The sequence below is a fragment of the Aythya ferina genome, assembly GCF_964211825.1.
Source record: "Aythya ferina genome assembly, chromosome: 2".
Taxonomy (NCBI): domain Eukaryota; kingdom Metazoa; phylum Chordata; class Aves; order Anseriformes; family Anatidae; genus Aythya; species Aythya ferina.
The window spans coordinates 159,970,810-160,245,739 of NC_140297.1; the positions used below are offsets into that span (position 1 = coordinate 159,970,810).

Below are 274,930 nucleotides of genomic sequence, written 5' to 3' on the forward strand. Positions count from 1 at the left end.
CCCTGGTGAGTGCTGCCACTGCCCCAGACCCCGCAGTTAGGGCTGTGCCTGGGATGCACTCAGGTGTTAAATGCAATCTGACAGCTGCCAGCCAGCAACATCCCACCTTGAGCAAAGGGCTGCACGACTTCCAAAGCCCTCTGCTCCCACCAAACTGTGGCTGGACACAGGCTCAGCTTAGAGGTGCTCAGGGATGCAGAGCTCTCGTGTGAGTCCAGATCCATGCAAGGATCCCTCCTGGCATTTCCTTTTTTTTTTTTTTTTTTTTTTTATTACAAGAAAGAAGTAGCACATGCACTTCCTCAGTAAAAACACCCATCCCCTTCAAAATCCTCCATGAGAAGTCATCAAACTTCATTGTCACCCCTGTCTGCACACAGTTTTCCTCCAGCCTCTGGAAATCTCAGCTCCAGAAAACCCAAATTGGAGAGGGGCTTTGGCACCTCCCTCCTCTCCCATGGAGTGTTCATGTGGGGAACAAAAATGTTTCAGCCTTGGCACAGAGGGTTTAGTGCCCAGATCTATGCTGGCACATGATATTAATTGAAGCATCTATGAACCTTCCTACATTTGGATCAAAATCACTGGCTGGAGGGAACCTGAGGAACCTGCAGCAGCCCTGGAACTCCTGAATCCCAATCTGATGGCATCACAGAAAGTCCACTTCTCCCCTTCCCATGCCCTGAACAAGAGGGAGCTGGATCCACTCGAGGAGAGGCAGTCAGGGGGGACGGCAGGAGAAAACGTTCCCCGAATTATTCACGACACAGCCCATGGCAGGAGTTGGGGAAAGGAGGTGGGAGGGAGGCAGAGAGGGAAAGAAAGAAAAAAAAAAAAAAAACAAAAACACAAACAAACACACACACACACACGACAAGCTTGTCAGTTGACTTCTTAAGCAAAAGCCAGCAAACCGTGCAGTCAGGCACCGAGTCGGGTTTCTCCCAATTAAATTTAACAAGTGACGCCCCTGAATCTTTCATGAGCATTCGGGAAATTTTAGCCCATCTGTCTTGATGCGCGCACACACACACGAGCCTGGCGCTTCTAAACGCCGCGACACGGCAGCGATCAAGCCCTGCGATTTTGTACCAGCCCCGGCGGGGCCTGGGGGGCTTCAAAAAACCCCCTTGTGATGAGAGGGGATGAGGTGGCCAAAGGGAATTTTGGCCATGCCATGTGCATGCGGGGTGCAGCTCTTTGATGGCACGGTGACTTCCTTGGGAAAGGCACCGTCGCCGTCCCCCCATCTCCACCACCCTCCCTTCCTCCCGCGTGATCAATTGTCACTTTAATTATCTGTCGGGCCCGCGACGTGCCGGCAGGTTCCCCAACCTGAGTCAGGCTTCAGAGGGGCTCCCGGGTCTCTGCGTGCTCGTGCGCGCGGCGGCGGCGGCTTTCAATTAAAGCTCGGAGCTCTCCTGAAAGAGGCTCGCCAGCTGCCGGCGGGGGCCGAGCAACCAAGCCGGGGAGAGGAGGGGAGCCGAGAGTGGAGGATGCCTCTGGGTGAACCATGGAGGGCTACGAGGCTGCAAACAGTGGGGTGGGGTGGTGGAAGTGGGGAGACGGAAGAGGGATGGGGGGAAATGGGGAAATGTCAGCCTCCCAGTGATGCTCGCTATAAGGATGTCTTTCCAGGGGAGGGAGACCACATGTTGACCCTGCTCCATCACCAGCAGCATGGTGGCAAGGGCACAAGGCTGGGTATGGCCCAAGAGCTCCTTATACCCTTGGGATCGAGGGGTTTTGAGACTTGGGGAGTCCTCTACAAGTGCAATGCCACAGTCCTGGTCCCACCTAAACCCCACTGCAGAGGGAAGGGGTGAATGCAATGCCAGCAAGCAATGGGAGCAGAACTTTGGGCAGGCAGCTGGAAGATGGATCCAGGGTTTTGGGACAAGAAAGTTCATGTCTGCATCCTCCTGCAGCTTTGGAGGCTGAAGGTGCGGCAAAAACGAGGCAGGACCCAGGTTTATGCATGCCAATGAGCTCAGATGGAGCAGCCAGCACGAGGGAGGGTGCTGGGGGTTTGGGATGGAGCAGAGCAGCCACGTGCCCATGGTGGTGGCCCGGTGGTCACATAGGAACAAGCCTCACCCACCCCAACCCATGGGTGATAAGCATTGTGGAAAGCCCACACCATGCAAGGGCCACCTCCACCCTTCCTGCCCCCAGGAGATCCTCCTCCAAAGAAGATCTTTGGTTGCTTCAGCAGCAAACCACATCGAAGCAAAGTCATCTAATTTTATTCCATTTTGACCGTACCTGGAAGCAATAAATCCTGATGGATCTGAGTGATGTTCTGCTTGCCCCACGTTGGATTCCTGTCTTCTCCAGGACATGAACAGCGCCATGCAAAGCTCTTCAGGTGTTCTTCTGTCCATTTTTGTGGTCCTTGCCACGCCTGGTGTGATAGCACCTGCCATCCCACGGGAGTCCAAGCCCTCACCATGCCCCGTGCAGCACGCAGAGAGAAAAGGACAGGTCCTTGTCACCGGCAGCCTGCTCTCTAAACATTTTACAATTTAAATTGGATTGCACACATTCACAGTCTAAGTACACCTTGGCTATTTCTGGAGCATGCGTTTTTTCCCAAGCTCTAATGACTCGGTGCTCCAAGAGCAAAGCTTTCACTGCCTCGGCTGATTTGTGTTCAGCACAGGACCAGGAGAATGGTTCCTGTGACGAAGCAATACTCATGCAAACCTGGCCTGTTTTGGTGGAAAACACCTGGATCCCAAGGGACACGAGGTGGAAGGACCTCTGGTGGGGACACTGCTGGAAAGATCCATGCCAGCTCTGTATCCAACTAGGAATAAATCCTGGGCAGAGCCAGACGTAGGCTGGCTGCTGAAATGTCTCCAGTATGGCTCAAAACTGGCCACTGGGTGTTAGGCCAGGTGCAGGGGTGCTGCACCAACAACCCCATCCCCGTTTCTCTGGTTCTGCACAGCTCTCCGAGCCCCCCAGCAGGCATAGCACCCACCATGGGGGTTCCTTCCCTCCCCTCCTGCAGAGAGCTCATCTTTCCTGGACCTCCAGGAGAGCCACAGCCCTTCTCATCCAACCTCCCCCCAGCTCCCAACCCCTGGGGCTGTGGGGTTGGATCATCCCCAGCCCAAGCCAGTCCTCTTTCTCAGCCCTCCACACTGACAAAAACTCTGTGTCCTCATCCCTCAGCAGCACGGGTTAGAAGCAAATGCATAAATGCCTTTGGTGTCCCACAGGGAGAGGGACGGTGCTGGCTTCAGCTCATGCACAGCTTGGGAAAAAAAGGTGCCAGCCCCGGGAGGATGCAGACTGGCAAGTGTGGAGAGATGAAATTGCCTGATATGCTTCAGCAGGGGAATTCACAGTGAGGACAATCCTCCTCGGGCCCCGTTTCTCTTTGTTTGCATCTACCCAATCGCTTGACTGTCGTTGCTGCCTCTCCTCCTGCCCCAGGGCTGGTGGGACCCCGAGGCCCATCACCATCCCTCACAGGTTGGCACTGAAAAAAGGTCTCCTTTACCTGCCGGGCAGAGGTCCCCCAGGAAACGGGGGATGTTAGGCTGCTCTAACTAGAAGCAAGAGGCAGAAAATTCACAGCTTCATACACAGGAGGCAGGGAGATGTGCTGGGCTCTGCTGCTGTTCCCAGAGGAGACCATGAAAGCCCTGCAACAGCAGGCGTCTCCATCCCAGCCACCTCGGGGGGACAATCCTGCCGGCCCTCCTGGGGATGGAGCAGATGATCTAAGGGGTCTTTAGCATTTTCCAGCTCTCTGATTCTCTCCTCCCAAGCTGAGCTTGCATTCAGAGACCGGGATCTGGCTCCGGGTCCCACCCCAAGCCAGCCGCGGTCGGGACCCCTTTCTGCTGAGTGATGGGGAAGGCAAAAAACAGCCTTCAAGTGAAGACTGAAAATTTTCCCCAAGCTCAACTTGTTTCAGATAATCCTGTCGAGTTTCTTGCAAATTCCTTCATGCTGCCACCATCTGCCCCCTAGCCTGTGCGTACAAGGCTGAGCTGAGGATCTGGCCTGATTCAGAGTAACCTGGAGAAAAATTGTCCTAACCTGCAAATTTTGTATGCCAGCATCCTTGCATACCTTTGTACAAACCCAAACTGGACCCTTTTTTGCTGTGTTGGGCTGAGAAACCAGCTCTGGCTGCACTGGATCTATATGTTTATGGTTTTGCCTCATAGTTTGGACTTGTTTAACTTCTCAGCAAGGTTTTGCATCCCCTCTTGGCCCTCCATTTCCCAAAATGACCAAGAGGGAGCTATGTCAGCTCTGGATCATTGGGTTTTCCCCTGCAGTTTGAGGTGTCATGATTAGCTGCCTGCAAAAGGAGCTCATCTAAGCCCTGACAAACCCAGGGTCAGGGCATGAATTCTCTGAGTCCAGATGGGTTTTTGACCCAAACCTGCTGCCTTCTTACTATTCAGAGTGGAAGGAAATGCATCTCCTCCAACTGGTTACATCTTCTGTGAGAGCTTGTGGTGTGATTCATCAGGGAACAGATCAGGGTTGAAATGACCCAGGGAAAAAAAAATAATAGTAATAAAAAAAAAAAAAAAATCAGAAGGATTTTTCAGCCAGAAACAGCACAGGGGGACTTTATTCCCTTCTTTGGACCAGCGTGACTTCTGCTGAGAAGAGCTGGAGGGACTGGACAACAACAAGGAGCAAAAAATCCCTTTGCCAGTGCCTAGTGGTTACCCTCACTGGCACCCCATGGATCCACAGCCAAACAGTTTGCGTCTTGTAGGAGACCTTCTGCAGAAATCTAATTCACGTTCCCCTAAACCAGTCCCTCGGGCCAGCTGCAGCAAGCTGACCTCTGGCCTTTGCTACGCTAAAATCTCAGGCCCATCACTGATGAGATAAGCTCCAGAGAAACCCTCCCTGGGCACCCTTTCAGCACTTCATCTTGACAGAAGCGAAGACTCGAAGGGCAGGAGCTAATTGCACGCTCATTAGCTGAACAACAGGTCAGAGGCAAGAGGTCAGAAGGACAGAGCCACGTGGGGAGAGGAACAAAACCAGCAGATCGTGGCGCGAAAAGTGGTGAAAAAATGGTTCTGAGGACAGGCTGGAGAGGGGAAGATGAGGCTGGGGGTGTTGTAGCCAGCATCCCATTAGCCTGGGGTGTGCCTAGGGGGGTAGGAGCTAATGTGGCCCCGTGTCTGAAGCATCCTTGCTCTCTGCTCTGCACCCAGGGCACTGATTTGGAGCCAGAGCTGTTGTTCTGGCCATTTTTTGCAGCCCCTGGGGCTGACACATTTCTCTGGTTTACCAAATGCATTGGAACTTGTCTTAAAGCTCTTCCTAAACCAGATCCAGGAACTCCAGGAATGGGGCTGTGAAGCACCCTCCAACCTTCCAGAAAATCCCAAAGTTACATTTTTAGTGCAAATTGCCCCAGGGACAGGTTCAGGGCAGGTCCCAAGGACGGCTGCATCGACACAAGGTGGTAGCACCAGCAAAAAGTCTTTGATTGATTGAATCCTCCACCTGGGAACATGATTCATCTGGCTGTAGGTGACCCAGAAAGGTGTTTTGGTGTCCCCAGAGCATGAAATCCCACGCTCACCCCATGGATTGCTGGGTCGTGAACACAAGCCCTTGTTGGCAACCTCAAGCAGAGAGGCCAAGGGAAGAGGAGAAAGTAAACCATGCCCTAAATACTGGAGGTATTTCCTCCATATGAATGGCATGAGGGACTGTCCATCACATTGGTCTCCTTGGCATGAGATTGACCTCAGCTCCTGCTTGGCCACCCAGTGCTGGCCTGAAAGAAAATAATAAAGAATTAATCAAGCTAAAGCTCTCATCAGTGTTAATGCTTCACAGCTCCTTAGCTGCTGTACTTGAGCATCTCAAATGCTTGGTGGTTTGCTTTGCCTTATGAAATAATCAGGACGGAGAGGCAGCCAACGTGCTGGGCAGCCCTGGGTGCTGCTCCTGTATCAGCCCAAATATTGCTCATCCTGGTGAAGCACCAAAACTCAGAGCCTTCTGAGGACCACAGGGTTGCAGAGGACAAAGTTGAGCCCAACACACACAGCAGCCATCAGGCACTTTCTGCCTTGGGCACTCACGGACCCTGATACCAGTATTGGGGCACCTCCACCCAGAGGACGAGTGGCACGGATGGCATTTGGTTGAATTCAACAGGCAGCAAATGCCCAAAGGACTTGAGAGACAAAGAAGTGCCTTAGAGCAATGCACAAGCTGAGCTGAGCAATAATTTTCTTGCTTTAAAAAATTGGGTTTGCTCCTTACCTGTGAGGTCTGGAAATAAAAAGTCTTCAGGTCACCGAAACACGGGCTCTGAGACCATGCTGCAGCCACCAGAGCTGGAGAGGACCACCAGCAAGGGCTCAGCAAAAAGGCACTAATCTCTTCCCTAAATTTAGGTGTCTCCATCGTGTGTGTCCATCTGAGCTGCGTACCTGTGGCTTCATTTGCAGTCCGGAGAGAAAAGCCGGCGCTTTTATGGTGCATTCATCCAAACACGGCCAGGCATTTACTTGAGGTTGAATGAACCTCCAGTGACTCACTGCAGGGCTGACGGAGTGACCCAGGCTGCCTGGCCCAGGGGAAGATGCCCCTGGTTCATCAGACGAAGCCTGAGCTGCCTGGCCAGCGAGCAGGCAGCGCCGTCCACGCTTTACGCAGCCTCCCCACAAACCAGGGGCTCCTGGAAGGACAGGAGGAAATTTAGGTTTGATGGCTCTCTTCGATTTTTAATGGCTCTAATTTTCTCCACCTCGAGTGGGTCGCTTTTAATTCCGCTGATGGCACATTCAATTTTCTGTTTAACTCCACCACCGGCTTACCTCTCAGGGCAGTGGCCCCGTGTGGTGCGTAGAAATAGCAAATCTTACACACTAGATGGGCAAGAACAGCCCCAAATGGGTGAGAGGGAGCACAGGGGCTTACAGGCGTGATTGGGAGGAAGACCAGGCTGCATCCTTCACCCCTGCCATCCCCCAAAACGCTCCAACCACAGCACCAAGCAGAGATCTGCACACCCCACAACCAGACCTCCAGTAAATCCACCTCCAGCAGTGCTGTGCTAATCCCCCAGGCAGGAAAGCAAGGTCAGCTTGGAAGAAATCTGGGACTCGTGGGCTTCCCATTTTGATGCCTCTTTGGCTTGTTTGCTGCTGCAACATCAGGCTGCGTGCACACATCAGCGGCGAGACAGAAACTCCGAGGACTTGTGCACCGAGGGCTGATGCAGGCAGATTGCTTTCAAGCCTTGCTCGCTCTCCGTAGGAGATGCTGCCTCTTGCACTGGCTTTCTGAAATCACCTGTATTAAGATGTGTCCCTGGTACTGTAAGCAGCTTCCAGAGGATTTTAATAGAGCACACCGTCTCGGGCGCTTTCCTTTCTTAAACGCCTCGTTTGGAGCAGCTGTTGAGAGCCCTGACAGCACTTCATTTAGGCAGGGAGAGGGGAGGCAGAGGTGGGAAAAAAAATGGGGATTGGAAGGAAAGTGAAAAGCAGCATTAATTATTTCATGGAGGAAGGAGAAGGAGAAGATGTGATGGACACAACGGGAAGAAAACTGTGGGGAGCTCGTCCCAAAAAACAGTCCTAAAAAAAAGATGGACAAGGGCTGGGCTCTTGCTCTGGTGTCAGATGAAGAGCCCTAGCACTGCTCAGGGCTAGCCCAGGAGCTGGGTCAAGATGTAAATTGCAATGGTAACAGGGCTAGAAAACAAAGTAGATGTTGCTCATAAATTCATTTTAAACCCCAGCTCACCCTGCCTCTCTCCACGATCTTTCCTATGCTTCCCCCAGGTCCATCACCATAACAGGAGGAGTTTCTGGGGGCATGTTGGACCGTGGGCACCTCCTCCTGAAGGCTTAGAGGGTTGCAAATGCACAAGGTGATTAAATTAGACCATGCTATGGTCTGACCCAGAGAGGTTGTGGAGCATCCTCCTTGAAGGTCTCCAAAAGCCACCTGGACGTGGTCCTGGGCAGGGCTGGACCACATGGACCTCAACCTTAACCACTCCGTGAATCTGCACATTGGACAATTCCACCTCACCCTTTAGTTTTAGGTCCCCTTAGGAGCTACACGGCCCCTTTTTGTAGGAAATGATCTCTTGAAGCACTTCACTGCTTTTTCCCCCAGCGTGCTGGTGCAGAACAAGACACCAAACCCATGTCCCACTCCACCACCCCTTGCTCCTATGCCACTGGGGTCATCCGTATGGAAAGATCTCCCCGACTGCAAACCCAGGGCGATCAAACCCAACAAAAACACATCCAGGAAAGCCTGCAGGAGGGGAGCAGCCGGTGCTAAATGCTCAGTGTGATGTAAAATCAGCCCCGGCTGCGTATGCAAAACTCGCCCCACGGAAGTGATGCGCATTAGACAACCAGAGCCGCCCCTGGGTACCGAGCGTGTTCCGCGGAGATGATTTGCATCAAGTCCTTTCTAGAGGAAACTGCCAGCCTTGACAGGCAACAGATTTGACCTCCCTTGACAATTGCCCCAATTTGCTCAGCTCTTTGCTTTGTGGATCCCGGCCAGGTTTTGTTTTTGGTTGCTTAAATATTTCTTCTTTGCATGTGTGGTGTTTATTTTTTAAGTGAATTTAGCACCGTTAGACGACGCCTGACTGACAGCCCTGGTGACCAGGGACTCTTCAGCCACACGACGCATGTCTCGCCACGAGGTGCTGAGGAGCCTTCTGCTTAAAACCAGCAGCAGACATTCAATCATGAGAACTCTTCCCAAGTCTTTATTTACTTTGCAACTCGAGCAAAAGAAGCCTGAAAATTGGATATCTTTGTTGTGCTTCCTGCGGGGGCCTTGGGGTTCGGCTCATATTGGTTCATCCTTATCATATCAGTAATTCTGCCTTGTTCTACATGTTTGGGGATTCATTTTTTTTTTAAATGAAAAATAAAAAAATAAAAACTGAAAGCATCCGTGGTGAATTGGGGACCGTGCAAAGGGAAAGATGACATCAAGGAGCGTGGCGAGAGGGGCAGAGGTTTGCACTTGCTCAGTGACCAGCTCCGTGTTGGTTTTAGCCTACCCCTATTGAACTCAAACACCCACCATCAGAAGGGAAAAATAAAAAATAAAAAAATCTCTGTTTAAACAGCAACTTTCTCACTGCTTAGGAGCTGATCCACTTTTCTGCATCCTCTGATGAATTTGGGGGAAAAGATCAAAAAGGTTGAGAATTAATGCTCTGGTAGCCTGGGGTGACAAACAAGGAGGAGGAGAAGCACGCACCTCCCCAAATACCGCAGGAACAGGCAGCCTGTCTTTACCCATGATGAATTTTTTTGCCTTTGCAGTCACCTTCATATACTCACCGTGCTATTTCTCTTTAGCAGCCTCGGGGAGTGGTGGTAAAGGCTGTTCCCCTCAGGCTGGAGGGGAAGAAGGGGATGTGGGATAGGAGCAGCTCAGTGGGGACGGGTGTTGGAAGTGGGGGCTGGCGTTAGTGTGGCTGCAGGACTCCAGCTCAGTGCCCTCTGTCGTATGTGCCATGGGACCCTGATGCTCCCACGCTGTGCTGGAAATGATTTCTCATCCCCATATCCAACCCATGGACCAGACAGATAGGGTGAGGCCATAGCAATAAGTCCAGGAGCTATAGGGTTTGAGCCTACATAGGCTTTGCCAAAAACCCTCTCTGTGCAGCTAGGGGAAGCCTCAACATGCTGCTTGGGCTCCCACAGCCCAGAAATAAGCAAAGGACAGGGTAAAAATATCCAGACCCTCCCTACGAGGTGGTCAGTGAAGGAAATGTGGGAACAGGAAAGCAAAGCCAGTAATCCCAGGGAGCAAAACCAAACTGCCAGGCAGGAGCCAGGACCTCATGCCCAGCTGAGAGGAGCAAATAGTCTTTTATAGGACTTACCATCAAGGAAACAAGAATCTGCATTTTCTTCCCCTTGTATATACAGAATCACAGAATTTTCTAGGTTGGAAGAGACCTCAAGGTCATCGAGTCCAACCTCCAACCTAACGCTAACAGCCCTCCACTAAACCATATCCCTAAGCTCTACATCTAAGCGTCTTTTGAAGACTTCCAGGGATGGTGACTCCACCACTTCCCTGGGCAGCCTGTTCCAGTGCCTCACAACCCTTTCAGTGAAGAAGTTCTTCCTAACATCTAACCTAAAACTCCCCTGGCTATATATACGTACCTGTATATATACCTGCATATATATATATATATATATTTGTAATATTCCACAGTCCATTTTCACCTGATCCAAATGGAAAATAGTGTAGATATTTTTTTTTTGTATCCTTCCATCAATAACATCCAATAACGACAGCACACCTACCAGCCCCACTGCTATCCCAGATTGCCAGGATGCCCCAAATCCCACCCGCTGTCCCTGCATAGCCACAGGTTGAACTCATCCTGCTAGCCCCAAGCACCTCCCTGCCCATTATGCTCCCCAGCTGCTCACACCTCTGGCCCTGAAAAGTCTTCTGCCCCACCTCCTGCTCCAAAATCCCCCAGTGTTTTGGTGCCCACGAGTTTGTCCCCATCATCCCAGCAGGATTTGCTGCTCCCAGCACCACCAATGCCCCCTGAGCACCTCTGTGCTTAAAATCCTTCCCAGACCTTGTAGCCCTGTAGCTCTGGTTTATCCCACAGTGCTACCCACAAATCTCCCAGAGCATCCTCAAATGCTCCATCCCAACCCCAAATCCCTGAAAAGACAATGTGCATGTTATCCGGAGGTGTTGCAGAGTCTCCTCCAAAAGTCCACAAACCCTTTTTTTTTTTCTTTTTTCTTTTTTTTTCTTTTTTTTTTTTTTTTTTTCAGCTAAAAGCTTCCCAAAAGCTTTTCTTTTGGCCTTTCTACTGGGGGATTTCAGGCTTGCTGGGGGTTTTTGGACAGGGAGCAGGCTTGGGGGCAAGAGGGATGCACGGAGGGTGGCTCTCGCAGCTCGTGTAGGGTTAACCTCGTGTAGGGTTTCCAGCCTGGAAACAGCGGCTGGAGGATGGCACAACACGGGACCAGTGACCCAGTAATGGTCCTTTGCAACCTGAATGATTCCTGGTCTCAGGTTTCTGGTTTATCACAAGGGAAAGGGGGGCCGGGAGTAGGGGGAGAAAACTGCCGACACGGTGGAAACATGAAAAATAGCAACAACAAAAAGGAGAGAAAAAAAAAAAATCAAAGAGAATAAGTGAGTACTGATTACACCACAACACAAAGCGCTCGCACGCTGCACCGAGTCGTCGTCCCCCCCCCTCCAATCCCTCCTGCTTCCAACCCCCATGGAGAGCCGATGCCCAAAGGGAAGGGAGCACAGAGCAAAAAACAAAACCCAACTCGTCCATGCCGGCTGCCAGCAGTGGCTCCAAAGTGTCCCCGTGGCCACAGGGTCCCCATCTCCTGCATCCCGCTGCCCCCCGGCAGCGCTGCTCCCCCCCCCCCCCCAGCCATAGCCACTGGGATGCAGGTATGGGAAGGGAGGTTTGAAACCCAGGGGAGGGAAAACGAGGTTGTGAGCACAAGCACACAGCAGGCCCTGCCCCCAAAGAGCCCTTCGACAACGAAATATAACCCACAGCTAGCCAGGCCAAGCCATAACGTCCCCACACACGTTAAATTAGGGAAACTGAGGCACGGGGACAAGATCTCCTTCAATACCAGGCTTGGAGATCTTCAGTGGGAGGTGATTTCTCTCCACCCATCCCAACCCATTTCCACTGAGGCTGGGTTCATTAGTGCCCATAACGAGCTCAGCACTGCCTCGGGCATGAATTCAGTACGTTATCTGACCGATAACCGTGGCCTCCTCCAGCTCCCAGATCCAACAGCCCAAGAGTACAGCTGAGCAGCACAGGACCCCCATACCCCATGGGTTTTGCAGCAAAGGGCATGGGTATCCCCACCCCAAGCCCCCACCATGTCTTATTTCCCCACCCTGAGCATCACAGGGAGGATTTGGAGCCCTGATGCCTCCTCTCGGTCCATCCCCAGGTGGCTCCAGCATTGCTACCCTCCCAACACAGGAGCTATCTGGGGCATCTCTCCCCCGGCCCCAAAAGCCCCTGGGGTCAGGGTGCAGCCCCCCAGCGAGCAGGGGGGGAGCCAGCAGAGTTTATTTCCCAGGGCGCCAGCACAGCTGTGAGCGCGGGGCGGCTGCCGAAGTCCGGAGGCGAAGGCTGATTAATGTCGTCCTCCGGCGCATCCCGCGCTGCAGATGTGCAGCCTGCTGACTCGGCAGCTCCTCGCAAGGAGACCTGGAGCCCGCAGAGCCAACGGGAGCGAGCACGGGGACCTGGAGCATGGACACGGCTGGGTCAGCCCTCCCCTCCCATAAAAACCCCCGTGGCAAAGTGTCGCTCCCACCCTGGTGGTGTCCCAAAGAGAAGTTTGCACCAGGGAAGAGGGCTGGGGCAGGTGCTAAAGGAGCCCTCTATGCATCAGCTCCCATACCAGATGCTAGCTTTGCAAAAAAAAAAAAAAAAAAAAGACCTTTTTTTTTTGCAAAAAGAGACCTTTTTTTTTCCCCCAAGTTTTTCTTTATTTTAAGAAAAGCTGAGACTCCCGCAACACCCCACCGCTGGACAGCTGCGTAGCACGCATTCCTATTACCTTGCTCCTAATTAAACCGGAGAGCCTCCTCCTCTGATGAACTAACCCATTGGAAATTAATCAGCGGTGACCAATACGAGAACAAAAGCCGAGAGAAAGACGCGGCCGTCAGCTGGGCCCTGCCTGATTAGACGGGAGGTAAAAGCTCCTGGCAAGCAGGAATCGACTGCCGTGGTTTGGGCCAGCACCACATCGATCCACGCGGGCACGTTTAGGAATGCTAATGAGCTCACAGCGAGGCAAAAAGGAAATCATTTGTGTAAGAAAATACGGCTCTTGACAGGGTGTTATTTCTAGGAAGAGCTGGTCGGGTGCCGGCTTGGGATCCTCGTCTTTGGGGTGGCTGGGGAGATGCATGCAGGAGTTGGGGCAGTGGGGAAGGAAGAAGAAGGCCCTGGTATGTGGCTGTGGTTGTGGGTTTGGGCTGGCTGCTGGGCACAGAGCCCACAGGCACCATCCCTGCTACTAGGCTGGCCCAGGAAAGGGAAACACAGACCCCATTTGGGGTCTCCACTTGAAGGTTTCCTCCTACCCAACCTCTTCCATCCCATTTCCCATCCCTCCCACCACAACCTCCTCCTTCCCATTGCCTGTTCCTACTGGTCATCCACCTCCATCCTGTTGACCAACCATCCCACCCAACCACCTCCACCCCATTGCCTGATCCTCCTACCTCCACTGCACTGTGCACCACAACCACCTCTATCCCATTGCCCATCCCTCCAACTCAACCACCTCTATCCCATTACCCATCCCTCCAACTCAACCACCTCCATCCCATGGCCCATCCCTCCCACCCAACGAACCCACCACCAGCCCCACAGCCAGTGTTTCCTACAAGACCTGACCCACACATCACTCACATTGGGGGCCACCGCATGTCCTGTCCCACCTTTCACAGATCCTGGAAGAGGAGCACCTGGCAGATAAGGTGCCTGGTGGGTCTGGTTTCTACAAAACTCATCTTGGACATCCTTAACCACTGCCCAAACTTTCCCAGGTGTGTATCTGTGAGATGGGCACAGAGGGAACCTGGCCTGGGGTTCCGCAGACTCACCAGTGTCTCCACACCTCCCTTCCAGCACGACACGGCCCCATCAATATTTCATGCCTGACCTTGTGGCCTCGGCAGTCTTTTCTTCGTTTTCATCACTGCTTTCTTCACTTCTCTGGTACTTCCTCAGCCTGCACTAATGCCCCATCTCTGGAGACCCTCTGGAGCCCCACACTGGCTCCTGAAATATTCATGGGGCAGTGCTGTCCCAGGAAGGTTTCGCTGTCAAGAGGAGCCACCTATGCAGCCATCATGCTTTCCAGGGATGGAGGACATTATTCAGGGCACCCAAGGGATTTCTGTCCTCTGTGGGCATGGTGGCTTGTGTCTCTTCCCCTCCTGTCTTCAACACTTCTTAGTGTGGTCTGGAGGTGCTGGGATTCACTGTGCTTTGAGCCACCTCTCCAAATGAGAGCTGAGCCCAGCCTGGTCCTCCTTGTCCCAGGAATAAATAAACCAATTCTTTATTTTTATAAGATTTATTTATATTTAAATCCCCACGCAGCAAATCCCCAGTCCACCAACCTCCCCCAACCCCATCAACACACAAAATCTTGGGAAATGACCCCAGCCCTTTGCTTCTCCTTGGCAGGTCGGTGCTGGGGCAGGAATAAATCCTTGCTCCCATGAGGATTTCTTGCAGGGAATCCTACCAGGAGCAAAAATCCTCCCCACCCCTCTCCTGGAGCAATCAGAAAGGGCAAATCTCAACCCTATCAAATCTCTTCCCATCCCAAACCAGCTGCCTCTGGGTAGCTGGAGCATGGCCGAGCACCTGGGCAACAACATCCCTTCCTTAAAACTTAATCAGCAGCTGATGAATATTTCAGAGAGACAAAGAGGCCAGGTAGGTAGGGTCCATCTTTTATTCATGAGTGCCGGGGAGGGGAAAGCTGTGGGCAAAGCAAGCCAGGCCCAGCTGGGGTTTGGCCATCTCCTGGTGAAGATCTCAAAGTCAAGCCCTCCTGAGGGGATGGTCCATGCCAGGAGGTGGAGACGTCCCAGCAGCCCAGCTCTGGACATGTGGCCATGTACAAACACATTCCCTGGTGGTTTTCCCCAGCTCAAAGGATGAGGAACGTGAAAAACCACAGGGGAGCAACGTGGGGTCAATGCCAGGCAGTCCCTTCCCTACTCTGCTGTGCCTGTATGCCAATTTTTTGGAAGACCAACCCCTAAACCCAAACCAACCCAAGCAATGATGGTCCATCACTGGCCAGGTCAGCATCCCGACCTTCCTGCACGGCAAAAAAAATAATAATAATAAGCCTCCTCCTACATCCTAGCTTGTGACGAGTCCCTAAATCCCATTCCCTAAATCCCATTCCCAAACCAGCCCCAATCCCATTTGACATCAGCCTCCCAGGCAGGGCAGGAACCTCACGACCTGGCTCTGTTCACATGTAACAGCCACGAGTCCCCCCGTAATAACACGTTTAATTAAATACAGCCTGGCCACAAAGGCTGGCCTGACATTTAACTGGCATCTGAGAAGATGCTAACGAGAAAGACGTTAATTATCCAACTTATTAGATGTCCGCATTATTAACATAACCCTGACGGAATTAACTTGATACAAACTATCCCACAAATATTAATTGCCTAAAACTTCCTCGTAACTCGAAGGTATTAATAAGACAGTAATTATGTATGGATTGTATAGCTGCAAGTTAATGACATGGCAATTTGATTTGTCTCTCAGAAACGCGATAAACCCAAGGAAGTGTTCTCCGAACAATCAATTGATATTTAATTAACGGACAGAACCTGTCGGCGTAAATCTGAATTAAATGCCCGCGACATCTTGTTCAAAGGGTTGTGACAAAGGCTCCTGGGATGTGCCAGCGTGGCAGGGGTCTCCTGCACCACATGGTGGGATGCTGCCCTCCAAGGTGTGGGACCGTGGGTGTGCTCCTCTTCCTCCTCTTCCTCCTCTTCATCCTTCCTGGCCTGAGGAGTCCTTGGGGTCCACCAAACTGTGAGAGGGAAGGGCTTGGAGTCCCCTTGGCCATTTGGCACCATGCTTGTGGCCATCACAAGCCAAAATCCAGCAGACTCATCCTTCTGCAGCTCTTGCTTCAGAAATTGGTCAAAGGTCTCAAAGGTCTCAGGGCATCCTTAGACCTCCAGCGACCCGTTCAGTCGAGCACTAAGAGCAAGGACCATAGCTCGCTGCTGGTGTCTGCCTGAAAGCCTAGACCACTAAGGGGAAGTGGGTTGAAAGGTGTTTGGGCATGAAAAATCCCCAAAAAGAGCCCGCAGAAAGCAAGCAAATGACTGGCACTACGACAGACTAGGGGTGGTGGACCTGCAGAGAATCCACCCAGCTCGTGCTCCTGTTGTGTCTCTGCTGGTTGCCATTAACCAGGCTCTGCTTTGTGACCCGCACACACCACAGCCAAAGCAAAACCACCCAAAAAAAACACCACAGCTCCTGAAGGGGGCCTGGCACCAGCAGGACTTGCCTTAACCCATCCTCCCCCATCAGGCTGTGCCAGCACCAAGATGGGCTTCGCACCTCACCAACAGGGAAAACCAGCATCCCCTGTCCCTGCGGTGAGGAAGATGATGGTCCAGCCCCCAAAATCTGTAGCTACCACTCCCTGAGGCCACCAGCATCACCCCTGAGCAGGCAGGATGAGGTCCATGAGGACAGGAGGACAGCAGAGCCCCCAGCACGCGCCCCCCCAGGAGAGGCTGGAGGCACGAGGGCTCCCCCCCCAGCCGCCTCCCCCCACCTCTTCTCCCTTCCCCGTATGTAAATGGAAAATAACAATTAGTTTATTTTTGCTTGTGCAAATTACAGCTCGCGCTCCCAGGGAGCAGACAGCTGCCAGGGCTGCGCCGAGCCGCGCGCCAACCCCGGCCTGTTACATGAATAAATAACCTGGCGCTGGGGTTGGGGAGGGGGATGCTCGAGCTGCCCCCCTCCCCGGGAAGGGAAAAAGGGGGAGGGAAAACCCACGAAGCCGCTGGACTCCTCCAGGTGTGTAATTAGGCACCGAGCTGATGAGTTAATTGGGGAGCTTGGGTGAGGAGCATGGGGCACGTGGGGGACAAGGCGCTGGGGTCGGTGACACCGCAGAGGATTTTGGTGCACATGGGAATCCTATTGCATAGTTACACATCAGTTTATCCTATAAATCCTACCTGGAGTGATGGGAAATAAGGAGTAATAGCTCCCCAAAATTGTTAATAAACGTGCCAGGAGTGACTTGCTGTGGTGGTGACAACTGGCACCGCGTCCTTGCTGGAACCTGTCCCGTTAGGGAAGTGCCAAGCTCCAGCACCCGAAATCTTCTCTCGTTGTGCTCCAGCATCCAAAATCTTCTCTCTTCATTTATGGTCCAGCACAGCAGCAGCCACAGCCGACACACAGTGCCGTGGCAGAGACATGGGTACCACTCAAACCACCAAGGGGGCTGCTAGAGGAAAGCATCCCATACCCCAAATCCTGCACTCCACACCCCATATCCTATATCCCAAGTCCCCTATTTGCCATCCCACATCCCACTTCCAACACTCTGCATGCTGTATGTGACATCCCACATCCAATGTCCCATAACCTGCCCCATATCTTCCATCCAACCTCCCACCTCCTGCGTGCCACATTCCATATCCTGCATCCTATATCCCATATCCTGCCTCCCACCTCCCCCATATCCCACCCCACACCCCCCTCCCACAGCAGCAGCCCCCCCCACCATGCCCTTTCCCCATTAACACTCTCAGTCCAGCCATGTGGGGGAATTTTTTTTTATTATTTCCAGGGCCCGGAGCCGGTGATGCCCCAAGGTTGGATGCTGCAGGACCACAAACCCAGCTCCCTGTGCCAGCGCTCTGCAAGCTCAGAGCCTTAAAAAAAAATAAACTTGTGAGAGCTCAGAACACCCAGAATTAGGATTTTTGGGGATCACAACCCAGCTGTGTTCCTGTTCACGGTGCACAGGGATTTCTTGCTTGGCATCCAGCCGGGAGGATCCCAGCAATGTCGGTGCAAAAGCGATGAGCTCGGAGTAAATCCCAGCCACAAGGACGAGCTGGGCAAATGCCAGAGTGAACGAGCCCATGAGCTGTTGGAAGGAGGTTAGCTGTGCTTTTCCAGCGTGATCTATACCTATAGGTGTATTTTTCTATGGGGGAGCAGGGCAGGGTTTGGCTCCCGGGGACAGGGGAGCCCTGAGGAAGGAGCCAGGAGCGTGGAGAACGGCAAACGGCAGCCAAGCCAGAACCTAAAACCCACCCCGAGCCAAAAAATATCTGCTCCAACCCACAGCAGGGACGGCTCGCCCTACCAGCCCTGAGACCAGCACTGAACCCACCAGGGCTTTCATTTCACTAGGGGTTTCTTTTTTCAAGAAATTTGGCCAATTCACGCTTTTCCAGCTCACGCGGCCCCAAATTCGTGCCGAGCAGCCTTCCGGCCACGACCGAATATCCCAGGGCCGTAGCAGGGGCTCATGTTACCAAGATGTCGGGGCTTGTGCAGAGCACACTGCAGCAGCTCGGTGGCAAACCTGCCGAGTGTTAGCATCAATAATTGACGAGGGATGAGCCAGGGGTGCTCCGGCGATGCCGCATCGAGCGGCCCGGTGCGGTGTTCGTTCTGCCCCCTCTGCGGAAAGCCGCTTGGTGCTGGGAGGTTGGGCGAGGAGTCCCGGGGTACTGCAGCTTTTGGGAGCTGCGTCCCCCAAAATTACCCTTCTGCCTGCAGGGAGAGTGGTGCAAAACCCATCTGTGGGCCAGCTGGAGGAGAAGGCTGCGGTTATTTCCCAGCCCTGCAATGCCCGTGGCCGCTGGAGCCAGCAGCGAGGATGAAGCCGAGAAGTGTTTTAGGAACAGCCCCGGGTCCTACAGCCCCACACAGACCCCAAAGGGGTTAAGGAGAAGTGGTTGCCCCACTCCAGGGCTGTGACATGGGCAGAAAAATCTGAAAACTGGGACAGAGCAACCCAAAATTCATACACGCTCCCGTGACACACTGCAACCATGCGGTTCCCCACACCTCCATCCCAAAACGTGTGCCCTGAGCACATACAGCACTCACAACACACTGCCAGTGCACACACAGCCCCGATGTGCTGCACAAGCCATGATTTTGCACCCCAAACACCCCAAAAGTACCAGCAGGCATTGCCTGGACCCCTCTCTCCCCGGCGCACGATGCAAGGTTGGGCTCAGTCCTGTCCCCAGCAAGAAAATAATTCAGAAAGTAATTCCCTTTTGGGGATGAACCCCTTTACATTTTGTTATTGGTTTGCCAGCAGCAGCTACGAGGCTGGGGCAGTGCCAGGAGCAAGTCGGGGTGATGGGGACACTTGGGGTCCCTGCCCCCTGCACCCCAAAGCTGAAAGGGGACAGGAGATAAGCAAAGAAGAGGAGTGACTCTGCCCCCAAATGTCCCCAGGAGCTGTCGTGGTCCCCCACGTAGGAAAGTGGCTTGGGGACCAGGTCCCCACTGTTGATACAAGGCTGTAACACCCTGTGCCCCTTTCCAGGGCTTTTTTTCCCCTGCTTAGGAGATTTTCAGGAGGCGCTGGAAGAACTTAAATAGGGGTGGGAGGGGAGCAGGGGTTGTGAAATAAAAATAAATCACAGCAGTGGAAGGAGAATGGGTCGGAGAAATGCCCTGAGGGTCAGGGATGAAGGGGAGTGGGTGATGCTGCGATCGCCAAAATGGGCTGATGGGGCATGTAGGAATGGATCTGCTCCCAAAAAACAAGGGGTTGGTTAAAAAACAGAAACAAAAAAAAAACAACAGGAGTGCTCAGCCCCAAACCGCTGCCCACACTGCACCGAATGGGCAGGGAAAGGCATTGGGGGCAGGAGCCGCTTGCAGCTGTCCCGGGGTTTGCAGAGCATCGCAGCAGACCCCGGGACAAGACCCCATGGGACAGAGCTCCCCCAAAACCAGAGCTGGGGCATCGTAAACCCCATAGATATGATGGGGATAGCAGAGAAAGACGGGCAGGAGGAGCGAGGACGGAGCAGGGTGACCGGGACCAGGGGCACAAACACAGCCCCGAGCGCCGCTGCGGTGCGGGGAACCGCTGGCCCCAAACCCCTTCCTCTCCTCCCCAAACTCTCCTTATTTAATCACAAAGAGGATGGCTGGGAACACTCTCAGAAACGTGCCGAGGAGGGGAAGGTATGGGGGGAACACCGGGAGGAAGAGGTGGTGCAGAGAAGCAGGGTGAACCCCACCGGGGAGCTGCAAGCCACCCCCAAAAAATAGCGAGGAGAGGAAGCAATGCCCCGATGGAAGCCGAGCAGGGCAGCAGGGCTGGCTGCAGAGGCAGGGGTGGGGATGGCAAAACTTCCCAGGCTCGAAATAAAAATAGGAAAAGGGGGTGGGCAACCCCACAGTCCTCCCCCCAGAGCTTTCAGCCCAGCCCTGGCGCATCAGGCACGGGACCGCGGATCCCTCCGTGTGTCCCAGCTCCCATCCCAAAAACTCAATAAGCCTGACCCAGAGCAGCTGAGCTTTTCCCCCAAGAAAAATCCTAAATAAAAAACACCACCTCTGGTCCCAAAAAGCCCGGAGATGCCAGGGAAAGCAGGACAGAGGGGCCCCAGGGGGGCTGCATCAGCGCCACAGGGCTTCTCCACCCCGGGAAGCGGATTTAAGGAGGGAGCCAGGAGGAACCTTGCCTCAGCCCCTGGGGCAAAAATAAGGGGAAAAATATGAAAAATATACCTACAAAAAAGTTCAGAAGGACTTCAGAGCATGGGTTTTGTCACAAACAGCCGGGGAAAAGCAGGGAGCGAGTGGCCACAGCCGTGCCCGGGCTCTCCAGCAGCGCGGCACGGAGCCTCCGGGAACGCGCAATTCCCCGGCCAACCCCAAAACATTTGCAAAAAATGAAGAAGGGAAAGGGTTGGTTTCTTGTTGTTAGTTTTCCCCCTCTTTTAATTACAAAACTCAGAAGGGAGCAGCCAAAAGGGGGGGGAATAAAAAAAAAAAAAAAAAAGAAAGCCATTTATTACCGTTTAAAATCAAAGCCAGCGGCTCGCTGTCGGGCAGCCTGGGGTCCAACGGGATCCGCAGTCCCCGGGCTGGGGCGAAGGTGACTTTTCGGTGGCCGCGGGGACGGAGGTCTCCGGGGAGCCCAGAACCCATCGGCCGGGGAAAACGTGGGTTCCCGGCTGGAAAAGAGAGGCAGGAAAAGTGAAAAGCAAAAAGCAGAGCAGGGGGAACGTGGGGTTTGCCCTCCCCGAGCCCCCCACGCCCCAGGAAGGGTTCGCATCGGTACCGGGCTAAATGGGAAAGAGGAAGGAAATCCCAAAACGAAAGGCGAGGCTGCGGGGGTCCCCGCTTGAGAGAAAAGCCGACCCAGGCTCTAGTTGAATATAAGTTTTTATCTTGATGCAACATCGTTAAAACCGTCACAAATCGAAACAACAGGTCGTTAAAAACGCTTCGCACGATCAGTACCTAAAATGCACCAGGCTCCAAAGCTCGCTTTGTCCACAAAACCCTTGTGTTTTTTCTTTTTTTTTTTTTTTACCCCCCAAGATTATTATTTTTTTTTTTTTTGTGGTTTTTCTTTTTTAAATAAGCAACATGTTTTTGTTTTTTTTAAAAAAACAACATCCCACTCCTCCGTGCAGGATCGACCCCGCTTCCGCTTCAAGCGCAATTGCACGAATTCTTTTTTTTTTTTTTCCTCCTCCTCCTCTTTTTGCGCAAGAAATAAATGTGCATTTTCCTTTCCTTCCTTCCTTCGACACCGAGGTTAAAATAATATTTCGTTTCCCGAGGGTTAATAAATAAATCTGGTGCATAGTGAGATAGCAGCCAACCGTTTGCAGTCCATATATTACTATATTGCCTTTCAGGTCACCCTAGAATTGTTACCTCTCCCCCCCCCCCCGCCCCCACTATTTTTATTTTTTTAAGAGCATAGATAATTTTAAATCTCTATAAAACAACAGTATTATTTAACCCAATTGATTCCTGTATATAGTGCATTCGGCTTCTTCCCAACATCATTAAATTAACTCGAATATTATTTGCATGCTATTACATACAAACTTTAAGACTCGTGTTTTTTTTTTTTTTTAAAGGATTTTTGTCGTTTTTGTTTTTTTTTTTTTCCCCGTAAATCACCAAGCAAAATATAGGCTCAGAAAAAAAAAAAAAAAAAAAAGGCAGAAAACTAACTAATTTCTACATATGTACAGGGGTGAATAAGTTAAAGGAGGGGAGGGGAGGGGGGGGGGCTCAGGTTCGCCGGCCGGGAGGGCGGCGCGGGGTGCGGGCAGGGCGCAGCGCTGCCGGGGCCCCCCCGGGCAGATCCGTGGGGACACCCCGAAAATAATGATAATTTGGGGAGAGGTCTGGGAAGGGGGGGGGGGAGTTTAAGCACGCAGGGCTGAAGGGAAAGGGGGGGGGGAAGAAGCCACCGGGCTGGCGCTGGCGCTGCCGGGGGGGCGCGCCCTACACGTCCCGCATGCAGGCTGCTCCAGGTCCGCCGCCCCCCCAGCGGGTATGGAGGGGGGGACACTCCATTTCCAGCTCCCCCTCCCCGTATTTCCGAAAGAAAACTAGGATTTCGGTTCAAGCCGAGCTGGGGGATCGGGGGATGCTCCCCAAAACCCCCGAGCCACCCACTTTTTCCCCCCCATCCCAACCTCCCCCCCTCCCCAAAGGGGCCGGGCTCACATGAAGAAGTCGGCGGCGGCTTTGGGGGCGGCTGCCGGGGATGGCTCCCGGGGGAAACCCCGGGCCGCCAGCTTCTCGTACTTCTCTTTGTACAGATCCCTCTCCTTGGCCAAGCGGGCCACCTCCTGCTTGAGCTGCTCCACCTGCCCCTGGAGCTGGCACTTCTCGTTCTCCAGGATGTGCCGCTGCTGGACCCGCTTGTAGCGGCAGGACTGCGCGTAGCCGCGGTTCTTCAAGGTCCTCCTCTTCTGCTTGAGGCGGATCACCTCCTCCTTGCTGAAACCCCGCAGCTGCCGGTTGAGCTCCCGCACCGACATGCTCACCAGCTGGTCGTCGGAGAAGCGCTCCTCCAGCCGCAGGTGGTGGTGGTGGTGGTGGTGATGGTGGTGGTGGTGGGAGCCCGGCGCCAGCTCCTCGCCTCCGAAAGCCGGGGGGCGGAAAGCCTCGTAGCCCTGCGGCGGGTGGTGGTGGTGGTGCTGGTGGTGGTGGTGGGGGGCGCCGATCAGCGCCTCCACCGCGTCCTCGGGGGTCAGGTTGAGAGCCTCGGGGTTGAGGTGGTGCTGGTAGCCCGACATCCAGTAGAGCTCCTCCAGCTGCGGTTTGGAGCCCAAAGAGGAGGAGGCGGTGGGGGGACCGGCTGGGGGTTGCCCCCCGGGGCTCGGGGCGCAGAAGCTGGGCGAGGAAGGCACGGAGGAGCAAGGGGTGCTGAGAGGGGTGGAGGAGAGGGAGCCGGCGGGCAGGCGGTGGCACAGCCTCTCGGCCTCCGCCGGCTCCTTCTTCACCTCGAACTTCATCAGGTCGAAGTCGTTGACGTACTCGATGGCGAGGGGGCTGGTGGGCAGCTCGCCGCTCATGGCCAGCTCCGAGGCCATCTCAGTCCATGGAGGGAGGCCGAAGGGTGCTGTCCTCCTCCTCCTCCTCCTTTTCTTCTTCTTTTTCTTCTTCTTCCTCCTCCTCCTCCTCCGTGGCACCACCGCTCGGCGCGGGGCTCGGCGGCGAGGCCGGCCTCCCTCCGACGGGGGAGGCCGACGGGAGGGATCGGGAAGGCTCCGGCGAGGATGAGGAGGCTCCGGAGAGAGGAGACCCCGACGAGGCTGGGATCCGACGGTGGAGGCTCCGAAGCGGAGGCAGAGAGAAAGGAGCCCCCGGCGAGGCTGGGCTCCGCCGGCAGCCTCCGAGGTGAGGCCGGGCGGGCAGCCCCTCCGAGATGAGGCCGGCCTCGGGGGGGGCTCCTCGGGGCTCCCCCGCTGCTTTCAACCGGGCTCCGGCAGCCTCCTCCGAGGCTCTTCGTCCTCCGCCGGCTGCCTCCGAGGTCGCCGCTCCGGGAACCGCCGGCGAGGCTGAGCTGCTGCTGCCTTCAGCCGGTCTCCGGGAGCCTCTTCCGACGGCTTTTCTCTCTCCTTCCTCCTCCTCCTCTTCCTCCTCTGGAGCTCGGCCTCCGGGGGGGGTCCCCTGATAACGGGAGCCCCGGCGGTGCGGGACCGGCCGCTCTCCAGCCTCCGGCCGGAGCGCAATAGCGAGCAGCTGGCAGGGTCCTGCCCTCCCCCTTTTCTGCAGCCCCTGGCACCTGCCCCGGCCCCACCCCCGGGGCTGCTGCGAGCCTTCCTCTGCCCCTTTCCTCCTCCTCTTCCTCCTCCTTTTCCCCCCACCCTCCCCCAGACCCCGGGGCGAAGCTCCCGGGGCCGCCCCCCCGGTGCTCGGCGCTGCCACTGCCGGGCGCGGAATGGAGCCGCCGCCTTATATACGGGGAGAAGGGCTTGGGAACGCCCCCCCGGGGCGTGGCTTGATCCCCAGCAGCCAATCAGAGAGGAGAATGCGCGGGCTCATTAGCATGTCCCCATGGCAACGCCCCCGGGCCGGCTGTCAATCAGCTCGGCGCTGGAAATTGGGGACCCCCCCCTTGGGGACCCTTTTGGGGACACCCTCTTGGGGACGCTTTTGGGGAGCCCCCCCCCCGGTCCCATCACGGGGCTGCAGCCCCGCAGCTCGGTGAGAGCAGCGACAAGCAGATTGCTGCAGGAATAAACCGCTCCCTCCTCCAAAAAGGACAGGAAAACCCCCAAATTGGGGTTATTCACCCCAAATCACACGCCCGCCTCCGGGACACCTCTCCCTATAGGGCCACCACCTCCCGCCCCATCCTGTCCCATTCCCGTGGGTACCAGGCCCCAAAACTGGGTGCAGCCCCTTCCCCACCCCACTTTTCCCAGCTCTGTAAGCACCCAGCACCCTTCCCAGACCTCCCCGATCCCTTTTCTTGCTTTTTTGACCTTTTTTTTTAATCCGTTCCTATAAACTCTTGGTGCCCGGGGACCACCGGCACCTGCTGGAGGCGCCCCCGGTACCTTTGGGTTCCCCCAGCAGGTGCCGGACCCATTTTTGGGGCCGCCTCATGGGTGGGAATTTCGCACGAGGCAGCTCGAGGCCATCAAATTGGGGGGAAAAACGGTAAAATCCAGGTGAAACACAGCAAAATGCAGCTCTGAGGCGGGACGGCACCTTTGGGGAGGGTGATGCAGGGAAGGGACAGCGTGGGTTATGGGATCCCCCTGTTGGGGTGTCAGGGTACCAGGGTGTTGGGGTGTCGGGGTATTGGGGTGTTGGGATGTTGGGGTGTTAGGGTGCTGGGGTATTGGGGTGCTGGGATGTTGGAGTACTGGGGTGTTGGGGTGCTGGGGTATTGGGGTGTCAGGGTGTCAGAGTACTGGGGTGTCAGGGTGTTGGGGTGCTGGGACGTTGAGGTATTGGGGTTTCAAGGTATTGGGGTACTGGGGTGTCAGGGTGTTGGAGTGTTGGTGTTTTGGGGTGCTGGGGTGTCAAGGTATTGGGGTGCTGGAGTGTTGGCGTGTTGGGGTGTCGATGTATTGGGGTGTTGGGGAGTCAGGGTGTTGAGGTATTGGGGTGTTGAGGTATTGGGGTGCTGGGGTGTCAGGGTACTGGGGTATTGGGGTGTCGGGGTATTGGGGTGTTGGGGTACCGGGGTGTTAGGGTATTGGGGTACTGGGGTGTCGGGGTACTGGGGTGCTGGGGTATTGGGGTGCTGGGGTGTCGAGGTATTGGGGTGCTGGGGTATTGGGGTGCTGGTGTGTCATGGTATTGGGGTGTTGGGGTGTAGGGGTGTTGGGATGCTGGGGTATTGGGTTGTCAGGGTACTGGGGTGTTGGGGTGCTGGGGTGTCAGGGTGTTGGGGTACTGGGGTGTTGGAGTACTGGGGTGTTGGGGTACTGGGATGCTGGGGTGTTGGGGTGTCAGGGTACTGGCGTGTTGGGGTGTCGGGGTATTGGGGCGCTGGAGTGTCGGGGTGTCGAGGTATTGGGGTTCTGGGGTATCGGGGTGTCACGGTATTGGGGTGCTGGGGTACTGGGGTGTCGGGGTGCTGGGGTTTTGGGGTGCTGGGGTTTTGGGGTGCTGGGGTGTTGGGGTGTCAATGTATTGGGGTTCGGGGGTGTCGGGGTGTCACGGTATTGGGGTGCTGGGGTACTGGGGTGTCGGGGTGCCGGGGTATCGGGGTGCCGGGGTGCTGAGCACCCTACAGGCCGTGGTCCTGGGCTGGATGCGGCCCCGAGGCTCCGAGCCCTGCCACCTCGTGGCTGCCGAGGCTGCAGCACGGAGGGGACGAGGCCGCTTGGGGAAGGACACGGGGGCTGCAGGGTTTGGGGTCAGGGTGGGAACGGGCGCTGCGGGGTGAGGGACGGGGGTCTCCGGGGCTCCCCACATCCAGGGGACTGGGGGAAACTGAGGCACGGGGCCGCCAGCTCCCAACCAGCCCAGCCTGACCCCAAGGCTCCATCCCATGGGGTCCCCTCCATCCTCGTGCGCCCAGCACCCCGATACCCACTCGGTCCCTTTGGGACAGGGCCCTGCCCGGTTAGAAGCAAGGACTGTTTTGGGCTGTATTCATGCAAAAAAGGGGGGTTTCTTTTTTTTTTTTTTTTCTTTTCTTTTTTTCTTTTTTTTTCCCTTTTTTTTTTTTTTTTTTTTTTTTTTTTTCCTAGGGAAAGGGAAGAAGGAGGAAAAACCCTTTATCCTGTAACAGCAGGGATAAAATCGGGGGGGGGGCTGGGTGGTTTTCATCCCTTTCCCCGTCCTCCTTCTACCAAAATAAAACAGAGGTGGGGGGGTGGAGGCGTTGTCCCAACCCCAGGAGGGGGACACGGTTACAGGCAGAGGTGAGGCTGGAGAGGGAAAATCTGGGGGAAAACCCAAAGCAAACCGAGCCAGGGAGTACAAAAAAAATATATATATTTATTTATTTATTTATTTATTTTTGTGGGGGGATTTTAACCGCTTTTTCTCCATTTCGTAGCAAAAAAAAAAAAGAAATTAAAACGCCGCTCCTCCAGCTTGGAAAACGCAGGGAATGAAACCACGCGCGTGCCCCTCTACCTTTTACTCCTAAAAAGGGGAAAAACACCAAGAAAAAAAAATATAAGCAGATTTTGCAGCCCAGTTGTGACCCCAAAGGCGGTGCCTGTAGGATGCGGGGACCCCGTGGGTGCCACCACCCCACTGCTGTGCCACCATGGCCCCGTGGCACCCTTGGGACACCCTCGGGGCACCCAAAATTTTAGGCTCCCTTCCCGCAGGGGCCACCCGGCCCCGATCCGCGTTAGCAGCAGCCGCCCACGGTGGCCAAGAGCCACGGAGGGATTAGGGCCGGGCCGGGCTCCAAGCGGGGCCGTCGTCGCTTGCCCTCTTGGGGGGTATTTTTAGCGGGGCGGCCGGGTACAGTGGGGCGGCCGAGGGCCCCGTGGCATGTCCCCGTCTCCCGTCCCTCCTCGCCACGCCGAGCAGCTCGGTCATCTAAGTTTACTCGCGGGAGGTCGAGTGACATAACCAGGTTGGAGGCTGTAGGATGGCGGCGGGGTGGCATCACCCCATGCTTTTAGAGTGAGCAGCTCGGGCGATCCTTTAACCCTCGGAGCGGGGCCGGGTGCCTCGATCCCATAAGGGTGCTGCCTCGGTTTCCCCGGGTGTGAAAGCAGAGTGTGGGGGTGCTGGCTGGTGGCCCTGGGTGGCCATCGTGGGGACAACGAGGTGGCCGTCCCCATCGGGGTAACGGGGGGTGCCCACCCTGCCTCACCACGGGGCCGGTGGCACCGTCTCGGTGCTCGTCCCCTCGCTCGGATCCAGCCCCTAGGGAGGATTAAAAATCATCCCCGAGTGACAATTTTTGTCCTGGGGGGGATAAAATTGCCCAGAGTTGTGCCCCCCACCCTTGGGATGGGACTAAGGGGACAGCCACCCCGCTAAGCGAGCCCGAGGGCGATGCTCCGCCGGCACCTGCTTCCCCGGCAGGGGACCAAGAGCTGTGCCAGCAGCCCTGGCCCACACGGGAGGGACTTCCAGGAAATGTTTACGGTGTGCCCTGCACAAACACAGCCCCGTGTGTGCGTGTGTGTCCCCCCCCGGGGCCCCCTTCACTGCCAAGGAGCTGCTGTCCCCTGGGATTTGTCCCTTGTGGAGCTCACGCGGCACCTTTGGCCACCCCGTGCCCATCACCGAGCCATCGGGGCTGCTTTGAGGGGGCAAAAAACCCACCAGGGCTCCGTGACACCCCTCCGGGGGCCGCGTTTATCCCTGTTTGAAAATCAATCACCCCACAGCAGCGGTTTAATGACAGCCGGAAATAAATTAGGATATTCCCCGGGAAGGCGCCGGTGGGCGGCAGAGCCGGGGCTCTCGGGCTCTCGGAGCTTTTGCCTCGCTTAATTATTTTGGTGCGAGCTTTAATCCTCGTTAGCCTGCTCGGTAATGGGGGCTGCAGCCTCGTGCCCCTGGGCTGGGGATGGTACCGGAGCTGCCAAAGCTCCTCGGCCACTGTCACCCCTCGCTGGCCACCCCCGGGGACTTCGCCGTGTCCTCTAGGGTGATTTGGGGTGAATTTCGGTTTTTGACACGACACCACCGGGCACCACATGAAGAAAAAACGGCTTTTTTTTTTTAGAAAATGGGAAAAAATAAAAACACCTTTCCCTGGCCAACCCCTCCTGGAGGTTTTTTCAGCCAATTTAAAAACCAAACGCTGGAAGATCTGGGTTTTGGGGGTGCAGCCCCTCTGCCAAGAGGGGGATTTGTGCCTGTTTCCCCCCCTACAACCACCCCCAAAACCCCACGTCGCTGAAAGACGAGCGCTGCTTTCCAGGCAGGAACTCCTTTATTTAAATATCAAAACGCACAGGTTAATAAAAGACGTGGAGGTAACGAGGTGGGGAGGGGGGCGGGATGACATCTTTATTAAAAACAGCTCGGGGCGAGGAGAGCTCCGTACACACGCCGTGCGCTGCCCGCCGCACCGAGGAGGGGGGACACCAGGGGGGATGCTGGGGACACGGCCACCCCCAGCTGGCCTCCACGTGGCATTAAACCCCCTGGCTGCCCATAACGAGGAACCCAGGGAGGTGACAGGCATTAATTAATTAATAGGGCCCTCGGTGGTTTGCCATGCCCCGAGCCGTGCGCCAGGCACTTGGGGCGAAACGTGACCGGGATTGGGGGGGGGGAGGTTTCCTGCCATAAATCCCGCGACCCCAAAAAGGAATTAGGCGGGGTGTGGATGGGGTGACAACAACCCCATGTCGGTGGGGTGCACTCACCCAGCTCGTTCGGGGATGTGAACCCCCCTTTGGGATCGTGGAGGGGGTGAAAACGCAGCCGTCAGCCTTGCCGGAGCCGCGGTTGCAGCTGAGCCCGCTGCGGCGCGGTGGCTTCGTCGCCCACCCCACGGCCGAGCCCAGCTGGGTGCCAGCTCCCCGGGGACAGCGAGCACCCCCTGAGCTCACCCCCCCGTGCCTGCTGAAGCTGGCTCCGGGTTGGAAACGCCGAGGAGGGGCTCGGGGGTGTAAAGAAAGCGGCCGAGCTCTGCCAGCAGCAGGGCGAAGGGTGCTGCGTGCGTGGGGAGCGAGCAAAAAGGGGTTTGGTGCACAAATATTTTGGCACGGGCAGGCAGAGCCAGGAAAATGTCCCCACGGGGCAGGCAGCCCTGCTTTGTGCAGCCCTGCCTCTTCCCCAAAGGGCTCCTAGATCGAGTTTGCCCCCGGGGGCTGCTGTTTCGGGACAGCGGGTGGGCAAATCCTGCCTCCCCGTCCTCAAAATCGCACCCGAGAGGCCGAAAGCAAACTGAATTTGGGGCTGAAATTAAACCCACGGATGCAAAAAAAAAGCCCCACAGCACTGGCTGGCCAGCAAGCGGCCGCCAGGAGCTGAGATTTGCACAGCTCATCACACCCATGCCGTGAGATATTAGATGCACACCACAGCAGGGACAACGGCTCAACATTTAGGATGCGCCCACGATGCGTGGAGCAGCTGCGGTCCCGGGGTTATTTCCTACCAGCCTGGAGGCTTGATTTGCTCCTGTCCGGATTCACAAAACCCCAAAAGAGCTGGTTGGGGTCTTCCAAAAGAGCAAAAACCCCGCTGGGACGGGCGTGCTGCGAGGGAATTGGCCCGTGGTGATGCCTGGCACGTGGCTCCGCTCCAAACACTCCTAAAGAGAAGGGACGGAGCAGGATGGATGCAGGTGGGCTGTGATTTTGGGAAAGCCGAGCCAGGCGGGGGCTTTACGCCCTGCTACATCTCACCACGATGACTTGAGACCATCAGGCTTGTTGTCCCAAACCTGGAGGTGGGCATGTGGCCGTGGACGACCGCAGGGTGCTCGGGTCCCGCATCCGAGCAGCGCCCGCGTGCCCTTCAGCCTTAAATAAACCACCTTAAAAGAAAATTTATTGGGAAAATAATAAAAAAAAAAATAACAGCTTCAACAAAACCACCTCCCTGAGCCACACGGACTGGGCGCCGCTCCCTCCGCGCCGCTGCCGGGCTCCCTGGCCAAACCACATCCCAAAACTCAACGCAAAAAAAGGGGGTGCCACGTCCCGGCACGGGGTCCTGAGGTAGGTGCCAGGCGGTGAAGCCTGGTTTTGGCTTTTCCTGAGCTGGTCGGCTGCCGCGGGGACAACGCTCACAGCCGGGGCTTGATCTGTAGCTGTTTGCCTGGAAGGAGGAAAGAAAAAATAAAGGTGGAAGGTGTCCCACGGCGCCCCGGCTTCGTGCTCCACCTCTGGAGGGGGATAAGCTCACCTCTGCCACCACCTTCCTCCTGAGAGGCGTTTTCGGGGTCCCGCGAGGCCGCCCATGACAAGGTCCTTTTCCACTTGGTGCCAGCTGGGAGGAAAAAAAAAAAAGGGAGAAATCGGGAGAATGTCATCCACTCCTCCTCCCTCAAAGGTGGCCGTGCCCCCGAAACTGAGAGCGCAGCCGAAATTGGCTCCGGCGAGGATTTTCTGGCTCCGTGCTGGGCGCTGCTCCACCACGGCCCTGCCAGCCCAACTTCGAGGACATGAGTGTCCCCCCGTGGTGCTCAGCCCGGTTGTGCTCCCCAAAAATGTCCCCAGCCTCCTGGTGCGGATTTGTCCCCTCTCCCGGGGCCGTGTTTCACCGCCAGATGTTTTCTCGTGGCTGGGATGGAGCTTGCAGCTTCCCCAAACCCCTCCGAGCATCCTCAGCCCCCAGCAAGGGATGATGTGCACAGGTCCCTTCCCACCACCAAATACTGAATCGCTGCAAAATCCTGAAGTTATGGGGAAAAAAAAGGTTAAATCTTCCTATTGCAGCATAAGGTGGGTGTCACAACCTGTCCAGGCACCCGGAGCACGCATCCGAACCGCCCATCACCAAATCCGAGGCAGCAGAGGGAAAAACGAGAAACAAAACCCACCCAGGGGGGTTGGGGGAGTGCAGAGCCGATGGGTTTTTGCCACCTGGAGGTGACGAGGCCGTGGCAAATCCCAATTCTGGTGCCTCGAGGCCGGGAGGGTTTGGGGATTCGCTTGGGAACGGCGCTGCTGCTGGCGGCCGGGCCCCGTCCCCAGGACGCCGAGATTTGGGGAGGGGGGATGAAAGCTCAGCCACCCCGAGCATCCCCTCCAGGTGCTCTGGGCGAGGATTTTTTGCTGTTTCGGAGCGGGGAGGAGGTGGAGAAGGCGAAGCTTCCTCCCCCGGGGGGGATTTACGCCGCCGCCGGCAAGCTCCGCTTTGGTTTTCACGGGGACTTTCCGCTCTCAGCTTCCAGCTGCTGCCCTGCTCCCAGAGGGAGTCCCCACGGGGTTGAGTCCCCCCAGCACCGTTTCCCATCCAGCCCTTGGAAAAAGCAGGGGAAAAAAACGCTTTTTTGGGTGCCCGCCAGATGCGAGGAACAGCTGGAAGCAAAGAAGCAACGAGGGATGGGTGGGGAGGAAAGCAAACCCTGCCTCCCCGTGCCCGCTGCCCCTATAAAAGGGTCCCAGATGCCCCTACAGAGCCCAAACTTCACCAAGTTCTCCACCCGGAGAAGTCCCTTCTCATTTGGGACTTCAAAAGCATTTGGGATTTTAGGAGAGCAGAGAGGAGGAGACGGAGAGGACCCAGCCCAAACCTCGCCCAGGCGTTTTGGTCATAAAACTGGAGAATAAGCAGCACACAGCGGGCTCTGGTTTGACCCCTGTTAATCTCTTTGGCCATCCAAAGCACCCCCGTTGCAGAAATCCTACAAAAGGGGTGTCCCCAAGCCGATCCGAGCACCGGGAAGCCCACGAGCACCACGTCCCCTCGGCGGGGATACGTCGGGTCGCGTCGGCGAGCTCTTCTGCCCTTCTAAACTTGGGTAACCCAACTTGCCGGGCGCCGTGGCAGTGATACATGGCTCGGGAGCTAATTTATGTAAAATAAAGAGGGCTCATTTAGCACCTTTCCACCCTTAATATAACACCCATACATCAGAGGGCTGCAGAGCAGCCGCGACGGCCGCGGCCATCAGTCACCCTAATGCGGTTCGAGGAGCGGCGGCACGAGCCACCCGCACCCCGCCGAGCCTCTCAGGGCTCTCCTGATTTTCCAGGTGACCCCAGCATCCCTAAAATTAGGGATATGGGTGCTATAATCCCATGGGAAATGGTAGCAGAGGAGCGGGGCTGCTGCCCAAGCAGCCTGATAGGGGACGACCAGCGTCTCCCCATCGCTGCCCCGCGAGGATTGCAGCCCCAGTCCGAGGGGAACCCTACAAACGGCTCAATTCCCCCGACGAAACGTCCTTAGCTCATTTTCCTACAAGCGGCACGAGAGCCCACGCTCTGCAATTCAAAGCAAATATTGTTACGGAAGGAGAAATCCAGATTTCTTTGGGGGGAGAGGGAAAAAAAAAAAAAAAGGAAAGAAACAAACCCAAAGCTGATTTCTACATAGACCACAATTAACTCCCTGTCTCCTGTAGGAGGTTGCACAGAGCCCAGCTCTGATTTTCCTAAAATCCCACAATTATAGAATTTTGTTCTATCCTATCCATGGAGCTGAGCTCTGGTTTTTAAAGTCTTCCTCCAAAAAATCACCATGAAGGTGGAAAGACGAGGCGGCGGTGACGGAATAAAATCACGGTGGGTTGTAAAAAGGGCAGCCAGGCGAATCGGGGCCGGTTTCTCACCTCCGATTTCAGGTAGAGGAGATGCTGCCCGTGGAAAGGGGCCGGGGGGGAACCTCGGCACGCCGTCGGCCCCGCAAACCCAACTCCATTTTCTGCCTCTGCGCACGGCGGATCCTGCAAATGGCGCGATCAATCTCGGGGCGCATCTCGCGCGCCTTCCGCTCCTTCCCTCCCTTCTCCTCCCTCCCTCCCTCCCTTCCACCCCCTCTGCGTTTCGGGAGCGACACAATCCATCTTCCAGGAACCCAGGTATATCATTTCTAGTTAGCGAAAGCCGGGCGAAGAAGCCCCTTTTTCATTACGATGATTGAAGCGCTCCCGAGGAGAGGCGCGGGGCTGGTGCACGAGCCCTCCGCGCCGAGCCGAGCCGCTTTTGCTGAGCTTGTCAGCCTCGCCGGAGAATTAGGACTTCCAGCGCTCTTACTTCTGATGAAAATCAACATTTATTTTGCCTAAGCCGAAGAAGGTGTCAGGCAGACGGAGAAACTTGCCACTCTTCGCCGGGAGAAGGGAGTGAAGAGGAGGAAATCTAATAGAAATATATTATCAAGTCCGAGGAGTGGACACGGCAGTAAATCACGCTTCAGGTGGCACCATTAGATTTTTCAATAAAAGCCGGCCTTCCCCCAGACGCATCCTCGCCGAGCGGCTCCAGCTGCACCCACCAAGTGAGACAAAATCCGCCTCAGCCAGATGCCGAGGGAAGGGGGAGAATGGGACGGGGGAGTTTTAGGGGATTTGGAGGGACGCTGCCAGCGGGGAATCCCCCGGGACGGGGGACAAAAGGAGGTGGCTTTGCTCTCTGTCCCCAAATCCCCTCCCTGCTCGCTGTTGAGTGCTGAAAAATGATTTTTTTCCCCCCGATTTGTGAGGCTGGGAGGCAGCTGGGGTAAACGATGGCGGCAGGAGGTGTCCTGCATCCACGGGGACCGTGCAGCCGCTGGAAGGTGCCCAAATCCCGAAGCGATGGGATGCGGGGAAGATGGGAGAGCACGGCAAAAGCTCGCGAACGATTTTCCAAATTCCTCCATCAAAGCCTCGCCAGAGAGCTGGCTGTTGTAGGGATGCCTCCTCTCCAAATCCAGGCTAACGAGAGGGCTGCAATTAGCAGGAGAGCTGCGCTTCGTCAGCCTCCCAGATACTCAGACGGGAGCGGCGGGGAGCGAAGGGGATGCTCGGGGCGCCGCGGCGCATCCCGGCACCTCCCTGCCCACGCACGGCCCAGGTGGAGAAATTCCTGCCCTTCTCCCCCAAATCCCACGTGTATTTTTTTCACCCTTCCAGGATAAATATCCCTTTTTCTGCTCCCCGGTGACTTGAGGGGAGCCCGGAGGCTGAAGCTGCCTCCGGAGCAGCTTTTTTTTCCTGCCGCTGAGTCAGCTCCGGAGGAACTTGGGCTGAGGGAGGCCTTTTTTTTTTTTTCCTTTTTTTGCAAAGCCCAAGGACAAAAGCAGGGATAGAAAGGCCGGCAGCAAGGGCTAAGCCCCAGAATTTCCAAGAAACGGGTTTTCAGATGGAAAAAAGCAGCTTGCTGGGGGGTTTTGATGGTTTCACGAAGGGTGTCTGCAGCACTCTCCAACTTTCTCCACTCCTCCTCACGTTTTTAATTTAGCTAGAAGGTGCCTGGGCAGGAGGGGGCCCTCTCCTGCCACCTAATATCAAGTTTTTATCCTCAAAGACAACACCAGGGCTGCCTCCCAACCCCTACAAAACACAGAGTATGGTATGTTGAACATCTGCCCTATCCTGCCAAGCTGAAGGAGATGGGATTTCATCATCTCGTCATCATCAAGGGTCCTTCCATCTCCAGCTTTCGGGTCATTAAATAATTCAGGGAGTAAATGACAGAGCTGTCGAATGGCAGCCTGAACGAGAAGGGTCTTCAGAAATCCTAAGCAAAGTCTGAAAGCCCTGGTCTCCAGACCCTCAGTCCCAGGAGGATGAGACCCTAAAAAACGGGTAGAAAATTAATATGGAAGCAGCAGATTTCAGGAAAACAAGAGAGACTTGGCAGGTCTGAACCTCGCCTGCCGATCAATCGATAAGGAAAGAGGATTGGAAACGTGCAGGCAGCGAGGTGCGGGCAGGGAGTGAATCAGAAAGGGTTTTTTTTTTTCAAGTGTGGGATGAGAAAGGGCGATTCTGATTCAGACGGAGAGCCCAATTAGAAAAAAGTCACGGCGCTCATCAGCTTTACTGGAAGTTTCGAATAAATTGGCCGCTTTGCAAGAAGGGAATTAAATAAACATCAGTGGAGTTTCTTAACTCTCGGACCTTCCATCTCAGCTGGGAGCATCCAGGACCAGGAGACGGATGCCTGAAGTCAGCACATGGATAAAACAGGATGGATGAGAACAACCCAAGGGTGTCCTGCTGCGGGGACCACCCTCAAACAGCCCCCAAACCCTCAGTGCTTTTGGGTCCCCAAACCCAGCACCTGCTGGCTCGGGAGGAGGAGATGGGATTGCTAAGGACTCGAGGAGAGCCGGCACGTTACCGGGAAAGCTCGCTACCTGCAGCTCGATCCATTTGGCATGAGGAAAGCAATTAGGTTAGAGGTTTGTTAATTCGGTTATGAAAGAGTTTGGAGGCTCTCTAATTAAACTGCCTGCCCGACGGGGCGTGCAGCAGCCCGGGGCTGGTGAGGAGCAGGAGAGCCGGGTGTGCACAGCAGCATCGCGCCGCTCACCGTCACGGGGAAGATCTGCTAAGTGCCAGGAGAAGATCCAGGAAGGTCCCACGAAGGTCTGAGCTCCTCCTGAGCCTTGCTGGATGATAACCACGAGATGAGCAGCAGCAGGAAGGAAGATGGGTTCTCCTGCTCGTGCTCAGCTCGCCATCCAGACCCTCTTAAATTATCCTACCGGAGCAGAAGACCCCAAAGAAAGGAGATGAGCCATTCCGTGGGGTCAAAACCTTTCCTCAGCTCTCCATCGATCTCCTCACCTCTCCCAAACTGGTGGATGACCCAGCCAGGTGCATGCTTCGGTGTCCATGAGGTGTCCTGAGCCAACTTACTGTCCTCCATCCCATGTCCCCTATTAGATGATCCACCGGTTTGAGTTTCTCGTTGAGTTTCTCGCCCCTAAGCAGGGGTAGAGCAAAGATTTGGGGAGTTATTGCCCAAAGATTTGGGGAGTTGCTAGCAGGAGAGGCAGAGCCCATTTTGGGAGGTGATCCCACCCAAAGAAGACACCACGGAGGTGGCCTCAACCAAAGAAGAAGCCACAGAAGCAGACCAGATGTACGGCCACTGCCTCATCACTTCCCCATGGCCAAGGTCCTTCCAAAAAGGGGCAATGACCCCCACCAGGAGAGCCAAGACCTCTGCGCCGCCACCAGCCAGGACTCAGATCCCCAGAAAAATCCTGGAGGTAACTGGGATGGAAGACAGAGAATTGGTTTTTTTTGGTCATTTTTTTGGCCAAAGAACTGGTTATTTATTTATTTATTTTTGGCCGAAGAAGAGCAGGTTAACGGGGAATTGCGTTCTTCAACGACCTGCCCTCAAATAATTGCTGCCTTCGGTAGCTGCAGGAGGAGCCAGACCCTCGGTGGAAGTTCCCAAGGAATAACGGATCGATATAAGCCAGGGCATAAAAAATTGTTTCCCTGGGTAAACAAAAGGCTTCAGCTTTATCAGGAAGAAGTCCAAGTTCAGCGCTAAGGCGTGCAATAAACGTTTCATTAGTGGTACTTTTCGGGGTTTTGCTGGCGTTGTAATAAACCTCTTTGATATCTACCTGGAGCCCTCAGGGTCCCCCTTACAGAAAGATGGGGACGTACTGGAGCGAGTGGAGGCCACCAAGAGGGTTGGACCATGAGGAGATGCTTGGGACAACACTAAAAAGAGAGTTCCTGGTATTTTATCCACGATAATGGATAACAAGACCCTACCAAGAGGAGAAACGACTTGGTCCTGTTGGGGTCAACGCTGGCAGGATGCTGGCTCCCTGGGACACCCCCCTCGCACCCGAGCCTTCCATCACCAGCCCCAAAGATGCTTTCTGTAGGGTTTCGGGGCATTTTTTGCCACGTCGACCCAAAGGGCTGGCTCTCATCTGCCTCGTCCAGCCGCCAAAACGCAGAGATTTGGGGCAAACAGCGCGCGCCGGCAGGAGAAGCGCTGAAGGTGATGCTGCAGGTGGTGGAGACCCTCCCCAAGGCATCCCACCACGAGGATTTGCATGGGGGAACCAGCCCCAAATGTGGGCTGGGAGCAGGAGGTGTTCACACCGGGGTCCAGCCCCATGGGGTTGCAGCAGGGCGAAACGGGATCGGGATCAGCCCCGGCGGCAGCGAGCACGGCGCGGGTTCGGGCAGGGAGGGCGGCGGCGAGGATTTGTGTTCTCCAAGTGATTCCTCCAGAAGTGAAAGCTGTAAACAAAACTGGAAGCGCTGCACCTCGATGAATTCCTCCAAAGCCAAAGCGTTTTTGAGCGTGCTCAGCGGAGCCGTTAAAAAAGACTGTAGCGAGCATCTTCCATTAACGTTACGACCGTGAAATATGACAATAAAATGATAGCCGTATGGTCGCAAATTTGCAGCCCGCCGAGTTGCTAGGGGTTTATCGTCACTCAAACGTGCAGAGAGCTGTAAAATGTTTACAGAAAGGGTCGTTTGCAGCTATAAAATCCTCTTTTCTCTCCTAAACAAGGCTGAGTGGAGCCATTTACAAACCCCTGAATGTTCATCGGGGGAGAGGGGAACATCTGTTCTCTCCAGGAGTTTTCCGTGATCTTCTCGAACAAATTAACTAAAATGGGTGCTTTCTAATTAAATTAGCACTCGATTGGAATGGTTTGCATTGGTGCGCTCGCTGACAATTAGCGCGGGGAGGCCAGTTAGGCTCCAGCGCAGGCTATTTAACTGGGAGGTGAAATATGGAGGAGCCCATTACCTGCACGATGCTCGCGCTCCCTCCTGCCCCTGCCCTGAGAACGAAACGTGACGAAGGATGGGGAGGCACCGAGAGATGTCCAGGAGCTCGTCCCAGGCACCGGGGTCTCCATCTGGGGACTCACGGTGGGTCTGTCCCCATGTGAGGACAGCATCGAGCTCAGCACCTCCTCCCTCCTTTTCCAATCCCCTTTTTATACATCCCAAGGCTGTGGACGTGCACTGAGACCCCTTTAAGATCACGGTGAGCCTAAAAAGCTGGACCCTAAAAGTCATCCCCAAACACCTGCCCCACCGGCACCTTCCCTCCTGCACGTGCCTTTCCTCCTTTCCTCCCCTATTTTCCAGTATTCAAAGGGCATTTTCTGAAATTGTGAGCGTTTAACCAAGCCATTCAGATCACTCCGTAATAACCACCTGTCCTCCTCCTGATTTCCTACCCCACCAATTTGCGTGTCACCCTCAGGGTCTGCAAGCAGGAACTGAATATTAGCGCCGCGCCCCCCGTTACGGGCAGAGCCGCCCCTCGGGGAGGGCACAGATCCCAAAACCGCATCGCAGACACCCGGAGCCATGTGAGGACCCATCCTAACCCACCCAAATATACCCTCACTCCTGGCTTTATAGGTGATTTGGGCACGGTGAATCATTTAGATCCTCTAGCACCACCAGCAGCCTCATCCTGCGCCCTCCTGGGATGACCAGGATGAAACCTGTTGGTGGCCAGGGCTCCTTTTCTCTCGTTTCTGCTTATCATTTTCCCCTTTGGTCCCTCGGTGTGTTAGGATGAGCTTTTAATCACCAAACGCATCCCAACACCGGGCAGAGGCAAACCTGGGTGCCCGATGGCTGCATCCCCCTGGCAGGGAAACTGCTTCCTCATCAGATCCTTTTACAGACATCTGCAACTCCTTCCCTGCTTTCCTTTCCTTTGGCTCTTGCTTCACCGATTCCCTCCTGCTTTTTGTTTTTTTCACAGTCAGGTCAATCAGCTGAAACGTTTCCTTAAGTTTTACCCCAAATTTAAAATGTCAAGGCGGGAGCTGCTCGCTGTCAAGCGTACCGAGTTTTGCTCATCCTAAAACTGAGTTTTTTTCGTGGAGGTCCGGAGACCACGGCCTTCTGTGGGTCCAGCAGTAGGGCAAGGCATCACCGCACCCCCCTGAGACCTCCTCCCTCCTACCTGGGTCTGCTGGGGTTATGGGAACAAGACTGGATCCATCATTGGGTAATTTATAGGGTAAGGAGGAAGCCACCGAAGATAAAAGGTGGGGCCAAAATCCTATGGTGTGATTTCAGGAGCACTGAGAGAATTGGTCAGTATCGGGGCTGCTGCCCCTGTGGGTACAGAGATGCGAGTCCCAGTCGTCATCCCAGTTTGGGCTCCCAGTAAACTGGTTTGGGGACCCATAAAACCCACCGATCCCATAAAAACACACGGGAAAAGCCACTCAATGAACCGGGGCAGTGCGGGGCAAAACCAGTGCAGAGCTTCCTACCTGGCTCGTCATCTGGCTCGTCCTCGTCCCTCTCCACTTTGCAGCCCTCGTCCCCGGGGGAGGCGGAGGACAGGAGGGAGATGAAGGAGGGCAATTTTTGGAGCCGGCTGCTTGGCGAGGCGTCCGCGTCTCTCCAAAACTTCACATCCTGCTCCGCGCCGGAGGGGCCGGGCACTTCCCCGTCATCGCAGGGCTGAGCTGGGTGGTTCCTGGCAAAATGCAAAGATTACTAATGAAAAATGAAGCACTCAGCATCGCGGGCACGGGAAGAAGCTGAGGAGAACCGCTGGGTACGCGGAGGATCCTCGGGCTCCATCCCGGGCTGCCTCTTGTCTCTGATTTCTTGCGAGCCCAGCTAACGTGACAGTCAGGCTTGCTTTGACATCTCTGGTGACGGTGCTAATAAAGGAAAAACCTCTCGGGCAGCTTTCAAACTCTTCGAGCTGGCAAGGGGAGTGCTCCCTTCCCCGTGCAGGATATGCCAGGAACCGAGCCGGGGCCGGGAACGGGCGCAGGATGCCCCGCGCTCATGCCTTCTTACCTAAAAAGAGCAAGGAGCTATTTTACACCTCATTCACACGGGGGATGTGAGCTGGGTGTCATTCCAAGGCTCTTCTGTCACCCGGGATAAGTCCAGAGCCTGCTGAGAGCTCGTCCCCTCCGCGACCATACAAGGCAGGGCTGGGATGGGGACCAGGACCCAGCCGGCACCGAGGCCGGGAGCATCTTTTAGGGTCCCTCGTGCCGTCCCAAATCCACCCCATCCTGCTGCGGAGGGGCGAAGCAGGCAAGCTGCTCTTTCCTCCTCCTGCTAACCAGGACTTTTAGAAAGGTTGGGGGGCTTTTAAAACCCACGTTTCAGCTGGGTTTTAATTTTTGGTATGCTTAAAGCGGGTGACAGTGACGGAGATGGGTAGGGCGAGACCTGCCCATGGGCTGCGAGGAATTAGCACCACCCCAGCCCTCCTCTTGCCCCCGTTCTGTCAGATGGGTTTTCTGCAGTGGATTCACCACCAAGGCTCCTCCATCTCCAGGAGGAAGGGCTGCAGAAACCCCAGAGGCCACGGACATATCCCCAAACCTTCTGCTCCTTTCCTACCTGCCCATCTCCTCGCAGAGCCGCTGGCACTTGGAGGGGGGATCAGCGCTGTCCCCTCGGGGCTGACGTTTCTTCCGCGGGTGCAGCAGCTTGCAGCGGGCGCCCTGGGGGCAGACGCCCTTCTTGGCGAAGTCTGGGCAAACCAGGGTGTGCTTCTTCTTGCACTGCCAGGGAAAAGAAAAAGAGGGAGATGTTAAGAAGTGTGGCGACGTCTTCCTCCCGAAATCCTCACAAGGAGAGGGAAATCCGCAGCACTCCCCGGGATTTGGGGACTTTTGGGGCACTTTTTGGCAGTGGGAAATGATTGAAGAGATGCTGGCAGGGCAGACGAGGCAGCTCTGGATGTGATTTAATCCCTGAGACATCCAGCTCCTTTTTTCTCTGCGTGGCTCCCGTCTCACCTGAACGCCCGCACTGCAAAACCTCCTCGCTCCCGGGCAGCTCAGACGCCAAAATTTTGCCTGGGTTTGGGGGAAAAGCGGATAAATCCATGGGCAGAGAAACACAGCAAGGGGTTGCAGGGCAAAATCATGGATCACGGGGCTCCTGCCCTTTGAATACCCTCAAAGTGAAGCCATTTGGGACCAGCCCCCTGCGGTGACCTCGGGGACGTGGCGGCAGCCCCGCTGAGCCGCCGGAGCGGTGGCAGACCGAGGGGTCCCCGCTCAAAAGGGCAGCGGGGTTGGCAGCTCGGTGGCCCCAAGGGAACACCGACGTCGGCGGCGGAGCGAGGAGCTCATCTGCTGGAGGCCGGGGAGGTCGCCAACGCAGCAGGAGGGCTGGGATCTGGACAGACACACGGACAGCGGCTCTGCGGGGGTGGAAGAATCGGGGAAAAGCCCCGCAGGGATCAAGCCAGACGTGGAAAATTCATAGAAACATCTCCCTGCGCTCCCCTCCTCTATTTCTATGAGCTGCCAGGAGGTTGCAGCAAGTAAATCGCTAACCCAACGCGTAATCCGAAAGTTGAGCTTCTCCAAATAGTGCCCAGAGTTTAGCACTGCTCTATTTTTTAAAATAAAATCCTATTTTTGCCCACGGATGGGTGCTGGAGAAGCACACAACTGGGCAAAATCCGCTCTGTGCTTGGTGCCAGCTCTCAGGAGCTGGTAGGGTCATTAAATCTTATCTTTAGAGCGCCCTGCAAGAGTGAGTGCATGAAAATCACCTCCTCCAGCACCCAAAGCTTCTCTCGCCCTGGTTAAGCAGCCAATATCTCAGCAAATCGAGAAAACACGCTAAAATTGAGGGAAGTTTGGGAAAACAGCTTTCCTTTTCTCCCTGCCTTCCTCCCAACTCGCGGTGCTGCAAAAACCTCCGGCTGCCGAAGTTGTGGACCACCAGCAAGTACTTGGAAAAGGCACCAAGAGGACAGCTTTCGGGTCATTTTTTCCCAAAATGTTAGGATCTGGAGAGCAAACCCCTCAACCCGGGTGATGTCCAATGCAAAACCAGACATGGGAAGGAGAAGGGCAGCGAAAAGGAGCCCTCGCCTCAAAGGGCCGCGTGGATGCACTTGGCACTGCTGCCCCTACACCGAGGGATGATGGAGAACACCACAGATTTGGGAAAAAGCCAGGAAACGTGGCTGTTTCATCCCGTATCAGCTTGGAGGGGCCAAGGGACAGTGCCACGTGCGTCGCCATCCCCGTTAACACCTTGCGGTGGGAGCGGGAGCATCCCCAGCTGGTCGCTGGCTCCCCGGCGAAGGCAGACTTAATATTAAGAAAACAAACCGCCCGCGACTAATTCGGGGCCCCGGCTCGGTTTTCTAATGACTTTTCCTCGCTGCTCTCCGTGCCAAACACGCTTGGCCCTCCTCTCACGGGGCTGCAGGGAGAGGCAGGGAATTGCTTGCAGCTCGCGGGGTCCTGGGGAAGCAGCTCCTCGGCTCCAGGCTCAAAAGAGAGGGTGGAAAAGCCCCCTCTATTTATTTATGGGAGGGAAGGGGGAGCTCTCTTCCTCGTGCCCCCCATGCCCTAAAGGCAGGCGAAGGCGAGGGTTGGGGTTACTGTAAAGCTGCTCGCCGCGTGTCGGCCGGGGTGAAGCAGCGCTGGGGCTGCGGGGTGGCAGGAGCCACCCGATCCCTTCCACCTGTCGGGGCGGCTAATTATACCCCGCGGGACCCCCGCCAACGGGCAGGTTGGGCCATAAAAAGCGAAAAAGCATCTGGCTCCTTTCTCCAGGCAAGAGAAAACCCGGAGCACCCCCCCCCAAAACGCCCCCGGGGAGAAAGCCGGCGGCTGCGTCGGGCGCCCGGGTGATGCCACCACGGTGGGGACACCCCATGGAGCGGGGTCACCCCATGGAAATGGGATGGGAACGAGCCCCAGGGGGTGCTTCTGCTGTTCCAACCCCTTCTACCATCTCCCTGTTCTGGGGTTTCCCCTCCAGCCTGCAGCAGCGGTGCCTGACCATGGCACAGTGCCCGCTGGCAGCCCCGCGGCCGGGACTCCTCCCTGGCTGCCAGGGAGCCCTGGGTGAAATTCGAGGTGCTGCTCAGCACCCAAAAAGCCTTAAATGGCCCCCGGCCCCATCACACAGCGGGAAGGGGTCAGGCAACAAGGGTTATCTGCAGAGCGCTGCCTTCTTTAGCCCGGACCTGGCAAAGGAGGAGGCAGCAACTGGCAGGGCCGGTGGAAGAGCCTCGCTCAGCCCCGGGAATGCCGTTAATGAACATTTTCCATCACCGCCCTTGGCAGGAGGTTGGGGAGGGAGGGAGGAAGGTGAAGCTGGGTTACTGGGCCGACCGGCGAGCTCCCGCTGACCCCACGGGGGGAGCAGTGGTCCCGTCCAGCTTGGCATTCCCGGCTCCGCTCCACCAGCGGGGCCCTGCCCAGGTTGAACTTCTCAAATATCTCCGGGCTCGTCTCGCGCCCTCTGCTCCAGCCCTTCTGCTCCGGTGCCAGGGGACAGCAGGTGACACGGGGAACAGCGGCTGGGCAAGAGAGAAAACCCCTGGTGCATCCTTGCCCTGCTCTTCCCATCTCCTTGTGCTCGCATCCTTCTCTCCGGAGAGCGCGGCTCCTCGCTGGAAACCCAAAGCGCTGCTGTGCCAGCAGGGAATTCCCCTCCTGGGGAAAAGAGAGCCTCAAAAGCCCAAACTGAGCCCCAAAAGCCAAGCATCTTGCTCTGCTGGAGCTGTTAGAGCTCCGGGGTGCAGGATTAACAGGCTGGATCGATGTCATGCTGCCTTCATGCACCTCTTACCCGCGACTTCTCGCTGGAGGTGGCGGGGCTGCTTTCCGACGCCGCTCCGAGCCGACAGCCTGTAAACAGCTTTTTTTGATGGCTTTTTTTTTTATAATTGGCTGCAGATGGAAGCAGCCTTAAAAATTCCAGCTCCCCGGCGTTAAAACCTGGAGGACAATGCAGCCGGAGCATCATGTGTGAGGGGGAATAATAATGGGGGAAATTTAGCCAACGCACAGAGCGGTGCTTGCGTCTTTCTGTCTCCAAGCTGCAAACAGCCCAAACCAAGGGTTTTTGATGCTGTTTTATCGTTTCTTCCCGGCAGGAAAAGGCTGGCGGGGAAGCAAGGAAGTCCTAGAGATGGCTGCTCTCTAGGATTTTGGATCTATCTGCTCCCCAGGACCTACCACAATATGAACAGGACTGTGGACATCGGTCGCTAACATCCATCCAGGCACAGCACGAAGAGGTGCTCAGAGGGACACCCATCCTAAAGCCAAGCTGCTGTGGTGCTGGCAGGAGTAAAAGTGCCTCCGGAGCAAGAATGGGATGGCATCTCTGAAATCACAGCGATTTAAGAGGCAGCAAAACAGCTGGGATGGATTGAAGGGGTGAGGAAAAGACCTGTCCCTGCAGCGTGCGCCGTCCCGGCATGGTCCAGCCTAGATATAACTGACCTAAGGGCTGGGTTTTGTTCCACATCCCTTCTCCCCAACCCCATTATGGCTCCCTTTCCATCATTGTTGACTTTTTCTTCTTGTCTTGCTCCTTCCTGGTTTGGAGGCGTTGTTTTGCTGGTGCAAAATAAAATGCACGTGGCATTTTGGGCTCAGCGAGCATCCACAGGGCCGGCTGTCCTGCAGCATCTTCCCCCTTGCTGCCACCACTCCCCGACACTTTCTCCTCTGCGTCTGCTCAGGCTTGCCCAGTGCAGGGACTTTTTCAGCAGACAGGTCCTGTTACCGGCCAGATCCCTTCTTCTGCCAAAGCCCAAACGGGAAACGCCACGAATGAAAGAACTGTGAAACGTGCGAAGGGAAGAATTCACGCAAGGAAGTTGAAAAGCTGCAAAATTCCCCTCCTGGAGCAGCCAGCAGCAGCATCGCGGTCCTAGTTAACGTCAGGCAGGACATCTGGAAGCAGAGCATGAGCTGGCAGGAGCTGAGATCAGGGAGGCAAAGCATCACGGGATCCGTCAGCAGAAGCCGACACTTGAGCTCGTGGTTTCCAAGCCAATGGCCCTTGTTTTGGAAAAACTCTTTGTTTTGGAAAAAAAAAAAAAAAAAAAAGGAAGGAAGAGCTTGAAATCTGCAGCCACTCGATGCCCCGGGAGTTCGGTGACACGGCTCGAAGGGTGACAACAGCACTTGACAAACTGCCCCACGAAGCACCGCAGCCCGGAGCTGCCGTTTGTGCCGCGGCCCTTGGCAGGCTCCGTGTAATTGGAATTTTCCATGTAGCAAAATGATGTCAAAGAGCAGTTAACCTCCCCAGCACGAGTGCACGCGACAGCTCCGAGCAGGAGCCCGGGTACTGTAATTGAGCATTTCCAATGCTTTTTCTTTTTTTTTTAAATTTAATTCTCTCTCTTCCCTCGGGAATTGCTGCCGGCTGGTCCCACCGCTTGCTCCCAGCTCCCTGCTCGGAGCCGCAACAAGCAGAGGTTGGATTTTCCAGGCTTGGCTTTTGTCCGAGTCCTGGATCAACCCGAAGGACAGCCACGTGTCTCTGATGATGCTTTCTGACATTATACGCCCAAATATAAATAAAAATAACCAAGCGAGCCTGGAGGATAGAGGAAAACTGACCAGCCACAGCAAGCACCTTGGCCCTACTCCAACCCCGAAGCAGCAAGGGCTGGTAGAGACATGGTGAAAGCAAAGCCATGGATGTAAGGAGCAAGGGGAATCCCAGCTGAAGAGCAAAGACCTGCAAAGACCAGCAAGGACACCCACGTGGGAATGCCTTCAGCATTTAATTATTTCCTCACTGCTTTGCTGAGCTTGTTCAGGAATGCCATTTCCATCAAAGCCCCCTGATAACTTCATCCTTTGCATCTCAAAGTCACAATGGAACTGGTTTCATACAGAGAACCTATCAATGTTTGACATGGAGAGCCCCTAACCCCTTCATTACCAACCCCAAATCTTTACTGTTAGGGACGTAGCAAGCCAGAAACCCACCGTACATCCCCTACAACGGGGTCTGCGTCATGAACAGCCTTTCAGGTGGCCCACGGAAGCAGCTCACGGGACACAGAGATCATCCGACAGCAGAGAACAAGTGGGAGCAAAGGGGAACCCCAATGCAGGAAGCAAAGACGACATCTGCCCCGCTTTGTGTCCGCCTCTACAGAAGTACAGGCTGAAATCAAGAACTCTCTGCCTCGTCAGTAGATTCCCAGCCGGTAGCAGTGATTCAGTGACTGCTTGCCCCCAGACTTCCTAATTCTCATGTTTTGTGATGCATCTTCTTCTACAAAGATATTAAAGCGCGAGAGAAAAAAAATTGCAGGCCGATATTTATCTAGGCACTATTATCAACTAGCCCGGGCTATTAAGCAGTTCGAGTTTGCCCTGATAAGCAACATCTTTAATGTAAGCATCTGAGTGCCGTTGGAGATACTACAGTTAAATTAAAGTCGCAATAAGAGCCCTCATTATGCCATTACAGAGTACGGTAAATAAGATGCAACTGGAAACCCACAAAGATTTCTGCACAGATACGTGGGTAGGATGGGGCCGGGAAGAAACCTGATTAGTTTTAAAGCTCCGCTGCAGGTTACGAAGCTTTTTGAAGAGAAAGCTGCCATCACCAGCATTCAGGTTTATCACTTTATCAGTAGCACAGCCCTCGGTGCTGTTTTAATTTCAGCCAAGAATGCTCTGGTGTGCAAAGAGAAGCTACCGACTTCAGGCTGAAGTCCGGTGAGTGTGGATCACCCCGGGCATTTCTCTCCTGCAAGCTCAGCACATCCCAGTGCAGAGCTAAGGAATAGTCCTGGGTCTCTGTCCTGGCACAGTTCTGGCACTAAACACTTCCCCAAATTGCTGTTTAGCCTGTCCAGGCAGCTCAGCAGGGTCTTAAACTGCAGAACTCTGCGGGCACAGAATGGCAGAGGTTGGAGGCGCTTCAGGGCCATCAGGTCAACCCCCACCACCGTAGGGGCCTACAGCAGGGTGTCCATCCCCGAGGCCTGGTGGGTTTGAGAAGCCCCCAAAGAGGAGTCCCCAGCCCCTGGTCTAGGGGGTCCAGTGCTGTGTGGGGGCCATGGGGAGCCTCCCAGGCTCCAGGCTGGGCCGGTGGACTCCGCTGATGGCCCCGGGCCCTCCTAAGCAAAGCCTGGCCCCGGCCTCTCGCACCTTCCTGCAGGGCCGCAGGGACATGGGGGAGTTCCCTCAGTGCCTCCTCCTCTCCAGGCCGAGCAGCCCCAGCTCTTGGGGTCTCTTCTCATGGCAGGGGGGCTCCAGACCCTCCCAGCACCATGTCCTGAAAGACATTTGTGTGTTTTGGGCCTACACTTCTAGAGGAGAGGAGCTTTCCACCTCTCCCACAAGGACTCCCCATCCCCAGCGAGGCACCCATGTCCTTGCCTTCTTGAATCGAGCCTGGCTTCTGCTTGTGATCTTAAGAGCAGACACATTCATCATCATTACTAAACCTAACCTTTTTTTTTTCCCTCCCCAATAAAGAATTTACTTACTAATCAGTTTGTTGACTGAAAATTCCTGCTACACATCACAGGAGAAAAAAAAAAACAAACACCACACAACAAATTAAATGGGCAACTGTAGCACGCAGAAAACATCTGTCAACCGAAGCCAAAATTAAAGATAAATGAAATGAAGTTGCCTTTGCAGATGATTTTCATACAGCTGCAGCGGACTATAAAAGAGCAATCAAAGGCAGCGCTGCCTCTCAGCTAATTCTGAACAATGGGAGAAGGGGAACTGCAAACCTCCTGTGGGAACCCAAAGAGGGGGCTGGAGAAATCTGTGGTGCTGTGTGGGCAGGCCAGCAAGCACCAAAAATTGGCTGGAGGGTTTTGGTCCACTCAGCATGCCACAAACTCACAGCTGGAACAGGCAAATACGTGGCTGCTGTCTACAGATATGCCTTAAATATCACTAAAAAGTCCCAGTGAACTCAAGTCCTCAAGGTGATCCAGGTCAAAATGAAGGTGAGGGAGCTAAAAATGGGTGAGAATTGGAGGTAAAATCAGAAAATCGTCACCAGTGAGAAGGGATAAAGAATGAGCCAAGAGCACAAGGAGGGCAGCAGTCCAGAGGCTCTTGGACATGACCTAGGATGAAACCTCAAAGCTCCGAGCCAAGAGTTGGACTTAGTGATCCTCATGGGTCCCTTCCAACTCAGGATATTCTGTGATTCTATGAAAATTAACACTGTAAGACATGGCCCTTGGTGAACATGAGCAAGCCTGTAGAGGACTTGTAGCCTCAAAAACCAGCCCTCGTGCACCCCATGCAAAGCAAAAGCAGGGGGCAAAACACCCTGAGAGCTGTTTCATGCACGTAAACAGCATTTCTGTAGCTAGGACTTGGCGTTTCTACCACCTGTCCTCCAGCTGAGCCCCAAACAGCTGCACACGAGTCAGAGATAAATTTCTGTCTTCAATGTCTCTTTCCCTCGCACGAGGGAGAGAAGGGGAAGAGAGGTTTCCGAGATGCTTTAATGCGACACCTCCTCACCGCTCCCTCCCCTGTTACAAGTGTAGAAAATGGATCAGCTCTTTAGAAGAAGCAATTTGCCGATGTCCAGACTCCTAAACATCCAACCTCTGTGAACGCAGGCAGTTAATCTGTTTGAGGTTTGACTCTTCTAATAGGAGCCCAAGTCAGTTTTATACTCAGTGCTGAATGTGTTCGGTGATGAGGTACGGAGCAGGGCAGCTGGGATCAGCAAAGCCATCCTCGCTTGGGTAGTCCTTAAAGATTTGATCAAGGTGGAAGAGAAAAGGGAGATGTCCCAGAGCAGCTGAATAGTGGAAGCTTTTCTCCTCTTCCTCCCCCCCAATCCTTTGACCAGCTCACCCGATTCACTGATTTAGTGTTGATGAACACCCCGTTGCCTCCTGGTCATGATGAGAGGTCCATCAATCACATCACTGTTCCCCTCTGCTTAGGTCCAGCCTCATCTTGCACGCATACAAGGTCCTGCTCTTCCCTAGCCAGCGCATCCTGCCACCAGCAGCTCCCTCTGAATCAAAGGGGACTGGAAATTGGAAGCAGCTCTGATAGGATCATAAAAGAAATAAGATGGAGGAACGGCCAAAACTGAGAAAATTTGGGATGGCTCAAAGCTTAGCCTTCCCCGTACCCCTCCCCATGCTCACACCGAGTGGAGAGGTTTTATATTAAGGCTTCTTGCACTTCAAACAGCCCCCCTGGTAGCTGGGCATGGAGGAGCTTCTCAGCTTGATTGGGTCTAATTCAGCATAACAGCATCAGGGAGTTCGGAGACGAGCGCTTCAAGCCAGGAAATCTGCTCCTGCTGTGGCTGGTTCTCTCCAGGCATCAGCAGCAGGGCAATTTGAAAGAAAAACCATCTGAATTTGAAGCCTTTTTTTTAAAAAAAAAAAAAGTTAGTCTGTCCCAAACTAACAGCATAAGGCAAATAATCCACACGGGAAGCAGCTGCTTAAAGTCTCACGGAGTATTTGAAGGGCCTCCAAGAGAGGAGCAAAACTCAAAGACGCGACACCGAAGACCCACAGGTACAAATTTGCCACCCAGAAAAGTGATCCAGAAACACAGATGGAGAATATGGCCCCTCTCAGTCCTAGCACATCTGGATGGGAAGAGGAAGGCTGGGAGGAAGCTTTCCTGGTCACCAGTCCCAGTGCTCTTCTCTACAACCCCCAGCGCACCCAAAACCTCTCCCAGATCCACCGTGGCCCCAGCCAGGACCAGCTTTGAAGCGATGACAAGAAGGAGCAGTCTGGGGCTTTGGGATTTCCACAGCCAGAAGATATTTAACAATTCTCTACGCTTTTTTTTTTTTCATCCAGGGCTGATTTGTCCACGTACTTCTCTGAAATAGTAGCTTCAAGCCCTGAAGGAAGCAGCTCCCGTCCCACCGCCAGCCCTGACACGGTAGCAGGGACCTGGAGGAATGGCACGGCCTCGGGGACAAAGAGCCCAACCCAGCTTAAGAGCAAAATGGAGAAGAAAAATTATTCTGAAAGGGTTTGTGCACAGCTTAAGAACTTCCTGGGAGTCTTATTCCTACAGCCAAGAAGCTTCTGCCATGAAGCACCTCCGAGTGCTTTGCTATCGCCAAGTCTCCCAGTGATGCTGGAAGAGGAGAAACGTCTGATGGCTATTTTGAGGGGAAAATCACTATTTTAGCAAATCGCTATGCCAGCAAATGATACAAAGCAGCTAAATATGCGATATGAGGTGTTAACGTCACCTTTCTGTGCTCTGTGCAAGGGGAGCAAGAATGCCAGGCGGCTCTCTCCATCCCAAACCAAGCACTGGATAATTAAAAGAAAACCCCCAAGATGTGAAATTGGCAGCTGCCCATCATACAGCTAAGGTGGCTTTTCCTACAGCTCAGTAACGTGTTAAATTTAACGTGTCAGATCCATGAAATGAGGAAAAAAAAAACAAAAAAAAAACAACAAACTTTAGAGGGAACCCGTTAAACTTCCACCAGAAAAGGAGGAAAGAACCAACCTGACGCATCACCGGATGGGAGAAACACCAACAGGAACAAAGTGTCCCCTAAGAAAAAGTCCCCGAAATGGAGTTTTTTCTGCAGAAAATGAAGCAGCTGCCGTGGTGGAAACCAAGACGCTCCACCTGGGGGCGAGAAATGATTTTCCCCACGGAAGCGGCACTTCCACGGGTAGCTGCCCCTACGAGCGGGATTATTGCGGGTATTTTTGGTGGATTTGAGGTCTCTCTCAGCCGAAACACGCTCCCCAAAAGGTTTTAGGGGATGGCTGGGCAGCCCCAGTGCAGGTCAGGGATGAGCATCCCGGCTGATGGCTCGGCCAGGAGGGACTGGGGCCGGCAGAGCTCCCGGCCCCCGCTTTCCCCCTGATTTATTCCACTACATTTCCCCCCGCGTTTTCACAGCGGCCTCGTTGTTTAATCTCCCCGTGCCTTACTGCTTAACAGCTCCCACAGGGGAACAATTTACCCACAGGCTTCAAAGCAGCTGATGGAAACAATCCGAAGATAGGTATTTAATGCAGCACGTTTGCTAATGTACGCCATGGGGGAAAAGCTTATTTAATACCGACCAATTTTACGGAGGCAGCAGTTACAGGGCACCAGGCTGGCTCACTTGCCTTTGCTGCGACACGCTGCGAGGGCTGGAGAACACCGACGATGCTGGGAAGCTGCAGCAAAACCCACCCAAGCCACGATTCTTCCAAATACAGTAAAATTTCCCCCAAAAGTCAAGTTTTGCTTCTTTACGGCAAATCGCAAGCTGCCTGCTCCGCTCCACCAGGACTGAGACAAGCACTTGCTGTCGCTCCTGGGTGCAAGCCCTCCGCCGTGCAATTAAATATTAAAGCAGGAGAGCGATGTGCAGGGCACATCATCACCTTTCCAAGTGGTTTTGCATTGCGTATTATTTCGGGAGCCGGCGTGGGCACGGCCAGGGGAGCAGCCTGGCAGAGAAATTGCCTCTCGGACAACCTTGTACCCTACCAGGCCAAAGGATCCCTTCGGCACCTGGAGCAAAACCTGACAGGGAAAATGAATTTAGGGAAATTAGTAATGCACGGTGGATAACTGCTAACGTGTTGTCACCGGTGGCACCAACAGGAGCGTCCACCTGGACCCCCTGCTCCACTGCCAACTGCTGTTGGGCTTCAATAACTTATCCGGGGAGCTGTGAAAATGTAAATCTTTTTGGGGAACCTGATTAGTTTTTACCATGGAGCAGCTCGTTAAAACAGCTCATTTTAATGATGAAAACTTGGTATGATGGCAAGCACCATGGCACGGCCGTCATCAGAAAACCCTGGGGAGCACCTGCAAGCAGCCCCATTTCTCCTTCCCTCTCTCCCCACTTCCCCCTTGGGCTTCCTCTGGTGCAGGTGACCGGCCCAGGAGGATGAGTTTTGCCCAACGGGACCGTTTTGTGGTGCTGGGGAAGGTTTGGTCCCTTTAGGAAGCTGTAGATCCACGTGCGTGCACGCAATGTGGAGCAGCTTCCCAACCCACAAGCCAGGAATGGGGAAGGATGCTGGAAATTGAGGTGCTCTGCTACCAGCAATCTCCTGTAAACAATTGACTTTGGGTGTTAAAATCCCTTAATTAAGGACGTGGCCACGCACTCGTACTGGAGCTGTCCCCTCTGTACGGGCACAAGGACCCTTTACGGTCTGTGTCCCCAAAAAAGGGATTTGGGAATGCAAAATCAAAGCATTTTGCACTTATTCTGAGCTCCTGATGAAGGCAGAGCAGGCCAGGCTCACAGAACGACCTTTTTTTTTGTACTAAAAGTGTGCACAGAGTTCGAGCTCACGGGATGGGCAAAGCCTGATCGTCTCGGCTGAAGCATCCTGCAAGAAACTCTAGAAAACACACAAGATGCGACAGCGCCATCAATTATGAATAATAACGGGCATTTTTTATGAAGGTCTGATAAAAAAAACAGCTTCTTCGGCGGAGCGCGGAGAGGAAAACCCAGCAGGCAGAAAGAGCCCAGAACAAATCAGGCACCAAAGGACCTCGATCCCTAATTCCTGAGCATCCTCCTCCGAATTTACCCTCCGAGGACGCCGCACGGACGCCGAGCGCCTTCGCCGTCCTCGCCCTGGGCGGCTTGGGGCTGCGGGCAGGCGGCTCCCGCGGCTCCTCGGACACGGCGCCGCAGAACGAGAGCGAAGATTTACTCCTGGCCTAAATTATTCAAAAGAAAAGGGACTGCGCATCTCTAACAAGGCATCGTTTTATGAAGCAAGGTTAACATTTTTACTTGATTCAGGAGAATATTATAAACTCTCCGGGGTCCATTTGAGGACTTTCTACTTGGAGCAAAGGCACGGACTCAGCACTTTTGGTATTATTTAGAGAATAAAATTAACCCTTAATGGCCCAGGCTGGTATTTCTCCTCCCCAGTTAAATATGGCCCGCTCAGCAATTTCTCCCCATATATAATTACAGGCTGCTATCCATCATCTGTAGGAGAATGCTTTTCTGACACTCTAAAAGTGACGCGGTAAGCACTTTTCCTAATAGAATAAATATTCTAAATATCTCTTTTATATTTTCATTTAAATTGGAATATTTTAAAATAATTGTAGGGCCGCTGCCCGCGTGGCTAGTGCTGTGCTGGAGGGAGGCGGCAGGACAGCTCTGTTTTCCTTCACGGGAGATGTTTACCCTGCACCCAGTCCCCTCCGCGCGCGCCGCCGCAAGAAGTAATTAGGCAAGGACTAATTTATTAGCCTCTCCCTCCACTCTTGCTGATGTCCGGCTTTTCTTCCAGCTCTAACTTTCGGCTTTTCTTCCTCCCTTTTGCCTGCTTTTCGCTCCGTTGCTGTTTTTCCCTCCAGAAGGGATGGGTTTGCTTTGCCAAAGGTGTTGTCCTCGGTTGTGTCAGGGTGCTGGGACAGCTGGTGGGGCGCCTGGTGGCTCTGCACGGTGACAGGTGACAGCTCCAACAGCTTCACCTCTGCCCACCCACCCCAACACGCCATGGCTTCGCCTTCTCTTTGGGCAAAACCACCTCCTGGGCATCTCCTTCAAGCACCCTCATCCATTTGGGGCTCTCCAACTCCCATATCCGCACCCAAGGATGGTGCTGAGACCTCCCAGCGCCTCGCTGGTGATACCTCTGTCAACCCGAGCTCCTGGGATGGAGAAAGAGGAGAAAAGCCCAAAGATCTGAGCTCCTAACAGCTCATACTGGCAAATCCCCTGGTGAAAAGGAGCCCAAAAAGGTTAAAAACCTCTCCGAGCAGCCGGTCTGCAAAACCATGCTTAGGCAGACACCCACACGTATCTATTAAATTCAATAAAATAATCTCGCTCCGTTGGCCCACTGGAGCGCTTTTGGGATGGTGCCTTGCGATCTGGCAGCCTTTCTCTAACCCAAATTATTGTTTCATTAGTGGCTCGTTTATTTTTTTTTCAGCTGGAGAGCCGATTTCGAGCGGTGTTTGCAGAACTCCTGGTGTGTTCTGAGTGTAGGGGCTGCAGCTCGGGAAGGAGATGTTCCCCAAATTTGTGTCTCGTCCTGCTTGCTCGCTGTTGGCTCATGGAGGAGCCTGAATTAAACCTGGACATGTCCATGATGTTTTCTTCCACGTAAAGCAAATGAATCCTTGAGGTTATGGAGAGAAGAGGACGGTTTCCATCCTCTCCTAGATCAGCGCTGGGTTCATAGGGATGCTGCACAGAAAATGGTCAAAGGACGGACAGAAATCCCACCACGTGTTACAAAAAGCTCTCCGCTACAGCAGAAACCATCCTCTCCATGAATCTTGAGACAACCTTGTCTAAACATTCAACCTGCTGGCAAGTTTACTGGCTACCCCTCCTTAATTATGAGTGTCTGTTGTGATGGTGTTGCTGGACTCATCAGTTTGGGATGGCACCGAGAGGAACCAAGTAAAGGCGGTCTGCACCTTGCTGGTGGGACCCGGAAGAAAACCATTTGCTCTACTAACAAAAAGCCCAAAGTGGTTTATACTCAGAGGCCAAACAAATGTTTAAATGAATAGAAAACAGCAAAGATGAAGTATGAAGGTCAGAAACGCCCAGGAGGTACCAGGAACCTTCTCCAGTGCAGCTACAGGAGGGAGCCCATCCTCAGCAGGAGGCTAACGAGGTCTCCCCGAGAGCCAAAGCAGCACCACAAGTTTCCTCTCATCCCTTTTGTCCTCAGTCATCTCCCCTGTGGCCCTGGAGCAAAGCATCCTAACTTAAACCACCCCGCAGTTAAAACAACCCTGGGGAGGAATTAATTGCATGACCAGCTCTCCCCCTTCCCACGAAGAGAGGGAAAAGGAGACCCTGCGGCATTTACGAGGAAGGGGGAAGATGTGAAATGTCAGATAAACCCCAAATTTCTCTCTTTTTGGTGCAACTGCCCCCACATTTTTTGGAAATCAGCAGCCATCAGTCAGCTCCAAGCCCTGGGCTCACTCGGGCTCCGTGTGTTTTGTACGGTGCCGTAAGCTCGGGGACGTGTTGTGTGCCTACCCTGGGTGCACATCGAGTCCCTGCAGGACTTCGCTGCATTGATCTAAGCAGAAGGAGCCAGGAGTGGGAGCCGGACTCCAGGAAACCCCCAGAAACGTACCCAGGCACAGCTGGAGGCTCACGTGCTGCAGTTACCCGAGGAAAGGCACTCCTGGTGCTAAAGCTGAGCCACAAGAGCTCGTGCTCAGCTTTAACGGAGCCAACGTGACTGCAAACAACCATTAACCTCTCCGTTTGCTCTGTGGAAAGCCTCTCCCTTCACTTCTCATCCGTTTAACCGAGCAGTGCCTGGGGCTGGGGCTGTCTGCTCATGCACAGGGCTCTGCTATCACACCAGCAAACATCGAGGATGCCTCTCGCATTTGTTCCCTTTCAATTTTTCCCCGCCTGCGAAGAAACAAAGCCGCTCTGCCCGTAAACCCTTTGGTTTTGCTCATCCCATCCAGGTGTTCGGCAGCTTCCAGCTCTACGGCTCCCTTCGGTGCCGTAGCTCGAGTGAAAAACAGCTCCGAGGCTCGCCGGCACCCCGAGCAGGCGGCGCGGGTCCCTCCCGCTTCGGCAAAACCTTTTTACCTTTTCTCCCATGGGGCAATAGCCTTTGAGGAAATCCTGGCACACTTCAGCCTTCCGGGAGACGTAGACGTGGCTGTAGGGGCAGTTGCTGTTGCTGCAGATCCCCTTTAGGAAGTAGGAGCACACCGGCATCTGCAGGGGCGAGAGGACGACAAACCCGTTAGCGCTGCCCCCAAGCTCGTGGCGATCCGGATCCGTTCCGACGCCCGGGGCTGAAATAAAACCCCATGAAATTCAATAAATAAATAAATCTCTGCCTTTTGCCAGCTGCTGATCTCGGAGATATTTGTAGCTTTTTGAGTGGTGCCTCGCAGCACAGCTCCTCGGTGTTACCTGGGCCCTCTGGATACCGGCACCGACGCTCCCGACTAACCTTGGAGAGGAGAGGAGGCTCCTCGCTTGCCCACGATGCCAACCCGAGCATCCTGGGGACCAAAAACACCGGTCCCGAGGGGCGATGCGTTGCCTGTAGCTGCAGCAGCAGCTCAGGGCTTGCCCCAGCCTTGCCACCTCCTCCCCTGGGAGCTTGCCAGCACCCCAAAAGCCAAACCAGCAGCGTTTTGGTGCCCCCGCAACTCAGCACGGGGGGAAAAGTGCTTTTTTTTTTAATTTTTTGTGCAAGTTGCATCACACCAAGGCACCCCCCAAGGCTGTGAGCGAAGGGGGTCCCTGCACATCGGAGGAGGGATGCTCCAGGAGCGAAGGAAAGGAGGAGGAGAGCTCTGGCTCCTTCTGTCCCAGCACATAAATGCGTGGGGCACGGCTCCCCACCTTCAGCATCGCTACAGCCGGCGGAAAAAAAAACAACAAAAAAAAACAACAAGAGAGCAAGGATCCTCCTCGTCCTCCGCCTCAAACCACCAACTTCACCTTCCGCGCAGCTGCTCTAATTAAAACCAAATTACCAGCCCGCTGCAATATTTCACCGTCCTTAACTCACCGGCCGCTCGCCGACGGGCGCGGGTGCCTTGCACCGCCTCGCTTCGTCCCCGCGCCCGGCTCCTGCCTCTCGGCCCCCCTAAATGCAAAATTTACTTACTGCTCGGTGCCCTGCCGATCCCTTTGCTCGCCCGTCTCAGCCGGCTCGTGGCCCCAGACCAATATTTCCCCTTCTGCGCCAAGCGCAGGCGGAAAAGTCCCTTTCCCTGAAGGGCACGGCGGGGTTTGAACCAAATTGGCTCACTTGAGGGAAAGAGAGAGAGAGGGAGAAATGGCAGGAAGGAGGGAGGGGAGGGGGAAAGCCGCGAGAGGAAAGAAAACAAAGGGTGCTTTAAGAGAGAAGAGTTTATTTTTAATTGTCTTTTAACTGCAGGCATTAACATAAAGGACAGGGCTCTGGGGCTATCTTTTTTTGTTGGTGGTGGTGTGACCGTAAATGATTCCCTTAATGTAGTTTTTGATATAGAGCCCAAATTAGCTCTAATAAAAAGGGATAATAAAGCCAGCTCTTATACAAAAATAAACTCCTCCTAGCTGTCAAGCCTGAGCCATTATCAAGAGGAAGCAGCGCTCTCATTTCAATTAACCTTGTTTGCACCCCACTACGTCCACACAAATAACAATAACATTAATTCAAGGCACTGGTGCGGTGCGTCCATATTAGACAGCTTTGACTATGTACACGCTTTGGAGCCAGCAGCTAATGAACCCGAAACTCAACGTGAATTTCCAAATTGCTCACAACAGAGTTTTGAAGCTCTATTAGGGAGAAAAATGCTGATTCTTTTCGAGTTCCTCAAGGGGAAAAGCTGTTGTAGCAGCAGCAGGCGGCTGCCCGAGCCCTAGCCTCTCGCTAACCTTCAGTCACAAACCCGTTCATTCACTTTTTACCCGTTCCCCTAAATCATTGGGATGTGCTGGAGGCTCTGCCCCGCCGCACGGAAAGCCCCCAGCAGCGCCTCTGTGGCTGCTCCTCAGCCGAGGGCTTCGCACCAAGCCCCCCCTGGGGTAAAAAACCCCGAGCTTCAGGTTCCCCTGTCCTCCAGAAAGGTTTTTCTGCTACAGTTTTTCCACTGCTGAAGGGCAGTTTTGCTTCCCAAGCCATCTGCGAGGCTTGGTGCCCATCTGGAGCAGCGCTCTGCTCCGGGGCAGCGAGCAGAGAGCATCCCTGGAGTGGGACTGGGGCTAGGGAAGGAAAGGATTTGGCTGTTTAGGATGGGGAAAAGCTCTCTGCTGCCTCACTACTGTCACAGCTGAATCCACACAACCTCCGTGTATAAAACACGGGGATTGTCCCCGGTTCTCAGTGGGGAAACTGAGGCACGCACCGGTCGAGCACGGGTTTTGTCCTCAAATCAATAGCTTGGGGTCAGGCACCCCATCCGGGTGACTTTTCCCCTGAGGTGGGACACACGATGACAACACAAGAGCTCCCCCACTGGCACCCCGAGCACCTGGGTGCCCCCCATATATGCAAAGAGAAACGGAGAACAAATTAACGGGGCCATCCGCAAAAACCTCGGGCACCGCCGGGGAGCCCCCAGCCACCACCTCCTTGAAACTGAGCACCAGGAAGCAATAATTAACCCTATTAAAGCTCCAATTTGAATAGAGGACCTGCCTGGCATGAGGTGTGAGCGGGGAAAACGCTGCCTTCCTCTGCCGAACGCCTTTTCCCGTCTCCCTCCCCGGGTGTGCTGGTTGATAAATGAGGCTCCCAGCACCTCTGCTAGTAATCACCCGGGTTAACAGGGAGCCACGGGAGCTGAAGAGCAGAGTCGCCTCTCGCTTTGGGCAGCCGGCTCCCCGCGGCTATAAATCACCCTGAGCAGGCTGGAACTCCACGGAGGAGCTTGTTTCTCTTCCAGCTCATGCTGACGACAAGCACGGGGCAAGCGGAGAGCTCCGAAGCGCTCCGGGGGGCCTAATCCCGCGACAAATAATCCTCCTTCCCCGCCGAGCGCGACGTGCGTGGCTAGAAAACACCTGCTCCGAAATATATTTGTTTCGGAGGCACGACAGAGGGCTGGCACCTGCCTGCTTCACATGGAGGAGAGTTGAGGTAAGAGCTCAGCCTGCGGTGACGACGCTTCGTGAGACCACGCGTGCCTGCTAAGGAGAAGGGCGAGATGGGCAGAGACCCCCGCATCTCATGGGGCCCCTTTGGTTCTCTCTAAATCCTAAATCTTGCACAGGTTTTTGCCCTGGGACCAAAACCAGGCTCTAACACCTGCTGAAATACCCCAGGAGCGCTGAACTCCGTGGTACAGATGGAAGGCGATCGCCCCGTGCCATCTGGATCGGCGTCGATCCTTCGGCTCACGGGCATGGGCTTGTGTGCACACCAGTTATTGCAGTGTAAAGAAGCAGCAGCGCTTTTACAAACCATCTTACCCCAATATCCCCTCCAAATTTCTGCTATGATATGCCAACAGCCATGTAAAAAGCCAATCCCTTCGCAAGCCTTTCTTCTTTCTTGGTTTCTTTATTCCTGAAGTCTCGCTACATGTTATAGGGAAAAAAAAAAAACAACTTCCAACAGCCCTCCTGCCTTCTATCACTTCTCATCCCCATCCGTCCTCGTCGTGCCGTGAGTCAGGGAGTGCAGCTGTCCCCAGTCTATCTCCTCTACTTTATATACTCATGATTAAGTGACTCTGAAGAGAGAGGCATGTAAAAAACATATGGTGCTTTGTGTCTTGCTCAGAGCGACTCCGCTCACCACCGGCATAACTTATGAGCTCCTCGCCGACAACGAGCCTGCCGTATGCAGGCAGGGGGGGAAAGGAGACAAGAAAAACTGCACGGCCAAAGGCAGCTGCTGTAGGAAAAGGTCCTGTTTTAGACGCTGATGAGAGCCAGTGAGCCCCATGGGTTAAATCTTTTACGGGCAGTAATAGCGCTGTGGTTTACCTGCACGATGCTGGACAGGGGAATGAGGGCAGTGACCACAAAATCACAGGATGGCTGAGGCTGGGAGGCACCTCTGGGTCCATCTGCTCCAGCCTGTGCAAGCTCCAGTCCCTGTCCTGCCCTAGGCAAAGCCGTGAAAGCTTTGACAAAGCCACTTCCAACAGTGTGCCAAACCCACAGCCAGTGGGGCCACAGGCTCATCACGTACCACGAGGAAAGACCGAGCTTGGTCATGGGTTTCTCCAGAAAAACTGAATTCTCATTCCCATCCCAACTTTTGGCACCTCCACCCTGACAGCGGGACCTGTCACAAACCATTTCACTCATGCAGGGACCCAACTCATTGTATTTTTGATGTCCCAGTGGGATTAACCTTCCTGCTCTTTTCTGGGTGATTCTCTGGCTGTAGTAGAGAAATGTTCCTGCAAATCCGCTAAAACAACACGTAAACACGTGCTCAATGCACATCCCAGCTTGGTGAAGGACCTGAGGCCACACAACCTTCAGCACCGACTTCACCTCAGCTGAAAAGCCTGAGGTCTCCAAAGCTATGTCCGACTGGAAATCCTAGCCACCGTACAGAGTTGAACCTGCTAAACTGTCAGCTGATCATCACTAAAAGAAAACCTAATTATTTTTCCACCTGGCACTGTGTAATAAAACCACGGAGCCCCAGATACACCAAGCAGGATGAAAACGAGGATGAAATCAAAAGCCATTCTGCCAGGGAGTTCCTCTGCCTGGCTTTTTAGAAAGGTTAATTTATGCCTCAAAGCTCCCGGATGCCACAGCATCGTCCTTGTCCGACCCCAGCGTGGGATGATTTGGAAGGAAGGGTGATCTGGCAGAGGTAAATAAGGATTAGACGTGGCAAACAATGCTCCCGTGCTCTTTCCCTCTGAGTTTAAGTACTCCTTAACCCAACACGTGTTATTGATACTTCCAGCAGCCCCAGGTGCTCTGGTTTCCAATCCGCTGCTTAACGCACTAATCTACTGATTCACCACGCTGGTTTAAGAGGCGCACTCTGCTCCCATTATAAGCTCTGACCCCGTAATGAGCCTGAACAGCTTGGCAAGCAAACTACAAATGAACTCTATTTGAAGCACTCTGTAACACAGGTTTCCCTACAGCCGTCATAAACGCTGCCTCTGTAGGTCAGCTCTCTCATAAAGCCGCGGCGAGCTCGTTAGGAAGCCATACAGACCTTGTCTTTGGAAACTTTGTGGGAAAATGGGCAATTCCCATCCGTCTTCTTGCACGTGCCACGGAGAAACCTGCCAAAAAAAAAAAACAGAGGGAGAGGGCTGAGTGTGAGATCAGGTGGGTCACAAAATGCAACTTTCTAACATTGAGTCTCTTCCTGGAGCAATATCCCTGCAAATTAACATGACCGCTGCAGAGTTCATTGTTAAAGCCCATAACAGGCCATAAATCAGTCCTTTTCCGGACAGATTTTGCTCTCTCACTGTATTTGGCTGCTTATTAGCAGTCAGAACAATGTAGTGAATGACAGAGTGGTGGAGGGTGCAGGCACCTCAGGGCCATCAGGTCAACCCCCGCCACAGTAGGGGCCTACAGCAGGGTGCCCAGCCCTGAGGCCTGGTGGGTTTGGGGAGCTCCCATGAGGAGTCCCCAGCTCCTGGTCCCAGTGCTGGGGCTCTGGCACCTGCTGGGGACCAGGGGGAGCTTCCCGGGCTCCAGGTTGGGCCCACGGCCTCTGCTGATGGCCCTGGGGCCCCCTGAGCAGAGCCTGGCCCTGGCCTCTCGCATCTCCCTGCAGGGCCTCAGGGACATGGGGGAGCTCCCCCAGTGCCTCCTCCTCTCCAGGCCGAGCAGCCCCAGCTCTTGGGGTCTCTCCTCATGGTAGGGGGGCTCCAGGCCCTGCCACCCCTCAAGGCCCTGTGCTGGGCTCTCCCCAGTGTGCCCAGGGCTCTCCCCAGTATGCCCAGGGCTTTCCATCTCAGGGTTGGATGGAGACTCAAAACAGCACAAGCAGCAGAGATTCCTAAGGTCTGAAAGTAGCATAGTCAACCACCCGATTTACTCCCCAGAATAAGAACAATGGAGTCAAAATGAGGACTCAGTAGCCAGCACCATAACCCTCTGTGTCACCAGAAGTAATCCTCACACCTTGGACACGTATGTCTTGGTGCTCATGAGGATGAGAAACTGAGTGCAAGCAAGTAAAATCAGTTTTAAAAAATCATTTTAAAAAAGAAAAAAGTCACTTTTCCTTCTGTATTGTCTCCCACGGAGCTTTGTGCAACCCACCAATGATTTCTAGCACGGCAGCAATTTTAAGGAGAAATTAAGAGTTCATCAGTGGAGTTGGCTTTTCTACGCTTTTTAAATGACTAATAATATAGTTTAATCAACTGTTGGGCAGGTATAATGAGCTGGCTACATTAATCAGTTCTCCTGTAATAAATTACCAAGTCTCTTAGCTGCCTGGCATCACAGGCTGAAGGACTCAAACCTGTTGCAAAGATCTGAGCCGGTCTGTGCAACACGTCAGCTCCAAACAACACAAATGTAGTTGTGGTAGTAGTAGTAGTTGTACTGACAGTAGGGTGATGGTTGGACCAGATGATCTTGAAGGTCTTTTCCAACCCTTATAATTCTATGAACTGGTCTGTGATAGATGCTGCCAGGAAGAAATCACCTAGTGCATGGCGAGGGCAGGCTCTTAGATCATTCAGCAAAATCCAGGCTACTATGACATCCTCACTGTGTGCCTCCATCAACTCCAACGAGTATTATCCAAAACCCATGAAGCAGTTTGATCGAGTTGGACAGCCTTTTCAGGGCCTGGCTAAATATTTTAGCCTCAAGTCCCACCTTGCAAACTCTGATGGCATTCTCAACCCGACAGCAGTAACTAATGGCTAAGGATTATTTTTCTGATTATATTTTAAATATATTTTTATATAATAATATATATTTTATATAATAATATAATATTTTATATAATAATGTATTTTTTTTAATGTTGATTTGATCTTATTACAGGTTCTTACTACAAGTTTTTAGATCTTTTTAGTTCTTCTGCACTATGATATGATGTGATTACTTGGCAGGCATAAGTGTACAGGTGGTGGCATCCACCTCCAAATTGTGAAGTAAATATTTCTGTAGTTCCTAGAAGCTGCACCAAATACCTAAAGCATGTATACTTAACTTCAAGTCTTAATGTGATGTATAACTAGCATGAATAGGTCTCAAATGTTGCATAAATTCAGAAAAGAAAAAAAAAATAAACACCAGAAGAGATTAAATAGATCAGGATTCTCTTGTCTGACAAGCTTGGATAGAAAGGAAAGACTATATAGAGTTATAAATGGTGCCTAGAAGGCGATTAGGGAATTATCCTATTCTTCTCATGAACGAGGAGGTGCCTAACGCAGCAGTCAGGCAGGCAGTTGAGGAGGCATTTTTCACGCAGAGCCCTATTCAGTTACGCAACCCATTGCCACGAACATCACGCATTAAAGAAAGGACAAAATCCATTCACAAAAGAAGAGAATTGCTGACTATCACAAGATGCTTTGGTGGCAACCTCCAGCGACTGCAAGCCCTATCAGGCAGCAGGGTTTCACTGCCAGAAGCTGAGAGATCCCAGAAAAAAAAAGAAAAGAGTCCTCTGTGAACCTCATCTCATTCTCCTCCTGAAGGCACCTTCCAACCCCAGGGCATTGGGCAGACCCTGGGCCTGACCCAACCCAGCAATTCTCATGTTCTTACATCTCCATTATCAGGATTTTTCCCCAAATGAGCAAGCTCTGAAGCCATCTGCTGACCCAGTGATGGCTCAAAGCAACGTGGATGCTCAAAGCATCCATCCATACCTGGTGCAGACGGCCACCTTCTCTGGATCATGGATGTAGGGGCAGTTCTCCCCGCGATTACACCTGCCGAAGCGGTTGTAGTACATGCAGTACTCCTTCTTCTTCTCTTTCTTCTGCTTGGCTTGACGAATGATGGCCAAACTCCGCTGAACGGCACGGCTAAACGGAGTGAGACAGACAGGTTGTGGTAACCCTTCCAACTTCAACGCAACGTCATAGAACAGCATAGAGAAAATAGGTCAACTGCACCCAAATCACAGAGAAGCACAAAGTTCCACTTTGAGAAGGGAGGGAGATATTTAGAAAATTCATACTGGGCCAAAAGTCACAAAAGCCTTTTGTGACTTTTGGACAACTTCAACCTGAAGCTTTAAAAATCTGCAAGATGAGGCCAGTCGTAGAAGAGGTCATGACCAGGACAGCTGGGCCTGGAGCAGAGGCCATGAGCTGATTTGCTCACCCAGGAGAAGACAAAAGGGAGATTTTATTGTCCTCTGTGACTGTTTATGGGATGGTTCAGAGATCGTGGAACCAGAACTCCTCAGAGATGCGGTGTAAGGACGAGAGTCCCTTTGGTGCCAGAGCCCCTACAGAGACCTTCAGGGATCCCTCTGTGACCATGACCGTCTCCAATGACTTTGTGAGCATGGAGAGAGCTCCGTGCAGTTTTTATGAGCACAGTGAGACAAAAAATATCCTTTTTTTGTGCTGGGCTCACGCAGCACAGGCTGCAAACACCAGGCAACTCAGGGGGTACATCAGCACAAGTCCTAAGGGTCACAGTAGCATTACCCACGATAAACTCACTCAAGGCAACTATTTTAGGGGGGGAATGCACATTTTTACCTCTGTATTGACCAACTGCAGCTTTCCAGTTAAAATGTGCTAAGAAAACTTCATGCAGCCAAAATGCTGACTGTGAAAGCCCCTCTATATGGTGTGATAAGGTTTTAGAAAAAAAGAGTCTTTCCTTGCTGAAATTATGATATTGATAACCACGGTGGCTACCTGAGATATTCAGCCAGGCCACCGGCACGTGGACCTCAGTGGCCAGCGCTGAATTCGGACTCCACCACCGATCAACTTTGACAGCAGGTTTTAAATCAGTTGGTATAAATGATAGGAGAGGATAAAATATAGCCAGGATCTGGCACTATGTCTGCGTAGACATCTGGAACCAACACGCTTCGGGGATAAATTTCAGTCTACTACAATTAAGCGGGGCTTGTCTGCGAGAGCTCACGCTTAAGGACGCGATGATATGCGGCACATCTGTGGCACAGAAGCGAGGCGATGGGAAAGTCAGGAGGGTGCTGAGCACCAGCGATGTGCTGTTGTGCCCGGGGTGCTTCCCTGCTGGTGCTGGAGGTTACTGGTTTGCAGGGGCAGAGCACCCAGTGAGTACTGGTTCCAAGTTTTCAGGGGCTGAGCACTGGTTCCCAGCTGGAACAGCTCAGCAGAGCCAGCAAGAAGCAAAACCTGCAAGTTTTCTGGGCTGAATGGGGATGAAATTCTCTGGATCAGGGGGAAAAAACACCAAACTGCTGCGATTCAGGTGACGGTGACGCTGCTGCCCTCGAGAACAATGCAGTTGTTGTTTTAAAAAGGGACTTTTGGAGAGGGCTGGAGCAGGTTTTGGCGTTCGTTGCCTGCACAAAGGTGCTGATATCCATTACTAACCTTTCACACCCTTTCAAGAGCACCTTTCAAAGCAGAAACCAGTGGTTTTTGCTGAGTTTACAGCCGCCTCGTGGCAGAGGATGGGGGAAAACCAGCGGTGCTTCGGTCCTTCACCGAACAAAGAGCCGGTGAAACAGCCTCGTGCCAAGTTTTTGACCCCATCCTGAGCATAAAGCATCCGGAGGGGGAATGTGCTGATCCTCCCCGTGGGTACAGACCTGGCAATGTAGCGGCTCGTCGTGGATCGGTTCAGGATACCAGATGGGGAGAAGCCAGAACCGCCGGGCGTCCCGCTCAACCTCACTGTTTGAAACAGAAAGAGAAACACAGGCACGTTCAGGACAATTTGCTCCGAAGCGAGAAATTCAGCAGGAATTCATGTGGTCCTTGGCTAAGACAGCAGCCCCGAGAGCTGAGGATGCTCTTTGCAGACCTGCCTGCTGCCGGCACCTCTGTGCCGGCCACACCAAGGACGAGCCCTGCCAAAAAGGGCTCCAAATCCATCAGGTGCCCTTTTCCTCCATGCTCAAACCTGCTGGGAAACCCCCCCCGGGGAACCCGCATGCACTGGAGCAACCTTGGAGGCTCGGCAGAAGCAGCTCACGCTCCCTGCAGCAGCCCGGGGAAGCCCAGCAGCTGCCTGGAGCCCGTGCGTGCACATAATTAAATCGTCCTCGAGCGGCGCAGGGAAGACTGAAGCGAAAATAAAGGCTCGGCTCGCGGTTTTCCAGGTGGCACGAGCGCGCCTCAGTCACTCACCTGCCAGCCCGGGCGTGCTGGGGAGTGAGTGAGCGGGATTTGATAGCTCCCCCCGCGCTCGAGCTGTCACTCTGGCTGCTGGCACCGGCAAAACCCCAGCTGTTCCCTCTGAAAATCAAAAGCGACGGCGCGGGAGCGATGCCGGCACGGGTGGCACGTGCCCGTCCGTCAGGGCATCAGGCAGCCCTGATATGGGATGCAAGTCCGGGTCTTCCTCGTGCAGCCACCAAAAAATAACTGAGTGTTTGAGCCACTTTTGCTGAATTATTTTGTTTTTTTTTTCTGTTGTTTTTTTGGCTTACAGCTGGGGTCCTGCTTCCCCGAGAGGTGCTCCAGAGCATCGCGCTCCAGCAAGGCTGCCCCTCCAAACGATGCAGGGACACAGACCCAAATTAAAGCCGGTTATTAGGGCCGGGATAGAGCCTCCCTCAGACCTCTGTAATTACATTAATGATCTTTAAAACAAGCTCAGCAGGACAAACTATCCCAGGAGTGGGATCCCCTGGGTGGAAAAGCTCTTGGGTATGCGTGCGTTGCCGTGCCCGTGCGCCATCCTTTTAGTTAGTTTTAACAATCTGCCAGCCACATCCTTGCCCGAGAAGGCACAAAATAAATCAATAGATAAATAAATAAAAGCTGCAACGGTCTCACGCAGCTGGGTTTTAAGCGTGTATATACCCAAAATAAATCCATGGCTGAATTTATTTTATTTTTTTTGCACAGCTTTAATCTTCCCGCAAGAAGGCTCGCTGGCTAAAACCACTGAAATCGCTGGGAGGACTGAACGTGTGCGATGCTGGCTGGCCGATGCACGTCTCCCGGAACAGGTGACCGTGCTGTGAATTAATTTGCAGCCTGCAGGCACTTTGCACGCCTGCGAAACGCTCCCATCCATCCCAAAACACAGGGCAGAAGAGCCTGGTCGGCGTGCCGGCCACATCCAGCGAGGCAGCAGCCTGGCAGCAGGCTAAGAAACCCTTCCTACGAGCTTCCACGCTGTCCAACCTCCTAATTACTCGCCCAGAGTGGAAATCCTCGCCCAACTAATAGGGCAGTGCCTAAATATTTACCCAGGAGGAGCTGCGCAATGGCACCGGTTCGGAAGCTCCCTAATTACGCGCGGAGCCCGTTAACGCGCAGCAGCCTGGAAAGGGGCGAAGCCTCATTTCTCTCTTCCATCTCTTAGGATTTACAGGAGGGTGTCGTTTTTAGAAGCCTTTCCATCACGTAAAAATTAATTTAAATGCTCAAAGCAACGAGCGAGGGGATGCAGGCAGGGGGATTTATCGCTGCACCCCTGTTGGAGGGGCCAAGGAGCCCAAGTTTTTCTTCGAAGCGACACAAAAAGATGTTAAGTGCTGAAGGTCAGAGCAGGACGGAAGCAAGGCGGAGATTTTGGGGTCTCCCTGCGTTACCAGAGTTACCCACGCGGTGCGAAATTGGGGCAGAAAAAGACACAAGAGGGCTGGAGAGGGGTTAAATTTAGAAAAAGGAGCTGAGACGTGCTGGTGCGCGATCCCCCGGGGAGCACGGCAGCAGGCTCTGGATTAAAGGGAACAAAATGCTGCAACCATGCCCCCAGGGCTTGACTCTGATCTTGGGGGGGGTCTCACGGGGTCCTTTCTTCAGATGCGACGCGATTTCGCACGAGGGGACCTCAGCACGCCGGGGAGAGCATCGGCGTCGGGGCCAAGCGCCGCCGGTCCTATAAAAGTCCCTTGCTGCAGAGCTCGAAAGGCGGCGAAGGCAGAGGGAACAAGAGGAGGGGAAAAAAAAAATAAAGAAGAAATAAATAATAAAAAAAAAAGCTGCTGGGGAGAGCATCAAGGAACTGCACATTAAGGGCTTTTTAACTGATTACACCCAGCACGGCGGCGTCAGGCTTGATATTTTATACCCCGCGTAAGGGACAGGTGTTTTTCTCCCTCCGCCTTTCCTTTTTTTTTTTCTTTTCTTTTTTTTTCTTCTTCTTTTCCTTAATGATCGAGCCGGGCTGAGGCACATCATCTGTAAGGGAAGACGCAGCCCGTGCAAACGGGGCTGCTCCTCTCCATGCATCACCCGCAGCCGACGCTGCCTGCTCCGGCGGTGACGGCGAGCGCTGGGAAGTGATTGTTGTACCTAACCCAGCCGGGAGGCTCGGCGCGTCTCTCCGGAGGGAACGGGAGCTGTCATGTTCATTAAATGCATGATTACAGCTATGATTAATAGCAGGGGCTACAGCCTAACTACTTTTTTTTTTTTTTTTTTTTTTTTTTTTCCCTTTCGCTCTGAAGGAATCCGCGGGCGAGCAGCGCGGCAGCCTGGCTCCGCTCCCTCGGTTTTTTCCGCGGCGCCTGCCTCTACCCGCTCCAAAATTGGGATTTGGGGAGCAGAAAAGGGGAAAAAGGAACAACCCAGCCCTGCCGAATGGACTCCCCAAGCGCCAAAGGTGGTTAAAATGAGCGGGGTGGAGGCTGTGCCCCTCTGCCAGCACCCCTACCTTAGTCCTGATGTCTTTCCCTGGAACACAAACCCAGCTTGCAGCTCTTGGTTCCCTCCCCGGTCTCCAATCCCGCTCCTCCAGGGGAGGATTTCCCCTGAAATCCTTCCAAATTGTGCCTGGGAGCCAAGCTCGGCGCTCCCAGGACGTGGCACGGGGTGCACGAGGCACCCAGCTCACGGCTCCTCTCACCCCAGGGCTCCTCCTGCAGCAGGGCGCTCAGCACCTTCCTTCGCGTTCGGGTCAGCCCCAAATATTGCAGAGGGATCCCTGTTAATTATGACCTGCTTAATTATTTAGGAACGACTTCAGTGCTCGTATCAGGGGTCCCTTTATTGGGACCTCAGCACCGCCGCGGTGGAAACGTGGAAAGAAGCGTGATGTAGGTAATTTGTTGGATTTTTGTTGGTTTTTTTAGTTTGTTGTTTTAATTTGGTTTGGTTTTTTTTTTGGGGCCGTGTGGGTACAGAGATGCCATTCGTTTTGCCGGGTGCTGAACCGAAAGTTTCGAGGCCGGCACCCGGTTAATTTATTTCTTTAATTAGCAGCCGTTTAAGCGGCTTCTAAGCGTCGCAGGCGATCAGCACCCGCGGCTGCCGGGGGTGATTTATTTCATCTCCCCGGACGGCACGAGCCCTCTGGAAGGGAAAAACGTTAAAGGGGATGCGGGAGAGCAGCTGGGCACGCTTCCCCTCCCACCCCAACAGGATCGAGCACGTCCCTGCTTCAGGCGTTTGGTTCTTAACGAGGCACGCTCAATTAACGAAGCGTTTCGGCGCTGTTGCGTGACCGGCTCGGCGGAGGCGTGGCGAGGAGGTTGGAGAATCTCCCGAGCTCTGCACGTCGCGGAGACCAGGTCCTAAACCCGAGAGGCTGAGCTAAAAGGGGATGAGGATTGAGCAGTCCCCAAGCTAAAGGGGTTGGGTTCAAAAGGGACCGAGGGACTGAGCGGTCGGACAATCCCAAAACCAAGGGGTTGAGCTCAAAAGGATCCGAGGGATGGCGCAATCCCAAATCTGAGGGTGTGAGATTGAAGGGACAGGGGGATTGAGCAATCCTAAAGGCATGTGACTGAGCTCAGGAGGGACCAAGGGATTCATGAATCCCAAACCCAAGCCATTAGGATCTAAGGGGATATGGGATCGAGCAATCCCAGCCCCAAGAGATTGAGCTCAAAGGGGATGTGGGATTGAACAACCCCAGCCCCAAGGGATTAAACTCTAATGGGATATGGGATTGAGCAATCCCAGCCCCAAGGGATTAAGCTGAAATGGGATATGGGATTAAACAATCCCAGCCCCATGACACGGAGGGCACATTCTTCCCCCAAGCCCCCGGCACCGTCGCCGGCTCGCCGGCAGCGCTGAGCGTTTGCCAGCGGGGATGTCGCTGCCACGATGGCAGAAGGGGGAAACTGAGGCAGGAAGAGCTGTTAAGCACCAGGATGGAGAGAGGGAACGTGTTGAGATTTGGGAAAGGCCCCCCAGCCCCGTAGGGTTGAACTCGGCCGTGAGTTTGGGAAATAATTCGCTCTCCTGGTGTCAGAGGCACCGCCATGAAGCCACCGCGGCGGCATTTAGGGCGCACGTGGCGAGAAGCTGAAGCACCTCTTAAAGCTCCACCGCTGGGAGCTCGGCCGTCGTGGGAGAAGAGAGGGATCTTGAAGCCTTCTGAGTTTATAAAAAATAAATAAATCCAAAAAAAAAGGAAAATTTGATGATAAATAAGACCTTAACACCCGAGGAGCTGTTGACGGCCACGAGCATCCCTCCAGCAGGCAGAGCCAGCGCGTCCTGACAGCCACCAGCACCGTGAGCACGAGCTGCTGGCTTTTCCAGGCATCCGTCGAAGTCGTTCAGGGGAAAATTTCCCCACGGGAAGCATCTGAAAACCCGCTGGAGTGAGCCCACATCGCAGGCTGCAACAGCTCTGCCCCCACGGCAGCAGCTCGTGCCCATAGCGGGGTCAGGGCTGCTCTCCGGCCCGTGTCAAACCTTCATTTTGTTCCTGCTGCTTTCAATCTCCTCTCTGCTCGTTTCTTTATTGCTTCCCCTTGTAGATTTGTCGTGGAAACGCTGTGGCGCCGGGACCTTTCCCCCCGTTTCGTGGAAATCCTGGCAGAAACGGCTACAGCACTTCTCCAGGCTCCCCAAACCGGAGCCCAGCACCGATCCCACAGCCCAGGGGCTGGAGGCACCGGTTCGGGGCTTTATGGCATTTCTGATTGCAGCTGGAGCTCAAAAAGGCAAAACACCAGCCCAAGAAATTCGGGTGAGCAGCAAAATTATACCTCACCACGAGCAAACTCCGAGTTATTAAATTGTCAGGAGCCTTTCCCACCTCTCTGCCACCCCACCAGGCAGTGTCTGGCACTGGTCTAGCTCCAACCCTCTGCCAGAAACCCCACTTTTCGGGGTGGTTTTCTGCCAGAAACAGAAATGTTTCTCATTTCTCCAGCCCAGAACTGGCTATTTAGAGGCAGGCTGAACCCGTCAGCCTTTGCTGAGTTGCCTAAGCTTGAATTTGCCGTTTCCCAGTGGCTGCACAGATTTAGGGACTTCTCCACGCAGATAAATGAAAAAAAAAACACCAAACACAAAAAGAAAGAGGTCGGAACAAGGGTTTTGAACAAGGGATGTGCAAGATCCCTGTTTGGGAAGGGCTTCCTACAACAGGTCTCACCTCCGTTAAAAGGTTTCCCATTTTTTCATGCCATTTCCCCCATTTTCCTACAATTTCGCTGAATTTAACACGTCCCCCGGCAGCACGTAGAAGTCTCCAGGAGCGCTCCGCAGTGCCTGGTCCCGTGGAAAAGCAGCAGGAGTTCAGGGATTTGGACACTTCGGAAAATCCCATCCCCAAAAAAAAAAAACAAAAAAACAGACCTCGCTGACCCCAAGCTTTGCTTGGTCCACGACCAAGCGAGATTTACGCAGCCTTTTTCCAAGCCTCCCAGGGCTGATCCTTGCCCACCCTCCTCCGGACTCAGCCCCAAAGCCGAGCTCGCAGGCAATAGGATCGCAGACTCCAGAAGAAGCCCTATGGGTCTATTTTCTCCCCCACTCCCCTTACCAGCCACGTGTGAGCATCGGAGGAGTTATTTACTCTCTGTTGCCTTTTGCTCCTTATTTTTTTCACCATTTCCAACCTTGCTGGAGCTGCTCAGTCCTCCTGCTGACGGCATTTTTGTTTCCCCTCCCTCCTTTTGCCTCCAAACCCTGCTTTTTGTGGGTTTGTTTGATGGAACTGGTACCCAAGGGGTGCCAGGAATAACCAGTTTGGGAGCAAAACCGTTTGACCCCAGGTAAAAACTCAAAACCCACTTCAGGAGCAGCTCGAAAACCCGGTCCTGCCTGAGAGCTGCTCTTGAGGTGTCAAGCACCAGGGGAGCTAAAAGACAAATTGAATCGAAGCTCAATGGAAAGCCAGGAACTGTGTCAAAACGCCTGCTCCATCCTCAAAATGATCCTCACAGCTTTCTTAGGTCAATATTGAATGGGATTTGATGAGCACATCAAATAGATTTAACCTCATGGTGCCGTCGGGAGTTGCCCGGGACTTAGCGATCCTTACTGGGGTTGGAGAAAGAAAGCGTAACGGGGTGTCTCAAAGCCCGAGTTAAAGAAAAACTATGTTGTCTTAACTCTTTCCCAAAGCTTTTGCTTCTTTTATGTTATTTTTCTGCTATGAACTGCTGGGGGATGCCCCGTGGCATCGATGGGATGCCCAACGCCGTTGGGTTGGGGCTGTCCTCTTTCCCCTGCACCCCGCAACCCCAGCAAGCCAGGTGCTGAACGAACTCCGAGCAAGCAAACTCCGAATTCCGCTTCCTAAAAAGCTGATTTTTTTCCCCAAAAAACACTTCTCGGGGTTCTCGGAGAGAGGTGGATCCTCTCAAATCGGGGGAAGGCGACGAGCCACAGCCACGCAGCCTGGGGACGAGCGGCTAAAAGCCGACGCCAGCACAAAGCTGGGGTCCCGCCGGTTTTGGGTGCGCACCAGGAGAAATTCTCGCTGCTCACCTGCTCTGCCGGGGCTCTTGGTGCTCAGATCTCTGCCCCGGCCGGGGGTGCTGGAGGTTTTGGAGAGTTTGTTGGCCGACACGCGGTACATCACCCCTCCGATGCAGCGGTAGCCTTTGCTCCTCCAGCCCGGTGGCACGGGCTGGGATTTGGTGCCCTGCGGCGAGGGGCGCGCTTGGTTTAACAGCAGGGACCTGTAGGAGAAGGATAAAGGCACGGTGAGAACAGATTCGGGAAGATATCACGAGGAAAAAATGCTTTAGAGAGCGAAAATTGGTGGCAATCCCCCAGGGGAATCGGTGGAAGAAGCCATGGGTCCATGGGACCTTCCCGGAGCTTAGCCAAGCTTTATGGAGCTCTAAAGGCTTGGATGTTCTGGCAGCTTCACCCCAAGCCTGTCTTTTGTAGGTTTTTTACCATGTCCTTGCATGGGGTGAGCTGCCCTAGAGTGCTGCTGGTCCCTGTGTAATGCCTGGAGGGGATTCCGGGACCCAAATCGGATCCTGGCAGCTCTGGGGACCCTTCTCCAGCCCCGCAGGTCCCCGTAACACCACCAAGGGGACACGATCCCCCTCCAGCTCCGCAGCGATGGGGCTGGAGCTGTGCTACAGCCCCAATTTTTAGTGTCATCGGGACAATACCATCACCACGACGTGCTCAAGCTGTCCCCAACGGGTGAAGGACACCTTCGGGAATTTCCCAAGCGTCACCCTGGGGACAAATCCCTCCTGGCCAGGGCTCCTCTGCCCATGAAAACCCCAAAACCCCAAACCCAGCTCCCCGCACGACCCGCAGGGAGCCCCCCGCCCCCAGCTGACTGCGGTACAGATGCCGTTATGCAAACAGAGGCGTTGCAGCCCCATCAAATCTACGCCGAGATCAGTCGCCTTCGCCATTTAGCGCTAATCCAAACAGTAATTTGTTTATGCAAATCAGAGCCCTAATTTGGTATTAGCACAAACTACGCTCGTAATGCTATTAGGGGAACGTATATAAAGCGGGCATTAAGCGGCGACTATCTGTAAATTAAGGGCTGCTATCCTATCAGCAGAATGCAAACCCCGGAGAGCATTACCTTTAAATGAACATGTGCCGCCAAGAGAAAAGGGAATTGTAAAATGGAATAGTTACATTTCTTGGTGCTTAGTGTGACAGCCGATTCATTTAATAGGGCTGTTGCCACTGGCTACCGAGCCGGGCGAATTCCTGCCAGGCGGAGAGGTGGGGATGGGGACCTCGCAGAGCCGTGCTCGGGGCTCGGTCCCCGGGCAACCCCTTTTCTTGCTCCGGAGATGAGCAAAGAGCCTGAAATTGTGCAAAAGCAGCAGGAGAAGGCGGCACCACCAAGCTGAGATTGAGCACTTTAGGTCCTGAGGGCTTTCCCCAGCTCCCTGCGTCCCCAGATTTGCAACGCTCCAGCTCGCAGCATGGAAACGCCCCAGCCCATGGAAACCCCAAGAAAATCTCCCTCAAGAAGCTCACACACATCTCGCAGAGCCCCTCCAGCCTTCCCGAGGGAGGAGGAGGCACGGGATGCTCGGTGCTGGTGGTTTTTGCGCTCCCGTTGTGCGTGCCATTGAGCTATAAGCATCGGTCCCCTACAGATCTGCACCCCTGTACTGCTGACGCGGGTACATGGGATCGTGGCAAGGCAGTTTTGGTATTAGCTGCCTGTAAAAAAACAGCATTCTGTTTAAAAAAAATATTGCAGCTCTTTGCAGCCCACCAGCAAAGTATATTCGAAGGTCTCGAATACAGGGAGATGCTGCGAGCAACCAGAGCATCTCCCACGCCGGGCGCCCTGCACACCAAGCACAAAATTCCTCTCAAAGAGGTTTGTCTAAAAAAACAGGAAAATGGCTCAAAAGTGACCCTCTGCAGGCCGCTGCCGTGACTCCGGGGTGTGCTGCAAACCTGGATTTGGGTAGAAACAGAGCGTTTTCTTGCTCAGAAAGATCCGGCTGTATCCCTAATCCCCGCACGCACGCCGCATTAGGGGAACGGTTGGTGACATGAGGTTTATTTACTTCAATTTCAACCCAGAAAGCGCAGCACGGCACCGAGGGAACCCTACTGATGGAGACACGGAGCCCAGATGTTACCATATTGCTCCTCTTCTGCCTCGGGGTCTGCAGAAGATAACTCAGAGCAGCGCTCCTGCGCCCAGCGCGCTTCTCCAAAAAGAAATCACCATCAGGGTACAAAATAAAAGGCTGGGGGAAATCCCTCCTGGTTTAAGCAGCAGCCCAGAGCTGGGGCGGTCACAGCCGTAGAGCATCAGCCACCGTTCCCACTGTTCCCCCAGACCCTCCAGATATTTATTTTCTCACTTTTCCACGCTCACTCGAACCGCTGAAGTGGCTGCGCGCCGCAGCGGCCCCCGTTCAAAAGTCCCCGTTTCTCAAGAGTTATTACCCGCTGGCATCTGACCCCTCGTATGTGAGCAGAGAACAAGCAGCTGCTGGCAAACGCCAAGCAGCAGGAGCAGCAGATTATAAAACACGTTAGACTTTTATAAACCGATATTAGAAAAAAAGAGGAAAAAAAGGAACAAGGCAGCGCACCGGGAGCAGAGCGGCGACGCGCGCAGCAGGACCGTGGGGCCCACGTCCCTCCCCTGCAGAGAAATTTCAAGGATTTCTGCAGCTGAAGGCATTGCCTTCACCCAGACGTCCTCCAATTTGCATTTTTGAGGGAGAAAAAGCATCTGTGAGTCCCGCTGGACCGAGACCTGACCCCACAGGAGGCTTGGCCACCTCCGCTTCCACCCTCTGGTTGATGGGGCATCGGAGCGGGGACAGCCCTGGCACCCCTTGGTTCCTCGCCTGGGAACCCAGTGCTAAAAACTCAAAAAGTTAACGGAGAGGAGGAAAAAAAATAGAAAAAAAAAAAATCAAAACTCAAAAGGAGTTGTAATCTGCTCCAGTAACCTTTACAGCTGTTTCCCCTGCTGGAGACAGCCAGACGGAGCGAAAGGCGCCAGGAGGTTGCAGCACTGCTTCAGCAGTTTTATTGTCCGTCCTCGCCCTGCTTGCAAAAGATACGGCCCAAACCTTTGTGGGGAGAGATCCCAAACCCCAAAGTACCCCAGGCTGGGTACAGTGTTTGCCCTAAAACCCCAAGCACCTGCCCTACTCCATGTGAGCGCACGGCAGAGGAGATGCCACGGTCCTGGAGACGCCTCGCGGGGACTTTAGGCTGCTGAACGCACGCGTTAGGGTGAGCTCTGGCCACTTCTGTTTTTTACTTCCAGAAGCCCTAGGCCATTCAGAACTGAAGGTAAAATATGTTCTGTAAAGAAACCTCGCCGGGTAACCTTTGCCCACGGAGAAGAATGGGAAAAAAGGGAATTGGCCAAGCAGACGGAAAGCCGCGACCGCTTCAGGTGCTGCTCGCACGCGGTGGCGTCACCCCAACGTCCTTGTGCCACCAGCATTGCCTTCATGCATCCGAGGTGACACCTCGACCTGGGGACGGCCACCGCTGGGCCGGGAGAAGGGGACGAGGCCTCCAACGGAGGGCAAGGAGCCTGGCAAAAGCCCTCGTCGCTTTTCATCCCCGGCGGTGTCACGGCACTCAGCTGAATTGTTACCCTAATGGAAAGGACGGCCTTTGGAAATGAACTGTATTGAGAAGAGAGGATAAAATTAATGAGATAATAGCCAGGCCAAGGACCTGAAGAATACGCCAGCCCTCGACACGAGGGGCTTGTAATTCCCTTTCTGCAGCACAAGCCCTCGGATCTAAAGAGTTCTCCCGTCCATCCAGAAGACCCGCTCCGGCAGGAAATTTCATTAACGCTGGAAAATAGGAAAGGTATTAAGCGTGGATAATGAAGGCCAGAGTGTGAACAGTGCCTTAAGATAGTCTTCTTTCTAGCCTTTGTAATGGGAGGCATGAACTTTCCCTTCAAATCCATTTCTAATCCATTTGAAATACTACAGCAAATTATCTTCCCTTCAGCCCGAAAGCGGCCAGCCAATTTACTCCGAATAGAAGTGACAATGCTACAGAATTTATCGCCATAACCTTGACTACACAAGGTTGAGGGTTGTCTTTCCCCCACCCCGGGGTGGACAGGGGAATGAAAATTTTTAATGAAAAGGGGGTAGAGGGACACTATAAAAATGTTTTAAAACAGCGTAGCGGCTGTTGGGGGTCCAGCGCCCACACCAGGGCCAGGCTCGACGGCGAAATCTCAGCACCTACACTAAAAATGTTACGGGTGCAGGTCCCGGGCTAATAAAACTCTCTGCAGTTGGAGATTTGGGCTCTTCCATGCATCCCTCGAAGCAGCAGAAACTTTGTCCAAGTCCGATGATTTCACGCAACCTCTTCCTAAATGTCTGTCTTGACCAAGTCTTGACTTTCTTCTTCTCTTTGCCATGGTTAAACACCGAGCGGCCTCTTCGTGTGTCTTCTGCAAGACTTTCCAAGTGCTCTGAAGCCCATGTCTCATTTTTTCCAACAGCAAACCCAAAGCAAGAACTGGACCGAATGAGGGAGAAAAGGGGAAAAGGGCTCAGCCAGGCAATGGGAACCCAACGTCAGCGGCTGCGCAGCTTCCAAACACGGCAAAACTGCCAAAAATTGAACAAAACCACCAAGATTTCAGCCAGGAGCCACCACGTGACACAACTGAAATGCACTTCTCTTAAATAAAGACCAATAAAAATAAAAAAAAAGGGAGATTTCCAAGCCAAAATCTTGGGAAGTGAGGTTAGCAATCAAGGACGATTCACCCCGGAGCGCGGCGGACGCTCACGTTTAACACCCACATGCAAGCAGGGACAAGAAGATCTCATCCAAACCCCCAGAAGCAGGCACGAACCCACCTATATTCGAAACACAAAAATGCCTGATTCACATAAATCTCATACAAAACCGAGAGCAGGGGAAGAGCATCCCGACGGCATTTCAACCAGCTGAAACGGAGAGGATTTCTCGGAGCTAACGGCAATACAAGTGCCTCTTACAGGATGGTTTTCTTTTACTTCTGGATATCTTCTTTAGGCTTAGCTTATTTTTTATTTATTTATTTATTTATTTTTAAAGTAATCCTTACATAGTAAGAAATCGCATTTGCATGCTGGCATTTGAGGAAAGAGCGGATCACACGGGGGCTGGGCGCGCTCCGGGGCCCGGCGAGGCAGGAGGGGCAAAGCACTGATCTGGGAGAAATGGTGGAAAAAAAACCACAGGACCCTTCTTCTTTAGCACACAGCAAAAGAAAAGACAGGATTTAGGCTCCAAGTGCTCTTCAAACATGCCTCTGAGCTTCAACAGCATTCCCCTTTGGAAGCCGTCCCCATCACCCGCGACATCTCTATCCCCAGCTGCCCGCTGCTCACGTACCTGCCCAAATCTGCAGGGAAAAAACAAGTGATTCCATTGAAATGTTTGATTTTCAGGATATTATCAACGTTATCGCTTTATCTTCTTAAATTCTTCTTTATCTTCTTACAAGTAAAAACGTGAATACTCAAAGAAACGCTTCCTATTTCAAGACCTAACTTACAAGAAGAACCTGATGCGGGTTATTCGGATAAGTCAATTGAAGAATGAGTATTTGAGGTTGAAAAAGTGATTGCAAATTGAAAAGAAAAAGAGCACACGTCTTCTTCCAGTATACAAATACAAAATCCACTAGCTTTCAAACCGTGGTTACCGGCAATACTCTAATTGATCTGTAAACCTCTATTTTTAACAACCAGTTCTCATTAAGAAATTTGTGCTCAGAAGCTCGAGTCGGCTTCCCGTGCATCCAGCACATTTCAGGTAACCCAAGGAACGCTTTAAAAAACTCCTCGAGTTGAACTGAATCTGAATTTCCATTCACATGCACCTCAATGATAATCTCCAGAAAAAAATAATCCAGCACAAATCTCATTTACCATTTTCAAACCCTGAGAAAAATCATGAACCTCGATGAGTGCCTATTAAGCCACGTAATTGCCTAAATAAAGATGTGCCCACTTCATAAATCCTCCTGACTCAGGAAGGTAAAATAGTTGCACGTGTGTTGAAATGGTTCTCAACCACAAGAGTAGGGGTTCCTCCAGAAACACATCTGGGATTAAAGACGTGGAATAAAAACAGACAATATTAAACCAAGGGTTTCCATCCCGTGGATTTCAATCCTGATTAACCTCAGCAATTAAATCAGCGCGAGCTGCGACGGTGCCACATAGCCACAGGTGAAGAAGGGTTGACACAACAGCAGCTCTCCGCGAGCCACCAGGACCATCTGCAAACCACACAACTGTTCAATATTTTCTCCATCTATTTAAAAGCTTTGGGCTTCCACCGTGTGCTGCTGCCAACGCTGTTATCAAAGCTATCTAACTGGATTTCTTCTTCGCTGTTCAACCCATGGCTTGAGCCTGCAATCAAAACCATCGCGGTCATTTTTATGGCTTCATGGTGTAGAAGAAACATTTGATTTATACCCACGAAGCAGGGCCGTTGGTGGCTTTTTGTTTGTTTTCGTGTGGTTTCCCCATCTTCCAACCTGTCCTAGGTGTGAAACCTCCTCCCAGCCCTTGCACAGGCTGAAGACGCTCCCTCCTCAAGCAATTTCACTCCGAAAGACCAGGGGACAAAAATATTATTCTTGTGTCTTCCCAAAGGGCTGTAAAACTTACAGCCAAGCTCGTGCTAAACTGATGGGGAATACTTGCAAGAGTTGAAGCTTTTACAGTTTTTCACCCAAAATGAAGTTAAGACTGGAGCAGCCACATTGATCCTTGTTTCAAAGACAGGACCAGGCCATGGGATGGCGAGCGACGTTTTGGAGCCAGCAGCGGAGTGCGGGCACTGGGGCAGCACCAGCAAGAGCCAAAACCTTGGGAACTGAAAGCTTTGAGGACAGAGGTGGGAGGAAACGCAGATCCCAAAGCCTCCATCCCCAGGAGCCAGCCAGTAACTGGGGAGCAGCTCCAGACAGAGATGATGATGGCACGAACCAAGGAAGCCTTCATTTTGGGCTGGGAATGGCTGATGGGAGAAGAGAAGAAGCACCAGATGCTATTTAGGGTTTCTCACCTGTTCCCAGCATCAGCATTTGCTCCTTTTTCCCCCAGTCTTTTCTCTGGACCCTAAACCCATCGGCTCACCCTGCAGCCAGTTTGGGTACGGACCCACAACCGGGAGCAGCCAACACAAGCTCCCTCCCCACCAAGCCCAACATCACCCCAAGCAATCAGCAGCAGCTCCCTCTGGGCTGCAAAACCCATCCAAAACCTCAAGTTTCAGCCAATATTTTAAACACGTTGTGTCTTCCCTCACCACCCACACAGCTTGGGAGAAGAGGCAGAGGCAGAAACATGCCCAACACCATAAATCCTGCTCCGAGCTGGGGATTAAAAACTGGAGCATTAGGCCTGTAAAAAAAAAAAGCCTAATTAAGGCTGCAGAAGGAGATACAGTTTGGGCTCCACGTGAGCCACGGGCAAGCCAGGAGCTGGCTCGTGCCCTCCTTTCCCCAGGAGATCCAAGGGGGAGCAGAGGGAAGTCCTGCGCTGCCCTTTCTCCGGAGCCTTGGCTGGCCACACACTGTAATCCCACGGGATTTATTCCCATTTCTCTCTCAAATGCCTTTCAGAAACCTTCCCTTTCAGTTTCACCATCCCTTTCATTTCTCTGCAGCTCCCAAACTAAAAAATCACAGCCAAGGCACCGCGCTTGGCAGCCCCGCGGCGCGCCGGGCACGCTGCCTTGGCCGCACGGCAAGGGAAAGCCAGGAGCCAAGGTAGGCATTTAAATCACTCCAAGATCTCACAAAACGTAGAGAAGATGCTGTTATCGCCTTCAAGGAGCTTATCGCCGTGTTAGGGACTGCTCTTCTTCCTGCCCCAAATCACTCCCGTGTGCTAAATGGCTGCTATTGTTTGCAGCCCCATTCATCCCGGGGCTAAAGATAAAGAGCCTGGAGAGCGCTGAGGAAAGCATCTGCCTCCGTGCTGCTGTGCTGAGGGATGGGAAGGGAAAGCAGGGATGGATCAGGCCCTTTCAGGGCAGTCTGGTTGTGGTCAGAGAGGGTTTGAGGTGGAGTGCCTGGAGGGCTCGAAATCCTCGCTGATATCGGGCTCACGCCGTGCTCCCTTGTTGCCCATTTTCCAGTTACCCAAAGTCCGTTCCCTCGCTCCTCCAGGCAAGCAGCTGGTGGGATGCTCATTCAGGGGAGGAGAGGATGGGGGTCACAGCACCAAAAAAGGCAGCACGGGTCCTTATGAGAAGGTTTGCTCCCGTGGCTTCACTGAGCTTTGGGCCGGGAAGCAAGGAGGAAACCAAGAGCCTTGGGCCGGGAGCAGGTCCATGCACGGCCATCCCCTTCTACAAACATCCTCCTGTAAGAGCAAACTGTGATCAAGGTGAAACCCAAGGCAATAAAGAGAGATTTTAAGACAAAGGACAAAGGTTTGCTGCTTAACCAACCAAGGAAACCAAACGAGAGCATCCTGCACCCTTGCCACCGACCCTAGATGGCTTTGAGACTGCAAGGGTGCACGCAAACCACAACTAAACCAATGGCTTCAAGCTACCGAGGATCATCGCCTCCCCTTTGAAAGAGGTGTAAAAGTCCCAGCTTTGGTTAAATTGGCCCAATTGCCTGCGTGGATCAACCTCAGACAGATGACAGGGTCGTGGTTTAGTGGTTTAGTGATAGGGACATGCTTTAGCCATGGGTCGTAGGGTGCTGGTTGGAGCAGATGAGCTCGAAGGTCTTTTCCAACCTCAATGATTCTAGGATTTGGGATCGTAGAATCATTATACGGGCCATATCTCACCACAGGCAAAGCCTCACCTGACGTTTCACCCCTTTTTTTTTCAATGGAAGAGCAAAGAAAAAGCTGGTGGGCTCTGTGCTGACGTCTACCCCGAGGCTGTATCCACTTCGGGTGTCGCTTGTTGGTCAACAACCGCCAAGGAGCACCGGAGAGGTTAACAGCTTGAGCAGCAAAAAAAAAAAATAAAACAAATTGAAAGGAGCAAATAACCTTTAATGTCCCGTGACATGTTCAGCCTCCCAACGACTGCATTTCCTCTCCAGACCCTTCATTTCCAACGATTATGCGAGACAGCCGCACGTCAACAGGCTTTCTACCGCCTCGGCAATCTCCGCTCCCGGCGGTGTCACACGCAGCCTGAACTGTGTATTTAGGCAATTTATGGAAATGTTGCAAACTGCCCTTAGGATGGGTCCGTTCTCGTTTATAAACGCGTTAAAATTCTTGGAAAACGCTCTTACCCAGCAGCACTGGGTAAAAGAGCTTGAAACTGAAGGATGGGATGGGATGGGGAGAGGAAAAGAAGAAAAACCCATCGGGACGACGACAGGAAAAGAAGAAAAACCCATCGGGATGATGACGGAAGGTGGTCCAAGCATGACAGCCTCCTACCCTGCAAATGCAGCAGAGCATCGGACATGAGGATATGAAAAAAGGGGCAGCTAACGATGCCGGGAAGACCAAGGACCCACGGGTGGGGTGTTTCGGAAGCTGATCCAGGCACAGCATCCATCACCCGAATCCCGACTCACCACCAGCGGGGTGGCTCCAAGCTGATCCCGCAGAGCCCCCCAGTAGAGCCGGAGGGGATTACTGCAGACGGATATCGACTGAGGGCTTAATTACTCGAGGGATAACAAGAGAGTTCTCCTGTTAAATTTGAAAGCGTCGCTAATGCCAAGAGTTTAATTGGCGTCTCCTTTTCTAATGTGACTGGAATTGAGCGATCAGCTGCTGGTGACAGAGGGACAAGCGAAAAGCCCCAGCTTGTTACGGGCACGGACCTATTTTAAGATCAAACACGTTACCGGATGCATCAAAAGCTCTGTCCCTACAACGACGCTAAATAAGATTTCACTGAGGCACTGGGGTCATCGTGGCCTTCACACAAGGGCGAATTTCACCCCTGGTGTGCAAACACAAGTGTCTTTGCTCTACGACCAGTTTTGCCTCGAGGTGTGAGGCATTTACAGAGCGCCGCGGCTCTTCCCTTCCCAACCACAAGGACAGAAGAAGGGAGAGGATTGCCCAAGATCACTGCGGGTTCTCCGTCCACCCTATACAAGAGTACGGACCTATGTCTGAGAAAAGCAGGCCTGAAATCACTTCTGGCCTCTCCTCTAAGCCTTACAACTTGCTACATCTCCAAAGCACCAGGAATTGGCCGAAGCCAGCCCGACATCCTGGTGGCCCCTTCGTACCACACGTACCTTGTGGGAGATATCGTTCCACCCAAGAGCCGGACTCAATAATCCTCGTGGGTCGCTTCCAGCTCGGATATTCAACAATTCTGATTCATTCCTTGCCACAAACCCTTCTTCTAGCCCCGTGACCAGGTTTCCATCCAACTTTTCCCTTTTCCTCCTGCCCTTTCCGCGTCCCCATCCCATCTCCTCGCCCGCGCGAAGGTGCCCGGCTCCGCCAGCTAAATGCATCTTTGCAGAGCTGCCAGCAGGGCAATATTACTCTCGGCAGGATGCCGCCTCTGCCTGTAATTAATGTTTCATCATCAGCCCTGAAAGCAAACAGCTGCTGCCGTCTCAATCACTCATCTTCTCGTGGCGCTCGCTCTCCGAAAGGCTGCCTGGCATCACGGGGCCTCTTCTTCTCTGTCTTCACCCACAAATTTTGCCGTGGCCAACAACACCTTGGGTCTTTTTGCTGCCTCCTGGCCAGCGGGGCTCGGCCAAGACGCCTGTAGTCAGACCGTTTGCTAAATTTTGGGTTCATGAGGATTTGGGAACGGTGCTGCTGGTTGAGGCCATCACCATGTCTTCCCCAGTGACCCCCAGGTTGGACTTTTCTCTCCAGTTATGGACAAAGGGAACTTTTGATGAGTCTGCTGCTCTGCTGGCTTCTTAATTTCTGAGATGCTGCCCTGTTCATGCACAACTTCTGGTCCCCTTCATCCTCCATCCTCCCCGGCTGTTTCATTTCTGTGTGCTTCAGCTCTTGCACGCCTCTCCTGAGGAGCCTCCAGGTGGTCGCACACCTCCTCCCATCCTTTGCAAGTCCTCCTCCCATCCAACCCCAGCCCAAAGCTGGTCTCAGCTCACCTGAAAGCCCAACTCAAAGCTCCCTTGCTCGGCTTCTCTTCAGGACAAGGCATGATCCCGGGGTCCTTGAAGGATCTTCCGAAACCTTCCAAAGTTCAGAAAATTTCCCGGTAAAGTCCTAACGCTGTAAAAACTTGCAAAAGAGTGGCCTGGAGAAAAGACAAAAGACCCTCTCCGGAAGACGTGATAGTCCAGATGAAGCTGTTTTCAAGGTAGGTCAACTTTCAGCCTAAAACCCCATGACAGCGTCCCGTTAAACCGCTTAAGCCAAGCTTGAGAATGGAAATGCTGACAGCCCCTAATGCACAGCTTTCCAACCCGCTGCTCTAATGCTGCAGCACATCACTAATTCTACCGGGAGGACCGGGGGGACCATTGTCCCATTAATTAGATTCCTTTTACCCCCATTAGCTCAGACGATTGGACGGAGTTCATTAGGGTTTAATTCCGATTAGCTGAAACGGAGCTCCCGGGGCAGGCAGGTGTTAGCGGTTTCAGCGCTTGAGTCGCCGTGTGCCAAAATCCCAGCCCACGTGGGATGGGACACGAATGCTTCACCCCCCCCCAGGCACGGTCCTACCACCCTTGGATATGCCCTAAAACGGGCCGGGAAGCTCACGGACACTCTCCTGCGGAGGCAATGAAGTGCCACTTACTCTTTGTCATCCTGCAGCAAGCAGAGCCTCCTGCACCACCTGCAAAACCCCAAAACCCAAATATTTTCCAAAACGCTCGGCCAGACGCGCAGCCCAGCCCCAGCCGAGGCTTTCCCCTCCCGCCTGCTTCCCAAAAAAAAAAAAAAAAACAAACAGTGTAATTGCTTTTCCCAGAGACGGCTCCTATTGAAATATTCTTTTTTTTTTTTTTTTCTCACGCGGGAAATAATAATAATAATAATCACAGCAGCAGCAGCAGCAAGAGCAGCTGATAGGTTTTAATTAAAGACAACTAATAACTCAGTCGGGCAGCGGGGCTCGGAGGCAAGCGGCGCGGCGGGGCCGGACGCCTGGAAGAGGTGAGCTGGGTTGCTGCAGGGGATTTATCCACGTGCCCACAGAGACAGAAGCAGAAGCAGAACTGGAAACCAAGCGTCCTGCTGCTGTGTTCGTGTCTCTGCTCCACCAAACGGGTGGAGAGGGATGGATCTGGCCCCTCTTTCTGGCTCCCCTTCCCATCCACCACAAAGTGGTGCTGCCGCAGTTCCTCTACCCGGTGGTCCCGGGTGGCACAGGGACCACATCCCAGAGCAGGTTGCTTTGCTAGGGATAGAGAAATGCCCAAACTGCATTTTAAATTCAAGCTAATTCACCTCTCAGGGCTCAAAAAGCATCGCCCAAGTGTTGCTCCTGTTTTCTTCCCCCGCAAGAGAATCGGGTTTGCTGCCTTGCTGTCTGCAGGAAGAAATCAGCTCGTGTTTCTCCTCCAGGCTTACCTCTCTAAGTGTTACGGACCCATGAATGTAGCTGATATTGGGGCTTTTGGGCACCTTTTAGGAGCCGAACCCCAAAAATTGGGCTCAGGAAGCATCCGGAGCAGCCCTACATGAAACGATCTCGGCAGTAAATGTATGAATCCAAGCGTTGGCTCTGTCTGTGTGAGCACATACACATACATATTTTATAACCGTGTGCATGCATATTTTATCCATAAACCCACAGAAATACACGGCTAAAGGCTTGAGATCCACTCGGGAGCAGAAGTACGAGAGGTGAGGCTTGAGAGCATCGGGGTATCGGCTGCTCGCCTGGCAGCTGATCCGAGGAAGCCTGCCCGGGCTCCGTGGACTCTGCAAGGTATAAAAATGATTCAAAGGCACCCATCCAGGGGATGCAATACTAATTGCATCGCCTCCGTTACAAATGATATCGCTCCATTATTAAAGGGTCGGGGCCGATTTTATGGGCTCCCATCCCTTCAATCGGTATTTTCGATCAATGGCCGCGTTACAAGCTTCCCCTTTCAGAGCCTAATAAACAACACGCCGGGAAGTAAAAATCTCCGTAAGATGACGCTTTTAAAGATCCATTTTGAGGGGAGCTGGTGGTACTTGGCTGCAGCCGTGGAGGGAAGGAGTTCAGGAGGAGAGGGCACGGGACGGTACCCCAGGCTCCGGGAGGATGGGCTACGTCCTTCGTAGTCCTTCGGGCTCCCAACGATCCTCCCCAGCTCCAAAAGGAGGCAGAAATCTCACCAGAAATCCCAATATTTGCTCGGACGGACCACGCAAAGACGATTCCGAGAGCCCCCTCAGCTCGGCTCGCTCTCGCGGGGAGAGGCGTTGGGGTTTTGGGCCGAGATGCCCGGAGCCAGGGGCTCGGTGGTGGGTTTAAGGGGCAAAAAAAGACAATGTGCTAGAAACAAAACGATGTGCACGATGGTTGTGATGTTGTTTTGAAGATGAAGGCTCTGGGGGGCTGTCCCCACGCAGTATATCGGATGCAGGATGCACAGAGAGAGGTCATCGAGGATTTCTACAGCTCCCAGGTGCCAAAGTCCCCAATTTTGGCATCCCGAAGCGATGCGTGTTCAACGTGTATGGGAAAAGGGAATAAATTCACTGCCACTCTCCGATTAAAGCTGAATTAGCCTTCCCCGTGCTGGACTCGCACAGAGCTGTCTCCCTCTGCTGGCATCAGACCCAGAGCGACTCAGGGCTCCAGAGCCAAAAAAAATAGGGAAAAACTTCGCAAACGAACCCAAAACTGGCTCAGGGGTCTCACACAACCCTGCACAGGCACATTAGGGTGGGATGCAGCATCAACACCTGCCTCTCAACACCCTCCACCTCTGTGCAGAGGCAGAAAGGGACAAAAAAAAATGATTTCCATGATGAAATCTCTCCAAAGCTGACGCGGGGCGTGCCAGCAGCACGCAAGCAGTTACAATCTCAGCCCCCCTGCCCTGTTTTACTGCTCCCCATCCGCTCGTGGCAAGGATGCTCGGCCACCACCCTGCTCCCAAGACCCCAAAGCTGCTTACCCAAGCTGCTTTCCCTCGATTTAGAGCTGGGAAATGAAGGTACGGGTTCCCCAAATGGCTTGGGAACACGGGCACTTGGGGACCCACCTGCACCCAGACCTCTCCGCCTTCCCTCCTCCCAACTCCACACGGGCTCGCTGGCTTTCAGGGGCTCTTCTTTCATTTTTGACCCCCTGTGCTTACACCAGAAAGCCAGATCACCCGTTTTACATCCCGAAAACCCAAAAGCAAGGAGATGAGGGATCGACCGCGAGTCACCCAGGAACCAGGGACTCATCCCCAGGCCACCACCAGGGAGGAGCAAGAAGAGGGCACGAGCCAGGCTCCCTCTCCCTCCCATCAAGGTGAAACTGAATCATTTTTCCTTTCCTTTCCCACATCCCAGCCTTTATTTTAATTTATCCACCAGGGAAAACAAACCCTGCTTGGGGAGGAACGGACGCTTCACCCCATGCAGCACGGAGCCCAAACCACGATGAAAATCTCCTCCCGTGCCACGGCAAAGCACCTCGCTGCTCCTGCCCCCCAAAAATTGGCACGGCCGGACCCCAAACGAGGGCTGGGAGAGGTCCAGCAGGGCTGGGAGAGGAGGCAAAGCCGAGCCTGAAGAAGACACGGCGAGATGGCTGTAATTTATACTCTCCTGCCTATACTTTATGGCTTTCTTAATTCGGCTCCTGCTACTATTAATGTAGTTAATGTTGAGATTATATCTATTTTCTGGCGTCAGGCAGTGATTTATTCGAGCCATTTTTCCGGTGCCGGCTCCCACGCTGTTAAATCAAGCGACTTGCCAATTAAGTGCTGACTGGGGAAGTGGATGCAATCTGAACAGATCTCTTAACCGCAAATTAAACCGGGCCCCCCTCGCACGCCTGGCGGTGCGCGCGGCCAGCCCGCCCGCCCAACCTTGCTGAGCTCGGGGAAAAAAAAAAAAACAAAAAAACAAAAAACAACCTCCAAAACAAAGGGAAAAAAAGGAAAAAAAAAAAAAAGCACGAAACTTGCAAAAGAGAAGGGAAAAAATAAAAAAAAAAATAAAAATAAAAGCAGCTTTTTCTCAGCTGGCCCCAAGGAGTTAGGGGAGGTGGCGGCGATGCTCCCGGTCGCGGAGCAGCCCCAGGTGGCCGGATTTTGGTTTGTCCCCAGCAAGGTCCGAGGGTGGTGGCTTGGTTTGGGGCCAGGAGGCTGTCAGCAGCCCTTTTTAGCTCGTGGCCCCAGCAGCAGGTGACAGGCTGCTCGCTCGGGAGGCGTTTGTCACCCGCGCTTCGGGGCTCGGGTTCGAGGCTGGTGACAAAAACCAGGCAGAGGAGAGGGGCACGGGGCGGAAAATTGGCACCGGGGGATGCCAGGATGGCTCCGAAACTCACGTTTTGGAAATTCAAAAAGAATTTTTGAACAGCAAAGAGGGGAGCTGTGTGATCCACCAGCACCTCCGGGTCTCTTGGGGTTCGCTCAAGATGAAGGCACCTTCTCGGGTGGGGGTTTGGGTGGTCCTGGAGCTGACCAGCACCTCGGTGGGTTGTGTCACCTGGCCATCTGAGGGCAGTATCTGCCCTCTTTTTCCCCCAGATGCTGCAGGAGGGGGGGAAATAAAATACCTGTTGTATATTTTCCACTCTGGAGCATCTTCAGAGGCGACCACGTGTGGTCCCAGCCTTCAAGGAGGACTCAGCACGGTGCAGAGCAGCACGTCCAGAGGGACACGAGGTTGCTTTTTGGTAGGTGACCTCCAGGAACCTCCAAACCCATTCCCCTGCCCTCCCAGAGAGGCGATGAGGGCTCTCCTGTTTCCTTTTTTATTATTAAAAAGGAGGAGGAGCTGTTGTGGTGACAGCTCGTGGTAAGTGGCGAGTGGCTTTACGCTCCTTGAACACCGAGCAGCCACTGAAAAAGAAATAAAAAACGAAAAGGGGAGGAGAAACCCAAACGTATGGGGTGCCAATCCCCAGGGATGGGATGGGCTGATGGCCCCGAGGGAAAGCAAGGACAGGAGGCAACAGGTAAGATGCTGCCGTGCCTCAAAAGCAAGAGCAACCCCCGGGGCCGACCGGAGAGCTCCTCGCCAGCTGATGAAATTCAAGCCGAGGGAAACGCCACCCGCAGCTCCCATCATAAATACTCCACCAACGAGGACGAATGACTTGGCGTCGCAATAAAAGGATCGCGTTCCTGGGTGGCACAGGCATGTTAAAGGCAAATCTCCTCCCCGCTTTCGTGCGTCGGGAAGCCCAAATCCCTTCCCCGGCACGAGAGAAACCACACCGGGAGAACGCAAACCAACCCGTACGTTATTTACCATCGTTGCAAGAGCCCAAAAGGTTTTACAAAGCAATTCAAGATCCGAAAAGGGTTCGATCCGTTGCAACGAGGTCTGGGGAGGTCGGGACCCCATTGCCATCGGTCTCTGGCAGAAGCTGCCTGCCCGGCTCCCAAAATCCCAGCGCGTGCCACGTGCTGCGACAGCACAGGAACATTATGCACAAATATCGTTATACACAAATAAATTCTTCAAATATTGGCAAAAACACTTGAAGGCCTCACAGCAGTGAGGTCATAGTTTGGTTTTCTCTCACGTGAAGTCCCTTTTTGGCCACGTTTTTGGGCTTTGGGGCTTATTTTTTTGGGGGGAGGTCACCGAGGGGTAAGTGCTGCGCGCAGCACAAAGCGCAAAATGTCTCGGCCCGAGAAATACAACCTGGGCCAAACACTCCCTTCCCCTGCCGATGCGTTTTAAATTATTAGCATTGATCCAATTAACGCAGCTCCGGCTAACCCGGCTGATTTCCGAGCCTCCTCCCGGCTGTCACACGGCCTCGGGTGCATTTGGAAGGAGCCAAGGGCTTGCGACTGATCTCCATGGGCCCTTCTTCTTCTCTTCAAGGCACTTTGGCAACAAAATCGTGGTTCCTTCCTCACCTCTCAGCTCTCCTGCCGTGCTGGTTAACCCCCAAAATCAAGTGTTTGATCACTGGATGTGGGGATGCTCCCCTAGGTCTGAAATGTTTGGTTTCTTTCCGACTCGCCAGAGCCTCCAGAAGACGTACAAAGATCTCCAACTCTTCCTAGGTGCAGCATCCCCACCAAAATACCCTGAACCCATCCTTGTCCCCTTCCCACGGTAGCTCCACGATGGATAACTGGGAGGAGAAGCCAGTTCTGGTTGCCCCCAGAGCCCCTGGTCTCCGTCCTTCACATGTGGAGACACCAACTCTGGGTGGGAAGAGCCCCCAGGTGGCACCCAAGAAGTTTTCCAAAGGTTTCTGTCTTAGCTCTGTCTTTCCAAAAGCTTTTTTGATTTAATTTGGTCACCAAGACATGCTTCGTGCCCCCTGAAGCATCCCTTGGAGGGTTCACGCAATGCTTCACCATGAGCATACGGAGCATCGAGCAGCCTCTCCGCAGCGAACGATGCCTTTACACGAGCTCTGCTCATGCTTTTTTTCCCAAAAAACTCCTTTTTTTGTCCCTCGAAACACGTGCAAAGGGCTCCTTTGAGGTCTCAAAGAGCCCAGAGACCCAACGGTGCGAGCACCTGGCTTTGAACCAAAAGCTCAGGGCATCCCAGCTCTTGGCCAGGGGCTCTGCTGAGACCAAGGAATCGAAGGAAGAGCCCTCCACGCCTCCAAACGCAAACTGCAGAAGCCTTTGAAAGCGCCTCCAAATTAAGAGCTGCACCGAGGCTGTCAAGCCCCCGCTAGCTGAGTCTCCAGCACCTTGCGTGCAAAAAAAAGGGAGCTTAGCCCATTTATTAGAGTGATGAAAGCAAAGGGATCTAAAAATTGCACTCCTTCGTTAATGAGCAGCCGAAGGGATCGGTAAGCATAATTTCAGAGGCCAGTAATATTTTATATAATCGCCGAGCGGTTTAAATTGAAAACCCCCAACTGAATCAATATTTACTGCATTGAAACGAAATGAATAGTAATAAGTCACTAAGCTCCCTGTCCTGTTTCATAAAATAAAAAATTATAAAAATGAGCACAGGCGCAGAGAGACTATCGCATTAACTTTTACGGCACTCGGGGAGTCATAACCGACTCTCCTCATCAAATAAAATTTTAAAAAACCTGCCGGAGGAAGCCTGGCTTCAGCATCGCCGACAGAAAAAAGGCAAGCAGGAGGCGGGAGGCGCTCCCCCAGCGCCTTTTCAAGCAGAATTTCATCCCAAATTTCACGTCGATGTCAAGGCTCTGGACAAACCCCGGCACCCAGACCCCATCCGCCGGTGCCTTTGGGGTCTCGGACTTGCAGAATAAATTGAGGCTTCCCAAAAAAGCTTTCCAGGGTAGATTGAGGCTTCCCAAAAAATGTTTTGCAGGATAGATTGAGGCTTCCCAAAAAATGTTTTGCAGGATAGATTGAGGCTTCCCAGGCAGGGCGGCTCACCTCCATCGCTCGGGGCGAAAGCTGGGGGAAGCGTTTCTCAAAGCCGCCACTTCTCGGAGGGGCTGGGCAGCGCGATCCGTTTCTTCTTGCAGCCCTGGTGTAATTATCAGAGGAGTAATTAAAAAAAAAAAACACCTACAGTGCTTTGGTCTATGTACAAGAGATGCATTTCAGCACCAAACCGAGGAGAAAAGCACCACCCCTTGTAGGTTTTGGAGAACCAACTTCCCGAAGACCACGGCCAGGACCGATGCCACCGGTTGAGGACACCGAGAGCTTCCCCCAGTACCCTCAGTCAACACCTCCTCTTCCAAGCACTGCTCAAAGCCATTTGGGTGTTCTTCATCAAAAAGAAGAGAAATAACCCAAAGCAGGAGCACTGCCTCCAGCCACGGTGCCGAGGCGCCCGGGAGGCAGCCCGGATGCGCGCCCGTCTTCGCCTTTCACCTTTTGGAGCTCTTTCTTCGTGTTTCTTCTCGTGTTTCCGAAGCTGGTTGCCTGGCTTCCCAATCTTCTTGTTCATGTTTCAAAACAAGACGTGAGTCTTGCAAATATTAACAAAACCAAACAGGAATTAAGAGAATTTCAAAAAATACGAGCTACGTTTTTTTTAGCTCACTTCGCCAAAGCCAGCGCCCGTCCCATGCGCGCTTTGACAGCGATAGGGGAAAAAATTAAATTATAAATATATAAAAAACTAAATTATAAATAAAGAAAACTAAATTATAAATAAATAAACACTTCTCATTGCTTGGGACCTCGGTGCTGGAGCTTCCCAGCACCTTCTCACCTCTCCCAGCACCCTGACCGTGTGCTCACGTGCCCCGATCCCCCCCATGGTGGTGCCGAGCCATTGACCTGGCATTGACAATTCTCATTTATTTGTCCATTATTTAATTAACCATCGATAATTATGAAATCCAGATTCGTTGGGAGGTGGGGAGGATTAAAACCAAAGGAAATTATTTGTATTTAAAACATACTCCAGGCTGCGAAAACCACTGATGCCTCCGGACAGGTGGCCGTGGCGCTCGTGCCAAGTTCGGGAACCCCCCCAGCCCCTTTTTCTTCCCATTTTCCCAGCGTTAACAGCTGTGACCTCTCAGACCTCCCCCTGTCCTTCTGCAAATCCTTCTTCCAGGCGGGTCCGGCAGGCAGCGCCAGCCACAGATGTCGGCGAGGGTCCCCTGCTTCTCAGGGAGCTCGGCCATTCCCCTCCAAAAGCAGGGACGTGCCAGGGGCTGAGCCGGATCCCAGCCCCGTGCAGGGATTTAGGGGCAAGGTGGTTAAACAGGCGGATAAATCTAGATATTAAACAAAAACGGGTTATTTCCAGCAGCTACGGAAAGAATTTCACGGAGAAATTGTCAGGGTGGAGGCATCCAACACCTCTTGCAAGTCCGGCCACTGATTTTTCTCGGTACAGATCATCCGATATGGAAAACACAAATGTTGTACCCCAAAAAAAAACAACGCTCTGCCCCATTTCTACCACGTGGTAGATGGATATACCAAGCGATGCCTTCCCAGTAAGGTTGCGCTGCTTCATGGAGAGCCTTACTGGTCAAACTGGGAGCTGCACTCAGCCCCATGGGGAGCACTGCCCAGGATGCCCAAATGGAGCATCCCAGCTGGCAGCTGAGGAGGGTTTGCGCCTCGCAAATGCCTCCAGATGAAAAAAAATAAGTTAATTTTTCTAGGTATCCACCAATCCTCGCATCCAAACAGCCACACGTGAGAGCCCAGCATCAAAAGGGGACCCAAAAAGCAGGTGGGAAGCGGTCTGGGGTCCTAGGTCCCCTCCACCGCTCTGCTCCTCGCTTCCATATCCTCCAAAACCATTTTAACCCTCACTTCTCACCTCGGGGCTGCAAGAAGTCCCTGTGCAAGGGACTTGCCATTAACGTGGCTGCTGAGAGAGATGCTCCGAAGGTCCCTGCAGCCCGGGGATTTTCCTCACAGCCTTTTCCAGCCCTGCAGCACCAGCTCGGGGGCACGGCAGGGCGCATCCCTCGGCGGTCCCCGATCCACGAGCGGCTTTCCAGCCCCCTTGGGGAGCGCCTTTATTTCTCACCCCAGGACGAAGCAGATGGAGCCATCCTCCGGCCCGAAAACGAGCTCAACGTCTGCTCAGCCTGGGATGAATTAATCAGCCACAAACCAAGCTCGAGCGCCTGCCAAGCAAAGCGACCTCCGTGCCCCCACAAAAAACCCTTCGCCCTCTCCTTTCCCCGGGTCCCGAGGCAGGCGCACGGCACGGGGCAGCCCAGCTGCCAGCAGCATTTGGCCACGGCTCAGAGCAGGAGCTAAGGAGAAGCGAGCGGGGTCAGAGCCGGGGAGCACGGAGCTGCCACTCAGCACAACCCAGAGCTCTCCTGCTTTTTTTTTTTTTTTTTTTTATAATTATTATTATTTTGTTCCTGTCCCAACTTTCGCGGCGGCGCTCGGCACGGCAAAAACTTCTCGCGCCGAGCGAAGGAGTCGCAGGTTTGTAGCAAAAAACATTCAGGGAAAGGGGGAAAATGGAAAGAAAAAAATTAAAAAAAACAGCCCTGCCGTTGCTCATCTCCGAAGAGGGCAGAAATTTCGAAATTAAATCCATCGCTCGTGCAGCTGTCACTGGCAGGTGAAAAAGCAGTGACACTTGAAAATGCCCGGTGCCAGAAAAAAAAATATCCTCCAACTGCTCCGCCGTTAGGTGGGATTTAGCAGCCCGGGAAAAACCGCTTCCAGAGGTTAAGAACTGCTTCGAAATGAGCTGAAAATACCGAGCGTGTGCAATTTTGCAAACTGTATCCCCAAGCAGATTTCATCTTTCCGGGACTTGCTTGCTTGCTGCTGAAGCCCGGGCTAAAAAGGGTGAAAAAGGCTCCTATCGGGTAAGAATTTACTTTATTTCCTTTTTTTTTTTTTTAAGAGGCACAACTGGCATTAGGGAATTTGGATGGAGAAAAGGAACAGTGATATCAGAAAGCTCACGGCCCCGTGAGATATTTTATCCTGGAGTTTCCAGGGAAAAAAAAAGAGATGCCCCAGGGCGAATGGGGCCAAAAGGGTTTGGAGAGCTGCTCCAGTCCCCGGTGTCACCACCAGGACCTGCTCGTGAACCCACAGGCAACACCATAACACCCCTATTTAACGTTTTCCCACTATTTTTTGCTTGGTTGGTGTGTAAGGATGTAATGATTTGAGTTTGAAGAGGTTCTTCAGCCCACGTGCTGCGTTTCAAGGAGCTCCCACGTGGACCCCAAGCAAACGAAGAGCAGTGGCAAGCTCCAGCCTCCTGACTGCCACGGGTACCATCGTTTTTAGGGTGCTCAAGAGGAAACCCTTAGGATCCTGCCCTGCAGAGGAAGAACAAACCTTCCCAAAAGCCAACAGAGAGGAAAATGCAGGTGTTCACCCATCCCAGGGTCTCAGCACTTGAAAACGGGCTCCCAAAATTGGCGCCGAGGCTCCACGTGAACCCTTGTGGTTCTCCTGGGCCATACGATCCGGCCCCGATCCGAAACTGCTGACCCGTAGCTCAAAATCCTCCTCTTTTAATCCCCGTAAACCTCCTTGTTCGGGCTATCCTGCTTTTTTTTTTCTGAAAGCTGCCTGAAAGCACAGCGAGGCGATGACAAAAGAAGGGGGGAAGAAATCCTGCCTAACGAATCGCCGCTCATCAGCAAATCCTCCGGCAGCCGTGCGCGCGCTCTCTGCCCGTTATAAACCCTAAAGAAAACATTTCAGCTTTGCACCCAGACTTTGTGGATGAGCAGGAACCCGTTTAGGAGCAGCACGGCCCCTTGTGAACACGCCTGCAGCGTTACACGACGGAGGCGATGCCCTCTACGGCGCTTCCAGCCCCTGAGGCGTCTTTTTGCTCGGCGAAAAGAGCTGGGAAAGGTTGTGCCATGCCTTCAAGCAACTACCCATTGCTCTGGAAGATGGTTTGAAAGCCCTAAAAACCCTGATTGTTCCCATGTGGCTCCCCAGAAGGAGCCCTGCTTGCAGCCTTAGTGAGATTTGGAGCATTTCGCTCTTTTTTAGCTTGGTTTTCCGTTGGGTTCATCCTTTTCTACGCGACTTTTGGGTCAAAATAGCATCACACGTGCAGTGTGGCTTGGGGTTTGTGCAGACCGATGTCCCAATCACGCCTGACCCACTCTGGGCACTGGGATTTGGGTGAACACGTGCAGCTGAAGCCCCTTGAGAGGTGGCTGCACCGTCCTGGGAGCCTGTTCTCCTCCTCTCTGCCTCCTTGGACAGCCAATATCCCCACCACAAACTCACTTCATTTCAGCAAAACCCTTTGCTTTGTGTCACTCGGGATGTCTCGGGGCTTGAGAGCATTTTTGGGGTCAGTTCTATCCACGAGGAGCCTCCAGACCTGCCGTGTGAAGGACCCCAAAGCATCCGGGATGCTTTCTGCATCTCCATCCCTACACCCAGAGAGCAAGAGGAATTCTGGGCTCCGGATCTGTGGCCGCATTTAAGCAGCCAAATAAGAAGCCTGGTAGTCTCGAGGTGCCTTAAACCCACGGAATTTTATGGATTTTAGGGAAAAAAAAAGTTATTTTCAGGACCTGTGCAGGAAACGCAAGGCGCATCCAGGTGCATCCCCTAAATAACGCAGCGCATGGGCTACCAGTTGTACCCCACTAGCTCAGAGAGGGAGGAAAATAAGCAGAAATTCTCCAGTTTTGAGGTCAAACAAGTCCCACACTTCCTCTCTCTTCTCAAAATAAACCGCTGCAGATCCAGCATGCGACGAAGCCACAAGATCTCCCCAAAAGACCAGGTCCCAGTTTCGGGATTTGTGATCTGAGCAGGGAAGGATGTGCCCGGCACAGGGCAGCTGGAGATCTCCTTTCTGCCTGTACCAGGCTCTGGGAAGATCTGCAAGAGGGGCTGATCCAAGATGAACACAATCCCGAGTAAATAACCCATAATTGCCTCCCCAGGTTGGGAAGTGACACTTTTATTTTTAATCGAATCCATTCCAAACTCCCCTAACTCCATTAAGCAAAATTAAAAAAGGAAAATCCCATTATTCTTAAGCATTTCCATATGCATTTAAAGCTGGTCGTTAACCTCTGAGTCCCGCTTTTATTTTGTTTTCATTAGATTCCTCCGAAGTAGAGCTCGATGACTGTGGCCGGCCCTTCGAGGAGGAGCGCGGTGCCGCCGGCGGGCACCAGCACCAAGAGCTCTGAAACACGGGGAGGGGAAGCAGGGGGAGATGTTTGATCCTATAAGGGCACGGGGTGATCCTACAGGACCTCAGGAGGTTCGTGGAGGTGGAGGACAGGGCATGGGGACACGGAGGATAGGGTATGGGGACATGGAGGACGAGTGGGGACGGTGCCCGGGAGCGGCACGGTGCACGGAGCCGACGTGGGATGCTTGCTTGGGAAATCAGGGCGAGATAATCAGGCCCAGATTCCAGTTCTGGTTAGGGAGAGGGAAATAGAAGGGGAAAAGAAAAGAAAAAGAGGGAAAAAAAAAAGAGATTGAGCTTTATAATGCGTCTTTCTGCAATGGGGGGAGCGGGGAGAGCATGAAAGATTAATCCCGGGCTTTGCTGAGAAGAGGCGACATTGTTTTTTTTAAAGCCTCTAACTAGTCCCCAACAGAAACTGGATTACGTTAGGCCAGATGTCAGGACTTCTCCGAAACAATGCGGGGTTGTGTATCTCATACCATCCTCATTAAAAAGATTAAAAGTACTTCCCATAGAAAAAAAAAAAAAAAACACGTTTTCAGACGGAAAGCCCCGGTTTCCTCCTGCCTGTAACGTCTCCAATCCGGGCAGATGAATTTCACTGTAATGAGATGTCAGTCGGGAGAATGGTTTAACATCCCTTCAAAAAAAAATCTTATCCCTAAACCTCGTAAAACCACGTCGAGATTATTAAAAGAAAATTCACCGCACAGACAAAAACTAAACTAAAATAAAATAAAACAAAATAGAAGCCGCCAATTCGCAGAATCCATGACACGGCCGTTTTTAAATGTGATGGAAAAGGCTTTCCAAGTTATCTGCTTAAACGCAGGCTTTCTGTTTACTTCTCACTTTCATGTCAAATGAATTTGGGGAGAAAAAAATTGACAGGAGCTTTAAGGACATTAGTCACATTTCGACTCCTTTTCAGCTTAACACAGCGGAAGCCGGGGAGGACCGGAGCGAGACCGCTCGTCTTGATAAAAGGAAATTAACCCCGGTGCCACGGCCTCTGGCCGTCGGGTTATGATGTCCCCGGCCCTTCACGGACCATCCGGGAGCCAAAAAAATCCCATCGGAGCATCCTCTGACGAGGCATCGAGATATAAAAACCTCGGCGCTCCCCCCAGGTCGCTAAAGCGAGGGGATCAAATAGACGGAGCGAGAAGAAAAAGGCAGCCTTTGCTGAGCTCAAGATAAAAACCCCACCGTTGCTGTCTCCTCGCAATATACGGTGCCTTCGATTCGAGCCTCTCCCCCGCAGCACCCAGCAATTAGCAGCGGCAGCCGCCGACGTTAACATTTTTCTCCGGATTTTCTGCCGTGACATCCCGGCCCCGCAGAAATACGGCTTTGCTCTCTCTCCCCGTGCATTACGGCCCCGACCGGGGCTCGTAGAAACCCTCAGCCCCCCTCCAGGCTCGTTAACGTGCCGTGATTTAATGAGCTTTCCTCCTGGCATGCTGGCCAGCACCGCCGGACCATCCCGGTGATGCCCAGAGCCTGGCACCGCGCGGGTTTTGGTGAAGAAACCCAAGGAAAACGCTCAGCCATTCCCCACCTCCCATCCCCATGTGGCTGGGATGGAGACGTCAAGGTTTGCCCAGCACGAGGGTGTCAAAGGAAAGAGGGGAAGCCCTAAAAGTCATCGATTTATCTGCCAGGCTGCGTCCCGTGCAGCTCTCCAAAAAAATAAAAGCGCGCTGACTTCTCCTGGAGGTGCGTCGGAGCGAGCACCCCAGAGCAGCTCCTGCTGAGCAACACGGAGAAATAATTACGTGTAATTTATTTGCCTCTGGCTTCTCCTGGATGTCTTTGAGACGGTGGGGTTGGGAATGGAGAGAGCAGGATCCAAGGGAAGTTGCCTCTGCCTGTCCCAGCCCCATGCACCTGGCGCGTTTGGTTTTCAGGACAACCTTTATCAAACCCCAAATGGCCGAGATAAAATCCCAAGATTCAAAGACCAAGACCGTGCTTGCCAATGGCTTCTCCACCCCAAAATATCGTGTTGCTGCTGGTGGATATCCAAAGATCTTGGGGAGGAAAGGAAAGGAAAGGAAAGGAAAGGAAAGGAAAGGAAAGGAAAGGAAAGGAAAGGAAAGGAAAGGAAAGGAAAGGAAAGGAAAGGAAAGGAAAGGAAAGGAAAGGAAAGGAAAGGAAAGGAAAGGAAAGGAAAGGAAAGGAAAGGAAAGGAAAGGAAAGGAAAGGAAAGGAAAGGAAAGGAAAGGAAAGGAAAGGAAAGGAAAGGAAAGGAAAGGAAAGGAAAGGAAAGGAAAGGAAAGGAAAGGAAAGGAAAGGAAAGGAAAGGAAAGGAAAGGAAAGGAAAGGAAAGGAAAGGAAAGGAAAGGAAAGGAAAGGAAAGGAAAGGAAAGGAAAGGAAAGGAAAGGAAAGGAAAGGAAAGGAAAGGAAAGGAAAGGAAAGGAAAGGAAAGGAAAGGAAAGGAAAGGAAAGGAAAGGAAAGGAAAGGAAAGGAAAGGAAAGGAAAGGAAGGAAAGGAAAGGAAAGGAAAGGAAAGGAAAGGAAAGGAAAGGAAAGGAAAGGAAAGGAAAGGAAAGGAAAGGAAAGGAAAGGAAAGGAAAGGAAAGGAAAGGAAAGGAAAGGAAAGGAGCCAACGAGGCTCCTGTTCCAGCCTGGTCCTTCCACATCGCTCCAGGCCAAGGAACAGAAAGAAAAGAAGAAAACAAAACTAAAACACACAAGCTTATCCTCTGCTGACGAGCCTTTTCTACTGAGCAGGCACTTTCCCTGACAAATGTTTTATTACCTTGTTCTTTACTTATTTATAACGCTGGAGGGTGAAGTTTGTCCCTCCAGAGGAGCTGCAAAGTTTTCTGAAGGAAATATCTGAGCTTTCCCACCAGCACCAGACAATATTTGCAGACGGGTTACTTTTCTTTTCAACACAGGCATCATTATTTTCAAAGAAAACTGTTCAAAGTGGGTCAGCGCTGAAGTTGCCCGTAACTAGGATCTCCGAACGCGACATCAGCCCATCTGCTCCCCCAAAAAAATGGTCTCAAAGCGGGTTTGTCTGTCCGTAAATGAGTGAGTTGGGGTCTCCTTCTCCTGATCAGTGCTCGTGGGACAGTTCCTGGTGGAGCCCACCACAGAGCACCAGGCACGTTGTCCCCCAAAGGGTTACAGGGACATTTCCCACTGGTATCTTGGGTTGCGTGCTCAAGGATTTTGGCTTTCTCTGGCTGGCAAGAAGACTGTTGCTTCCGTGGAGCAAGTGGATTTGCAAGGGGAGCATCTCCAACAGCCAGGAGCATCCTCCTGCCATCATCTTCATCCTCTAGCTCCAACCGAAATGCACCGGGGGGCACCGGTTGACACCCTAACTTCTCCTCTAGTAGTTTCCCCAACCCTACAGCACCCTCAAGCCCACGAGGCCTCTGTGTATCTCCCACCTGGGCAAAGCGGGCACAGTTTTGGCCCCGTAAGCCGTGGAAGATGCCAGGAGCAGCATCTCGTCCAAGGAAGGCACCGTGGAAGGGCTGAAGACGTTTCCAGGACCTGCGAACGCCGCCGTCGTCACTCATCCATCCCGATTCCTCTGTGTTGAGCAGCTCGGCCCCCTCCTGGCCACGGAGAAGATGTCCCTGCACGAATTCCAGGCGATGGCCGACCGCCACGTCAATAAGGAGAAAATGAAATTGAAGGCGAGCAGATCAGAGCCCTCCCGCGCCGCGCTCCTGCAAAGCGCGGCGAGATAAGGGGGAGGAGTGAAAAGGAGGATCAATAAATCTTCACCTCATTCACAATGATCTGGAGCTCTTATTAAGTAAATTAATTTAAGTTAATTTAACTCGATCATGACTCCCGATCACAGTGATTTAGTGAGGGGGGAAATTGCATTAGGAAAGGCCACACTCACTAGATAGAAGAACGGAAGAAAATTAGATCCACTTAGCAATGTGAATTAATATGGAAATAGCAGGTGTAAATTTAACCTTATCAAGAGAGCGAAAATTATCTTCATAAATTTGGAGAAATAGCCCCCAAGCCGCTTATAAATCTATTTAAAACAAAAATATTACAAAAAGTGGAGTAAAATTAATTTAAAATATACTCCCGTCTATCGCCTCCAGAAAAGTCAGCGGCGGGGCCACGTCTAAGGCGAGCCAGAGGTAAGGGGAGAAAGCAGCTCATCCCCAGGGGATCCACAGTGACTCTCCCCATCATTTGGACACATCCATCTTCTCCTTCTCCTGATAATTTGGGGCTTGTTGGCAAGTTGGCACTACCCGAGATGCTCCAGCAAAGTTTTTCTGGCTATGTAGCCAAAAAGAGGAGGGAAATCTCCAAGACCTGGTTCATGAGATGGACAGAAACCCAGTTTGCTACGTGAAATCTATAAAGTATTAAATCAGAAAAGGCCGCCGGCCACGTAAGACCCCCGCCCATCGTTTTTGGAGCCCCAAAAACCTGGGTTTCACAGCAGGAATTGCCCCATAGCCTCGGCCAGAAACGAGTTCAGGAGCAGCGCTCGCGCACGGTGCCACCAGCCCTTTAACGCCGAGCTCCTGGCTTCAGGCCAGAAGGGCATTAAAAGGAAAAAAAAAAAGTTGGCTGCTCGATCCGACACTCACCGAAACGTGAAACGGGAGAGGTGACAAAGCCTGGACTGCAAAACGACCCCAGGGAGATCTGCACGGTCCCCATGGGGACAACTCGCGGGCATGCCCCATGCTTCCTCCCCGTCCTGGTTTGACAAAACCATTTTTTGATAATAGCACAGCAAAGTGGCTGGAAAAGGAGCTCTCATCCCCTTGCTGCTTGTCCAAAGGGATGCTACGAGCACCAGGGAAGAGAAAAATACTCAAAAGTAGAGGAGAAGCATTTGCCATGTGCTTCCCCCCGCCAGGCGGGATGATGGATCGCACGCGCCGAAGGTACTTGGGAGACGGAGCGGGAGATTTATGGCTTCTGGAAAATATAATTGTTTTTAATTTGCTGATGGCGTTTTATCAAGATTTGTCTGAAACAGCCGTAAGATCCAAAGCACGTTATTTAATGAAGTCGAAGATTAATACGGATAAAATTATCCTCCAAGGGGGAGCTCGCGGATGGTCGGGTCCCTCCTCTGCGAAGCGACGGCCTCGCAGTTTTGGGCCAGACCCTAAAACTCCTGCTCCCAGCCCCCTCCCCTCCTACTGCCCCCAACCTAATTATCTCACCCTCATTAAACACATCCACGATGCTGTGAGGTTCACCTCGTAATGGGGCAGAAGAGGAGACCCGATACGATGTCGAGACGACACTCCGCGTGCCGCTGGGTTTTGGAGTCAGGCTCATGAATTAGAGGGTAAAAGTTTGTGTGACGCCACAATACAACACCATGAGACTCTACAGAAAGCCCCCCAAGCTGCAAAACTTCATCTTTCACTGGCTGTGAGTGATTGCAGAACTTAATCAGCACGTCCCAGACACAAATTCCCCTCCCAGAAATCAAATGAGGCGATGCCAGGGCGGGATGAGCCCAGCCTGGCTCACGTTTTCTCTCTCCAGACCCCAGTCGGGGGCACATTCACTGCAGAAAGACCCTAAAGCAGCAGTTTGCCCAGATCCCTTACCGAATGTTTCACAGGCACAGGAATTAGAAAAAAAAAATCCATCTTCTGCCAGCGCCTGCCGGGAGCACGGGGGATGGAGGAGAGCGGTGATTTTACCGCGACTGTACCGCGAGCAGCTCTTTGCACCAAATTTCCCCTTATCGGACTTAAATAAAGAAGCAAGATTTGCTCAAAGTGGCTGGTTCAGGGCGAAAAAAAACAGCCACTTCCCAGGCAAACTGAGGCAGAGATGGGAAAGGGCAAGAGTGCAGGAGGAAACAGGAGAAAACAAATCCTCACCTGCACACAAAGCAGCCGGGTGCCGCAATTACCAGCAGCAAACTACGAGCCTCTGAGATTACCACTGCAGTTTTTACCGTAATAAAATTCACAGAACAAAAGCCGTGCTTTAAATAATAATAAATAATAATGTTTTTTAAGGAGTTTCTATTTAGCCCGAAGAAGAAACACAGGAATTAAGTTATTTGATGGTCTGGCTTGTCTATCACTGCCTGACAGCGGCGAGCAAGCGAGGAATTTATCTGTCGGTAACAAGCACACGTCTGCGAGCTCGATTCAACACAAATACAAGATGAGGGAGCAGGAAAACGAGGATGTGGTTTGGCTGGGGAAAGGACAACGCAAGGATCTGCCCCCAGGGACCTGAAAACAGGGGTGGCACTTAGAAGCAGGGCAGGAATTGTACCAAAAGAGGCAAAGTAAATGTTCTTGGAGGGGAGTAAGAGGAGATGTCTCGATCCCAGGACTGCCGAAAAGGGACTGGATGTGTAGATGGAAGTAGAAGGTAAAGAAAAAGGAGGAGGAGGTGGTGCAGGTAAGACTGAATGCAGAAAATTTGGGTAAAAGGCGTTAGTCCCAACCAAACCCATGGTTTCCATAGGAGAAGAAGCACTTGGACCAGGAGCTTCCAAACTACAAGCTCCTTGAAAGACCAAGAAAAAATATCAAATCTAATTCTAGATTTTTTTTTAATGGTTTGAAAATAAACACGTCTTTTTTTAAAAAAAAATTCTCCTCTTTTCCTGGAACTTTGCCTCACCATCCTCAGGTTTTTCAAAACCCACCTTCCCTTCTGATAGGAACATTTGTTAAACTCGTTGCCAACTCCACGTAGAGCAAGGGGAAAAATCGGGCAAAGTTAGGCTTTAAAAACAATCCCCGCCATCTTTTGAGTCTCCACAGCAGCCAGCACTCACCAGGAAAGCGGTCAGCCCTTGGAACACGGCGTGAAGACGAAGGAAAGCACCTTTGGAGGAAACCACCCTGATGCCAACCCATGTAGGGTGTGCCAATGGAAGGGGTCAGCCCAATGCGTCCTCCAGTTCCTTGGGTCTACCCAAGGCGTGAATAACGGCACGGGCAGAGCAGAGCAGGCTCTTTTTCCCCAAAATATTGCCCCTGACAAGAGCAAACCAGCATTTCAGGAGGAGGAGAAAGAGAACCAGTTCTCTCAGGAGCAGCCACAATCAACCATGCCTCATTAGCAGGACGTGTCTCTCTCCAAACACGCAGTAAGTCTACTTAGGTCTGATATTGAGAGCTGTGTGCATTTCCTCGGCATCCTCACGGCTTATTTAACCACAATGAATTCAAAAAGGGAACGGATCTGAAGGAGCAGGCTGCGGGAAGCCGTTTGCCACCAGCCCGGCTCAGGCTAACATGATTACTAACATGATTTTACACTTTAAGTCAATAAACGCCGCGTGGAAGCGGCTAAACAAATAGAGAAATTAAGGGATTCGTGCAAATAATGCGCAGCAGTAACGGCACGGAGAGGTTGTGGATCTCGGGTCCTGCATCCGAGGGGTGGCAGGGTTACCTGGATGTCCCCAGACGCCGGGTCTTCCAGCTGGGGACAGGGCTGCTGAAGGAGGAGGAGGGGAAGCCCACGTTCTTCTTCACTATCCTGTAGCGCGTCTTGATCACCTTGTTGGCCGGGGGGCTCCTCGCGAAGAGCAAGCTGGCACCTAGGGGAAAGCAGAAGGGGAAAAGGGGATGAAATTCGGACGTTCCCATACAACACCTCGATCCCCGATGCCTCCATTAGGAGATTTCTGCACTGAACCCCCAATTTGAGAACATTTTGCGGGACGATCTACACGCCGGTTCATCCCGCTGAACGTTTCACACCATTACCAGTTGTGTGTTTGGTTTTCTCCACATTGATGGCTCGCAATTTTTTTATTTTATTTTTTTGCAGCTTTAAGGAAGGTGTCTAATTGCCTGGTTTTATAACATCCAGCCATAACTGCCCGGCTAATTAAAGCTGACACTACACGCCGAGACTTCAGTCTGCTGGTTTTAGAACTGATTTAAAGGGCTGGTGGTTTTTCTCGGAGATGCTCTCCTTAAAATTATCGAAGGGAAAAGCAGAAGCATTATTTTCCTCGAAAACCTTGTACCCATCCCCACGTATCCCTTGGAGAAGAGCGGGGCTTCCCGGATAACCCGGTCCTCGCCAGGATGTTGAGGTGAAGAACCAAAAAAAGAAAGGAAAAGGCATTTTGAGGTGGCTCTTGGCCCCTGGAGCAACCTGCAACTCCCAAGTTTAACATGGAGAATTATATTTTTTTATATATATAACATATTTTATATTTATAATTCTACCTTATATTGACAAAGCACGGGGAATTTTCATACCATGGCCAAGTGCTTTCACATTCACAGCCCAAACACTCAATGTTAGCCCAAAAACCCAAGAAGTCAGCGGTGGTGCCTTAAGGAGCTTCTGGTGGCTTGGGTTAAAAATTAAACGAGATGTATTCGATAAAGACCCCCCGGGATTAGGAAAGGAGGACGACAAATTCCCTTTTTTATTTGTTTTTGTCCTAAAAGCTCTTCATTTCCCAGGTATTTAGCCGTCCTTCATTGAGCCAGCCTCTAAATGTACGGGATTTGGGAGATGCTCACAAGCAAACAAATATCAAATATCTAAAATAAAAAAGGTAAAAAGCTCACGCAGGAGCAACCAGAGGAACTGCAAAAGCCCACAGCTTTAAGGGGGAAGGAAAACGAGAGGAAAGGACAAAATCAAAGTGGCTTTCCACCACTGTTTCTACGCCCTGGGACTTTTTCCGACAAAATTCTTCGGGGCAATGATTGTGCCATGAGTCTTGACAGCCCTTTGCAAGGTTTGAGCACTGATTGTAATTGGGATTGTGTAAAACAACAGCAAAGTTGGATAAATTTGCTTCTGAGAATTGGTTTTGGGGGAAGGGAAGGGAAGGGAAGGGAAGGGAAGGGAAGGGAAGGGAAGGGAAGGGAAGGGAAGGGAAGGGAAGGGAAGGGAAGGGAAGGGAAGGGAAGGGAAGGGAAGGGAAGGGAAGGGAAGGGAAGGGAAGGGAAGGGAAGGGAAGGGAAGGGAAGGGAAGGGAAGGGAAGGGAAGGGAAGGGAAGGGAAGGGAAGGGAAGGGAAGGGAAGGGAAGGGAAGGGAAGGGAAGGGAAGGGAAGGGAAGGGAAGGGAACAGCACCAGCATCTCCTCGCCTCCTCCACCCCAACCTTACAAAATTACGAAGCTGGGACTGTGTCGATTGCATTATTAACTTGTTTTTTTGCCCCTGCTCGGGCCCCCGGTTGCCTCCAATCAGCCCAGAACCCAACCAAGCCCCCGCTGCCATCTCCCCCCTTGCCCGACGCTCGCGGGAGACGCGGGGAGGTCTCGAATCGTCGGGGCTCGCAAGCGGCCCCGGGGCCGGCACGCAGAAGGAAGGGCTGGCACCTGCTCTCAAGTCGATTCCCCGGCAGTAATTGGATGTTGCATTCATGCCGGAGCTGCTCTTCGGAAGCCGCCTGCCCAGCATTAAGCACCTCGTGAAAGCGGCTCTCCGAAGAGCTCGCTTTTCTATTATTACTTGCTAGCTGAGGGGTTTTGTGTAGATAATCATGTTATTTAGATAGGATGTTGGTTTAATTCCCTTCATTACAGGCTCCCAGGGTTGTAATTTTTTTTGCTCCGCATGATGTATTCCCCGTGGCACATTTCACTCAAATCAAACACTTCAGGCTTTTATTACAAACAATACCCCGGCGTCCCCCGTTATCAGCCCGGCACACGCGCGCACGCTCCTCGCGGAGATCCAGAGGTCACTTCTAATGACTAATCGATCTCATTAGCTTTCCTAATTAAAAACTTTACTACCGCAGTGGAAGACAAACTACAAAAAAAAAGAAAAAAAAAAGAAAAAAAAAAATCTGCTTGCATCATATTTGAATGGGATATGAGCACCATTTATCAGGCCCGCGCCGCGCTGCTGAGCTTGGGGCTTTGCTCGGAGCCGCGCTTCCCCCGGGCACCGCTGGCTGGGGGCTCCGAAAAAACCTGGCCCGGGGACCCCAAGGCCTCAAATCGACCTTCAGATGGGAAAGCCAGGTCCAAAAAGCCTCCCTGAGGTGTTCCAGCACCAATCGTGCCTCTGAGCTGATGTGGTCCAGGATCACATCCCCTATAGAGGGCACGCACCCTATAGGAAAGGGGCCAAATGCCACAGGGTGATGTAGGGCGTTATTTCAGCTCGGATTTTGCCCCCCGAGAGGTTCCAGGAGCTGACACCACTTCAGGAAGGGGATGTTTGAGGCCAGGAGAGGAAAACAGCTCCTGGGATGCCTGCAGGAGAGCTGGAGACAACACGAGGTCCTGCTGCCTTCTGGCGGCCTTAAATCGTGCACACCCGGCTGTGCCCCGAGCTCTCACGGCCCCAAGCACCCCAAAGTGCCCCTTAGTGCTATTCTGTGCCTCCCCCAAACCCAGGAAGTTTATAAAAGTGATGGTTTAAGCTTTTTTTCTCGTTTTTTTATTCCTCCCTCAATGCAAAACTAAGATCGCTCGCACGTAAGTTTCAACAAAAACGTGAAAGCTTTTGTAGAAACATAAAAAAAACACAGAAAATCTGTTTTTGTAGAAACATAAATATAAATTTTCTTCCATGGCAAGAAAAATTAGGGGGAGAAATACTGACCTGCTGTTAATTACAAAAATCTCCTGTTCCTAGGGCTGCCATCAAACTGTAATGCTCCACTTCTGCCAAAAAAAGATGAGCAAGAAGAGGAAGGTATTGGGTAAATTTGCCTGCTTCTTCAAAAAAAACAGGTCTTTTTGTGAGCTTTCTGCCCCTTTTCCTGCTGTGGCTTTAAACTAAACACTGGGAACTGCATCCTTTTGGGGGATATTCCACAAAAAAGGGATGATCTGCCCCAATTTCTCCCTTGCTTCTCCTCTCCACGTCGTGGGTGACCTCGGCACCCGGCTGAGCCCGGAGGTGCTGCTGCTCGGAAAGTGCAGCATCAGCAGAGCAAACCCTGCACTGATGGGAAAAAAAAGAGTTAAAAGAGCAAGGACACGTTTCCAGGAGCGCAGATTTCTAAATTTAAGGGGTTATTGCAGCTTTAGGAAAAAGATTTGGGATGGGGAAAGCTTCCCGCGTGGTCAAGGGACTTGTTTAGGAAGCAAAAGAAGGGAAAAATAAAAATAACAACGGGTGCTGTGGGCACGAAGCCACAGATAAAAACCCGCCTGGGTCCAGGTGAACGATGACAAAATCAAAGCAGAAGCCAAAAACCTCAGATAAAACCAAATTGCTTCTCCAGAAACAGACCTTGGGAAGAAAAAGTGCCTTGGGAGCACATTTTGAGCTGAATTTCTCGGTGGGAGAACAAAACCCAGCCCCAGATTCTTCTCTGGGTGAAAAGAGGTTAGGAAGGGGAGGAGATGCCCAGCGGAGGAAAATATCGAGCCGAACGGAGGAGAGAGGAGAGGGGATAAAACACGAGGGCAGCAGCTGGACTCGGGACCTGCTGTGGGAGCACGGAGCGCGTAATAGCAATTATGCTGAGCCATTTGCCAGAAAAAGGAAGGGTCTCAGCAGCTAGAAGCTGAGAGTCCCTAAAAGACAGGGTGACTCTACCTCTGATGGCCTTAAAAAAACAAAACAACCCAAAAAAAAACAACTCTGAGGGGCTCCGGGAGAGGTTGGGGACCTCCCCAACTCATCCTTCAAGAGCAATGCGAAGCGGCTCCGCACAAAACAGCCTTCCCAGAAGGACAGATCTCCACGGGTTCGTGTGCCTGAGGTTTCAGCTCAGCCCTCCACGCCTCTCTCCCCAGCTCAAATCGTTCTGGTGGTTCGCAGGACGCCGGCAACACCTGCCCGACGCCGGCCCCGACGCCTTTTGTTGTGCTTCCCAACTTGGCCGGGCCCCGCGCGTCGACAAAAGGCTCTGGGATTACCGTAATGCTGTTACGAATCGAGTGTGAAAGCAGACACCGGTATTAGGGGGTGATTATCACCGAGAGCCTTCAATATGTTCCCGCAGAATGGCACAGCAAGAGGTTAATTATGTTGCCGCCGCAATCGGCTTCCGAAAGGGCCGTCCTTCGGTTTAAGAGGGGAATTGAATTTTCACACCCGTTCAGCACGGAGCTCTTCCGAGGGAGGCGGCTGTTTATGCCGGAGTGTAAACGATGGTTTCTGATCACGAACTGCTGCTGAATAGGAAATAAATCCCATTGAGCAAAAGGGTTTTACCTGCGACCCCAACGAGGCTGCCGCGTTGGCGGCGGCGCTCGCGGAGGATGAGAGAAGCACGGGCTTCGCAGCTGAAACGTTTCAGTGGGCTCCAGGAGCACGGGGATTTCTTTTTTCCCAGCAGAAGCTTTCAGCTGGGCCCATGTGGGGCACTAATACCAAATCTGCTTCCCAAATTCCTTGTATTGAACAAGCCACAGGCAAGGATGAAGCCAACGGAAGCCATCGGGCACAACAACGCATGGGTACGGTGGCACTTGGTAGAGAGCAACACCGAGGAAATTTTAGGGTTAATGTTTGAGCAGGGAAGGTTTTAACACGCACAACTGCTATTAAAAGACTCGCGTGTGGCTGTGTCTGCACCCGAATTTCCAGGTTAGAAGCAAAAAGAACCGGATTTTGTTTCCTGGAGCTACAGTGTGGCAGCAAGGGGAAAGCATCACCCACCTGCGAGGGGAAAATGCAGTTGTCAAAAGCTCACCGAGCTCAAGAGTGCCTTGGGGAAATGATTTCATGTGACATTTCTGGGAAAGAACCATTTCCACATGGAAATATCACTGGATATGGCTAAAGGACAACTTATTACGAGTTACATCTCTACTTGCCTTACACCCAGCAAGGACCCAAAGCCTCGCTCCTGTGTTCTCATCACACATTTGCAAATAAAGCAACCAAATCTTACCAAACTCTCACAAAAAAAGCTTATTTTCAGATTGGGACAACTTTGTTCTCCCCATTCATCAGGCTGGCTGCTTCTCCTCCTCAAGCTATGGCTGTAATGATGCCCACCAGCTTCAAGATATTCATTACTGAGTGCAAACAACCTGGAGAACAATCCCATTTTCCCAGCTACAGGGCACTGATTGAGCAGTAACACTTCCCAAAACCAGCTTCAGGTAGGTGCTTTTCATCTAGGGATTTTTTGGGCAAGAGATGGCTCAGGACACAGTGCACGGAGACAACAGGAATGGAGTAAAACCTCTGCACAGTGGGAACTGGAATTACATTTAATTGCAGGTTTTTTTCCAGATGTCATTTTCTCTAGTGTCTTCTCCGTGAATTTTGACACAAAATGTCAAAATTTTGTGTCAAAACTTTTCCTTGGCACAAAAAAAAAAAAAAAGGAAGGGAAAGGGGATCGCCGTGCAGTCCTGGAAGCTGGGAATCCTGCCTCCGCGGTGGAAAAACCCCCGAGGGTGACGCAAGCGTCCGGGATGAGGGCTGGATTTTCCATCACACAACTGCAGCCAGCTGGGTTGAGGGCCGGCCTTGGCAAAGCGGGGCTCGAGTTGGCAAATCTGAAGAGTGACGAGCAAGGCAGGGCTGGAGCAAAGCTGTCCCCAGCGAAACCGCCCCGCTCACCCCTCGGAGCCTTCTTCCCGAACTAAATTTGTGCCCAGGCAGCTCATTGGGACGGAAACCCGCGCCGGGGAAGTTGGTAAGGCGGTGATTTAGTTCATCCATCTCTCAGATCTACCCATCCGTCTTGCTGATTGATGCACCCATCTGGAGAATCCACCTGAGCTCCTCCGCAGCCTCCTCTGCCATCTGCCTGGGGGCTGTCCGACGAGGAAGTCTTGCTCCCAATTCCTCCAACGCCAAAACCGAGGCTTCAACACCCTTGGCATTTCGGTGACTTTTCCTGAAACACCCCCAGAGCACTCACAGACTCATTTTAAAGGAGTAGGGGGGGGAAATGTAAACTTTTATAAACGTGTAGCCACGTGCCGGTGTTTCCTCTTTCCCATTTGTGTCCCCACCTGGACACAGGCTGAAGCTTCCCTTCCCTGTTTCCAGCCCAGGCTGTGATGCTGCCTACAAAGGAGGTTTATTGGATCCGTTTTTTTTAGGGGATTTTGCTCTTCCCACCTTCCAGCTCCAGATTAAAGGTGCTTGGGGTCAGCCTCTCCATTCAGCAAGGGAGCTGTGAGCGCAAGGTGCCACACAGGTCACTGCTGAAAAGCACCGAGCAAGTCCTCAGCGCTGCTTTGGGAGCTGCTGCAATCCCTGCCCTGCCCAAAACAGCACAAAAATGAGACAAAAGAGACGTTTTACACCTTAGAAACACCAAAAATCCTCAGGACTCAGAGTACAACTCCCCTGAACCGCACTGCTGCAGGCTTTTCTTTTCCAACGTAGTAAATGCAGCATTTGAATCTCACACATCACGCTAAAGATTCATGACGTGTGCCAGCCGGCCCTGGAAAGGCTAACGCTGATTTAACACACGGAGATCTTTCCTGGTGCTTGGTGGCCCGTTACACCGTGACCATCAGCAGGTTGTATGGCACAGCCCGTGCTACCATCCCCCAGGATCTCACATCCCTCGCAGCGACGGATTCCTAACGCTCTGCAGATCCGCACAGATGAGTTATCTCCTCTTGTAACGCAAGCAGCCCTTCAAATATTTCTGTCTCGCGTCAAGCAGGGCCACTTAAGTGGCTTCGGCAGCAAGACAAACTTCTCCCCGAGCAACACTCGCCACCTACTTGTCTTCTTATTTGACCCAGAGGTTCCTGCAGTGGATGGTGCTTGCAGGCAGATGGGGACCTTGCGGTAACTGGCTGGGTTAATTCATGCACCCCGCATCCCGAAGGAAAGGAAAGCATTTTAAAGCTATTTCCAGTCGCTAGAATCAGAAGCAGACAGCTCATGGATTGGTCTGTAATGCAAAATCAGGACGACCTCTTCCAGCTGAGCCCTAGTCCCTAGCAGGAGAGGGGACAGCAAGCCGCCAGGGCAGCTCCTCCATGCAAAGAGAAGGGCAAGGAGCACATGTCGAAGCCTCTGTTGAAGTGCAGCGGGAAGAAAATCCCTTCCCAGAGCCTGCACATGCTCCTGGACCTGCCAATGGTCTTCTGCAACAGCTCCTGGCCTCTCTGAGATGTTTGGTGGATTTCAAACGAATTTGGGCTGCAGTCAAGATTTGCAGATACTGCATTAGTGATGGCTACACCACTGTCAGATGCACCAGTGAGTCTAAAAACATACAGCCCTGTGCTGACTGCTTATGTGGTCCCAAGGGGCTGCCAAAAGCCACCCTCGTTGCCTACCAAAGGTCCAGCTTGAGGTCATGGTTGGCACGCTTTGGAGAGCCACCAGCACCAGGTGATTTGGGAAGCCCAGGGGAATAACCCACGGGGAGCGGCTTGGACTCAGCTCTACGGGATTCAGTTTTAATTATCAAACCCTGGCAAGAACCTGTGTTTCTCCTCTCCAGTCCCAAAAACCAAAGGGAGACGGACTGAGGTCCTGCAGGGGCCAGGAGGACATCTCCCCCACCATCGACCTTGTGAAGCTGCGCTCGCAGCCCCTGGGGGCTGGGCACAACCTGGGGCTCCACACACCAATTCCTGGCTCTGCTGCATCCCTTTCTGAACATCATGGGAGCTAACGAGCCCACTAACGAGGGGGAAAGGCTGCTTTATCCCCGTCTCCACCGGGATCACCAAGGGGTGGCCATACTTAGGCCCCACTAGGCCGTGCCTTTCCCTGTGGCAGCCCCCGACCAGCGCCGGGCCTTGTTCAAACACAACCCTTACATTATTCTAACAAAAGATTTTTATTTTTTTTTCCTCCCCACACCTTCCGTCGGTGAATGATTATGGATGTGTTGCCAGGAGCCGGCTCCATTTCTCTAAATGAGAGCGGGCTGGCAGCCGAGGCGGGCGGGAGGCTGATAAATGCCCTCCTCCCCCCCCCGGCCGGCCTCGCGGCAGGAGCTGCCAGGGGTCCTCCTCTTAACAAGCTGCAGATGGAAGATGACTGGAATAACAAAGTGTGAATTTTGATGAGCCTAATAAATCACTCCACTTTTCCCGCTCTTGATCGTTTCCAGCGCCTCACGCGGCAGCCGAAGCCCGGCTACCATCAAATGGCTCCGCGGATCCCGCGCTGGCACGGGGAGGCCACTGCGCCACAGAAAGCCCTCGTCAGGCTGCAAACCCGTCAGCATTCGGGCTTTAGGACTGGCTCCGTGCCTCTTTGGTTGAATTTAATGAGATTTGAATCCCTCGGGATGTCCCCCACCCTCAGAGGCCCTTCTCGAAGTGAAGGTCAACCTCCTTCCCTCAGCTTTTACATCTCCGAAGTCGCTGCTTAAAAAGACCCTGACCCGACTCCAGAAACGTAGGAAAGTCCCTAAGACTGGAGGGAAACTTAGCAGGCAGTAGTTTTGTTCAGATCCTTTTAAACCCCCTTCCTCGACTTATAAATAAAGCAAGCGATGAATGGGCCCCAAACACAAAACTAAAGGTTTCTGATTCAAGTTGTTACCCCAGAGCACATGCACGTGTATCTGCCAAGGAAAATATCTGCCAAAAGGCCTCAAAACAGTGTCTAAACCCCAGAGAGCACCACGTCGATCTCAAGAAAATTAAGACTTTGCTCTTCCTACTGAAGAATTACTCTCAAAGCCACCAGAACAAAGACCAGAGGAGGAAAATGGGACCAAAGTCAGAGTGTGACTGCACGAGGCAGTGCACAGCCATCAAAACACTCTGCAACACCCCAAAACCAGACCAGAAACCCAGCCTGCAGCTCTGGGGAGCTCTGAAAATGGAAAAAGACAAGTCTGTAAAATGGGTACAGTCCTCTCAGGCCACCGGCGCCTTGCTGATGGCAAACACTCCTAAGGACGGGCACGGCCTTGATACCCCAAAGCATCCCAATGCCCTCAAATCATCCCGATGACCCCAAAATATCTTGACCCCAAAACTTGCAGGTTCACCTCTCCGAAGCAAGGAGGGCAAGCTGGCAGGGAAACCTGTTGTTTTCGTCATCCTCCTCTCACCCCATCCTCAATCCCCCCGCTACGTTTCCCCGCGCACCGCTTTTCATTTGCTTTTCCAGCACGGCACTGAATCAGGGAGGGAATTCATCTTTGACAAACATTTACCGATTATCAAATCACAACTGCAGCCACAGACAGGGGCAATAAGTCACTTTAAGCAGCCGTCCGTACTGCAGTCTGAGGAGTTTGGGCAGCTCGGCGATGACAAATAACTCCTGTCAAAGCCGCATGTTCCCTCGCGCTCCGAATCCGTGTTCTCTGTTGTTCCACGCTACCTGGTGTTTAATGACAACACTGTCAGACTAAGACGAAGCCTCGGCGCTGCGGACTGTCAAAGCCCTATTAGAGGAAAGATTGAGACCCTACTCTTCTTAAACTCACTCAAGCAACACAACCTGCTAGTTTTTATAATTATTGTACGAGAGCCATCGATCGCGCGCTGACACCTAACCTATCTGTATGAAATGGGAGTAGTTTGCTGGGTGACAGTTGCTATAGATTATTGCGGGTGGGTTTTTTTTCCCCCCTTTTATCCATTGCTCTACAAAGCCTAAAATGGATGGGAAGGAAGAAGGGAAAAAGCGTGCGCCTTTGCTTAGACGCCTTCTCTATCCCCGCTCTTTACCTTCAAGAAGTTTGCCACTTGTCTCTTCCCCGTTGGGGAAACCAATCCAGCTCGTCGGATCCGCACATTTCACGGTGTGAACAACATGCAGATCACCCCAAAAAAGCATTTCACACCAGGACAGTGCTTCAGGAGAGCACTGGAAATACTCTTGTAGGGATTTGGGAATTACAGAGCAACAGCGGGCAAGGCCAGCGTGGCTCAGGATGGATGCAGGGGAAATCCCAGCTTAAAACCTACCAGCCTCGGGAGACAGATGTGCCATGCAGACACAATGATGAGCCCCAGGCTGTGCTGGAGAGGACTTTCACCAGGCTTAATCTGATCTACACCATGTTTCAAAGCTTCCTTTCGGCACGAAGTTTTCCCCGTCTAATAATACGGCTGCGATCCTGGTCCTGGCAAGGGCTGGGAGGTTGAATTTTGCTGCAAATGCTTGTTAACCTTGCCTGTTTGCATTTAAATCAGCTTCCACTGGTTCATTTTGTTCCACTCCCGGAAAAGGACTGGACTAAATTTGGGGTTGGCACCAAGGAAAATCTTTTCCCCGCCCAGAAACTTGGTTCAGGCTGAATTCCCAGCAGTATAAAGGGAGGAAACTGGAGTCTGGGGGTGCTGGGAAGCTGCTCCTGAGCCAGGAAAAGAGGCACAACGGGAAAATCAGAGCCAAGGAGGCATTCAACCACACCAAGGGAAACTTGGGCTGGAGAGAAGATGCACCTTCTAGCAGGACCATGGGCAGCATCACCTTCCCCGTGGACAGACGCTTCTCCCAGTCCATTACACGCAAGCAATGGTTTTGTTTCTCAGGAGCTTCATCCTCCAAACCACGGTTGGGGCCATTTTACCATCAGTTATTTTGGAATCTGTACACGTGTGGCTTAGCACCACGTGCACAGCCCAGCACCAAACACATACTGGAAACTCTTGAGGGTCTGGACGGGTGAGGAGGAAGAAAATTGCTTTTCCTTTACAGAAATGTCCTCATTTGTTTAGAGCAGCTACTGGATCCAGTAAGTTGCTATAAATAAATATTTGCAGTGCCTAAGCTATGCGCAAGCATCAGTGCATGTGGTTTATTTGCTTGTATTGCCCATTTGGGTGATACAGTTGGGTGAGTTTGGCACATATCCACGTCTTCCCCTCCCCAAAGAGCACAGCTTCATCCACGCTAGAGGAGAAGAAACCCACCAGCACTCCAAAAAGAGGCACCGAGAGGCAGCCAAGCTCTACCTCACCTTCCCAGTCCGTCTTCACCAGGTCCTAAATGGGATCCAAAGATCCCAACCCACCGAACCAGTGGTGAAACCTTCTCATGGGTCTTTATCCAAAGAAATGGCCCTCTTTGGGAGGGCAGGAGTGTGAGAGAGATTAAACCACGGGAATATTTCACCCAGATGTCTGTCTGGTTGAAATCCACGTGGATCTTGCAGTCACCTAAACATATTGTGTGGAAAACGTAACAGATGGTCATGAGAAAGCCATTCCCGTTGGCTAACTGGATGGCAAGAAGATCTGAGATGAACATCACAGCCCCTCGGATTCCATCCGCGTTCATTTTGACACCACTACAGCCACAATTATTAGTACAAGGGCACAAAAATGACCCCAGGCTGTCCATTTAGGAAAAGGGGCAAAAGAAAGCTTGGGTGTCGGTCGCCTTCTAGCTTCTGAAGACAGCGATGAAGTTGACCATAAGTTGGCTGAGCGATGAAGTTGGCTGGTCCTAAATAATTTACCCAGCCCACCGGAGGCTGTTAATGAAGAGGGGCCCAAAACTGCCAAAATGGAGAAGAAAAGTTTCCATTTCTGGTTGAAAACAAGCACTGTTTTCATCAACACGTCAACAACCCTACCGTTGCCCTCCCATAGAGTGCTTTACGTCCAGGTTCAGTCCCCGGAGACCAGCGCAGCCCTTCTGTCCTCTCCTCCAGCACAAGTCGAAGGAAACGGCGTCTTGTTCCACGACAAAAAACGTAGGGTAGCACCCAGCTTCTGCCTGCGATAAACACCTCATTTTCTAAACCCTGAGTGACAGGAGCAGAACGCTTCCCTTGCATCGTCCTCGCGATCACCCAGCGATGTCAGAGCAGGAAAAGGAAAGGCGAAGAAGAAATCTCACTTCTCCTGCCTCCGAGTTTGACAAGTCGTCCTAGACAGGGGCGGTAATATTTGATAAATTTTCATTTTCCTTCCAAGGCTGTCAGGTAATCTTTTTATTGACAGCACTCCGGGGGTTTTCTGTAGTCTCAGGGAAAAGGGCTCGCGCTCCTGCTTGTTATTAAACCAAGCATGTTATTTCGGATGGAGAAACAGCTACGAGCCACCTCCACCTCCAAACAAGTCCTCTGCGTGCGAGCGTACCCAAGGCTGGTTTACGACACAGCACCCTTGGAAACCCCCCGGCAGAAATCCAGAGCCAAAACCACCTCTAACACCTGAAAGAAAGGGTCTCCTTTCGCACCGGAGCGATCGTGCTTCCCCCTCTCTCTTCGGGGGGATAATTTTACAGCTAACGGGCCTCGAATGCCAAGAGACGTTTCTGTGGCTTAAGCCTGACCACGTCGCTTCTAATAATACCCGCTGGAGTCACAGCGGGGTGGTGGTTCCCAAACCTCCACGCGAGGCCACTGCATCGAGATCCTGGCTACGCGAGGAGCTGCACCAAGCCTTGTCCTCGAGGACAACGCCATCCCATACAGGGTTGGCATCCTGACCCCAAAGAGGCACAACCCCGCATCGTGATGACCAAGGGAAGATGAACCCGGGATGAAGAGCAGCCTCCTCTCCTTCTTCGAGCCTTTTCCTCGAGGCTTAAGGAAGATGCCCAAGGAGGGCAGGAGCACAGGCATCTACGGACGGCATCACTGATTTCAGAAGGAAAAATATTCAAAGAAAACCAGATTTGCAAAGGGAAATGATGTCTCGGAAACGGTGTCCTCTTTTCCCTCACCACACCGTCAGTGCTTCCCTGCAGAGCGAGTTGAGAAATGTGGGTCCATTTTATAGGGAGAGGACAAATAGTTTCTCTCAGTGTTGGTTAAATCAATAAAAGAAGTTCATTTAAGTTAGAGGAGCCTTCCCTTAAAGCCCTTTTTCCCTGATATTTCATTACCGCACTCGGAGAAAGGTCACCCGCAGAGAAGCCCGAGGTGTCGACTTCCCAGTGCCACGAGCATTCGATCCCGGAAAAGAAATTAAAGCAGGGCCAGAAATACCAGAAAAAGAAGTTGCAAGAATCATAAATAAAATTGTCAAGGCTCCATTTCATCATCAAGCACTGGTTTTATACCGACTGTCGTGAGATGCTGAGCCCTGCCTGCATCCCACCAGCCTGAGGACATGGCCATGACCAACCTGTACCAGGCCACCAGATTTTGGGTGTCCACAAAATCAGCTGAAGCCTTGCTGGATTTCTGTTCATTTTGAGACTTCTGGCTGTTTTTTTTTCCTAATTTTTAAGTCCAAAAGGAGACATTCGGTGACGAGCCATCACTGAGGAGAGCTGCGGTTTCCAAGGAGAGTCAGGGGAGCCAAACCCCGGAGAGGTCCTTCTGAAAACCCCACCCTCCAACTTTTAACACCCTGCTGGTGCAAAAAGTCAGAAGAGAAACTTGGCCGCGAAGGCGAATTCTATCCAACACCCGACACCGTGGCCGGAGTGACGCTCGCCGCATTCCCAGCCTGGCCTCCTCCTGTTACCCAGCCCTTCCAGCACAAAAAACTGCCCTAGTTCACGGCGCTGGTATTTCGGGTCTCCTGCTCTGCAGATCTTTTGGTGAAAGCCTGCTCCGTTTCTTTTCCATACCTCCTGGTCCTTCAGGATGTGCAGCCTCGTCCTCGCCGTCTCCTGCAAGCTCGTGCCGCGTGGTCTCAGCCCTCAGGGGCTGGAGGACCTCTTGCAAACCATATGGGTGTTGCAGAGGGATGCTCTAAGCTCCTAAAATCCACGTTCTCACCTTATTCCACCTCTCAAGCGAGCTTTCAGCTCCTCGTCACCTCACCTGCCACCTCCAAAAGATGGAGAGATGACACAGCGAGGACTCGGGTGTTTCCCTCTGGCTGTTCTCTCCTTACCCCCAGCGTCAGCTTTAGGTTGGGGTTACCCCAGGAAAAGCCAAAGCACCTTCCTGTCATCCTGTTCCTTCCATTCCTGCTGTACAAAGCACAGTTTGGTGTGGTTTTACTATCACTTTTTTTTTTAAAAAAAAGTACAATTTGTGATCGCACTAAAAGCTCACCTTGCAACAGCTCACGGTAATTCCACCAGTGCTCCTCCAGTTCACCTCGCACGTGGCAGCAGCTTAATTAACGTCTGCACAGCCTCCTGAAGCCAATTAGTGTTGAGTATTATTAGTTAATAAAAGACCCCATTACTTAGGTTCCTCCTTATCTGCACGATCCTCGCCGGGCTGAGTTTTGAACTCACCACGTGCAGTCTGCTTTAGACGCAGCGCCAGCCCCGCGAGTTCAATACCCAAATCCTCATCCCTGAGCCCCTGCCTGCCCGAAAATCATTCTGCAAGGGGCCGTCACCAACTCAAATCAACCCCAAGGTGCTCCTCGTTGCACAACAACGATCTCGGAGGGGTCTCAGGGCTTTTGCTGCCTCTCCAACAACGCCAAGACGCGAGGCGAGCACACGCAAGAGGCCACCACCAACAAATCACCCCAACTAGCAATGTCCTAGCCCATGAAATAGCTGAATTTCAACAAGAATCCCTCCAGTTAGCAATGTTCTAGCCCACAAAATAGCTGAAATTCAACAAGAATCCCTCCATAGCAATGTCCTAGTCCATAAAATAGTCGAGTTGCAACAAGAACCGCTGCCCACGTCACTTTGGGTTTTTCTGCTCGTTTTCTGTGTCACTCCAACACTCGATGGCTTCACGTTCAAAGGTCAGAAATCCCCTCGCAGGAATACCCCGAGAATAGCAGGGCTATAAAAAGAAACGCGAGCTCACAGCGAATCCCACGTGCAAACCATAAAACCCTCATCCGCCGCGGGGATCCTGCGCCGAAGGCGTGCGAGGTGCTGAGCTCGGAGCCCGGGTTTTCACGTTGGCTCAGGCACAGGACCAGGCTCCACGATCTGAGAGGGTCCAACAAACCTTGTGCTGCTTTGGGAGGGTTTGAGCCCGAGGAATGAAAGGTTTCGGGTGAGGTCCAGGAGTCCCACGCAGCTCGGGAGAGGTTTGACGAAGCGTCCTCATAATTTCCTTTACACCATCATGATTTGAGCCGTGTTTTTGGAGAGCCAAACGTTACCCTTCTAAGTCCCCTGTGCAGAAAAACCAAGCTGAGTATCAAAAGCAGCTAAAATAACCAGAAAATTCAGAAGGAAGGTGTAAGATAAAGAAGTCCTGCTCTCCCCATGCCCCCCCTGAGCTCTTCGGGGCGCAGGCACAGCGGCACGAGACGTGGTGCCAAATGCCCCGCACCCCACGAGCTCCTCCAGTGTATCCCAAACCAGCTGCAGCTCTCCTTAATTAGTCTCCGCGGGCATTAATGAATCCATTAATGAACCCCACGACGTGAGGACCCCGCTTTGGGCAGCACCGGGGGAAGATGTGCCCGATGTAGGGCCGAAGGCATGGCCCCAAATACGCCGTGGCCCCCAGCAGGAGCTCGCTGTGTTCGCTCCAGGGCCCTTTTAACCCCAGCTGCTGCCTTCCAGCTTCTCCTCCCAGGCAAATGGGGCTCGAGGGTCTGAGCAGAAGGCGGCGGGGAAGATGTGAGCGCATCAAGCCGTTGCCTTGACTCAGCACTTCGCTGGCAGAAATAACTTCCCCAGCAAGAGCGGGTCGGGTAATAAAAACCTCAGCAGCGCGTCCACCCGGTCCCCTCAGCGGGGGCCGGGTTTTAAAGGCAGTTATAACAATTAATAACGGCGGAAAAAAAAAAAAAGGCTGAGGATGGCAACGCTGCCACTGCAAAAGGAGAGTGCTGGGGAGGAGCTGAGAGGACTCCAGCTCACCGCAGAGGTCGCCTTGAGAAAAAAAGAGCCACATGCCTGTTGACTTCCCCGCTGCCGTCGCAGTTTTCGAGGCAGAAATGGGGGTTAGGAGGGGTGCAGATCCAGGTGGGACTGAGCTCCGGCGCTCGGAGATGTGCCAGGGGACTGGTTTTAACAAAGCCAGTCCCCAATTTCTGCCCAGCTCCCTGTTTCGGCAGCAGCAGCCCGCCCTGCCAGCCTTCCAGCGGGGCTCAGAACACACTGGAGAAAAACCAAAGATGAGAAATGAAGCGAAAACTTCCTCCCAGCTCAGCGAAACCTTTCAAAGCCGCTTCTGGGGGATGATTCTCTCCCCTTGATGTACCTGGGCGAGTCCCAGATTCGGCGGAGAGGTCTCCAGACGTTGGGGAAGCAGCACAAATCCTCCGGGGTGGTGGCTCCCAGGGGCGGACGGCACCGGCGCGGTGTCTTCGGGCAATCAAGAGGCTGGGGGAGAGCGAGCGGAGCACGAGGCAAATTCCTCCTCTTATCCTCTGTTTCTTTTCCCTTCCTGCACCCACGGGAGGGTGCCTGGGTGCCCTCAGGATCGCCACGGATTTTAGCAAAAAGCTAAAAGGGGTATCTCGAGCGCGCACGCGCGGAGCTCGCCGCCTTCCCTGGGTGGCACGCACCGAAAGCTCCCGGCTGATGGAGTGACAAAACCCCTGCCTCTCCCCGAATTAATGCGAGTTTGGGACGTGAAACCACACAAACGGGCTCGGAGCTCTTTAAAATAATGAACCGCCTCGGATTTTTCGCGTTCGGAAAAGCCGCGACAACGCGGCAGCCCGGGGAGGATGCCCATCAATAAAACCGAAGGTTTTCCTCAACCTCAGCACCTGCAAGTGCATTTTCCAGGCACTGTTTTCTCTGAAATCGCCGTAAACCACGCGTGGTTTCTGTATTTTATCCTGTTTTTGTAGGGGAGGGCACTGCCATCGGTCTTGGAAGGAGCAAAAGCTGCGGATGGGTTCGTGCCGCGGCGCAGCCCCAGAGCTGCAGGGGTGAGGCAGGTCTCAACTCTTGCTCTCGGAGCGTTTAAACGGAGATTTTCAGGGAAAAAAGAGAGAAAAAAGGGACAGCAAGCACGGATCTGCAGTGGCATCATCTCGGGAGAGCCTCTCAAGGCAAAGAAACCTCAGCCTCAGCCTTCACAGGGGTTTCTTCGCATGGAGATGGATAAATGACAAGTACCCAGGATACGGACCGAGATCTTTTACCCCAAAAGCCATGAGGTGATGAGCAGAGCAGAGCCGGGGATGCTCTGCCTGTAAAACGTGGTTAAGCCACATCCTCACCCACATTTTGGGTCTAATTCTGCCGTAAATCCACGTAGAAAAGCCTCTCGATGAGACATGAAGGTGCTTCACCCTCTGCCGAGCCACTGAGTTGGGCTTGGGGGGGAATCCCCCATGGTAATGCTTCACCCTATAACTTCACCTCTTGCCCACAGAGCAGGGGTCTGTGAAGGATTTGGGGAAAGGCAGAAATCAGCTGAATTTCCCCCGCAGCCGTTCCTTGAAAGGAATTAAGGGAAGAATAAAAAGTTAAGAGGTGAAATCTCTCCCTGTCAACTCTCCCCTCCGGCCCCGCAGGTAAAGAATCGGGAGCCAAACGATGTTAAAAAATGAAATTAAGAAGTCAAGCAGCATTTTCTCCCTAAATATCCAGCCCCATACGAGTGTCTGAGCATGTTTACACCCCTCCCTGAATCCGGAGCATTGCTGAATTAACACCCGGAGTTGCCAGAGCACCGCGCCGTGCCACCGGGGCTGTGCCGAGCCCAGGACTGGCTCCAGGGATATAATCCTCACCTCCCCGAGCACAAAAAGCCCAGCTGGCACCTTATAAAAAGGGATAAAGGGTGGAAGAAGGGTGAGGTTAACCCTAGGAAGTGCTCTGTCCTCAGCCTCCCTCCCTTTTGGGTGCTAAAGGCGGGGAAAAAAGGCGTCCCGTGATGCCCGGAGCTGGCAGGACCCCATGCAAGGACATCCTAAAGGGTCTGCCTGCTCCTCCAGGCTGCTCCATATAAGCTGAGCCAGATCCTTTCCACTCTAAATGCACGGATTTGGCACCCTAAACCACAGCAGCACCCGATTCTGCCCTGCAGGAACACCCCCTGCCTTGCGGCGTGTCCCAAAAATCACACCAGGGCACAGCACCAGCACCTTCCCCCTCAGGAACCCTTGTGCTGTTAAACCAAAACCCAGAAAAGTCCCCAAGAGCCCACCCTATAACTCCGAGCCCTCCCTATAACTCCGAGCCCTCCCCTAAGAGCTGAGGGATGCCGAAAACAAAAGTTTGGGTGCTCTGTGCTGGATGAACGCGGCGCTGCTTTCATCTTCCAGGGCATTTCCCGGCCAGCACCGCCTCATCCCACCAGCTGCTGAAGCGATTACGAGATGAGGGAAAGCTGAAAGAGCAGCAAAATTTGGGAAGGAGGCAGCAGAATCGGGCTCGAGGTGAGTTATGGGGCGGTGCCTGCGCCTCGCCGTTCCCCTCGCCAGAAAACACTCTCCTGGTGGAGAAGCGTAAAGGAGAAGGAAGGGGAAAAAAAAATCCAGCCGAAAGGATGCTTCACGGAAAAACAAGGGTTTAGGGGGTTCAGGGGGCTGCTGTTTGGAGTCGAGGGGAGTTTAAGCTCCAAAAATTGAACCTGAAGACTTGTAAGAACAAATTTAAGGTTTGTTTGCCCTGCTGAGAGTCACCGAACCTCCGGCACCGCGCCAGCCATTTGCTGCCTTAACCCAAGGCAATCCAGGGATGGATTCAAGGAGCTGATGGGGTAAAGATGTATTTAATTAAGCAGCAGAGCCCTTCTCCTTCGCCGTCCCGCTCTTTTGCTCAAGTCCTGGTCCTGTCCAAGGCAGGCAGAGCCTTATTTTGGGGTGAGGAGCTGGCCGCAGCACGAAAGCAACGCAGGCTCCAGCTCTACCGCGGCGATCGGACTCGAGAATTAATTACAGGAGCGCTGGGAAAAAGGATTTACCCCAAAATCACTCATGGAGTCGCCTGCCCTGTGAGTTATTCTCCTGCCCAGAGGCTCAAGGAGCCAGGGAAAAAGGAAAAAGAGGGAAAAAGGGCAGCAGGTTGTTGAAAATCAGGAGCCCCAAAGGTTTTTTGTGGTTCCCTGGGCACGCGCCAGCCGCCGGTCCCGGTTTTGCGCAGCCCCGTCCTTTATTTGCCAAGCTCTGTTTGGGAAATCTGACCTCGTTGCTTCTGCTATTTAAAATAAAAAAAAAAGAAAGAAAAGCTTTAAAATCTGGCTGGTTTTCAGGGGATCTTTACACAGGACTGGTTACGAAAACGATTCAGGAGCAGCTCCCTTTGCAAGCCCCCTGCCTTAAATCCCGAGCAATGTGACGAAAGCCCTACAAAAAGCAAAGCCAGAGCTTCCCCAACAGGCAAAACCCCCCCAGCTCCGGCCAGGCTCCTCTTCCTGCTGACCACGAGGGTCTTTTGCTGCTTCTTGCGGCTCTTTCCCCATCATTTCAGAGGGAAAAACCCTTTCCTGCCAGAAAAAAATCGCTCAGGTTTTGGAGACGCAGGGAGCAATCGCAGACTCATCGTGCCCCCTAGAGGTCCCCTTTGCTCCAAGGTCCTCAAATACCCAGGTCCTCATCGTATCGGGGTCCTCATCGTATCAGGGTCCTCGTGGGCCACAGCCTGCTCAAGTTTTGGCTCTGAATTTGGAAAAAAAAGCAGGGAGAAAGAGGTGGGGGAACGCAAAACTTGGTTAAAAAGGCCGGGGGTGGCCGCGGACCGCTCGGCGTTTCGCTCTCCGGTTGGATTTGCTCATAAATCCCGGCCTGATGCCAACCTCGGGGAGTCCCTTGAGGGCCATTTCTTGATTTTGGTGATTTTGGGGTCGAGATTTGTGCAGAATTCATCGCCCTGAGTGTTTGGGGGAGCCGGCGGCGCTGAGCTGAGCCCTGGCATTTCTACAAAACGATCCAGAAACGATGCCTGGAGGCTGCGCCCTCTCCCTCCCCGGGGCTGAACCCCTCAGGAAAGCCAACCCTATTGCATTCCCTGGGGTAAAACGAATCGGGGAGGGGGGAAAAAGCCACCCCCCATCACTCCCACACCCCAAATCAGGAGGGCACGGCCCGGGGCCACCAGCTGAGGGTGGAGAAGGGAAAAATATCCCCTCCAGAGCATCCTTTTTGAGGGTGAGGACGATCTCCGGCTTCTCTCCTGGAAGAGCTGAGTGCTGTGCTCAGCTCTGCCCCCAATTCTCAGCCCAGGGCAAGAGAAGAGCACCAGGAGGTGATGTAGGAGGTGATCTTTGGGGTTTATTTGATGTAGAGGAAGAAGCCGAGTCCCTGGGAGCGAGCAGAGACCCGCAGCCAGCCCCTAACACCCCCACGGTGCGGCGGATAAAGGTGGCGCAGGGCAACGAGCCGATTCCTCCAAGCCCAAGGAGAAATGTCCAAGGAGCAGCCTTGAAAATCCCTCTGGACATGGAGGAGACACCCACGGGGACCCCTGATTTTGGGGGAAAACCTGCAGAAACGTGAGCATCTCCAAAGCAATCGTGAGCAGGGACTTCACCCAGAAAAAAAAAGGAGGGCGGAGGACCGGAGCCGTAACGCCATGCCCTCAATCAGCCCCTGCAGCTAATTACAACTAATTACCCCGTGCAAATTGACGGCCAGGGCTCGGGGGGCAGGCCCCGGGGAACCAGAGGAGCCAAGTGGCAAAGGGACAAGGGGCTGGGGGGTGAGATCACGAGAGCAAAAAGGGGACCAAGGGAGGCGTCGGGCAGCAGAGCGGCGTTTAACGGCGCACGGCTCGAGGGCCCCGGCGGCGATCGGTGCCAGGACCCAGCCCCGTCTTTAATTTACGGTAATTGCATCTGACCCGGGATTTCGGTTACGGATTCCATGGGTGGGAGGCACTCAGAGGGAGCCTTAAAATGGGCAAGGCACCTGCGAGGGGCGCGAGAAGCTTCCTGAAGCTGCGGCGGGGAGGCCGGCGTGCCGGGCGCGCGGCGGATGCCAAGCGGGACGGCTTCTACGGGGACTTAAAAAAAAAAAAAATGTAAGCGTTGTCCCGAGCCAAGCCGGGTAAAGATAGCTCCTGCCCGCCAGAATAAACCTCGGGCTGAAGTTTCCCTTTCTGCCCCAGGTCCCTGTTTTGCCTTCTCGCCTCCTGGAGGCCGGGCGAATCCCCCCGGGACCCCGGGGGAGAAAGGCTGAGGTTGGGAAGCGGGGTGGGAAGGGATTGGGTTACCCCACGGGGCTGGGGCTCGCTCGCAGCTGCTGTTCCCTCCCCTCGTTTTCTCCCAGGCGGTTAATTGGTAATTTTCATCAGGCTGGCTGCAGGCATTCGCTGTTAGGTACAGCTGCAAAAAAGGGAAGAGGAGGAAAGAGGGCAGGGCGAGCGGGCTGGAGACGTGCGAGGGGCGCAAGTGGCACCCCCAAAGAAGGATGCTCTTGATTGTGTCTGCAACCCCGATGCTATTTCAGCAGCATAAATAATAACAAGGCAATAATCCGGGATGTTCCCTTCACCTTTCCCTGCTCTCTCCGCCTACACGTGCTCAAGAATCCTCAAAAAGACCAGAAAATGCTCATTTTCTTCCCTTCATCTCCATTCCTGGTATCCTCCAGGACAATGTGATGGCAGCGCTGATCCCGACGAGCTGCTGGAGCACCGGCTGCAGCTCTTCCCCGACCCCATTTTTGCTCTGGTACCAGCAAGAGAGGCGGCAGCGGATCTGGGAGCACGCGACGGAGGATATTTGGGGTGGGTTGGCTGCCAGAAACTTCACCCAAGCTGAAAAGGGAAAAGCCACGCTGCCAAACCGTCCCAAACCACGTAAAGGGTTTGCCATTGCACACCGCGCCCGCGTTACTGCATCCAGCCCTTATCTACGTGGCTCACCCTGCTCCAAAACCTTTCTTTGAAGCTTTTAAAACGTTTTAAAAAAGGGAGAAGCTGGAGCCACGGAGAGCAGGGCTGTAAAAACGGAGGCAGGGATGTCCCTGCTAATTCTGGCCGCGTCCCGGTCCGTGCGCGACCACGGGGAACCTCGCTGCCCACGCAGGGACGAACACGTTCACCTCTTTCTTCAGCCTCGGGGCTAAAAATGTGAGCAGCTGCCAGCCCTGGGAATAAATGTGGGATTGTTTCAAGCAGTGGCACCCAGCCTGCAAGCACGAGAGCTCCGTGGGGGACAGCCCTCGGCCACCAGCACCTGGTTTGTCTCGGCGCTCTGAATTCGGGGCACTGCCTTAGCACCTTTTTTTAGCTAATTACCCGAATCTTTACCGCTGCACACCCTGAAAAACAAACCTCTGAAGTTCTCTGGTTTGGCCTGTAGCTGCTCTTAAAATCTGCTGCCACGGCCGCGATCCCACGAGGGGGTTTGGGGAGCTGGTTCCTGAGCTGCCCGTGTGGCGAAGGCCGTTCCTGCTGCTCCTCTCCTGTTCCTGCTGCTCCTCTCCTGTTCCTGCTGTTCCTCTCCTGCTTGCTCCTCTCCTGCTGCTCCTCTCCTCTCCCTGCCCGTCCTGTGCTCGGGGACGTGAGGCTCTTTCCTCCAAGCTCTGCTCCTGCTCTGCACAAAACCCCCCCGAGATCCCGCCGGCGACAAGACCCGAGAGCACCGCGCTAATTTTTTCCCCTCAATTTAGGCGCAAAACACTCGGGGCTCTCCCAGAGGGTGGCTTTTCCCCTACAAACCCCAAAAGCTAGAGAATAACGAAGTCTGCTCTCTTTGTCGGGGCGACGGGGAGGAAAAGCAGCAGTGATCTGGAGCAGAAATCATCTCGGAATAAATGGAGAGGACGAAACGAGCTCGGGGCTCGCGCGGCGCTCGCAGCCCAAGCTGCAGGGACAGCCCAGAAGAGAAAAGCTTTGCAACGGGTTGAAAACCAGGGGAAAAAAAAAAAACCTGCAGCAGCCCCGGCAGCAAAGTTTCGAGGTGTATTTGGCCAAGGGCAATTAGCCCAGGTAGCCACATCCCATCCCTGTGGATGGGGTAGGAGAGGTACCCAGAAATCCCTCAGGAGCAGGGCGATGAGCGACTGAGCGCACAGCTCCTCAGGGTTTCGACGGGTACTACAGGAAGGGAAATTCACAGAAAATCCCGTTTCTGGAAAAAGACTTGCTGACAGCAAAGAAAAGCCACGTTTTGGCTACCCAAACCCAAAAGTGCCCCGATTTTAGGCTAAAAAGGACAAAGTCAGCGCTGCTCCCTGCAGCCTTTCTCCCTTGCTTGTTGCCAGCCCGTGTCGCTTGCTTTAGGACCAGCAGCTCCCCTATAAAGGGCCTTAAAATCCTCCACTAATGCTTCTAATGAGAGTTTTTGGAGTAATTAATGCTTGGCCTGATGTTTCAGGGGGAAAACGGGACAGGCAGGAGCGATGCTCACCCAGGGGGGGCACAGAAAGAGCAGCCGCACGCCCGCACCCACGCCCAGGGGGATGCTGTGGGTTGGCGCACCCCCAACCAGCAGGGAAAGCAGGACCCAAAGGCTCATAATTAATTCTGTGAACATCTAATTAACGTTTTTCCCACCAGGAGAGCCAAAAGGGGCTCGTCGTGGTCAGCTGGTGGGTTGTGGTAGCGCCGGGAAGCGGCAATCCCCTCGCTCTCGGGTTTGAGCTGCTACTAAGGGCATGGTTCAGAGGTCGGCCCTATAATTCAGCCAAAAAGGGGGGAGCCACAGCGAGGTGTTGAATGACTGAAACCATCGTTCTCCCTCCCCTTTTCCCCCCCGGTGAAGGGAGCCACCTGCTCGCGGGGCTGGAGCCTGAGAAAACAGCCGGGAATGAGCAGAATCCCGGGGCGCCCAGCTCCTCTCCACCAACTGCGCCAAGGAAGAAGCTGCTGGGGGCTCCTGGCTTGCTCTTGGGATTAGGGTCAGAGCTCAAATTGTGTTCCCGAGGAATGGGGTGAGCGCATTCCCCAGGAAGGGGCTGGATTGCAGGCAGCGAGCTCCCCGGCACCAGGAGCGAGCCGGGCGCCGCGGCAGCGCAGGGCCACGTGGCACGGGCAAGAAAAACCCAAGGGATTCGAGTGGAGGAGCCCGATAACGGTTTGCTGGGGGTCAGGAAACCCCAAAATTTCCCCCCAAGGTTTCCCCCAAGGTTTTTCCCTGGCCACCTCCCCGTTTTCACAACTCCTTCGGTCCCACGGGGCGGACACGCGCCAGCCCCGTGGGCACGGGGGGCTACAGAGAATCGCTGAGAACTGGGAAGCTTTGGCAGAAAAACGATAAATGGGAGAGGAAAAAAGGAGAAAAAACGATGAAGAAAAAGGAAAAAAAGAAAAGAGAAGACGGCAAATACAGCTGAAGTTGGTGAAAATCAGAGAAGCGCCACATAATTCTCATTATTTATGACTCCATCTACAATTACCGGACCCTGACTGCTCCCTGCAGTGATAAAACACCCAAAGCGGGATGGCTGCGACTTGACCACGCTTTCCTTTAAGGTTTTCCCCAAAAATAGGGCCCTGCCCTATTTAACATCCCCCTAAACCTTAAAAGAAGGGTTTGAGCACTCGCAAAAGGCCTCGGATCCATCACCGTGATGATGGATGGTCCCCGCCGGGCGAAGCGAATCAAAGCCATCGCTCATTTTGAGCGCCGAGGTTTTCCCCCCCGGGGCTGGGAGGATGCCTCTGCTTTCACCCGAGGTGCACCAGGAGCTCGCCGACACCACAGCCCACGAACGAGCTGGAAAATATATTTATTATTATTTATTTTTTGTTTTTAATGGACTTTTGCTGCTAGCCAAGCGCCCCGCGCCGGGCTTTCGACGGAGAAAACTTTGCGGAGATGGCAAAAAAAAAAAATAAAAAAATAAATAGATGAAAGAGTTCACATGAAACATTTCCAGGGAAGCCAGAAGAAAACAAAACAAAAAAAAAAATAAAGAGTTGGCTTCCATTTAGGCCGGTACCTAAACCTTTTTTTTTTTTATTATTATTTGAAGTCAGCGCTTGTGAAAGGCGGCCGCTCGGGAACGTCACCTGTCAACGCCTGCTCCCCAGGCGCACTTAGAGGGGAGCTGACGGGCACTGATGTCCCCCCCCCAGCCCGTAAATATTTCAAAGCAGAACCAATTAACACCGCCGCTGCTCCGCTGCGCTTCAGAAACGACCTTCCCCGGCTCGAAGAAAGCTCAAGGAAAGCAAAGAAACGACCGGGCTCTCGGCGCCGAGAGGCTTCGACGCTTTCCCTGCTTGCTTGGACGCAGCAGGGCCACCGAAGCAAAGCAGCTGAGGGAATAAAGGACCCACGAATAGGTCCCTGAATCCCCTACAAAGGTTCTTGCATCCCCTACGCACCTCTGGCTCATCCCCTGCGAGACCCCGAGCTCCCCCAGCTCCCCATTGCTCTGGCTCCTGTCCTCTCGTCCCCGCGTCGTCCTCTCCATCTCAAAGCCTCACGTTGTAGGTGAAAAACCTACAGGAAACCTCTGTCCCCGAGTAAATCCAAGTCCCAAAGCCCCCAGAGGAAAGCAGTGGGGTCAGAGGGGGCTGATTTCTATTCCCAACCCACCACCAGCAGAGAAATCCTCGGGCTCCTTGCGGACCGTCGGAGCAGGGGGAGATGTTGAGCCCTCACCATCTGCCTCCACCTCTTTGGTCTCCATCCATCCACCTCCCTTTGCCATCATCCCCCTTTGTTTCTCCCCCCTCTTTTTAGCTCCCCGACACCCCCCTGACCCTACAGGAATAAAACCAGCAGCCAAGAAGGGAGGGAACCAGAAACAAAACCGTGGAAAGCGCAGGCGGGGATTTCCTGAGCCTGATGCACATCGGGTGGTCGGCGACATCACAACCACCTCCCAAGGACCCGACCCCACAAACCCTATCCGTCTGTTGATACTGGGATGGCCCAAGGCCATAAAAACAGCCGGGAGCATCCGATTATTTAGCAGAAGGGGGATGAATCCGGGACGCACGGCCCCAGCCCTGCGTTATCCGAGGTTAACGCAGGGAATGGCAGAGCCCGTTGCACCTGGATATGCTCACACGAAGGCTGCAGCCCTCCCAAATCCACCCGATCCGCCTCGAAACCAGCCCGGCGCTGGGGTTTTTATGCTGGTTTAAGCTTTTTGGGTTGGAAAACAAAACAGGATTTCTCGTCCCGGCCCCCTCCTGCCACCCAGGCGGGCAGCGGAGCTCCGTGGCCGATGAGTTATTGTGCCTGAGCCGAGCCACTGAAATGGGGGGAAACCACATTATTTGAACGTTTCTCACGGCTTTGTGCAAATCAGAGTTTCCCTTGGGTCTTCTGCGGGGTTAGGAGCTTGTAGGACCAACTAAAATATGGCAGCACCCAGCGTAGGGGCACATGGTGTGGGCAGGGAGAAGTCCTGGGGATGGTCTGGGTGCTCTCAACACGATCAGCTCTCTGAAAACCAAGATCCTCTCCTCTATATTGCTGTGGCACGGGAGCTACAATCCTTCAAATACCACCTTTGGTGTTGTTTTATTCTTTTGCCAAGGTATGGAACATTTTGGGGGTTGTATAAATATCTCTGCCCAGGGTTCGGACGCTTCCCAAACGTCTCCAAAGCACGGTCTCGGTTCGCCAGCCCCAAACTAGCCCTAAAGCTGGGCGAATTATTTAGGCTGTGAGGCTCTGGAGCTCACAGCATCCTTTCCAGGGCACCCTCGTTGCTTTTAGTCTTCAAAAAGTAAAGATCCAGGGACGTCGCCTCCTGCAGCAGCGTCACAGAAGGGCTGAGAACGACAGATCAGATGGTACAGAACAAGAAAAGCAATTCCCCACTTTCTCTTCTCGTCCCTGGACCTGTCCGGGTCCCTGTTTGACCCCCTTTTTTACCCAAAAACTTCGTTGGCTTCGTTTTAAAACCTCACGCATCTGCGCGCAGCGCAAATCAAAATCGCATCCAGCACTTTTCACGCAGCTGCCACGTCCAATTCTGCTCTCGGGGCCGTGTGTCAGGCACTGTTTTCGTGGCAGGAGAGGCAAACTCGCAGCCTTCATCCCACCGGTGACCCGAATGTGGTGGGAGGAGGGCGGCTGGCGGAGCTGCAAGAAACACCAACAGCCCCCGAAAAGTTTCAGCCGTTCCTTCGGCGTTTTATTCCAGCCTTAAATAACGAGCGATGCCCGAGAGCGCCTCACAGCCAGCTGCAAACGCTGCGCGGGGTCCCAGTTCTACCATAAAGGTGTTATTAACGCCGTTTTGCAAAGAGGAGAGGAAAAATAAAGCCTCAATTACACGACTCGCGCGAAGCGAGCAAATTCTGGCCCGCTGCGCGAAAGCCCTGCCTGAAAATAAGAGAGGAGTCTCCTTCGGCGTCCTTTTTTCTACATTTGCTCCTTGAAGCAGCTCGGTTTTATCTTTTTTGAGAAGCAGCAGGTGATGACTTGGAGGATTAAAACTGATTTGGTCATTTATGGGCCAAGAGGACGGTGGCCAACGGGCACAGGAGGAGGATGAGTCCTGGAGATGAGTTTCCTGCCCCAAAACATCCCCGTGATGGGAACCAGCAGGGAGAGAAGCTGCCAAGCCTCAGCAGAGGTGCTGGTTTCCCCTTCCCATTACCTGGAGAAGGCAAAATCCTTTCCTAGAGCTGAAAACTCCATTTGGTTTCTGACATCCCAGGCACGAGGGCTCACGCGCGCGCTCATCGGCGCTGGCGACGGCCCCCGGCAGCGAAAAAAGCCAGGCTCAAATCGGGTCAGAAGAAGTAATCTCAAGAATAAGATACCAAGCACCTATATTAGCATGAATCCTTGTTAATTCCTCTACTTTCACCTCTCCCCATCCTTCTTCTGGCTTTTTGGAAGCTGCTTTAGGGTCTAAAACCCGGAGCCTCATCGGTCTTTGCGCCATCCCCGTGCACCGCTGGGGCTGAGCCGTTCCCAACAGCTCCCCCGCGTAGGAAGGGCTAAGGAACACCCAACCAAGTGAAAATCCTCTGTCCCTACAACATCCAGCTTTCGTTCATCCTCTGACAAGGCCACGCTGGTGCACAAGGGCAAATTTCAAACGGGAAAGCCGCTGTAATCCTTCCCCGCTGCTCAACGCGATGGCGTTGCGTTGGCACGGCGCTGGGATTCGGCTTCCACGCTTCGGAGAGTTGGGAAGCCTCTGATGGGGTGCGTCAGGAAGCCAGGGCTGAAGGAATCTGCGGTGCTGAAGCCAGGGAGGAGGAAAGGACAACGGGGTAAAGATGTACAAATCCTTAAAAGCCAGCTCTTAAAAGCCAGCTCCAGCGGGGACGGGCGTCCTCCCTCCTTGACCACCACCAAAGCAACGATGAGCTTAACGGTGGCAGACGCGCAGCGGGGAAACTGTGAAAGAAGTAAAAACAACGGGGCCAAAGAGATTATCTAGAGGGGATGTGGAGCATCCATCATTTGGGGTCTTCAAGATAAGTTTAGATGCCCACTGGATGGGAATGATGGAGATAAGTGGCAATGCCTCCAGCACGGGAGAGACCAGGTGGTGTCCTAAGTCCACCACAGCCTTTTTTTTTTTGTTCAAACACTATTTTATGTCTTTGTATTGCTGCTCTCACTCACCAGAGAAGCCTTCCAGGAGAGTTAAAGCCTTTATTTACACGATAAGGCACAGAGGAGCGAGGAGCGGAGTCGATAAAACAAGCTGGAGAGGAGAACTCCTCCTAGCCCCGAAGCTGCCAACGAGAGGAGAGCATCCGTCCTCATCGACCCGCCGCCACCTTCAGCCAACCCTCCGGCAACAGAGGGGAAAAATGAAGGGTTTGAACCTTTGGAGAGGGAGCGATGTGCAAAAACACCCTCAGCTTCCACTCGCGGAGACGCGGAGCGCTGTAAATCGGAAGGGAAACGAGCTCGTGTCGCCGGAGCGTTTCCAACCCCAAACAATATCACACGAGGCACTACAAGAGAGAGAAAGCACCGAAATGACAACCTGTCAGCGCTGCCATCAGCTCCAGGCCTCGCAGGGTGAAAAGAGAGGAGAAAGAGAAGGGGAAATCCTCCCCCGAGAAGGATGAGTTACTTCCCTCCTGGGAGCTCGCACGAGGCAAGACAGCACGGAGCTCATTCACCTCTTCGATCACGGGTTCGCGTAACACAATCTCTAATTCCCGTTCAGCTCTGCTTGCTCTTCCCCTGAATCACTTTTTTTTTTTCCTTACCTCGACTACTTTCTGCTCCAGAAGTTCCCGAGCAAGCAAATCACCAAAAAACACCTACGGCACGAAAGCGACTCCCGACAGCAGATAACGCCCTCGGTGCGGGAGCAGCCTCCCCTTTAGGGAGACGTCCTTTTTTTTTTTTTCTTGCACCAGAAGTCATTTAAACGTCAAAAGAGGGGAAATATGTCAATCTGACAGGCTCTCAGGCGGCTTAGCGAGAAGTTTTTAAGAGCTATTGACAACAAGTCCACTTCTGCCACGGCCGCGCCGCTCCATTAAGCCAACCCGGCCACTCCGCTCCCATGAATATTTAAAAGAGAAAGAGCGAAGCATTAGGCAGCCACGCAGCTTGGGATGTGCTCTAACCTCTTCGGGAAGGACAAAGGAAGCGTCAGCACACACAAAGTGCCCGGTGCGGTGGCCAGCCTGCTGAGGATGACGTGGAAGTCATCCCCACTTTGCGTAAAACCAGCTTTTCCCCAAAAAAAATTAAGCACACGGGGCTACGAAGTGATTCCGTACCCAATAGATGTTCAGGGAAATGAAATAAGGAGGAAAACGTCCCTCGGGTTTAAAGGTAAGAGCGTCTGGGAATCACGAAGGCACGGCACAAATGAAAGGAAAACTCTTTGAGCCCATCTTTCCTACCACAAATGCCCAGAGAGCCTCAAAAATCTGGGACCGCGCACAGCCAGGTAAGAAATGAGAGTAAATGTGAAGAAAGATTTCTTCTTTCTGAAGAAGAAATCAAGTTGCAGATCCGTGTTTCCAAACCACAGCCTGCTGCTTAGCACGAGCCACGAGGGCACGTAAGCAAGAGCAGGGATCCTGGGTAGAAAATGTGATCCGACGCCGCCCGACTCTTTGGAAAAAGCAGCTTTCGGATGAGCTCATGTGCAACCAGGAAAGCTCCTTTTCACCCCAAGCCTTTAAAACACGGAGGAGCCAAAGAGCAGCTCCCCTGAAAGCCAAAAATGCCCAGACTGGAAAGCCTTGAAGTGGGAGAGCAAAGCTGGAAGGCACGGAGTGAAAGGAACGGAGATCGCCCCGCTCACCTCGCTCTCAGCACGGCTCGGCTTCGGAGCCCACGAGACAAGAGGAGATAAAAGGAGCTGCCCGCTTTAATATATATTAAAAAGCGCAGGACCACATGCCAGGCTGCAGATTTACTGCCTGTCACCAGTGGAGGTTTAACGTCTTGATTTCACGCTGGTATTCTTCATTAGGTTTTTATTACCGGGCTTCGCTTGTTTCTGTCGCCGCCGTCGCGCTCAGGTGGGAATCGGAGGGGTTTTCATTCAGAAAGGGCTTCAAGCAGAGCTGTGAAACAGCCACTGATCTGGCTGATGGCACAGGAGGCAGCAAGGATGAGGGCGGCTGGGCAAAATACCCAGCCACAGCCTCACCGTGAGGATGCTGGGGTGATGCGGTGGGGATGGAGAGGGAAAAAAGCACGTGGAGATGAGCAAAGTCACCCCCTGCGGTCCACGCTGAGCTCTGCTCGCTTGTCCCTGTGTCTTTGGTCCCATCCGAGTGCCTGGCATCCTCTTCAGATTCTCCCCAAAGGGACTTTTTTTAGGAATTGGAGCAGAATGAGACATTTGAAAGGGGGTGTTTTTGAGTTAACGATGCCCGGTGAGCCCGAGGGACCGGGCTGGTTTTTACGCGCGCCTAGGAAACGAGATGGGATTAGTTCCCAAATCAAAGCTCAGCCAAAAAAAAGCTCAAACTGACAACTCGGTATCGAGATCGGGATCTTTCCATGTCACACGTGGTCACAGAAAGCAGGCAACGTCCCCCAAAGCAGCCCCAGCTGCCTCATGTCACAGCCCAGCAAGCAGCAGCCCTGGTCCCAGAGATGTCCCAGAGATGTCCCGGAGGCCAGACGTCCCCCCAAATGGCACGGGGAAGGGAAAACTGTGAATGTGAGAGCCCAGGCTGTATATTTGGGGCTATTTCCATGTCCTCGCTGCTCCGACCTTGTCGATGAGAACTTCCTCGCAGCCAGACAGAAGCTGGATGGTTTTGTCAACTGGGTTTGGCATCACCGACCCCAAATGCTACAAAACCTAGTAAGCTGCAGAGGGACTTGGTTGCTTAACGTGAAAATTTTAGCATTGTGGCAGAAAATATTTCCTTGAAAGCACGGGAAGGGACCTTTTGAGGTCCCACCAACCATGAGCACCACCCACATGAAATCGGGGCAGCTGCAGCTTCATTTACCCAAACCCAAAACACCTCCGAGGGCTGAGACTCCACAGCTTCTCGAGATGACCCCAAAGGAACCACCTCTCCCCATCCTCCTTGCACCGAGGTGCCCCAAAATGGGTATACCAGTACACCAGAGCACCACGAAGAGGATTAAGGCCGTTCCTACAGCTGCTGGCCACCTTCCCCTTAACGCTGCCCAGTGCAAGTTTATTTTAATTGTTTATAAATAATAACAACAAACGCTTTGGGCTCTTGCAGCATCCAACGCAGCCCCAGGCCCTTTTCAGCAGAGCTCCGAAGGAACGCCGGGCTTCCTGGAAGACAGGGTCAGGTGCACACTATATTAAGAGCCTGGAGGACACCAGGACGTCGGTGTTTATAGGTTTCCTCGGCTCGGTTTCGGGGTGCTGTGCTTAACCGGGACCCGGAGTCCTTGGCAAACGCGAAGCCCGTCTTTCTAGAAAGAGACAGATGGCGACGTGCAGCCATTCAGGAGGAGGTCGTCTCTTCTTACAACGAGGAATATTCGAAGCTAAGCACGAAGCCCGCAGCTTGCCAAGCTTGGAAACTCAACTGTAACAACCCCGATCATCCTTTCTAATCCATGTTTTGCTTCTCCGGGTATCCCCCTACCCAGTTTTGGGTAGGGCAGAGGGAGCCGGGACGTGCTCCCTCCCCAAGGTGGTCTCCTCCGCACAAAACTCACCACGCCAAAGCCCCAAGGTTTTATTTCAAGCCCGTTAAAAGGGCAAAAACGTTTTAGGAGCTGGCAAACGTCTTCACGCCTCGATGTTTTCTCCTCACCCTCTCCAAAGCACGGCATTAAGAAAACAATCCCACCGGCAAGAAACGATGTCACCGACGAGCCCCGCGGTTCCGCTTCTGGAGGATTTATGCCTCGATTCTCCACGAGCCCAATTTGGCTTTTAGGTCGAGCCCTAGCTCTGAAATTTGAAGAAGCGTCGTGAATTTGTCAGATTAACAGAACGTGAAGGCCGCAATTCCTGTAGCATTTCACCAAATTCCCCCACTCGCTTCCCCACGGACCTACAGACCCCGCAGCCGACCCGTGCCACCTCGTTACTCCAGCCCCTACAAGGTGTTTTTTTTGCCAAAAGCAAGCCCTCTGGTTAAAAATATACAAGCTACGGAGCAGAAGGGTAAATGTCGAAGCCCAGACGACTTCACCGGGGCCAGAATTTCACCGTTTATTTAAAAAATTTATCAACTTACTTCCTCCAGTCGCACGCGTCTATCTCCCCGGCGCGTGGGCCGTTTCGTCTCCATTTGCAAACATTTTATAGCCTCTTAAATAACTCCTCCGCTTCCTTAAAGCCTCTCCATCCTGCAAACACTCGTGATGGAGGCTTGCCCTGGACGTCGGGAGCCTCTTGCTCCGAAGGCGACGCCGTGAGCGAGACCCCCTGAGCCCCAACGCTGGGGAGATAAAATGAAAGCACGGCCACATCGTGAAAAAAATACAGCTGCCATGCTGAAAGTAAACACCAGAGTCCATTAAGACGGGAGAGAACCAAACTTTTCCTTTTAAACATTGATTATTCGGGAATAATTAATTAGCAGAGCTGTAACAATACATAAACTTGCCAGCCTCTGACTCTTCTGATAATTTATGCGAGATTCCAGTATCGCTGCGGTTGCCTTTTCCGCTGCCTAATTCAGCATTTTCTTTTTTTCCTTATGAAAGCAAGACTCCAGATTTAACTGCTCTAATGCCCTTTTACAGTGTTTGGGCGTAGTAAAACCTAACAGCCACTCCAGCACGCCAGCAGGGAAATGATGGATCGCGGGAGCTCGCCGAAGGGGAGCACCGTAAAACGCCCCGGTTAACGTGGAGAGAGTCGAATAAATCTTATTTTAAAAACACCCCCCTGTACGTACCACGGGAAGTGGCACCTCTGATGAACTCGTTTCACCCTCTCAAATCCCCTTTTTTTTTGATTTTTCCCGGTGATAGCAGCTACTTTCACACAAAGCACCGGATAACCACGCAAAAGCCATCGCCGCTTGATTACGCTCACCCATCACGGGCTACGTCCAGCCAAGAAAAAAAAACAAAAAGCAACATTTGGGTGAGGTTTCTTCAAAAGATGAGAGTTGATCTCTTTCAAGAAGGTGTATGGGAAGCATTTGAAGCTGTTTGGGGTTTCTGGGACTCGTCCTTTTCACCCCATAAAGCTCAGAGCGGAGGGTTCAAGGAGATAAAGCGCAGCACCTCCAACAAAGGAGGGCAGGAGCACCACGGCGAGCCACTGCCCTGGCTCCTCGAGCTGTTTTTTTCATTCTCAGCACGGTTCCCGAGCCAGATTTTCCTTTACAAACCCATAAAACGAGGCTGCTGCTCTGCTGGGGCCAGGAGCCGTGAGTCACGCACCTTGCGAGCCCTTTTCCTTTTCCACGAGCTGCCCCAGGCTGCAAACTGGGGGGGCAAACACACATTTAGTGGCTTGGTTTTACTGCAAAACCCTCCCAAGACACATTTCTGGGAGTTTTTTTCGAGGCTGAAGGGCAAACGTGCTTGCCCACGCTTACTGCCTGGGCGCTCTCCGTGGGACGAGCTGTCCCAGGAGGTTTCCCCGTGCACAGAATTGCACAAAATACCCCAGCAAGGGGTTTTACAGAGGGTTTAACACCCCACACTAAGGCTCCACGTCTGCTCTCCTACTCTTTTCCCCACCAGAGAGCTCCCGAGGGCAGGCTTTTGGGGGTGAACAAGGTGTAGGATCGGTTTTGGGGGCAGAGCTGGACCTCCAGTTCACCGCCCGTGCTCCCACCCCCAGCAAGCAGCAAAAACTGCACACGTCTGGATTATACGGAGGCGTGCGAGAGGATGAAACCTTCCTCACGCTCAACCTTCCCGTGGGCAACAGCAAAACTCCCGCTGACAACCGAAGGAGCCGCGTTTCGCCATCCCTCAGCCCGAAGCAGAAACCCGAAACGGCGAAAACTGCAGCGGCAGCACGGCTTTGTGGGGCTCCTGAGATGCTGTCAGGTCCACTCCTGCAGCTGTTCCGTATATCTGGGGGGGGTGTTACTCGTTTCTACGTGCTTTGTAGAGCGCACAAAGCCCAGCCCGAGCGAGCAGGAGGGTCCCCGAGCGCACGGCTTCCACCTCGGCTCAGCAGCAGTAACGGGGGAATCGCCGCGCGAAGCCCCCGCGTTGTTACAGGGGAAAGAAAATCAGCTGGAAAAGGTTTGCAAAATAAAAAAAAAAAATAAAAATAAAAATGTACTTGCAAACGGGGATTTGGAGAAGAACGGGAAGCAGAAAGCAGAACAGAGAAACCCAGGCAGGTTTTGCAGGGAGCCGAGCGTTGGCTGGGGTGGGATTTGGGGAGCTCCGGCAGGATGCGCTGATGGGCAGCGGCTCGCAGCCAGGGAAGCATCTGCAACTTCAAGGGTGACCCTGCTGGGGATGCTTCCCGTCACTCTGCACATCAGCTGCGAGGAAAAAGCCAGGGGAGGAAGCAGAAGAGGAGAGATTTGTCAAGCTTCAGGTTACGGATCCCTTCCCATTTCGATCAAGCGCCTTAAAGGCCCGCTGTTCTGGTGTCCTGGATTCATTTTAAGCACGCAAGGAAAGACAATCAAGGGGGTGAAAGGCAGCAGCACTGAGATTCAGCACGAGCCTGAGCAGCAGGTCGAGCTGGACGGGTTGAAAACCGTTTTAAAACCACCTCGAGGTGGTTTATAGGGTCTCAGATGCATTCCTTCGGAGCAAGGCTGAAAAAAATCTACCTGCAAACCTCCCCGTAAAAATAATCACCCTTTTTTTTTTTTTTTTTTACAACTTTGTAGATTTGCAATTTGTTTCCAAATGACAACTGCAAGCCTCGCTGTAGAAATAGGGGCGAGTTCCAGCGCTAAGACCTCTTGGCTCCCTTTTCTTCTCCTTTTTCCTTCCCCTGGATAAAGACGAAAGCGGAGGGCGCGATCGTCGCCGCGCACCGCGCCGTCCCTGCAAGGTCTGAAATCACAGCAAGGGCCCCCCACGGACCTGCAAATATCAAGGGTCAGGGGCAATGAAAGGCTGCCGTACATCCCCCAAGCCAAATATTTCTTCCTGTTAGCGCAGGAATATACGGCTCCCCCGAGAGCCACCTGCTAGAAAAGAGGATTTCAGGAGCCGGCGCCGCACGCGGGTACGGGAGATTCCCTAAAAGAGGGGGGCACGGGCAACGAGAGAGGGTTTTCGGCCTCAAATCGGGCACGAGGCTGAGTTGCGAGGAAAAAAGGAGACAGAAGGGATGTGGAAAATGAAAATAATTCAATGTAACTCGACGTGAAGAGTGGATTGGGTTTCTATCATCGCCTGCTGTTCCCCAAACCCTCATCCCTGCCCCAAAATTTCACTCATGGCAGGGGTCCGCTCGCAGGTCTGGCACAAACCCGTGCCCGACAGCCCCCCCAAGCACCTTCAGCTCTCATCCCTGCCACGTTTTGAGACGGATGCTCCCCAGATTGCAGCCCCTGCTTTGCCTGGCCCCAAATCCTGACGCCAGAGCGCTCGCACGGAGCTTTGGGGAACGGGCACCGACGCGGTGACACCTCCTCGGGTAGCAGCAGCGACTTCCCTCGCTCCAAGCGACCCGATATTTTTAAAAGAGGGCTCCGAAAACAGAATCCCCTTCTCCTCTGCCTGCCTGCGGCTGGGGACGGAGTCACCTGGAAATGCCAAGGGAAGGCAGAAACCCGAAACCCCCGCTGACGAGCACGGACGCAACCGGTGCCGGCGGGGAGCCAACTATGTGAACTTTTCCCCGAGGGCTGCGAAGGGGCCGGGCAGCCACGTTTCCCCCCCTCTCCTCCCAAGGACGAGGCAGGGAAAGCAAAAAAGGAGAGCTGATTTATGGGCAAGGTCAAGCTCGGCACGGCAGCGGGGCCGGTAATGACGTTATCGCCGCCGGGGTCCAGCAGCAAAACCCCTCAGAGGGATCGGATAAATTGGGGAGGGTCTGCTCGAAGGCCAGATGGGTGATGGGGAATAAAAGATGTGCAAAAGCTGAGGGGTCTGGGGTGTTGTGTGCGATGAGGGCTTCCTTTGAGGGCGCAAATCACCTCCTTTTACCTCGTCCTAATCGATGTGAGAGAGGAGTTGCAGCAGCTTCACGCGGCACCCCGCAGGCAGAAGCGGCGCTCGGTGCAATTCCCTGAAGGGAAAACGGCCAGAAAACGAGGGCACGGCCAGAAAATAAAGAAAAAAAATACAGTGCCCAAGCTGGAACCTCCCCCGTTAGAAATATTTACTCGTGTGAATAAGAAACGGGAGACCTCAAACTCCAGCCCCCGAGATTTTCGAGGCTGCCAAAGGGATGCGCAGGCAGCCAGCGCCAATAAAATTAACAGCAGCTGAGCATTTGGATGCCGGAGATGCCTCGATCCTCGCCGTTTTACGCCCCCGTTTACTCCCTTGCGCTCGCCCGGGCACGAGGAACGCCAAGCAGCTCGCTCCCGTGACGCACGGCTCGTGGTTTTGTGGCAAAACGGGGAAAAAAAGGGAGGATTTGGGGGATTTGGGGGAAGGTGGATGGAATGAGGGGGGGTTTGATCCCGTTGGGCACATTTGCAGGCGCTGGTGGTGGCAACAGAGGACGGGGAGGAGGCTGCTAACTCCAACCTCGGTCTGGAGCACAAAAAAAAAAGGCAAAGAAAAGCAGGAAAGAGAGATTTTGGAGGATTTTGGAAGGGGGAAGGGTGCGAACCAGCCCCCTGGCAGCGCACGGGGTGGCTGCCACGAAGGATGCGCTCGCAGCTGGATCCCGAAAAGAAAGAGGAGGTCGTGAGGTTTAACTCTGGAGGCTCAGCAGCAAAATAAGTTTAAGTCACCGAATAAAAAGCCACCAGGGGGGTAGAAAGGGCTGCCAGCTCGCCAGGACCCTAAAAAGCCGGGCTCGGAGGCGTGCCCCGTTCATTCCAGGGGAAGAAATGAATGGCCGAGGGTGTTTCGGGGGCTCCTCTCCCCTCCTGGCTGCACCCAGCGTGGTGAATTCACCCCAAAATCAAAACCTACAAGGTTTTCCAGCTGCCTGCTTCCACGCTGAGCTGGTGCTAAAGTTATTTAAGAAAGGGAATTGGGGAAGAAAAGGGACACGAGGGACACGAGGAACGGCCTCCCCCCGCCTCCAGCCGGCCACGACCACACCAAAAACCCCGGGCACAGGGCTGAGAAGTCCTGCCCGCGAGGGGACATCACAGATTGGGGGGAAATTAAGAAAAAAAAAAGGCACCGGGGGGGGAAATTTAAAAAAAAAAAGGCACCGGGGAGCCTCTCCCCGGCATCTCCGCAATATTCTGCAATCCCCCCGGGCCGGGCGGGCAGCCCGCGCGCGCCGCTGCTGAACGCTGCACTTTTGGATTCAATTAAAGCCATTATCTGGTGTGCCAAATAAATTGTGTACAGCACACAGCCCCGCAGCCTCTTACACCTCCGGGCTCGTTATTTTTCCCCCCCGTTTCCCTCCCTGTTTATGCGCTTCTCAAATTAAATTGCTGATAATATGCGCCGAAATAAAAAACGAGCGCACCTTGTCCGCAGAAAATTGATTCTTTTTTTTTTTTTCCTCTTCTTTTTTTTCTTTTTTTTTTTTTTTCTTTTTTTTTTCCCTCTCCCCCCCCCCTCCCCGAACCGGGCGATTGCCAGGTTTTATATACTCGGTGCCTGGCGATCATTAGTAATTCAATTTTCTTTTTATTAGCCCCCTTATCTGCTGAGCAATATAGTGGCAGAGCTGACCTCTTTCGCACGGGTAAATGTTTAAAATCTTTTCCCTGATTAATTTTGCCAGTTAAGGAAAAGAGGAGAAATGGCCCGGCTCTTAGCCATCACAATGAATAAAGCTTAATGTTGATTGTGATGGAATTTCTAATGCCAGGGAAATTGATTGAACGCAGCAATTACACTGCAATAGTAACTCAAGGGAAATGGGATAGTTTTCTCCTGGCCATAGCCTTTTGGTTATTTAAAACAATCCAATTTGCAAGGATAATTATATATTAGTGTTTTATCTGCCACTTGAAATGAACATGGGAGTTTTGATACTGGCCCGGCATTAGCAGGTTATTGCTGCAAATTACTTGATATCTGCTTTCTTTCACATCAAGACGAAATTAGGCCATCAATAACCAGAAAAAGGTGGGCCGGGGAAAAATGCGAGGGGCACGAGTGCCCTCTGCAGGGCTGTGGCGAAGGGAAGGAGGTGCAGGAGGCTCCCCAAAATCCCAAAATCCCCAAATCACCCCGCTTTTTGGCGGCTGTCTCCGCTCACGTGCGCACGCTCCCGCTGGGGACACGCAGGGAAAGGGCACGGCACGGCTCTCCTGCCCCTTCACACCCCGAAAGCTGCCACGGATCTGCCTAAAATAATGTTAAAACGAAGCAATTAGCTTTAATTTCTCCTGGAGAAGAGGCGAGAGAGGTGTCACGGCGAGCATCCGAGCTCGGTGAACCCTACCAGGGCAGGGGAGGCGCAAGGAGGGCAAGCGTGGGCTTTGGCAGGGGTAAGGAAAGGGAAAAAAACTGCGAGTTTTCACCCAAAAAATAGCTGAAAAGGAGCCTCGTCCTGCGAGATATCAGCTACACCACCCCCATCGCTCTCGGGTAGGCTGCTGGTAAAAAATTAAGGGGGATTTCCCTGCTGGCACAGGGCTCAAAGTACACAAACAGCAGGCACAGCCCTCCGCCACCACATCTAGATGGGTGAGATGTCACTTAAAAGCCACTATTTGCCCTTAAAACTGCTCAGGAAGAGCTCGAGCCGCTACTTTTTGGGGAAAACCCCCCAAAAAAACACAAATCCGTTCAGCAAAATCCTGCTGCAGGCTGCCCGGGCAGCATGTGGGGAAACGGGGATGCAGGAAGCGGGGCTGTCCCCACGCATGCTTCAATTTTTTGGGGGTTGGATGCCAAAAAGAGGGTTGGGGGAACCAAAAAGAGGGTTGGGGGAACCAAAAAGGGGGTTGGGGGAACCAAAAAGGGGGTTGGGGGAACCAAAAAGGGGGTTGGGGGAACCAAAATGGGGGTTGGGGGAACCAAAAAGGGGGTTGGGGGAACCAAAAAGGGGGTTGGGGGAACCAAAATCGGTGGAAACTTCACCCAGCAGGGGAACGCGAAGCTCAGGCTGCAAAATCAGTTCCAAATAGGGTAGGTCATGAAAAAAAAAGTGTGTATTTACAGAGAGCTGGATATGTTTGAGGAGTAAAACAGAAATCGGCGAGTTCTGTTCGCTTTGCAGGGAAATATTGGCTGCGTTATCTCCGTGCCACACGGGGGCAACGAGGATCTGAGTAAAGAGAGGAGCAACCTCGCAATTTTCCCCTTCTCGTGCCAGATCCCTGCTTCGGATCCGAGCTGTCTGCTCCTTACCAGGGAGAAATGAGAGAGCCTGACCTGGCAATTCTGGAGAGGAACGGATTTCGGAAGGCTGACGCTCAGGAGGAGGTTGAAATACGCCGCTCGCTTCGACAAGAACCGAAGAAGTTAAATGGGAAGGGAAAAAAAAGGGAACTCTGATATTAAAGGCTCTGCCCAGATCCGTCTGGGATGCCCTGGGATCCACCCAGGCCCGAAAAGGGAACTGGAAATTGGGGTTACTCCTCGGGAAAGGCAGGGGCAACGCCTCTGCTCACACCCCGGGCACGTCCCACAGAGTTTGTGCCACAGATCCCCAAATTACAGGACCCCTGTGAAGCCAGAACACACTCACCGCTCATTATACGTAATTGCTCGTTAAAGGGCATCAAACGAAGCAGCTCGGGTGCTGCCCATGAGTTTTATCGTGGGATAAAATCATGAAATGCTGCCCCGAAAACCCCCCGGCCCTGGCCAGCACCCAACAACACCACGAAGTTCACATTTTTGGGTAAAAATACACAAAACTTAGCACGTGGAGGACCAGAGATAATTCACCAGCCAGAGAAACTCAAGAGCTCCTCCAGAGGACCACGTTCAGCCCCGCAAAGAGAAAAAAGGAGCAGAAATAACCTTATTTCTCCTCCCTGGAGGGGAGAAAGGCAACAGGGCTCTTCCGCAGCTCCGTGGGGAAGGTTTGAGCCCCACTCACCGGTCCATGTCCCAGCCCAAATCGGGGTTGATCTACGAGGGTTTCGTTCCTCTGCGTTGCAGAAGGCAAGAAAGAAATGTTGAAGCTCTTCCGTGCTTATGGTGAAGAAAGAAATGAGAATTATTTTGGTTCACCTTCAGCAGGTGCTGCGGGTTGTGAGGAAGAGGAGCCCGGCAGAGCTGTTACAGCAGGGATTTGGCTTCCCCACTAGGAACCAAGACCCCAAAAAGCACAAAACCAAGCTGGGAAGTACCAGAAGTCACCAAAACCCCTCCAAACTCTCCTGGATGAAGCTTTGTGCCATGCTCTGTCAGCATCTCTCACGAATAGCTCGATAATTTGACCCGCTTTGGGGCAGGGGACCGAGCTAACTGCTCTCCCCGAGCCACTCCCAGCCCCGTTTTCCGGATTTCTGCTTTCCCTACGCTTCTTTCTTGATATTCCTCTGCTCTGAGCGAAGGATCACGGCCGGATTTCTGTCCTCTCTACACATTTCCAGGCCTACGTGACCGAAGACACGAAGCTTTTCGCCGCGGGACGATTTCCTTCCAGCGAGGGACGGGGTTTCGACGCGCCCCCAAAACACGCAGGGTTTTTGGCAGCTGATTTTGCTCCATTTTGTACATTTTTAACTTCTGTGCAGCTTCGTTTCAGCTGGACAAACGCTTCTACTGACAGGTAAAAGGGAGAAATGCTTTGCCAAGTCTCAGGCAAGCTTCGAGGAGAGCTCGGAGCCTTCCCAGGGCTGCGGCTTCAGCGCCGCGACCTCCTGTGCCATACAGAGGGCTGAGCACACTCTGCTCGCCATAAACCCGGGCGTAAACAGGGTGCTACAGAGAAAAGATCAGGTTTAACCCGGCACGGGATCACCAGAGCAGTTTACATCCCCCTAAACACCAATATCTCAATTTTCTGGTACGTAAAATGCTCTCACCAGGCTGTAGAGAGGTCCCCGGTGTGGGGTTTGTGAGGTCTGAGTCCCCAATTAACCCCACAACCAGCAGTTGGGAGGCTCAAAAGCTGTTCCTCACCCCACACACCATCACCCCACAAGGAATTAAAGCCCTCCGGGACCCTACAACGCCATCCCAGATGGAGCCACCACCTTTTGGGGTCGGAAGAGGGAGCACAGAGCCCCGTGGTGGGTCTCCGACCGCGCGCGTTGCCTCCAAGCACTGCACGAATAATTCCAGCACTGGATTTAGGTTCAACCCTCGCCCCTCTCCAGACACCAGGGGGGTTGCTGACAACCCTAAACGGGGCAAAACTCGACCCTAAAAATCAAACAGCTCCTCAAATGCTGGGCCATCAGCTCATCTGCGCAGTTATATGGACGCCCGATTGTCCCCACGGGTCACCTCCAGGCAGCAGCCCCCAAATTCCCCCCCAGGCACCAGCCCCCAAATTCTCCCCAAAACATCCTTGCCATCCCTCCTCAACCACGCAAACCGCAAGAACCCTCTTTTTCTTCTTTTTTTCCCCCAAAAAAGCCTTCCTTTTTCCGAACCACAAGCCCCCGTCCTCGTTTCCCTGATCCACCAGAACGCGGCCACCCCTTAGCACGGAGCTACTGGAGCGAGAAATAAATTAATTACGTGCACAAACGTGGTGAGTGAAGCTCAGAGCAGGAAAAAAAATAAGTTTCTTCCTAAAAAATGAGGTCAAAAAGCTTCATTTTGGGGCGGATCGCGGCCACATCGTAGCCTGAGCGGCTCTGTGTGCTCAAGTGATGCTCGTCGGCCATGCCAACGAGCACAAAACGTGTTTCAAGGCATATTTTAGGGGAAAACGGATCGCAGGGGCGTGAGGTGACTTCTCTGTGATCACCCTGCCAGGGAACAGAGGCAGAAACCCCCCCGAAACCTTTTTATGTGCTCGGATCTGCGGCCCCGAGAAGCCGACGTCTGCTTTGAGAGGGGCCCCGGCCCCAAACCACCCACTGAGAAGCGTTTGGGACTCGCTATTCCTCCAGAAATTGTGATTTTAACCCTTTTAAATATAAAAACCCTTTAAAAAAAAAAACCTTTTAAATATAAAAACGACCCCTGGAGGCGCCGCACCGAGACACGGCTGCGTCAGAAGGGTGTGGAGTTGTCGGGGGAATATTTTGTGATGTGCTCAGGCTTCTCCCCATCCGAAAAGAGAGAAATCAGCCTCGCAGATGGGATTTCTGCCTCCTGGAGGTGTCAGAGCCTGGTGATTTTTGGGACATCTGGCTTAAAATTTGCCTTTACCGCAGCCCAAACTCTTCCTGGTGCCTGCTCGGGGGACGGAGAGCACCAACTTCACCTCCTGGAGGACCCAAAGCCTCTCGGGGAAGCGTTTCTGCAGCATGAGGTGAGCCAGGAGATGATTTTTCCTACCTTCCCTGCTGGAAAGCTGGCTCCTGGCGGCCGGCAGCCTGCAGAGCCTGTGTTTGGTGAGCTGCAGCAGCCCCTTGGGCGAGCAGCGTTTGGGCAGCGCCGCTTTCCCCCGCAGGTTTCGCTTCTTGGCTTGGAAGGGGCTCCTCAGGGGGGCGGGAGGCGTGGGGCTGCTCTTCTTATCCGCCGGGGAGCTGCCAGGGGGGAAAAAAAGCAGTTAGAGGAGGGTAAAAAACGGGGAGAAACTCCCTCAATCCCTTCACCTGGAGTTAAAAGGAGCGATTCTCCAAGATTTATGGCCGGGACGCGTTTCTTTCGGGTGTCTCCAGGTCAGATCCCACCCCGGTTTTCTCCCTGGAGCTTTGCACGACGTGTTACAGGCATAAATAAATTAAAAAAAAAAATGGGATATAAAGCACTTTTTCGCCCGGTGCAACGAGGTTCTGAAAAGCAATCAGCAATTCCCATCCCCCTGAACTTTGGTGGGTCGGGGAGGAACCTCCTCAGCGCAAAATCTTGGGAGAAAGGGGATGGGAGATGAGATAAAACCCAGCTCTGGTCAAAAAGCCGAATTCTGGGTGATGCAGACTGCTAAAACCACCACAATTTGAGGTCTTGCAACCCTAAAAAGCAAGAATGAAGCCCCAGGAACTGGGAAACCGGACGCACCCTGCGGTATCCGACAACCCTCGGTGTCATTTCACCTGCGGGGACGCCCCCAGCTCTCCGTTAGCCGCCGCCGAGGAGATGCCTGACCCCAAAACCATCAAAAGCTGCACCTAAAACCCGAAAACGTGAAGGAAAACCTCCGGAGGGACGGCTTTCCCAAGCAGCCCGGCCGCTCACCCTTTCCTCCGGATGATTTTCGTCCTGCTCTTCACTTTGTAGCCGGAGGGAACGGCGTCGCCGAAGGGTTTCGTCCCCCCGAAACCCAAGGAAAGGGTTTGGGGGAAGGAGGAAGGCGAAGGCTTCTCCTCCTCCTCCTCCTCCTCCTCGCACCGCCAGCGAAACGCCGACCTGGAGGTGGAAGGAGAGGGCTGCAGGGCGGCCGCTTTCCACTTGTATTTGCTGGGAGAAACGCCCGCTTTGGGCGGCGATTTCTTCGTTTTGCTCCCCGAATCGTTTTTCGGCGCCGTTTTCACCCCGCCGGCGATTTTCCGAGCTCCTTCGGGGCCCCGAGGGCTCGCCCACCTCTTCACCGCCCTCCAGCACCTCCCGGGGTTCGCCACCCAGGTGTAGTTGCTCCTCCGAAATTTGGAGCCCTTCCCGGACGCCGGTGGCATCATCGCCGCCGCCCTTTGCACCCCAGGAGCTTTGTGCAGCGCCGAAAATCTCCCTTTCACCCCGAGGGCTCTGGAGGACGCCCCCACGACCCCAAGAAGCTCCCGGCGAGCGTCCCCACCCCGCTCAAATCCCGTTTGTCCCGAATTTTCCACCTCCGGCTTGCACCACACCAAGTGGCGAGCCTGCTGGCAGCCCGGCGGGGGCCGAGGGAGCTGCGGTTGCGTTTTGGGGGCGACGGCGTTCTCGCAAGGCGCCCTGGAGGTTTCGGCTCCCTCGGCGCTCAGCCGCACGCTGTGGGGTCGCCGCGATAGGGCCGCGTAGGACGAGCTGACCACGCGGTGAGAGGAGCTGAAGGAGACGGAGAGAGAAGGTTTTCGTCCTTCTTTTTGGGGCGGGTAAGGAGGGGCGGAGGATTGGAGCCCGCTTTGATCCTCGCCCGGAGCCGTCGCTTCCGTTTTCAGGCCGGAGGAAGGAGCTGAAAAAGTTTGGGGGCCAAAAACTTCGGGGCCAAAACCTTCGGGGCCAAAACCTTCAGGGCCAAAACCTTCAAAAGCTTCGGGGTCCAAATCTTTAGGGCCGAAAGCTTCAGCACCAAAACCTTTAGGGCTGAAAGCTTCGAAACCTTCAGCATCAAAATCTTTAGGGCCAAAACCTTCAAAAGCTTCAGCATCAAAATCTTCTTTAGGACCAAAATCTTTAGGGCCAAAACCTTCAAGACCTTCAGCCCCAAAAGCTTCAGCATCGAAATCTTTAGGGCCAAAACCTTCAGCATCAAAATCTTCTTTAGGGCCAAAACCCTCAAGACCTTCAGCCCCAAAACCTTTAGGGCCAAAACCTTCCAAACCTTCAGCCCCAAACCCTTCGAAACCTTCGGCCCCAAAATCTTTAGAGCCAAAACCTTCCAAACCTTCGGCCCCAAAACCTTTAGGGCCAAAACTTTCAGCCCCGAATCCTTCGGCCCCCAAAACCAGGCCGCTCCTCTGGGTCACCTGGATCCCCACCACGATATTCCCGTCCCTAGTGAGGTCCACGTGTCTCTCCGGCGACCCCGCGGGGATCGGGGCCGCCTGGTTCTCCTGCTTGATCCCAAAAGCCCTGGAGGGCGGCGGGTTGACGAGGGAATATTTTTTCCTCCAGGAACGACCCTGTTGGAAATCCCGGGGGGGGTAACGTCCCGAAAACGCCCCCCTCCTGCTATAGGGGGGGTTCTGCTGCTGCCTGGGGTTGCTCCAGCTCGGCCTCGGCGCGGCCCCATGGGTGCTCCTGTGGCTGTCGATGAGACCTGGGGGGAGAAAAAAAAAACATTTTTTAACGTCCAGGCACGTTTTTGGTTTTTTTTTTGGGCCCCGAAGCACGCAGGAGGCTCCCAGGTGAGTCACAGGGCCCTAATGAGCAGCTGGGGGTAATTAAGACGGGTGATTAACGCGCCAGGGAAGCCAGGGGTTGTCCTGTCCCCACCCCCAGCACCCTTGGGTGCCTGAGCCCTCCCCTCTGGAGGGTCTCAGAGCTCCCCTAAAGCCCCCCGGGACCCTACAGAGCCCCCCCCTCACTGAGCCTTCCTCTTCAAGAGCCTTCCTCTTCCTCCTCACCCCCTTTTCTTCCTCTCCTCTTCCTCCTCCACCTGACCCCCCTCCCTCCTCTTCTTCCTCCCCCTCATTTTTCCCCAGCCCCCTCCCCTTCTTCTTCCTCTTCCCTTCCCCTCCTCCTCTCTTCCTCCCTTCTCCTCTTCCTCACCCCTCTTCCTCCCTTCCCACCTCCTCTTCCTCACCCCCTCCCCCTCCTCTCCTTCCTCCCCCTTCCCCTCTTCATCCTCACTCCCCCTCCCCTCTTCTTCCTCCCTCACTCCTCCTCTTTATCACCCCCTCTTCTTCTCCCCCTCTTCCTCCCCTCCTCTTCCTCACCCCCTTCCCATCCCTTCCTCCCCCCTCCCCTCTTCTTCTCCTCCTCTTCCTCACCTCTCCCTCCCTCTTCCTCCTTCCTCTTCCTCCCCCCTCCTTCCTCACCCCTTCCTCTTCTCCCTCCCTCCTCCTCCTCCTCCTCTCCCTCCTCCTCCTCTTCCTCCCCCCTTCCTCTCCCTCCCCTCCCTCTCCCCCCCGCACCCTGCAGCCTGCGGATCTCCCTGCGCAGCCTCTCGCTCTCCTCCATCCCCGCCGCTCGCCCCCGCCGCCGCTGACGTCATCGCCGCGCGCCGCCCGTTTAGCCCCGCTCACGTGACCGCGCGCGCGCGCTCACGTGACGCGGCCCGCACCGCGCGCGCGCGCGCGCCCGCCGTTGCCTAGCAACGGGGGCCGGGCCCCGCGGCCTGGTGCGCGCCGCCGGAGCCTGAGGAAGGCCCCGGGGGTTTGGGTTCCCCTCATAGGTGGCCTCAGTCACCCGGCCTCTGACAGCTGGCCCCTGGGCTCAGTTAACTGTTATATGGCCTCTGTCAGGTGTTACATGGCTTCTGGTACATGGCAACTGTCCCCTGGCCTCTGTCACTTGGCCTCTGTCACTTGTCCCCTGGCCTCAGTTAACTGTTACATGGCCTCTGTCACTTGGCCTCTGTTACCCAGCCTCAGTCAACTGTCCCCTGGCCTCAGTTACCTGTTACATGGCCTCTGTCAGGTGTTACATGGCTTCTGGTACATGGCAACTGTCCCCTGGCCTCTGTCACTTGGCCTTTGTTACCTGCCATCAGTCAACTGTCACTTGGCCTCTATCAACTGTCACCTGGCCTCAGTCCCCTGGCCTCTGTCAGCTGTTACCTAGCCTCAGTTAACTGTTACGTGGCCTCTGTCAGGTTTTACATGGCTTCTGGTACATGGCAACTGTTCCCTGGCCTCAGTTAACTGTCACCTGGTAACTGTCACCTGGACTCTGTTACTTGGCCTCTATCAACTGTCACTTGGCCTCTATGACCCAGCCTCAGTCAACTGTCACCTGGCCTCTGTTACTTGGCCTCTATTAACTGTCACCTGGCCTCAGTCCCCTGGCCTCTGTCAACTGTCCCCTGGCCTCAGTTAAATGTCACCTGGCCTCTGTCAAGTGTCACCTGGCCTCTGTTACCCAGCCTCAGTCAACTGTCACCTGGCTTCTGTCAATTGGCATCTGTTACTTGGCCTCTATCAACTGTTCCTTGGCCACCTGGCGTCTCTCACCTGGCCTCTGGTACTTGGCTTCTATCAATTCTTCCTTGGCCACTGGCATCTGGCCTCTGTCAGTTGTCACCTGGCCTCTGTCACTTGGCCTCTATCAACTGTTACCAGGCCTCTGTTTCTTGGCCTCAGTCAACTGTCACTTGGCCTCTGTTATTTGGCCTCTATTAACTGTCACCTGGCCTCTGTCACTTGGCCTTTGTTACCTGGCCTCTATCAACTGTCACTTGGCCTCTGTTACCCAGTCTCAGTCAACTGTCACCTGGCCTCAGCCAACTGTCCCCTGGCCTCTGTCAAGTGTGACATGGCTTCTGGTACATGGCCTCAGTCCCCTGGCCTCTGTCACCTGGCCTCAGTCAGTTGTCACCTGGCCTCTGTCACTTGGCCTTTGTTACCTGCCATCAGTCAGCTGTCACTTGGCCTCTGTTACTTGGTGTCTGTTACTTGGCCTCTATCAACTGTCACTTGGTCACTGTCACCTGGCCTCTGTCACTTGGCCTCTGTTACAGAATCACAAAATCACAGAATTTCTAGGTTGGAAGAGCCCTCCAAGATCACCCAGTCCAACCCCTGACCTAACCCTAACCAGTCCTCCACTAAACCACATCACTGAGCTCTACATCTAAACGTCTTCTAAAGACCTCCAGGGTTGGTGACTCAACCAGGGCAGCCCATCCCAATGCCTCACAACCCTTTCTGTGAAGAAGTTCTTCCTAATATCCAACCTAAACCTCCCCTGGCACAACTTTAGCCCATTGCCTCTCATCCTGTCACATGGGGGAATAGACCAACCCTCACCTTGCTACATCAAGTTACCTGACCCTGTCACCTGCCCCAGCTGGCTCCATCCCATCTCTTGTCCCACCAGCTCCCCTTGTTCCTCTCCCAACCCTTCCATGATCCCAGCTCCCCCAACCCCACCTAGGTCTGGAGACCTGGACGTAGTGCAGAATCCAACGGAGGGCCACCAAGAATCTCTCTCCTGTGAGGAGAGGTTGGAAGAGCCGGGCCTGATCGGGTTGGAGAAGAGGGGCTGGTCCATATCCATCAATACTTGAAAGGAGATGCTGAGAGGACAGAGCCGGGCTCTGCTCCACTGGTGCCCAGTGCCAGCTGCTCTGGGTGTCCCTGCTCCAGCAAGGGGGGTTGAACCAGATGGCCTCCAGAGGTCCCCCTCAACCATTTTGTGGTTTTGGGATCTGCTTTTCCCTGTGCCCCAGCCCCATCACGACCAGGTCTCCCACCCTAACGTGGCACAAGGAGGAGGATCTGCTCATGACGGACTCCGTCTCATAATCATCTCCCTTAACTTCACACATCAGCTCCTTATTTCTCATATGTAGGTCCTAATTGTTGAAAACGCTTTGCAGGAGAGATATTCCCAAAGCTGAGCTGCAGCAGTGGTGCTAAGTGGGGTAACCCACAGCTGTTTTTAGCCTCCTGCAAGAATGGGCAAGTTGGGTCCCTCATTTAAAGTCTTTGTTGTGTGCTGGATATAGCAGTAGGGTTTCGGCAACAGCACGGGTGAAATAGCTGCACAGTCAGGGTAATTATGAGACATGCAGCTGAACAAGGGAATTTGCACCTTCGGATTAAATGAGAGAAGAGGGTGAGTGGCTCTGCGAGTCTCGTTTTGTAACACGTTTCCTCAGCAGCTTTCAGGGCAGTTCCTGTTGCCCCATTACTCAATTCCTGCCAGAAACAAACCCAGGAGCAGGAGGCAGTTTTCTTAGGTCTGGTACCACTTTCTGTCTCTCTAAAAGTACCTTTTATGAGCTCAATTGTCCCCCTGAGCTTACGTCCCATCCTGAAAGTCAGATGGCCCCATGTTAACTGCATAAAACAGAAGTATCCACAAAGTATAACCATAAAATTGAGAGCACAAGCACAGAACATTATTTGTACGGACGTTATCCTTAAGGAGCTTGTTTTCTGAATAATCTCCTTCTTTCCTAAGGGAATCAAACCCGTAATAACGTTAAACAAAGCTGGAACAATAGCTCAAGTCTGCAAAGGAGATAAAAAGCCGTCCTAAAATTATTTCTGAAACAATTTAGGGAAAAAAAATAAATAAAATAAAAAAGCTGAGCCAAGTCGCTGTAGCAGCACACTATTTCCTTCTAAACACTCCCATGATAGGAACTTTATAAAAGCAACCGATCATCAACCTCGGATGGCTGCAAACAGAAGCTGTCTCCTGGGACAACTCCCTTCCCATCGCAGTTCGGGAACTCTGCCTGTCCCAGCTCTGATCAAATAACGTCCCCGGGACAAGCCCATGATCCGCCTGCCTGGAAAGGTGGCTTTAGTAAATTATTTACAGCGTGCTGAGTGGCTTTTTAAAGATATTCGGCGGAAAAATATGGGGAAGAGCCAGCCTGGAGGAATATACCACTCGGTGCAGATGGTAGCAAAGGCTTCAAAACGCGAAGCAGGCAGGGAGCCTGGCCCCTGTTAGCCTCCCTCGAAGCCTTCCAACTGGAAAAAAAATAAATATAATTAAAAAAATAAATCACACAGCCTCCGTTTGCACAGTCCTGCATAGGTGGGACGGGGACAGGGATCGGGGGTGGCGGCCTCAGATCAGCTTCGATCGATTCGCAAGCCTCACCCAGAGTTTTGTAACTGCTCCGAACTGGTAGAAATTGGCACTCGTGCCAAAAGAAGCCTCCTCCGCTCCCAGCTGCTCGCTCCCTCCCTCGTGATGGCACACGGATTGGAGCGGCTTTGCATACACGAGCTAGAACGGGCTGCTCCGAATTAAAATTCATTCGGCACACGCAGGGGGAAAAGCGGATTTTTCACAGAGGGAAGCCAGGCATCCACCACTCCCACAACACCCAGCCTTGGGAAAGAGTGAGCTAAAAGCAGGGAGGGGGGGGGAGCTGCCCTGTTTTGCTGGTCGAAACACCAAAATACATCGCTAGAAAAAGCAAGCTACGGGGCAAGGCAGTGCTGGGGGGTCTCAGGCTCCTCGCGGTGCTGCTTAAAATAAATCTTTTTTGTTGTTTTTTTTTTTTCTTTTCAGAGCATTGCGAGGAAGGATTACGCATTCAGCCACCTCGCCGCTCGCTGCCTGTTCCGAGCAGCACGTCTGAAACCTGCAGGAATTCGCGGGGCTCGTCCTTTGTTTCTTTTGGTTCGTGACTTGTATGAGACTTGTTTTGTCTAATTTAATTAAAAAAAAAAAAAAAAAAAAAAAAAAAAAAACGGTAAAATGCGAGTGCAGGGTTTTGGCGCTGCACTAGCAGGGTGTCTGCGTGTGAGAAAACGCCCGAGGGAGGGTGGCACGTTTAAGGGATATTAAATTGCCTCGTTCAGCCCAGGATAAACGTGGTGCTCATCCCTCTAATGGCCTTAAACATCACCAGAACTGCGGCTCCAGCGACGGGCGTGCCATAGGCCCCGACGAAGCTGCTCACACGTTCAAAACCGTGGCCTCAGCAGCTTGTTTTTCGTCTGGAGTCTCTCGGTGGCTTGCCGTGAACTTGCTGAGACAAGCTGAAGCCCTAAACCTCGTGGAGCCCTGCACCAGCAGATTGCAGGGACCTGATGACAAGGGTGAGTGGGAGGCAGCGGCGTTTCTGCTCCCACAAGACACTTTCCAAAGGGATGGGGTTCTCCTAGGATCCCCAGATCTTCCAGCTTTGTCTAAAACACCCAGCGGTGCTCAGAATTCATTAGCAGGAGCATCCTTCGTAGGACAGAAGAGTAATTAGTCCGTGGGGACACCTGTGGGTCTCGGCTGGGGCACTGCACCAAGCCCTGAGGGAGACAAGTTAATAAACATGTAGGAAAATTGGTGGGCATCCAGAAGGATGTGGGAAATCAAAGTGGCAAAGGTTTAGAAAAAAACGGTTGATGAAGAAAAAATGAAAGCTTTTTGTGTAGTGTTCTTGAAAAGAAAAGAGGAAAGGGGAAGGGGAAGGGGAAGGGGAAGGGGAAGGGGAAGGGGAAGGGGAAGGGGAAGGGGAAGGGGAAGGGGAAGGGGAAGGGGAAGGGGAAGGGGAAGGGGAAGGGGAAGGGGAAGGGGAAGGGAAAGGAAAAGGGAAAAAGAAGAAGAAGAAGAAGAAGAAGAAGAAGAAGAAGAAGAAGAAGAAGAAGAAGAAGAAGAAGAAGAAGAAGAAGAAGAAGAAGAAGAAGAAGAAGAAGAAGAAGAAGAAGAAGAAAAAAAAGAAAAAAAAAAGAAAAAGAAAAAGAAAAAGAAAAAGAAAAAGAAGAAGAAGAAGAAGAAGAAGAAGAAGAAGAAGAAAAAAGAAAAAGAAAAAAAGAAGAAGAAGAAGAAAAAGAAAAAGAAAAAGAAAGAAAAAGAAAAAGAAAAAGAAAAAGAAAAAGAAAAAGAAAAAGAAAAAGAAAAAGAAAAAGAAAAAGAAAAAGAAAAAGAAAAAAAGAAGAAGAAAAAGAAAAAGAAAAAGAAAAAGAAAAAGAAAAAGAAAAAGAAAAAGAAAAAGAAAAAGAAAAAGAAAAAGAAAAAGAAAAAGAAAAAGAAAAAGAAAAAGAAAAAGAAAAAGAAAAAGAAAAAGAAAAAAAGAAAAAGAAAAAAAGAAAAAGAAAAAAGAAGGGCAATAATATTAGAAATAAATAGCTGATCAGATGTGCTTGATGTTCACTAGTAGTAGGGATTTACTTCATTTATGGCAAAGGAGACTCAGGTTACATCTGTGGCAAAACTTTCCAACTTCCCAGAGAATAAATTATTCAGGTGGATGGGAAGGTTTAAGGTCAGTGTGTTCCTGGGAAGGTCGATTTGTGCCAAACCTGCCAGGGGCTCAAATTAAGGTGTTCTCCTCAGCTTGTTCTCAGCCCTCTGTTTCTACTGTCTTGTTGGCTCCGTGGTGTCCTGTGTTTGTTGTTCCAACGCCGGTGGTTGCATCCTGCATCGTTTTGCTGAAACATCACCAAGTGTGTCGAGTTCCCTCCCGTGCCAGCAGCAGCACTTGTTCAGGCATGGCATGGATTTACGGGATGTGATCTGACTGCAGAGCAACTCCCTTCTCCTTCTCCTTCTCCTTCTCCTTCTCCTTCTCCTTCTCCTTCTCCTTCTCCTTCTCCTTCTCCTTCTCCTTCTCCTTCTCCTTCTCCTTCTCCTTCTCCTTCTCCTTCTCCTTCTCCTTCTCCTTCTCCTTCTCCTTCTCCTTCTCCTTCTCCTTCTCCTCCTCCTCCTCCTCCTCCTCCTCCTCCTCCTTATTTCTCCTTCTCCTTCTCCTCCTCCTTCTCCTTATTTCTCCTTCTCCTTCTCCTCCTCCTCCTCCTCCTCCTTCTCCTCCTCGTCCTCCTCCTTCTCCTTCTCCTTCTCCTCATTTCTCCTTCTCCTTCTCCTTCTCCTCCTTCTCCTTCTCCTTCTGCTTATTTCTCCTTCTCCTGTTTCAGGACATCTTGGGCTGGCCCATCACAAGCTGAAAGCCTCTGAATTAGGCAAAAGGCTCAAATCCACGCTCCAGCTGCTGGGAAATCTCCACCTCGGCTTTCTCGTGGCTGTCCAGGTACCCGTTTCCCCAAAACGAGTTGCTCAGGTGGCTGGTGGGAGCTGTGGGGGCTCCTTGGAGGAAGATGAAGCATCCGAATTCACCGTGGAAGGAGACCAGGAGCTGATGCAGAGCTTCAGGAGGAGGTGCGACACGGGCCAAGCAGCAGGCAGGGGAGATAATTTTAGCAGCAGCAGCAGCTCGCTGGCCAGACTTAAGCAATGAAAAGGCAAAAAAATAAAATAAAAATAAAAAAGGGGAAAAGAATCGACCACGGAGAGGATTGTAGGACATGTTCATGGTCCCGGTAGCACCGTCGTAGAAGACAGAGGTGAAAACTGCCTTGCAGTGTTGTGTATCAGGCTGTATTGGAGAAATAAGTTCAGACTGGAAGAAGTGTAAGGAATGAGATTGGGAACGGAGAGCCTGTTGCTGGAAATGCCCAAAGCAGCCGAGTTTTCTTAGCCTCGCACTCGAAGCGAAGACGTGGCTGCTCTCTCAGCGGTGTCCAAGGCAGAAGGGCAAATACCAAGGGAAAAGGAGGAGCTATTTTCTATTTTAACTCTTGGAGAAAAAGAAAAAAAAAAGAATAATAATAAAAAAAAAAACTGCCTCCCAAGGGCAAGCAAACTCCAGAATCTCATTTTTGCTGATAACAGCTCAGGAGCGCGGGCTCTGGGGAAGGACGCGTCTCCTGGGTTCGATGGAAACCAGAGAGGAAAATGTCAGTAAGAGGAGAAGAAACTGCTGCGTGATCCTAAAGGAAAAGCCACCTGCATTTATCCAGTGGGCAACAGTTTTTTGCTACGATGTCCCTTTTTTTTTTGCCCTCTTTCTCGCCTGCAGTCTCGCCGCCGGCGTGTGAGCTGCACGCAGACCCCAATGAATGGGGGAATTGCCTGGAAATGGCAAACATAAACCCCAACATAATTGGGGAAGGGCAGAAATCGGATGAATAATCCGTGCACCTCTTCGCTGCTGTTCCTAGAATTATTTCCCGGGATATTTAACGTTTTCTCTCCACTTTCACCTGCTGAATTATGCTTTGAACTTGCACGGGGACGGCAGGGACTGAACATCCCCAGCTACTGCCGCTGGCTCTCCTGCCCTGTGAGGCCAGAGACGTCCCCGCAGGACGTCCCCTTGTCCCCTGGGTCCCCTCTACAGCCACCTCGGAGCCTCCCCACCCTCACTGTCCCCACCACCGACAGCGTTTTTTGGGCCAGCGCTCTCGCAACACTCCGGCTGCACGAGCAGTTGCAACACTCCCGCTGTGCAAACCTACTTGGAAAGCAACTTGAGGACATTTCGGGATGTTTGGGGGGTTTGTTTTGACCTGTCTCATCTCCCCCCAGGGGTTTGGGACTCCGCAGGCAGCTTTACCTCCAGGAAGGGACATGGGTGAGCGGCTGAGGCTCACGTCTAGCAGTGATTCTCCAACCCAGAAAGCTGCAGAAGAAGCTAAACTTGCTGAAAGGAGAATTTTCTCCCGGAATTGTTCTTTATTTTTTCCACCATACACATAAATTGCACCCTCTGGAGCTCCTCTGCGCTTTGCTGGGGGGTTGTTGGCCCCTTTTGGTGGAGATTTGCTCTTGCAAGACCCTTTGGTGCCTTTGTGGCTCTGCTGTCCTGGCATGAGCACCAGCACCTCTGCGCCATTCCCCCGTCTGAGCTGCAGGGATGAGTCGTGTTGGGGTTTTTAAGAAGGGACACGCAGATTTTGGGGTGCTTGCCTTCACCTTTCGGGGTCCCTTCCCTCCCTGGAGTCCCACACATGGGAGGATGGGGAGGCTGCGATCCCTCAGCCTCTTCCAGCCTCCGTAGGGTGCTTTGCTTTGGTAACGGCTTGCTTACAGCTTTGCTCCGGGGAAGCTAAAATTAAAACAGTGACTCCATTGCAGACTGAAAACAGAGCATTCCTTCTCCGCCCGCGTGCTTTGGATGGACATCAGAAGCCCAAGCCCTGCTGCAAAGTCCCCTGTGTCAAAACAATCTGCTATTCTGATCCTCGGCTCGCCGCGGTCGGGATGTTCAGTTCCCAGACCCACGTTCGGGGGGCTCCGAAATGGGATTTGCCTGGAAATGGAAAACGTAAACACCAGAAGCCGGCATCTCTGCAGCTCGTCGCTTGAAACAAAAGCTGATTCTGCTCCAGAGAAGGGGGGAAAAAAAAAAAAAAAAAACAGAAGTTGATTCATGAATAAAGGAAGAAAAAAGCAACTTCAGGATCTCGTTTTTACCCCAGGGGTCCCCTGATTCCTCAAGGAAGGGGACGTGTGGGAGGCCAGAGCCCAGGTGGAGATTTCTGCCTGTCCCCATCACCGCGGTGATGCACAAAGCTGCTCCTGGTGCATCCAGTCCCTGCTAAAGTCCTGCCAAAATCGCCGTGGATCGGTGGCAGCACCCTCCCAAGCTGGGAGGGCTTAACATTATGGTTTTGTCCTCAACATTATGGTTTTGGAGGGGTGAATGGCTTTAATTTGAAACTCTCCTTTCGGTATTTGCATGTGAGCATCAAGGGAAGCCAGCACACCCCATGCCATGGCACTGGGGACCCCGTCAACCCGTACTGGTTTCCACTGGGTCCATACATGCCTGTCCACCACCACCACCAGAGGGGCCATCGGTGGCCTTCACCGCGTGGCGCTGGGCTCCTCTGGGCCAAAAAATAAATCAAACGTGGCTGGGGAGAGGGAAAAAACAGGTGAGTTTTCAAGGAAGGGGAGAGCTAAAATGCAGGCAAGGATTTTTTTGGAGGAGAGAAATCCTCCTGGCAGCAGAAGGTAAAGCTGCAAATCTGGGGGGATCTTGGCAACCCCCGGGATGGGGGTAAGGGTTTGATGTTGTCCAGATTGAAATATGAATTGCTCCTGTATTTGAAATATGAATTGCTCCTGTTTTTAAGGACCATGCAGGATTTTGAGGGACTTCAGTGAGGCTTGAAACAAGTCCATATTCACAGCAGGTCCTGTGTCCCCCCCAAATCACCTGTTTCCCCCTTTTATTAGTCGTTTTCCCCCCGAAATGCCCTGTAATCCCCCAAAATGAGCAGGGCTGCAGCCCCATCGCACCACCGGCTCTTTGCCCACCCAGCACCGGGCACGGGGGTGAAAGAGGGGCTGTGAGGCTGCGCCCTGTCCCCCTGTCCCACCTTCCCCCTGCACCCCGTCCCCCTTTTTGTCCCCTCCACCACCCCCACCCCAATTTCAGGCGGGACAAAACTCATCACAGCAGTGGCTCGTGGGCTTCGGTCCTGGCTCAGCGCTGCAGGCACCCGGAGCTCAACCCAACACAACCATTTTCTCTACATTTCCTCCCTTTTTTCACCAATTTTCCACCCAGATCCCCCCCCAGCCCTGATTTTTTTTGCCCATTCACCCTACTCGGGGTAATAATTCCTACAAGCAGGAGCACGGGGACCACCTGCATTCACGCGCCCGCGTCGTGCCAAAAAATCCACCACCCCTCCTTGCTCACGGAGCCCCCACCCTCTGCAGCCCCCGACCCCGCTGCCGCGTCCCCCTTGGGCGAAGCCAGCACCCACCCCGTCCCCAAGGTGCCCCATCCCTGGGGTGCCCCCCAGTTGTCTGTAGGGCCTGGGGACACCCCCCTTCAGGAGCCCTTCCCCGGTTCGCCTTCCTCTAGATGTCACCCTCAGCCGCCTCTTCCGTCGCTGCGATTTTCCTTTCTCCAAGATCCTGCATTTTTTTTTTTTTTTTTTTTAAATTCCTTTCTGATCTCTTTCCGGCCATGTGTGATTGCAGTTTCCTCTGGGCGTCCATTTCATCAGCCCGAAATTAAGGAGCGGAGAGGGGCAGCGGGCGACCGGCGAGAGCGAACCTCCCCCCCCCTTTTCCTATCCCCTCACCCCATCCCAAAAAAAAAAAAAACAAACCCACCACCCGCATCCCACCCTGGGGGGTCCCCGAAGACCCCACACCCTAAGCCGGGCACCCCGAACCCCTCGCCTCCCCTCCTCACCCCTCTCCCCTCTTTGCACGGAGGCCGGGGATCCTCCGGCTCCTCTCCGCTTGCTTTTGGGGTGACTTTGCTTTTTCGGGGCGCTCGCTCCCGCGGCCTATTTTTTTTTTTTTTTTGCCACCCTCTCCTTTTTTTTTTGGCCCCGCCGAGGTGTCCGTCCCCGAGGCCTTGAGGTGGCCGGATGGTTTGTAGCCCTCCGGCTCTGAAGCCGTCCCCCGTCTCTCCTCGCCACCGCTGGATGCCAACGCCGGAGCCGGGGCCGCACGGCGAGAAGGTCGCGGCGCCTCCAACCCGAGCCTCCCACCCCGACGCCGGGGGAATCGGCAGCAGAGGAAACCCGTGCTCGGAGCAAATCCCCGGGGAGGCTTCGTTTCTTCCCTTTCATGCATGAGACAACTCCGCGGCTCCGGCGGGCGATGGCCACGCAGTGAAGATGTCCGTCTCCAGGCTCAACAGCGTCAATGGCTTTTTGGAGGACGGCAGGATGGAGGCGGGGGACATGGGCAGGATCCTCCGCTGCCTGGAGATGGGCACCGTCCTCACCTTGTTCTACCAGAAGAAGTCACAGAGGCCGGAGCGAAGGACCTTCCAGGTCAAGCTGGAAACCCGGCAGATCATCTGGAGCCGGACGCCTGAGAAGGTGGAAGGGGACAGTGAGTATCGGTGGCGGTGGTTGGGGACGGGTTGGCGGGGTGCGTGGTCCCCGTGGGATGTCCTGCCCCGATGGGGTGATCTGCTGCCGTGGGGTGCATGGCCATGGTGGGGTGTTCTACCCCGGTGGGATGCCCAAATGTGGTGGGATTCCTGGTTTTGGGGTGCCTGGACATATTGGGATGTCCTACCATGGTGGGATGTCCTACTACAGTGGGATTCCCAGATGTAGTGGGATACCAGGATTTGGGGCACCTGGCCGTACTGGGATCTCTTACTATGGTGAGATGTTCTATAAGGATAGGATGTTCTACCCCAGTGGGATGTTCTACCCCAATGGGATGTTCTACCCCGTTGGGATGCCCAGATGTAGTGGGATACCAGGATTTGGGGCACCTGGCCATACTGGGATCTCTTACTATGGTGAGATGTTCTATCAGGATGGGATGTTCTACCATTTGTGGGATGTTCTACCCCAGTGGGATGTTCTACCCCGGTGGGATGCCAAAATGTGGTGGGATTCCTGGTTTTGGGGTGCCTGGCCATACTGGGATGTCCTACCATGATGGGATATCCTACTACAGTGGGATGTTCTGCCAAGGTAGGATGTTCTACCACGGTGGGATGCCTGACCATAATGGGATGCCCAGAGGTGCAAATGCACTCGCCTCCTCCATCCCAGCTCCCCTCGACCCTAAACTGCCATGGGGCTTGAACTGCTGCCGTGTCCGTCCTGGGATTTGATACCTTAGAAAGGGGGTAAAGGGACCATCTGCTGCCTCGCCTCCTGGGGGTGTTTGTAACCCCCAAACTGGCACCAGACCTCACTGCCCATGGGGTTCTCGGGCTCCTGGGGAAGGCAGGCCAGGTGGGGTGGTCACGGTGGTGGCCCCATGCGACGTAAACGGGGCTGAAATGCAAAATTTGGATGGTGCCGAGGCCTCTTTGGGGAGAGGGGATTTGGGGGCTGAGCGCCAGCTTGTGGGGTGCCACCAAGCACAAAGGGGCACAGGAGGGGACCGGCTGGTCCCTTGTGGCCGGCTGATGTCCCCTGCAGGTTTTTTCCCCCATGGCCTTTGTAGGGAAGAGCTCGTTCCCTGCTCGCGGAAATAGCGCCTTTCCGGCTCCTTGTTTTTATTCGGGAGCACCGCACACAGCCAGGTCGGGAACTCGGCGCCGCTTTCCCCTTGCCATAGATCTCCTGCCTCAGTTTCCCCAATCAGTGCCCGGCCTCTCCCACACAGCAACCCAAAACCTCCCTCTGGGAATGCGTGAGCGTCCTCTGAGGTCATCCAAGAGGTGGGGAAAAAAAAAAGGAAAACCCCTAAAAATGTTATAATCCTTCCATCCAACCCCACCACCTGCTTCCCCAGCGGGGCTGGGAGCAATCCCAGTCCTGGCATGGGGCTGGAGCACCTTCACCAACCCTCTCCAGCCCCATTTGGGATTTTTCGGAGGCTCTGGGACCTTCAGCTTCGCTCCCGAACCTCACGCCTGCCCGGGCCATTTCAAATCCTCTCTTCTCACCCGGCTTGAGAAGGGATTAACGAGAAAACCAACAGAGCTGATGTCTCTGTTAGGAGGCAGGACGGGGATCCTGGTTCTGCTGGAGATGCCCCGCGCCCTGCAGGCTAATTACACGCTTCGTTAAGCTGCTGTTAAGTCGCGTGGCCACGCGGATGGGGTCCCCCGGCGCGGCAAGGAGATGCTCTGCAGCTTCAAGGTTAAGAGCTACAGGGGAGCGTGGTGTCCGGCTTTGCCTCCAAAATTCATCTCTTCCCAGGTTGTTTCCAGTCCCTGGCAACCCCAAAAACATTTTGGAGAGGTGGTTCGCAGCTTGGTGATGGCTAACTAGGACTCACCCCTTCGTCCTTGCTGATGCCAGATGATTAGAAATAGGATGGTTTTGGGGAGGAGAAAACCCAGGTTTGGTTTCACACCTCTGGCCCGGGAGGAAATCTTTTATTTCAGGTTTTAAATCAGCTCCTCAGCCTCACAGGGAGCCCTCGGGGACGTGACCGCCCGGTCCTTCACACAGGGGCTCCCACAGGAAGGACCAAGGCGACCCCGAGGGGACACAACTCGGCCACCCCGTGGCATGTCCCAGGCCAGCGGCATCCCTCCAGCCACCTCGGTTTGCTTTCCTCTCCTGCATTCGGGAAAATCCCAGGCTCTCAGCCTGGCTAAAAGCTGCTGGGCAAACCCTGGCCCTACAGCACCCGGGAGCCACAACCTCCCCGAGATGTAAAGCCTTTGCAACGTGCTGCTCGCTTTGCATGAGAAGAGAGGAGGGATTTTCGCAGCTGGAACTGGCTTCCAGCATGTTTTAATCACCGGGACCCCGGAGACAATGCAGGGAGGAGTTTGGAGACATACTTCTGCCATGATCCCTGCAAATCCGCTGCAGATGTGGTTTCCAGGAAGCCGCCAGCACGTTGCATTGTGCTGCACACTGCTCCCTCGCCGGGAGGCTGGGGCCAACACCGGGTCCTGGCTGCTTTAGCACCCGTCGGCAGAGCCCCCAGCATCTCACCCCACTGCCACAGGCACATCTGGGGACACACACCCCGTTCCTATCCTACAAAAAGGTGTCTGGCCCCGAATATCCACCCGGTTGAGCTCAGGACACCACCATAAGTTAGCGTTGAGCCACGAGCCATGGATCTGTGCACTGAGGGTGGCACCCAGCTTTCGTTTCCCAAAATCACACGCCTGGGTACAGACCCCATGAGCATCGCTTTGCTGCTGAGCGCTCACAGCCTGCCCTGGCCCGCGAAAGTTGGCTCGCGTTCCTCCCAGGGAAGGCTGGATAAAGCCACCAGTGTTTTCCGGAGCCTTTTCCGCCAAGAAAAACGACCCCGCACCTCTTTTGCCTCTGCCTTTCACTGAATCGGCCCCGTTTCTCCCCCATCCCTTATCCTTCCACACCTCCTCCAGCTTTTTCCCCTCGGCTCCGGCACCCTGCACTCCAGCCCCACCGCCACGTAGGAAGCAGCCGGAGCCGGGCTGGAAATTCTCCGGGAAATGACCCATTTCCTGCAGGACAATGACCCTGCGTGGTGTCCGGCCACCCTCAGCCACACAAAGCCCTTTCCGGAGCCGAGCTCTGCCCGGGAGCAATGCCCGTGGGAAGAGGGACGGGTTCGAGTGTCAGAATCGATCCCCGAATATCATTATCCCGCTCGATCCCCGAATTTTATTATTCTGCTCCCACCACTGGACGTGTCTGCTGTGCGCAAGCAGGGGGGATGGAAATCCCGCTTTTGGCAACGTGGTGGTGAGGAAGACCACGGTCCGGAAACCCAGCCCTCCTGGCTTTATATAGCGAGATAATGAGAGAGCAACGCGGCAGGAAAGAAACGCCCTGCGGTCCGGGCTGCAAATTGCCACCTTTGGGCAGAAATCTTCTATTAAAAGATGAGCTCGGCCCGTCCCAGAGCTTGGGGTTTGTCTCGAAGAGGGGAAGGCGGCTGGAGGGATTGTAGGGCCAGGATGGGAAAGGCTGAGCTGGGAGGAGACGTGGCACCCGCAGAGCTGGGAAACTGGTGGTGGGGAGCGCCGTGGGGACACCCCTTCATGGGGACACAGGTCCCTAGAGGACACGTGGACCTAGCACCAGCAAGCAGTGCCACCAGGATGTCCCTGAAGGACACGTGGCACCCGTGGTGCCATCACACTAGTGGACACGTCACTGCAGGGCTGCAGGGACATCTCCCTTGGGGGACACCCGGCCACAGCACCCAAAGTGCCATGGGGACGCCCTCTCCTGGGGACAAGGTTCCCCAAAGGACACGTGGTTTCTACGCAGTCCCACCTCCCACAGCCTCCCCGAGCCCCGCACGTGGCTCCGCGGTGGCAGGGCGGCAGGGGACAGTCCTGTGTCCCCTCTGTCCCCGCAGTTGACATTCGGGAGATCAAGGAGATCCGCCTGGGGAAGAACTCGCGGGACTTTGAGCGCTACCCCGAGGACGCCCGCAAGCTCGACTTCACCATGTGCTTCATCATCCTCTACGGGATGGATTTCAGGCTGCGGACGCTCAGCGTGGCCGGTGCGTGGTCCCCGCTCACCCTTGTGGCCATCCTGGGGGTGCCGTCTCCCCCATCCCGGCTTCACCACCCTCTCCTCTTCCTCCTCCAGCTTTCTGCGAGGAGGACATCAACCTGTGGATAACGGGCCTCAACTGGCTGGTGGCGGACACCCAGAAAGCCCAGACCCCGCTGCAGATCGAGAGGTGAGGAGGGACGGTCGGTCCCATTTCTTGGGGGTCTGGAAGGATGAAGGATGAACCCCCCCGGGTATGGTCCCCCAGGCTGAGCGCTGTCTGTTTGTCCTTCCCTTCCTCCCAGGTGGCTGAGGAAACAGTTTGATGGGATGGACCGGTCACGGGAAGGCAGGTGAGCACCATGTGAGGAAACATGCTGATGGGCTCAGCATGCAATGGCCAAAACGTCCCCGTCCTTCTTCTTTCAGCGATGTTTTACCAAAGGGCAAAAGTTTGGGAAATGCCAAAATGCCGCAATGCCCTGGCCTCGCCTTGCAAGGCTTTGTTGGTCTTGGATGGGGCCGAATCCTCCCAGCTGTGCCCCAAATCTGGAGGCTGGGAGCAGGGGATGTGGGGTGAGGCAGTGTTGGTTTATTTGGGGTGCCCAAAGGCACCTAAAAACAGAGTCTGGAGTGCAGGTCCCGTCCTTGCTGCTGTAGGGACAGCAGGAACCCAAATGTCCTCGTGCCCGCTGCAGCACCAGGAGGGGATGGGCCATTAATGCAGCCCATAAAAATCCTGTTGATATAGTAAAAAAAAAAAACAAATAAACAAACAAAAACCACAAAGCAAGGGAATGTGGACTTAATTATGGAGATGGGGATAGGGATAATTACGGTATCCAGATGTGACAGATGCCCAGCAGCAGTGTCCCCGTCCCCAATCTTCTGCTCAGGGCTCTCACGCTCACACCAGACCCTTCTAAATTATAAAGAAAAAGGGTAAAAAGGCTTCTTCTAAAAAAAATTAGAGAGCGCTGTGCACTTGTAGGGATCCAGAGCCTGGCAGAGCGGGAACCCCAAGCCAGAGCCAGGGCTGGTGCTGGGATTTGGGGTCAGTTTGGGGGCTCCTTCCTCTGTGGGTGTCCCCTGGGGTCCCAGTGGCTCCGGCCGGTGCCCTGACACCAGCTCACCCTCCCGCAGCATCACGGTGAAGGACCTGAAGGCCATGCTGCCCCAGGTGAACTACCGCGTGCCCAACATGAGGTTCCTGCGGGACAAGCTCGTGGTAAGACCCACATTTTGTGGGGAGCGGGGCTTCGAGTCCCCGCAACAGGGCTGGAGCCGGCCCCGCTGTCACTGGATGCCCCTACACCAACCCCCCTCTCTCACACCCTGCCCCACAGGAGGTGGAAGCCAGGAACGAGATGACCTTCTCCCACTTCATCCAGTTCTACAAAAACCTGATGTTCGACGCGCAGAAGTCGGTAAGAGCCGCGATCCGTCCCCCTGAGCATCCCCACCCTGCAGCGTGTCCCCGGCCATCTCAGCCCCGTTCCCTTTTGCCTTGCAGGTCATCGAGCAGCTGGAGCTCTCCTTCCCCCTGAGGTGAGTCCCGGGAGCCCCACGGCTCCCATCCAGCCCCACCACCAAGGGTGGGAGCTGTCAAGGGGGCAAACCCCGGGATAGAGGAGGTCCCAGTGGATGCACGCATCCCTGGAGCATCGCCCAGTGCCCGGGGTGCAGGGAGAGGGGAAGACAAACGTGGTCTGAGGGGCAGGGATGGGAGAAGGGGTGAGAGAAAGGATGGGAGTGGAAACGTGAGTGCAAATGGAGATGGGAGCAGAAACGAGAGCAGGGATGCTCACCCCAAATTCTTTGCTCTGAGGGCGGTGAGGGACTGCAGGGCCAGGGGATGCAGTGATGTGGTTTGACGCCTGCTTCCCCACATCCTTGGGCATCCTCGTGCCCAGCTCTCCCAGCTCATGGGGTGCCACTGGGATTGTTTGCACGGCCAGCACCCAGCAGCTCAGGCTGCCCCTGGGCTACTCTTTCCCAAATCCCTTTCCCAGCTCCTGCTGTGGGCAGGAGCGGGGCAGGAGCTGGGGACATCAGGGGCTGAACCGCAGGTGGGCAGCAGTGGCATCTGCCCCGACTTCTGCACCCAGTTCCCCTGACGGCCCCTCTGTGCCCCAGGAACGTGGACCGCCCCGAGCTCTGCCAGGTCTCCCTCTACGACTTCCAGAAGTTCCTGCTGCACGACCAGAAGGTTGGTTGCCCTTTGAGACCCCCCCGGGGATCCCTTTCGGTCCCAGTCTCGAGGATCCCCATGGGATGCCCCAGCCCAGCTGCTGCACCGCCGTGGCTCCCCCCGTAACGCCAGCCGTTTTTGCACCCCCAGGAGCCCTGGGCCAGCGACGTGGGCATGGTGAGGGACTACATGTGCTCCTACCTCAAGGATGGCTCCAACGATGCAGCAGACCCCTCCTTCCAGCTGGATGAGGTGGGTGGCCCCGTGCGGCACCTGCCCGGGGAGACCTCCTCATCCCCAGCGAGCCCTGACCTCTCTGCTTCCACCCCCCCCAGTTCCTCACCTACCTCTTCTCCAAGGAGAACATGGTGATGGACCCCAAGTACGAGCGCGTGGTGCCCGAGGAGATGAATCACCCTCTGTCCCAGTACTGGATCTCCTCCTCCCACAACACGTAAGGATGGGGTGGGCTCACCTCGGGGACCCCCACGAGCATCTCTTCTTGGCCAGGGCAGCCCCAGCTGCTGAGCATCCCTTTCGCTCCTCCTCAGGTACCTGACGGGGGACCAGTTCTCCAGCGAGTCCTCCCTGGAGGCGTACGCCCGCTGCCTGCGCATGGGCTGCCGCTGCATTGAGTGTGAGTCCCCCCCAGCACCCAAAATTGCATCAGATGGACCATCCCGCTCACCCATCCCATGGCAAAGGGAAGAGGGGAGCCTTCCAATTTCTTTTGGGGTCCCAAAAACATCGTTCTGGTGCACAGTTAGTGGCCAGCATGCGTTAACCAAGGTGTCTCCCCCTTCAGTGGACTGCTGGGATGGCCCGGATGATCTCCCCATCATCTACCACGGCCACACGCTCACCTCCAAGATCAAGTTCCTGGATGTGCTGCACACCATCAAGGAGCACGCCTTTGTCACATCCGAGTAAGCCCTGGCTCCCCCGAGACAGACCAGTTTTTGGCTGCTCAAATTCCCCCTCTCCTTCATCTTCATCCCAAGCCACCTTTCCCACCTGCTTCCTCCAGGTTCCCCATCATCCTCTCCATCGAAGATCACTGCAGCATTGTCCAGCAGAGGAACATGGCTTCGCACTTCAAGAAGGTCTTTGGGGACATGCTGCTCACCAAGCCGGTTGACATCAACGCCGATGAGCTGCCCTCACCCACCCAGCTCAAGAAGAAGATCCTAATCAAGGTGTGGAGCCAGGCACCATCCCAAAGCCCTTGTCTGCAGGAGGGTCAAAGACTGTATTGGGCTGGGGGACAACCCTAAATCTTGGGGCTCAGAAGCAAGCTCTCTCCATGCACAGGCAGTGGGATGTGAGGGTTGTCTGCAAGAGGAGATCTGCGGGGAATGGGAGGTGGTGGTGATGGTGGACCTGTGGATACTTAGGGCTGGGATCTCAGCATGATGGGGACACCATGCCCCCTGCTGAGCTCCCATTCCTGGCCTGTCCCCAGCACAAAAAACTGGTCGAAGGGAACCTGTATGAGGAGGTCTCCACTGCCAGTTACTCAGAGAACGACATCAGCAACTCCATCAAGAACGGCATCCTCTACCTCGAAGACCCCATTGACCACGTAAGTGTCTCTGCCATTGATGGCCAGGGGCAGAGCAGGACCTGTAAGATGGGGATGCCCTAGCAGGGGAGAGCACCAAGCTTTGGGGTGGGCATGGGGTACTGGTGCAACGCCACATGGAGGGATGCAAGGCAGGAACGGGGGTCTCAAATCCCTGTGCCTCCATGCCACCATCCTTCCTGTCCTGGTGATGCTCTTCCTCCCTCCCAGACCTGGAGCCCACATTATTTTGTCCTGACGAGCAACAAGATCTACTACTCAGAGGAGACGTCCCGCTACCAGTTCAATGAGGACGAGGAGGAGGTGGAGCAGAAGGAGGTGCGTGGGGGGCAGAATTTCCACAAGAACGGGGAAAGGGCGGCGATACCCTCGTCGATGGCAGCTGCTCGGGAGGACACTGACCTTGGGGTGTCTCTGGTTTCCTGGTGGACTTGCAGGAGTTCAACAACAACGAGCTGCACTTCACGGAGAAGTGGTTCCACGGGAAGCTGGGAGGTGGCCGCGATGGGAGGCAGATCGCCGAGAAACTGCTGCACGAGTACTGCACCGAGACGGGCGGCAAGGACGGCACCTTCCTGGTGCGCGAAAGCGAGACCTTCGTGGGCGACTACACCCTCTCCTTCTGGTAAGAGGCCTGGTCTGGTCCCCATGGGGTGGAAGGCAGGATCACACCTTCCCCAAGAGGCAGATCCCCAGATCCCCAGGCATCTGGTGGCTGCCTCCTGCAGGCCGCAGTTTGGAGGCAGAAATGAAGTTTTGAGGGAAAAGCCACCTTTTTGAGCATTGTGGTGCCCTGAACCTGATTATCCCCAAGCACAACGTGTCATGGTCATGGATATGCACTGACTTGCTCCCATCTTGTCTCCCCGTGGCAGGAGGTCGAACCGCGTGCAGCACTGCCGGATCCACTCGCGGCAGGAAGCTGGTGCCACCAAGTTCTACCTGACGGACAACCTGGTCTTTGACAGCCTCTACAGCCTCATCTGCCACTACCGCGAGGTGCCGCTCCGCTGCAACGAGTTCGAGATGCGCCTCACTGACCCCGTGCCCCAGCCCAACGCCCACGAGAGCAAAGAGTGAGGGTGAAACCTGGCCCCTTGGTCCCTTGGGTCCACCATCCTCTTCCACCACGTGTCCCACTCTTGGGTCCACCATCCTCTTCCACCATGTGTTTTGGGTCCACCATCCTCTTCCACCACGTGTCCCACCCTTGGGTCCACCATCCTCTTCCACCACTTGTCCTGCCTTGGGTCCACCATCTTCATCCCTCCCCGTGCTGGCTCCGATACAGCTGGTGTCACATTTGGGGTGCTCCCTGGGACGCGGGGATGCCATTGCCAGCCCTCTGCCTCCTTCTTGTGCCTGCCCAGGTGGTACCACGCCAGCCTGACGCGCCTGCAGGCTGAGCACATGCTGATGCGAGTCCCGCGGGACGGAGCCTTCCTGGTGCGCAAGCGCAGCGAGCCCAACTCCTACGCCATCTCCTTTCGGTGAGTGCGGCCATCCTGGCACTGGGGAGCACTGGGCCCCCAGTACTGGTGGGACCTTGCCGAGGGCCCTGAGGAGAGGCTACGAGAGCTGGGGCTGCTCGGCCTGGAGAGGAGGAGGCTCAGGGGAGCTTCCCCACATCTCTGTGGCCCTGTAGGGTGCGAGGGGCTGGGGCCGGGCTCTGCTCAGGGGGGGCCCAGGACCAGCCTGGAGCCCAGGAGGCTCCCCCTGGCCCCCAGACAGCACTGCTGGGCCAAGAGGGTGCTGGAGCCGTGGCACCGGGACCAGGAGCTGGGGGCTCCTCTTTGGGGGCTCCCCGAACCCACCAGGCCTCGGGGCTGGGCACCCTGCTGTGGCAGGGGTTGACCTGATGGCCCTGAGGTGCCTCCAACCTCCATCACTCCGTGCTTCTTTGGGGACACCACATCTACGTGCTGCTCCCATGGGTGGGACACCCTGGCTGTGGTGACGGTGAAGCCACGTCCTCGGGGCTCTCACACCAGCAGCACCCCACACCCATTTACCTCCTGCCCGTCCCCCATTTTTTGAGCTGGGGTCCGGCCACCCCTCACGGCTCCCCCCACTGGATCTCTTGGCCCCAGGGCGGAGGGGAAGATCAAGCACTGCCGCATCCAGCAGGAGGGCCGGCTCTTCATGCTGGGCAGCTCGGCTGAGTTCGAGAGCCTCGTGGACCTCGTCAGCTACTACGAGAAGCACCCGCTCTACCGCAAGATGAAGCTGCGCTACCCCATCAACGAGGAGACCCTGGAGAAGATGGGCACCACCGTGAGTGCTCCCAGTGGTGGGGACAACGGGGACGGGGGCTCTGTGCTATGCGATCCATCCCCATCTCCATCAAGGTGGGAAGGTCTCCAGCTGTCCCAAATCTTTGGGACAACAAAGATTTGCCCAAAGGCCAACCCAAATCAGCCAAGTTGTAATCTACTGCCATTGTCCCTGGCTATGGCCAGGCATCTGTGCCAAACATAAGTCCCCTTCGATGAGTTTTAAAGGTTCATTGGGTCCTTGTCAGCCTCCTCTCGGCCACCCATGGTGGCCCAACTTCATGAGTGTTCCCTCAGTGTCCCCACAGCCAGGTGACCTGCCTTGATGTCTCTCCTTGCAGGAGCTGGACTATGGAGCTCTGTACGAGGTGCGGACACCCCACTTCTATGTGGAGGCCAACAAGATGCCAATGGCCAGGGTAAGAGGCTGAGCTGGTGTCCCCAGGAGGTGCAGGGTGGTGGGACATAGCGATTCTGGTGTTGGGGCTCCTGGAGGGTTCCTCTACCACATCTTCCACCATGAACCTGAGCAAGCCCCAACAGCAAGGATGCCTTGATGGGTCCCCTTACACTGGGGAGAACCCAAAAAGAGCAGCTTTAGGGTCATTTCCCAGCTGGTGCACTCTCCATCCTTGGAGGTTTTCAGAACCAGGCTGTTCTCAGAGCTGACCCTGAAGGAGCCCTGAGGTCCCTTCCCTGTGACCCTACAATCCCATGGTCCAGCACTACTGTGCTTTCAAAGTCCTTTTGCAGCAAAACAGCCCTCAGGCTAAGATCAGACATAGGAAGACTTAACCCAAAGGGGTTTCTTCCAGGGGGGTGTGGGAATATCAGGGGATAATCCCCTTGAGTGAAACAGGAAAAAAAAAAAATGGGAACCCAGAAGAGAAACGTGGTGGTTGCATGGATCCACGGGCACTTCTTGTCCTCTCTAACATATCTCACTTTTGGGATGGGCTTTTAGGGGACAATGGGGGGTTGGGCACCCAGGAGTGCCAACCCTGGGTCACGACAACCCCCGTGCATCATTGTGGGGGCTGAGTGAGCAGCGCTGCCCATCGGCATCCCCAAACTGGGCATCCCAGGCTGGGTGGTGACACGTGTGTCCCTCTCCCTGGTGGCCTAGTGCACGGTGAAGGCTCTTTACGACTACAAAGCCCAGCGGGAGGACGAGCTGTCGTTCTGCAAGCAGGCCATCATCCACAACGTCGACAAGCAGGACGGGGGCTGGTAAGGGTGGTCCAGTGCCCTGGGCAGCATCACGGCGGGCAGGGGTGGTGGGTTTTCCTGCGGGTCTTCCTGCGGTGGGTTTTAACAACCTTCTTTTCTGTCCCTCCCCCCCTTCCTTCCTTCTCCGACTGCTCCCCGACATCGCATGCGGCGTTAACACCCCCTGTCCCCCCAGAATTTGTCCGCTTGCCTTGATCCTCTCACCCCTTGCAGGTGGCGGGGGGACTACGGGGGCAAGAAGCAGCTGTGGTTCCCGGCCAACTACGTGGAGGAGATCGTCAGCACGCAGGCACAGGAGCAGGATGAAGCTGTGAGTACGATGTCCCCGTGTCACCTCCCTTCTCCAATGCACCTGGGACCAAAGCCACCTGAGATGCTTCCAACACCAGTCCAGCCCAGACCCTTCTCCGGAGGCTGTGGGGTGCTCCAGGCTCAAGCCATGCTGTGTTTTTTTTGACTTTTGCTCAGACTTGGCCAATTTGGAGGGCTGGATGGAGGCTCGGCCACCACCTACCTCTCCCTCTTCTTTCTTCTCTTGCAGTCATCTGAAAACAGCCCCCTGGGGAACTTTCTGAAGGGCTTCATCGACGTGCCATCCTGCCACGTGGGTGAGTGTCCCCACCACGTCCCCAATAAGCCTGGGGGGACAGCCTGGTGTGGTGCGTGCCCCAAGCTGGAGCTCAGCACCATGCGCTGAGGCTCTCCAAACTCATCACACACATGGGGGTGGCTGGTGGTGAACCACGTGCTGATGGGCACTGGCAGCTCTGGCGTGAGGCACGGCTGGCAAAAATATCCAGCCACAGAGAAGGAAAGGCCTCATGCTTGGCACGATGTGCTGGGGGCAATTTTGAGCTGATTTCAGAGGGATTTGGCTGATTTTGGAAGGATTCAGAGGGCTTGATGGTATGAGGGGGGGATATTTACCCCTGGCTCAAAGGAAAATGCATTTTGGAGTGAAAAGCTGAAACCACAAAAAGGGGAAAAAGAGACCATTTTGGGTTGCTGCTTTCACTTCCAGCACATTTTCAGGGACTGACCGCAGTTTGATGGGTGTTTGGGTTTGCCTTGCCCACCTTGTGCTTCTCATCGATTTGCAATTTTGGGGAGGACCCTCAAAAGGAGGAGGATCCCGGCGGGTGCTCAGGGAGGGCTGGTGGGGGCCCAGGAGCAGGACCGCTGAGGTTTCGTTTGCTCCACAGAGCCATCCGTTGGGAATGTCTTCAAGTAAAGCCCCCCCTCTGATGTCCTTATAGTTATCTCCAAAGACGGGAGGAGCTCCAAACCATTTGTCTTCACCATCCATTCCCAGCAGATGTCCCACGCAGCCCAGTCGCTGGACGTGGCCGCGGACACGCAGGAGGAGCTCAGCGAGTGGGTGGCCAAGATCCGAGAGGCCACGCAGAACGCCGACGCCAGGGTGAGGGGCCCTGGGGTGCAGCCGGTGGGGGAGGGACATCCTTGTCCCCAGGGGATAGACGCTGGGTGGTGGTGGATGTCCTATCCCGTGGTGGGCAGATGATGGATGAACGATGGTGGTGGACATCCCCGTTGCCTGGTGGACGGTCCCCGGTACCCCTGAGGAGAAAGAGTTTCAGATCCCGTTTTCCCTCGTGCAGATGCAAGAGGGGAAAATCATGGAGCGGAGGAAGAAGATTGCCCTGGAGCTCTCCGAGCTGGTCGTGTACTGCCGCCCAGTGCCGTTTGATGAGGACAGTAAGAGCTGGGCAAAGGGGGCTGGTGGGATCAGGAGGGGAAGAGCCGGGTAGAGGGGAACGGAGCGGTCACAGGGCTCCCAGGGAACCCCACGTCCTCTTCTGATGGCCACCTTGGTGCTTTCAGAGATCGGCACGGACAAGGCGTGCTACCGGGACATGTCCTCCTTCCCGGAGACCAAGGCGGAGAAGTACGCCAACCGCAGCAAGGGCAAGAAGTTCCTGCAGTACAACCGGCGCCAGCTCAGCCGCATCTACCCCAAAGGGCAGCGCCTGGACTCCTCCAACTACGACCCGCTGCCCATGTGGATCTGCGGCAGCCAGCTGGTGGCCCTCAACTTCCAGACGCCCGGTAAATCGTCCTCATCACCACAGGACACCCCAAAAAAATTCACATTTCTGGTGGCTCAGCCACCGGGCCCGTGGTTGGAGGTGGTTTGGATGAGCTCGCCAACCTCTGTCCCCACCTTGATGGGGATATCCCGTGGGTGTTTCGTGCAAAATCCTTCTAGCCAGGGTTGGGGGCTTTCAGCAGGGGGCTTGCCAGGGCTCAGGGACCTTCTGCTTGAGCCCCGGGGCTCAGATCTGCTCTGTCCCCCACAGACAAGCCGATGCAGCTGAACCAGGCGCTCTTCATGCTCGGCGGCCGCAGCGGCTACGTCCTGCAACCCGACATCATGAGGGACGAGACGTTCGACCCCTTTGACAAGAACAGCCTGAAGATCGTGGAGCCCATCACAGTGCAGCTGCAGGCAAGTGGGCAAGGATGACGAGTCCATCCCAAGGTGGTCACCATCAAGATGGGGGCACAGTTCTTCCTGGGTTTTGGGTCAATTTTTACATGTTTCAGACCCACGTTTGCTTTGTAGAATTCAGTACCCCATGATCTTTCATGGCGTGGTCTTTCCAGGAGGAGAACCCCACAATTACACAAAGCTGAGCACAACCTGAGTGAATTTGAGATAGAGATGAAATAGCTAAAACATGCCCAGAAGCACCTTCCCCAACCTTTTGGGTCCTTTTGTGGGATGGGTTGGTTCATAGGCATCTGACTTTTGGGCATGGCATGGACAAAGCAGAAGTTTTTCAAATCATTTCGCAGATATGACAAAAACCAGTCTAAGGCCATAAATAGGTCAAAAATAGGGGGTTGGACCCAATGATCTCAGGGGTTGGACCCGATGATCTCTTGAGGTCCCTTCCAACCCCTACAATTCAGTGATTCTGTGATAAAAAAAGGTGTAGGGTGGCTAATTATGGCCATGAAGCTTATGGCAAGCCCAAACCAGCCAACCCACAGGAGTTGGAAACCCACTGGCATGAAGAGCCCTTCCTTGACCACAAGGTCATCATATGGCCAGCCCTCACTCTCTTCCTCCTCCTCCTCCTCTTCCTCCTGCAGATCCTCGGCGCCCGGCACCTGCCCAAGAACGGGAGGAGCATCGTGTGCCCCTTTGTGGAGGTGGAGGTGTGTGGCTCCGAGTACGACAACAGCAAGAACAAGACGGACGTCGTAGGTGAGGCTCTATGGGGACATCGGGACACCCTTCAGGGTCCCATTGGGGCCGGGTTTCACGAGGAGCAAAAGGGAAAAGCATCTCCCACTAATGGGGGAGCCGTGGTGCTGTGGTGGTGCTGTCCGTGTGTCCAGCCCTGCTCTGTCCTCACCCCCTAGCCGACAACGGCTTCAACCCCGTGTGGCTCTTCAAGCAGTTTGTCTTTGACATCAACAACCCCGAGTTTGCCTTCCTCCGCTTCGTGGTGTACGAGGAGGACATGTTCAGCGACCCCAACTTCTTGGCACAAGCCACCTTCCCCGTCAAGGGTCTCAAAACAGGTACGCTCCCTCCCTCCACGCCCATCATCTTCATCACCCTCAGCCCCTTGGAGACCCAACCGTGGCCACGGCGAGGGGCTGGGACCCGGATAGAGGTCGAGGACTTGTTAGTGCTAGGTCAGGGGTTGGACTGGGTGATTTTGGAGGTCTCTTCCAACCTAGATGATTCTGGGTTTGATTCTGTGAGCTTTTATCATGGTGTCGTGTCCAGGCTACCGGTCGGTGCCGCTGAAGAACAGCTACACCGAGGACCTGGAGCTCGCCGCCCTCCTCATCCACATCGAGATCATCAACGCCAAGGCAGGTGTTGGGGCCAACCCGGGAACCCCTGATCCTCGTTCCCCCGACCCGCAGCCATCTTGGGGCGTCCCGGCCCGCTCCCAAAACCTCACCCTCTTTGTGTCGGAGCAGGAGGAAGACGAGGAGAACCTCTACTCGTCCATCCAACAGCTACGGGACCGCGCCAGCGAGCTCTCCAGCCAGGTCTCCAGCTACGAGCGCACCAACAACTGCGACTCCCGCTACCAGCAGCGCCTCGACGAGCTGCGGGCGGCCCAGGAGCGGCTGATGGAGCTCACCGAAGTCCGAAACCGCAAGTGAGTGCCCCCCCCGAGCTCGTCCCCGGACCCTTCTACTCGAATAGGGTCCCTAAACGCCACCCCCTTGCTCCACCCCAGGCTGATGGAGAAGAAGAAGAGGGACCGGCAGCTGGTCACCAAACGCAGCTGAGCCAGGCGGGCTCGAGGCCACCAGCCCCTCGTGGACCTTCCACCCCCTCCCCGCTGCCTCCCACCACCTCCTCTCCTGCTGCAGAGGGACAGGAGGAGGTGGAGGGGGGCCGGATCCGGACCTCCTCCACCCCATAACAGCCCCCAAAGCCTCCGGGGGGGCCGAAGGTCCCGGAGGTGACAGCGGTGTGACAAATCTGGGGAGAAAAAGGGAGTTTTGAGTGGGTCTGCCTGTGAGGTTTCCCCGTCGGAGGACGTAAATTTCAGACGCCTCGGTGTCACCTCGTGTCCCCGATGTCCCCTGGTGGGGGGTGACATTCCCTCAGGGGGGGGGAATCACTGCGACCGATGGGGAAACTGAGGCACGGAGGAGCTCTCCCAGTCCCTATTTGATCCGGGATGGGGCAGGACCGGCCACCTCCCTCCTGGGGACAGTGGGGACAGCGGCATGAGGACGCGTGGGGGACATTTTGGGGGCAGAGGGGCGTGTTTCGGGCCCCCCCCCCCCACTATAAATATCTGTATTTTCTTCTTTTATCCAGCCTGTACATATGGCGGGGGGAGGGTATGGGGGGGGAGGGCTCTGTGTCAGCACAGTATTAAGGCACGAGGGGACCCCAAAATGTCCAGAGATGTCCCCAAAATGGGAACAAGGCAGCGGGGGGGGGGACCCCAAAATATCTGGAGATGTCCCCAGCACAGGAGGTGCCCGGTGCAGGTAAAATTCGGGCACCGAGGCAGCCCTGGGGTGGCTGGGGACGTCCTTGGGGTCACCTGGGGATGGGGACGTTCCTGGGGTCACCCGGGGATGGGGACATCCCTGGGGTCATCTGGGGAGGGGGACAGTTCCTGCCGCTCCTTCAAGGTAAGTCCCACAGTTTGGGGCATTTCCTAAAAAAAACACCAACGAGGGAATCCGTCGGAGGCCCCAAAAAACCCACACAGGACAGGGACGACCCCAAAAATCTCACCTCCGGTCCCCGCGAGGCCAGGATAGGGACTGGGGACATCTCGGGGTGTCCCCCCGGGTCGGGGTGCCCCCATGGGGGTGGGGGTGGGGGATCTGTGTATTCTTTGTATGAAAATAAATCTATTTAGCCAATATTTATACCCCGCTGTCGTGGTCCGGTTCCCCCAGCTCTGCCAGCGCTGGGTTACGGGGTTTGGGGTGTCCCCAAATGGGGTGGTGTCCCCAAAGGGGGTGGTGTCCCCAAAGGGGGTGGTGTCCCTAAATGGAGTGGTGTCTCCTTGGGGCCATAGGGACACAGGGACAGCCCATGGGGACACAGGGCTATGGGACTACGTGCCATAGGGTTATGAGGCCACAGGACCCTGGGGACACCTGACTATGGGGACACAGGGATATGGGGCCATGGGGACACAGGGGAAAGAGCTGTAGGGATAGAGGGCTGTGGGACTATGTGGCATAGGGTTATGGGGACACAGGACCATGGGGACACAGGACCATGGGGACACCTGACTATGGGGACACAGGGATATGGGACCATGGGGACACAGAGCTTTGGGGACACAGGGCTATGGGACCATGTGACATAGGGTTATGGGGACACAGTGGACAGGCCATGGAGACACAGGGCTATGGGAGTTATGTGGGATAGAGTTATGGGAACACAGGACCCTGGGGACACCGGACTATGGGGACACAGGGATATGGGGCCATGGGGACACAGGGCTATGGGACCGTGTGACATGGGGTTATGGGGACACAGGACCATGGGGACACTGGGATACAGGGCCAGGGGGACACAGGGCTTTGGGGACACAGGGCTATGGGGACACATGGCCATGGGGACACGGGGATATGGGGCCATGGGGACATAGGGGACAGGCTATGGGGACACAGGACACAGAGCTATGGGGCCACAGGGCTATGGGACTATGCAGTATAGGGTTATGGGGACACAGGACCCTGGGGACACCTGACTATGGGGACACAGGGCTATGGGACTATGTGGCATGGGGTTATGGGGACACAGGACCATGGGGACACTGAGTGAGATACGGGGCCATGGGGACACAGAGCTTTGGGGACACAGGGATACGGGACCATGAGGACACAGGACTATGGGGCTATGTGTTATAGGGCCATGACACCACAGCCCCAAGGGGACCCAGGGCCATGGGGCCATGGCACCACAGCACCCTGAGAGGGGGGGCGGGACCGCGCCGCCTTTAGCCCCGCCCCCCCTCCGCCCTCATTGGGCAGCCGTGGCTCCGTCGCCGCTTCCTATTGGCTGGCCGCCCGGCGCCTGGTGGTTGTGACGGGGCGGACCGGAAGTGCCGGCGTGAGGGGGCTCCGTGAGGGCCGCGGCCGGGGGCCGGTGAGGAGCTGGGGGGGGGACACGGGGACAAGGGGGGGGACACGGGGACACCGGGGGGGACATGGGGACACTGAGGGACATCGCTGGGGTCGCGCTGAGGCACCCCCGGGGGAGTGGAGGGGGTTCCTTGGGGGGTTGAGGGGGTCCCTGGGATTGGGGGGGGCATAAGGGGGGCCTTGGGGACAGTAGAGGGGCAAAGGGGGGCCCTGGGGACATTGCGGTGGCAGGGGACCTCTGGGAGCAGCAGGGGATAAAGGGGGGAGCTGGGGACAGCAGGGGACAGAGGGGGCCTTGGGGATAGGGGTGTGAAAGAGGGGTCCCTGGGGACATTGGGGTGGCAGAGGGGGGCCTTGGGGACATGGGAGTGGCAGAGGGGGGCCTTGGGGACAGTAGAGGGTCAAAGGGGGGCCCTGGGGGCAGCAGAGGGACAGAGGGGGGGCCTGGGGACATTGGGGTGGCAGGAGACCTCTGGGAGTAGCAGGGGATAAAGGGGGGAGCTGGGGACAGAGGGGGACCCTGGGGACAGGGGGTGGCAGAGGGGGACCCTGGGGACAGCAGGGGACAGAGGGGGTCCTTGGGGATAGGGGTGTGAAAGAGGGGTCTCTGGGGACATTGGGGTGGCAGAGGGGGGCCTTGGGGACAGTAGAGGGACAAAGGGGGGCCCTGGGGGCAGCAGGGGGACAGAGGAGGGGGGCTGGGGACATTGGGGTGGCAGGGGACCTCTGAGAGCAGCAGGGGATAAAGGGGGGAGCTGGGGACAGCAGGGGACAGAGGGGGGCCCTGGGGACCTTGGGGTGGCAGAGGGGGACCCTGGGGACAGCAGGGGAGAGAGGGGTCCCTGGGGGCAGCAGGGTGACAGGGGACCTTTGAGGACATTGGGGTGACAGAGGGGGTACCTGTGGGGACATGGGAGTGGCAGATGGGGGGGCCTTGGGGACAGTAGAGGGACAAAGGGGGGCCCTGGGGGCAGCAGGGGGACAGAGGGGTCCCTTGGGGACAGCAAGGTGGCAGAAGGGGACCCTGAGGACAGCAGAGTGGCAGCCCACCCACCCAGTGCTTCTCCCCCATCCCCGTCATCCCCATCTCCTCCTCCCTCATGTCCCTGTCACCTAGGACGCTTCCCCCGCTGTCCCCACCGTGCCCCCGTCCCCTCCTGCTGCGGGGGGGGGACAGCAAAAAGCCCTCAAAGACCCCAATGCCACCCGTCGGTCTGAACTCACGCTCATTTCTGTCACCCGGGGAGCGAATCACAAAGCTTTTGGTGCCGGAGAGATCAGGAAAATGTTGAATTTGTTCTTGTTTTTCTCTTTGCACGATCAGAAATTAGCTCGATTTTATTTTCTCTATTTTTATTTTCTCTATTTTTTGTTTTTCTCTGTTTTTATTTTTCTCTGTTTTTCTGTCCGACAGCTGCCTTCACGTTTCCTGCCGTGAGCCCTTCCACTTCCCTTAACGCCGCCTCTCGATTCCTCCTCTCTCCTCTTTGAAGCTTTAAGAGCTTTTAATCTCCCTTTTTAATATTAAAACAAGCAGCATGGGTCCCGTTTCGGTGCGCTATCAGCCAGCAGGGGCCGATTACATGAAAGCAATGGACAAATTTGTACCTTTTCACCCCGGATATTTAATTAATTTGGACGTATTTGCTTTTAAAATGGCGATCTTTAGGATCTTAGCATAGTACTGGGGTGGTTTCCATGCTCTGCGTGCGTTTGGAGTATTTATTTGCTTCGAGGCAACTTTTTCAGACCAGAAGTGGCTTTTTAGAGGATTTTTAAAAGGGAGAAGCTCGCCTTTACCCCCATTCAGTGAGTAAGCTGCAGGAGAAGGCAGAGCTTAACGATGCGATGAGCCTGAAGTGGGGGAATTTGGGGTAGATGCTGAGGGATCTGTCCTCCCCGGGAGGGTGGGCTGGTGCTGCAGCTCAGAACAAGGCAGAAGACACTCAAAATTTTTTGGAAGACGCTCCAAATTCAGACGGACGAGGGCTTGAGTGCGCTGCTGGGTTTGAGACCTCCCAAAACCTCTTCCAACCTGATAAAAATCCTACAATATCACGCGTGGCTCATCCCTGACGTGACTCTCCTATTTCTCACAACTCAGGGCGCCGACGATGAGCCTCCCGCCTTCGGTCGGGGATGGGAACTGCTACTACATCCTGACGGAGGGCTGTGCCTACGGCAGCAAATACTTCCCCCCCGGCAGCCTCTGCTTCTGCAGCGAGCGGAGTTACCTGCGCAGCTTCGCCGACCGGCCCTCGGCTCGTTTCCTCAAGGTCGTGATGCTGGATGATGGCTCCACCGTCGCCGTCACCGTGGAAATCCTGCAGCCGGTGCGCAGGGAGGTGGCCGCCCTCCTCCTGGGCATCGGCGGCCCCAGCGAACGTTTGGATTCCTTCCTGGAGAGGCTGAGCCTCGAGGCAGCTCTGCAAGCCGGGCCGGGCCAGAAGGTGACGGTGGAAATCGAGCGGCAGCACTTCCCCGGCGTCGTCCGCTACGTGGGGAGCATCCACAAAAGCCCCCTGGCTGCCTTGTCCCCGGTCTTTTTCGGGGTGGAGTTACAGGTGAGCGGGCAAAAAAGGGCAAGCTGCTGCTTTTTTTTTTCCCCCCCCTCCTGTTTGTCACCACGCCGAGCTTTTCCGGCTTCTTTTTCTTTATTTTTCAGGGCGAGGGGGAGAACAGAGGGCGCAGCGACGGCTCCTACCGCGGCACCGAGTATTTCAAGTGTAAGCCCGGCTGCGGGATCTTCCTGCCCTTCAGCAAAATCCGTTTCACTCCCGGCCCGGAGAACGAGCCCGGGAAGCAAAAGCCAAAAGTGGAAGCGGAGGAGGGGGTGCCCGTGAAGGTGGGGGACGCCGTCAGCTTCTACGTGGACGAGGTCCTCAGGAAAGGGATAGCGATGGCAGTCTACAGGGAGGGATCCCAGTGGTTCGTGAAGGTTTGCCCGGTAAGAGCAGCCTTGCTGCCTTTTCCTGATTATCTTTTGTGTTTTTTTTTTTTCTTTTTATCCCCGTTTGTTTGAAATTTTATACGAGTGAGGCCTTAAAGAGGAGCGGAAGCAGTGTCCAAAAGGTTTCACGCAGAGTCTTTGGGCCTGTTTGGAAAAAATTGGTTCATATTCCAACCGCTTAGCTGATGTGTTCTTTGCGCCTTTCAGGAAGAAGAAGGAACAACTGACATCTTCAGAGAAATCCCTCTGGACTCCGTCGTGAAGGAAAACCTGATTTCTCAGAGTAGGTTGTCATCAGATGGGTCCACACTGTGCGTGTCCTCAAGCGTTTAGCGCTTCTCTGCGGGTTACCCGTGAGCTGAAGGTCCAAAAAACCTTCATCTAGTCCCAACTAATTAAATCAGGAGGCTTGAAAGATCCGTAGAAACATCTCAAGTTGGTTGCAGCATGCTTGGCATTAGGCACCTTGAGCTGAGCCTGCCATTTAGCAGGAAGAAGAAGAGAGATCACGGTGCGTAAATATGTCCTAGGACAGAAAGCTCCATGGGCTAAAATCTTTAATTTAGCTGTAGGAGGTGGAGCAAGCCTTGCGCTGACACCAGAGGATCTCAGGAAGGCACAGATGCTGGCAGTGGTGTTGGGAATCACTGGACAAGCCAACAGATTCGTGGGATTTCTCTGTTGCTGTCAAGAAATGCTGTGCAGATGTCCGGGCCAGACCGAGGGGAGCTGTTGTTAGACTTTCCATTGAATTGACCTCGCTAAAGGCAGAAAAATAACCCGGAGACACCCCCACTGCCATTTCCATAGCCTGAAATGGCTCTGCGAAGGGCTGTGCTAGCTCCGGGGCTGGAGAGAGCAAGGAAACAAGGGGTGGAATCATCTCCTCTCGCCCTCAGCAAGCTGCTAGACCAGCTTGGCCCTGTCATCGAGACATTTCCGGAGGATTCCAGCTCGTGGCCCTGGCGCTCAGCTTTGTGCTTGCACGTTTAGTCTCTAATTTCAAAGCCGACCTGCTATTAGGGACGGCGACGGGATCCCGAGGTGGCTGTCACTAAGCGTCGCCTTCCTGTCTCTCCTGACGTGCTTTTTTTTCTTTTTTTTTTGCCTCCCAGGTGTTTTTCCAGCCTTCGGCTCCGACGTGGGCCTGGGCCACGCGAAGCAACCGAAACGGCAGGCGAGCGAGAGCGGCGAGGAGGGCGAGAGCGGGAACCCGCCCTTGGAGGTGAACTCCATGGTCCAGATCACCTTGGACAAGGGCAATCAGGTGTTCGGAATCATCCGCTGGCTGGGGTACCTCCCCCAGATCAAGCACAAAATGGCAGGAGTTGAGCTGGTAAGGAGCAAAAGGAGTTTTACTCGATGATCCTCGTGGGTTCTTTCCTTTTTGGGATGTTTTATAAGCTGTCAGGTCGCAAATCAAAGCAACCTGAAGACCTTCAGCTCATGATTTCACAGCCTGAGCAGAGACGAGGCTCTGGCATGTCAGGGTCTGGACTATGAGGGCAAGCACACCCGATCCTGAATTAATTGGATGGGTTGAGCCAGGGAGGGCTGCGTGCCCCCTTGAAATGGGGAGGAGGAGCTGCAGAGAGACTCTGAGGGTTTGTTCGCTGTCTTCAGGAGCAGTTATTGAAGCTTGGGGCAAAATAATTTGAGAATCCTACAAGTGGGGTCAGTAAATATAAAAAAAATAACCAGAGTAGGTGAAAGCAGCCAGCGAACCAGCACCAAAACTTGTGCACAGCTCTTAAAATCCTAAATGGCCATAGGGGAAATCACACCTGCCTCATATAAAACCTGCTCTCATGGCGTTCCTCGATGTTTTTTTTCCCCCCAGGATGAAGATAAGGGGGTCACTGCTGGCGAGTGGCTGGGCAAATATTACTTCCACTGCGCCCCGAAGCGCGGCCTCTTCGTGAAGCTGCAGTCCTGCCAGCCTGACGTCCGCTTCCAGAGTTCGCGCGGCAGCGACCTGAACCTCGTGGAGGACAGTAAGTTCTCTGGGTGAGGGGGACACGGTGCCGTGCTGGGCCAAAGCAGGCTACAGGGGAGCCCTTTGTGCAGTTTTTTGCCCGGTGGTTTCATCCCCGGTGCTTTCCTGGAGTGTCCCAAGAGATGCTGGTTTTGGCTGCGGAGAGCTGGAGGCAGGAGGTAATGGTACCCGGGGACTGAGAAATAAAGGGAAGTTTGGAAAGTGAGAGTATTAAACCCGTTTTCATGTTGAGTTTGATGTGGTAACACATTCACAGGAAGACACGGGGAAGAACGGGTCGGTGTTGTCGTTTAAATAGGGAGAAACGCCTCCAGAGCAGAGAAGATGAAATGAAACAGCCACTTAAGATGTTGTAAATGAGATCAAAGTGAATAAAAATGCAGGATTCCCATAGGGACTGCCCAGAAACTAGGGACAGGGACAGGGGAGGATTGTTTGAAGGACCTGCTGAAGAGAGGAGATGGGATTGTAAAGGGAGAACGCTGAAAAAATCAAAAAACATCACGCTGAGAAATCGACTTAATCTTCAAAGGTGGACGTAAGTAGTTTTAAAGGATTTAAAACGACACGGGACATTTTAAAGGTCTTTCCAAAGAGCTTGCATATAACACAGCACCAGCCTGTTCGTGTTTTTCTCCTTGTCTTGCTTGGCGCAGCAGTGGCAGAGGCGTTGTGGGTTGCTCTGGGGAGGAAGGGCAGGTTTTCTCTCCGTTTCCAGCAGATAAATGACTAAAGAGACCGATTCATATCCCAGCGTGGTTCAGTCCCAGCAGGAGCAGCACAGAACAACGCTGCGCTGACCTCTGAGCTGTCTTTTGGGGCTCTGGGGAAGGGCAAGAGCGGTCCCAGCCGAGGTGGGAAGCTAAAAGGGAGCTGCTTGTGTCGCTTCTCTTGCAGGTGAGCACGAAGCTCTTCCCCATGCTCCCGTCAGTTTTCCTCCCCTCAGGAATGAGGACGCGGTGTCCGTCCTGCGAGGGCGGATGAAAGGGATCCAGGGCCACTGCAACTCCTGCTACATGGACGCAGCTCTCTTCAGGTAAGTGGTGGTGATGTTTGCCCAAACATAAAGCGATCGTTTAAGAGCTGCAGCACTTCCCCGGACTCCCCACGTGGCTGGAAATTTTGCCCTAGACCAGAAAATAACCGCGGGGGGATGCAGCTCGCTGCCTCCTGCTCTCCTTCCTAACCTCTGAGGTTCTCAGGCCCTGAAGCACCCTCGTGAGTACCTCAGGTACCGTGCGTCTGTCACGCAGGGCGCTGAGATCTCGGAGCCCTCTGGACTGGGCCGTGCTGCTTCTGTCACTGGAGGAGGCAGTGGCTGGAAAAATATTTCAAAAGAAACCACCCGGGAAGTCCCAGCTTCACGGTGCAGCAGTGTTGGGAGCCGAACAGACTCGGTGGTGCCCCCACGAGCAGTTTTGGCTGCAGAGTACGAGATTTCCTTCTCCCTGGGCTGCTTCCTTGCTCCCACCGGGTGTTCCTTAAAGCAGCTTTGGTCTTGCTGTGGAGATGTGCTGGCGCTCACCCCTCCGCCATCGGTTCGCGTGGCCTGTTGGAAATAAAACCCACCGATTGTCCCGGAGCACAAGGCTTTGGTTCTAACTGCTGCTGCAAACCCATCGGGACTCACGCAGCCCTCTCTCTTCCCAGCCTCTTCTCCTGCACCTCCGTGCTGGACTCCATGCTCTTCACGCCCTTCACGCTGTGCGACAGGAACGTGCAGGAGATTCTGCGGGAGGAGATCGTTAACCCCCTCCGAAAGTGAGTACAGCGCGTGGGGATGCTCCAGCTCTTCCAGTTGTTCCTTCTCCCTGACAGTAATGCTGTCCCAACACTTCCTGCACACGTGTGAGCTTCCCCTGCTCGGCAGAAGCCTTGTGATGCTTCGATTTCTGAATGAGAGATCACCTGTGGCTGCTTTGCTTCTTGTTTCTAGGACTGGCTTCGTCAAGGCTCGGAGCGTGATGCACCTTCGGGAGCAGTTAACCGAGAAGGGCAAATGCTCGAGCTTTACCAACGCTGAGAAAGGTAACGTGCTTCCCCAGGCTGCTTCAGCTTCTGCTGCCTCACCCAGGCACCAAACTGGCAGCTTAATTGCGTGCTTCTCCCGTGCCTGTGCGTCGATGTGCGAGCTGTGCTGCTCATTTATGTAAAAAAAAAAAAGTGCCTGTGAGATATTTTCGGCTTCCAAGAGCTCCCCGTGCTTCTCGTCTGATGGGAGGATGGGGATCGCTGGGGCTCTTTGCCGCCTCCCAACTGGTGGCAGCTGCTGCCAGGAGGGGAGAGGACGAACCGCGTGAGCAGAATTTCAATCAGGGGGATTTCCTTGACCTTTATACTTTGAATCGGCCCTGATAAATCCGTCCCTGGAGTCCCTGCCAGAATCCAGCGTGGTTTTATCGTGTTGCCGAGATCAATTTCTCTTCCGAGCTCTGATAAATTATTTGGGGTTCCTCAGAGACGCTAGTTTGGTTAAAAATAAGCCAGAAAACGCCGACATCTGGAGCCCACCTCTCTGATTCCCATTGCTACATCCCTGTCTGTGCTCAGCAAGGCTCCCTGTAGTTTATGACACCGAAGCAGGTTGTGCCAAACATCATTTCAACAAGCTCTGGGTTCCCAGATAGCAAACGAGTGGCATTGATTCTCCTAGAAGCAGCAGGTAGCTCATCACTGAACAGCAGCTGCGGTTCTGTACGGCTGTGTATTTATTTTAGCTGGGGGGTGGTTTAATTACTGTTTGGTTTCTTGAATTTCTGAATTTTTCTGCATTTTTCTGCATTTTTTCTTGGTTTCTTGAACTTCTCTTTGAATTCCTGCTCCTGGTCTTGGCTTCCCGTTAACACCTGTGGAGTGACCCCTGCTTTTCTCTGCCCTTCCAGATCCCGAGGAGTTCCTCAGCCTCATCATGCAGAAGATCCTGGGGATAGAGCCGCTCCTGAAACTGCAGTAAGTTACCCGGGCCCGAGTGATGCAATTCCCCTAGGCTCACAAGTTCTTCGCCTCTCAACCACCAGGTGTTACTGCACCTTCTCAGCAAGGCCGTGGAGGCACAGCTCAGGGATTTGTGCTCAGCTTTCTGCTCTCCAGTAGCTGTAGCCCGTGATCTCGCTTGCTGTCAATTCATCCCGGGTGGGCCCGCCCTGGAAAAGATGTTTTTAAATTCTCCCTGGAGGCTCCACCTTTGGAAAACGCTGAAAAAAAAACCTCGTGCCAGCCTTCGGCAAAGAAAGCAGTGGTCTGAGAAACGTGGAGGGCTCTGTTTGACAGCCTTGGGATGCGTTTGGGATGCGTCCAGGCTGTTCGAGCTGGCTCGGATCCCGCAGCCTCTCAAAACAGGGAGCCCCGTGGATGCGGTCCCGGTTTCTCAGGACCCTACAAAGAGGATGAGAGGCTGGAGGAAGGCCAAAATAACCGGGCTGTTGGGAAGCATAGAAGGGGATTGTTCGGTTTCTGTGCTCGTCTGTGGGGCCGTTGGCCAAGCCTCACATTGTGGAGCGCTCGCAAGGGCCGAGCACAAAGGGAACTCTGTGCTGCAGCTCCCCTGCGGAGGGGCATCTGAAGGAAATCCTTTCTCTGCCAGCTCAGGGATGGAGAGTTTTTGGGGGACCTGCTCACAGCTCACCTTTTGAATGCCTAAAGCCTCGCTCTGTGGGTTTTCTACGTGCAGTTATAAAGAGATCCTTCATTTGAGAAGGAGTTTGCTGGTCGTGCTCCGTAGCAGTTGGTTTAAAAATACCAAAATGTCTTTGCTTCGTGTCCTTGCAGGTCTGGAGGCCACGAGGGACTGGACTGTTACTGCTACCAGATATTTATGGACAAACAGGAGGACCTGGTGGTTCCTGACGTACAGCAGTTGGTGGAACATTCCTTCCTGACCTATGACCAGAAGCTAGTGGAGGTGAGCCCAGCTCCTTTCTGTCTTCGTTGCCATCTGCTGCCTCTTTCTTGCTTTCTCCACCATCCCTGCGCCCGCCAGTGGATCTGGTGGATCATCCCCAAGAGATGTTGTAGGGGATTTGACCTGGGAAGAGGGCCGTGCTTTCCCTGCTGCTCTCAGCCCTCGGGAATAACCTGAGCAGAAAACTTTTCCTCCCAGGAGCAGCACCGAGACGAAACTCTCCGGGATTTGCCTCTTCTGGAGCAGTGACTCGTTTGCCTTCGTTTTCCCAGATCCCCTCTTGCTTCATTATCCAAATGCCGCGGTTTGGAAAGGAATACAAAATGTTCAGCAAGATCATCCCTTCCTTAGAGCTGGACATCACCGATCTGCTGCTCGACAGTAAGTTAGGCGGTGGTGGGAGTCACCAGGAGACGGGGCTGGGCTCTTGGGGCCGTGAGCAGGAGCTGAGGTGGGATCGTGGAGTGATTCCTATCCCCTGAATGCCTCAATTCTGCGGGGTTGCAGGTGAGGCTGAGGGAAGCTGCCTCCTCTCACCCCTTTTTCCCTCCGCAGGTCCCAGGGAGTGCTGCGTGTGCGGCGACGTCGCCACCCTGGAGTGCTCGGGGTGTTTCAAGGACAAGATGTTCGCTCCTACGGGCCTGAAGCAGTTCTGCAGCACCTGCTCCAAACAGGTATTCGGTCTCTTTGGGCGCTCGTGGCATCTGCCGTGGTGACCCCACAGCAGGTTAAACCCCAAAAAACGCCCACGTTCCCCTCGCTGCCCCTGCAGCTGGCCAGGTTGGGTCCAGAGGAGGATAAACTGGAGGTCTGACCCCTTCACGCTCCTCTTCCTAGCAGGCCAGGCTCAGTCCTGCCCTCTCAGCGCTGCCACCCCGTTGTCTTCCCTCAGGTTCACTCCCACTACCGCCGCAGAACCCACAAACCCACCAGGCTGCACGTCCCGGAGGAGTTTCAGTGCCGGAGCCCCCAGGGAAGCCAACGGGTCCCCCGCGAGAAGATGGAGCTCTTCGCCGTGCTCTGCATCGAGACCAGTCACTACGTCTCCTTCGTTAAATACGGCCCCGAGAACGAGCACTGGATGTTTTTCGACAGCATGGCCGACAGGCACGGTGAGGATGGAGCCAGGAGGGTGTAGGGTGAGCGGGGCGGGCGCTGCTCTGCATCGGGGCAGCGTCAGGGAGGTTCTGCACCGATCCTAAAAGGAGCCCGAAGCTTTTGGAGGGAACGCAGGGGGCTGGGAGGGGGCAGCTTCGTGTGACAACGGACAGCCCGTTGCTCTGAACCCACAAATTAGGATCCCAGTGCCACCAGTATGCGTTTAAGCCAACCCCAGAGAAGAGCAGGAGCAGGGCAAGGATATTTGGGAGTTGCTCCTGGTGCTCTTGTCCCCTGGTTGCGTTCAGATCGGGGACTTCCCGAGCCTGCAGGTGGTCCCCAGATCTCCCAGCCGAGGCTTGGACTTGCTGCCAGGCACGACGGTGACTGCTCAGGCTGTGGGCCCTCATCCTTTGGGGCCACGTTTTGGACTCAAACGTCTCTCCCTTTCCCCAATTTTAGGTGACGAGAACGGCTTCAACATCCCCACGGTGACCCTGTGCCCCGAAGTCGCCAAATACCTGGACTTGCCGCTGGCTGTGCTGGCCCTGGAACAGCCCCGGGACATGGACGGGGTGGCGAAACGCCTCTTCTGCGACGCCTACATGTACATGTACCAGAGCAACAAGATGGCTCTCTACAAGTGACGCCGTTTCGGGCTGGTGTCAGAGATTTGAGCTTGGGGTGGCCCCGCAGCCTGTAACGGGTGAAAGCAGCCGGAGCCTGGGTGCCCCGAGCTTGCACTTCTTGCCTCTTCTTGCCTCTTTTTACCTCTTCCAGCGTCTGCCCTTCAGGCTAGCTACGGGAGCCTGGCTGGGTTTGGAAATCCGGCGCCGGGTTTGCTGGAGAGAGAGCTTGGGCCTTGCTGCAGACCTGGATTCGGCGTTTTTACGCTCAAATTCTCTCATTCCTGCCTTCTTTCTTCCTACCTCCTTCCTCCGCAGGTGCTCTGCCCTACCTCAGTGTCCTCCCCGCACCCTTTCCCTCCCAGGACCAGCATCTCGAAAACTCGAGGAGTTTCCCTCAGGTTTGTGAAGACCGAGAGAAAAACCACGGCCTGGCGTGGACACGTGGAGTGAGAGAACCAGGTGGCAGCCGTGTGGCTGAGATGGGTCAGGAAGGTTTTCCCTGATCCCACCCCAAAAGCTGGGGCCCTGAACTGTCCTCCCTTCCCTTACCCAGCTTCTTAATACCTCTGGCACTTTTACCCACTCTTATTTTCCACCGCGAGGTTAATTGGATGTCGTGGGCTGCAAACATGCTCAAAAATATGTCTTTCTGTAGGAACAAACATAGGAAAAAAAGGTGGAGCAGAGGAACAGCAGGTGAGCACGAGGCACGCTGTCATCTTTTTGTGAAGCCTGCGTTATTGCTACGGGGCAGGAGGCGTCCTAACAGCCCTTCTCTCTTGCTGTCCCATCTTTAAATCCACTTCTGGGATCCGTACCAAACACCAACAACAATTTCGGGACAAAACTGGAAGAATGAGCGCTTTTTACGTTCCCTTTGCCACGGCAGCAGGAAGGATTAGGGTCCCCGAGTTGGGAAGAGGCGTCCTTTAAGTTAAATAATTTAAATTTGCGAGTTAGGAGGGTGTCAGGGCAGTGGGAAGCCAGCCGGGGACTCAGTGCTGTGAGCTGTTTGAGCCAGCTTCGAAGGATGGATGCAGTGTAATGAACCCAGGCTAATTAATTTTTAATTTTTGGGAACACTGCCATCCCATTTAGCTCCCACCCTTCGGCGAGCTGATGTTTGGAGGAGAGCCACGGACAGCGGTGTGCAGGGATGGGGAAGGCTGTGACCCTGCTTCTGAGCCCCGAGGGCAGCCTCGCTGCCTTTTCTTCTCTGCTCAATGGTACTTTTATTTGTTGTCGTGTAGGAACTCAGGCCAGGCTCTTTTTGAGAGTACTGGGCGCAGGTTTAATAACAAAAAGTGTTTTTTTTCCTCTCTTATAGTGCAGTTACAGTGCCTTATGGAGCGCAGGCTCAGCTGTGCTCCAGCCTGACGGTTTTTTTTATAAACAGGACGCAATCAGGCAACTCTTTGTGTTTTTTGTTTTTTTTCCCATCAACATATGCTGCAAGGACCTAAGCGATGGAGAGAAAAAATTAAAATAAAGCATCTTTTATCAAGCTTTCTGCTGGGAGAGGGCTCAAGTCATTGGGGTCGGTGTTCAACCACGCGTTGCTTCATCTGTCCTGCCTGCCTCCCAGGTGAGCTGTGCTCCAGCTGCCACGCCGGAGGCTTTGCTGCTGGAATTAGGTACAGGATCCCCAAAAATGGGGCTGTGAATATGTGCTGGGGTCCCCCCCAGCTGCTATCATCGCTCAACGCTCGCTTCTCGTTTCAATTTTATTCAAATGCACACCACGAAGTGAAATGACAGGTGATGAATTAGACATTCAAGCTGAAGGAGAGTTGGTTTTTTTTTAGGATTGGGGCAGGCACGCAGCGTGCTCGCTATTTTGTGCTTTGGATGAAGTAAGGGCAGGGCTTGGTGCCACGCTTCCTCTCTAAGAATCGAGGTTTGAGGTCATGGGGGTTGATCTGAAACCGCCTTCCATGCTCGGGAGCCCTCGTAGAAAATGGAAAGGTAAAAAACGGGGCCACAGAGCCAAAGCTTAGGGGAGAAAGGGGGCAAAGTGCATCTGCCACGGCTCCGTGGGTGGGAAACCTTCTCGGCAGGGATTTTAGTGCCACCGCTGAGCCTCGCCGGGGGCTCTGGGACACGAGGATGGTCCCCGTGGCCTAGAGATGCCACCACAGAAGGCACAGGGTGGGTAAGGCCACCAAGGCGGGCAGCGTGGCCACCGTAGAAGGCACAGGGGTGGCAGGGCCACCGAGAGGGGCAGAGAAGGAAGGGAACTCCCAGGCAATGCGGTGACAACGCCGGTCACCGCCGTGTCCCAGCCCAGGACGTGGTGGCCCCGCCACCTCCAAGCTCTGCCTGCCCCATCCGCGGGCACCCGGGGCCCGCGGGGAGCGCTTCCAGTTCCAGCGTGGTCCTCGGAGGGGATCGGCGGAGCAGCAGCCTCATTAGCCTCATTAATTCCCAATTAATCACCCGGCCTTCCGAAGAGGACGTGGGAAGCGCTGGCCCCCAGGCGGGGGCTTGGCAGAGCGCGGGGGGCGCGCGGGGACCCCCCTCACTGCCTGGCCTGCCGCAGCTCTGCGAGGAGGAGGTGCAGCTTCTCCGTCACGGCCACCTGGGGCGAGAGGGGACAATGAGTGTCCCCAGGGACACCGCAGGAGCCCGAGGGCTTCGCCAGGGCAGAAAGTTGGGGATGGGAGCGGGATTAATCAAGCCGAGCAAGCAGCGGACGTACCGGGTAGGGCTGCGGCTCGTGGAGCCGGCGGTGAGCGGGGCTGAGCTGGCTGAGGGATTTCTGCGCGTGGCTCCGCACCTCCGGCAGGCTGGGCAGTTCCTCACACACCTGTAGGATGGGGATAAAAGAGTGTCCCTACGTGGGGCTGCCACCCCGACCCGATCCTGAATGACCCAGGGCTGCGGTGGCAGCGGCACAGCTCCGCCAGCACCGTGGGGACGGGGTGACAGCAACGGTGACGGTGCAGCTGGCAGGGTTGTCCCCATGCAGGACAGTTGCTCAGTATTGAAGTTGAACAAGGGACGGTGTCTTTTATGCAGGAACTTTTAGGGTTTTCGCAGCAGAAGCCCCAAAACTTTGTGGTGAGAGCCACCTGGCCGAGAGCAACCCCAAACCACGTCTCCACCTGCGTGCCCAGACCCCACAGACCCTTCTGAAAACCTGTTTCAGATGGGGCACAACCTCATCCCTCCCCTGGGAACCCGAATTTCCCAGGGAACTGGGAATTTCCCATCCCCTCACCTGGCCGTCTCTGAAGTACGTGCGATGCAGGGGCTCCACGGTGCTCGGCAAGACCTTGGTGGCTTCTCCTCTCCTCCCCAGGACGTGGGCCACCAGCTCCTGCCCTGCCTTGGGTGCGGGTTCATCCTCCAGGGCCATGAGGTCCATGACGGGGTGACCTGCAGGGGGGCTGGGTTAAGGGTGCTGACAATGCCAGGAGCAGGATTTAGGGGCGATCAGGATTTAGGATCAACGGGATTCCCAACACTCACCAGCATCGTCGTAGAGCCGATACACTGCCTTAATCCCGGGGATCGTCATCTTCTCCTCCTCCTCCGTGAGCTTCAGGCAAGGCGAGCCGTTGACCTCCACCAGCTGTGGGACAAGAGGACAAGAGGTGTTTTTTTGCCACGCGAAGCTGGTGCCAAGGGCCGTGCAGAGCTCCGTGGCCCCTTGCGTGCCGGGGAGGCCACTGAGGCAAAACAGCCGAATAAATCATTAAAAAAAAAAAAAAAAGAAAAGAAAAAAAAAAAAAAAGAAACAACCCTCAAACCTAATAAATTATTAAAAAAAAACCATAAACTATCCCCAAGCCAAGCGGGGCCGTGCTGCCTCTCCTACCTTGTAGACGCAGCCCAGCGATGGCTGCAGGGGACACGTCACCAGGTTCGTCCCCACACCGATCACGTCGATCTCGCTCCCCTGGTGCAGCGGAGAAGACGACAACCATCAGCAGCCCGTCCTGCCTCTCCTTTTTTTTTTTTTAATCCATGCTAAAACCAGAGCCACAGGGCAGGTCAGAGGCTGCTCTGCCCAAAAATGTTTGGTTTCTGTCTGGCACACCCAAAATCCGCTTATTCCAGCCTGGAAACTGCTCTTACGCAGGAGAAACTGAGTCACGGGAGGGTGACAGTCCCGTTGCCACCCCTCGTGGCTGCCTCACCTCCTGGATGAAGCTCTCCAGGCTCCGTTCGCTGATGTCGTTGCTCACAGCGATGGGGATGCTCCCAAACCAGGGCACCTGGAAGCTGGAAAAGGAAAGTGAGGAGCTGGGGAGGGAGCAGAAGGATGGCCCCGGGCCTTGGGGGAAAGCCTGGGAGCCTACAAGCACCCAAAGGTGTCCCAGCACCCCCATCGAGCAGGGAGGACACCCACCCCAATACCCAGGGACGACAGAGGAGGTGCTGGGTACCCGGGGCAGGGGATGCTCTCCGCGGGCTCCCTGCTTGTTTTGGGGGACTCACGTGGTGCCGCAGGCTCGGAGCACCCGCCGGATCTCCTTGGACTGCTGGCCCAGGTCCCCGCTGTCCAGGCGCACCCCGATGGCGCGGTAGCCCAGCTGGTGCAGGGCCAGCGCCACGGCGCAGAAATTGGGCAAGCCGCTCCTGGAGAGGGCGAGGAGAAGGATTAGAGCCCGTGGCCTCTTCGCAAAGGGGCCGAGGACCAAGGGCAAGCTGAGCAGGAGGACAAAGACCTGAGGCAGATGATAGAGAAGGATGGGGACACTGCGAGGAGGTGTTTCGGGAGCTGTCCTCTCCTCCCAGCTCCTCCTGCAAGCCCAGGGGGACGGGAAGGGACAGGAAGGGACCCGTCCGTCCTCACCTCATGACGCAGTAGGTGTCCAGCAGCCCCTGGAAGTTGTGCGGGAAGGTGATGGCGTAGGACACGAAGGCGGCCAGCTCGCCCCGGTTGGCCTTCTCGGGGGGGCTCTGCAGCAGCTCGCACACCCGCTGCAACCACGACTCGGCCAGGGCTGCGAGATCCACCGGCTCCCCGCCCTCCAGCGGTGCCAGGACCTGCTCGGGGACATCAGCACCGCGTCCAGGGTGTCCCTGCACCACGCACGTCCCACAGCAGCCCCGTTGCCCTTCCACGAACCCGAACCAGCAGCACTGGGGGGGACACACGAGGTCCCGCGGCCGGAGCTGGGGCGTCCCGTCCCGCTCACCTTGGGCTGCACCTCGTCCAGCGACGTGAAGGACATGATGAAGGAGTGGGCGATGGTGCCGCGCACCGGGATGCCGTAGAGCTTCCCCGCCAGGACGTTGCTGGTGAAGTCGAAGCCTGCGAGGAGGGACGGGGAGGGTGGGGTGACGGCACGGCCGCGGCACCGCGCGGCGCTGCGGGGCACCACTCACCCCCGATGTAGGAGTATTTGGAGGCGGACAGGCCGCCGTCCGGCCCCTGGGCGCGACGCAGCCCGATCTCCATCAGCTTCACCTTGGGGCCAGCGAGGAGGCGGAAGCGGGCGGCGTTGGTGGCCACCAGGCTGGGAGAGAAAGGGACAAAAACGGGGTTTCGGAAGAGCTTCTTCACCAAAAGGGGCGTCAGGCATTGGGACGGGCTGCCCAGGGAAGCGGTGGAGGGCTTTAAAAGACGTTTAGATGGAGAACTTGGTGATAGGGTTTAGTGGAGGACGGGTTAGGGTTAGGTCAGGGGTTGGACTGGGTGATCTTGGAGGGCTCTTCCAACCTAGATGATTTTTTGGGATTTTCTCGGGGTGCTGCTTAGCTCGGACACTGACGAGGTGCAGGGACGATGGGTGCAGCAGGGACGGATGAATTCTGCAGCCAGGGTGTCCCCAATGTCCCCAAAAAGCAGGAAGGGCCCTTACCTGGCGTAGTTGACCAGGCACAGCAGCGTGGTCTCCAGCAGCTGCACCACCAGCAGCGGCCCCTTCACCTGCAGGAGCGGGACCTGCGGGGACAGCGGCGGTGACGTCTCCCTGGCTGAGCTTGGGGACGGGGGGACGCGGCCGAGCCCCGTTTGCTGGCGGCCCCGGGTCCCCCTGCGAGGCTCAACCCAGGTCCCACCCTGGAGAAGACGACGGAGCCTTCTGGCACGGAAGAGACGGTGACCTCCGAGGCATCCACGGTGCAGAGGTAATCGAAGAAGGCGTCCTCCGTCGTGCTGGGCAGGACCGAGCGCAGGTAGGCGATGTCTGCGGGGGCAGGGGACACCTCAGCCCGCGGGGACAGGACCCCAGACCCCGTCCCCACCCCTCAGAGGGCACCACGCCGAGTCCCCATCCCTCCGAGGGGCTGTCCAAGGGACCCCCCCGAGGGGTGCCCCGGTGTCCCCTCGGTCCCCAGGCTCCTCTGAGGGAACCCCAAGTGCCACTGAGGGGTCTCCTGGTCCCTCTGGGTGATGTCCCCTTTCCCTTCCTGGTCCTTCTGAGGGGTCCCTCTATGCCCTGAGACCCTCTTAAGGCTCTGCTGTTCCCTCTAAGGGATGTCCCCATGTCCCCACACCGGGTATCCCGTCCCCAGGTCCCTCTGAGGGGTCCCCCATCCCACTGAGGGCTTTCCCTGCCCCTCTGCCAGGTCCCACAGTGCTTTTGAGGCCCCCCGTATCCCCCATAGGGACATCTCTGTCCCCTCCTCCCCCCCACCCAGGACTCCTGCCCCTTAATTCCCTCTGAGGCACGTCCCTGTCCCATTACCTCAGCCCCTTGTCCCTCGATGTCCCCTAAGGAGTCCCTTTGAGGCACATCCCAGTCCCCTCTACCTCCCCCTGAGGACTCAGATCCCTCTGAGGAATGTGAGGAATGTCCCCATACCTGTCCCCCCCCCCAACACCCCCATCCCCCAAGACCCTCTGAGGCACGTCCCTGTCCCTCTCAGTCCCCCAAAAACTCAGATCCCTCTGAAGTTTGTCCCTGTCCCCCCCGAAACATCTCCCCAGGTCCCCTTCCCCCAAAACCCCCTGAGGCACGTCCCTGTCCCCTCACCTCAGTCCCCCCCCTTCCCTCAAATCCCCCTGAGCGATGTCCCTGTCCCCCTTATGTCCCCCAAAGACTCAGATCCCTCTGAGGGATGTCCCTGTCCCCCCCCCACCCCAGATCCCTTGTCCCCAAAACAATCTGAGGCACGTCCCTGTCCCCCCTACATCCCCCAAAGACTCAGATCCCTCTGAAGTTTGTCCCTGTCCCCCCCCAAACATCTCCCCAGGTCCCCTTCCCCCAAAACCCTCTGAGGCATGTCCCTGTCCCCTCACCTCAGCCCCCCCCTTCCCTCAAGTCCCTCTGAGCCACATCCCGGTCCCCCGAGGATCCCCCTGTCCCCCCTATGTCCCCCAAAGACTCAGATCCCTCTGAGAGCTGTCCCCATACCCCCCCCCACCCCAGATCCCTTGTCCCCAAAAAAACCTGAGGCACGTCCCTGTCCCCCCACCTCAGCCCCCCTTCCCTTAAATCCCCCTGAGGAGCCCCCTGTCCGCCCCCTATGTCCCCCAAAAACTCAGATCCCTTTGAAGTTTGTCCCTGTATCCCCCCCCCAAACACATCCCCGGGTCCCCTTCCCCCAAAACCTTGTCCCCTCACCTCAGCCCCCCCTTCCCTCAAATCCCCCTGAGGGGTGTCCCCGTCCCCCCACCCCACCAACCCTCCACCCACCCCTCTTTCCCCCGACCCCACCCCGTAACCCCCAAATCCCCCGACTTTCCCCAAACCCCAAAAAGCGACAACAACCCCCGCTTGTCCCTATCCGTGTCCCTCACGCACCGGCGGCGGAGAAGCGAAAGGCGCGGAGGAAGCGGAGCCCCTCGGCCAGGCCCGCGCCCAGGGCGAAGGCACCATGGAAGGGCTCGCGACGGAAAAAGAGCTCGGCGGCGGCGGGGACACGGTGGCGACCGGCCCGCCAGTAGCCGTAGGCCATGGTGAGCTGGTAGAGGTCCGTCAGCAACGCCATGGCCGCCACACGGCGCGAGGGAGCCTGGGAGTCATGGCCTGGCGGGGAACAGCGGGGCGGGCAGAGGGCGAGAGGGAACGTGGTGGCTTGAGGGGGGACGTTGGGACACGGGGAGGGATGGTGGGGGCATAGGGCACAGGGCACGAGGGGAGGTGGTGTGTGGAAGGGCATAGGACGGAGGGGGAGGTGGGGTATGGGGTGTGGGGCTGCGTGAAGGGGACACGGGCAGCAGGAGGGGGGAGCATATGGGACACGGGATATCGTGGAGTATATAGTAAGTGTGACATGGAACATCAGGGATAGGACACAGGACATCATGAATTATATAGGACATGGGACATTAGGGATGGCAGCATGTGGGACACGGGACATCATAGTGTGTATAGCACATGGGACACAGGATATCATGGAGTGTATAGTAATGGGACACAGGACATCATGGATCATATAGCATATGAAACACATGACACCAGGGATGGGACACAGGACATCATAGATTCTATAGGACATGGGACATCATGGATAGGACACGGGACATCACAGAGTGCATAGTACATGTGACACAGGACATCAGGGATAGGACACAGGATGTCATGGAGTATACAGCACATGGGACACATGACACCAGGGATGGGACACAGGACATTGAGTGTATAGTGCATGGGACACAGGACATCACGGATCATGTAGCACATGAAACACATGACACCAGGGACAGGACACGGGACGTCATGGAGTGCATAGTACATGTGACACGGGACATCAGGGATAAGACACAGGATGTCATGGATTATATAGGACACGGGACATTAGGGATGGCAGCATGTGGGACACAGGACATCATGGAGTGCGTAGTACATGGGACACATGACACCAGGGATAGGACACAGGATGTCATGGAGCATATAGCACATGACACAAGGAATGGGACACAGGACAGCATGGATTATGTAGGACATGGGACACGGGACATCAAGGGTGGCAGCATGTGGGACACAGGACACCAGGACAGGTAGCAAAAGGGACACAGGACACCGTGAAGGGTAGCTCATGGGACACAGAACATCACGGAATGCATAGCACATAGGACACATGACACCAGGGATAGGACACAGGACATCATGGAGCATATAGCATGTGACATGGGACATCAGGGATAGGACACAGGACATCACAGAGTGCGTAGCACAGGGGACATCAGGGATAGTGCAGAGCACACAGGACATCATAGAAGGTATAGCACACGGGACACCACACAGCTGGGACACGGTACATGCAGCACCAGGCACCTATGGGACCAGGTGGGCCAGCACTCAGGACACAGGGCTCTGGGGACAGCAGGACATGAGAGAAAACATACAGGACACCAGCCAGGACAACACCTGGGACTCTGAACATGCAGTTACAGGCATGTGGGGCTCCAGGGATGACAAAATATCACTACCAAGGACCCTGGGCCCATCCAGCCACCAGGAGATGTGGCACACGTGACACCAGATGTGCCAGCAGATGGGACACCAGCCCCATGAGGCTCTGGGGACAGCAGCACCCATGGCACCAGGCTCCTGGGAACTGGAGCCATCACCACTTGGCTGGGGGCTGCTGCAACTCCATCCCGTGCTCGCAGCGGGGCCCCACGGTGCTTCTCATCTGCTCCGTGTTGGCAGCGTGCAGCCTGCACCCAGACCTTGGACTCTGGCACCGTGACAGAGGACTCTGGCCTACGGTTAGGAATTCCACCTCCCCTTTCCGTGGGCCACACTCAGCACAGCCCCAGCTCCTCACGAAGCAAAGGATCGGCTGGAGCGACCTGCACAGGGTATCAAAAGCAGCAAGGAGAAAATTAAAGAGGAAATTCAGTGGCTTTTTTTTTTTGTAGTAGTAGTAGACCTTCATTTCAACACAGAAACACATCTTGAGGTCTTCCCTTTCATGAAGGGAAACACCCAAAGTCTTCAAGACATCACTTTGGGGAAGCTACACTCAGGAGAGAACAAACATACAATCTGCATTCCTTGATCTTTATTAGTTACAGTTTCAGAGAGGATACAGGTTTGCTTCTAGATCTTGTTGAAAGCAGCAATGTCGACGCTCTGCACCTGCAAGAGAACAAGAACAGCAGCTAGAGGTCACCAAGGTGTTTTCAGACACAAAAGAAAGCACTCACAGTGGGGATTTCTTCACAGCATGCACTAGTTCTGCTCAAAAACAGATCAAGCATCGCCTAGAGCTCTGAGGCCAGCTCCCCAGCTGTGCTGAGAGCCACCTTCACGGACTGTTATTTAATATTCCTGTAACATCAGTCATAACAGGACACCACACTGTGCTCATCATTACACGAATCTTTAGGCAGTCCAGCTGATGAACATCCATATTTAGCTTCTAGCAACACACCTAAGATCAGTTCCTGTTTTACTGTAAATATAAGCAAAAAAGTATGCGAGGAAAATGAATAAAAACGGGTATTTGGCCTGCTGCTTCCCCCTTCCAGTGGTGAAACATGAAGAACTACTAAATCTGTGTATTATCTGGTGCAGAGCTGGAGCTCCTGCTGCCAATTTCCACGAAATTGGAGGCAGGATGGGGATGGAAACATCTCCAGCTCCAGCCACCAGGGTTAAACACATGCATTTGTTGGGGCTCCTCAAAGTAAGGCTGGGTGGTAAGGAGCAAGAGGCTGCAAAAATGGCTCTGTGAAGTATCTGCAAGGTATCCACGTCAGGCAGAATTAAATATCTACACACACAAACACACAGGAGTATCTCAGCAGGCACAGATATCACTCTACGTGGTTTTCTATTTGAGACCCAAGCTTGCCAAAGTCTTATTTAAAAGTGACCCCATGGGCTAGGTGCCTCCCACCCCAAAAAAAGACTTACGTAGTCCTCAAACTTGGTGATCTCCTCCTCCAGGATGTCAGTCCCGACTTTGTCGTCCTCCACCACGCACTGGATTTGGAGCTTTTTAATACCGTAGCCTACCGGGACCAGCTTGGAGGCTCCCCACACCAGCCCATCCATCTGGACGGAGCGGACGCACTCTTCCATCTTGGCCATGTCAGTCTCGTCGTCCCACTGCAAGGGGCACCAAGTTGGAACTTTAAATGCTCTCCTAGATGTCACCGTCAGCCCCAGGAGGTGGCCAGTGACCGAGGACTCTGTGATCTCCTCCAGGGGTGCACGATAGCCCTCATCCCACAAAAATTAAGGCATCCTCCTTGATCAGGCTGTCTAAGCTGAGATAATCAACGTGCAGGCAGTTGTTTTATTACACATCTCTGTGCAGTCTGACCCACAAGTAACACTCACCACTCCTCTCCTCCTCCTCTCAGTAGATTTCAGCTGATGCAAACTGCCCTTTCTGGGCTGTTATTTTCGCTAGAATTAGCTGAAGGGGTTAGATGAGATAAATTTTGCAGCAATGCTACAAAACACGTTGCTTCAATTCTGCCCTGCAGGGACAAATTTTGTCCCTTTTGTCCCTGCAGGGACAAATCTGGCCCTGCAGATGCAGGGGGGATCCCTCTGCAGCAGCAACATCCCTGTTTCGAAGCCCTCATTTTAAAGTGACTTTTACCAAAGGCAACTCTCTTGTGCAAATGCAGCACTAGACAGCCCATAGTTTGGTTCTACTGTGACAATTTAACAAAAACAGGTTTCTTTTCATTTTTAGGACATTATTTGGGTTTGGTTTAACTGATGGAAGTCCTTTCTTCAAAGGCAGGAGCCAGTCCTGCTCAGAGAAGGATCCTTCAGCCAACAGCCTGCGCTTGCCATGGTCCGAGGACCAGAGCAGAAGCTCAAGTGCTGCAGATCCCAGCTCACCCAACCTCACTCTGAACCCTCGTTTGGAAACGTGCAGGTCAGATCTATCCCCAGTCAATACAGATGTGAAAATGAGATGGTTTAAAGCCTCCTGCACGGGACATGCAGCCTCAGGCAGGAGCTCTTACTCACCGGCTTCACGTCCAGGAGGATGGAGGACTTGGCAATGAGACCTGGTTTCTTGGCCTTCTTCTCCGCGTACTGCCGCAGCCTCTCCTCCCGGACCTTGGCAGCCTCTTGGTCTTCCTCTTCATCGTCACTGCCAAAAAGGTCGATGTCATCATCGTCATCTTCCTCTGCAGCGGCTGGCTCGGCTTTCTTGGCAGGTGAAGCAGATGGCAGCTCCACTTTCTTGGAGGGAACGCTGAAGGGTTCCACTTTCTTCATCGGGGTGACGTGGATTCAAGTTTGCATTCAGGAAAAAAAAAACAGGAGAACGTCAGTGCTGCTGTGATATAACTTCAGGCTCAGGAAAAACTCAGGAAGAGAAGCCTACTTGGCTAAATGCAGACCTCTGAGCTATCCCAACACAGCTGTGCTTCATAGAGAAAATAATATTCAGAGCAAAAAAAAAATACCCTGAAGCCAAGAGCTGACCCTTCTCTTAAGGACTCAGTGGTTCAACATATCTAGAACATAAAGGGGGGAGAGCTATTGGGAACCTGGCCTTACAAATCAGCCTTACGACGTGCCCCAAGGCCAGGACTTATCTAGAGGAGACCATATCTTGCCCTGAAAACCTTCTAACAAGGAAGGTTTCCTTCTAACAAGGAAGATTTGCTTAAAAATAAAAGTAAAAGAAAGAAAAGTCACCAGTTCTGCTCACTTATTTTAACAGTGGCGCTTTACGTGGTGTGTGCTGAGAAACTTGCAGCACTGTGGGCTAAATCCTTACCAAATATTTGTTAGCTCCAAACTGCCACAGATCTGTGTCAGCTCTCCTTTGTTGAAATCTCTTAACATCATTTTTCTATCTTTGGGCAGAAAAACTGCCTTTTTGTCTTCTTTCTACACATACCAATTAGGGAAAGATGACAAAGCAGCTGCGAAAACTGCTTGAAAAGCAGCAGCGAGCTCTTCCTAAGCTCTTCCATCTCTCTTTTTCATCCTCAGCAGCCAGGCAGGAGGCCTCAGAAATGACCCAGCACTTTGTGACAGCGAAGGATTCGAGAAGAGAACTTGGCTGAGGCTCACCTGGGTCGGTGGAACTGGGGAGGGCTGGTGGGAGGTAGATTTTTCCAGAGCATTCAGGCGGCTTTCCAACTTGAAGATGGCCATCTGAAGATCTGCAACGACTGCAAAAAGGGGTGGGGGGGGGAGAACCTTAGCTTGTAGGCTCTCAAGACAGATTTGCTCTTGCTCAAAGTGGGATTTAAGATCACCAGGCACACCAAGGTTAATAAAGGAGACAACCCACAGGAGCAGGACCCCGCTCGGTTTGGTTTTTTGCTTTCATGCCAGGAGATTCTCCTACTTACCACTGCGAAGGTTTTGATTTTCTACCTCCAGGTGAGAAATTCTGGAAAGGAGCTCATTTTGGTCGCCTGGCCCCGAAGAGGTGGTGCTTGCGCTCTGCAACAAGGAAAATTGAGATGAAACAGATTTGTTCACTTACACGTACTCCCACAAAACAGTGAAACAAAAGGTCAAGCCTTTGGGAAAACAGAAAATCTGAGAGCCCATCTAAGAACAAGGCCATTTTATCTGCAGGCTTTGAAGGCAATTTAACAAGCTCTACAGAACGAAGCATGAAACTTCACGAAATTTCAGCTGGCAATGATGAGCAGGGGATGAAATCAGTCTCAGATCACTAAAAACACACAAAGTTTTTTGGGTTTCACACTGAGCTCCTCCAGAAGGGCAGCTGGTTGTCTCTTAGAGCTGAGCTGAGGCACGGAGCACAGGACCTGCCTAATGTCATGCAGCAAGTCCCCGTGGAAGCTGGAAGGAGATCCCAGCATTTCTGCACTCCCACTTACCCCAGTCCGGCCTTTGGTTCCTCTCAAAGAGGATTAAACTGATTTTAACACGTCCTGAGGGAACAACGACAGCGATTCGGCTTCAAAAAGTATTCAACAGCAAAAAAAAAGAAGGAAAAAAAGGCTTCTTTTTTAAAACAAGCCCTTATCTGCTATTTGAAATCGGTGAAAGGGAAGAAAATGCAGCCCTTCATGCCTCAAGTGCCATTTATAACTGAACACAATAGGAAAAAATTGTATTTGAGTGCACCCTGCACGTAATTACGGTGGTTCTCTGGCAGAGCTGACGTGCTCCTGGTACCTCGGCAGTCAGCAGAGATGAAGAAAAAGGAACAGGGGGGCAGAGGGAAAGCAGTTAAGGACGCCAAGCGCAGATCTGCAGCCCCTAAATGCTGGCAAGACCCTGTTGTATAGGGTAAACTACAACCACGAGTGGAAGGACAGATGCTCCTCGTGGTAAGGACCAAGAAGTGGAGCTGTTTCTCCCTGCAGCCTCCTCTCAGATCCCAAAAGCAGCTCAATCCGTGCAGAGGTGACTTACAGTTGAGCGGCCCGACTGCCTCTTTTGACGGGCAGGAGCTTCTTTGCTCCGCGGGGCTGTCTTCTGCTGGAAAGGGCAAGAGGTTTGGGGGTTTGGTTCAACGAGGAGAGGACGGAAAAAGGGTTTTGCTCATGCTGGAGAGCAGCTGGAGTGCAGGACGGGGATCCACATGCAGGCAAATTCATCAAGCAACACCAATTTGTCAGCGGCACACCAACTCCACACCAAACAAAGCCTGCTTCAAAAAAAAAAACTCATCCACCTTCTTGCTGCACGTCTCAAGAGCCTGCAGAACACGCTCAGCTGGGAGGCAGAGCTAGGATAAGATGCCTGGAGCATGCTTTTAGTCGTGTCTGGCGACACGAGTCGAGTTTTCTCTCTTCTACCTTGATAATATTGAAGAATTTCAAGTCTTGCCAGCCTGGCAGCCACTAACCAAACCCCTGGGAGATGGCAGAGCCGAGCAGGGGCAGCCCCTTTGTGCTTGTCAGCCCTGTAAGATCCTGGGATAAGAACCGAGCTGTCTATTAGCTCAGGTGCTGTTTGTGTAGCACCACACAGCACTCACGGGATGGTGCAGAGCTCTACAAAGCATAAATCCATTCCCTGAAGTTGCTTAAAACTATTGCTTAAGCTTAAGCCATAGTTTTGGAGCTGATCTCATTAGTGATACGCTGAGTAGCAGTAAAATCAACTTAAAATATTCCACATAGCAAGCCTGGAAACGCTCTCGGGACCCAGAGGACACAAGGAGCACAAATTCAGCCACCCAAGCAAATTAAAACCCTGGGAACCTCCTTGCTTATGAAGGACAGAAAATAGGAATTGCTCTCTTAACCTCAAGAGACTTTCAGCATCTGGTCCTCTCTAAAGCGCGACTCTAAAATATTACTTTAAAAATCAGAGAAAACACTAACAAAGGAGGAAAACTGGCAAAGGTCACACTTCCCTCGCTCCAAGAAGTACCTGGAGGCATCAGCCCTTTCCCTTCAATTGAGCAAACCAGTTACAACCAGCACGGAGATTTTACAAGCTGTTGTAGATTGGATAATGTGCAGGTTCTCCTGTCTGGTGTTCACAGAGCACTCACAGCTTCAGAAATTAAACCTATTTTATGCAGGCAGGAGTCCGACACCTCTCCCCTCGGGTCAGTCTAGCTGAGCTCCGAGCTCTGGAAACCCCAGAAGCTTTGGAAATCATCAGATAAACCATGCTGAAGGACTAGAGGAGGCTTTTAGGGACGAGCAGGATGGATCCGGGCTGGTTTCCTACAGAATGTGCACCACTCGTGCACACGGATGTGTTTCTGAACGTGGCACAGGTGCCTACCTGTAGGATCTCTCCCCACAAGCTGCAGTCTCTCCAAAATTTGGCCTGGGAAAGCGTCAGTGATCTAGCAGGAGGCGGCCTGGGGTGACGGTTCAAAGCAGAGATGACCATGCAAAGCAGGATGAAAGGTATGTGCAAACAAATGTTTCGGGCACGGCAAGTTCCGTGCTCTCCTTCGGGAGGTGCAAGAGGATTCCCTTCAAGCCTTGGAGCGCTCCAGCAAACATTTCAGACCACCACCAACCAGCTGAGGCAGATCTGCAGTCAGCCTCGGCTGAATTTCATGGGATAAGCGCTCATCTCCCACCTCCCCATCGCACTAAAACCACGTCTGCTCGTTTCACCTTTACATTCCTGACCAGAACTCCGCGTATTCAGGTGGAAAGACTAAATCCTGACTAGGAAAACACGATTCTGGATTGTTCTGCACGTTCAGAAGTATGAATCTGGCCTTCTGAGACCTGGAAATGAAGGTTAATCATGTTCTGAATTCAAGCTTACCCTACGGCATGGCTGTCCAAGGTTAATAATCCTTTAGATAAGAAAGCTACAAAAAAAAAAAACCCTACAAAAATCTTGATGTTTCAGCTTTATTTCTCAACAGCTGAGCTCTTCTAACCCGCACAAGAGCAGAGAAGATCCAGCTGTGGCTTACTGCTTCAGGTTGCTGAGATATGGCAACGTGTGGAGAAACACAACGCTTCCCCTTTGAGCCATCGCTGGAGAACCCCAAACCACTTTTTATCATGCCCCAAATTCCCAATTTGAGGTCCCGCTGCTCAAACTTGGCCTTTAAATCCTCAAACCCACTGAGTCTTCGTTGCAGGAAAGGAAAAAAAAGCAGAATAATTGTTGATATTCAATGCTAACTCCCCCAAGAAACACCGCAGGGGGCCAAAGGACTTGACTCTCAGCTCTGTTCTGGTTTTAGCCTGGGTTTTTACCAGTTCCCCCAGTCCTGCCTGTTACAAGGGATCCCAAATTTAGGTGCTTCTCACATGAAGGAGGTGCAGGCCAGGACAAGAAGTCCTCAGGCTGAGCTTGGCTTGGCAAACCAGATGCTGGATCTGTTTGAAAAGGTTTTTGAGTCCTTAAACTCTTTCCGTGCCTGAAGTCCTCCAGCTCTGTTGGAGCTGGAGCTCAATTCCCCACGGATTTGCCCCAAGTCCAAGCTAAAATCTTGGATAGGGGCTGGTAAATCCTACTGAGCACCCAAGCAGGGTATTATTTTCCCTAAGTTGTTGGCCGAAAAACCAGTGCTGAAGTCAGAAATTAGCATTAGAAACCTTCCAGGTATTTTCCTCCCCCTTTTTTTTTTTTTAAATGTTCAAGAGTTCAACAGTTAAATGTTCAAGAGTTCAACAGGCACCGTGAGATCTCAATCAGGCACAGAAATCAAGACATGTCAGCTGCGTTCTGTCTTTTCTCACCTTTTTTCACCCACAAAACCAGCCCGCTTTTCCATTTAAGCCACCAGCTTTGTCTTGAAAAAATTTCTGCCCAGTCAACCTTTAATTTCAGCACGAAAACACCTCCAGAAAGCACTCGGCTTTTACGGGGTGGTGAGCTAGCAGCCAGGCTGAATTCCCCAGCTGGAAGACACCATTTTTTTTTTTTGCACATACCCTAAACCCAAAGCGAGACAGGAGAGAGAAGGTGGCAGCTCAGTGTACCCCACGAGAGACGAAGCAGCTTGGTGCTTTGCTGCCCGGCGAGGTTATTTTAAGCGTTACCCGTTAAGATAAGACTCGGGGGAACAAACTAACACCCCACCAGGAGAAAAAAAAAGTAGAGAAATGCACAGCCGAAGAATTTTGCCCCAAATCCAGTTTGGTTTTCAAAGCCAAGCGAGCAGATAAGCAGCACGAGCTCTGGACGGAGCTACGCGGGTGGTACACAGCACCGCACACCTTAAGTTCTCTCCTCTAAACTGAAAAAAAAAAAAAAAAAAAAAAAAAAAAAAAATCAGCCCCACAATTTGGGAAGTGGGATCCCGAGGGGATTTCTGCGAGATGCGCCACGGCTAAAAATGGTTGCGGGTAGCCAGCTGGTGAGAGAGCTCGGGTACTCACTCCGGCCAGCGATTTCTGGATATTCTCCCTGGCTCTGGCAATGTCGCGGAGGATCGTGCTGGCTCCGTTCTCCTGCAAACAGTGCAGAAAGAACCGAGGTTTTTTTCTTTTTTTCCCCCCAAAAAAATATATAGGAAAACGCGGGAAACCGGTCAGGGAAAATTAATAAAAAATAATATAAGGGTAAGAACAGGGGGAGGGTTCCTTCCAAGGATTCAGCACGCGCTGGCTCCTCGCCTCTCCCAGCCTGCAACCTCCCCCCCCACCCCGAGGAAGATCTGTGAGAGGAAAACTCTCCACGAGCCCCCGTCGTGTAAGCCCAGGCTGTTGCGTGGGCATTTTCAGGTGGGCAGCCACTTCCACGCCGCAGATGGGCTTTAAGGGACCGTGATTTTTTTTCCCTCAGCAGAGAAAAGGCTGAAAAACTGCTACAGAAGCCTTCAAACCCCCTCTCGCAGGCAGAACTTCCTCACTGGAAGCTCCTGATGTGGCTCAAATTAACCTAACTCCCTGCAGCCACCTCAAAATCACATTTATTTGCTCTTTTCAGGCACTGAAAGCTCCTAGTTTTTAGGCGAGAGACCTAAGGTGCTGTTCCACCGCTCCCCTAGCAGCAGGAACGGGCGGAGAGCGCCTGGAAATTCAGCGAGATGCTTCCCCCTTCACCACCCCGGGGAAAGAGAGAGAGGCAAGGGAAACTCTAAGCAGCTTTCCAGGGAACCGACTCAACGCACAAGCAGTTAGCAGCCTTTTTGTGTCGCAGGAAGAGGTTACGGCAGCTCCGGGCTTTAAAAGGGAGACTTTTGGGACTAAAAAAATCGAGGGGAAAACTGCTTGAGGTGGGCTGTGCTGCGGCAGCACCGCGTTCCCACTCCTCCCCTCCAGGTGATTGGTAGTGGGGTGAGTCTTCCAGGCTTAATATTGCAGGGGTACAACGAGAGGAACCTAATTCCTGGTCTTTTTGGGGTCCTGGCACCTCCCTTCCAACATCACCTCCTGTATTTGATGCAACCCCTGCCAGGAAAAGCGTAGCAGCTCCAGGAGTGCAGACAGAAGGCTCGGGGAGCCTCTCAACCCTTGCAAAAAGCCAAACATGAGTGGAAATCGTACAGAAACGCAAGCCCAGGTGGATAATTTTCCTTCTGCCTGCTCTGTGCTAGCTCGGGAGGCTGCTAAAAGCTGAGCTCAGCACATTTTTACCTGCTGCTGCTGCGAGGAGCCGCCCACCGGGCCGTTCATCTGCTCGTAGTACCTCCGCTCGGCCTCGTCATACTTGAACTTCTCGAACCAGATCCTCTCGTGGGCGAGGAACTCGACTGCCATTTTTCTGCAGGGAAAAGGAGAAAAAGGAACAACAAAGTGAGGTCCTGGAAGGGGTTGAGGTTGGCAGCTTGCAGTGGGGATGGGAGAAAAGAGCTCTCTGCCCTCACAGAGCTGCGCCTGCTGCTCGTCTGCCCCTCTGGGGCATGGGGTTTAAGTGAGCAGGATCCTCTTAGGAAAGCAGGGCAGGCTAATCGGCCGCCCGTCTGCCTTGCCTGACCTGCATTCGGTGACAGGGCACGAGAAATCAGCTCCTTCCCCCCAAAAAAAAGCTCTCGGAGCAGGGTTTTCTATGTGAATTTCGACGCGCGATCAAATCTGGAGGAAATTCCCCGCGACAGGCAACTCCTGACCCCGTGCCTGGTGTTATTTCAAGCTCAGGCACAGCTCCAGACCCAATGTTGGTCCAAGAAGGTGGTGGGAGCAAGAATCAAGCATCACGACCCGGCCACGCCGTTACCAGGCTGTATCACGCGATAGAAAAGGTAAAAAAAAAAAGCCCCCAAACCACCTCCAAAACCCCAAATCTCTCCTGTGAAACGCGCGCCCTCCTCACCTACCATCCTCCATCGGGTCAAGGTCTTCCACCTCGAAACCCTGCTCGAGGTGCCAGACACGATTACGGAGAAAGAATCCCAGAAACAGACAAATTAAACCCAATTTTACCCCACCCCGACTTCCCTGGGGAAGGGAAAAAGGCGTAACACCTGCTTCTGTCCAGCTAAGGGGAAATTATCCTAATTAGGACAGGGTGAAAGGCTCCGAAGCTGTTCTCTAACACCCCATCTGTGTCATTTCACCTTAAAACCTCTCAAACAACCCCTAGAAAACCCTGAAATCTCTTTTTTCCCCCTCCGAGGGAAACTGCACGGTAATATTTGAGCGCCGACCTTGAGACGAGCTCCCCCCTCGTTACAGCAGCAAATTTCAGGGTTCAAAAAAAACCCCAAAACGGGTGTTTAAGAGACAACAGCATCGGGCAGCGCCTTCCCCAAGGCTTCACAGGGAAGCTTTTTTTTCCAAGAGCTCTGCCCTCAAGATGCTTCACACCTCTGATTTAGGTGACCCCCAGAGGTCACCCCAACGAGCTGGAACCCCGCCAGCCTCATCCCGCAATTAGCAGCTCGCAGGGCCCATTTCCTAACGAATTAATCAAGCAGCCTTCCCCCTCCGCGAGGCGAGGGGCTCAGGGGAAGCTTCCCCAAAACGCTTCGCCCGCAAACGGGGGGCTCCCCGCGCACGCAAACGCCGCCAAGCTCAATCCTGAGCCACCCCAAAAGAAAATTCCTCCTACTTGGGTTCTGGAGCGGCCGCGCTCGGAGGTTTGGCAGCTGGCTGGGAGGGTTTTAGGACCGGGTGTTGGGGTGTTTTCGGGTTTTCTCCTGCTTTGGATGCTTTCAGAGCCTCGGCTGCGTAGTACCGAGCCTCGGCGCGGTCGTACGTGGGCTTGCTGAGCCACACGGCCTCGCTGTCCTGGTGCAGGAAGAAAAAAGGAGGCTGGAGGTGCTCGGCGCCGCTCGGAGGAGGAGAACCGGTGGGCTCCGTGCGCTCAGCACCCTCTTTTTGCCCCCTGCCGGGGTTCTTCCCATCCTCCCGGGGTTTTTTGGAGGCTTCGGGGGCGTCGATTTGTTCCGCCGGGGCACCCTCGAACATGTTCTCGTAGAAGCTCTTCTCGGCACCGTCGTAGAGAGGTTTTTCCAACCACACCTCCGAGACCAGAGCCTGCAAACTGGAAGCTTGGGGCTTGCCGTTCACCGTCGGGTGGAGGGAATCCGGCAAAGGGGTATCGAGGGGAGGAGAGCTAACGAGGTCGGCAGAGCTAACGAGGTCCGGAGCCAAGCTGGGAGTAGCGGGGGTGGGCAGGGCTGTCCCATAGCCTTCATCCGGCGTCCTCGACCCCCCGTTTTCGGCACTGGGCACGAGGGAGGGGATGGCCAGGAGGTTCAGAGGAGCAAAGAGCTGAGACCTCTGGACGAAAAGCTTCTCGGCTTTCTCGAAGTCAGCTTTGTTGAGCCAGACGCCCTGAACCACGTGGTGGCAGGCGCTCAGGCTGCCGTGGGTGCAGGGCAGGGCCGCCGAGAGCATCCGCGGTTTTTGGGGAAGCTCTTGGGCAGCTTTGGAGGCCGGCTGCTGGGTCTCAAAAGCCTCCTGGCTCTGCAAATCCGCCGTTTTTTTCCTGGCCAAGCTCTCGGCGTGATCGTGGGAGGGTTTCTCAAACCACAGGTGCTCGGTGGACAAACCCGAGAGGACCGAGTCGGCCGCCTTGGGGGCCGCCGCGCCTTTGGGTTTGGGAGACCTCTTCCTCTTCCTCTGCTTTTTCCCGTTCCTCCCTCTTTTCGGGTCCCCTTTGGGCTCACCCTCGACGAGGGATTCATCATTGAGGACCCCGTTCACAGCCTCAAGCTCTGGACATTCCTCAGGGGCAGCAGCCAGCATGGCTTCACGCTCGTAGTGCAGCCGCTCGGCTTCGTCGTATTTGGGTTTGTCTACCCAAACTTTCTCTACCGGGCACGGAGTTTTCCTCGTCCTCATCTTCCAAAGAAGGGGCAGCATTAAAAAAGAGAAGCACAACAGTGTAGTCGCGGCAAAAGCCAACAAAGCGAGGGCATGCAGGCTTCAGGAATTAACAGAGAGCTGACAAAAGGCACCGTGCTGTCATAATTCACATTTAAGAGCCTAAGAATTTAGCTATTTCTCTTTTTTTTTTGGTATAAATTGTAGCTCAGAGAAGCAAAACCGCCTCCAAACATGCTTAATTTGTGACGAATCGGATTCCTCCTCAAAACACTTCTCTTTTGAGAACTATATAATGATTTAAAAATAAAGGCACCGATTGAAGTCACCTCCAATTTCACTTTTGGGTGATAACCACCAGGATAAGGCTGCTGGGGTCCTGCTCAAAGCCCTGGGACCTAAGAGATTGGCTCAAATTAGCAGGTTAGCGCTTAATTACCTGCTAGGTATCGTCAACCAGGCACTGATTTGCTAAAAAAAAGTAAGTTGTCCTAATTCCTGAGGATTTTTTTAGAGGTCACTGCTTGCAACTGTTTGGGTTTTTGCTAGCAGAAAGCCAGCAGGGGGAGCTGACGGAGAAATGATGACAATTTGGGGTCAAAAGCCTGGGTGCTGGTGAACCAAAAGCGACCAAAAGCTGGAGATTGTTCATGTAGATTACACAAAAAAATCAGTTCAGGTAAAAAAAACATTGCTCGTGCTTTGGGTTTTCCTGCCTTAATCGTAGTGGACAGGGAAAAAAATAATCGGGCAGGTTCTGGTAGATGCAGATAATTGGAAATGGTGAAGGAAATACCTCTGATTGTTGGAAATGGTAAAAGAAATAAAATTTTAAGCACAGAATTCACTGCTCAGGTAGCTAACGAGCAGGTAGGCGAGCAGGATGACGTGGTCAGACCCCTGGATAAAAACAAGCAGGAGGCCAAGTGCCCCTAAATCAGCTCAGCTCCCCTTTTAGCGACAGACAGCTGCGGGTTTCGTAACCGCAGCTCATTTGGCAGCCTGGCACAGATCAAAACTCAGGCAGCAAGGAAATATCCGCCAGGACTCAGCCACGGCTCGCAGTTCCAGGAAGGTTTTACGAGCCTGGAGCTCAGGGAGCGACAACTGGCCGTTATTCCAACCGAAAACCTTTGTCTTTTGAAGCTTTGTTTGAAAAAAATGCAGATTAAATTAGTAAAGCAGTGAATTTAAGTCATCAATGTATTAATTTAAACGGGATTTTCGGAGGAGAGCATCAAAACGAGGCAACATCTGCGAGCTGCACCTGAATTTTACTCATCTGATTTCTCCCAGGCTACAAAGGAATAAAGAAAAAGCTCCAGGCCAGCATCTCTATTCCCCGAATTTTCCACGGGACAGCTGGGAGTACTTACATTTTTCACTCCTACGACAGCATTAAGAGAAAATAAAAAGAGTTAAGAGAGATTTCCAAGCACTAGAGACGCAGCAGCTCGGCAGCAAGGACAGAAACAAGAGCTGAATGTATTAACATCGAGTTAATTGCCCCCATAATATGTAAGATCATATATTTAATTCAACTTACAGCTGGGTAACTCGCCAGAACTATGCATCTTCAGCAGGCACCACCACAGCCACCCAATTACCTTTAATTTTAAGCAACAATTACAATGTATTTATGCAAAAAGGCTCCCGGTGATGACAGGGAGCAGGGAGAGCAGGTGACCAAGGGAAGCTCGGGTGCCCCTGGTTTAAGGTAAGCAAGGACAAAGAGCAAATCCTTAAATAAACGCTGAAAATTTAAGGATTGCAGGGTCAAGTCATGAATTTGCAGTTATTTCGAGCCAGCAATTTATGTATGAGATGGAAATTGGATGTTAGTGCCTATTTTTTCAGCCTAATTTTTCAGAAAAATCCTCAAAACGACGTGTGTGAGCTCGCAGAATCCTTCCAGAATTAATAAAAGGAGCCACGGCCACGGGGCTGCACCTCTGCAGCCCGACAAGACGCGGATCCTCCGGTCACCGAGCACCCCAAACCGGTCGGTTCTGCACGGGAGAGCAAACCCCAAGCCCAAACGACCACAGATTCCCCATCAGATTTTAGCTCGGAGGAACTCAAAGGCTTGTGGTTTCCTGAGATTATGGCCGGGGAAGGGTTTTGCAGAGGGAAACACCGCCCAGAGGAGGCATCAGCACGCCCAAGACGCTCGTGGTCCCGTGGTGGCCAAAGCTGAGGCTCATTCGGGGCCAAAAACCCCATTTCCAACGAGTTTACAACCAAGAAAGGAGAAAAAAAAACACATTTTTTTCATCTGACAACACCTGAAGGGACAAATTTATCTCTTCCGAGGATTTGGAACAAATTTTAACCAGGTAAGCTCGGACTCCTACCACCCTGAGCTTTATTTTTAAAAGCTTCAAAAGCTGAGCAAGGTCCCTCGAGCCCAGAAACACTCAAGAACCAAGAAAACCCAGAGTTTTTTCCTCCTCCAGTGATTTTACGATGGGAAAAACAAATTAATATTTCTCAACGCCAAATATCAAACGCCCCCCGGGAGCGAAGCACCTCGGGTGAACGTCCCCCAGCATCTCCTGAAGAGCTGACCAAAAGCCCGACGGGTTTTTCACTCTCTGCTCACCACTTCCCGGGTGTTTCGAGCCAGAACCAACCTTCCAGCGCTGCAGGACAATGCCTGGAGTTTAAAAATAGGCCCTGAAAAGGTCCCTGCTGCCCGTCTGTCAACCCTTTTTATTGTTGTTCCGTGTAAGCTTTGGGTTTAAGCTATTCGGCGGCGTTATCCCCTGAAATCCAGCTACTTTTTGGGTAAAACCACGGCGCACAACGCATCATCCCGCGGCTGCAGGCAAAAAAAAATAAAGTTTGGTCAGCTCTGAGCATCGATTTAGCAGCAGCTGGTCCTTCTTTTCTGTCCAGGAACACGTTTGTGCTCTTCCTGACGGCGCGGCTGTAAAGAAAACGCATCTTTTTGGCTGTAAAAGTGCACGTTACAGCTTGCCAGGGTCCTAAATCGCAGCAGAGAGGTGTTGGGAGTGCTTTCTGGTGATTCAGAGCGAGTTAAAGAGAACCGAGACTGGGAAACTGGGAAAAAAGAGGCTGCTTTTGCACCGGAGGGGCTGGAGGCCTCTCACAGAGGTTTCACACCCTCCTCCACACGGGTATCAGGTCAGCACAGGGAGCAGAAGGGAAAGGAAACGTTAAGGCTTGCGTGGTGCAGGTTTTTTTTTGCTGGTTTCACTCCTTGAATCAGCTCTGCCCTCGTCAGATCACCTCTGCTGGAAGAGGAAGCTCCCCGCTAACGTTTAGGCAGGGAAACGACGACGACGACACCAACCTCAGCCGCCTAAAACCTTGACTCTTTGCTCCCCCAGCGATTTTCAGTGCTAATTAAAACACAAACCCAGGGCTTGGGAAAGCAGCAGCAGGGGAAGAGAGGAGGGGAGCAGTCACCTTCACACGGCGTGGCACAGTCAACAGCAAGAGGAACAGGGAAAAAAAAAAGGCGTACCTGCAAAGTCAGGGAGGGAAAAGGCACACCTAGAAGAGGAGAGGACAGGGTTACAGCCCCACGGCCCAGCAACGGCGTTTTCCTCTCTGTCCTGAGCACAAAAGGGCTGGGAACATCAGATTGGAACCAGTTGTGAAGCATCAGCAGCCTGGATAGCAAGAAATAACCCTGCGGTGATCGAAAGCACAACCCCGTGCCGGTTTTGGTGAACACCAGGAGGGGAAAAAAGGATGGAAAAAGGAATGGCAGCAGCCTCAACGACTCCAGCTACCGCTGCAAATCCTCGGAAATCCCAAGAGGGCACGGGGAGCCCCCTGGGCTCTGCCTGCTCCCCCAGCAGAGGGCTGAAGCTGGGTTTCCTGGGTGGAAAAAAAGAATAATAAAGGAAAAACAGGAGCAGAAGGAGGAGAGAGCAAGGCGAGACGAGCAGGGAAAACGTGAAGGGATTCGAGCAGAGCCCTGACACAGCAGAGCCCAGGCTGGGTCCCAGCCTGCTGCAGGGGGGTGGAGCGGTGCCAGGCACCAGTAACGGGGTGGCAGCAGCCAGTAAAGCTTACTGGGAGCCTTCAGAGAGTTTAATCCACGCCGATCTCTGTCCCTTAATAGAGTAAAGATGATTTGGGGGGGGTGGGTGGATGGTGCAGGGCTCCAGGGTTGGAGCTGCCAGGTTGAATTTCCCCCCCCTTGAACCCCCCAAAATATCCTTGCCAAGGGTCTGGGGGGCTCTCAAAACCTCCTCCTTCAGGTCTGGGGTTAAATAGGGGTTTGGGAGCCCTAAAAGCCCCTTCAGTGAGCCTGGGAAAAAAAAATGGGGTGTTTTTTTTTGGGGGGGGGGGCTGTGAGGGGATAATTATGCTTGGAGGAGCTCGCAGGGTTGATATAAGATGGGAAGGGTGCTCGGAGATTTGGGGAGGGGCAGCACACACCCCTCTGAGGGAAAAAAAAATAAAATTTGAGGGGTAAAAACACCCCAAAAACTGCTCCATGGGGGGAGGGGGCACACGGGACACCCTCTTTGTGGAGATAGAAGGAGGGAGGAGACCCCACAGGGGATGGAAAAAAGAAATAACCCCGTTCCCTGCGGCAACATGAGGGGAACGGACCCCAAACCCCTCAGGGGACCCCAAATCCCTCAGGGGACCCCCAAAAACCGCTGCCCGTGAGGGAAAGGCCCCCCCAGAACCCCCCCAACCCCCTCACCGCGGCCTGGAAACGTGACGAGGCCCAACGGGCAGCGCCCCCCTTGGGCTACGAGATGCTGAAGAGGCTCCAAAAGGGGTTTAAAAGGGGAAAAAAGGGGAAAAAGGGGTCGTGGGGGCGGCACTCACCGGCGGCGCTGAGGCGCGGGCGGCTCCGCTCCGCTCGGCGTCCGCCGGGCAAAAGGGGGCAGCGCGCGGCGCGCGGGGGGTTGTGGGGGCGGCGCGAACCACGCGCGGCGGCGGCGGGGGGGGGACGAGGCGAGGGGAGAGGAGGATAAACGGGATAAGAGGGGCAAATCGGGCAAAAAAGGGTATAGTAAAGATTATTTTATGAAGTTATGCTAGGAAAGGGGGGATAAAAGGTGAAGGGGGGTGGGGAGGCGGAGAGAAAAAGCGAGGCGCCCCCCCCGCGGTGCGAATGGTACCGCCTCAGAGGCACGGGAGGGATTGAGGGAAGAGTCCAACTGCGCGGCGGGGCGGGGGGGGGAGAGAGGAGAGATGGAGGGGGGGGAGGGAGGAAAGATGGAGGGGGGGGAGGGAGGAAAGATGGAGGGGGGGAGGGCGCATGCGCAGTAGGCGCCGGGGCTGGGAGCGGAGACAAAGGCGCCCCCCCCCCCCGGGAGCCCCTCCCCCCCCCGCTTATAACGCGCCCCCATGGCGGCGGGGGCGGCTGCGAGCCCGGGGGGGGGGCAGAGGCGGGGAGGGGGTTTTAAGGGCTTTAAAGGCGTTAAAAGGGAAACGAGGGGGGCTCGGGGGGGCGAGAAGGGGCCGAAGAAGGAGGCTGGGGGGGCGGCGATGGCGGGGGGGCGGCGGGGGGGTGGCAAAAAGAGGGAGGAAGAGGAGGGGGTGGGGGGTAGGGGGGTGTCGGTGAAGATGGCGCTGAGGCGGGCGTACTCCATCAAGGACAAGCTGCAAGCCATCGAGAGGGTGAAGAAGGGCGAGAGGCAGGCGTCGGTGTGCCGGGCTTTCGGGGTGCCGGGGGGGACGTTGCGGGGTTGGTTGAAGGACGAGGGGAAGCTGAGGTGGTTCCTGGAGCAGCTGGGGGGGGAGGTGGGCACCCAGCGCAAGAAGATGAGGTTGGCCAACGAAGAAGAGATCGACCGAGCCGTCTACGCTTGGTTCCTCGCCCTACGGCGTCACGGCGTCCCCCTCTCCGGACCTCTCATCCAAGCTCAAGCCGAAGCCTTCGCCCGGCAGATTTACGGCCCCGAGTGTACCTTCAAGGCCAGCCACGGTTGGTTTTGGCGCTGGCAGAAGCGCCACGGCATCTCCAGCCAACGCATCTACGGCGAGCACGAGCAGGCGCCCGCCGTTCACCCCAAACCACCACCACCACCATTATCACCAGTTCCCGATACTGGGGGTTACGGGGACGAGCAGATCTACAACGCCAACGTCACCGGGCTCTACTGGAAGCTTCTGCCCCATCAACGACCGGCTCCTCGCCACCGCGTCACCGTCCTGCTGGCCGCCAACTTGACCGGCGCCCACAAGTTGAAACCTTTGGTGGTTGGAGGCCTCCGCCAGCCTCCCAGCCTCCGCCACCACAACCAGGACAAATTCCCCGCTTGTTATCGCTACGGTCCCGAAGCCAGGTTGGGACCGGCTCTTCTCCGGGCTTGGTTTTTCGAGGACTTCGTGCCGGGCGTCAAGCGGTACCTGCGGCGGAGCTGCTTGCAGCAGAAGGCGGTGTTGTTGCTCAGCTCGCCGACGCCGCTCAACGGGGGCGGCCACGAGGAGCTCCCCCAGCTGCAGACACCCGACGGCTCCATCCGGGCCCTATTCCTCTCCAAAGGTCCGGCCGGAGGGGGCGGCTCGGCCGGAGGGGGTGGCCGAATCCCGGCCCCGTTGGAGCAAGGGGTGGTGGCCGCCTTCAAGCAGCTCTACAAGCGGGAGCTGCTGCGTTTGGCCGTCTCGTGCGCCGCCACCGGGGGTGGCGGCGGTGGCCCCGTGGACTTCGTGAGGTCCTTTCTCCTCAAGGACATGCTCTACTTGGCCGGCCTCTCCTGGGACCTCATCCCCCCCGGCGCCATCGAGAAGTGCTGGCTGCTGGGGCTGCGCGCCGCCTTCGAGCCCCAGCCCGGCGAGGAAGAGCGTGGAGATGGGGCGGAGGGGGAGGAAGGCGGCGGCGGCGGGGACGCCAAAGTCTTCAGCGACCTGACCCACTTGGCCGCCTTGGCCTACAAGTGCTTGGCTCCCGAGGAGGTGGCCGACTGGCTGCACTTGGACGACGCGGCCCCGGGTGTTGGGGACGACGATGGGGACGAGGACGGCGAGGAGGAAGGCTCCGGAGGCTGTAGGGTGGAGGAGGAGGAGGAGGAGGAGGAAGAAGTTGCCGGAGATGGGGCTGGTGGAGGGGACATCGGGGCTGGTGGGCTTGGGGAAGAGGGTCCCCCTTTGGTCCCCACGGCCCGGGAAGCCATCAGAGGGCTGGAGACGGCGCTGCGCTGGCTGGAGGGCCAGGACCCGCGGCAAGTGGGGCCGCTGAAGCTGGTGCAGCTCCGTTCCCTCATCAGCACGGCCCAGCGGCTGCACCGCGCCGGCAACCCCGATCCTTAGGGCAAGGATCCCGTCGCCTACCGCCCGCCTCGCCTCCCCGGGGACACCTGCGGGGTTGGGGACATCCCGTTTGTCCCGGCAGGGCTGGCAGCAGAGGTGCCAGCTCCTCTCCGAGGAGGCTCAGATGCCCGTGGGTTACCGTGGCTGAAAGGGGGAAGAGTCACGTTTTAGGGCTAATGGTTTTGGTTTTTTTTTTTGGTGTGACACGCTCCATACGTCGCAGATCCATGGGGACGGGGTGGGCGGCGTCCGTGCTGCTCCCGCGGGGAGATGGGGTGACGGAGAGACCCGCGAGGAGCCGGGACCGTGGGGCCAAGCTCTGATTCCCCAAATCTCAGAGCAGGATCGGGACGTGATTGGGATGCTTCTCACCCCACAGCAGCGTGGAAGACGGATGCGGAGTCGTAGCAAAGATCTTCGAGGAAAGGGAGGGGGTTTTGGGAGGGCACAGATCCTGCGGGGAGGCGATGCGGGTGCAGGATCTGGCCGGGGAGCATCGCCTCGGCGTCCTCACATCGTCAAGCAGACGGCGGGGTGCTGCCCTAAAGGGGATGGCAATGCCCTTCCCGCTGCCAAAAACGATTTCCTGCGAAACCGGGGGGATTTGGGGCTGCTTTAAGACAACTTTTGTCATGCACTGGATTGGGACAGGGACACGGGGACAGCTGCAGATCCCCTGGTGAGGGTCGCTAGCGGCACAGCAGCACTGGGACCACAGGTGCCATCACCCCAGCGCCCTCCTAAAACCAAGTTTTGGGGTCCAGGCTCCCGTTTTGCCCTGTGTCTCGTGTGAGATATGATCAGGAAGAGCTCCCGGAGCTGTCATGAAATACCGGAGGCATCGGATGTGAATTAAGCCGCTCGTTTCTCGACCTGATTTTGATAAAATTTTAGCCTACTTAGCCGAATTGTTGGAAAAAAAGGGGAAAAAAAAAAATAAAAATCAAGCTGACGGGGCCCCGTGTCAGCAGGCGGGATGGGTGTTTTTACTTGTCGGGTCTTTGTCTCATGATTTCAGAGTTTATGGAGATTAAATGGATTTTTATGCCCGCTCGGAGGTTGTCTTTTTGTAAATGGTCCCTCGGAGCTGCCGCTCTGCTGTGCTCCCGAGCACGGGCAGCTCGGTGCCCAAAACGCTGCATCTGTCCCCAAAACGCTCCAAGCTGGGGTCAGCCTTTCCTTCCGAGCCCTATTTCCAAATACAATCCCATAAACTGAGTCCAGGAATTAATAAAGTGGCCTTTAAAGCCCGTTTTCTTCTCCAGGTGGATGCTCAGCTCCAAAGACCTCGACATCAAGCGGGGATTTTGCGTTACTGCGTTATTCCCATCCCAAAACTGCTGCAGAACCACGGTCAATATTCAAACTACTGGAGAAATAAAATTATTTTCCCCCTTCAAACCCAACCAGCCTCCCAATTTTGGCCGCTGCCAGGCTCCAAGCCGGCGCGTTGCGTAGAGCCTGACCACTTTTGCGCTTTTCCCTTCCAGCCTTGCACCCTAAAATATCCTAAAACTTGAGCTGTGGCTGCCTTCGAGCACCCGACTGGGAGGAAACTGGTGGAGGACGGGCTGGATTTCACTCCCCTGGCAAAACCAGTAAGGCAGTGGCAATAATTTACCCCAAAATAGAGCAGAGGACCGGGCATTGGTGCCCACGGGTAACCAAGAACCGGGTGCTGCAGCTTAGGATCAGCTCCAGCCCTATAAAGCTGCTATAGGGGAGGGTCAGGATGGGTGGTAGGGAAAGGATCTGCACCCAGAGGGTGGTTGGGCACTGGGGACATGGTCATGACCCCAAGACTGTTGGAGTTCAAGAAGCGTTTGGACAACGCCCTCAGACACAGGGTCTGATTTTTGGGTGCTCCTTGGTGCAGCCAGTTGGACTTGAAGAGCCCTCGTGGGTCGTAACTTGAAATATTTGGTGATTTTATGATTCATCCTCGCCCTGCTCCCCAAAAACCACGTCCCCATCCCTGTTTCAGTGCCAGCAGCCATCCTGGCACGCATCCAACGTGGTGCCACCACCGGGCAGCCCTTCTGTGCCACGCGGGTGCCGAAACGCCGCCACAGGCTGCCCAGTGGTGGAGTCTCCTCCTTGGAGATCTCCAAAAATCGCTTGGACGTGGTGTGCTGGGCACCTGGGATGTCCCTGCTCGAGCAGGGAGCTGGACCTGATGGCTTCAGAGGTGCCTCCCACCCTCGTCCCCTCCAATTCTGCCATCTCCCTCTCCCCGCTGCCCCAGCGTGCCACGAACCCCACTGCTGTCACCTCCTCATGAAAAAAAAGGACCAAAAAGACCAGAAAAAGCCGAGCCCGCCTCCGTGCCGCCCGCATTTATTGGGTCCCAGCCCTGCAGCCGCGTGCGCGCCTCCCGTCTCCACCCAGCTTCTCCCCAAGGCTTCGAGTGCTCCCCGTAGGGCTTTGGTCCGGGGTCGCCCCGGCTGGAGGACGAGAAGCAGCAGCACCTCTGGTCCCTGGCACCAGGGATGGGGACGGAGGTGGCCGTCCCCAAGCCGCCCTTTAATCCTCGCCCACGTCGCAGGCTCGCTGGGTGGCAGCCTCCACGGCGTTCATGACGGTGGCGCGCAGGGCGCCCTTCTCCAGCTGGTGCAAGCCGTGGATGGTGGTGCCACCGGGCGTGCAGACGTCCCCGCGCAGCTTGGCCGGGTGCTCCCCGCTCTCCAGCAGCATTTTCGCCGCCCCCTGAGGGTGCACGGAGCAAAAAAAGGGGTCGTTCCCACCTCCTCCCAACCTCCGTTTCGCTCGGGGGGGACCGCGGCGTCCTCCCGTCTCCCCCGGTTTTTCGGGGAGAGGAGGTGCTGAAGCCCCCTCGCCACGGCTTTGCTCCCAAGAGGGGAAACTGAGGCAGGACGAAGGCAGCTCCGATCCTCCGATCTGCCACCCCGTTGGCGATGCCGCCTTTATCCCGGGCTGAAACTCAGCCCTGACTTTTCCCTCACGGCCTCGTGGCGCTGATGGGGCGCCCGATACTGCGTGGGGACCGCTCGCGTCCCTCTCAGCCCCGTTCCCAGCCCCGTTCCCACTTTTATTCCTCGCTGCCCCCCCCGTTTTGGCTCCGGGAGGAGCCGATGACCTTAAAAACTCACACCCAGCCTGGAAGGCGCCGCAAAAACAGGGGGAACGGGGGGTGAAGAAGGACGCGGGGAGCCCCCCGAGCGCCGACCCCGACTCACCAGCAGCGTCTGGGCCGCGATCCTGCTGGCCAAGCCCCCCGGCATCCCCATTTTCACGGCCCCCTCGGCCAAGGCTTCGGCAAAGAGGTAGACCTGGGGAAGGCGAAGCAGCAAAGGGGAGAAAAAAAGAAGAAAAAGGGACCCCGAAGCTACGAGGAGCGGGGTCTCCGGCGCCGCTGTGCGCTTTTGGGGTGCGCGGCGCTTACGTAGGCGACCCCGCTGCCGCTGAGGCCGGTGTGGGTGTTGATGTAGGATTCGGGCACCTCCTCGCAGAGCCCGCAGGAGGTGAGGAGGTTTTGGAGGAGGGCGGCGTCCTCGTCGCTGGCCCCGTTGCCCCGGGCGAAGACCATGGCCCCCGCTTGCACCACGCACGGGAGGTTGGGCATGAGCCGCAGCACCTTGGTGCCGGCGGGGAGGAGCTGGGGGCGAGATGGGTTCGGAGAGGGGGGTGAGGGGGGTTTTTTTTTGGGGGTTTGGAGATGCTGGGTGTCAGCCGTGGGGGGTGGCGGGGGAGGGAGGTGGAGGGGGTGGCGGCTCGGGGGGGATGGAGGGGGAAAAAGGGAAAAAGGGAGGAGGGGGAAAAGGGGAAAAAGGGAGGAGGGAGGGAAAGGGAAAGAGGGAGGAGGGGGAAAAAAGGGAAAAAAGGGAAAAAAGGAAAAAAGGGAGGAGGGGGAAAAGGGGAAAAGGGAGGAAAAGGGGAAAAAAGGGAAATGAAGGAGAGAAAAGGGAAAAGGGAGGATGGGGGAAAAGGGAAAAAGGGAGGAGGGGAAAAGGGGGAAAAGGGAGGAGGGGGAAAAGGGAAAAAGGGAGGAGAAGGGAAAAGGGAAAAAATGGAGGAGGGGGAAAAAGGGAAAAAGGGAGGAGAGGGGAAAAGGGGAAAAAGGGAAAAAGGGAAAAAGGGAAAAAGGGAAAAAGGGAAAAAGGGAAAAAGGGAAAAAGGGAAAAAGGGAAAAAGGGAAAAAGGGAGGAGGAGGCAGGAGGAGGGAGAAGAAGGAGGAGAAAAGAAAGAAAAAAGACTAGAGGAAAAAGGGAGGAGGAAAAAAGGAGGAGGAAAACAGATGGAGGAGGAAAACAGAGAAAATAAAAAAAAAGGAGGGGAAAAAAGAAGAGGGGGAAAAAGGAAAGAGGAGGAGGAGGAGGAGGAAGGGGCTGTCGGGGTGCCCTCACCCGCTGCAGCTTCTGGAGGGTGACGCCGGCCGCCAGGGAGACGATGAGGTGGTGGGGCCCCACGGCCGGCCGGATCTCCTGCAGGACCCCCGGCAGGACGTGGGGTTTGGTGGCCAGGAAGACCAGGGTGCTCTCCTGCAGCACCTCCAGGTTGCAGTGCGTGGTCCTACAGCCCAAATCCTACAAGGCCGAGCGTCACAGCAGCCCCACAACCCCGCAGCGTCCCCCCCGTCCTCCCATCCCCACTTGGGGACCCCCCACCCGCCTCCTAATTTCACCCCGATCCCTGCAAGGATGAGACAAAGCTTTGCAAAAGGGGGAAAGGGCGCCCTAAAACCGTGACCCCGATGTGCCCCGTGGCACCACCGAGGGGTTCATGGCCGGCCCCGTGGCCCCACTCACCCGCCAGGCGTCCAGGTTCCTGTCCGAGGGCGCGCTGGCCAGGATGCTGCTGGCTGGCACCTTCCCTTGGGGGGGACACGGGGATTTGGGGTGGCCCCACAGCAGTGGGGACAGCCCAGCAGGGTGGGGACGCGCTGCTCTGTCCCCAACCCCAATAGCCGGGGGGGGGGGATATGGGATGATGGGGGCCTGATCCTGGCTTCGGGGCACACAGGGGGCTGTCCCCACGTCCCCGTGTCACGCTTATAGGGGCCAGGACCACCCCCGTATCCCCTCAGCGCGCTATGGGGCAGGGATATCTCAAGGAGGACAGACCTGACCCCGTGTCCCAAGGTCCCAATGTGCCCACATCCCTAGGTCCTCGTGTCCCCACATCCCCATATCCCTAGGTTCCCACATCCCTAAGTCCCAATGTCCCCACATCCCCAATGTCCCCACCCCCCTACGTCCCCATGTCCCCATACCCCCACATCCCAATGTCCCCATGTCCCAATGTCCCCACAATCCCACATCCCAGGCTCCCCATGTCCCAACGTCCCCACATCCCCAAATCCCAATGTCCCCAGGACCCCACATCCCAAGGTCCCCATGTCCCAGGGTCCCTATGTTCCAAGGTCCCCATGTCCCAATGTCCCCCACATCCCCATGTCCCTAAATCCCAATGTCCCCACATCCCAGGGTCCCCACGTCCTCATGTCCCAAGGTCCCTGGGTCCCAATGTCCCCACTCCCTAATGTCCCCAGGTCCCCGCATCCCAATGTCGCCATGTCCCAATGTACCCACGTCCCTAGTCCCCAGGTCCCCACATCCCAATGTCCCCACGCCCCTACGTCCCCATGTCCCCATACCCCCACATCCTAATGTCCCCATGTCCCTAGGTCCCCACGTCCCCACATCCCAATGTCCCCAGGTCCCCATGTCCCTAAATCCCAAGGTCCCCACATCCCAGGGTCCCCACGTCCCAATGTCCCCATGTCCCTGCGCCCCCAATCCCTGCGCCCCCACATCCCTGCGCCCCCACATCCCCACGCTCCCCACGCCCCAAAATCGCCCTCCCCCCCCACACACATTTCCGGGCCACCCCGGGGGAGGTGACAACGTTGTCCCCAAGCCCCCCCATGTCCCCAGCCCCCTACCTGCCCTCAGCAGCCCCCTGGCCATGCCCCCCGCCATGCGCCCTGCGCCCACGAAGCCCACCCGCAGCTCCGCCGCCTCCATCCCTGACCCCCCCCCACTCCGTGGACACCCCCCCCGGACCCCTCCCTCGCCTTCCCATTGGTCAATCTTCCCCCTCCCCCCCCTCTGATTGGTGGATGGGGCCGTAAGAGGCGGGACTTGGAGGTGGGGGGGGCTTGGGGTGTGCGCAGCTGCGGGTGCGCCACGTGGAGGGGGGCGCAAAATTGGGGACCCCCCTCCCCGGGGGGTGGTGGGGAGGGGCTGACCCCAACCCTATGGGTGGGGGAGTCCCTAACCCTGCCCTATAAGCTTATGGGGTGCTGGGGAGGGGGCCCCCTTCTTGGGGAGGGGGCCCCCTTCTTGGGGAGGGGGCCCCCTTCTTGGGGAGGGGGCCCCCTTCTTGGGGAGGGGGCCCCCTTCTTGGGGAGGGGGCCCCCTTCTTGGGGAGGGGGCCCTCGTGTCCCCATGCCCTGCTGCTGTAGGGGCAGGGACCCCTGGGGGAGGCGTCATCGGGGAGGGGGTCCCCTCGTTGGGGAGGGGGCCCCAGTTGCCCTCCCTCCCCAGGATTTGGGGAGGGGGCTGCCCTAGCTTTTTGGGTGCCCCCCCCCCTTTATTTTTTATGCTGCAGGACCCCCCCACCATGCTGCCCCCTTGTTGCTGCTGGGCTCTGCTCCTCCTCTGCGCCCCCGCTTTTGGGGGGGGGCTGCTGGGCTGGCTGGGTTTCGGGACCCCCCCAGGACCACCGAGCCCTCCCCCAGGGCCACCGAGCCCCCCCCACGTCCCCTTCGAGATGACAACGGGCGATGAGCGCTTCCAAGCTGAGGGGGCGCAGTGGGAGCTGTCCCCCCTGGACGCCTGCCACCGCCAGGTGTGGCCACAGGGGTCCCTTTGGGTGGGAAATGGGGGGGCACAGGGGGTCCCCCCACCTTGGGGTGCCACCCTAGGGTGCTTTAGGGAAAGGTGCCGGCCCCTTCGTGGCACTTTTAGGGTGAAGGCGAAACGCTGGGGTTATCTTTGGCTTTGCTTCTCGATCGCCACCCTAAAAACCACCCCGGGGCGATCCGGGAGCACCCGTGGGTGCCAGGTCCCGGTGACACCGGTGTCCCCGCCGCCAGGTCGTGGCGCGGCTCCGCTCGTCCTGCGCTGACCTGAGCGAGGAGGAGGTGGCCAAGCTGGGGGTGGCCCTGTTCAACTGCCAGGCCAGCGCCGAGGGCCGCCGCACCTACCCCTGCACCCCGGAGATGGTAAGGGGGTGGCGAGCCCCAATTCCCCCCCTTTAAAATCCTATAGCGACGCCCAACCCCGCAGCAAGCAGCCTGAGCTGCTCCTGGCCTGCTCTGCCTGCCTTCTCGCCCTCATTTTGGGGTAAAAAAAAGTCTATCCCATTCCCCGTGATGCCATATTTGTGCTCCTCACCTCTCCATCCTTGCGCACTGCTGAAATTTCCCCTCCTAAAAAAAAAAAAAATTGTGCTTGGGGTGGCTCCTGGAGCCCACGCTGCTCCTCGTAGCATCCCCTCTCCCTCAACCGAGTGCTTTTGGAGAGGGATTTGGCTCTGGGGGGCTCCTTTTGGGGATAAAAAGTGGGTTCTGTGGTGGTGGGGGTGACGCCAGCGCCCTCGCGGTGCTGTCCCCAGCCGCTGGCGAGCTGCACGGCCCCCATGGACCCCGACACCTGGAGCGCCTACCAAATTGTCTCCAACCGTGCCCGCGCCGTCTGCTACGCCGCCCGGCAGCTGGAATTTCGGCGCCGTGCCGAGCACGCCGTGGCCGCCTTGGCCACCGCCGCCTCCGACCAGCTCGCCGCCGCGCGGGCCCTCAAGGTGCGCGGCGGGGGACGGCGGGGTCGGATACGGGGTGGGTGGCCGCGGGGTCGCTGCCTCACCCCTCCGTGTCCTCCTCCCCGTGGGCAGGAGAGGCACGAGGAGCTGCGGGAGAGGATGGCCGAGGGGCTGCGGCGGGCGCTGAGCGGGCAGAAGGCGCTGGAGGAGCAGCAGGAGCGGCTCGCGGGCGAGCAGGGCAGGATGGAGGCTGCCATCCGCCGCGGGTTGCGGCAGCGGGCGCTGGAGGAGCGGCTCCTCGACGGCGGGCGACGCCGGCTGGCCCGGCTCGTGGAGGGCATGGCACGCAGCGTGGGTAAGAGTTGGTGGCCGCCGGGTGGGGTGACACGTCCCCGTTGCAACCCGGGGACCGAGGTGGCTTTTCTCGCCCAGGGGACATCGGCAGGAGCTTGGCTACGCGGGACCGGGGGCTGCGGGACGGGCAGCGAGCCATCCTGGCTGACCTCCGCCGCCTGCAGGAAAGAGCTCGGGACATCTCCATTCAGCTAGGTGGGAGCAGGGCGACCCCAAATCCCGGATTTTTATCCTTTTGGGGTGCCCCCGTCATCCGTTTGATGGCTCACCCCATCCTCGGTGCGCAGAGAGCGACCTGGCCTCGCTGCTGGCCCAGCGGAGCCGCGCGGCGCGGTCCTTCGAGGAGGTGGCGGGGACGCTGCAACGCCTCAACCGGAGCTTGGGGCTGGTGCTGGCGGCCGCCGAGGGCGTGAGGAGGGTGCAGAAGGGAGTGGAGAGCCACCTGGAGAGCTTCCACGCCGCCCTCGCTTGGGCCGGTGAGCGGGGCGAGGGGTGGAGAGGTGCTGGGTGCCTTCATCTGGGTGCTGGGTGCCTTCTTCTGGGTGCTGACGCTGGGATCTGCTCCTAATCCCTCAGGGTTGAGCCCCGGGGCCGTCCCCACCTGCGTCCTGCACGGTTCCTATTTCCTGCTGCTGGCCCTGCTGCTGGCCTTCCTCCAGGTGCCCGCGCCGCCCCGCGCCCTCCTCCTCCTCCTCGTCCTCTCCAGCGCCCTCAGCGAGCTCCGTGGCGCCGAGCCCATCGGTTTCCCGGCCCTCGCCGCTCTCCTGGCCCTGGCTGTGGCAGGTGGGATGGGTTTTGGGGTCGGATTTGGGGACGTGGGCCGAGGACGCAGCGGGGTTGAGCCGCCCTAGGGTGCTGCAACCCGTGTGGGGATGGGCTGGGGTGCTCGGCCCTTTCCCACCCTCATTTCCCTGCAGGGCACTGGGTGCTGGCGGCTGCCCTCCGCGTTGCTCGGCTGATTTTCCACCAGGCTGAGCCTCGCCGTCACCTCACCTCCACCCCAGAAAGGTACGGGGCAGGGGGAGACGGGCACAGCACCCTTGGGTGCTGCTCGCAGCCAGCTGAAGGAGCGGAGGTCCTGGTGGGGAGGGTGGGCTGCGGGTACCCAAGGGCACAGGACGCGTCTTGGTGGGCTTCCCGTGACCTCGGGCGCCTCGTCCCGGAGGCTTTTGGGGGTGGGTGGGTGGAGAAGGGTCCCCCCCATGGTGAGTGGGGCCGAGGAACGAGGCGGGGAGGTGACGGAGCTCGAGGTTTTCCCCCCTTTTCCTTCCCAGGGACTGCAAAATGGGGTTGTTGCAGGAGGAGCTGGCCAGGATGGAGATGAGCTGCCTGCAAGGTGAGGGCTGGGGGGGGCCTCTAAGAGCCCCGCGGGGTACTTGTGCCACCCTGTGGTGACCCCATAACCCCGGGACACCACTGGGAGCCCATCACCACCCCCAATGCGTCTTGCAGAGCCCTCGTGCCTGGAGCAGCCCCCGGTGATGGCCGGGGACCCCCACGCAGCAGGGAGGACGTCGCTGGTCCCCGGCAAAAAGGGGCTGAGCTTGGTCCCTTCGCCCGGGCACCCCATCCCCAGGAGGAGCCCATTTGGGGTAAGCCCGAGCCGGGGGTAGCTGTGGGATATGGGAAATATGGAAATATTGCGGGATATGTGGGATAAAGGGACATCTGCAGCACGAACGGGTCACCAGGGATCATCTCTGTGCCCCGCCAAACCTCTTCTTCCCTCGGCCAGGTGATGTTGGAGCCAGGTTTTGGAGCTGGGCAGCGCTGGGAACCCAAACCCTATAACCCGAGCCAGTCCCTGGCCAGCAGCAACGCGTGAGTACTGCCTGCAGGGGACATCCCGGACTCCGGGGACGCTTTGGGGGACTGGTGTCACCACCCTGATGGCTGGGAGCCTTTTGGGGCCGTGGCGCTGATGGTTTTCTCCCCCCCCAGGTCCTCGCTGTCCCCACGGACCCCGTGCTGGGGGCTCACCAGGGCCGGGCAGCGGTGTCGGAAGAGAGCGGTCCCCGGGCAGGATTTCTGCCACGTCCACATGGATGGGTCCCCACGCCTCTGACCCCCCAAAGTGGGGCTTTTTAACCCAGTTTTGGCTCAGTTTTGGCAGGTGGAGAACGCAGGGCTGTGCTCAGCACCCTATTGGTGCCCCTTGGTGTGGCTACGGGACTGCTGGGCTCCCCCTCGAGCCCCGTGGGGCGGATACTCCTCGTCCCACCCGTTTTATGCTATTTGCACATATTTTAATAAATGCCAGGTTTATTTATAGCGATTTATTTTCCCTCTTCTGGTTCCTTTCCACCCTAAGAGTCGCTGGGAGCTATGGGGCTGTCCCCACCCCGTTGTGCTTACCCCATGCACCACCCCACTCCTGTGCTGCAGGAACAGCCCCGATCAGCTTCTCTTTATTACAGCCTAATTACACGTAATTAGCAGCAGCCAATTACCAGCAGCTTCCAGCCTCTGCCCTGGGGGAGGAACACGGCCAGTGGTGGCTGCTACTGCCCCATTTAGGGTCCACCAGCACTTTTGGGGTCCCCAATCCTCCCCCTACTTGAGCACGAGGTCTTTTCCTTCGCCTTTTCTACCTAAGATGCTACTTTTGATTATTTTTTTCCACTCTTCCCCGCTCACCCTCAAGCCTAACCAGCACCCCGGTCCCCCTCTGGCTTTGGAAATGTCACCGTCACCCCCCGAACCCTGTCCCCTGCCCCAACAGGGGACAACCCTGAGTCGAAGAGGATGCGCAGAGCGCCGCTCCCTCACTTCCTCGCGCTGGCGTAGTTGGCGCTGAACCAGGCGCAGGTCTCCTGCACGGCTGGGGAAGGAGAGGAGAGGATTTTTGGGGATGGGGGCGCGACGGGGTGGCCGTACCCTTTGCCCTCGGCACCCCCTTCTTTTTTTTTTTTTTTTTTTCTCACCTTGTTTAAAGGGGGTGAACTGGAAGCCGGGGAGGTAGCGCCGGAGCTTGGCGTTGCTGGCTGTCTTCTTGAACTGCCCGTCCGCCTTGGTGGTGTCAAACTGGCACGGGGGAGGGAGGTTAAGGGGGAAAAAAAAAAAAAGGGGGGGGAAAATTTGGAGGCTAGCGGGGTGAGGTTGCGCTCTGTGCCCCCTTACATCCTGGATGGGGATGCTCCGGGCACGGTTTTGCCCTGGTGTCTGCGTTGGGGGGGCTCTACAGGGACTGTGGGGTCGCTGGTGGGATGTGGGGGCTCTGCTGCGACCCCACAGTCCCTGGTGGGATTTGGGGCGCCCCCCTTTGCTCCAAAAGCCTTGCCCTAAAGGATACGATCAGCTCTCCTTTGAAATCCATGGCCTCCACGATGGCATCCGCCGCCTCCTTGATGGAGACCTCATCTTCTTCGCCCACTGGGGAGAACGGGGATGAGCTGAGGCTTTTTTTTATTATTATTTATTTTTATTTATTTTTTTTTTTCCCCCCTTCCTTCTCCCTCTTGGAAGGGGGCCGCTGCTTCTCACCTGACAAGATGATGGGCTCCACCTCCTCGTATTCCCGCAGCACCCAAAGGAAGAGCCGGGCCAGATCCTGATGAGAGGAGTCGAGTTGTTGGGTTTTTAGGGGGGTGGCTGCTCCCCCCCCAGCCCCAGGACGACCCAGGAGGGCTCAGCCTGGGTTGAAATCCAAGCTCTACACCTACCAGAGAGTAGATGAACTGCCTCCGGGGCTTCCCTGTGCCCCAAACGGTCAAAGCAGAGCCCGATTCTGCAGGAGAACAGAGAGAGCATCTCCAGACCACGGCTACCCCTCCCAAAAATTAAAACCCCAACCCCCAAAATGCCCCAAACTGCTCACGTTTGGCCAGGTACACCTTGTGGATGAGCCCCGGCAGCACGTGGCCGTCCTCGATGTTGAAGTTGTCGTGGGGCCCGAAGATGTTGGTGGGGATGACGGCGGTGAAGCGGCAGCCGTGCTGCTCGAAATAGCCCCTGGGGGGGGAGAGCATGGGGTGAGTGCCATCCCATAAAGCAATTCTTGGGGTTTTCCCCGTGTGTTCCCTGGCAGCTCTGGCTGCTGAGCTCAGGTGTCTCCCCAACCCCATTAGGCAGCCCTGGAGGTTTCCCCTGCCCTGATATTTATAGGATGCTCACAGCCCTTTGGCACTGGGATGGGTTTCATGTGGCCCCGCACCTATTCTGGACGTCGATCATCCTCTTGGCGTAGGAGTAGCCGAAGTTGGAGCTGTGGGGTGGCCCGTTGTGGATCTGGGGACAGGAGAACAGAGAAACCCGGTGGGAATTCAGCAGCCACCTCCTGCCACGTGCTATGGGAGCCGTGTGGGGTCAGAAACTCAGCGCAATTTTGGATGTGGGGAGCTGGGGTGGTTTTTGGCCCCGCTGCACACCTCGGAGAAGCCAAAAATGCTCCACGGAGAGGTTTTGCCCACGGATGGGCTGGATAAAAAGGGTGGGGATCGGCAAAGCCGTGCCAGGACCTGGCTGCATCCCCATGTGGAGACCCTCACCATGGTCTCGTCGATGGGGTACGTCGTCTTGTCCGGGAAGATGCAGGTGGAGAGGCAGGAGACCACCTTCTGCACCCCGCACTCGTAGGCCGAGTGCAGGACGTTGTCGTTGATGTGGACGTTTCTCCTCTGGGGACAGAGAGAGAGAAATTCGTCAGCGGCATCCTCAGCGGGTGGAGCTGGAAGGGGGAACCCCAAAACCCTGCGCTCTGCACCAGGGTGCAGGCTACAGAAACCAGAGCAGATGTTTCGGCTCCAGGACGGAGCAAACTGGGTCTCGGGACCCCAACGCTGCGTGCTCACCCAGAAATCCAGGTTGCAGCGGATGTTTTTGAAGAGGCCCCCGACCATGGCCGCCAGGTGGACGACGTGGGTGGGTTTGTGCTTCTCGAAGAGGGCTTTGGTCTCCGCGGCGCTCCTGGCGGGACGAAATCGCGGGGTTCGGCGGGGCGTGGGACAAAAAGGAGCACGGTAAGGGGTGTGGGGGGGGGGTCACCCAGACTCACGTTAGGTCGGCGTCCTTGGAGGACACGAAGAGCCACTCCTCGTCCGGCCGCCCCTCTCCATCTGCCACCACCTTCTGGATGGCTCTGCCCACCAAGCCGGTGCCACCCGTCACCAGGATGCGCTTGGACTTCGGCCCCGCCGCCTCCGTCATGGCCACAGCCCTGTGCCACGAGGGGAGAAGGAGAGAAAAAGGGGGGAAGCTAAGGCAGAGCCACCTTAGGGGGTCCCATTTGGGACCACCGAGGCGACCCCGACCCTGGCACCAGCACCGGTGCAGCCGGGCGAGCCGGTGGGCTTTTTTCTTCTGCCTTCGAGCTGCTGCAGCCAGCAGGGACAGAAAGGAAAATGAAAGCGGTGTGCCTGGCGGTGCCGCTCCCGGGGGCGGCAGAAATTCGTCAGCTGCAGTCGCTAATTAATGGGAACGGGGTGGCGGCCCGCGGGCTCGTGTGCAGGTGGCTGTGGGACACGGCCACACGGTGCCACGCGGCACCGGGATGGCACGGCCTCCCGGAAACAGCTGCGGGTCCACCCCCCCTTGCACCCTAAAACATGGGGATGCGACCCCCCCACCGCACCCCAAATCCCAGGGCTGCATACCCACACCTCCCTGTGCGCCCCAAATCCCAGAGCTGCGCCCCTCTGCACCCCAAATCCCCCCCAACACCCACCCTGCACCCCCCAATCCTACTGTTGCTCCTCCCCACGGCCCCTCCAGCACCCCAAATCCCATACAGCCTGCCCCCCAGGAACTCCCCCATTCTTTGTAGGGGGCTCAGGCCCCACACCCCCCTTAGGGTCTTTCCCCTCCCTGCTCCCCCCCAACCCCAGGGGTGCCCCCACTCCTCTGGCACCACCACAGACAGGGGTCTCCCCCCCTCGACCCCCTAGAGGGGGGGTGCCCTCTGCTCCCACCACCCCTCAAAACTTGACGGGGGGGGGTCCCCCACCTGTGCCCCCTCCCTATTTCAGACGATCCCACCCCACCCCGTGTTGGGAGCGATCCCCATCCCCACCCCACCCCCGGCACGGAGAGGGGGCTCCATTCCCCAAGCCCACCCTGGGCGCGGGGGGGGGGAAGGGAAGGCGGAGAGCTCCCCAACCCCGGGTACCCCCACCTCGGGGGATTTCCCCCCCCCCTGTTATAGGGCTCCCCACCTGCCTCGGCACGGCTCGGCTCAGCCCAGCCGCGCTTCCTTGGCCGTCACCGGGCGCCGCCGCTCGGCTCCTCGGGAAATGGAGTCCAAGCAGCGGGGGCGGGCACCGAGGCGGGGTGGGGGGGCGTGGGGGGAGGAGGTGGCATCGGTGTCCCTCGGCTGCGCAAGAGGGGACAGGTTGGGGACCGACATCGCGGCTCCTTGCTCGCCGGAGAGCCTTGCGCACGGACGCGCAAATGCGCACTTTACGCGCGGGCACGCTCCCGCGGAGCGGCACTCGCACAGGCGTGAGCGCGCACAGGCGCGTGGCAGCTCACGCGCGTGCACACGCGTGTGCACGCCCGCATACACACGCGTGTGCGCGCCCGCACGCGTGTGCGCGCTCCCCAGGGGCACTGCCCAGGGGAACCCCCAAGCCAACGCAGGGTGCCCTGACCCCCCCCCCCTCCCAAAGGCACCTGAAGGTTTTGGGGTAACTCAAGCTGAAGGTTTTAGGGGAACCTCAGCCCCCCCTGCAGGTCTCGCCTCCAGGACCCCGGTGGTTTCCTAGGAAAGAGCCCCAAATCTGCTCCTCTGCTTGCCCTGAAGCTTTCACCGCTGAGATTTCACCCGGGGGGTGGCCCAGCTTGGAGCTGGCACCCCAGCTGGGGGTGCTGGGCAAAGCCCCCCTAGCCAGAAGGTTGGGATCTGGTGGGAACAACATTATGGGGGGCACAAGCAGCACCCCACATCCTCCTTCTGGGCTTTCCATCAGGCAGCAGTGCAGGGGAAAGGGGTGCGCAGCCTCCATCCCCTCCTCCCCAAAGCAAGGGCTCGCCCAGCTCTTAAAAAAGGATTTTAACGAGCACCTTTAATGCACTGAAGCGGAGATTAAAACCCAGCAGGGCTTTCTGGTGGCTGGGGGAAGGTTTTAAAGCCCCTCCAAGCTGGCTCGTCCTTTGGGATTTCTGCTAAGCGAAGGCAGGGCCCTGCATTGCTCTTGATTAAGACATTGAAGAATGGGACTAAGGGACACCCAGCCAGGATTTCCCACTTCTCTTCCAAAGACGTGGTCCCCTTATGGAGGAGTAGTAAAATATCTCAGCTTTTTACGCCTTTTCTCCCTCTTTCTTTCTCCTGGGTGAGCCCTGGAAGAGGAACAGGCCTTTTTCCTTTGGGGAAGTCTGAGGAAAAGCAATTTCTTTGGGGACCCCCTTCCTGGAGCTCTTTTTTTTTTTTTTTCTTTTTCCCCCAGCACACCAAAGGATGTCACCTTGTCCTGTTTGTGCTGTGTTGTATGGAAGTATCCGGCCCTCCTCTCCCAGCTGGGTGAGTCCCAGCATGACCCCACAGTCACAGGGTCCTGCCTGCCCAAAAAGGGTCACAGAAAAGGGGCACGGCAATGGGATAAACCTGGGGGTCTGGTGGCTCCACAGACAGGTATTTCTGGGGAAAGAGGCCCCACCGCTTGTCCCTGAGCCCTCACAGAGTGGGACATTTGGGGATTAGCCCCTCGCCTTGCTCAGAGCAGCCCCCAGCCCTCCCAGGGCTTTCCCAACTCCAGCATCCCCCTCCTGGGAGCCACTCCAGCCCCGCTGCTCTTTCCCCCGTGAAACACGCCGGCTGATTTTACACCTGGAGCCCGTGAAGAGGCATAGAGGGTTGAAGCTGCCTCGCCATGCGAGGCAATGCCTCGTTTGCCCTGCAAACCTCTTTCATCCTCCAGCAGACGCCAAGAAGAAACCTCATCCCGGTGTTTTCTGCGCGGCCCCTCCACCTGCCCCAGCCCAAGGCAGGGGGATGAATCGCAGCCGCCCCACATCCAGCTGCATCCACGCTTCCAGCTCGCCGCAGCCGGTGGCTTGCGGTAAAATTAGCCGAGCCAGGGAAATGCAAAAAAGGCCAGGGAAGGCTCTCCAGGTGCCTGTGGGTGGAGAACGGCTTCCTGCCGTACCCCGAGGCCTTCGGAGAGTAATCACGGGTAACTCCTGTTCCTGCCAAGGCATTGCCACGTGCAGCTGGAGCTGCAGTCCGGCGCCTGGACCGCTGAGCCGCCCGCCGCCCCGCCGCCTTCCTGGGCGACCGCGGCGCTGGATTTGAGCATGGCAGCGCTGGAAGCAATGTTAGGGCAAGGAAGGAAGGGGAAGATCACAGGGAGAGGTGTAAACGTGCACTGACCGCACGGGATGGGGCAGGCTCTCTTGCTTCTGAAACCTGGGCTTTTGGTACAATCCAGCAAGATCTGTCGAGTATGGAAGCGTGGAGCAGACCGTGTAGCTCAAGCAGAGAGGTCTCCAGGGTGGCACAACCCGGAGACCTCGCAGCAGCCAGGGGAAAGCTTGGGCGGCTTCGTCAGATCCAGCAGCAGCTGGAGAGCCCACTGCCTTCGCCTGCTGCCTCATTTCTGCAACGAGGCTTCCTCGTGGGTGACCTATTTCTCTCCAACTGGTCTGGTTTCGGCTCCAGCCCTTCTCTGCCCTCCCTGTTCCACCCAGGGAAGTGGGGAAGACGGAGCCGAGCCACCCAGATGCTGCCCACCCCGGGGTGGGAGCCAGCTCGAAGCGATGATTCAAGGAACAACGGCCACAGCTTGCCCCAGACCCAACCCCCCACCCTCCGTCCTTGCTCTTGCTAATGATGGGAGGTTTCTCTGCATATGAAATACGAACCAATCGCAATTCAAATGAAGCATTTCTGGCCTTGGGTATAAATAAAAGGTATAAATCCGGCTCCTCGCAGGCTCCTGGCTTGTGGGGAGCGGCTGCTGTGCGCTAATGCCCTCGCCACCGAGTCCTGCCAAGTCCAGTCCTCCCGAGGGAGAGGAGGGAAAGACCCCGCGTGGCTGCAGGCTGTGACCACTCTGCGACGAGGTTTGGGGCGGCTGAGAGTCACAACGCGAGTCAGACACTGGGAGAGGTGCCACCCGCTCCACCTGTAGCTCAGGAGGGTGAAGGTGGACCTGCTCCGGCAGGTTTCTCCTGCTGCGTGCCTGGCTTGGGGTCTCCTAAGGATGAGGTACAGCAAATACCCAGGCTGGGCAGGGAAAAGCCAAGGCGACCTCGCCTCTGGCTCCCCTGGGGGTTGCTGGCACGAGGGTGGATGGGAGGGAAGCGTGCGCCGGTCCATCCGTGCTGCCAGGAGGTGGGGGATCTGGGTGGAGGACAACGTGGCTGTGAGCCTCCTCCCAAGCGCTCCCTGAACCCGTCTGAGCTGACTGTGCCCGAAACGAGCAGCTCTGGAGCAAGTTTGGGCTCAGACGGCCTCTGAAGCATGAGGCAGACATCCCGCTGGGCCTGGCTGCTCAGGCATGTCACAGGGCTGCAGAGAGACGAGATCGGCACCCGTTCCAGTCCAAGGGTTGACGTCGAGCTGGCAGAACTCCAAGGAGAACAACTCTCTCATAAGAGCAGGTAATAAGATTTATATATTTTTTTTTCCTTGTATTGAATAGAGATTAGTGGAAGATGAACTGAAATAAACCCCTCAAGGCCAACGAGGCACGTCTCCAGGGGAGATGAGCTATCTGCACTAAATCACGGCATGAAAACGCCAAGCAGATCCAAGCCCATTCCTCCTCTCTTTGCCTGGCTCCGAGGCAGGTGATGCTTGGTTTTGATTTCAGGGAAGGCCTTTGTTCCCAGCAAAAGCTTCGTCTTTGAAATGAGGCCGACTGCAGCTGTGTGCCGAACTCTCCAGCGCTCTGGACTCCAGCTGCTGCGGAGAGGTTCTCTAAATTTGCTTTTGATGAATATTTCAGTGCTGCCAATAGCCCCGGAGACTGCAAGTCTCACCCCAGAGCTCACCTGTTTTGCAGGAGCCTTCCTGCACGGCAGGAATTACAGAGAGCAAAAACTGAAAATAAAAAAATAATAAAAAAAATAATAATAATAGAAAAAAAAAGAAATTAGAAGAAAAAGTGAACGGCATTGGTGATGGGCAACAGGAGGAGGGGGGAGGTGGTAATACTCAGAGATCAATGTTTGAGTACCAACATGGGAAGGTGGCACAAGGGAAAGTGCCTTCACCCCACCAGCTCTTACCCATGCAGCCCCACAGGAGTCCCATCTCCACAGCAGAGCAGGGTCTTGTTCCTGCTCCTGGTCCCCAGCGTCCCCATACGATGCCTTGGGGACCCCTTTGTGGGGAGGATGGTGACCGGGAGCTTCCTGCATGGGTGCCTCGGGGACACTGGGGCAGAAGGATGGTGACTTGTGTGAGAAAAAAACTCAGTAATTTTCTCAGACAGGGTCTTCTGTAAAGCTATTTTCTTTGTGATTGCAATGGCAGGAGTACACAGGAAAAGGATATCATAACCTTATATTCCCTAGTACCCAACACTCGATTCCTCCCCTGGTTCCTCACTGGCTAAGCACTACAGGTTCACAAACTACTCAATATACCATAAACGTACAATTTTATTTGACCAACTGTTCATTTCTCCTTTTTCCTTTTATTTATTATTTTTCCTTCTTCTCTCATGACTAGAGGGCCCATGGTTTTTGCTTTTACCAATTTCATACTGCTCATCCTGTTTTTCTTAGCTACCCTCCTTATTTTGGGACTGTGGGTCCTTCCCCTTATCTTCTTAATGTACTCCCCACTGCTATGCTGCACAATCACTCTTGAATATGAAAGGTTGGTGGAATTTTTCACTGCAAAAACACATTCTGCTGCAAAAACACCACTTTGTTTCTCACACTTGGGGTCCCCTACACAGGTGGCCCAGGGACCTTGCAGGAGTCAGGTTGGTGGCCTGATGGTCACCTGGGCATCCCCCCAACACAGATCATTTGGTGACCCTGTAGCAAGAAGTGACCAAGGCCTGAGGATTCCCGTGTCGGCAGAATGGGAACCACACGGTGGGGTGGATGGTGGAACAAGGACCCTCTGCTTGGTCAGCTGAGGACTCCATGGCAAGGGGGTGGTGACATGGGCATCTTGCATGGCTTTAGCAGGGTCCTCACAGCAAGGGGGACCATGTGAGGATGACCGTGGTTCCCCACAGGGAGAGGACACCGTGTCATGGAGACTCCTAGGCGGTTGGACACCAAAGGGAGATCGTGACAGGGGAATCATGACAGGACCATGAACAGGTCTCCCTGGCATCTTGCAGCACAGCCAAGATGAACAGTGCGTGTTGAGGTATTGACTGCAGCTTTTGGGTGTTACCTTAATGGGGCATTTTGCTTTTCTTCAACCCTTCTAATCTCCCTAATATCTGTACGTGCAGTATTTTGTCTGTTTTTCAGCAGTATTTCTAGTCATTTGTTTCCTCACTTGCCCCCACCGCAGCCCAGCAGTTGTTTGGCGGGCAGTTTGGTGAAGATCATGTCCTTATTTTACGGGGAGGTGTTGATTGTGGGGTCCTGGTGGGCACTTTCTGGAAGCTTCCAGAAGCTTCTGCAGGTGCTGGGGCTGCCAGGTGCCCTATGACTGGCAGGCTCTGGTTGTTAGCTGCCTGCTGGGGCTGTGAGTGCCCAGCTCTGCTGAGGGCAGAGGCTGGTGGCATTGCTCGAGGAGGAATGTGAGCCACAGGAATAGCAGCCCGGTTAGTGATGGCCTTTATGGTCTCTTGGGGTGGTTGAGTGTCATGGGGTGAGGCCATTTCTCTGTCTTTGCTGAGCCTGGAGTGGGATTGAATAGAATAGTTCAGATGGAAGGGACCTTCAAAGATTATCCAGTCCAACTGCCTAGCCACTTCTGGGCTAACCAAAAGTTAAAGTTAAAGACATGGACCTATTGTAGCAGGTTCAGAGGAGGGACACAAAAGTGATGAGAAGGCTAAAACACCTCTTAAAAACTGAGAGAATTGTGTTCTCGCAGAAGAGGGCTTTGGGGAGATCTCATTGTGGCCTTTAAGTATTAAAGGAATCCTATAAGAAAGATGGAAAAGAGCTTTTTACCTGTAGTGATAGCACAAAATGTAACGGTTTTCAAAAAGGAGGACGGATTTAGATTAGCTATTAGGAAGACATAATTTACTGTGAGGGTGGTGAGACACTGGAACGGGTTGCCCACAGAAGCTGTGGAAGTGTTCAAGGTCAGGAGAGTGGAGCCAGGCTCTTCTCGGTGATACCCAGTGATGGGACAAGGGGCAATGGGTGTAAGCTGGAACAAAGGAGGTTCCACTTAAATATGAGACAAAAATGTTTTACAGTGAGGGTGACAGAACACTGGAAGAGGCTGCCCAGGGGGGTTGTGGAGTCTCCTTCTCTGGAGACTTTCAAAACCCTCCTGGATGTGTTCCTGTGTGACATGATTTAGGTTTTCCTGCTCAGGTAGGGGCATGTGACTAGATGATCTTTTGAGGTCCCTTCCAATCTCTAATATTCTGTGATTCTGTGAAAAAGTAATGTTGTTGGTACCACTGTGAGAGCATATTTAACTGAACTTCCCCTGCGGCACATGGAGAGTCCCCTGGTGGAGCAGGCTGTGCCCCTGCAGCCCATGGGTCCCACATGGAGCAGATCTCCACGCTGCAGCCCCCCCATGGGTGGAGGAGCCCCCGGTGGAGCAGGTGGATGTGGCCTGGAGGAGGCTGCGGCCCATGGAGAGCCCCCACAGGAACAGGCTCCAGTCTGGACCTGCAGCCCATGGGAGACCCACGTTGGAGCAGTTTGCTCATGATTGATGACCCTGGGGTATGGACCCATATTTGGAGCAGTTCTTGAAGAGCTGCTGCCTGTGGGAAGCCCACACAGGATCAGTTCAGGAAGGATGGCAACATAAGGGGAGGGACCCCACCTTGGAGCAGAAGAAGAGAGTGACCCAGAAGGAGCGGCGGAGATGAAGTGTTACAGACTGATCACAGCCCCCATTCCTCCATTACCCTTTGTCGCTCAGTGGGGAGGAGGTGGAAGAGGTTGGATGGGTGAAAGGCATTTTTAGTTTGTTCTCGTTGTCTCTCACTTCTCTAGTTTGTTAACAACAGTTAATATATTTCTCTCATCTCCCTATACTGAGTCTGTTTTGCCTGTGACGGTAATTGTTGAGTGATCTCCCTGCCCTTATCTCAATATTTGAGCGTTTTTCATCGTATTTTCACCCCCTTTCCCTTTGAGGAGAGGGAGTGAGAAAACAGTTGTGGTGGAGCTCGGCTGCCCACCTGAGTAAAACCACCACAACAGAGGATTAGTTTTTGGGTCCTCATCCTTGGAGACATTGAAAACCCAACTTCACGTGGTCAGAACAGACTTAGTATGTTGTGGGAGTCCGCTCTTCTTCTGTGCTTGACATAAGTGTGGCAGAGGCTTATGAGGTCTATTATGAATCACAATAGACCTTAATGTGACCCTTCCTTGACGGGCAAATCCATGATCAAAAAGAAAGGCGGGTACCTCCTTAAAACATGTGCCTATTGAAATAATTCATGGGAAAATGATGTATCACATCAGAGTTGAAAAACTGTTTGACTACATGACAATCACGTTAACTTATAAATAAGTTAGAGAAAAATGTGGTGGAGTATATTTTTCCCAAACTCTGCTATGATTCATGATTAACTAATGTTACATCAGTCCTGAAACTCAGATGCCCAGCTGGGTGAAACCACAACAGCCCATTTCTGTGCTTCTCTGGATTGTGCCTTGACAGAAATAGCCATGGTTGTGGAGCTGATGACCCAGTTGGTCAGGGACGGCACAAAGGTGCAAACACGATCCACGAGGAGTCTCGCACCATACGTGTGGTGTCTGTGTGAGGGACAACTCTGTTAAATAATACTGGCCTCAATAGAGACCACAGAGGGACACCACTCCTCCCTGGTGTCCACCTGGGCACCGAGCTGTTGAGCACAACTCTTGAGATGTGACCATGCACACAACTCCTTATCTGCTGAGTGGCCCATCATATCTTTCCATGGTAGTGAGAAGGAGCTATGTAAGAGCCTCGTCCAAACACTTCTTGAACACTAAGAGGCTTGGGCCCTGATGGCCACTTGAGCCTTGCTTTTTGTTCTTTTTGTCGGGTGAAGTTGGAAGAGCGTTGGGAGAAGAAAGCAAGAGGAGGCACCTGAGGTTATAGGATGCAGATTGATTTTATTGAGGAAAACATGAAACAGAGGGAGCGTCAAGGTGCACATTCTGAGGTGCCTGAAGGGCGACCACCAGCCTGTGTGCCTTGCGCAGAGCAGATTTTCCCAGAGCCCCAAGGTGTCCCTACTCCGTGGTAGGAGCAGCCCCAGAAGGTTTCCGGAGGGATTGTGCTAGTGAGCAAGGCATTGCAGCAGAGACTAGCAGCTGTAGGTGGTGGTGCTATGGAAAGGAGAAAAAAGAAGAAAGAAGAAGGTATGTTGGCCATGTTTCCTGACAGCATGGGCTGGCCCCTTCCTTCCTTGCTGGCTTTCTTGTGCCATGGAATGATGAGCCGAAGCCGGTGAGCCCGTGTGCCATGAGCGGCACAGAGGAGCATCCTCAGCCTGAGAGCTGGCTTGCACGGTGTTGGAGGCTGCTGTCAGGAGTGTTGGCGTGGGTCCTTAGCAGGGGTAGCAGGCTCTTCCACCAGAGAAGCAGCCCAGGCCTCCGAAGCCATAGCCCCCAAAGCCAAAGCCTCCGAAGCCTCCAGAGGAGATGGGCACTCCCTGGGCGCTGAGGTTGCTGCCCACGGCAGCTGATGCGGAGGATCCAACGGCGGTGTTCTGGGGGAAGGAGCTGAGGATGGGTCCTGGCAGGGTGACCAGCACGGCAGGAGGCTGGATGACGACGCGGGAGTCCTCGCACTGCCTGACACAGGGCTCATTGCAGCTGTTAGCCAGCGGGGTGGGTCCGCAGGGGTTGCAGAAGTTGTAGCAGGACATGTCTGTGTTGTGGAGGGTGCCTGGAAGAGAGGGTGTTGTGAAGGCTGAGGGTATTGGGGGTGTGTGGAGCGGTGGTGGGGGAGGCCAAGGGGGTAGGGAGCCTAGGGTAGTGTGGAGCATGGCTTTGGGGAGGCAGAAAGGCTGCTGAGGCTGGGGTCAGAGGGCGTGTGGAGAGATGGGTCAGATGGGGCAGGCAAAGGTTGGGAGTGGGGTTCAGGCTCACCTTGTTGGTCGCAGGGGAGAAGGCGTCTGGAGGAGTGTGTGAGGGTGCGAGGCGCAGGGCCGGCTTTTATGCTGGTCCTTGAGTGCCTGGGGGCAAGAGAGCCTTTGCGCACAACTGCATTTTGCAAGAGCCGTTCTTGTATACCAAAGCCTGGCAAGTAATGAGGTGGGGTGTGCTGTTCTTCCCGCAACTCTACCTTTTCATTTCCTCCTGTTTTCCTCCTGATGAGTTGTCCATTCCAAAGTCCATTGTTGTCCATTCCAAATCTAGTGATTCCTTTGGAATGAAAAAATTAGAAGTTCAAATATGTATTGTCTCAAATGTTTACTGTCTGACTAAAATTGCCTTGTGTTTAGTAAGGAGTGGTATCAGTCACTTCTAGTCCTCAGGAACCGCTCACAAATCCTGTGATATTCAACAAGTAATTGAAAATGGCCTCAGAGAGACATGAGGGAGCTCTGACAGTATTCATGGGTGCAACCTTTTTGGTTTCCACCTGAGCTGAGGAAGTATTCGATTCCTGCTAAATACCCGTGTCAACAAGACCCATGTCAACTGCCAGACAGTCACGTTCCTTGACCAGCCAGCAGTGCTTTTGATTTATCCCAGTACATGGTTTGCTCTTTTGGCTACAAGGGCACACTGTTGACTCATACTCATCTTGCTGTCAACTAGAAGCCCCAGATCCCTTTCCACAAGGCAGCTCTCCAGCTCTCTCATCTCCCATTCTGTACGTATTGCCAGGGTGCCCTGTACCAAGTGCCAAATATGACAATTAGTCTTCAACTTCATGGGATTGGTGGTTGCACAGCCCTGTGGTCTATCAAGATCTCTCTCGACAACATTGAGGGAGACAACAGCAACTCCTTATTTCCTATCATCTGCAAACTTACTTAGTATGCATTTGAGACTTATATCCAGATCATTTACAAAAACATCACAGAGAACTGGGTCCAAAATGAAGACCTGGTGAACCCCACTAGTGACTGGCTGCAGGACTCATATAACCCCATTTACTACAACCCTTTGAACTTGACCAGTCAGCCAACAGTCCACCAACTGTGTTATGTATTTATATAACTACATGCTAGACATTTTGTTCCAGAGGATGTTGTGAGAAACAGTATCAAAAGGTTTGCTGAAATCCAAAGAAATTGCATGTACTGCCTTCCTTTGGTCAATTAGATGGGTAACCTTGTCGTAATAGGAAGTGGCTGCACCTCATGCCCACTGTATGCAGGAAGCCCCTCTTGACAATGAAGCCGCAACCACACCACATGAGAGCAGCACCATGACCTCACTGAAAACACCACTCCTCTCCTATGCTTGGGTCACGTCTTCTGCCCGCCCTGACATGCACCTTCAAGAGCAATCCCTTGGCCTCTAATAATTACTTTCACGTGAAAGGTGCAACCATTGCCAAATAGATGTCCTCAAGAGGAGGACGTGAAAATTGAGTGTTGCAGGATCAAAAACACACCCCACCTCATTACTTTCCAAGCTTTGACATGTAAGAGCAGGTCATGCCAAATGCTGTCATGCGCAAAGGCTCTCTTGCCCCACGGGCACTCAAGGACCAGCATAAAAGCCGGCCCTGCACCTCGCACCCTCACACACTCCTCCCGACGCCTTCTCCTCTGCGAACAACAAGGTGAGCCTGAACCCTGATTCCCTCCTTCGCCCACCCCACCAGGCCTGTCTTTCCATACGCCCTGTGACCCCAGCCTCAGCAGCCCTTCCAGCTTCCCACCCCCATGCTCCCCACAACCCCAGGCCTCCCCACTCCCTTGGCCTCCCCCACCACCGCTCCACACACCCAGAACACCTTCCACCTTCCAAACACCCTCTCTTCCAGGCACCCTCCACAACACAGACATGTCCTGCTACGACATCTGCCGCCCCTGCGGACCCACCCCGCTGGCTAACAGCTGCAACGAGCCCTGTGTCAGGCAGTGCGAGGACTCCCGCGTCGTCATCCAGCCTCCTGCCGTGCTGGTCACCCTGCCAGGACCCATCCTCAGCTCCTTCCCCCAGAACACCGCCGTTGGATCCTCCGCATCAGCTGCCGTGGGCAGCAACCTCAGCGCCCAGGGAGTGCCCATCTCCTCTGGCGGCTTCGGAGGCTTTGGCCTTGGGGGCTATGGCTTCGGAGGCCTGGGCTGCTTCTCTGGTGGAAGAGCCTGCTACCCCTGCTAAGGACCCATGCCAACACTCCTGACAGAAGCCTCCAACACCGTGCAAGCCAGCTCTCAGGCTGAGGACGCTCCTCTGTGCCGCTCATGGCACACGGGCTCACCAGCCGTAGCTCATTCCATGAGCAAGAAAGCAAGAAAGGAAGGAATGGGCCATCCCATGCTGTCAGGAAACATGGCCAACATACCTCCTTCTTTTTTCCTCTTTCTCCTTTCCATAGCACCACCACCTACGGCCACTACTCTCTGCTGCTATGACTGGTTCATAAGCCAAATGCCACCATGGATTGACACTCTCTCTGCTACTCTGCTCAGTAGGACAGGAAGTTCTCAGTGCTCTGGGGAAATGTGCTGTAGATGACGGAGAGCAGGTGGTGGTCACTCTAATAGGACCTCAAACCCTGGCTCTTGTATTGTTGCTCCTTCCTTTTATTTTTTTTTCCTCTCAATAAAATCTATCTGCATCCCATCCTGACATTTGTTGTCTTTCTTTTTTCAACCCAATGCGCTTTCCGCTTTACCTACTACTAACGCTTTGCTCAAGAGGCCATCGTGTGGGGTTGTAAAGGCTCACTGAACCTCCCCTCTCAAGGATGTCATCACCAACAACACAGGTGGGCACCAGCTGGTTTTCCAGCCCATCATCAATACATATGGATGACCACACTAAGGGTTGGGCACGTCATGGAATTAGATTTCACACTGCTTTAATAGAGCAGCAATTTGGGATTTATTTTATATTTTGAGGTATAGATGGTATGATTTTTAACAGCTCTTCATCAACGTTTGATCATCTGAGAATTTAAAAGAATTATTTTAATGGTATTTGCTACAATAGAAACAGTGACTTAAAGGCTCAAGAATGGCAAAGTTCAGCTGCGACTTACTGCAGGGTTCTTGGGGGTATATAAATTCAGTCATGCACTTCCAAAATGCACCCTAGAGTATACCCTAATTCCTTGTTGCTGTTTGTCTGCATCTGAGATTGTTCCTCAAGGAGATAGGCCTGAGATGCACTTCCCTTCAGGGCTATGCTGTGAGGCATACCCTTTCTCCTGGCACCAGGCAGTAACTGAATTTAGTCTGGGTCCCTTGTCTTTGTACCCAGCCATCTGGGATTTGGAACAAGAAGGAGATTCAGCCTGAGCACCCTTCTCTGTGGGTTGAAATCGCCCAGCTCTCTCACCTTCTCCTCATATTGAAGAGGCTCGAGGCCCTCCAGCATCTTGGTAGCCCTGCACTGGAATTGCTCCAGCCTGTCTGCTTCAACCTTCCACTGGGGCGCCTCAAACAGGACAAAGGACTCCACAAGGGGCCTCACCGGTGCTGAGGAGAGATGACGGAGCGTCTTCCTCAATTTGCTGGCAACGCTCTTCCCCATGCCCTCCTGGAGTCTGGTGGCCTCTTTTGCCGCAAGGCTGCATTGCTGACTCAAGGTTCTGCTCGGTAAAGCTGACTGCCACTGTAAGTCTGGTTACATTCAATGTATCTTGAATTATCACCGTCATGCATGCACACTTAATGCAATAAGCATTATAAGCACAATTACACAATCACGATCACGGATTCACAAACAAGAGAATACACTTTCAGTCTAGTAAATTAGAAGCAACAGGAGTACAAGTTCTTGTTCACCAAAAGGTCATGCTTTGGTTATCAGTTTGAGCCAGAGCTGCCCATGCAGTCTGTCAGTTCCACAATACCATCTGGTTCCTGATCCCGGAAGGGATGTCACAGAGTCTGGCCACAGTGCCTTTGCTCTGCTCCACTCTCCATACTATGTCTCTTAGACTCAGCACACCAAGAGTCCCTGGTGTTACAGATACCTAGGGTTGCAGACTTTGTTGCCAAAGACAATACCATGTAAGTACTTCATTGCATATCCTCCGCATCTGAGTCTTGAAGTTTCCTCAACACTGAACCATCACTTAAGAGGTGAACAAGTGTTTAGCCTCACCGAGACACCTCGAGCACTTATTCCAAATTTTCAAATAGATGTCTCTCCATTTTACTGAGACATCAGTAACACTAAACTCTCAACTAACTTCTCAAGACAAGCTAGCTGTGTGTGCAACTCTTGAGATGTGACCATGCACACAATTCCTTATCTGATGAGTGGCCCATCATGTCTTTCCATGGTAGTGAGAAGGAACTATGTAAGAGCATTATCCAAATGCTTCTGGAACACCAAGCGGCTTGGGCCCTGATGGCCACTTGAGCCCTGCTTTTTGTTCTTTTTGTCGGGTGAAGTTGGAAGAGCGTTGGGAGAAGAAAACAAGAGGAGGCATCTGAGGATATGGGATGCAGATTGATTTTATTGAGGAAAACATGAAACAGAGGGAGCGTCAAGGTGCACATTCTGAGGTGCCTGGAGGGCGACCACCAGCCTATTTTCCTTGCGCAGAGCAGATTTTCCCAGAGCCACAAGGTCTCCCTACTCCGTGGTAGGAGCAGCCCCAGAAGGTTTCCGGAGGGATTGTGCTAGTGAGCAAGGCATTGCAGCAGAGACTAGCAGCTGTAGGTGGTGGTACTATGGAAAGGAGAAAGAGGAAAAAAGAAGAAGGTATGTTGGCCATGTTTCCTGACAGCAAGGGCTGGCCCCTTCCTTCCTTGCTGGCTTTCTTGTGCCATGGAATGATGAGCTGCGGCTGGTGAGCCCGTGTGCCATGAGCGGCACAGAGGAGCGTCCTCAGACTGAGAGCTGGCAGGCACAGTGTTGGCGTGGGTCCTTAGCAGGGGTAGCAGGCTCTTCCTCCGTTGATGCAGCCCAGGCCTCCGAAGCCAAAGCCTCCAAGGCCAAAGCCTCCGAAGCCGCCGGAGGAGACGGGCACTCCCTGGGCGCTGAGGTTGCTGCCCACGGCAGCTGATGCGGAGGATCCAACGGCGGTGTTCTGGGGGAAGGAGCTGAGGATGGGTCCTGGCAGGGTGACCAGCACGGCAGGAGGCTGGATGACGACGCGGGAGTCCTCGCACTGCCTGACACAGGGCTCGTTGCAGCTGTTAGCCAGCGGGGTGGGTCCGCAGGGGCGGCAGATGTCGTAGCAGGACATGTCTGTGTTGTGGAGGGTTCCTGGAAGAGAGGGTGTTGTGAAGGCTGAGGGTGTTGTGGGTGTGTGGAGCGGTGGTGGGGGAGGCCAAGGGAGCAGGGAGGCCTTGGGTAGTGGGGAGCATGGCTTTGTGGAGGCAGAAGGGCTTCTGAGGCTGGGGGGATTGTAAGGTTGGGGAGGTAAGGCTGGTCGGGTGGGCGAATGATTGGAGTGGGGTTCAGGCTCACCTTGTTGTTCGCAGGGGAGAAGGTGTCGAAAGGAGTGTGTGAGGGTGCTACGAGCAGGGACGGCTTATATATTGGCCCCCGAGTGCCTTCGGGGCAAGAAATCCTTTGCGCATGACAATATTTGGTATGAGCTGCTATTACATGCCTAAGCCTGGCAAGTAATGAGGTGGGGTGTGTTGTCATTCCCACAACACTCTGGTGTCCTTTTCTCCTGTTAAGGATGTGTCTCTGTGGCCATGGCGGCAGCTTTTGAGTGGCTCTTTGGGTGGATTTGCATGGAGCGTTCGTTTGAGGGCAGTCAGCAGATGCGGCCAAAGCATGGGAGAGGTGGGGTGTCATGAAGTGAGGTCATGGCGTGTCACTCGTGTGGTGCTGTTTGTGGCTGCATTGTTGCAAGGAAGGGGCCCTAGACGCTGGCCTCGCCATAATACTGGCTGGTCTGCGTTTCCCAGATGTGCTGGGCGCGAGGCGCTGGCACTGACATCGCACTCACTCCCTCCTTGCCATCCTGTCCACTCCAAACGCTTGTGTTCATTCCTTCTCTTTCACATTGGGTGTCCTGCGTCAGTTGGCGGCTTGGTGGCCTTTGTGCTTGGAAGGTCCTTTTGTGGGAGAAGGGAGGCTGTGTGTTTTCTTCTTGTGGCAGCTTGGGGGTGGTAGTTTGATCATGCGGAGGAGAGGTGTTTGCGACTGTAGGACGTTGTCCTCTGAGGCCCGGTTGAGAGCTTGCAAGCCCTGAGCTGAGGGGCAGTGGTTTGTCAGGGAGACTGAGGCAGAGCTTTTGGGGTCTTGTTCAGTGCTGAGCGTCCAAGGGTGAGACCCTTTCTCTGCCTAGGCCTTGATGTTCAGACACAGGGTTTGGACCCTGCAGCAGGCAGTTGGAGACATGCATGGTGCGCAGGGCCGCAGCCGTGAGCACCTTGTTGATGGGTGGTCCTGGCATGGCTGCCGAGTGGCAAGGCCTGTCCCCATTCGGCTGAGGTGGATTTGGCTTGCTGCTGAAGTGAGTAGTATTGGTTGCTGAGGAAGATGAAGCCAGGTAGGAATGGGGGCTGTGCAACTGGGTGTGCCATGGTCCGTGAGGCCTGCTGCATTGAAGGCAGGAATGCTTAGGGCATGGTGTGGTGTCCTTGCAAGGCCACTACTAATTCTCTTGGAAAGGTCCTGGTGAGTGGGAGAGGCTCCTGAAGGCTGGAAGAGACTCACCCCGCTCCTCTGTTCAAGAAGGTGAAGAAGGAAGGGTTTAGGAAACCAGAGGTTAGCCTGACTTCAGTCGCTGGAAAGGTTCTAAAGGAAATCCTCCCAGAAAACGTTGTTGAGCAGACAAAGAACCAGAATGTGATGGGCAGTAGTCAGCAAGGATTTACATAGGGAAAGTCACACGGGAGCCTCCTCAGCGTCTTCTACGTTGAAGTGACTAGCTTGTTGGATGAGGAAAAAGCAGTGGCAGCTGCTCAAGTCTAGTAAAGCCTGTATGTAGTAAGGGCTTTCTTTGGCTCTTGCTCCCATGACACGTTCATAGAAAAGCAAACAAAGTATGGGTTAGATAAAGGTACGCTGAGGTGGGCTGAAAAATGGCCAATTGCTTAGGTGTGGAGGCTTGTGCTGAATGGCACAGAGCGGAGTTAGAGGCAAGGCCCTATCAGTGTGGTCCAGGAGTCAGCAGAGAGGCCAGCTCTGTTCCATATCCTCATTTGTGAAGTGGGTGATGGGATGGAGTGACCCCGCAGGAAGACTGAAGATGTCCCGAGACTGGGAGGAGCAACTGATGCACGTGATGAACGTGGCATCATTCAGAATGATGTGCAGAGGCTGGAGAACTGGGCAGAGAGGAACATCATGAAGTTGCAGAAGGGGCAAAGCAAAGTTCTGCCTATAGGGAGGACTAACGCCGAGCAGCAGGACATGGTGTTGTCCGACAAAGGGGCAGACACTTTGCCCAGCAGGACCTTGCATTGCTTTTGGAGAGCAAGCTGACGATGAGTCAGCAATGCAGCCTTGAGGCAAAAGAGGCCACCAGGCTCCAGGAGGGCATGGGGAAGAGCATTGCCAGCAAATTGAGGAAGGTGCTCCGTCATCTCTCCTCAGCACTGGTGAGGCCCCTTGTGGAGTCCTTTGTCCCATTTGAGGCGCCCCAGGGAAGGTTGAAGCAGACATGCTGGAGCAATTCCAGTGCAGGGCTACCAAGATGCTGAAGGGCCTGGAGATTCTTCCAAGATTAGGAGAAGGTGTGAGAGCTGGGCGTTTTCAACCCGCAGAGAAGGGTTCTCAGGCTGAATCTCCTCCTTGTTCAAAATCCCGGATGGGCAGGAAGGAAGACAAGGGAGCCAGACCACCCCCAACTGCCACAAGAAGAAAACACACAGCCTCCCGTCTCCCAGAAAAGGACCATCCAAGTATAAAGGCCATCAAGCCACCAATTGACACAGGACACCCAAGGTGAAAGACAAGGAATGAACACAAGCGTAGGGAGAGGGCAGGATGGCAAGGAGGGAACGAGTGTGAAACCACTGCCAGTGCCTCATGCCTAGCACATCTGGGAAGCCCACACCAGCCAGTATTATGGAGAGGCCAGCAAATAGGGCCCCCTCCTCGCAACAATGCAGCCGCAAACAGCACCGCATGAGTGACACGCCATGACCTCACTTCATGACACCCCACCTCTCCCATGCTTTGGCCGCGTCTGCTGACTGCCCTCAAACGCACACTACATGCAAATCCACCCAAAGAGCCACTCTTGAAAGCTGCCGCCACAGCCACAAAGACACATCCTTAACAGGAGAAAAGGACACTAGAGCGTTGTGTGAACAACAACATACCCCACCTCATTACTTGCCAGGCATTGTCATGTAATAGCAGCTCACACTAAATGCTGTCATGCGCAAAGGATTTCTTGCCCCCAAGGCACTCAAGGACCAGCATAAAAGCCTGCCCTGCTTGTAGCACCCTCACACACTCCTTTCGACACCTTCTCCCCTGCGAACAACAAGGTGAGCCTGAACCCCACTCCCATCCATTCCTCCACAGACCAGCCTTGTCTGCCCAGCCTTCCTATCCCCCCAGCCTCAGAAGCCCTTCTGCCTCCACAAAGCCATGCTCCACACTACCCAAGGACTCCCTGCTCCCTTGGCCTCCCCACCACCACTCCACACACCCCTAACACCCATCCGCCTTCCCAACACGCTCTCTTCCAGGCACCCTCCACAACACAGACATGTCCTGCTACGACATCTGCCGCCCCTGCGGACCCACCCCGCTGGCTAACAGCTGCAACGAGCCCTGTGTCAGGCAGTGCGAGGACTCCCGCGTCGTCATCCAGCCTCCTGCCGTGCTGGTCACCCTGCCAGGACCCATCCTCAGCTCCTTCCCCCAGAACACCGCCGTTGGATCCTCCGCATCAGCTGCCGTGGGCAGCAACCTCAGCGCCCAGGGAGTGCCCATCTCCTCCGGCGGCTTCGGAGGCTTTGGCCTTGGAGGCTTTGGCTTCGGAGGCCTGGGCTGCTTCTCTGGCGGAAGAGCCTGCTACCCCTGCTAAGGACCCACGCCAACACCCCTGACAGCAGCCTCCAACACCGTGCAAGCCAGCTCTCAGGCTGAGGACGCTCCTCTGTGCCGCTCATGGCACACAGGCTCACCGGCTGCCTCTCATCATTCCATGGCACAAGAAAGCCAGCAAGGAAGGAAGGGGCCAGCCCATGCTGTCAGGAAACATGGCCAACATACCTCGTTCTTTCTTCCTCTTTCTCCTTTCCGTAGCACCACCACCTACAGCTGCTACTCTCTGCTGCAACGCCTTGCTCACTAGCACAATCCCTCGGGAAACCTTCTGGGGCTGCTCCTACCACGGAGTAGGGACACCTTGTGGCTCTGGGAAAATCTGCTCTGTGCAGGGGACGTAGGCTGGTGGTTGCCCTCCAGGCACTTCAGAACGTGCACCTCCCACATGACGCTCCCTCTGTTTCATGTTTTCCTCAATAAAATCAATCTGCATCCTATATCCTCAGATGCCTCCTCTTGCTTTCTTCTCCCAACGCTCTTCCAACTTCACCTGACAAAGAGGAGAAAAAGCAGGGCTGAAGTGGCCATCAGGGCCCAAGCCTCTTGGTGTTCAAGAAGCATTTGGAAAACGCTCTTACATAGCTCCTTCTCACTACCATGGAAAGACATGATGGGACACTCATCAGATAAGGAATTGCCTGCATGGTCACATCTCAGGTGTTGCGCTCAATAGCTAAGTTGTCTTGAGAGGTTAGTTGAGAGTTTAGTGAGACTGATGTCTCAGTAAAATGGAGAGACATCTACTTGACATGTTAGAATAATTGCTGGAGGTTACTCGGTTAAGCTAAACACTTGTTCACCTCTTAAGGGATCGTTTAGCATTGAGAAAACTTCAAGGCTCAGATGCAGAGGATATGCAATGAAGTACTTACATGGTATTGTCTTTGGCAACAAAGCCTGCAACCCTAGGTATCTGTAACACCAGGGAATCTTATGTGCTGAGTCTAAGAGACATAGTATGGAGAGTGGAGCAGAGCAAAGGCACTGTGGCCAGACTCTGTGACATCCCTTCCGGGATCAGGAACCAGATGGTATTGTGGAACTGACAGACTGCATGGGCAGCTCTGGCTCAAACTGATAACCAAAGCATGGCCTTTTGGTGAACAAGGACTTGTACTCCTGTTGCTTCTAATTTACTAGACTGAAAGTGTATTCTCTTATTTGTGAATCCGTGATCGTGATTGTGTAATTGTGCTTATAATGCTTATTGCATTAAGTGTGCATGCATGATGGTGATAATTCAACATACATTGAATGTAACCAGACTTACAGTGGCAGGCAGCTTTACCGATCCGAACCTTGAGTCAGCAATGCAGCCTTGTGGCAAATGAGGCCACCAGGCTCCAGGAGGGCATGGGGAAGAGCGTTGCCAGCAAATTGAGGAATGCACTCCGTCATCTCTCCTCAGCACCGGTGAGGCCCCTTGTGGAGTCCTTTGTCCAGTTTGAGGTGCCCCAATGGAACCTAGAAGCAGACAGGCTGGAGCAATTCCAGTGCATTGCTACCAAGATGTTGAAGGTCCTGGAGCTTCTTCAATATGAGGAGGAGAGAGAGCTGGGCGATTTCAGCCTGCAGAGAAGGGTGCTCAGGCTGAATCTCCTTCTTGTTCCAAATCCCAGATAGGTGGGAATGAAGGCAAGGGACCCAGACTAAATTCAGTTACTGCCTGCTGCCAGGGGAAAGGAGAGTGAAAGCCACAGAGAAGCAATTTCCTTGGAAGAGAAGGAACCCCTTTTTCCCTGTGAGAGTGGTCAAGCAGTGGACCTCAAGCAGAGGTTTTGCATTTCCATCCTGGCAGATATGAGAAACCCAGGAACTGCACATGGTCCTGGAAAGCCTGCTGTAGCTGCCTGTGCTTGAGCAGGGCGCTTGCAGTACATGGTGTCCAGAGGTTACTTCCAAACGGAAGGCATTCTGTGGCTGCATCTGTTGTCAATGCGGGAGAACGTGCTGGGTGAGAAACAGTCCAGTGTGTGCTGACACGGAGGGATTGTTTCAGAGGGCATGTGCAGCAGAGCCTTTGCGTGCCCAAGCCTTTATTTGGTGAAGTGTAGGTCTTGTGTGATGTGCTGCAAGGTGTGGTGGCCCTTCTTGACTAGCCCCGATGATGTCTTGAGCTTTGGCTTTGTAGTGAGGGAAGTGGGAAGAAGAAGGGAAGAGGAGGAGCGTCAGCCTAGCATGAGACCTTTAGACCTTTATTGAGGAAAGCGCATGGAAAGGAAGGAGTAGCAAGTGGAACATCCCCGGGGTTCTTGGGTGCATGATGGGTGACCAACAACGTCATCCTTGTGCATGAAAGATTTTCCCAGAGCATGGAGATCTTCCTGCCCTGTGATGGGAGCAACAGAGAGGGAGTCCATCCCTGGTGGTGTTTGGCTTGTGAGCCCATCATAGGAGCAGGGAGAACCAGACATTGGAGACAGTGCAAGTCAAGGAAAGAAGTGGGAGAATGGTAGAATGTAAGTGGGCCATGTTTCCAAGCATCGTGGAATAGTCCACGTCCTTGCTTCTCTGGTTCATGCCTTGCGAGAAATAGCCGTGCTTGTGGAGCTGATGACCCAGAGGGTCAGGGACGGCGCACAGGAGCATCCATAATCCACGAGGAATCTCGCACCATACGTGTGGTGTCCTTGTGAGGGACAACTCTGTTAAATAATACTGGTTTCAGTTGCGACCCCAGAGGGACATCACTCCTCCCTGGTGTCCACCTGGGCACCGAGCTGTTGAGCGCAACTCTTGAGATGTGACCATGCACACAATTCCTTATCTGCTGCATGGCCATCTTGTCTTTCCATGGTAGTGAGAAGGATCTATGTAAGAGTGTTGTGCAAACGCTTCTTGAACACCAAGAGGCTTGGGCCCTGATGGCCACTTGAGCCCTGTTTTTTCTCCTCTTTGTCAGGTGAAGTTGGAAGAGCGTTGGGAGAAGAAAGCAAGAGGAGGCATCTGAGGATATGGGATGCAGATTGATTTTATTGAGGAAAACATGAAACAGAAGGAGCGTCAAGGTGCACATTCTGAGGTGCCTGGAGGGCGACCACCAGCCTATGTCCCTTGCGTAGAGCAGATTTTCCCAGAGCCCCAAGGTGTCCCTACTCCGTGGTAGGAGCAGCCCCAGAAGGTTTCCGGAGGGATTGTGCTAGTGAGCAAGTCATTGCAGCAGAGAGTAGCAGCTGTAGGTGGTGGTGCTATGGAAAGTAGAAAGAGGAAGAAAGGAGGTATGTTGGCCATGTTTCCTGACAGCATGGGCGAGCCCTTTCAGGGCTTCCTAGCTTTGTTGTGCCATGGAATGATGAGCTGCAACTGGTGAGCCCGTGTGCCATGAGCGGCACAGAGGAGCGTCCTCAGCCTGAGAGCTGGCAGGCACAGTGTTGGAGGCTGCTGTCAGGGGTGTTGGCGTGGGTCCTTAGCAGGGGTAGCAGGCTCTTCCGCCGTTGATGCAGCCCAGGCCTCCGAAGCCAAAGCCTCCAAGGCCAAAGCCTCCGAAGCCGCCGGAGGAGACGGGCACTCCCTGGGCGCTGAGGTTGCTGCCCACGGCAGCTGATGCGGAGGATCCAACGGCGGTGTTCTGGGGGAAGGAGCTGAGGATGGGTCCTGGCAGGGTGACCAGCACGGCAGGAGGCTGGATGACGACGCGGGAGTCCTCGCACTGCCTGACACAGGGCTCGTTGCAGCTGTTAGCCAGCGGGGTGGGTCCGCAGGGGCGGCAGATGTCGTAGCAGGACATGTCTGTGGTGTGGAGGGTGCCTGGAAGAGAGCGTGTTTGGAAGGCGGATAGTGTTAGGGGTGTGTGGAGTGGTGCTGGGGGAGGCCAAGGGAGCAGGGAGGCCTTGGGTAGTGTGGAGCATGGCTTTGGGGAGGCAGAAGGGCTGCTGAGGCTGGGGGGAGACAGGGAGTAGGGAGATAAGGCTGGTCTGTGGAGGAATGGATGGGAGTGGGGTTCAGGCTCACCTTGTTGGTCGCAGGTGAGAAGGCGTCGGGAGGTGTGTGTGAGGGTGCTATGCGCAGGGATGGCTTTTATGCTGGTCCTTGAGTGCCTTTGGGCAAGAAACCCTTTGCGCATGACAGCATTTGGCGTGAGCTGCTCTTACATGCCTAAGCCTGGCAAGTAATGAGGTGGGGTGTGTTGTTGTTCCCACAGCGCTCTGGTGTCCTTTTCTCCTGTTGAGGATTTGTCTCTGTGGCCGTGGCGGCAGCTTTTAAGTAAGAGTTGTTATTTGGGTGGCTTTGCATGGAGCGTGTGTTTGAGGGCAGTCGGCAGACGCGGCCAAAGCATGGGAGAGGTGGGGTGTCATGAAGTGAGGTCATGGCGTATCACTCGTGCGGTGCTGTTTGCGGCTGCATTGTTGCGAGGAGGGGGCCCTATTTCCTGGCCTCACCATAATGCAGGCTGGTCTGGGATTCCCAGGTGAGTTGGGCACGAGGCGCAGGCATTGATGTCACACTCGCTTCCTCCTTGCCATCCTGCAATCTCCCAGCGCTTGTGTTCATTCCTTCTCTTTCACATTGGGTGTGCTTCATTGGTCGGTGGTTTGGTGGCCTTTGTGCCTGAAAGGTCCTTTTGTGGGAGAAGGGAGGCTGTGTGTTTTCTTCTTGTGGCAGCTTGGGGGTGGTTGTTTGTTCATGCGGAGGAGAGGTGTTTGCGACTGTAGGACGTTGTCCTCTCAGGCCCGGTTGAGAGCTTGCAAGCCCTGAGCTGAGGGGCAGTGGTTTGTCAGGGAGACTGAGGCAGAGCTTTTGGGGTCTTGTTCAGTGCTGAGCGTCCAAGGGTGAGACCCTTTCCCTGCCTAGGTTTGATGGTCAGACGCAGGGTTTGGACCCTGCAGCAGGTAATTGGAGGCATGAATGGTGCGCAGGGCCGCAGCCGTGAGCACCTTGTTGATGGGTGGTCCTGGCATGGCTGCCGAGTGGCAAGACCTGTCCCCATTCGGCTGAGGTGGATTTGGCTTGCTGCTGAAGTGAGTAGTATTGGTTGCTGAGGAAGATGAAGCAAGGTAGGAATGGGGGCTGTGCAACTGGGTGTGCCATGGTCCGTGAGGCCTGCTGCATTGAAGGCAGGAATGCTTAGGGCATGGTGTGGTGTCCTTGCAAGGCCACTACTAATTCTCTTGGAAAGGTCCTGGTGAGTGGGAGAGGCTCCTGAAGGCTGGAAGAGACTCACTCCGCTCCTCTGTTCAAGAAGGTGAAGAAGGAAGGTGTGCGCAACCAGAGGCTGGTTGGCCTGACTTCAGTCGCTGGGAAGGTTCTAAAGGAAATCCTCCCGGAAAGCGCTGTCAAGCAGACGAAGAACAATAATGTGATGGGCAGTAGTCAGCAAGGATTTACATAGGGAAAGTCACACGGGAGCCTCCTCAGCATCTTCTACGTTGAAGTGACCAGCTTGGTGGATGAGGAAAAGGCAGTGGCCGCAGCTCAAGTTTAGTAAAGCCTGTATGTAGTATGGGCTTTCTTTGGCTCTTGCTAGCTTGACACGCTCATAGAAAAGCAAACAAAGTATGGGTTAGATAAAGGTACGCTGAGATGGGCTGAAAAATGGCCAATTGCTTGGGGGCAGAGTCCTGTGCTGAGTGGCACAGAGCCGAGTTAGAGGCAAGGCCCTATCGGTGTGGGCCAGGAGTCAGCAGCAAGCCCAGCTCTGTTCCATATCCTCATTAGTGAGGTGGGTGATGGGATGGAGTGACCCCACAGGAAGTCTGAAGATGTCCCGAGACTGGGAGGAGCAACTGATGCACGTGATGAACGTGGCACCATTCAGAATGATGTGCAGAGGCTGGAGAACTCGGCAGAGAGGAACATCATGAAGTTTCAGAAGGGGCAAAGCAAATTGCTGCCTCTGGGGAGGACTAACACAGAGCAGCAGGACATGGTGTTGTCCGACACAGGGGCATGCAGCTTTGCCAAGCAGGACCTTGTGTTGCTGTTGGAGAGCAAGCTGACGATGAGTCAGCAATGCAGCCTTGAGGCAAAAGAGGCCACCAGGCTCCAGGAGGGCACGGGGAAGAGCGATGCCAGCAAACTGAGGAATGCACTCCGTCATCTCTCCTCAGCACTGGTGAGGCCCCTTGTGGAGTCCTTTGTCCCGTTTGAGGCGCCCCAGGGAAGGTTGAAGCAGACAGGCTGGAGCAATTCCAGTGCAGGGCTACCAAGATGCTGAAGGGCCTTGAGCCTCTTCAATATAGAAGAGAAGATGAGATGGGCATTTTCAACCCGCAGAGAAGGGTGCTCAGGCTGAATCTCCTCCTTGTTCTAAATCCCGGATGGGCAGGAACGAAGACAAGGGAGCCAGACCACCCCCAAGCTGCCACAAGAAGAAAACACACAACCTCCCTTCTCCCACAAAGGACCTTCCAAGCACAAAGGCCACCAAACCACCGACCGGTGAAGCACACCCAATGTGAAATAGAAGGAATGAACACAAGCGCAGGGAGAGGGCAGGATGGCAAGGAGGGAACGAGTGTGAAACTAGTGCCAGTGCCTTGTGCCTAGCACATCTGAGAAGCCCAGACCAGCCAGTATTAATGCGAGGCCAGCAAATAGGGCCCCCTCCTCGCAACAATGCAGCCGCAAACAGCACCGCATGAGTGACACGCCATGACCTCACTTCGTGACACCCCACCTCTCCCATACTTTGGCCGCGTCTGCTGACTGCCCTCAAACGCACACTCCATGCAAATCCACCCAAAGAGCCACTCTTGAAAGCTGCTGCCACGGCCACAAAGAAACATCCTCAACAGGAGGAAAGGACACCAGAGCGTTTTGGGAACAACAACATACCCCACCTCATTACTTGCCAGGCATTGTCATGTAAGAACAGCTCATACCAACTGCTGTCATGCGCAAAGGGTTTCTTGCCCAAAAGGCACTCGGGGGCCAATATATAAGCCGGACCTGCTTGTAGCACCCTCACACACTCCTGCTGACACCTTCTCCCCTGCGAACAACAAGGTGAGCCTGAACTCCACTTCCATCCTTCGCACACCAGACCAGCCTTATCTCCCAAACCTTACTATCCCCCCAGCCTCAGAAGCCCTTCTGCCCCCCCAAAGCCATGCTCCCCACTACCCAAGGACTCCCTGCTCCCTTGGCCTCCCACAGTACCACTCCACACACCCCCAATACCCTCCGCCTTCCCAACACACTCTCTTCCAGGCACCCTCCATAACACAGACATGTCCTGCTACAACTTCTGCAACCCCTGCGGACCCACCCCGCTGGCTAACAGCTGCAACGAGCCCTGTGTCAGGCAGTGCGAGGACTCCCGCGTTGTCATCCAGCCTCCTGCCGTGCTGGTCACCCTGCCAGGACCCATCCTCAGCTCCTTCCCCCAGAACACCGCCGTTGGATCCTCCGCATCAGCTGCCGTGGGCAGCAACCTCAGCGCCCAGGGAGTGCCCGTCTCCTCCGGCGGCTTCGGAGGCTATGGCCTTGGAGGCCATGGCTTTGGAGGCCTGGGCTGCTTCTCTGGTGGAAGAGCCTGCTACCCCTGCTAAGGACCCACGCCAACACCCCTGACAGAAGCCTCCAATACCACGCAAGACAGCTCTCAGCCTGAAGACTCTCCTCTGTGCTATTCATGACACACACGCTGACCAGCTGCAGCTCATCATTCTATGACACAACAAAGCAAGCAAGCATGGAAGGAGCCAGCTCATGCTGTCAAGAAACATGGCCAACCTACCTTCTTCTTTCTTCCTCTTTCTCCTTTCCGTAGCACCACCACCTACGGCCGCTACTGTCTACTGCTATAAATGGTTCATAGTCCAAATGCCACCATGGATTGACTACCTCTCTGCTACTCTCCTCATTAGGACAGGATGTTCTCAGTTCTCTTCGGAAATGTGCTGTAGACAAGGGAGAGCAGCTGGTGGTCACTCTAATAGCACCTCAGACTCAGGTGCTTTTATTTTTGCCTCTTCCTTTTATTTTTTTTTCCCCTCAATAAAATCTATCTGCATCCCATCCTGACATTCGTCCTCTTCCTTTTTTCAACCCAACGCTCTTTCCAGTTCACCTACTACTAATGTTTTGCTCAATAGTCCATCGGGTGGGGTTGTAAAGGCCCACTGAACCTCCCCTCTCAAGGATGTCATCACCAACAACACAGGTGGGCACCAGCTGGTTTTCCAGCCCATCATCAATACATATGGATGACCACACTAAGGGTTGGGCACATTAGATTTTACACTGCTGTAATAGAGCAGCAATTTAGGATTTATTTTCTATTTTGAGGTATAGATGGTATAATTTTTAACAGCTCTTAATCAACCTATGATCATCTGAGAATTTAACAGAATTATTTTAATGGGTTTTTCTACAATAGAAACAGTGGCAAAGTTCAGCTGAGACTTACTGCAGGGTTCTTGGGGGTATATAAATTCAGTCACGAACTTCCAAAATACCCCCTTGGAGTGAATTACTCACCCTAATTCCTTGTTGGTGTTTGTCTGCACCTGAGTCCTCAAGGAGTCAGCCCTGAGATGCACTTTCCCTCAGGGGTATGCTGTGAGGTGTCCCAGCTCAGGTAGAGATTGAGTTTTCAATGCCTAGAGAGCTCATGGGGTTCTTTGCTTAGGACTACTATTTATAGGAACACAAGATGATTGACTGTTATTTGCCATCCTGGCTACAATTCAGATAAGGCAATTTTGGTACTTTACACCAACCTTGCAATTCTGGTACAGGCCTGGAGCTTCTTCAATATGAAGAGAAGGTAAGAGAGCTGGGCATTTTCAACCCGCAGAGAAGGGTGCTCAGGCTGAATCTCTTCCTTGTTCTAAATCCCGGATGGGCAGGTACAAAGACAAGGGAACCAGGCTAAATTCAGTTACTGCCTGCTACCAGGACAAAGGTGAGTGGACGCCACAGAGAAACAATTTCTTTGGAAGGGAAGGAACCCCTTTTTCCCTGTGAGAGTGGTCAAGCAGTGGAACTCAAGCAGAGGTTTTGCATTTCCATCGTTTTTAATATGAGAAACCCAGGAACTGCACATGGTCCAGTACAGCCTCCTGTAGATGCCTGTACTTGACAAGGGCGCTGGCAGTGCATGGTCTCCAGAGGTTACTTCCAAACGGAAGGGATTCTGTGGCTGCATCTGTTGTCAATGTGGGAGTATTATGGTGAGGCCAGCAACTAGGGCCCCCTCCTCGCAGGAATGAAGCCACAAACAGCACCGCACGAGTGACACGCCATGACCTCACTTCATGACACCCCACCTCTCCCATGCTTTGGCCGCGTCTGCCGACTGCCCTCAAATGTACTCTCCATGCAGATCCACTTAAAGAGCCACTCTCACTCGGTGAGAAACAGCCGTGATTATGGAGCTGATGACCCAGTGGGTCAGGGACGTCGCAAAGCAGCATACACAATCCACAAGGAGTCTCACAAAATACGTGTGGTGTCCGTGTGCAGGACAACTCTGTTAAATAATACTGGCCTCAGTAGAGACCCCAGAGGGACACCACTCCTCCCTGGTGTCCACCTGGGCACCAAGCTGTTGAGCGCAACTCTTGAGATGTGACCATGCACGCAATTCCTTATCTGCTGAGTGGCCCATCATGTCTTTCCATGGTAGTGAGAAGGAGCTATGTAAGAGCGTTGTCCAAATGCTTCTTGAACACCAAGAGGCTTGGGCACTGATGGCCACTTGAGCCTTGCTCTTTGTTCTTTTTGTCGGGTGAAGTTGGAAGAGCGCTGGGAGAAGAAAGCAAGAGGAGGCATCTGAGGATATGGGATGCAGATTGATTTTATTGAGGAAAACATGAAACAGAGGGAGCGTCAAGGTGCATATTCTGAGGTGCCTGGAAGGCGACCACCAGCCTATGTCCCTTGCGTAGAGCAGATTTTCCCAGAGCCCCAAAGTGTCCCTACTCCGTGGTAGGAGCAGCCCCAAGTTTCCGGAGGGATTGTGCTAGTGAGCAAGTCATTGCAGCAGAGAGTAGCAGCTGTAGGTGGTGGTGCTACGGAAAGGTGAAAGAGGAAGAAAGAAGGAGGTATGTTGGCCATGTTTCCTGACAGCAAGGGCTGGCCCCTTCCTTCCTTGCTGGCTTTCTTGTGCCATGGAATGATGAGCCGCAACTGGTGAGCCCGTGTGCCATGAGCGGCACAGAGGAGCATCCTCAGACTGACAGCTGGCAGGCACAGTGTTGGAGGCTGCTGTCAGGGGTGTTGGCGTGGGTCCTTAGCAGGGGTAGCAGGCTCTTCCACCAGAGAAGCAGCCCAGGCCTCCGAAGCCAAAGCCTCCAAGGCCAAAGCCTCCGAAGCCGCCGGAGGAGATGGGCACTCCCTGGGCGCTGAGGTTGCTGCCAACAGCAGCTGATGCGGAGGATCCAACGGCGGTGTTCTGGGGGAAGGAGCTGAGGATGGGTCCTGGCAGGGTGACCAGCACGGTAGGAGGCTGGATGACGACGCGGGAGTCCTCGCACTGCCTGACACAGGGCTCGTTGCAGCTGTTAGCCAGCGGGGTGGGTCCGCAGGGGCGGCAGATATCGTAGCAGGACATGTCTGTGTTGTGGAGGGTTCCTGGAAGAGAGGCTGTTGTGAAGGCGGAGGCTGTTGGGGGTGTGAGGAGCAGTGATCAGGAAGGCCAAGAGAGTGGGGAGGCCTTGGGTTGTGGGGAGCATGGCTTTGGGGAGGCAGAAAGACTGCTGAAGCTGGGGAGAGAGGCCGCGTGCGAGATAAGGCTGGTCTGGTGTGCAAAGGATGGGAGTGGGGTTCAGGCTCACCTTGTTGTTCGCAGGTGAGAAGGCGTCGGGAGGAGTGTGTGAGGGTGCTACGCGCAGGGTCGGCTTTTATGCTGGTCCCCGAGTGCCTTTGGGGCAAGAAACCCTTTGTGCATGACAACACCTTGCGTGAGCTGCTCTTACATGATAATGCCTGGCAAGTAATGAGGTGGGGTGTGTTGTTTTTCCCACAATGCTCTGGTGTCCTTTTCTCCTGTTGAGGATGTGTCTTTGTGGCCGTGGCGGCAGCTTTTTAGTGAGAGTGGCTCTTTGGGTGGATTTGAATGGAGCGTGCATTTGAGGACAGTCAGCAGACGCGGCCAAAGCATGGGAGAGGTGGGGTGTCATGAAGTGAGGTCATGGCGTGTCACTCGTGCGGTGCTGTTTGCGGCTGCATTGTTGTGGTTGGAAACTGTCTTGGGCAGAGTGATCGTGAAATGCTAGAATTCTCCATTCTTGGAGAAGCAAGGAAGGGGACCAGTAAAACCACTGGATTGGACTTACGGAGGACCGACTTTGAACTTTTCAGGACACTTGGGAGGCGGTTCTGAAGGGCAGAGGAGTCAAAAAGGCTGGGCGCTCGTCAGGAAGGGAATCTTAATGGCACAGGAGCGGTCTGTCCCCATGTGCCCAAAGACAAGCCTGTTGGGATGAAGGCCGGCATGGCTCTTCATGGAATTGTGGCTTGAGCTTAGGAGGAAAAAAAGGGATTACAATCTTTGGAAAAGAGGGCGGGCCACTCAGGAGGACTATAAGGATGTTGCGAGGCAGTGCAGGGACAAAATTAGAAAGGGTAAAGCTCATTTGGAGATCAATCTGGCTACTGCCATCAAAGACAACAAAAAATGTTTCTACAAATACATGAATGCAAAACAGAGGACTAAGGAGAACCTCCAGCCTTTGCTGGATGCAGGGGGAACTTAGTTACAAAAGATGAGGAAAAGGCGGAGGTGCTTCATGCCTTCTTTGCCTCAGTCTTTAGCGACAAAACCAGTTGCTCTCTGGATACCCAGTACCCTGAGCTGGTGGAAGGTGATGGGGAGCAGAATGTGGCTCTCCCTATCCATGAGAAAATGGTTGGCGACCTTCTCCGGCACTTGGATGTACGCAAGTAGATGGGGCCAGATGGGATCCACCCGAGGATACTGAGAGAACTGGCGGAGGAGCTGGCCAAGCCACTTACCATCATTTATCAACAGTCCTGGCTATCAGGGGAGCTACCAGTCAACTGGTGGCTAGCAAACGTGAGGCCAACTACAAGAAGGGCCGGGGGGTAGACCCAGGAAACTCTAGGCCTGTCAGTTTGACCTCAGTGCCAGGGAAGCTCATGGAGCAGATTATCTTGGGTGTCACCACACGGCACTTACAGGGCAACCAGGTGATCAGGCCCAGTCAGCATGGGTTTATGAAAGGCAGGTCCTGCTTGACGAACCTGATCTCCTTCTATGACAAAGTGACGCGCTTGGTGGATGAGGGAAAGGCTGTGGACGTGGTCTACCTTGACTTCAGCAAGGCTTTTGACACTGTTTCCCACAACATTCTCCTCAAGAAACTGTCTGATCATGGCTTGGACTGGCGTACGCTTCGTTGAGTTAAAAACTGGCTGGATAGCCGGGCCCAAAGAGTCGTGCTGAATGGAGTCAAATCCAGTTGGAGGCCGGTCACTAGTAGCATTCCCCAGGGCTCGGTACTGGGGCTGGTCCCCTTTAAGATCTTCTTTGATTATCTGGATGAGGGCAGTGAGTGCACCCTCAGTAAGTTCGCAGATGACACCAAGTTAGGTGCGTGTGTTGATCTGCTTGAGGGTAGGAAGGCTCTGCAGGAGGATCTGGATAGGCTGGACCGATGGGCTGAGGTCAACTGTATGAGGTTCAACAAGGCCAAGTGCCGGGTCCTGCACCTGGGGCACAACAACCCCAAGCAGAGCTACAAGCTTGGACATGAGTGGACAGCTGCCAGGTGGATAAGGACCTGGGAGTATTGGTTGATAGTCGGCTGAATAAGAGCCAGCAGTGTGTTTAGGTGGCCAAGAAGGCCAACAGCGTCCTGGCTTGTATAAGAAGCAGTGTGGCCAGCAGGTCTAGGGAAGTGTTTGTCCCCCTGTACTTGCCTCTGGTGAGGCTGCACCTCGAGTACCGTGTTCAGTTTTGGGCCCCTCGCTACAAGAAGGACATGGAGGTGCTCGAGAGAGTCCAGAGAAGGGTAGCGAAGCTGGTGAGGCATCTGGAGAACAAATCCAAGGAGGAGCGGCTGAGGGAGCTGAGTTTGTTAAGCCTGGAGAAAAGGAGACTCAGAGGCGACCTTATCACTCTTTATAAGTACATTAAAGCAGGCTGTAGCGAGGTGGGGGTTGGTCTATTCTCCCACGTGCCTGGTGACAGAACAAGGGGGAACGGGCTAAAGTTACACCAGAGGTGTTTTAGGTTGGATATTAGGAAGAACTTCTTTACTGAGAGGGTTGTGAGGCATTGGAATGGGCTGCCCAGGGAAGTGGTGGAGTCACCATCCCTGGAGGTTAAAAGACGTTTAGATGTTGAACTTAGCGATATGGTTTAGTGGAGGACTTACAATAAGGTCAGAGGTTGGACTAGGTGGTCTTGAGGTCTCTTCCAACCTCGACAATTCTGTGATTCTGTGAGTCTCGCCCCATATGTGTGGTGTCCGTGTGAGGGACAATTCTGTTAAATAATACTGGCCTCAGTAGAGACCCCAGAGGGACACCACTCCTCCCTGGTGTCCACCTGGGCACCAAGCTGTTGAGCGCAACTCTTGAGATGTGACCATGCACGCAATTCCTTATCTGCTGAGTGGCCAATCATGTCTTTCCATGGTAGTGAGAAGGAGCTATGTAAGAGCGTTGTCCAAAGGCTACTAGAACCCCAAGAGGCTTGGGCCCTGATGGCCACTTCAGCCCTGCTCTTTGTTCTTTTTGTCGGGTGAAGTTGGAAGAGCGCTGGGAGAAGAAAACAAGAGGAGGCATCTGAGGATATGGGATGCAGATTGATTTTATTGAGGAAAACATGAAACAGAGTGAGCGTCAAGGTGCATATTCTGAGGAGCCTGGAGGGCGACCACCAGCCTATGTCCCTTGCGTAGAGTAGATTTTCCCAGAGCCCTAAGGTCTCCCTACCCCGTGGTAGGAGCAGCCCCAGATTTCCGGAGGGATTGTGCTAGTGAGCAAGGCATTGCAGCAGAGAGTAACAGCTGTAGGTGGTGGTGCTATGGAAAGGAGAAAGAGGAAGAAAGAAGGAGGTATGTTGGCCATGTTTCCTGACAGCAAGGGCTGGCCCCTTCCTTCCTTGCTGGCTTTCTTGTGCCATGGAATGATGAGAGGCAGCCGGTGAGCCTGTGTGCCATGAGCAGCACAGAGGAGCGTCCTCAGCCTGAGAGCTGGCAGGCACAGTGTTGGAGGCTTCTGTCAGGGGTGTTGGCGTGGGTCCTTAGCAGGGGTAGCAGGCTCTTCCTCCGTTGATGCAGCCCAAGCCTCCAAAGCCAAAGCCTCCAAGGCCAAAGCCTCCGAAGCCGCCGGAGGAGACGGGCACTCCCTGGGCGCTGAGATTGCTGCCCACGGCAGCTGATGCGGAGGATCCAACGGCGGTGTTCTGGGGGAAGGAGCTGAGGATGGGTCCTGGCAGGGTGACCAGCACGGCAGGAGGCTGGATGACGACGCGGGAGTCCTCGCACTGCCTGACACAGGGCTCGTTGCAGCTGTTAGCCAGCGGGGTGGGTCCGCAGGGGCGGCAGATGTCGTAGCAGGACATGTCTGTGGTGTGGAGGGTGCCTGGAAGAGAGCGTGTTTGGAAGGCGGATAGTGTTAGGGGTGTGTGGAGCACTGCTGGAAGAGGCCAAGGGAGCAGGGAGGCCTTGGGTAGTGGGGAGCATAGCTTTGGGGAGGCAGAAGGGCTGCTGAGGCTGGGGGGAGACAGGGAGTAGGGAGATAAGGCTGGTCGGTGGGCAAAGGATGGGAGTGTATTTCAGGCTCACCTTGTTGGTCGCAGGTGAGAAGGCGTTGGGAGGAGTGTGTGAGGGTTCGAGGCACAGGGCCGGCTTTTATGCTGGTCCTTGAGTGCCTTTGGGGCAAGAAACGCTTTGCGCATGACAGCAGTTGGTATGAGGTGCTCTTACATGACAATGCCTGGCGAGTAATGAGGTGGGGTGTGTTGTTCCCACAGCGCTCTGTTGTCCTTTTCTACTGTTGAGGATGTGTCTCTGTGGCCGTGTCAGCAGCTTTTAAGTGAGAGTGACTCTTTGGGTGGCTTTGCATGGAGCGTGTGTTTGAGGGCAGTCGGCAGACGCGGCCAAAGCATGGGAGAGGTGGGGTGTCATGAAGTGAGGTCATGGCGTGTCACTCATGCGGTGCTGCTTGCGGCTGCATTGTTGAGAGGAGGGGGCCCTATTTGCTGGCCTCGCCATAATGCAGGCTGGTCTGGGCTTCCCAGATGTGCTTGGCGCGAGGCTCAGGCATTGATGTCACACTCGTTCCCTCCTTGCCATCCTGCCCTCTCCCAGCGCTTGTGTTCATTCCTCCTCTTTCACCTTGGGTGTACTTCATTGGTTGGTGGTTTGGTGGCCTTTGTGCCTGAAAGGTCCTTTTGTGGGAGAAGGAAGGCTGCGTGTTTTCTTATTGTGTCAGCTTGGGGGTGGTAGTTTGATCATGCGGAGGAGAGGTGTTTGCGACAGCAGGACGTTGTCCTCTCAGGCCTGGTTGAGAGCTTGCAAGCCCTGAGCTGAGGGGCAGTGGTTTGTCAGGGAGACTGAGGCCGAGGTTTTGGGGTCTTGTTCGGTGCTGAGCGTTCAAGGGTGAGACCCTTTCCCTGCCTAGGTTTGATGGTCAGACGCAGGGTTGGGACCCTGCAGCAGGCAGTTGGAGACATGCATGGTGCGCAGGTCCGCAGCCGTGAGCACCTCGTGGATGCGTGGTCCTGGCATGACTGCCGAGTGGCAAGGCCTGTCCCCATTCGGCTGAGGTGGATTTGGCTTGCTGCTGAAGTGAGTAGTGTTGGTTGCTGAGGAAGATGAAGCAAGGTAGGAAGGGGGGCTGTGCAACTGGGTGTGCCATGGTCCGTGAGGCCTACTGCACTGAAGCCAGGAATGCTTAGGGCATGGTGTGGTGTCCTTGCAAGGCCACTACTAATTCTCTTGGAAAGGTCCTGGTGAGTGGGAGAGGCTCCTGAAGGCTGGAAGAGACTCACCCCTCTTCTCTTTTCAAGAAGGTGAAGAAGGAAGGGTTTAGGAAACCAGAGGCTGGTTGGCCTGACTTCAGTCGCTGGGAAGGTTCTAAAGGAAATCCTCCCAGAATAGTGTTGTCGAGCAGATGAAGAACCAGAATGTGATGGGCAGTAGTCAACAAGGATTTACATATTGAAACTCATGCAGGACCCTTCCTAGTGTCTTCTACGTTGAAGTGACGAGCTTGGTGATTGAGGGGAGAGCGGTAGCAGCTGCTCAACATTAGTAAAGGCTGTAGTAAGGGCTTTCTTAGATGGTTGCTCTCGTAATACTCTCAAAGAGAAGCAGACAAAGTATAGGTTAGATAAAGGTACGCTGAGGTGGGCTGAAAAATGACAAATTGCTTAGGTGCAGAAGCTTGTGCTGAGTGGCACAGAGCGGTGTTGGAGGCAAGGACCTAGCGGTGTGGGCCAGGGCTCGGCAGTGAGGCCAGCACTGTTCCATATCCTCATTAGTGAGGTGGGTAATGGGATGGAGTGACCCCGCAGGAAGTCTGCAGATGACCCGAGACTGGGAGGAGCAACTGATGCACGTGATGAACGTGGCATCATTCAGAATGATGTGCAGAGGCTGGAGAACTGGGCAGAGAGGAACATCATGAAGTTGCAGAAGGGGCAAAGCAAATTGCTGCCTCTGGGGAGGACTAACGCCGAGCAGCAGGACATGGTGTTGTCTGACAGAGGGGCAGGCAGCCTTGCCAAGCAGGACCTTGCGTTGCTGTTGGAGAGCAAGGTGACGATGAGTCAGCAATGCAGCCTTGCGGCAAAATAGGCCACCAGGCTCCAGGAGGGCACAGGGAAGAGCGATGCCAGCAAACTGAGGAATGCACTCCGTCATCTCTCCTCAGCACTGGTGAGGCCCCTTGTGGAGTCCTTTCTTCAGTTTGAGGAGCCCCAGTAAAAGATGGAAGCAGACATGCTGGAGCAATTCCAGTGCAGGGCTACCAAGATGCTGAAGGTCCAGGAGCCTCTTCAATATGAGGAGAAGGTGAGAGAGCTGGGCGTTTTCAACCCACAGAGAAAGGTGCTCAGGCTGAATCTCCTCCTCGTTCTAAATCACGAATGGGCAGGAAGGAAGACAAGGGAGCCAGACCACCCGCAAGCTGCTACAAGAAGAAAACACACAGCGTCCCTTCTCCCACAAAGGACCTTCCAAGCATAAAGGCCACCAAGCCACCAACTGACGCAGGACACCCAAGGTGAAAGACAAGGAATGAACACAAGCGTAGGGAGTGGGCAAGGAGGATGGCAAGGAGGGAACGAGTGTGAAACCACTGCCAGTGCCTTGTGCCTAGCACATCTGGGAAGCCCAGACCAGCCAGTATTAATGCGAGGCCAGCAAATAGGGCCCCCTCCTCGCAACAATGCAGCCGCAAACAGCACCGCTCGAGTGACACGCCATGACCTCACTTCATGACACCCCACCTCTCCCAAGGTTTGGCCGCGTCTGCTGACTGCCCTCAAATGTACGCTTCATGCAGATCCACTTAGAGAGCCACTCTCACTAAAAAGCTGCCGCCACGGCCACAAAGACACATCCTCAACAGGAGAAAAGGACACCAGAGTATTGTGGGAATGACAACACACCCCACCTCATTACTTGCCAGGCTTTGGCCTGTAAGTGCAGCTCACGCCAAATGCTGTCATGCGCAAAGGGTTTCTTGCCCCCAAGGCACTCAAGGACCAGCATAAAATCCTGCCCTGCTTGTAGCACCCTTACGCACTTCTGCTGACACCTTCTCACCTGTGACCAACAAGGTGAGCCTGAACCCCACTCCCATCATTCGCCCACCTGACCAGCCTTGTCTACTCCAACCTCACTATTCCCCCAGCCTTAGCAGCCCTTCTGCCTCCCCAAAGCCATGCTCCCCACTACCCAAGGCCTCCCTGCTCCCTTGGCCTCCCCCACCACCGCTCCACACACCCACAACACTCTCCACCTTCCCAACACCCTCTCTTCCAGGCACCCTCCACAACACAGACATGTCCTGCTACGACATCTGCCGCCCCTGCGGACCCACCCCGCTGGCTAACAGCTGCAACGAGCCCTGTGTCAGGCAGTGCGAGGACTCCCGCGTCGTCATCCAGCCTCCTGCCGTGCTGGTCACCCTGCCAGGACCCATCCTCAGCTCCTTCCCCCAGAACACCGCCGTTGGATCCTCCGCATCAGCTGCCGTGGGCAGCAACCTCAGCGCCCAGGGAGTGCCCGTCTCCTCCGGCGGCTTCGGAGGCTTTGGCCTTGGAGGCTTTGGCCTGGGAGGCCTGGGCTGCATCTCTGGCGGAAGAGCCTGCTACCCCTGCTAAGGACCCACGCCAACACCCCTGACAGCAGCCTCCAACACCATGCAAGACAGCTCTCAGGCTGAAGACTCTCCTCTGTGCTATTCATGGCGCACACGCTGACCAGATGCAGCTCATCATTCTATGACACAACAAAGGAAGCAAGCATGGAAGGAGCCAGCACAAGCTGTCAGGGAACATGGCCAGCATACCTCCTTCTTTCTTCCTCTTTCTCCTTTCTGTAGCACCAGCACCTACAGCCGCTACTCTCTGCTGCTATGACTGGTTCATAAGCTAAATGCCACCATGGATTGAGACTCTCTCTGCTACTCTCCTCAATAGGACAGGATGTTCTCAGTGCTCTGGGGAAATGTGCTGTAGACAAGGGAGAGCAGCTGGTGGTCACTCTAATAGCACCTCATACCCTGGCACTTGTATTGTGGCTCCTTCCTTTCATTTTTTTTTTCCCCCTCAATAAAATCTATCTGCATCCCATCCTGACATTCATCCCCTTCCTTTTTTCAACCCAATGCTCTTTCCAGTTCACCTACTACCAACTCGTTGCTCAAGAGGCCATTGGGTGGGGTTGTAAAGGCTCACTGAACCTCCCCTCTCAAGGATGTCATCACCAACAACACAGGTGGGCACCAGCTGGTTTTCCAGCCCATCATCAATACATATGGATGACCACACTAAGGGTTGGGCACATGTCATGGAATTAGATTTTACACTGCTTTAATAGAGCAGCAATTTAGGATTTATTTTCTATTTTGAGGTATAGATGGTATGATTTTTAACAGCTCTTCATCAATCTTTGATCATCTGAGAATTTAACAGAATTATTTTAATGGGTTTTTCTACAATAGAAACAGTGGCAAAGTTCAGCTGAGACTTACTGCAGGGTTCTTGGGGGTATATAAATTCAGTCACGAACTTCCAAAATACCCCCTGGAGTGAATTACTCGCCCTAATTCCTTGTTGGTGTTTGTCGGTGTTTGTCTGCACCTGAGTCCTCAAGGAGTCAGCCCTGAGATGCACTTTCCCTCAGGGGTATGCTGTGAGGTGTCCCAGCTCAGGTAGAGATTGAGTTTTCAATGCCTAGAGAGCTCATGGGGTTCTTTGCTTAGGACTACTATTTATAGGACCACAAGATGATTGACTGTTATTTGCCATCCTGGCTACAGTTCAGATAAGGCAATTTTGGTACTTTACACCAACCTTGCAATTCTGGTACAGGCCTGGAGCTTCTTCAATATGAAGAGAAGGTAAGAGAGCTGGGCATTTTCAACCCGCAGAGAAGGGTGCTCAGGCTGAATCTCTTCCTTGTTCTAAATCCCGGATGGGCAGGTACAAAGACAAGGGAACCAGGCTAAATTCAGTTACTGCCTGCTACCAGGACAAAGGTGAGTGAACGCCACAGAGAAACAATTTCTTTGGAAGGGAAGGAACCCCTTTTTCCCTGTGAGAGTGGTCAAGCAGTGGACCTCAAGCAGAGGTTTTGCATTTCCATTGTTTTTAATATGAGAAACCCAGGAAAGCACATGGTCCAGTACAGCCTCCTTTAGATGCCTGTACTTGACAAGGGCGCTGGCAGTGCATGGTCTCCAGAGGTTACTTCCAAACGGAAGGGATTCTGTGGCTGCATCTGTTGTCAATGTGGGAGTATTATGGTGAGGCCAGCAACTAGGGCCCCCTCCTCGCAGGAATGAAGCCACAAACAGCACCGCACGAGTGACACGCCATGACCTCACTTCATGACACCCCACCTCTCCCATGCTTTGGCCGCGTCTGCCGACTGCCCTCAAATGTACGCTCCATGCAGATCCACTTAAAGAGCCACTCTCACTCAGTGAGAAACAGCCGTGATTATGGAGCTGATGACCCAGTGGGTCAGGGACGTCGCAAAGCAGCATACACAATCCACGAGGAGTCTCACACAATACGTGTGGTGTCCGTGTGCAGGACAACTCTGTTAAATACGAATGGCCTCAGTAGAGACTCCAGAGGGACACCACTCCTCCCTGGTGTCCACCTGGGCACCAAGCTGTTGAGCGCAACTCTTGAGATGTGACCATGCACGCAATTCCTTATCTGCTGAGTGGCCCATCATGTCTTTCCATGGTAGTGAGAAGGAGCTATGTAAGAGCATTGTCCAAAGGCTACTTGAACACCAAGAGGCTTGGGCACTGATGGCCACTTGAGCCTTGCTCTTTGTTCTTTTTGTTGGGTGAAGTTGGAAGAGCGCTGGGAGAAGAAAGCAAGAAAAGACATCTGAGGATAAGGGATGCAGATTGATTTTATTGAGGAAAACATGAAACAGAGTGACCGTCAAGATGCATATTCTGAGGTGCCTGAAGGGCGACCACCAGCCTTTGTCCCTTGCGTAGAGCAGATTTTCCCAGAGCCCCAAGGTGTCCCTACTCCGTGGTAGGAGCAGCCCCAGGTTTCCGGAGGGATTGTGCTAGCGAGCAAGGCATTGCAGCAGAGAGTAGCAGCTGTAGGTGGTGGTGCTACGGAAAGGAGAAAGAGGAAGAAAGAAGGAGGTATGTTGGCCATGTTTCCTGACAGCAAGGGCTGGCCCTTTCCTTGCTTGCTTGCTTTGTTGTGCCATGGAATGATGAGCCGCAACTGGTGAGCCCGTGTGCCATGAGCGGCACAGAGGAGCGTCCTCAGCCTGAGAGCTGGCAGGCACAGTGTTGGAGGCTGCTGTCAGGGGTGTTGGCCTGGGTCCTTAGCAGGGGTAGCAGGCTCTTCCGCCGTTGATGCAGCCCAGGCCTCCGAAGCCAAAGCCTCCAAGGCCAAAGCCTCCGAAGCCGCCGGAGGAGACGGGCACTCCCTGGGCGCTGAGATTGCTGCCCACGGCAGCTGATGCGGAGGATCCAACGGCGGTGTTCTGGGGGAAGGAGCTGAGGATGGGTCCTGGCAGGGTGACCAGCACGGCAGGAGGCTGGATGACGACGCGGGAGTCCTCGCACTGCCTGACACAGGGCTCGTTGCAGCTGTTAGCCAGCGGGGTGGGTCCGCAGGGGCGGCAGATGTCGTAGCAGGACATGTCTGTGGTGTGGAGGGTGCCTGGAAGAGAGCGTGTTTGGAAGGCGGATAGTGTTAGGGGTGTGTGGAGTGGTGCTGGGGGAGGCCAAGGGAGCAGGGAGGCCTTGGGTAGTGTGGAGCATGGCTTTGGGGAGGCAGAAGGGCTGCTGAGGCTGGGGGGAGACAGGGAGTAGGGAGATAAGGCTGGTCTGTGGAGGAATGGATGGGAGTGGGGTTCAGGCTCACCTTGTTGGTCGCAGGTGAGAAGGCGTCGGGAGGTGTGTGTGAGGGTGCTATGCGCAGGGATGGCTTTTATGCTGGTCCTTGAGTGCCTTTGGGCAAGAAACCCTTTGCGCATGACAGCATTTGGCGTGAGCTGCTCTTACATGCCTAAGCCTGGCAAGTAATGAGGTGGGGTGTGTTGTTGTTCCCACAGCGCTCTGGTGTCCTTTTCTCCTGTTGAGGATTTGTCTCTGTGGCCGTGGCGGCAGCTTTTAAGTAAGAGTTGTTATTTGGGTGGCTTTGCATGGAGCGTGTGTTTGAGGGCAGTCGGCAGACGCGGCCAAAGCATGGGAGAGGTGGGGTGTCATGAAGTGAGGTCATGGCGTATCACTCGTGCGGTGCTGTTTGCGGCTGCATTGTTGCGAGGAGGGGGCCCTATTTCCTGGCCTCACCATAATGCAGGCTGGTCTGGGATTCCCAGGTGAGTTGGGCACGAGGCGCAGGCATTGATGTCACACTCGCTTCCTCCTTGCCATCCTGCAATCTCCCAGCGCTTGTGTTCATTCCTTCTCTTTCACATTGGGTGTGCTTCATTGGTCGGTGGTTTGGTGGCCTTTGTGCCTGAAAGGTCCTTTTGTGGGAGAAGGGAGGCTGTGTGTTTTCTTCTTGTGGCAGCTTGGGGGTGGTTGTTTGTTCATGCGGAGGAGAGGTGTTTGCGACTGTAGGACGTTGTCCTCTCAGGCCCGGTTGAGAGCTTGCAAGCCCTGAGCTGAGGGGCAGTGGTTTGTCAGGGAGACTGAGGCAGAGCTTTTGGGGTCTTGTTCAGTGCTGAGCGTCCAAGGGTGAGACCCTTTCCCTGCCTAGGTTTGATGGTCAGACGCAGGGTTTGGACCCTGCAGCAGGTAATTGGAGGCATGAATGGTGCGCAGGGCCGCAGCCGTGAGCACCTTGTTGATGGGTGGTCCTGGCATGGCTGCCGAGTGGCAAGACCTGTCCCCATTCGGCTGAGGTGGATTTGGCTTGCTGCTGAAGTGAGTAGTATTGGTTGCTGAGGAAGATGAAGCAAGGTAGGAATGGGGGCTGTGCAACTGGGTGTGCCATGGTCCGTGAGGCCTGCTGCATTGAAGGCAGGAATGCTTAGGGCATGGTGTGGTGTCCTTGCAAGGCCACTACTAATTCTCTTGGAAAGGTCCTGGTGAGTGGGAGAGGCTCCTGAAGGCTGGAAGAGACTCACTCCGCTCCTCTGTTCAAGAAGGTGAAGAAGGAAGGTGTGCGCAACCAGAGGCTGGTTGGCCTGACTTCAGTCGCTGGGAAGGTTCTAAAGGAAATCCTCCCGGAAAGCGCTGTCAAGCAGACGAAGAACAATAATGTGATGGGCAGTAGTCAGCAAGGATTTACATAGGGAAAGTCACACGGGAGCCTCCTCAGCATCTTCTACGTTGAAGTGACCAGCTTGGTGGATGAGGAAAAGGCAGTGGCCGCAGCTCAAGTTTAGTAAAGCCTGTATGTAGTATGGGCTTTCTTTGGCTCTTGCTAGCTTGACACGCTCATAGAAAAGCAAACAAAGTATGGGTTAGATAAAGGTACGCTGAGATGGGCTGAAAAATGGCCAATTGCTTGGGGGCAGAGTCCTGTGCTGAGTGGCACAGAGCCGAGTTAGAGGCAAGGCCCTATCGGTGTGGGCCAGGAGTCAGCAGCAAGCCCAGCTCTGTTCCATATCCTCATTAGTGAGGTGGGTGATGGGATGGAGTGACCCCACAGGAAGTCTGAAGATGTCCCGAGACTGGGAGGAGCAACTGATGCACGTGATGAACGTGGCACCATTCAGAATGATGTGCAGAGGCTGGAGAACTCGGCAGAGAGGAACATCATGAAGTTTCAGAAGGGGCAAAGCAAATTGCTGCCTCTGGGGAGGACTAACACAGAGCAGCAGGACATGGTGTTGTCCGACACAGGGGCATGCAGCTTTGCCAAGCAGGACCTTGTGTTGCTGTTGGAGAGCAAGCTGACGATGAGTCAGCAATGCAGCCTTGAGGCAAAAGAGGCCACCAGGCTCCAGGAGGGCACGGGGAAGAGCGATGCCAGCAAACTGAGGAATGCACTCCGTCATCTCTCCTCAGCACTGGTGAGGCCCCTTGTGGAGTCCTTTGTCCCGTTTGAGGCGCCCCAGGGAAGGTTGAAGCAGACAGGCTGGAGCAATTCCAGTGCAGGGCTACCAAGATGCTGAAGGGCCTTGAGCCTCTTCAATATAGAAGAGAAGATGAGATGGGCATTTTCAACCCGCAGAGAAGGGTGCTCAGGCTGAATCTCCTCCTTGTTCTAAATCCCGGATGGGCAGGAACGAAGACAAGGGAGCCAGACCACCCCCAAGCTGCCACAAGAAGAAAACACACAACCTCCCTTCTCCCACAAAGGACCTTCCAAGCACAAAGGCCACCAAACCACCGACCGGTGAAGCACACCCAATGTGAAATAGAAGGAATGAACACAAGCGCAGGGAGAGGGCAGGATGGCAAGGAGGGAACGAGTGTGAAACTAGTGCCAGTGCCTTGTGCCTAGCACATCTGAGAAGCCCAGACCAGCCAGTATTAATGCGAGGCCAGCAAATAGGGCCCCCTCCTCGCAACAATGCAGCCGCAAACAGCACCGCATGAGTGACACGCCATGACCTCACTTCGTGACACCCCACCTCTCCCATACTTTGGCCGCGTCTGCTGACTGCCCTCAAACGCACACTCCATGCAAATCCACCCAAAGAGCCACTCTTGAAAGCTGCTGCCACGGCCACAAAGAAACATCCTCAACAGGAGGAAAGGACACCAGAGCGTTTTGGGAACAACAACATACCCCACCTCATTACTTGCCAGGCATTGTCATGTAAGAACAGCTCATACCAACTGCTGTCATGCGCAAAGGGTTTCTTGCCCAAAAGGCACTCGGGGGCCAATATATAAGCCGGACCTGCTTGTAGCACCCTCACACACTCCTGCTGACACCTTCTCCCCTGCGAACAACAAGGTGAGCCTGAACTCCACTTCCATCCTTCGCACACCAGACCAGCCTTATCTCCCAAACCTTACTATCCCCCCAGCCTCAGAAGCCCTTCTGCCCCCCCAAAGCCATGCTCCCCACTACCCAAGGACTCCCTGCTCCCTTGGCCTCCCACAGTACCACTCCACACACCCCCAATACCCTCCGCCTTCCCAACACACTCTCTTCCAGGCACCCTCCATAACACAGACATGTCCTGCTACAACTTCTGCAACCCCTGCGGACCCACCCCGCTGGCTAACAGCTGCAACGAGCCCTGTGTCAGGCAGTGCGAGGACTCCCGCGTTGTCATCCAGCCTCCTGCCGTGCTGGTCACCCTGCCAGGACCCATCCTCAGCTCCTTCCCCCAGAACACCGCCGTTGGATCCTCCGCATCAGCTGCCGTGGGCAGCAACCTCAGCGCCCAGGGAGTGCCCGTCTCCTCCGGCGGCTTCGGAGGCTATGGCCTTGGAGGCCATGGCTTTGGAGGCCTGGGCTGCTTCTCTGGTGGAAGAGCCTGCTACCCCTGCTAAGGACCCACGCCAACACCCCTGACAGAAGCCTCCAATACCACGCAAGACAGCTCTCAGCCTGAAGACTCTCCTCTGTGCTATTCATGACACACACGCTGACCAGCTGC

At 54.4% G+C, this 274,930-nt stretch overlaps 10 protein-coding genes, 1 long non-coding RNA gene and 11 pseudogenes across 42 annotated transcripts; 10 read left to right on the forward strand and 12 right to left on the reverse strand.

The window, feature by feature from the left end:
• Window positions 1–20,992: 20,992 nt before the first annotated feature.
• Window positions 20,993–23,909, reverse strand: MAFA (MAF bZIP transcription factor A). The gene has a single exon (XM_084508498.1). It carries the CDS (start codon window positions 23,188–23,190, stop codon window positions 22,315–22,317), a length of 876 nt encoding a protein of 291 aa, XP_084364624.1. The 5' UTR covers window positions 23,191–23,909; the 3' UTR covers window positions 20,993–22,314.
• Window positions 23,910–28,456: 4,547 nt separating this feature from the next.
• On the reverse strand, window positions 28,457–149,255 carry ZC3H3 (zinc finger CCCH-type containing 3). Of its 16 annotated transcripts, none has more exons than XM_084508506.1 (15): window positions 149,180–149,255; window positions 147,925–148,362; window positions 147,799–147,843; window positions 146,643–147,702; window positions 145,800–145,990; window positions 102,914–103,061; window positions 71,876–72,069; window positions 64,831–64,915; window positions 62,933–63,091; window positions 60,292–60,361; window positions 55,233–55,364; window positions 40,275–40,438; window positions 39,176–39,384; window positions 30,404–30,487; window positions 28,457–30,316 (listed from the first exon to the last, which is right to left on the reverse strand). In XM_084508506.1, the coding sequence occupies exons 1-15, from the start codon at window positions 149,223–149,225 to the stop codon at window positions 30,285–30,287; spliced, it is 3,057 nt and encodes a 1,018-aa protein (XP_084364632.1). In that variant the 5' UTR covers window positions 149,226–149,255; the 3' UTR covers window positions 28,457–30,284. The 16 variants fall into 16 exon arrangements, with proteins under 16 accessions (XP_084364632.1, XP_084364629.1, XP_084364626.1 ...); XM_084508503.1 differs by having other exon boundaries at window positions 146,643–147,579; window positions 147,610–147,702; window positions 147,799–148,362; XM_084508500.1 differs by having other exon boundaries at window positions 146,643–147,828.
• Window positions 123,620–126,836, forward strand: LOC311431201. Its single transcript, XR_014689309.1, has 2 exons — window positions 123,620–123,877; window positions 124,645–126,836. It is a non-coding gene; the product is annotated as an uncharacterized lncRNA (long non-coding RNA).
• Window positions 149,256–159,430: 10,175 nt separating the features above from the next.
• LOC311431392 (1-phosphatidylinositol 4,5-bisphosphate phosphodiesterase gamma-1-like) lies at window positions 159,431–177,022 on the forward strand. Of its 2 annotated transcripts, XM_084508856.1 has the most exons (32): window positions 159,431–160,316; window positions 164,214–164,363; window positions 164,453–164,546; window positions 164,662–164,709; window positions 165,500–165,584; window positions 165,703–165,783; window positions 165,870–165,904; window positions 166,493–166,565; window positions 166,698–166,799; window positions 166,883–167,001; window positions 167,099–167,184; window positions 167,353–167,473; window positions 167,575–167,743; window positions 168,010–168,129; window positions 168,340–168,447; window positions 168,567–168,754; window positions 169,005–169,205; window positions 169,500–169,619; window positions 170,220–170,403; window positions 170,744–170,821; window positions 171,529–171,632; window positions 171,846–171,942; window positions 172,174–172,240; window positions 172,889–173,052; window positions 173,252–173,348; window positions 173,475–173,699; window positions 173,951–174,099; window positions 174,750–174,864; window positions 175,023–175,184; window positions 175,396–175,484; window positions 175,596–175,780; window positions 175,862–177,022. In XM_084508856.1, exons 1-32 carry the CDS (start codon window positions 160,097–160,099, stop codon window positions 175,911–175,913), a joined length of 3,888 nt encoding a protein of 1,295 aa, XP_084364982.1. In that variant the 5' UTR covers window positions 159,431–160,096; the 3' UTR covers window positions 175,914–177,022. The 2 variants fall into 2 exon arrangements, with proteins under 2 accessions (XP_084364982.1, XP_084364983.1); XM_084508857.1 differs by lacking the exons at window positions 174,750–174,864; window positions 175,023–175,184; window positions 175,396–175,484; window positions 175,596–175,780; window positions 175,862–177,022 and adding an exon at window positions 172,835–172,859 and having other exon boundaries at window positions 172,948–173,052; window positions 173,951–174,098.
• Window positions 177,023–180,094: 3,072 nt separating this feature from the next.
• On the forward strand, window positions 180,095–190,332 carry LOC311431198 (ubiquitin carboxyl-terminal hydrolase CYLD-like). The gene is made up of 15 exons (XM_084508516.1): window positions 180,095–180,256; window positions 180,355–180,814; window positions 180,916–181,197; window positions 181,408–181,483; window positions 182,316–182,536; window positions 183,041–183,194; window positions 184,094–184,232; window positions 184,847–184,957; window positions 185,133–185,224; window positions 186,079–186,145; window positions 186,965–187,097; window positions 187,370–187,478; window positions 187,653–187,771; window positions 187,990–188,209; window positions 188,658–190,332. The coding sequence occupies exons 1-15, from the start codon at window positions 180,129–180,131 to the stop codon at window positions 188,840–188,842; spliced, it is 2,496 nt and encodes an 831-aa protein (XP_084364642.1). The 5' UTR covers window positions 180,095–180,128; the 3' UTR covers window positions 188,843–190,332.
• A 198-nt stretch (window positions 190,333–190,530) lies between these two features.
• Window positions 190,531–196,959, reverse strand: NAPRT (nicotinate phosphoribosyltransferase). Its single transcript, XM_084508520.1, has 13 exons — window positions 196,525–196,959; window positions 194,837–194,964; window positions 194,638–194,720; window positions 194,162–194,292; window positions 193,972–194,087; window positions 193,626–193,819; window positions 193,268–193,408; window positions 192,967–193,051; window positions 192,645–192,725; window positions 192,296–192,398; window positions 192,045–192,202; window positions 191,523–191,630; window positions 190,531–191,402 (listed from the first exon to the last, which is right to left on the reverse strand). Exons 1-13 carry the CDS (start codon window positions 196,880–196,882, stop codon window positions 191,343–191,345), a joined length of 1,746 nt encoding a protein of 581 aa, XP_084364646.1. The 5' UTR covers window positions 196,883–196,959; the 3' UTR covers window positions 190,531–191,342.
• A 1,759-nt stretch (window positions 196,960–198,718) lies between these two features.
• Window positions 198,719–210,304, reverse strand: EEF1D (eukaryotic translation elongation factor 1 delta). 3 transcript variants are annotated; one of them, XM_084508518.1, is made up of 9 exons: window positions 209,071–210,303; window positions 207,657–207,783; window positions 206,457–206,528; window positions 203,056–203,118; window positions 202,014–202,107; window positions 201,730–201,830; window positions 200,668–200,916; window positions 199,591–199,785; window positions 198,719–198,810 (listed from the first exon to the last, which is right to left on the reverse strand). In XM_084508518.1, the coding sequence occupies exons 1-9, from the start codon at window positions 210,210–210,212 to the stop codon at window positions 198,772–198,774; spliced, it is 2,082 nt and encodes a 693-aa protein (XP_084364644.1). In that variant the 5' UTR covers window positions 210,213–210,303; the 3' UTR covers window positions 198,719–198,771. The 3 variants fall into 3 exon arrangements, with proteins under 3 accessions (XP_084364644.1, XP_084364643.1, XP_084364645.1); XM_084508517.1 differs by having other exon boundaries at window positions 203,056–203,121; XM_084508519.1 differs by lacking the exon at window positions 203,056–203,118 and having other exon boundaries at window positions 209,071–210,304.
• Window positions 210,305–215,852: 5,548 nt separating this feature from the next.
• Window positions 215,853–217,538, forward strand: TIGD5 (tigger transposable element derived 5; the record flags this gene model as incomplete). Its single annotated transcript, XM_084510926.1, has 1 exon — window positions 215,853–217,538. The coding sequence occupies one exon, from the start codon at window positions 215,853–215,855 to the stop codon at window positions 217,536–217,538; it is 1,686 nt and encodes a 561-aa protein (XP_084367052.1).
• Window positions 217,539–219,859: 2,321 nt separating this feature from the next.
• PYCR3 (pyrroline-5-carboxylate reductase 3) lies at window positions 219,860–223,529 on the reverse strand. The gene is made up of 6 exons (XM_084508521.1): window positions 223,441–223,529; window positions 222,305–222,369; window positions 221,903–222,082; window positions 220,942–221,154; window positions 220,736–220,828; window positions 219,860–220,244 (listed from the first exon to the last, which is right to left on the reverse strand). Exons 1-6 carry the CDS (start codon window positions 223,520–223,522, stop codon window positions 220,062–220,064), a joined length of 816 nt encoding a protein of 271 aa, XP_084364647.1. The 5' UTR covers window positions 223,523–223,529; the 3' UTR covers window positions 219,860–220,061.
• Window positions 223,530–223,666: 137 nt separating this feature from the next.
• On the forward strand, window positions 223,667–227,889 carry LOC311431203 (protein brambleberry-like). Of its 2 annotated transcripts, XM_084508523.1 has the most exons (13): window positions 223,667–223,677; window positions 224,109–224,348; window positions 224,596–224,724; window positions 225,117–225,302; window positions 225,393–225,615; window positions 225,693–225,809; window positions 225,902–226,090; window positions 226,191–226,397; window positions 226,532–226,622; window positions 226,889–226,950; window positions 227,067–227,206; window positions 227,350–227,435; window positions 227,556–227,889. In XM_084508523.1, the coding sequence occupies exons 2-13, from the start codon at window positions 224,121–224,123 to the stop codon at window positions 227,677–227,679; spliced, it is 1,782 nt and encodes a 593-aa protein (XP_084364649.1). In that variant the 5' UTR covers window positions 223,667–223,677; window positions 224,109–224,120; the 3' UTR covers window positions 227,680–227,889. The 2 variants fall into 2 exon arrangements, with proteins under 2 accessions (XP_084364649.1, XP_084364648.1); XM_084508522.1 differs by lacking the exon at window positions 223,667–223,677 and having other exon boundaries at window positions 223,914–224,348.
• GFUS (GDP-L-fucose synthase) lies at window positions 227,876–231,854 on the reverse strand. Of its 2 annotated transcripts, none has more exons than XM_084508524.1 (11): window positions 231,764–231,854; window positions 230,608–230,769; window positions 230,405–230,519; window positions 230,102–230,230; window positions 229,768–229,841; window positions 229,432–229,565; window positions 229,277–229,341; window positions 229,098–229,164; window positions 228,907–228,986; window positions 228,539–228,638; window positions 227,876–228,435 (listed from the first exon to the last, which is right to left on the reverse strand). In XM_084508524.1, the coding sequence occupies exons 2-11, from the start codon at window positions 230,757–230,759 to the stop codon at window positions 228,380–228,382; spliced, it is 972 nt and encodes a 323-aa protein (XP_084364650.1). In that variant the 5' UTR covers window positions 230,760–230,769; window positions 231,764–231,854; the 3' UTR covers window positions 227,876–228,379. The 2 variants fall into 2 exon arrangements, with proteins under 2 accessions (XP_084364650.1, XP_084364651.1); XM_084508525.1 differs by having other exon boundaries at window positions 231,768–231,837.
• An 8,360-nt stretch (window positions 231,855–240,214) lies between these two features.
• Window positions 240,215–240,535, reverse strand: LOC311432596 (feather keratin 1 pseudogene; annotated as a pseudogene). Its single transcript has one exon. The product of its transcript is annotated as a feather keratin 1 pseudogene (transcript).
• Window positions 240,536–242,633: 2,098 nt separating this feature from the next.
• LOC311433072 (feather keratin 1 pseudogene) lies at window positions 242,634–242,954 on the forward strand (annotated as a pseudogene). Its single transcript has one exon. The product of its transcript is annotated as a feather keratin 1 pseudogene (transcript).
• Window positions 242,955–245,679: 2,725 nt separating this feature from the next.
• Window positions 245,680–246,000, reverse strand: LOC311432914 (feather keratin 1 pseudogene; annotated as a pseudogene). The gene has a single exon. The product of its transcript is annotated as a feather keratin 1 pseudogene (transcript).
• A 3,438-nt stretch (window positions 246,001–249,438) lies between these two features.
• Window positions 249,439–249,759, forward strand: LOC311432013 (feather keratin 1 pseudogene; annotated as a pseudogene). Its single transcript has one exon. The product of its transcript is annotated as a feather keratin 1 pseudogene (transcript).
• Window positions 249,760–253,188: 3,429 nt separating this feature from the next.
• On the reverse strand, window positions 253,189–253,509 carry LOC311431976 (feather keratin 1 pseudogene; annotated as a pseudogene). Its single transcript has one exon. The product of its transcript is annotated as a feather keratin 1 pseudogene (transcript).
• A 3,442-nt stretch (window positions 253,510–256,951) lies between these two features.
• On the forward strand, window positions 256,952–257,272 carry LOC311431987 (feather keratin 1 pseudogene; annotated as a pseudogene). Its single transcript has one exon. The product of its transcript is annotated as a feather keratin 1 pseudogene (transcript).
• A 2,687-nt stretch (window positions 257,273–259,959) lies between these two features.
• On the reverse strand, window positions 259,960–260,280 carry LOC311432563 (feather keratin 1 pseudogene; annotated as a pseudogene). The gene has a single exon. The product of its transcript is annotated as a feather keratin 1 pseudogene (transcript).
• Window positions 260,281–263,940: 3,660 nt separating this feature from the next.
• Window positions 263,941–264,261, reverse strand: LOC311432009 (feather keratin 1 pseudogene; annotated as a pseudogene). Its single transcript has one exon. The product of its transcript is annotated as a feather keratin 1 pseudogene (transcript).
• A 3,450-nt stretch (window positions 264,262–267,711) lies between these two features.
• LOC311431979 (feather keratin 1 pseudogene) lies at window positions 267,712–268,032 on the forward strand (annotated as a pseudogene). The gene has a single exon. The product of its transcript is annotated as a feather keratin 1 pseudogene (transcript).
• Window positions 268,033–270,739: 2,707 nt separating this feature from the next.
• Window positions 270,740–271,060, reverse strand: LOC311432591 (feather keratin 1 pseudogene; annotated as a pseudogene). Its single transcript has one exon. The product of its transcript is annotated as a feather keratin 1 pseudogene (transcript).
• A 3,442-nt stretch (window positions 271,061–274,502) lies between these two features.
• Window positions 274,503–274,823, forward strand: LOC311432206 (feather keratin 1 pseudogene; annotated as a pseudogene). Its single transcript has one exon. The product of its transcript is annotated as a feather keratin 1 pseudogene (transcript).
• Window positions 274,824–274,930: the final 107 nt, after the last annotated feature.

Bases quoted from the DNA above. Each gene is read 5' to 3' on its own strand.
- LOC311431198 (XM_084508516.1), top strand. From the start codon at position 180,129: ATGCTGAGGGATCTGTCCTCCCCGGGAGGGTGGGCTGGTGCTGCAGCT. The intron at 180,257-180,354 runs GTTTGAGACCTC...CTCACAACTCAG, and splicing joins GGGCTTGAGTGCGCTGCTGG to GGCGCCGACGATGAGCCTCC. The intron at 187,098-187,369 runs GTGAGCCCAGCT...TCGTTTTCCCAG, and splicing joins ATGACCAGAAGCTAGTGGAG to ATCCCCTCTTGCTTCATTAT.
- PYCR3 (XM_084508521.1), bottom strand. From the start codon at position 223,522: ATGGAGGCGGCGGAGCTGCGGGTGGGCTTCGTGGGCGCAGGGCGCATG. The intron at 222,370-223,440 runs GTAGGGGGCTGG...GTCCCCCCCAAG, and splicing joins CAGGGGGCTGCTGAGGGCAG to GGAAGGTGCCAGCCAGCAGC. The intron at 221,155-221,902 runs GTGAGGGCACCC...TCTCGCCCCCAG, and splicing joins CCCTCCAGAAGCTGCAGCGG to CTCCTCCCCGCCGGCACCAA.
- NAPRT (XM_084508520.1), bottom strand. From the start codon at position 196,882: ATGCCCTTCCACACACCACCTCCCCTCGTGCCCTGTGCCCTATGCCCC. The intron at 194,088-194,161 runs GTGAGTGGTGCC...CCCTCCTCGCAG, and splicing joins CAAATACTCCTACATCGGGG to GCTTCGACTTCACCAGCAAC. The intron at 193,409-193,625 runs GTGAGGACGGAC...CGCCCTCTCCAG, and splicing joins GACACCTACTGCGTCATGAG to GAGCGGCTTGCCCAATTTCT.
- EEF1D (XM_084508517.1), bottom strand. From the start codon at position 210,212: ATGCTGGCTGCTGCCCCTGAGGAATGTCCAGAGCTTGAGGCTGTGAAC. The intron at 207,784-209,070 runs GTAGGAGGAATT...TTTTCCCTGCAG, and splicing joins GCGGCCGCTCCAGAACCCAA to AAAAATGGCAGTCGAGTTCC. The intron at 206,529-207,656 runs GTAAAAATGTGC...CACTGTTTGCAG, and splicing joins GCTCCTCGCAGCAGCAGCAG to GAGAACGGAGCCAGCACGAT.
- GFUS (XM_084508524.1), bottom strand. From the start codon at position 230,759: ATGACGGAGGCGGCGGGGCCGAAGTCCAAGCGCATCCTGGTGACGGGT. The intron at 230,520-230,607 runs GTGAGTCTGGGT...TCGTCCCGCCAG, and splicing joins TCCAAGGACGCCGACCTAAC to GAGCGCCGCGGAGACCAAAG. The intron at 230,231-230,404 runs GTGAGCACGCAG...CTCTGTCCCCAG, and splicing joins GCTGCAACCTGGATTTCTGG to AGGAGAAACGTCCACATCAA.
- LOC311431392 (XM_084508856.1), top strand. From the start codon at position 160,097: ATGTCCGTCTCCAGGCTCAACAGCGTCAATGGCTTTTTGGAGGACGGC. The intron at 164,547-164,661 runs GTGAGGAGGGAC...CCTTCCTCCCAG, and splicing joins ACCCCGCTGCAGATCGAGAG to GTGGCTGAGGAAACAGTTTG. The intron at 167,185-167,352 runs GTGAGTCCCCCC...CTCCCCCTTCAG, and splicing joins GGGCTGCCGCTGCATTGAGT to TGGACTGCTGGGATGGCCCG.
- LOC311431203 (XM_084508522.1), top strand. From the start codon at position 224,100: ATGCTGCAGGACCCCCCCACCATGCTGCCCCCTTGTTGCTGCTGGGCT. The intron at 225,616-225,692 runs GTAAGAGTTGGT...TTTCTCGCCCAG, and splicing joins GGGCATGGCACGCAGCGTGG to GGGACATCGGCAGGAGCTTG. The intron at 225,810-225,901 runs GTGGGAGCAGGG...CTCGGTGCGCAG, and splicing joins GGACATCTCCATTCAGCTAG to AGAGCGACCTGGCCTCGCTG.
- MAFA (XM_084508498.1), bottom strand. From the start codon at position 23,190: ATGGCCTCGGAGCTGGCCATGAGCGGCGAGCTGCCCACCAGCCCCCTC.
- ZC3H3 (XM_084508499.1), bottom strand. From the start codon at position 149,225: ATGGAGGAGAGCGAGAGGCTGCGCAGGGAGATCCGCAGGCTGCAGG. The intron at 72,070-102,913 runs GTAACCCTGCCA...CTTCTCCTACAG, and splicing joins CGGCGTCTGGGGACATCCAG to GTCCCTGCTGTTAAACCAAG. The intron at 63,092-64,830 runs GTCTGTACCCAC...CACTCCGTTTAG, and splicing joins ACGAGCCGCTACATTGCCAG to CCGTGCCGTTCAGCGGAGTT.